This window comes from Epinephelus fuscoguttatus, linkage group LG14, assembly GCF_011397635.1.
Source record: "Epinephelus fuscoguttatus linkage group LG14, E.fuscoguttatus.final_Chr_v1".
NCBI classification, from domain to species: Eukaryota; Metazoa; Chordata; class Actinopteri; order Perciformes; family Serranidae; genus Epinephelus; species Epinephelus fuscoguttatus.
The window spans coordinates 5,782,923-6,071,280 of NC_064765.1; the positions used below are offsets into that span (position 1 = coordinate 5,782,923).

General features: G+C 40.5%; 7 protein-coding genes, 2 long non-coding RNA genes and 1 other non-coding gene across 38 annotated transcripts in view; 8 read left to right on the forward strand and 2 right to left on the reverse strand.

Annotated features, from left to right (window-relative positions):
* The first annotated feature begins 2,041 nt into the window (after positions 1 to 2,041).
* mark3a (MAP/microtubule affinity-regulating kinase 3a) lies at positions 2,042 to 88,205 on the forward strand. 20 transcript variants are annotated; one of them, XM_049596692.1, is made up of 20 exons: positions 2,042 to 2,705; positions 11,029 to 11,211; positions 14,484 to 14,537; positions 30,466 to 30,514; positions 33,109 to 33,174; positions 38,467 to 38,537; positions 39,851 to 39,907; positions 44,051 to 44,287; positions 46,252 to 46,392; positions 50,422 to 50,521; positions 57,645 to 57,757; positions 57,943 to 58,090; positions 61,408 to 61,625; positions 62,882 to 62,985; positions 67,776 to 68,048; positions 70,372 to 70,398; positions 77,608 to 77,687; positions 77,891 to 77,938; positions 84,604 to 84,648; positions 87,349 to 87,441. In XM_049596692.1, the coding sequence occupies exons 1-18, from the start codon at positions 2,655 to 2,657 to the stop codon at positions 77,935 to 77,937; spliced, it is 2,019 nt and encodes a 672-aa protein (XP_049452649.1). In that variant the 5' UTR covers positions 2,042 to 2,654; the 3' UTR covers position 77,938; positions 84,604 to 84,648; positions 87,349 to 87,441. The 20 variants fall into 20 exon arrangements, 17 of the variants coding, with proteins under 17 accessions (XP_049452649.1, XP_049452647.1, XP_049452650.1 ...); XR_007450944.1 differs by having other exon boundaries at positions 77,608 to 77,938; XM_049596690.1 differs by lacking the exon at positions 77,891 to 77,938 and having other exon boundaries at positions 87,349 to 87,565.
* A 1,956-nt stretch (positions 88,206 to 90,161) lies between these two features.
* On the reverse strand, positions 90,162 to 95,582 carry ckba (creatine kinase, brain a). 2 transcript variants are annotated; one of them, XM_049596744.1, is made up of 8 exons: positions 95,545 to 95,582; positions 92,229 to 92,416; positions 91,951 to 92,105; positions 91,661 to 91,793; positions 91,156 to 91,327; positions 90,938 to 91,061; positions 90,635 to 90,824; positions 90,162 to 90,511 (listed from the first exon to the last, which is right to left on the reverse strand). In XM_049596744.1, the coding sequence occupies exons 1-8, from the start codon at positions 95,565 to 95,567 to the stop codon at positions 90,333 to 90,335; spliced, it is 1,164 nt and encodes a 387-aa protein (XP_049452701.1). In that variant the 5' UTR covers positions 95,568 to 95,582; the 3' UTR covers positions 90,162 to 90,332. The 2 variants fall into 2 exon arrangements, with proteins under 2 accessions (XP_049452701.1, XP_049452700.1); XM_049596743.1 differs by lacking the exons at positions 92,229 to 92,416; positions 95,545 to 95,582 and adding exons at positions 92,870 to 93,071; positions 93,446 to 93,592.
* On the forward strand, positions 94,755 to 120,087 carry trmt61a (tRNA methyltransferase 61A). The gene is made up of 4 exons (XM_049596753.1): positions 94,755 to 94,903; positions 97,656 to 98,001; positions 112,316 to 112,582; positions 119,382 to 120,087. Exons 2-4 carry the CDS (start codon positions 97,671 to 97,673, stop codon positions 119,681 to 119,683), a joined length of 900 nt encoding a protein of 299 aa, XP_049452710.1. The 5' UTR covers positions 94,755 to 94,903; positions 97,656 to 97,670; the 3' UTR covers positions 119,684 to 120,087.
* Positions 120,088 to 129,261: 9,174 nt separating this feature from the next.
* LOC125901217 (uncharacterized) lies at positions 129,262 to 136,031 on the forward strand. Its single transcript, XR_007450955.1, has 4 exons — positions 129,262 to 129,396; positions 135,388 to 135,502; positions 135,615 to 135,676; positions 135,772 to 136,031. It is a non-coding gene; the product is annotated as an uncharacterized LOC125901217 (long non-coding RNA).
* Positions 136,032 to 154,237: 18,206 nt separating this feature from the next.
* On the forward strand, positions 154,238 to 188,139 carry LOC125901216 (uncharacterized). Its single transcript, XR_007450954.1, has 4 exons — positions 154,238 to 154,270; positions 157,511 to 157,562; positions 158,082 to 158,184; positions 187,722 to 188,139. It is a non-coding gene; the product is annotated as an uncharacterized LOC125901216 (long non-coding RNA).
* bag5 (BCL2 associated athanogene 5) lies at positions 167,791 to 194,377 on the reverse strand. 3 transcript variants are annotated; one of them, XM_049596737.1, is made up of 3 exons: positions 194,321 to 194,377; positions 179,083 to 179,979; positions 167,791 to 172,954 (listed from the first exon to the last, which is right to left on the reverse strand). In XM_049596737.1, the coding sequence occupies exons 1-3, from the start codon at positions 194,374 to 194,376 to the stop codon at positions 172,414 to 172,416; spliced, it is 1,494 nt and encodes a 497-aa protein (XP_049452694.1). In that variant the 5' UTR covers position 194,377; the 3' UTR covers positions 167,791 to 172,413. The 3 variants fall into 3 exon arrangements, with proteins under 3 accessions (XP_049452694.1, XP_049452696.1, XP_049452695.1); XM_049596739.1 differs by lacking the exon at positions 194,321 to 194,377 and adding an exon at positions 190,150 to 190,263; XM_049596738.1 differs by lacking the exon at positions 194,321 to 194,377 and adding an exon at positions 189,639 to 190,068.
* LOC125901207 (cytochrome c oxidase assembly factor 8) lies at positions 192,221 to 200,676 on the forward strand. Its single transcript, XM_049596769.1, has 5 exons — positions 192,221 to 192,539; positions 196,211 to 196,408; positions 198,026 to 198,089; positions 199,495 to 199,585; positions 200,538 to 200,676. The coding sequence occupies exons 1-5, from the start codon at positions 192,384 to 192,386 to the stop codon at positions 200,656 to 200,658; spliced, it is 630 nt and encodes a 209-aa protein (XP_049452726.1). The 5' UTR covers positions 192,221 to 192,383; the 3' UTR covers positions 200,659 to 200,676.
* Positions 198,194 to 198,335, forward strand: LOC125901497 (small nucleolar RNA SNORA79). The gene has a single exon (XR_007450991.1). It is a non-coding gene; the product is annotated as a small nucleolar RNA SNORA79 (small nucleolar RNA).
* Positions 200,677 to 203,879: 3,203 nt separating the features above from the next.
* On the forward strand, positions 203,880 to 265,613 carry klc1a (kinesin light chain 1a). Of its 6 annotated transcripts, none has more exons than XM_049596709.1 (16): positions 203,881 to 204,361; positions 212,141 to 212,408; positions 214,007 to 214,237; positions 215,430 to 215,508; positions 222,945 to 223,173; positions 224,397 to 224,484; positions 229,145 to 229,246; positions 234,873 to 235,046; positions 236,348 to 236,447; positions 236,751 to 236,803; positions 237,529 to 237,596; positions 238,943 to 239,051; positions 240,430 to 240,564; positions 252,189 to 252,322; positions 256,215 to 256,281; positions 258,651 to 265,613. In XM_049596709.1, exons 2-16 carry the CDS (start codon positions 212,142 to 212,144, stop codon positions 258,714 to 258,716), a joined length of 1,902 nt encoding a protein of 633 aa, XP_049452666.1. In that variant the 5' UTR covers positions 203,881 to 204,361; position 212,141; the 3' UTR covers positions 258,717 to 265,613. The 6 variants fall into 6 exon arrangements, 5 of the variants coding, with proteins under 5 accessions (XP_049452666.1, XP_049452665.1, XP_049452668.1 ...); XM_049596708.1 differs by having other exon boundaries at positions 203,882 to 204,361; positions 240,430 to 240,591; XM_049596711.1 differs by lacking the exon at positions 256,215 to 256,281 and having other exon boundaries at positions 203,882 to 204,361.
* A 2,004-nt stretch (positions 265,614 to 267,617) lies between these two features.
* zfyve21 (zinc finger, FYVE domain containing 21) overlaps positions 267,618 to 288,358 on the forward strand; it is a 24,781-nt gene continuing 4,040 nt past the window's right edge. The window contains exons 1-8 of one of the 2 annotated variants that reach the window (XM_049596766.1): positions 267,618 to 267,820; positions 274,470 to 274,520; positions 278,039 to 278,207; positions 281,830 to 281,905; positions 282,272 to 282,363; positions 282,627 to 282,680; positions 285,235 to 285,365; positions 287,361 to 288,358. The exon at positions 287,361 to 288,358 is cut by the window's right edge and continues 4,040 nt beyond it. In XM_049596766.1, the coding sequence (XP_049452723.1) occupies positions 267,695 to 267,820; positions 274,470 to 274,520; positions 278,039 to 278,207; positions 281,830 to 281,905; positions 282,272 to 282,363; positions 282,627 to 282,680; positions 285,235 to 285,365; positions 287,361 to 287,396 (735 nt within the window). In that variant the 5' untranslated portion in view covers positions 267,618 to 267,694 and the 3' untranslated portion in view covers positions 287,397 to 288,358. The remainder of the gene's footprint in view (positions 267,821 to 274,469; positions 274,521 to 278,038; positions 278,208 to 281,829; positions 281,906 to 282,271; positions 282,364 to 282,626; positions 282,681 to 285,234; positions 285,366 to 287,360) is intronic. The other variant, XM_049596767.1, reaches the window with a different exon arrangement.

Below are 288,358 nucleotides of genomic sequence, written 5' to 3' on the forward strand. Positions count from 1 at the left end.
GTACTTGTACTTTACTAAAGTACTTCCATTTTATGCTACTTTATACTTCTATTGTACTTCTTACTCAGCCACATTTATCTGAGAACTTTAGTTACTTTGCAGGCTCAGATTATCAATACAAAATATAAGGACTAATAAATTATTATGTATTATTTTATTTTAAACAGCCCAACAGTATATAAAGTATTTAGATTAGCCTCACCTTTACAAGCCACACCATTAAAGTGGTGAACATATTAATGCAGCATTAAATATATACAAGTAATATAATTTATATTTTTCTAAAATGGGTCATTCTACATTATGAGTACTTTCATTTTTGGTACTTTAAGTACAATTTGATGCAGATACTTTTGTATTTTTACTAAAGTAAGAGTTTAAATGCAGTACTTGTAACACACTGTTGTACCACTACTTTTTTGTACTTGAGTATATAGATTGATATACTTTTATTTTTACTCACACTTTCCAATTTTATGCTACTTTAAACTTCTACTCCATTACATTTCAGAGGGAGATATTATACTTACAGAATCAAAAGTTCGAGTAATCATCAAACAGAAGTATATGTATATTACTTTACATACTGCTGGAAGTTTAATCTCTAATAATTTCTAATAATTAGTTGATTAATAATAAACCTGTAAAATGAGTAAAGCTGTCAGATAAACACAGTGCAGGAGAAAGTAAAATACTTACCATGGAGATGTAGTGCAGTGGAAGTATAAAGTAGAATAAAATGGAACTACACAAGTAGAGTACAAGTAACTTAATTGTACTTAAGTACAGTGCTTGAGTAATTGCACTTCGTTACTTTCCACTATTGCTGAGTACTTTTTCCACCATTGTATTTAAGTAAAAGTATCTGAGTACTGAGATCTAAGTATTTCCTCCATGACTTCAGTAAAAGAATCTGAGTAGCTCTTTCACGAATGTACTTAAGTAATTACTCTGAGTACTTCTTCCACCACTGTATTTAAGTAAAAGTACCTGAGTAATTCTTCTACCACTGTAAAAGTATCTGAGTACTTCTTCCACCACTGTATTTAATTAAAAGTATCTGAGTACTGAAATCTGAGTATTTCTTCCATGACTTCAGTAAAAAAAATCTGAGTACCTCTTTCATGAATGTGCTTAAGTAAATTACTCTGAGTACTTCTTCCACCACTGTACTAAAGTAAAAGAATCTGAGTACTTCTTCCACCATTGTAAAAGTATCTGAATACTTCTTCCACCACTGCATTTAATTAAAAGTATCAGAGTACTTCTTCTACCATTGTAAAAGTATCTGAGTACTTCTTCCACCACTGCATTTAATTAAAAGTATCAGAGTACTTCTTCTACCATTGTAAAAGTATCTGAGTACTTCTTCCACCATTGTAGTAAAGTAAAATAATCGAAGTACTTTTTCCACTGTTGTATTTAAGTAAAAGTATCTGAGTACTTCTTCCACCATTGTAGTAAAGTAAAATAATTGAAGTACTTTTTCCACTGTTGTATTTAAGTAAAAGTATCTGAGTACTTCTTCCACCATTGTAGTAAAGTAAAATAATCGAAGTACTTTTTCCACTGTTGTATTTAAGTAAAAGTATCTGAGTACTTCTTCCACCATTGTAGTAAAGTAAAATAATTGAAGTACTTTTTCCACTGTTGTATTTAAGTAAAAGTATGTGAGTACTTCTTCCACCACTGTAGTTAAGTAGAAGTATCTGAGTATTTTTTCCCACCATTGTAAAAGTATCTGAGTACTTCTTCCACCATTGTAGTAAAGTAAAATAATCGAAGTACTTTTCCCACTGTTGTATTTAAGTAAAAGTATCTGAGTACTTCTTCCACCACTGTATTTAAGTAAAAGTATCTGAGTACTTCTTCCACCACTGTATTTAAGTAAAAGTATCTGAGTACTTCTTCCTCCACTGTACTTAAGTAAAAGTTGTAAATAATTCTTCAGGATTTTTATTAATGAAAATAACAGTCGGTTGTTTGAGTGCTCATGATGAAAGCCTGACGTCGGAGCCGGGGAGGTGTCCCTGAAGGCAGCTTAATCCAGCCCAGCCGCTGAGTAGCCATTTTGGTCCCACCTAAAACGGACAGACCAGCTTCACTTTGGGCCGTCGGAGATGGAAGAAACCGAGTCGACGGCGAGTATTTCAGCCACCAAAACCTTCTGAATCCCTCCAGGAACCATCGGCTGGTGACACTCGACGCCATGGCTTCTTTTTAGACAGTTGTTTTTTGTGAGAAAGAAAAAGCCCGGGGTGGTTTTTTTTGGAAGTGGCGACCGACAGCGCCTTAACGTTAGTTTAGTTAGCTTCACTGACTCAAACCCAAACGGACAGACGGACACCGATTTGAGTTGAGGCCATGAGCGGTATGTACGCGCCATGTAAATAAGTGAACATCAGACTATTGTGCTCTGTTAGTGGGGATTTTTTCTTTTTTGTTCGGTCCCTAACAGTTCAGGTGCTCGGCTCTAACACGTCCGGTTTGGTTTGAAAATTGTCACGATCCATGCTGAGACAGTTTCCCCCCGGAGAGCAGAGCTGCAAAGCAAAGCAATAATCTCTTTTTTTCGGCTGTCGGACTGAAGGAGGTGTCGGTGGATTTTTTGGACATCAGACTGAGACTGGCGGAAGAAAGGACGAATAAAAAAGATGTCAACAAAAACTCCTTTGCCTACGGTCAACGAGAAGGTGACGGAAAGTGTGAGTATAAAGGGCTGTTTATTGGGTTAGCTGTACTTTAATTATTAAATGTAACACATAATGAAATTGCCTGTTGAATGAGGCGGATGTTTAACTGAAATTATGGCTGATTATGTTGCATTGCCGGACTGGATGATAGCTAATTGTTTCACACTTTGTTAGCAAATCGTAAACAAGCATATCCTCTACGTCAAATACGCACTTTAATCTAATCCGGCGCTCATATTGGGCTTTAATTACATGTAAATTATATTTTTGTGATAAGTTTGAATGTAACTGCACCTAATTAGGATGTAGTCGGGATATTTAGGCCCAAAACTACAGTACTTTGCCTGCTGGTTCTGGCAGGCAACAGTAGTTTCAGTCCAGGCTCGCCATTGGCTCTCCCAGCTGTCACTCAAAGGTCTCAGCCGCTCAGCTTCCAAATATGGGTTCAATTAGCCCCGCCTCCTCGTGACCAACAGAATCTCCTGTCTGAAAGAGCGTTGTCAAGGTAGCAGCACTGTAGCTTCCGGCCAGGATTTTCAAAATTAAACTAATCTCCAACTTCTTAAATGGGCATCAAAGAATTAACAATGGAACAATGAGTGTATTGTTGTATTTTTTTAAGCATACAGAAATTAAAAACGCACAAAATAGAGATATATTAACCAGTCGCCATGTTAAATGTTAAATTTATGACTTTTTTCCCCTCAAAAATTGAAGAATATATCAGGGCTGCCCCCTTCTAATTATTATTTTAATAATATGTCAATTTTGTTCAGTTAATTTAATTACAGCTGTAACTTTAATTCTTACACTTAAGTAATCTGTCTAGTTTTATTATGTAAAACTGTGAGGAAAAAATGTCTGTCACAGTTTTCCAAAACTGGAGGTGACACCTTTTAATATTTTTTGGACAAATAGCCTTAATGATATAAAACACACAAAGTCCTAATGTTTGAGAAGCTGGAATGAGATGCTGTTAGCTTTGTAATATATTTCAACAATTAATCGGTGAACTGAAGTTAGTGTTCCTTAATTTTCTGACAAGCGATGAATTAACTAATTGTTTTCAGCAGCTGACTACTTGATTAATCTGTATAGTGTGACAAAAGCTACTGAAAATAGGTGATGTGAATGATGTTTTCAAATTTCCAAAACTTACTTCTTTGCTGTACAATGATAGAAAACAATATATGAGAAGCAGCAACCAGCTCTGTAAGTGACTTACGATTAACTGGTCCCTAAAACTATAGCAGATAAACATCCTCCTGTTTGATTTATTTCAGGTTGCAATAATTATTTGTAGAGATTAATCAGTTGCTTTTTAAAAAAATAAATTATATTTTGACCTAATCGTTTAAGCTATAAAATGACAAAAATAGTGGTATTACAAATTTCCAGAGTTCAAGGTGATGTTTTTTTCTGATTTATAATCAGCAGAGAAAAACAGCAAGTCTTTTTTCCATTTTAGATGCTAAAACAAGCAAATGTTACACATTTGAGCGTGATAAATGCCCTAAATAAGTAAGTGGTCATTAAAATTACTGTCAAACAACATATCATTTAATTCAGTGCTACAGAACATGAAGTGTTTTGACAGGAAATGGAGAAATATAAGCCACTGTACATACATGCATAGACAATTTATTATTTTGATCTATCTCTAAGCTGCAGATTTACTTCACCCAAAACCTAATCTACTATTTCTATAGCTGCTTTAAACTTTTCTTAATGTTAACCAGACTTAATTTAATGTTATTTTTGCATTTCTGTTTGACATACCATTAAATCTAGTGGGTTTTTAAATACATACCTCAGTAATCCCCATTTTGTTTTACCCTTCCATACATTCCTTTTCTTTCTCCCCATATCCCGTCTTTGTAGCTGCAGCCACACGTTATATCTACGTGTGATATCAGAATCTCATGACTCATCACAGTAGCAGCAAAGAGTCAGCTGGAGATAAGACTATACTGAACAAACAAGAGCACTGAGGGCGATAAGATGTGGGGAAATTTTATTGATCCCTGCAGGGAAACTAGGCCATTTCAGTGGCTGCTAATGTGAAGACTCAGTAGGCAGAAAAATGACGACTGGAGACCAGCAGATGCAATAATGAACACAAAAGAAATAACAGTTAAAGGAGCTGAAGGGGACATTTAGGGTATTTTTGTGATTCATAGTCTGGGGCGGGATGTCTGCACATGTTGTCAACATGGAGGTGGCTAAGCTGGCAGCCAGCAGGGAATGTTGCTAACTTAATAAACAGAGCTGACAGTGGCAACAGTGCTGACAGAGCTAGCAGTTAAGGGTGGGCGTTACGCTTCCACAATGATGCCACTGTAATCACTGTATGAGCACAGGGACTCACATGCACATGCATTTGGCACGGCTACCACAACAACAAACAGAGAAGTTTGGATTACAACACACTCAGGAGGCTGTTACTCCACGATATCTTTACACAGCAAATAGTAGTTTGCTGCTATTTTAATGCTCTGAGTGTTGTGTACAGCTCCTGTCATTCGTTCTCTGATCAATTGGCAATTATTTAGATAAACTATTGAGTTGTTTTTCAAGCAAAAGAGCCAAACATTTGATTTTTCAGGTTTGCAAATGTAATTTTACTTAATGTATGTTTAATTTAAATGGTAGAAAATTTCATATTTTCAGGTGTTTGACTGTTTGTCTGACAGGACAAGACATTTGCTGATGTCACTTTGTGCTTTAGGATATTGTGATGGCCATTTTTCAGTGTTTTGTGATGTTTTTATTTAGAGTAATTGAGGTGATAATCAACAGCTGAATCTATAATATCAACAATTGTTAACTGCAGTTCCAAATGAAATAGAATAAGGAGAATTAAAGGTGTTTTGTTAGAGGTGTAGTGTGCAGGATTTAGGGGATATATTGGCAGAAATAGAATATAATCAGAATGTCTTTTTGAGTGTTTTTCACCTGAAAATATGAATCATTATGTTTTCATTACTGTATAATGAGCCTATATCTTCATACTGTGCATGTTCTCTCCCAATGAGTTCACCAAGTTGTTTCTACAGTAGCTGAGAATGGACAGATCAGACACTGGCTCAAGATTGGGCCATTTGCATTTTTGCATGAACCACCGTTGTTCTCCTGCATGTTTTGCATATGAGAGAAGTTTCAGTTGGTTGCAGTCTGCAACCTCAGCTGCTAAACGCCACTACACTAACTCCTACGCACTCGACCTTTAACATAATTAGCTTGAAATATCAGTGTTACATTGTATGGGTAGAAAAATATTCAAAAGTAATTCAAGTTACTGCACAGTAAACACAATAAACAGATGTCTGCAGAAGCTGTAGGTAACGGGACAAGTTTTTTGTATCGCAAATATTCTGGTTTCCATTGTAGTCTGTGTGGCATTGACCAGTCAGGTTTGAGTCGGCTTTGGTTGCATTCAGGTGAACAGTCCACGTGGAGGGCAAAACAGGTGACATGCATTGGCTGAAATGCAATCTTGGAACCCAGTGGTTGTTGTCTGATGTTGACTGAGCTTTTTATTTACATCTTATAAAATAATTCTGTTTCACGTCTCGACTCAAACTCCTTTCTCGTGTCTCATTGGCTGTAAACAATGACCAGCAAACAGAAGAGGAAGACTCGGCCCTGATATCTTTTATCCGGATGTCCGCTGGCTGGAATATTGGCTGTAAATCTTTGTCAGACTGATTGCTAGTGAGTTCAGAGATTGTTAAGAGAGTCTGTGTCTCCCCAGCTCTGTGAAAAGCAGCTGCTGAATGCTTTTAATCTGAAAGGATCCTGTCCTGGTTTCCAGTTTCGGTGCGTCTGCCCGTAGCAGGCTTGACTGGGATCAGTGCGCCCCCCCACCCCCCTCCTGCTGTCTCCCTCTCTGTCTCTCTGTGGTTATCTGGGCTCTGAGTTGGGAAAATCTGGTGTAGTGGGAATCTCTATGGGCATCATCAGTGTTTTCCTGTTGAAACATGACGGGCTCGCAGGCAGCCAGGAGACACCGCAGCCTCGTGAGTAACCACAGAAAAGGAAAGGATCAAATTAAACGGGGAGATTTTTCTTACAGGAAGTTGTTAGCCGGAAAAATGGAAATGGGTGGTTTTTGAAGAACTTGAGATATTTCTGTGTCCTTTATGATTAGCAGACGATGTGTTGGGAGGGAAAACGAACGGTTTAATGTGTCCCACAGGCTTTTTTTGTGGCGTGTCTGTGGTATTCAACAGTGACCTTATCCTATTTTTATCTCCTGAGCTATCACTGTAGAGGGCCTAAAATATTCCTTTAGTGACTTAAAGTGTGCGTGCTGCTGAGCAGAGACTGTAAAGTGACCTTATTGTGCTTTATGGCATTTTATATCTCATGTAGAGATTTTTAGGTTTATTGTGACCTTGTCCTGCCTTATGGTTTATATTCTGTGTTCTCCTAAAGAAGCCTGATTTTAGCTGTTACATCTGCACAGTATCTTGCAGAATTATTTATGCTGCAACTTTAAGTCTTTTAAATGAAACTGGTGCCCTGTGGAATGAAAACATAAAGCAGAGATAATGTTTCCTGCTCATCGTGTTTGACTTCTGTTCTGGCTTTGTTTAAGGTTCTAGGTTTGCATGAAAGTCTAAACTCTTATTATTCATTTCCTCACTTTCATTCATGCCCTCTTCATTGTCTCTGGGGTGAATGGGGTCAGTCAGGTTGGGGATGGGCAGAGGGCAGTGACACTGTTAATGAGGCATCGGTTGGACAGTCGATACTGAGGCTACAGCGAGTATCTATCAGATTTTTTTTTGGTGGTGTTGTTGGGACACAGGGGGGTGCTTTTGAACACAGCACCCAAAAAATCAATCCCTCTGTTGGTGGTGCTGTCAGAGCTGTGCACCACAAAATCACCAGGCACCAGGCTTCTTCCTGCGCTTAGCAGTTGGTCTTTGATTGCGTGTTAAAGATGCAAACCAGAGTGCATTGAGTTTTCTTAATGTTTAGTGTATTCTTGAAGTTTCTCTCATCCATTTTAGTCCTGGATATATTCACGTACATCTTTTTACAGCCTGCAACACTATAAACAGGTGTTCTGACAAACATGAAACGTTAAAACACATTAATGACATGAAACATCCACGAAAAGGGAGTAGATATTTTCCTGTCATTTGTAGAGCTCTTTTAAAAACAGCTGCACTCAACTAAAGTGCTGAGCAGGTACATTGACCAAATGATAAATGATAAACATAATAGAGAACAAATTGCAGCACAGCAAAGGTTGAAGATCAATCAAGGTGTCAAGCTCAAATCAGTCGTACACAAGCGAGAGGAGGTGGGTCTCCAGCAGCTGTAGCCGAAGCTAGGTCGCCACTGTTTCTGTGTCTAGTTCTGGAAGTATCCAGGAGCATCTGATTGGTCGACGTCAGCACTCTAACTGAAGTATTAAGATGCAGTAGGCTAGATAAGGTGGTGCCATCTCATTCAAAACCTGAAAAACAAGCAATAAAATCTTAAAATCAAACTTTAAACAGACAGGAAGTCAGTGGAGGGAGGCCAGGACTGGTGTCATGTGATCTAGGTTACTTCTTCCAGTTAGACGAGCAGCTGCTTTTTGTATTAACATCAGATCACGAAAAGTAAAAAGTATAAATATTGTTTAAGCCATCATCTACTTACGAAACTGATAAAGAGATGCACGGAGATCTGGATCTGTACCAACTGTGCTGAACTGTGTCTTGGTGTAAATCAGAACAATAGTGTGGTGACAGTGTTGGAACCAGACTGCCGTTATGGATTGACCCTCTCAACTTTTCATTAACCTTTTCACACCTTTATTTGGTGCTTTATGGTCTGCTGTACATCCTGTTTTCAGACAGGCTGAATGCCCACAACAGGATATGACACAGACGGAAGCTGCCAGCCAGATGGTGTTACATTTTGTTTTGTATTTCTATATCACATTAGAAACACAGAGGCTCTTAAAGGTGCTTTACTTAAGGCAACACATGCATTACACAACAACACTGAAAAACACAATACTATGCAGTGATATATAATACAAGTAGATAATAGAAGGAGAAAAGAGAATTTGTGTTTCGCTCAGATTGTTTGTGGCACCTTCTGTTACGGCAGCTAACCTGCTAAAAGCTAACCAGCTGTCGTTTAGAACAAGATAAGAAAATGAGGACGATGAGGCAGAAATATGTGAAACAAGCAAAACAGTTAGCCTTGAGTTGAGATACAGAGTTCTGCTCTCCAACCTGGTCACATTATTTCTATTTAGTCATTAGTTACTTGGGCATGAACGTGACCTTCATAGATATGTGGGAGCCTGTGACCGGACACGTCTTTTCAGTGCACTTTGAGTGGAAAAAGTGAAGCTGATTTTTAATTAAAAATCAGTTAAGGCAGCAGAAAATTTTGCTAATTGGTTTGTCTTTAGTATGATTTAAGTTCATACAAATGTCACAAGTATAACTTGAGTATTAATTTGACGGTTTGTATCACAAATAATTAATTTTGGAGCTAATAAATTAGTCGATTGAGAGGAAATTAATCTGCAGCCATTTTGATAATAAATTGATTGTTGTAAGTATTTTTGTAAAGTACAGAAAAAGACAGAATAAATGGATCCAGTCTCATAAGCCCAGTTCAGACCAAAGATTCGCAACGAGACGAAGCTGTTGAAGAAACAGGCCCACCTCAGCTTGACTCAAGCTGGCTGATGGTGTCACCTGTGACTCAGTTTGTCAGGTCGCCAGTGGCTGGTTTGAAAGCCCAGACACACCAAACTGACACGAAAGAACTAATGGTGACGAAGGCTAACTGCTGCGTCGCCTCACGTCACCTGTGTCTTGGCCAAAAATCGCACCTAAACACAAAGAAAAGACTACAACCAACTGCACTAGCACGTACATGCTACGCTGTGCAGGAGGAAATAACTCTCCAAATCAGCAGGCAGCTGTAGTCTGTATTTCTTGAAAGGGAAACCGGAAGATTGACAAGATGCTAGTTAGCCAGTTGGCACATAAACACAACAACCCCATGTTAAAAGAACTAATTATATTTACAGCGCTTTAGAGAACGATGACACAAACAATTACGAACTGTTTCTGCAGAAGAGCTCATGGTGTGATTTCTCTCACCACACCGATTCAACATGCTGAACCAAGAAAAGTACCCGCTAGTGGGCCGACTAGTGCCAACAAAACTAGGGCGACAGATGCTCACAGACGGCGCGACATTAACCAACGGCTGACTGTCGGGTTGGTGGGTGACTTTACAACAGCCGTCCGTGCTCTCCAAGCCCAAGCTCATGTCGTTAACATCCGTGCCGCTGTTGACATGGATGTCTACGTCCTCGTGGTGTGTCGCTGTCAGACGGTTGGTTGCTACTGTTACTAGCTGCGTACATCTGAGTGTCACACACACACATACCCAGAAATGCAAAGTTAATACTTCAGTCATTACTTGTACCTTAAAAGCTGCAATTTAAAACCAAAGTACAGATAGCCGATGCTACAAAGACGATACACCTCCTTGTCTAGTGACATAAGTGTGAACTAGATTTTTATAACGTTGCAGACCAGTGCATTGCAAGTAGTTTCAAGTTTCAACTCGTGTCATCACAAATCTTTGGTCTGAGCTGGGCTTTAAATGTGAGGATTTTGTGCTTTTCAAGGTCTCATGGTGGCAAACTGAATGTTTTTGGGGTTTTAAAGCTGTTGTTTTGACAACAAAAGCATTTTTAAGATGTCACTCAGGACTCTGGGAACTTATGATGGATGCTTTTCACCATTTTCTGATGTTTTATTGACCAAATGAATAAACAGTTTATCAATAAATGATCAAGGAAGGCAAGTTTATTTGTCTAGCACATTTCTAACACAAAAACAATTCAGAGTGATTTAAATAATGCATTAAAAATGTAAAAAGGGCATTAAAACATAAGAATTCCAATAGAAATAATAGAACTTTGAGAACAGAGACATGATTAAGATTCAGTCTAAGCCAGTGCAGAACATTTTAACAGGATTCAAAAGACGTAAAATCCTCTGAAAGTTTGTTCCAGTTCTTTGTGGATTGTGCCCCAAATTAACGTCATACCTCGCTCTGATGTTTGGTCGATGAAATGGTGGAACTGCCTGGAAAACGGTGAGTTTATCAGCCATCTGTGGCCGGTGGAAGAAAAGCTTTCCTTGTCTGGATGCAGAACTATAAATATCTGCAGTTTATTTCCTGCAGAGTCTAAGTGGATACGTCACAGTGGGTCAACATGAGTCACAGCTGATACATGTGGATGTTTCACAGCATGTACAGTTCAATAACCGGCACTCGTGTCTTTTTCCCACAGCACACATCTCACAGTAATGGACGTCAGGAGATCAGTACGCGTTCGGCCCGGACAGGCGTCCGGTCACGCAGCTCAGAGGAGCCGCAGCAGCCCCATGTCGGCAACTACCGGCTGCTCAAAACCATCGGCAAGGGCAACTTCGCCAAGGTCAAGCTGGCCCGACACATCCTCACCGGCAGAGAGGTGAGACGGACACAGACTCTGTTTTTGGTACAGATTGGAGTCATGTTTTAGGTGTTCAACTAAGAAAGTTAACTTTGATAAATCCATGAATTTGAACAGCCAAAACAGAACCTCAGAAACATGGTAAGAATATTCCTGTGGTTTTGATCCAGTAGGAACAAGGTAGGTGAAGTAAAATGTTCACAGAGTAGACATGAGCTCTGTGTCATCTTTCCATTGGTTGAAAAGATATAAATGTACACTCTTGACATAAAAACGCAGCAGATATATTCAAGTAAATAATGAGATTTATATGTATTCTGTATGTATTTTTGATTTCCAAGGTTAGTGACCAACGACCGCAGATCAAAATGTCTCCAGACGCAATTTGATAGACCTACAACCAGTCTGAACAACTAAACATGACATAGCACCAAGTGACCGAAAAATGTAAACGGATTGAAGCGTGCAGAGATGAGCTGTATTGGTGTAACATTAATATATCTGTGAACAAGTGTTGCTGTTTTTGCCATCAGAATTTGAAAGTCGTACTTCCAACAGAAATTTCCGCATCATCTGCAACAGTCTTTGTTGTTTTTGAAAATGCCTCAGCTGTGTTCCTTTTTACAAAGTTAGGTTTACGACGGCGCGTGAGGGAGCACAATCCGAAATGATGTCATCATCACTTACTTTGCGTAAGGTGCAAAGGCTCCCCGACATGTCAGTCACTGTCTGAAACATGCCCCATATTAGATAAATGGTTATGATTGGCCCACTCCCACTGTAAGTCTGTCTAAAGCTGAGGGGGATCAGGCGTATCTGCCAGAGCAGATTTGTCTGTTTCAGGCTAACGTGCTGCTGTGGCTAAGGCTAACGTAAAAAAAAAAAAAAGTAAGTAGAATGATAAGTAGAAAACAAAATTGTCTTACACAGAGCACCTGCAGTAGAGGTGCAGAACCAAATAATGCAGGCACAATGCTGCCCCAGTGTCTGATTTTTAGTCAACATGCTGGCATTCCAGAAGCAAGTAGTTTACATGGGAAATATTCATTCCAAATGAGGGTTTACACGGGAGATCAGTTTAATCACCTGTATTCGGGTCAAGGTTTGGGGCAGGGAAGGTTTCTGATTGGATAGGGGGCGGGGCGGATGCTATGTGTTTACGTGTACCGGAAGAAAACACTGTAGTCCTCGCTCCGGATAACAAGATACTTGATGACGCCGTTCTTAGTGCCTTTTTCGGGCTTGTTTTGCTTATATTCTTGAAGCAGCAGTACGACAACAACCTTGTTCTGCTAATGCTTCGTCTGTTGAGGAGGAGAAGGGAGGTAGAAGGTTGAAGAAGGGAGATAGAGGACCGTGCTGTGGCGAATGGAGACCAGTGAGTGCAACGAGTCCGACTGCTCTATCTCAGCCCGTTGCTATGCACGCTGTATACATCATTGCGCCAGAAGGGCAAGGAAACGAGCATGTGCAGAAAGACTGGAATGGCTGGAATCGGGTAGGAGGCGTATACAAGACAGAAAAATTCTTCCATTCGGGTTCTGAAAAGGAATATTCCACCCCTGTGCACCCGATGAGATTTTCTTTTGGGTTGGCTGTTTTCATTCGGGTTGAGGTGTTTACAAGGAGTATTTCTATTCGGGTAGGGCTTCCAACCTGAATACAAAAGGAATACATGGCTTCATGTAAATGCACGTAGTGTCAGCGTCTAGCGTGTCATACACATATGGGTTGGGCAGCGCTTTCTAAACAATAACAATGACATAACATGGCAGTAACAATCATTTACCATCCCTGTTCGAGGCGGTTGATTGCGTCCTCTGCTCTGAGGGTAAGGAGTTCCCAGACCTTTTTCAGCTGCTGTTCTACTTCTTGAAGTTAGCTGCTAACTGCTGTTAGCTGCTTTTGAAGTCTTCTGGCAATGGGTCGCACACGTAATTTGTCAGAACGTTACACACTTAGATTCAGCCCTGTTACGACCTCTGCTGCCGGCTTAAAGGTGAGACAACTGTGTCACCCCATTCTGCGATTGTAGCTTTCATAGAAAGCGAGGCAGAATATTGGTGTGACATTCCTGCCTTGACCAGACTGTGGAAAAGGGGCTAAAAGTGTGTGCAAGAGTTCAAGTTTATTGTTATATACATTAATGCAATGAAATGCATTTTGCCCTGGTAAGATTAATGCTATGAAATAATAGTTAAAGTACTCGTTTCCTTCCTTTTAGTCTTCAATATATGCTCCGTGAACCTGAATGTCGACACCACCAGTTGGATTTATAGAGATTTTACAATAATATTCCCATTTAATTTGACTAAATCTGTGCTTGAATGTTTACCAAATTTAAAAATGCGGTGGCCCCCAAGTAAATAAGTTCGCCCACCTTTAGTTAAACCTCCACACACTACACTAGGACTTAAAAAACTGTTCAATAAAAACCCCCAAAAAAGAATTTTTAATCACTTTAAGTTTCACTACAGGTTTTACACATCGCTTCCTGTGATTTTTGGCAGTTAATGACACTGCCGGGCTGATATCCAGTTTTTATCACAGCCATATCTCAGTTCTTCTTTTGTACCGACCAAATTTGAAGTGAGAAAACTGTCAGAAGCTGGCATTTAATTTCCTGTCAGATTCATAACATTGTTTACTTGTTCATTCATCTGACAGTTCCTGTTTTAATTCAGAATTTTGCCAGTTTTTGTTACATATCTGCTTTCGTTTGGACGGCATTTCAGAACTTAGACTTCTTTTTGTAAGTAAAACGAAAGATTTTACAGGAAGAAGTTGCTCACATTTCTTAAAGTAAGGTATCAAAAAGCAGGGTAGTATTGGTGCTACCATCAGGTACATTTCAAACCATATCCATCCCTACCAGCTCCACATACTGGTGGATTCATTGCTCTAAAGCTCGTTGGCAGTAATGGATGTTGTCAGCATCGAGCCGCTGCTGCTGAGCATTTCATTTGTTCATAATTGATGAGCAGGAAGAGCAAGCCTCGTCTCAACACAGCGTACATTTTCTAGGAAACGTTCCTCTCGATCCCCTCCTGAATGTGTCGTTAATTATTTGGCAGCATTTTTCTTTTCTGGAGGAGGAAGCTGAAACTGTTTTATTGCTGTCTCAGATTGACTGTGAAGTGTTTTAAAGATAAGCTAAATTCAATTTCCTTCTCTGTGTGGTTGTTTTTTTGATTGATTTTCATTTTCCACTTCCTCTTTTTCACACTTCTCCTCTGCTGTTATGTCCTATTTAACTCAGTTTCAATTCTGTTTTTTCTCTGTCTTTGCAGGTGGCAATTAAGATAATAGACAAGACGCAGCTGAACCCAAACAGCCTTCAGAAGGTAATTTACCCCCCTTCTTCCTCTCCGCTGTTACACTCTCTCACGCTGTGGCAGAATTCATTTATAAATTCATGAAGCACAACAGATTGAGTATTAATTGTGTAAATGGGAAGCGGGGCATACTGGGACTGAGCATGTGTTTTTCATATAGAGTTAAGAGCTTTTATTATTTTAGTGGGAAGCTTCCGCTGTGGAGGAGATGATTCACCTCTACATCCACTGTCCCACTTAGGTTTTAAATGAAAACATTGGAGTGAAATTAAAATCTAATCTGAGGCCTTAAAAGGAGGATTGTGTCTCAGCTCCTTTACTTAAATGAAAGTAATAATACTGCAGTTTAAAAATACTCCATTACTAGTTAAAACCCTGCACTCTAATTAAAAGTACAACAATATCATGCATGTAAAATGTGATGGTTGGTCTTTGTCGTCGGCTGTTTGTCCCGCCCGTCTTCCACTGTGATTGGATGGCTGGGTAAAGAGTGACAGTGACGAGTGCAGTGTTTTACCCAAAGATAAACATTTTTCAGCTGTTGGCAAGCAGAAAAAAACGCTAAACTTGGAGTGTTCAGTGGCAAATAGATGCTCAACAACTCGTTTGCTCATTATTGCTCTTCCCACTGGTATACGTTCTTCTTCTTTCGTTGGCCTCCAACGACAGACTGGAACACTTATAGTTGTACATGCTGCCCTGTCAGGTCCGGAAGAATGGGATCGCTGGAGAAAAATGAGTACTGTCACATTTTCAGAACCCAAGTATCGGTTCTTATGACATTCCTGCTGCAGAAGATGCCTTAATCTAATTTTGGGAAGAAAAAAAAGTGGGTTAAATCTTTGATAACGTCAGCGAACTATTAGTGTCATTGTCGACACTATACCATGCATTTATTCAGCACGCCATGCAATATTGAGGTTTAAAATTTGTGCTCCGCTCATAGAAAACTGCACTGCATATCAGATCAAGCACTTCCTAAACTCATGTTTGAAGAGCCGTCTGCCATGTATGCTCTCTGCAGCAGCAGCCTGTGAAAAACTATCCTGAAAGTTGCGACTGCAGACGTGGAAAATCATCTGTTCATCAACCAGCATCATTTGTTGTTTGGTGGTACTTCTGATATAGGACAGAACAAACTGTATGCAAGTCGGGTTGCAGTGATATACCGGTTTCAAGGCATGCCGTGATACACAAGTTGACGTTTATCATACAGTGTCCATTTTCTTTTCTGTGATATTGATTATCTTCCGTTTAGTTTCAGTTATATAAATACAGTGGTGGATATGTATCTGTAGGACACACACTTATTTCGGGTTAAGAAGAACCTTATTTTAAGTCTTTGATGCAAAGATTTGTACATTAGCAGGAATGCAGCACAACGTCGAAGTGAAAGCAGTGTTCTTTATATTTAGATGTGAATGTGAAATTTTTTGTTTTTTGTTGTAAAAACAATGAATAATCATGATGGTGAGCTCAATATTGATCGAAGTAATCATGATCGCTGTTTACTGCTGGGTAGTTAACCTCAGAAATACCTCAGAATTGTCTCATTCAAACACATTTTGCTGTAAACTGTGAGTTCTGGTATTTTTCTGGACGTCTTTTGGCCTCCATGAAAAACTAAATGTGATTTTTCTGCTACCTTTTTCCGGCTCATGCTGCTCGGTTGTCATGCAACTGGGAGTGACAGTTTTGTTTTTCTTGTTAAATCAACCAAACCAGGAAGCGGGTTTGCCTTTAAAATGCAAATTTTTCAGAGACTGAGAGTGAATGCTCCTTTTTTGCCACCCAGTGAAAAGCAGTTTCACTTTACAGTTTGAAGTCAGCGAGCTGAGAACGAGCTGTCCATAACCCTGTTTCTCTTTTTTTTTGTGTACACTCATTAGCAAGGGAGACGTGTGTTGCGTGGTTGTTTTGATCTGTACATTTTGGCTCAGTCTCACGGCCTGGAAGTGGTTTCGGGGAAGTCAGAGCGATATCGACTCTGCAGCTCCGGAGGCTTTTTTGCTCATCAGACAGAGCAGAGGGGACGGGGGCTGAGCGTGGCGGCAGCAGTTACTGCTGCTGGTGCTGGTGGCAGCGATGATGTGTTGGGTGTTGATGTTCAGCCGCCACCCGTCGCTGGGCTCTTCTCTCCCTCGTCCCTCTCAGCGATCTGCTAGTGGTTTTCCATCAGTTTTTCCAAAGCTCCATTGATTCTGGCCTTTGTATCTCAGAGGCCCGGGCCCTTTGGCGTTGGCTGTGACACGACGCTGACAGAAAAACACTGAGTCATGACAGCGCTGTTCACGGAAACACAAAGCATGAGGCTTTTGTCTGCGATCCTTGTTGTTTTTAGGTTACTGCTTTGTCACAGTCGAGGAAAAAAAAAACCTCTTTTAGGAATTTGTCAGGTTATTTTTCCTGCTGCTCACCAGGGACTCAGATTTCTTTTTATGACTTAAAGTTTATTGAACTTCACAGAAAACCACAACATAGAAAAGCCAAGAATACAATCCTCACACAGAAGAAAGAAAAATAAATAAAATGGGTAAACAATAAATGAAAAGCAAATGGATAGTAACTACATAAACAAACTAAAATTGTATAAACTGTATACAACGAAGTGACATGTTAAGTAAATTTGTCAGTTGTCAGCCGTACCACTGTTAAAGGTCCACACTTAAACAGTGTCCATGTGATGTTTCCTCCCGCTGTGCCATCCACACCCACCCTCCTGCGTTCATGATGGGATTCAGATTTCTTTTAATGTTTATTTAAGGAACTGGAGCACATGTGAAAAAAGAAACTACATCTTTCTTTTTCCATGATTGACACTTTAAATGTTCCCATTCTTGTCACACGTTTCTATTTATAGGCTTGCTTTATATGTTTTTTCTTTTTTTTTTGGTTGATGAGTTGGATATTCAAAGGAAATCCTGACATGGATTAGATTTGTGGCTTATTTTTGTAGCTCAGTAGTTGAGACTGGTCCAATTCCTTGAGCGTCACTTGTGTTGAGGGAATAGTTTGACTTTTAAGGAAATACACTTCGTCAATTTGATGCCAAGAGTTAGATGAGAAAATCTGTACCACTGGGACATCTGTATGGTAAATATGAAGCTAATAATGCCAACAACTTTGTGCAGCTGCCTCTGTGTTCGCAGCAACCTGTACTGGGGAGTAGCGTGAAAGTCAAGAGCGCTCACTCCGCAGCAAAAGCTGAGGACCAAAATGTCCCCAGAAGTACACTGCACAGCACACTGACCAGCTAGTGAGCTTTACAGATGCTAGTAGGGTAACAGCTGGTGTGTTAGGTGCTCTCAGAGGAGGGCAATCTTGTGTCAGGAGAGACTTCAGAGATCTGGTCCACAGTAAAATGGAGCACATGGATTTGAAGCAGCAAACTTTATTAGAGGACTAATGTTTCGACACCAGGTGCGTCTTCATTAGAGCTGAAGCTGACGAAGACATAGCTGGTGTCGAACCTTTAGTCCTCTAATAAAGTTTGTTGCCTCAAGTCCATATGCTCCAGTGTATTTTGTTACACTTACAGAGCATCATGATGATCAATGTTTGATCATTCCCATGGTCATTGATGTTCCAATTAGCATTTGAATGCTGTGGTTTTTTTATACTGTTACCCCAAAAATGGCAAGTAGACCATAGATTAAGAAATAGTAATCCAACATAATCCATTATGCATCAAAATAAATTGAGTTATTCACAAACACATTGAAATTTAGTGATAGGCCCAAGTTTGTGACCATGACAATTTGACCGCATGTGAACGGGTTATAGATACCTTAGCAGAGTGCCAGGTGTGCCAACAGAAACTGGTATGTCACAAATCTACAACCAGCTTGGCAAGTCACCTGAAAATTTGATATGACAGCTTAGCCGTCTTGCTCATCATTCTTTTTTCTAGCTATTGTGGCTAACGTTAGAGACCTGGATGCTAACAGAGTGGCTAACTGTCACATTATCCCCCCTTAAAGCTTTGATCAAGCGCTCACCCCATGTTTAGTTGAATGCTTGAAGAAAGTTTTGGTTTTCTCACATGCCTCCACGGTGAACGAAGAATCCAAAAACTGAGAAAATTCTTGATGAATCGGAGTTAAAGGGGGCTGTGTTTAACAACAGCAGAACTCGAGCTCAAGTTCTGCCAAAACACAAGCATTTTTTGCTTAAACCTTACTATTTAAAACACTTTTGCAGAAACAGTCTCGCACGGATGAGTAGTGGGCAAGTGCCATAGTTTGAACTCTGCTCATTCGGCCCCCTACTTGTATGCACGAAAATGCAGGTAAAGTACTGAGCATATGACTGGATTAATGAGACTTCAGTTATACTGTACAAGTTGTGTGAGAGTTTGTGAACAGGTGCTCTAAAATAGTTTTGCTTTTGTTCAATGCAGTCCTCTATAACTTCAATTTAGCAAGAATTTTCTCACTTTTTGGATTCTTCATTCACTGAGAAGGCAAGCAGGGGAAACAAAATTTTTTCTCCACAAATTAAACATAACATGAGTGAGTAATTGAGGAGGAATGATGATAGGAATTATCATTTTGTTGATAAAGTATTCTTTTAGCCGCACCGTAAAAACCTACAAGAGCCCCAGATAGTCCCGATCAAATGCTGTAGTTGCTCCCAGCCCCAGCTGCTTCAGGAAGTCACTGAGCCTTAAATGACACATATATATTTATATATTTGTGGCTTGTTTTTAAAGATTGACATCTTGAGTAGGAACCAGTGGTCTCAGAGCTGAGAGACACAGACAGTTGGCTGTAAGAAAAATGTCAGCTTCTTCCTTTGAAACATTCACTCTTCCGTTATTTTAAGAGCTGACTGAGCGTCATCAGGGACCTCAGGTTTGTGTATGAAATGTTGCATTCAGGTTCAGATGAGTTAGAGGGGCTGGGTCTGCTGTTTATTTTGCTGTGCTCTCCTCTCTTTTTTTCTTTGAGCTGGTGCTGCTGTAACAGCCAACCTGCATCAGAGAGCCGGCACCGCTGCGACCTGACCTCTTATGTAACCGGGAGAATTGGCGAGAGGCTGATAGCGGGGGATATCGTCTCTGAAGCCTAAATGTTTATTTTCAGCCTCTGTTCTTAATAGTTTGGAGGAGCTGAGTCGACATTCACATCTGTCACTGGCTGCTGGCAAGCTGCTCTCAGCTCCCACTCTGTTCTTCTTCTTCCTCTCCCGTCCTCATTCAACCTGCTGAGGGTGTTGTTGTTGTCGTCGTCAAGGTCAAAGGTCAGCGAGGGAGTGCCACACTTGAAGTCTTGATTAAATGTAAACAACCTCTGCTCCCTGTGCTGAGGTTTCGCTTTTCGTTAAGTGGTTTCAGAGCAGATATAAAAACCTTAAACATCATTTATAGCGGCATGCTTCATCCTGGAAGCAAGGACTAATGCGTTGCAGTGCGTCATGAACATGATTAATTTGACAGGGACAGTTATATTTTTGATTAGCTTTTTTAAACCTGCTTTAATTTAATAAAAAAGCAGCTTTTATCATGTGAAAAATTAATATTTGCTAATTATACTCTGTGCTCAGGATTGAATCCTGAATACTTTTTGAGTGCTGACATTAATGCATCTGTGTTATCAAACTGTCCGTCACTAAAAGCACTGGATTCTTAGCATTGTTTACTTACTCTATATACATATATTTATTTAAATCTTTGTACAGTACAACTGGTTTCAGGCTGCAACTAACAATTATTAGCCTTTTGATTGATTTAGCGGTTGTTTAGTCTATAAAACATTAGGAAATATTGAAAAATGTCAGTTTCCCAGAGCCTAATATGATGGCTACAGATCGCTTGCTGTGTCTGACCAATAGTCTAAAAAAACAGAGATCTATAAGTTCAAATATTTTTAATTTACAACGATATAAGAAAGCAAAAATAACCCAAATCCTCATATTTGAGAAGAGTGTCTGGCATTTGTTTAATCGATTCTCAAAATCGATGATGATTTAGTTATCTGTTTCATTCTCTGATTAATTAATCCTCCCAGCTTAATACTGTTACATAAAGATGTCATTTAGCTCTCAAAAATGATAGTTTGGGTTATTGGAAGGAAAGCATTATTTTGGCACTGTCATGAAACCAGATCCACTGCCTAACCTGAGAGACTGATTCCCCAAAAGGGGTCACAAAATGCTGCACAAAATAATTAATGTATAATTAATGTTTAAGAGACTTTATTTTAATAATATTGTGTTTTCAAGTGCTGTCCAGTTTTTACCCTTTCAGGCCTCCAAAATTATTCAAATGAAACAATGTTGTAAAATTAATTTTTAAAGAGACAGTTCAACCCAAAATCAAAAATACATATTTTTCCTCTTATGTGTAGTGTCACTTATCAGTCTTGATTGTTTTGGTGTGAGTTGCCGAGTGTTGGAGATAAAATGAAACTAGATGGCACTTGGAGTGTGGTGCTCAAAGCGCCCAAAAAAATAAATAAATTAAAAAAACTGAACAGTAATATGTCTTTTCAGAAATCATGACCAGGTTACTCAAGATAATCCACAGACCTTGTTGTGAGCAGTTTCATGTACCGATCTACACCCACCAACTGTATCACAGCGCAGAAGGAAGCGTGCATCTACTCATGGACGTGAGGCTTGTGTGCATGACAGTGCAAGATGTAAACATTAATGGCGTCCTCCTCCTCAGCGGTGCTAGGTGAGCTAGCTGAAGGTGCCCGCTTCTTTCTGCACGGTGATACGGTTGGCGGGTGCAGTTCAGAAGAAGAAAATAGTTCCTGCATGAAACTGCTCACAGCAAGGTCTGTGGATTATCTTGCTTAAGCGGGTCATGATTTCTGGAAAGAGACAATGATGTTGAGTTTTTTAAATGTATTTTTTGATGCTTTGAGCACCACAAGCTGAGTGCCACTATACTGGAGAGAAGGCAGACATCTCTACGGCCGAACTCTCCAGCACTTGGCAACTCTCACTAAAACAATCTGGGCTGATAAATAGCACTACAAGTAAGAGGAGAAACATGTATTAGGGCTGTCAAAAAATGTGTTAATTCCAATTAATTAATCACAGAAAGAATAACGTGTTACAAAATTAAAACTGATTGATTGCGTTCTGTGGTGCCCTTTGACCCTGTGCGTCATTGAAGGCCCCAGTGGCTGTGTCACATGATGGAGGCAGACGAGACGGCGTTGCTTGGCCCCGTGAATGGAAAATTTACATTTAAAAAACGCTCAGATGGAACTGTTGATAGGAGCAGCATACTCTGCAGTTTCTGCAGTAAGGAATTTTCGTACCATCGGAGAACTGCAAGTCTAAAATATCACCTCAACGCAAATCATTTAGCAGCGAACCCGGAGGTCCCAGCTAGCATAGGCTCTGATGCTAGCGTTAGCAGCTAGCCTCGTCAAGCCACACTCAACCAGTCGTTCAAACTGAGTAAGTCAACCTGTGACCGACTAACTAACTCCCTTACAAAATGGACTGCGGACCAGTTTGGGTGGTAGAGGACAGGGGAACAACTGTGTCCAAAATTCAGCAGCTTTACTATGACACATTTTTTAATCACTTGACAGCCCTAATATGTATATTTGATTTGGGATGAACTGTCCCTTTAATTGAACTGCAGCTGAACCCACTGAAATACAACCAGTGATGAAGGGCAACAAAAAGACTTAACATGGATTATGGCTTCATATTAAGGCTCCGCAAGAAGCACTAAATTGCCCTGACAAGAGAAAATTGGAAAACTCATAACATGGTGCTAAAGTTTGAGGTTATGTTGAAGTCTGCGGGCCAATCACAGAGAGGCATCTCTTCATTTATGGCCTTACAACTTCAAAAGTCTGAGACAAACAGTTTTCTGTGAAGTGCCTTGAACTTGTTGTGATCGGAGCAGTTAATTTGAACCAGTGTGTTTATTCCCTCAGGTTGATTTGTTTGTCCAGATGGGAACAATAACATTAGAGCTAGGGAGCGACCAAATAACTGCACTGAGAAGAAAGTCTCTCTTGTTCAGAAAGCCGATCTTAACAAAAAACTGCAGTCAGGATATTTTTAACTGAAATAAACACTGGGGGTCGATTACAGCAGAAAAAGTTGAACATCCATCATTCTTAGCTGACGTTGCTTTAATCCGATTTGTCGTGACTCACCTCAAAGTCTCTGACCTGGTGGGATGAAAGTTTAGCAGGAACATGCAGGAAATGATCTAATGGTGAGCCCGCGGGATTTTGTTTACGAGTCTCGGATCAGTTGTAATGGAGGCAGCTCAAACAGGAAAATGCAGAAAGGGGAAGATTCCCACTGAAGTTCGGACTGAAAGGAACCAATTAAAGGTGTGATATCATCCTGAAACTGTGTGTCATTTGTCCTGAAGGGGCTTTGTATTGATCACGAGACGGATTGTGTAAGCTTTGTTGCATCAGTGTGGTGGTATGACTGGATCACCAGCAGGTTTACGTCCTCGACCTCACGGCTTTATTATGTGGTGAATCATGTTGTGTTTTTCCACTCATTCTGTTTACTGCAGAACATACCTGACAAAGTATTTCCATGTACTCTTTAGTTTGTTGTTTTTAAGTCTACCCAGGTGACAAAGGGACTGTATCTGCTATGTAGGACAGTACAGACTGTGTCAGAAGCTTTACAAAGTTTTTAAAAGGAAGTATTAATATGCTTGTCTCACGCTGACAACCTAACAACCTGAAACACATTTGTTCAGAGCCGCTGGTTCTCTCTAGTAATCAGCAAAGTTCCTCTTCTGTCTGTCACACAGAAAACCAGCACAGATTTATTCGTCTATGAGCTCAGGAGAGTATTTTCAGTATGATGATGGGCAGAGCGGGATCACAGGCAGCGTAATGACAGTGAGGAGACCTCAGGCTCTTCTCCTCCTCCTCCTCCTCCGCCTCCTCGTCAGCAGCAGCCAGACTCGTCCTGGCTCAGTTTGTTAACAAGGCTTCCAAACCGGTCGACTCCTGGAGGCCCTGCTGACTGGAGCTCATAATTAACCCTTCAGTTGTCTCTTGACTGGGAGTGAAATGAGACTCCTTAGCTCCCACAGCCAGCGTTTCCTGCTGGATCTGGGTGTTTAAAGGAATACTTAACACCCCAAATGATCCTTTGTATTAAAATTATTCACCCTCTGTTGCTCAATTATTCAAGTACACTTTGTTTTTCTTGCATGCCTTTGGAGCAAATGATGAATTCAAAAACAGAGAAAATTCATGATGAATTGAACTATATCAGAACATCTATTTATAAACCTTCACACAACTTGTGCAGCATATTCCAAGTCTCATTTATTCAGTTGTATGCTCAAGACATTCCAAACAACAGCCCTTTCTGATAGGGAGCTGAAGTGAAAGTACAACTTGCTCTCCTCAGTGCCAGACTCCATTAACAAAAACAGTAATTTTACCTTAATGAACACAGGAGCTGCTGATCCACCGCTGCCTCCATCAGTCACTTAGTTTGTGGTGTTGTGTGACTTTGGTGAATCTGAACTAACCCTTTAAAACTCCAAAGTCGCTCAATAACATCAACAAACTAACTGATCAAAGCAGTGGCAGACCAGCAGCTCCTGTGTTCAGCGATTGTAAAATTACTGTTTTTGTCAATGGAGTCTGGCTATGAAGAGAGCAAAGAAAGTTTCATCATCAGCTGAGTCCCTGGTCATAAAGAAGTGTCTGTTAAGGAGGCACTGAGCACATGACCTGGATAAACAAGACTTGGAATACACTGCACGAGTTGTGTCATAGTTGTTAAACAGATTTTTGGATTCCTTGGTCACCATGGAGGCATGCGAGAAAAGCAGGTTTCATGAATTCAGGGTAAGACAGGGTGAGTAATGGATACACAAATGATCATTTGGGTGGTGAGGTATTCCTTTAAATTACTATCATGTGATTGAAAATGAGGCTTATTATCTTTATTACAACCTTTTTACTTTTGTTTTTTAAGCTGGCAGAAGCAGAAGGATGCAGACGGATGACATCCCCATGAGCACAAAATAGGAAGAAACGTGGAAGTATTGATCTCATAGTTACAAAAGATAGACATAAAACACACCAGTGGACACCCAGGTGTGGTCACAGTGCAGAGAGATGTACAACATGTATACCTCCACATCTTGTGTACTCGTCTGTGTCGAAGCAGCTCTGCATGCTACCTCACTGAATGTGAAAACATCACCCGCTGTTTGTCACCATCTGTCACAGCTTCATCAGGGCATCCCCGGTGGATCTGCAGGTTCAAGGCGCCGTGGGTTTGAAACTGTTGCTCAGACTCCCTACATGCTTTACTGCTGTCGTTTATTTCACTCCCCGCTGAGAGCCGACAGACTAAAGCTCAGAGATAAATGAGAAAAACACACATAAATAAGCAGCGATTTATTATCTCAAGGAGATGTATCTGCAGTGGGGTCTGTCAAAAGTAAAAAATGTCAAACATTATTAGCAATGAAAGGTTTGGATTTTCAAACAAAATAAGCATTATCAAGACATTATTTTAAGCTCTGATGACTTACAAAGGGCATCTGTTATTATTTTTGGCATTTTATGGAGTGATTATATTTTGTTAACACCTATTTGCACAGGACTCGTATTAGTGGGAGACCTCATGTGATTTAGAAATGATCCCCCCATGTCTGTGTTTCGTGTGGCACATTTGCACAGAATAGGCAAAGTCTGTATTTTACTTCTACATTTATACACACTCCATTTTCCCCTATATGTTTTTCCATCTCAAGCCTTAAAATAAAAGATAGTCTTCCCATATGGTGTATATAATCCCCAGCCATAAAGCCAATGTTGGAGGATCAACTTGATTTGCGAGTCATGGCTTTCCTGCTACTTGCCAATAGTATCTTTACTAAATATTAATCTTTATGTGGGACAGTTTCAGGTATTTTCCTGAGTATAATGTAGCAAGTGAGTGGATTTTTTGCTCTTCTAGTGGCTCTGACCTTGCTCTTTTTGCACTTGTCTCCATGCTGTGTGGCAAGATGAGCCTCCTGCACCCAAAAAGCTGTCAGAACTTTCCTGAAAAGAGGCATGGACCAAATGAAAAACCTAAATATGACGCCAAATATACAAGAAGCTGATTCACATGGGACTAATGCTATGAACATAGGTCATTTGATAGCATTAGTCCCATGTGAATCAGCTTCTTGTATATTTGGCGTCATATTTAGGTAATTTGCGGGTTTTTTTTTGTTTGTTTGTTTTTTTCTTGACAAATTACGGACATAGCAGATTCTCTCAGGACTGATATCACAGACAACTCCCACAATTATTGGGCTACACATTACTAGAGATCCCCTGCGAATAGGACATTAAGCTAAATTTACTTTACACAACTTTCAAGGTTGCCAGATCGCTGTACTGTTCGCACTACACAAATTGCTAACCTTGTAATCAGGAGTCTTGATGTTGTTGTGGTTTTCACACTACATGACTAACCAGTCACATGAGATCACACACGACAGGATATTTCATCAGGAGGAATACTCAATGAGTATGTTATGTGATGCGTGGGTCGAACCACAACACGTCAAACACTGACAAAGCAACCTTTTGAGTACGTTATTAGGCTAATAACTTCCAGAAACTTAGCATGCAGTGGTCCACCTTACACCCTCTCTTCATCTCATTCTTTGTCCCTGTAAAACACACACACACACACACACACACACACACACACACACACACACACACACACACACTTGGGGGAGTGTTGCAACGCCTCTTGTCCCTGCCCTCAACCCATGTCTTGCACTCTTATTGGCTGTATCTCGCTGACAATGTCACTGACAGGTCCAGATATTTCACATGCTGCTAGCTCCTAAGCTTCTGTGATGCGTTAGTGAGCCTCTAAGCTTGTGTCTTTGAACAGTATACACACAACAAGTTTGCAGGAAATTGGAGTGAAAGTCAGGTAGTGTGAATGAGGCATTAGACGCAAAAGTAGTCAATGCATTCATTGAATAAAATAAATGTTATTCAAAAAGAGAAGCAGGGTATCAGAATAATAAATGAGCAAAAAGCATAAATGAACAGATTTACTGCTTCATGTTTGAGCTGCTCGATCTGTCAAAAGTAAAGTTATACAAAGTCACTACAAAACGCTGCTGATGATTTGTCGATTAGCAGAAAAAAATTACAGTTTTAATAATTAATTTTATAAGCAAATAAAAATCGTCAAGCACATCTAGTTAGAGCTTTAAAATTCTAAGAATTTTTGCTAAATATCCTTTACTTCAAATGATTAAGTGAATTGTGTGCAATCTTTTTTTTCCTAAACAAAATAAGTTATTTCAAGACATAATTTTGAGCTCTAATAACTAATAGCATTTTATAAAAATAAATAATTATTTTACTGTAGTTGAAAAAATAATCAATACAGTTTGATTAAATTATTAAAAAAAACAGTTGGGTAGCAGAAGGATAAATACGGAAACAGTTTATTATCAGTATTTTCAGTAATAAATCTTGAAAATGTGAAAATGTCAACTGCTTTAAAAATGTGAGGATTTTTGTGATCGTTGTTTTTTAATATTATTAAAGGAACAGTTGAATTTTTTTTTTAAAAAAAGAAATATTTTCCAAACAAAATAAACCATTTCAAGACAACATTTTGAGCTCTGACAACTTGAACTGTGCTGTATGTGTTTGTTTGTTGTATGGGAGGAATTTGTGTGTTTTGTGGCTGCAGCCTCTCGATTTGTTCGTCAGTGAGCCAACACCGAGGCCACTCCTGCCTCATGAAACATTAAAGCCTTTTTATATTTTTATGGAAGCGAAGAGGGCGAGGTGTAGCTAACAGCGGATCAATAATAAATAGCACTCAGTTCTTTCTGTGCCTCGCGCTGAGGAAAACTAAAAAGCACTTTTGGCCGTTACAAATCTGCTTGTCTGGTCACTGTGAATGCTGATGGAGGAAGAGAGCGTGTGTTGACTGAGTGTCCTGTTATTAGTGCAGAGGGTGGAGATGTGACGGTGCATGTTTAACTTCATTCACATCCCCTCCTCTCGGGCTGGTTTTAAACCGGCGCCGTGCTGCAGGGAATCCTGTTGTTGTGGTTATGTTTCCGCGGTGACAAAATGATCACATTTCCTTGACAAACGTGTTGATGTTGGCTCAGCACAGGGAGCAGTGTTTGGGCTTCTGAACTCGTGATCTTGTCTTAATAACAGCAGGGCTGATGGAGGAGTCTGTGTTTCCTCATCTTCAGGAGTGTGACACAAATATCAGACACAGGTGCAGGAAAGTGCTATTTAAAAATTAATGTAATATGTGAGCATATGTGTGCAGCATCCATTTAAAATTAAATAATGAATGAATCATTGCTTTGTGACATGGAAATGCCACTTAATAAGCCAGTGCACGCTGCTGTTGAATTATTGTGACTGAAAACACTTAAAGAAAGACTGTGGTATAATTACTCTGCGAAGTAATTAATTTTAATTTTGTGACACAATCAGTCGTTTACATGCACAGTTAAGTCGAGCTACAGTTACAGCTCGATGAGGTCATTTGATTGGACTACTGTCCTTGTCCCAGTATACAAGCACAGGAGAGGATTAATCGACCGAAGTATGTCCGACTCCACTACAGTAGGTGGCGATATGATATGCCCCCTCTCAGCTTGTTAGTATTGGACCTTTTCCTGTTGACTTATTACGTCATAGCCCAAACATTCGACCAACAAGTTCGCTACAGTTAGCTAGTGGCAAACTGGTACCATGGTGGACAACTTTACAGCTCTGTACTTTTTGTCCGTCCAAAAATGCACGGCTCTGGATGTAGATTGGTGCATGTTGTTACCATCTTCCTCTTCTGTCATGCATTTAAAACCTCTTGCAGTCTACCCCCATTTTTTAGCAAAAAAGCCTAAAATGACATACACAAATTAAAATGACTGTAGCCTCTGAACCGCTCTGACTACATGCATGCTTGAGGTCTTGCCAGCAAGCAAACTCTCTGAAGTTTCTTGTGAAAGTGTCAGAAACACTTTAGGTCATACAGAGACAGAGTAATGGGCCTCTGAAGTCAGTAAAAAGTTGAAGATTTTGCCTAAAATAAAATAAAAAATGATTTTCAGGATGAATAACTGTCTGTGGCTTCATCTGAGCAGGTGAATGACACTGTGGGGCTGTAGGCACACTATCAATGAACACTTGTTTCAAGTTTGAAGAAGATTGCTCAAAGTATGACCGTTCTACAGTGTTTTTTCCATGAAAAGATCCAGGCGGAGCTCCAAATGATAGAGCGCTCACTCCGCTTCAAAACAGTACTTTCAGTGATCAAACAACACTCAGCCAGCTTCAGACATCGTACCTTATTGAAATCAGGTGTGATTATGATAGCTGATGTTGTTTATGACAGAAACACCATAAAATATCACCAAATAAAGCCATATGAAACGTGAAAGTTGTGATCCCACTTTCTAGGTGGTATACATCAGCCAAGAATAGTGGTAGGAGTGAGATCTCACCTTTTATAAACCAGCTACGTGTCGACTGACGGCTCTGCATGAGATCGTGAGTAATCCTTTAACTTTTCCCCTCGAAAAACGGCATAACATGGCTTGTCACCACTCATCGCGATTTTGGACTTGGTGTATTTAGGCTGCTCTGGTGCGAAAACCATAAGGAATAAAAGAAGAACGATGACGGATTCAGGAAGCCAAGAGCTCCCTGAATCTGGTGATACCAAGCATCACATGGTTTGATGACGTAGTGCGCCTGTGAGATCCCATTTAACAGAGGAGGAAGGGAGTGTGGACGCCAGCGTCTGAACAGAGTTAAAGAGGTTAATACTTTAAACTTCTGGCGGACACTATGCCTTGGACAGTTTGGGTGCGGTTGACTGTATACATGCAGCAGTGAGTCAGCTACCAATTGCCTTATCTCCAACTTTAAAAAAAGTTCCTTTTAGTATGATTTCAGTTGTACCAACATGTTTACATGTTTACAAGTCCGGTTTTAGTCGGACTAACACAATAAATCAATTTTTTCTAATGCAGTGTAAATGAACAGCCCAAAAAGTCTTTGTATGAGGGATCGCCGATGCCGATGCACATCATTAGTAATCCAGGAGACTGCTAACCGATATTTGAGAACAGTATAAATTTGCAGTAAAAATTAAAATCTTGGGGTCATAAGTTAGAATAACACAAACACAACTTCAACACAGAACTCTGTTTGCATGCCTTTAAACAGCCTATGTTTAATTAAATAGTGCAAAAGAGAAATTTTCCTCTTTTCAAAGTTTGATAGATTCAACTAAGACACCTAAAACACACATAAAATATGGCTTGATAGTGACAGTATTAAACAAAGATGCAAATTTGGCTCCATTATAACTCACAAGCTTCACAGACAAAACAACTGTCTTGCTAGACATGTGTTCCCCAAAATACAACATGCTAATGTTATTGGCATCAGCCTATGACATTTACACTACTTAATTTAGTGAAGCGGCTAGCAGCTTTTTCCTGGCAGTGACAAATATGATGGTAGCTCATGTGAACAGGTCTGTCGTAGGTTGATTGTGCATGCACATATGTCTGGTGTATGAAATGTCTGTATGGTCAGTGATCAACTGTGTTTGTATTTTATAAACTATAGTAAATTCTCACAGGTGATGTCTCAGTCTGTTTTCCTTTCCTTGCAGTTTTCATACTCATACAACTGAAGTTTCATCCACTAACCATTATTAGATTAACTGTAGAATGCTGCAGCAGAAACACTGGGTGTTTCCACAGCTTTGTTGTAATGGATTGTGATGTGAAACAACTTCAGTAATATCTGCTGCCTTCTGATTCCGATAATAGAAAAAAGCTGCATATAGCAGCCTTAGTTTGTTTCTAATTTCCACAAAAAGCACTCAAACTATAAAGATCTTGAAACCCACAGAGTTCAGTATAAACATTTCTTCTCCTCTTTCATTTCAGCTCTTCAGAGAAGTTAGAATAATGAAGATTTTGAATCATCCCAATATAGGTAAGTGGATCTTACACACGTGAACACAGTATATTAGCACGATTTAATACAGTTTAAAGACTTAAATATGATTTAATATGAAGATTTACATATTGGTGATGTAGGGAAAACGTGTGGTATATTGTTCAGAATTTCCACAAGTGTAAAAAATATTGTGCTATAAGTGAAGATTTGACTGTTTCTAAATGATCAGGTTGTGTTGCTGTCTGCTCAAGGACATTTAACATGCAAGGCTCTCTGACCTTTGATCTTTCTTTTACTGGACAGTCACATGATCCAGCTACATGCTCCCAGCCTGTATTTCATCAGCTTGTTTTGACCTATAAGCTCTGCTGTTTCAGCTTTTTAATTTCCTTTTTTTGTTGTTGTTGTTGTTCTGGGTCACACAGACGTCACGGGAGATCACTGAGTGTTCTTTAAAATCAAACAATCCTGGCAGGAGTTACAGTTTTTGTAAAATGGCAGCCATTCAGAGTCTGAGGAGAGCTCAAACAGTTTGCACAAAAATGTTGACATTTTCATAGAAAACTGGAAATAATGTCTGACACATAATCCGGGAGAGTTTATTGTCCTCTCTGGACAACAGTGTGTAATTGATGGGATTAAAACTGGAGGGTCATTCTCATTGCTTTGTTTTGGGATTAGAAAATGAAGCAGATTTGACTGAAAAACAAAGAGAGCATGCTGTGTGGAGCAGCACAAACCGGCTGCAAGAGGAAATGCCAGCTAACACCAAACCACTGCAGCAACAAGAAGCCTGCATCACAAAAACCTCAGCTACTGAAGGCTTGAACTGGAGGCAGCGGAGAGATGAGAAAACATGGCATTATAGTGTTGATCAGGAAGTTTATAGGGTTGTAATTAGTGATTGTTTTCATCAGAAGTCAGTCTACATCATACATCAAATGTTAAAAACAGCCAACACATTTTTTCCCACGGCACAAGACTTCAGGAAGCTGTTAAGTTTATTATTACCTCATGAGACTACAAAAACAACAGGAACAATAATATTAATATTAATGATAATCATTTAAAGAAAGAGACCAATGAAAGAGATTTACAAGCGATTAAAATTCACAGTAAGTAAATAACTATTTTGGCTGGAAACCTTCGTTGAATGTTGTCCCACTCTCTCTCGCCCTGTGTTTCCTGTCTTCACTGTCATCTGTCCAATAAAGGCAATCATGCCAAAAAAATTTAATGGAGTAAATAAACGAATGAATAAAACCTGCTGCGTGTGAGGTTGAAATGTAGTAAAAGCCTCAAGGTAACAGTGAGTTTCTTTTTAAAAAGTGTAACAAAGAAAAGCTCCATTGTGGTCTCATTTACTGGTCCATCTACGTCCCAACCCTCACCTATGGTCATGAGCTCTGGGTAGTGACTGAAGGAACGAGATCGCGGATACAAGCAGCTGAAATGAGTTTCCTCCGTAGAGTGTCTGGGCTCAGCCATAGAGATAGCGGAGGAGCTCAGACATCCGGAGGGAGCTCGGAGTAGAGCCGCTGCTCCTTCACGTCAAAAGGGGTCATTTGAGGTGGTTCAACATCTGATCAGGATCCTCCTGGGCGCCTCCCAAGCATGTTCAACTTGTAGGAGGCCCCAGGGCAGACCCAGAACACGCTAGAGAGATTATATATCTCATCTGGCCTGGGAACACCTCAGGGTCCCCCAGGAGGCGCTGGAAAGCATTGCTGGGGAGGGGGATGTCTGGGGTGCTTTGCTTGGCCTGGTGCCCTGACGACTCGGCTTTGAATGAGTGGATGAAACTGGATGCGTAGACAAAGAAAAGCAGCAAATCCTCACATTCAAGAAGCTGGATTTAGCAAATATTTGGCTATATTTTGCTTACAACTAAACTTAAAGATGAACTGATTACTCAGACAGTTGCTGATTATAATTCTGTCATGAACTGACCGATGATAGTTTCAGCTTTAGTGACGTTCATAAGGATCAACATGCCTCTTTCTCCTTGCTCATGAACCTATTTGTACAGTGTACACACACACATGCATGTGTCAAAAAACACTCAGAGTGTGCACATTAGACAAGCCTGCCATGGTGCGTTTGGTTTTGAAGACGGGATTCCCTGCTAATTACTTTTAATTTCCTCTCCCCCACGCTCCATGATTTCCTCTGCAGAAATGTGATTATAATTACCAGGGTGATAGTAAGCGCTCACCAGCCCGTACGCTCTCTGTCTCTCCCTCATTGTCTTCCGTCCCACCTCATCTATATTTAGCAGTGCAGCCCCCTCAGACGCTCGTCACATACCCCTCTTTTATATCTTCGCGCTGAACACACTGCAGTGAAGACGGAAAAAAAACATAACAGCTTTCGGACTGTACCGTAAATATAGAGTGCTGCTAAGCTTGGATGCTGCACTTACATGGTCACGACACACACAAACGCACACACATTAAGGTCCACGTGACTTCACATCTCTCTCTACTCTCTCTAGGTGCCGGCTTGGAAACATTTCTGCAGTTTGTGCCCATGAATTCGTTACTGTCTGTATCTGAATCTCCTCCATCTTTATACATAATTGAATTTATAATTTCCTTCCTCTCTTCTTCTCTCCTCTCTCCCTCCTTTAGTCAAGCTTTTTGAAGTGATTGAGACGGAGAGGACGCTGTACCTGGTGATGGAGTACGCCAGTGGAGGTGAGACAGAAATAAAATTAACTTTTTGTTGCAGCAAATTGAAAACTACGCACCTGCAACACGTCAAACCTGTCTGACTGAGAAATAAAGCTCCCCTTTAGTTGAGTGAAAATGCATTTTAGGCATTCACGCAACACTCAGCCTGTCATGAACAAACTCACTGTTTCTACTTGCAAGGGTTGGCTTTGAATGAAACTGTAAAACAAAGAAACGTGAGTGAAAAACACCTCCAATAGCTGCTGCACAGAAGACCAGATATAGTCGGTAGAAATCTGCAGGCTTTGTGCTGCTCCCAACGTCACATGTATGATTCATTAACACCAAAATGTGATAAATGTGTGTGTTAATAATTCATACACACTATGAGCTGCATATAGTCTGCAGACTCTACTAATACCTGAAAGGACAAATGTAGGAGAACAGGAATCTGTGGAGATTTACAGAATAATTGAGTTTAAAGAGATGACTCGTCACTTACACAAGTTACATAGTACATAGGGTAATACTAAATTTTACATTTCCGTTGTTTGCCAGTTATTTTCTGTGACGTTTACTAGACAAGACAGTGGCTCTAAGTTGGCAGTAAATTTGAGTCAGTTAATTTGAAGTGTATCAGCTGAAAACCAAGTGCATTTTCATCCACATCTAGCTGATGGCCCTTTGTTAAACCCCGCCCCTTTGTGATGGTCCTGTTGGTGTAAGCATGGAGCCCACACTGCACTCCCTGAAGAAATATTATCATATTTTTGGAGAAATGAAAGAGTGATTCCAGAGAGAAGCAGACAGAGGGGTCTACAGTCTGTGTTTGAAGGATATATCCAGGATGTCAAACTGACTCAGCAGCAACAACAGGTTAAAAAGACAAAGATAGTTAGAAGCTAAAGCCGAACTATAGGCTACAGATCACAGTGTAAAAGTGAACCACCACATCACTGCTGATCGCCACACAAGACAATGAATATAAAGGGAAACTTTGCTGATATTGAACCAGCTGTGTGGCATCACAGTGTGTGCAGATGAACAGTGTTTGGCTTCGCCCCCGTGCCGTTGCCAGGACCTGGACCTCCGCCGCCAGACGGGCAGTGATCTCCAGGGGAAGTCAAACAGCGTTCATCTGCACACACTGTATTGCCTCACAGCTGGTTGATTATCAACAAAGTTTCCCTGCTTCCCTTCACTGGTTCCTGTACAGCAGGGTCGGTCTTTGTTTCACTGTTATAATCAATAAAAAGCAAAAGCAGCATGTGTATACATTCAGTAGGCTATATCTTCAGTAGCTAGCTAGCTAACCCTACACTTTTCAGGGTTTGATTTTGGTTTTGGAACAGGGAAGAAACGTATATCTTTTTCCAACCTCTCCAGGTAACGAGTATCATTAATACACGACGTGCCCCAGGCACAACATTTAGCTCCAAATCCACAAAACCAGCCTGAAAGTGAAGGAAATGTGAAACAACTGCATTAGAGTCAGTGGAGCACAGCTGTGTTGTTGGGCGGCCCGATGCTACGTTGTGATTGTCCAGTCTGCATCCGGGGGCGGGACTTAGTGAAGGGTCAAGTTGAGCTTGGCTGAGGTCAAAAGACCAAGATGTAAAAATGTGCGATGGAAACTGATAATGAATCTTTTGCTAATTTTCTCAACATTGGGTTAAAATGTGTGTTGGATTTGGATGAAAGCCCCTATAATTAGAGTGAAATTACATAGTTATCATAGAAACACTCCTTAGGAAATTCGTGGGAAAGTTTGGTGGAATGTTTTGACCTGTAAGGTAAAGGTTAAGCAAATACAGTTTCTCAAAATGTGTGAAACTTTAAAGCTGCTCCCTGGAGGCTGAAACATAGGAAGAGATTATGACATATGTTGATACAGTGACACGGATCAGTCCATTGTAAACAGAGAGAGTGGAGACTCTGAGCAGGATAAACCCGTTGGTCAACTCCAGCCAGCACCGTGGATTTCTGTACATCTCAAAACCAAAACATAAAGTTGCAACATCCATATTTGTTTTAAGTTAATGTTAACAACTTTAAGAGAATATCTTTTTAATGATGACTCTGTAGGTAAATTAGCATCACAAGTGACTTTGTGTTACTGCAAATGAAGAAGATCACGAACATAAACCGATTATTAACAGTGTAAGAACATTTCCAGGAGAAGCTTCCAATGACAGGCTAAGATGTAGAAAGACAAATAAACACGTCATATTACTTAGAGTTGCCTGCATAAATCAGAGCACACATCTTTAAAGTTTTGAAGCTCAAAAAAAAGATTACAACAAAACAGAAAAAAAACTTTTGTGATGTGAGAGCTCCTGCATCTTCACACCAATAAGTTTACTTGTGTGGTTTTCTTATGCTGAAAGCTTCTAGTAATTTCTCATTTAATGCGGCGTCACATACACAGGATCTGAAAGGCGGCACATCTTGTCATCGATTTCTTGAAAAGGTCACATTCGAACCACTGAGCCGAGCGAAGAGATGACAAATCTTGAAGACCTGCCCGGCGAGGAGCAAATCACATTACCAACTGAGACGGGAGCTCTGATCAGACAGCAATTGCATTAGAGCTTTAATAAAGTAAATCCAATATTTCTCTCAGTTTGGCTTTGATTCTCGCTGAATTCGAGCAGAAGCTCAAGGCAACCCCCTCGAGCATGTGATCCGCGACTGCATGGATCTCTCCAGGAGCTTGTACTTTCAGTCACAGATCTTGTTATAAAATCTACATGAAGAATATTGAAAATACAGACCGTGGATGTTAAGTTGTGTTGTTGCAGACCTGTAAGATGTTGGGGAGTAATGTCAGGCAACTTTGAAGTAACAAGAAACATGATTTACTCTGACAGAGAAAGTTGTGTTTCAGTAAAGTTGATGCAAAACATGTAAAGTCAAAGATGGTGCAGGACTGCTTCTTTGCTTCCCAACCAGTGTACGCTGTTCTGCCTCTGGTCACTGGAAGCTATTGTCCACCATCGTTGATTTTACTGGAAGAGACTTTTCTTTGTTGGAATGAAGAATGTGTTTTAGAGGCGACGGTGTCGGTCGTTTGGTTTCTCCACTTTGGCCCATTGCCAAATATCTCAACAAATATTGGATGAATTGGCATTAAATTTTGTGCAGACATTCATGTTCCCCAGAGGATGAATTCTAATAACTTTGATCCCTTAAAGGATAACCTTTTTAAATGTTTTTGTGTTAATTGCCCTGTTGACATCTGAAATTATCCCGGCATTACCTGGAGGAGCTGTATGTGACGAGGCAAATGTCAGAATCAGTTGAATCGGACATTAAACAGACTTTTTCCTGCCGGCTTCCTTGTACAAAGTCTGTGTAATTTCCGATGAGCCCATGTTTATCTGGAGAATACTCAGCAACTGAGTGGGCGTGTTGGTGCATTTCTATGGTGAGGCTCGCGCAAAAGTGGAGAAAACAAACATCTTAGGGTGAAATTTACACAGAGAAGACAACGAAAATGTCTAACTGGAGAGATGACTGGATTTGGGAACTTTTGTTGGGAAGGGCCGAAGTGGAAATCATCAGACAAATTCAAGGAGCGGCAGGAGACTCTGTAATTTATGACCAAATTACGAACCGGCTACGTCAGTGGTTCCCAGCTGATGGGTCGTGGTCCAAAAGGGGCTCACGGGTCCATTCTGAATGGACGGCAAGTGACTCGCAAACATGTCAAGTTTATACTTGTACTTTACTTTTCAGTACAGTGAATATCCGGCACAGAGCTTTAATTTTGAAGTGCCATTTCCTGCTGTAGAGTGACAAAACAGACAGCTACTTGACAGAGACAGCAAACTAGCTCACTGACATGACCAAACACAAGTATGACACTGAATATATTAAGCTGTGTGGACCCTGAACTAATGACTAAGGAGAAATCTGGATCCCATGGCTGGACCAGTTGGGAACCACTGGGCTACGTGACAGTGGTGTAATCCACGTCATGTCCTCTACTCAGGCGCCACCAGTGTGAAACAGTGTCTTTCCAGTTGGTGAGAACACTTCTATGTGTGAAAGGGAGACTCTGGACTGGATTCTCCGCACACTGTTGAGAGTTCATATGCGAAAACGGCTGAAATAACTAATGGGAACAATAGTTTTTGAAACTAGTCCAGTATTAAGTGACATTGCTACAGCCGAGAGAAGCCAAAGAGGCTGCAATGTAACCACTCAGGGCATTTGTGCACCGTCAACGCACATCCACCAAAAGTGAAGTGTTTTTGCTATTGACAGGCTCAGATTATTATGCTAACTTTCCAACAACATTATGGAAAGGATCCCTACAGAGACAGACCTTTTTGTTAGAGAGTAAGATCCTTTTTGTTTAATCAGAAACAGCCCCAAAATCACCATCACCAAACCCACCAGACTCATTTAAGTAAACAGTCATTTTAGGGTGTATAGATCCAGAATATTTTCACAATGACAATGAAGTTGCCCCAACATGATTGCATTTTTCAGTAATGTCATGTTGCCAGAAAATGTTTTAAACATAATTTTACTTGTTCTGTATTCGTATATGATTCAGATGTCTATTTTTTTCTCTTTACATATTTATTTTTAACGGCACCCTCATTTCTGAAGCAAGGTTGCAATTTCTCTGCTACTCTCCATTTTGTTCCTAATCTCAGACCCATGTACAGCACACTCTGTGCCCTTTAGCTCTGACATGCTAAGTGTTAGCTGCCACATTCTGTCTTTAGCAGTTGAGTCAGAGAGCAGCGATGAATTGTTGCTTCTCTGGAGCTCTGAATACAGAAACGTGCTCTGCAGGTCAGCGCTGAGAGAGTGGGAGGGTTTTGAGGATTCAGAAAAAATGGGGGAGGCGTTTGTGTTGCTTGTTATTTTGTTTAGTTCCTCTTTTCGCCATGGTAAGGACACACACACACATGCACATGCACACGCCAGCCACTCGAGTTCATTTAGCACACGGGCGAGCGTAGTCACGTTTTGGCTGGAAGTGTGCAGAAGTGTGGGCCGAGGGAAGGGTCTGCTGCCGGAGCCGAGCTCGGCAGCAGCTTTGTGCCTCCAGGAGAGGACCAGTGTGGAGGAGCTCGCCTCAATATGGTCAACAAACACCCTCCAACCATGCACATGGGTGACAGTGCAGGCCAGCTGCTCAGGAAAAGTTCATTGTGAAGATATTTTTATCTGCTTATTCTTATAAGCTGTGACTCACTTTTTGTTTCTCTCTGTCTTTATATTTATTCACTGACTTCTCATTCACTGCTCCTTCTGTATTTTGCTCTCTTTGTCTTTCTCTCTGTCTCCGTTCTGCAGGAGAGGTCTTTGACTACCTGGTTGCACATGGACGAATGAAGGAAAAAGAGGCCAGGGCTAAATTTAGACAGGTACCCAGCTTTCTCCCCCTGCAGTGTTCTGGTTTCACACCTCTGCTCCCGGCTCTACTTCAGACAGGTCGCTGTCCTCTGTCCTGCTTCTGGGACACAAACGTCTCTATTGTCTTAAAGACTGATGAGAAACGTCCAAACCTGCTTCTGTCCCCATCACTCAGGTCTCAATGACTGTCACACACGGTGCAAAGTCATCGACTGCTGTGACGATAAGAGACTGTCCCAAACACTAAACAGTTTGTGTTGAAAGAAAAGGTTAGAAGTTGTAGAGATGCCAAATTTGCAATCAGAACATTTTTTTATATATTTCTGATGCTGTCAGTTATTGAAGCAACAGAAAATGTCGGTTCGTCCTTCACCTTCTCAAAATGATCCCACACTTTGCATTTCCTGCCCGACATGTTATTAACTAGCCTGTGGAATAACCGCAGGTACCAGCCCTGGAAATTAACCTGACTCCTGTCTGACTGCTGAGTGTGGACACTTCCTGTGTCTGTCCTTTCAAATTAAAGTCACACATGGTCCAGTCACGTAGGTTTAGATTTATTCTGACAAGGCGCAGCTCCTAATAGAATTTCTCATTTGTTATTTCTTTTTCTGCAACTAAGAGACCAATGAAATCTTGCCGACTAATGACCTTTCTGGTCGACTATTAGAGGGCAGCCCTAATTGCAGCCCCCAGGACTGTGTGACCTGTAATATTACACCATATTTATCACCACAAGTAATTACAGGTGTCACCAAATCAACCATGTGTACAAAACTGGTGCCTTTAAAGCACTTTATGTTTTCAGAGATGATCTGGTCTAATATTTTGGTCTGTTCTTTCTGAGGCTGTATATGTGCATAACACATGTGGATGATTCTGCTGCAGAAACATGTACTTCAGATCTGTTCAGGCTAGCAAAACCATTTCTACACGGAGCTGAAGGGTGAATGTTTTGTTCTGCAGTTGATCAATTTAAATTGGAGCTAAAGATGCAAAACAAAGTGAAACCAAATCAAAGTTAAAGGTTTAAATGTCTAAGATGAGTGTAGCCCTCCTGTGCGCCCTGATGTTGATGACACATCACAGCCTGTCTGTAGCATTAGCGCACGCTGCTACCTGGCCTGAGACACAGAAAAACGTGCTGCGCAGAGGAAACCTGTTTCTCTCACCCTCCTGGCGTCTTCAGCCCCACCTGCGCTACATTTTATCTTTCCTGTCACAGTCGACCACATCTCCCCCTCCACCACATCCTTTATCACAGTCTGAGAGCAGTACACACAGAACTTTGACTAAACTCTCACTTGTCTCTTCCCTCGTACAGATCGTATCGGCAGTGCAGTACTGCCACCAGAAGCACATTGTTCACAGAGACCTCAAGGTGAGTTCAGAGAAGCCGCACTGGCTGGTAGCTGAAAATTATCAATTTTTTTTATTTTCACTTTTTTTTTTTGCACTGACAGAAGCTTGAAATCACCAGAATGCAGAGCAGCTGCATCGGTTGTTCAGAAGTGTGCAGCAGTTATCAAATGCAACATCACTGTGTTCTCTGGAGTTTGAGCCTTTTGAGAAATGAAGGCAATTAACTAATGAAGATGAAGGTTGAAAAATTAAAACAACAAACCTCAAATATTACCTCAGTTTAGAGTCTGAACAATACTTTTTATTACTTTTATTAAGAGTTAAAATATATTTTATTGGACATACATGCATGTTGTTGGCAAGAACTCCTCAGATTTAGTCATTAAAGTATTTTAACAAAAACATGAACTGAAACAGGAAACTTTCAACTTGGTATCAAAATATCCAAAAATATGAGTAACAGTAAATATGAAATAAATAAGAAACATAAATGAAAACACAAGCACAACAAAAAAATTGTTTAACTGAAACTAAGTAAAAATACTCTTGTTGTGTAATTGGTTAGTCGATCAACCTGCAACTCTTTAGATAAGTTGTTAATATTTAGGAAACATTCACTGGTTTTCTTCGTCTTCTATGATATAAAACTAAATATCAAAAACAAGGGACAAAACAAGCAAAATAAAAACGTCAGCTCAGGCCTTTCGGACGTCCTTGGACCGAACAATCGAGAAAATAACTCACAGGTTAATTGTGTGTTCTACCATTGCAGTGGTTCATAAAAATACATTCAAAGAAAGCGTCATACTGAACACGTTCCTGTTCATGACAGAATAAATCCAAACCAAAAACCAAGTAAATCTTTTTCTGCTCTTACAAAATAATCTGTTTTACATCACGATATAAGGAATGGCATAGAACAAAATGAATTTTGTTTTAATGAATCATTTATTTGGCACATGGAATTATGCGTGCACAGTTTAACTCCACTGGAATTGAATTCATCAGCTCCTTCAACTTGTGCTCTGTAAATGTTTTTTGTGTCTTCATACATTGTTTGCTGCTGCTTTATAATCATGAATGTGTCCGGATGGTTCTGGTAATCTGTGGTTTCTCATTGTGGAATTATTTAACTGTCTACACATCCTGACCCCAACCAGGCAGCTGTATGGTCACTTGCATAACTGAGAGTCTGGTTCGACCATGTCAACTTAAATGTCAGGTTTCTAGATTTAACCTTTGTTGTTATACTGATGAGGGATGCACCGATTTATCAGCTGCACATCTGTATCCGCTGATATTCGCCTTGTTGACTGCCATCAGCCTATCAGCAAATAAGATGACATTCACCAGTGGTAGCGGCCGATGTTTTTCTGTTGTGTCACGTCAATGTTGCGCAGGCTAAAAGGCAGGACTCCAGACTAATGGCGTCCTGTCATCCTGGGGACAGAAAATGTGTTTGAGATGATCATAGATCTTCATCCAGATGCTATCGGGATGAAAGGATGCAGTAAACTCAAGAGATGCACCCTATTGTTTCCCTGAGAACGTTACATTGTGAAGAACAAATCCATGTTGACAAAGCAGGAGGAGAACTACTTAGCGTTAGCTGTTAGCAGCTAGTGGATGGAATGCAAATTTGCGAACCCTAGGACAGCGAAGGCATGACTGTCTATGCTTCCTCTGATTGGCTAGTACTTGTTGCCTTTGTTGGTTGCATTGGTTAAGGTTAGGCAAGAGGAGTGGGAAAGGTTATGGTTAGGGTAATAATGTCAGTGTTAGCCAATCAGAGGCAGAGTAAGGCAGAGTAGGGTTGGTTATGCCTTCGCCATCCTTGGAAACGCGAATTCCCAGTCGGAATTAACAGCTCATGAAGGTTGCATTGAGTTACCTTGTGATGCGTTCAAGCTCTGTACAATAAAAATGAGTGTTGGACAAAGATAAATTACAACTTTGTATAAATGTGTTCAAATCCAGTTTTGTAAAATTTAGTTTTTGGTGGGAAACTTGAATAAATACAGTCAGTTGAAGGAGACTTTTGTAGATAATTTCACATCGATATGAAATAAAAATTACTGAGGGAATTATGATTGCATATATAGTAAAAAGACTTTTAAAGCTGTTTTATTTAAAAACATAAATGTTTTTATAATGTGAGAGAAGGTTATATTAAAGATTGCTTCATACAGTTGTATGATTGAATTTGTGCTGATTCAAAGATAGTGTAATGAAGGGAAGTTTAGATATCAGCATTGGCCAAATTGTTATTTTTAACATCTGTATCAGCCTAGAATTTTGGTGTCATGCTGCTTGATGTTGGATAATGTCTGCATGTGTTTCATTTCCTCTCCCAGCTGCCGAAAACCTCATTTTCAAGATGGTAACTTGCATCATAGAGCTCAAATTAGTACACATTTACAGTGGTATTCTTGTTTATCAGTAGTGCTGTGAAGAGTTGTGCAAAGAGTCTCCACCTTTTAAGGCTAATTACAGCTGACTCATATTAGATAGAAAGGTCACAGTGAGGAGGGCTGACGTCAGTGTTGCGTGTTTTATGACGCTCATCTTAACTCCCATATTCCCACTAACGACGAAGCACTGCATGTGCTGCTAATGAGTCTCTTTCTCTGCCCCTTTCTGACTTTATGCTGTGCAACCATCTTTTTTTGAAACATATTGTTGGGCCACACAAAGGCGTCCCCTCTGAGCCGCTCACGTGTTCTGCACCACATCAGATGTCATAGTGTGAATGGACCGCCTCCATTTTCGTGACGCCAGTTTACTTCACCGAGTATAAATATTGATGCTTCTGTATTTTTATCTGGCCATCGGTGGGAGTCGCTCGACTGAGAGGAGCGCCGTGTATCTGCTGAATGTCGAAACTGTTTCCTGTGCAGAGCTTCATGAATGATCCATGAAGAGGGAGATGTGAGATGAGTCTCTTCTGCTGCTTTATGTATGCAGTCGATACGTGTGTGTGTGTGTGTGTGTGCATGTATGTATGTGTAATGAGGGCAGGTGAACATACGTCACAGGTGTGGTTGTGGAAGCTTATATGAGGAACATGGTTAAATTTTAACCACAGTCCCTCAGGCATGTGGGTCACTTGTGAGACTCTCGTGGATTCAGTGTTGCCATGGTCAGTTACGTTACAGTGAGTGTTGTTTACCTGTTATGGTCCAGTCCTTGGGCTCAGTGCAAGATTTCTTCTTCCTCTTCTTCTGCTCTCTTTGCTCCAGCTTCCTAATTAGTCTCTGGCCTCCAGCTGCATGTGAGCAGATGTTCGAGTTGAAATCCTCGCCTACGTTTGAACACTTTCATTCACAAAGGAGACGTTAACGGTTTTATCAGATCAGACGCCAACATATCAAACAGAGCGCTCAAATTAATGAATATGGAAAGTGCAAATTAGAGAAGAAATAAATAATCAGTCAAGCAGCAGAGAAAGGTATCAGCAACTGTTCTCCTAATTGTTTACGGCATTATAAAACAGACACAGATTTTAAGATCCAGATTTTCAGATGTGAGTTTTGCTGCTTCTCTTTGTTCTGTGTTATTGTAAATGTAATATCTTAATGTTTTAACTGTTGGTCGGGAAAATGGCAATTTGAAGAGTGGAGCTGCAACAATTAGTCGATTGACAGAAAATTAATTGGCATGTTTTGAAAGTTTAGTTGCACATATATGTATAGAAAATACAGGAAAAAGAAATTAAAAGTTAAAACATTGTGAAGGAGAAGTGAGAAGCCAAAAATGGCTTACGGAGATACCTCCCCTATTTAATTACGATAATCATACATTAAAAGAAAAAGAAATAAAATTAAAGAAAAAGATCAAGCTGGCAAAGAAGTTAATTGATTTCATGTAGCTACTTTTTCAGGTGAGATATTGTTTGAAAGCTATTTATCATATTAAGACTTTGATTTTCGTCTTGAAATATCCGAATAATTAATAATTTCTGTCACTAATCCCTCCTGTCAGATTCACAGCTAATGCTGATAATCTTCAGATTAAATCCAGACACTGACTGTGAATCTGAATTATTAACACCTAAAAGTAGCTTAAAGTCCTTTTTAAATGTCCGTCAGTTAAAAAAACAAACTGAATAAGCTCAGATACAGTATACTAAGAATGATCATAACCTTCCCGTGTCTGTACTCAGGCGGAGAACCTGCTTCTCGATGCAGACATGAACATCAAGATCGCAGATTTCGGCTTCAGCAATGAGTTCACCATGGGCAACAAGCTGGACACGTTCTGCGGTTCACCGCCGTATGCAGCGCCGGAGCTGTTCCAGGGGAAGAAGTACGACGGGCCGGAGGTGGACGTCTGGAGTCTGGGGGTCATACTGTACACGCTGGTCAGCGGCTCGCTGCCATTTGATGGACAGAACCTCAAGGTAGGACAGTGTGGATGCACTACAGTTGATATTTATGTTTAGCCTAAGGTTATTTAAAAATCAGAAACGAGTTTACTGCAAAGTAGATTTTTACAAACAAGGAATTTGTCTCTTTGTTTTGGTGCAAAATGGTAAAAATAAATAAAGTCAGAGACAATGAAACCCAAGTGCTGTGAAAGTCAGGTCAGAAATATAAAATAGAAGTTGAGAGGGTTGAATGTGCAAAAATATTGACGAAAGAATGTGCAAATGTTCACAGTATCAGAGAAGAGAATATGTAAAAAAAATAATAACCATTTGAATTTGAAAAAATGGGCCTTAATGTAACGAGTCAAACTGGACGTGGAGACTTTACATTAATACTTTTTATCACTGTAACCATAACCCAGATTTTGACTTTAGGGCTTTGTTACCGTTACCCATGATTCAGTCACGTAGCAATCCCGAGGAAAACCTTAGGGGAAGAATATAAGTGTTACGTTTTATTACCTCTTATCCAGCTTCAATATCTTATTTTAAGGTTTTTTCAGAAAGTGTCACAGATGTATGCTTGAGCAGAGACAAGACCAACATTAAGATCCAGTAATGTACTGTATTCCTCCTTGTCTTTACTGGAACATATGTGAAGTCAGACTCTCAGGCGACAGTAGAGTCAGTGGAAATAATAGATTTAAGTGTTGCTTTTGTGCTGGGCAAACATTTGACCTTTTCCAGGTGGACATGTGGGATGAGAAATACATTTGATGGTATCAAGAGCTACAAGAGTTGAGACTTTCCTGCCAAGGTTTGTGAAAGGGAACGCAACGTAACCGAATCATGGAGACATGTACAGAGAACTGAGGTCGTAATAGAGTGATGTTACCTGTAATGGAAACACTCTACGTTTGAATTTTCATTGTATCATTTGAAAAAAAAAAAAAAAAAAATCTAAAATTAGAATGCATAAATAATAATAAAACAATCAGACATTTCTGCTCTCTATCGAAGCCTCAATTTAATTAAATACTTAAAGAACTGAGCAAAGATACTTTTTTATTTTTGAAAGTAAAATCACTTTTACTCACGTTTTATCAGTCTGTGCCCCCTCTCTATATTTGGAGGTTTTTTGCGGGTCCATGAACACAGCACAGGCGGAAGTCTTCGCAAGTCTTGGGGTGGATAATTGATCAGTCAGACCGATCAAAGCTGATCAGATTGATGGGTTAGAGGAGCAGCTGCTGCAGAGGTGAATGAACTTTTAGACCCGGCCAGCGCAATGAATGTTTAAGTTTCTCTTTCACTGCACTCTGTACTCCGAGTGTTGGGCAATAAATAACCGAACAGTAAATATATTCCAACAGGGCTCCTAATAAAGGGTCCAGTTTCAAAAAAAAAATCATTATGCGGCGGCAGATTTTATTGTTGTGGGCTGCTACAAATAAGTGAATGTGTGGGAAAACCTGGATAGTAAAACACATTTCAGCCGGTTGCTCAGAAAGTAAACCTTTATTTCTTTGTGTCCAAATTGTCAAATGTCCCATTAATTCTGTAGTGTTTGCCACCTTCTACAGTTACGGTTTACTGGCTAAAATATCGTTATATTTGTCTCAGTTATTTAGCTGTGAAATGATTTGTAAAAGCAGATGATAGAGCCACTTATTGCACCACTGTTGCACATCTGTCTGACCTGGAAGAGGGATTCCTCCTCAGATGCTTTCCCTGAGGTTTCAACCATTTTTTTCATGGTTAAAGGTTTTTTTGGGGGGAGGTTTTCCTTCACTGTGAGGGTCCAAGGAAAGAGGGATATGATTTGTGATATTGGGCTTTATATATAAGATTGAATTGAACTTAAAATGATTTCTGCCCGTCTTTATCTCTTTGCTACGATCAAATGTCGACATTAACAAATGCTACTATCTGCATGGTGTCCTCACTGACATCCATGTGTTTTCCTAACTCCCTGGTTGTCGCCGTCTTCCCCGCAGGAGCTGCGTGAGCGTGTCCTCAGAGGGAAGTATCGCATCCCTTTCTACATGTCCACAGACTGCGAGAACCTCCTCAAGCGCTTCCTGGTGCTCAACCCGGCCAAGCGGGGTACTCTCGAGGTGAGGGAGGACGCAGAAAATGTAAATATACCTCTCAGTTCTTATCTCACACTCCACCCAGCACGTCTGCACCATCGGAGAATGCCATCTATCCTCCACCTCTCCAGCAACCCCCCTTCCCTCCTGCATCATCTCCTCTGACGCCCACGGTGTCCTGTTCTCTGTGTGCGTCCCGGCCCACACTCTCCTCCCTCTTTCTGATGTTGTAACCATGAATAATGCATCGCCATTCTCGTGTTTGTACCAAAATTGTCTTTCTTGTTTGCTTCTCTGCCTTTTATCTGAGAGTGGAGGGTACTTCAGTAAAACCAGCTGAGTCGAGGGTAAGCCGCTGTTAATAGGAAGCACTGTTGAGTTCAGGTGATGAACCTCTTTTTTAAAGGAGGTTTATTCATGATGGACCCAGAGTAGACTGAATCTCATGTTTACGGGTTGTGTCCTCACAAATTTAAAAATCACTGAAGGGTGTATGGTTACAGCTGGGGATGCCAAGGTGAGGAAATTCCCCTCTTACGCCGGACAGTTTACAAGAAAACATACATTAGGAGCACTTAATCTTTAACGTCCGATCTTTAGATCTTCCTCTTAGTTAAAACATAAAGGAGACAGTAACAGTTGGTGTAGAGAACTTGATGAGTTTTTTTTTTTTATCTTTTGGGCTGCAGCTTGGCAGCAGCTCACTCCTCCTCTTCATCTCCCTCTTGTCCCTTTGGGGTGTGCTCTCCACCTCTTCCTCTGTCATCCCCGTGGTCTCTTCAACCTTCAAGTCGTAGTTACCCTTGGTAACGTGGGTCTAGGGCTGACCCAAAAAATTTGAAGTTTCGAAGCTTCATTTGATGGCACGGGATTCGATTGTGGGGGGTGGGGATCGAATATTCTGCTTTTTTTTTTCTCCCGTTTTTTGGGGGGGGCCTTGAACACAACACTGTCTCTGACAAGGAAATAGAGAGCCCGACGTGCAGTGAATGGAGACCCTCTTGACTTGAGTCATTGGTTTATTGTCCTCACTTCTGTTTGTCTTCTTGTTCACTGAGGTGAACTGCAGGGTGATTTCACTCACCAATGGGCTACGCTGTTGATTGAGCAGACTGAATTAGCCAACAAAAAAAAAAAAAAAAAAAAGCCATCAAGGGTCGACTAGTTCCAACAGTTCGGGACACACCGCAAAAAAGTTCTGTGCTGCAACTTCAGTCGTCCGTCACCTGACCAATTACTGATAACACGCTTAGTATTTTACATACTTTAGTTTTTATTTAATGAACATGGTGCTGCTGCGTGACAGTAAACTTAATGGGTTTCATGTCTATTTAATAAAAAGCTAAAAGACAGAGAGGGCGGTGGGCAAGTAATGTAATCTGTGTGAAATCGGTGTTTCCCCAAACACTAATGACCACGGCAAGCCCACTTAGAGGACATGTCATATGACTGCAACACCCCTGGTGTGATTCAGCCGTGGGACCTTTGTCGCATGTTGTACCTCCTTGTTTTACCCCTTATGTTTTTGTATTAAAAATGTGGCGAGAAAGCAGTAATTGTAGCTGTTAAATGAATGTAGTACAGAAAAAATACAATAAAATGTGGTATAGTAGAAGCACATGTTAGTAAAGTTAACTCTTGTTGTAGTTTAAAATAAAGTCAAGTCAACATACATCGGCAGCAGAGATCAAGACAAGCCAAAGTCTCGCTGGAGTCTGAGATGTCAGAGAGGTCTGATTCTAGTATCATTAAGAGCCATTTCATTTATTTTAAAATTATATTTAACACACAAGTTTGGACCTCTGAATAAATTTTATTAAAGGTCATAAATGTGTCACAATGTTCTGACAGGTACAAGTTAAACATCATTATTTAATTTTCCACAACTCATAATCTGATAATACGAGAAATATTTAGACATTTGGTTTCTTTCAGAACGTCTGCTGAGATTAAAATAGTTGTGTTTGATGTAAGAGGCAGATCGGCCGGAGAGAGAATCGTTCCACAGATCAATCAGAGCGGCCATCACGTTGTCAGAAAAGTGTTAATGATCTTTTTTTTTTTAGCTGTAATCGTGCAGCCCTGCCTGACACCCAGCAGTATATCATTAACATATTAAACATCATGTCTTTTCAAGATTATTTTCGGCACATGAGCGCTGAACTGGATCAGCTTTAAAGGCGGTGTTGAGTTCTTTAAATGGGCCATTTAATCAAAGAGGTTTGATTTCATTTGCTGTTTATGAGACGATGAGTGTTGCTGCATCTCGTTTAATGTAAGTGAGTTAAACTAAACGTTGGCTCGACTCGGAGGGTCACATGTGTCGAGCTCGGATGCCTCATGATTGCCCTGGATTATGGCAGTAGCTCCGGTTACATCAGAGCACGACCAGCGATAATTAGTTTGGCTCTGCCGTTCATTAAAACCCCCAGAGAGCCATTGATCAGCTGCAAATTAAAAATAAAGGTGCAAACACATGAGGTGCAGGGCAGCACAACATGGACGTTACTGTGACAGGGCAGCATCATATCATGCCTTTTCTTTAAAGTGCAGCAGCCAGTGCTAAAAATAAACTTAAACATTGCAATACAAAGACAGAAGCACTTTAAAACACACTTCAACACCAGAGCAGATATTCATGTACAGTCTCTGACTTTTAAAAATAGACATTTGTGAAACCTGCTCTGTCTTCAGTGTGATTTATATTTGTATGTTGATTACATACAGTGATTTTGGTGTCTTTGCATGGTGCCGCCATAGCCTCATACATTTAATTTCATGTCAAATGGAAATACCATGATTGGGACCACAGTAGCGGTGAGCTTGTGCTGCTTATGTTGTGTCCAATGACTTTCTGATGCCGTTGGAGATTGTAGACAATGAAGACGACATCAGAGAAGTTGAAGGAAGACTCATTCATGTGCTTCTTATTTCAGTAAAACACATTTAGCAAGTCAAGGTGAAGTCAAGACGAGTGGTCCTTTTCCTCCTTTGCCTTCGCCACTAAACCTCTGATAAGTCTCTCTGCTCAGCAGACCGCCTCTTCATTTAGCCCAGCTCATTTTCAGGTTATTTAATTTGAAGTGTATCGCTGTTGGCTGTTTATAAGCTGCGTTTTATACTTAATTGTCTCTAGGAGCTCAACAGAGACTAATGGATTGTGAGGGTAACAAGTAATCACAGCACAGAAAAGTCAGTGGTCTCTGCTGGCTTCAGAAACTGTGCAGGACAAAACACACAACACCTTGTCGATGTTTTATATTCTATACTTGCACTCTTTCCTACTTTGTTATTCAAAAGTTCTAATTTATCTTAAGATAAGCTGTTACTTTAGATTTTTCCTTAAAATATCTTGCCTTATATAAATCAGCTTTTTAAAATTGAGGGATCCTCATCAGAACAGTTTGTGTATCTTCGGTAAAATGAATATCAGCAAAAATGTTCCTATTGACTTGTTTGTATGCTCAAATATCCCCCCAAAACAATCCAGTATCAGACAGGCTTTTATTGATCCAGAAAACATTATAGATACCAGCTTTAACCTGCAGTTGTAACAGTTATAGCAGGGCTCCTCCCAAGGGTCAAATCGAATGCTTCGAATCATCAGTCAGAGACCAATCAGTAGACTCAGATTTTTTAAGTTGAGCAGCCTTGTTTCTCTGAGAAAATGTGATCTTCTGCCTTCTGCTTGGAAGTAGTGAATGTACAGCTCACAGCAACTTGATACGATACAGTCTCTGGCTTTTGTTTGATATCTGGTGTCAACAAAAAATGTTGCACATTTTCGATTCATCCACAGCGCAGTTAACACACATTGGTTCGGAGGGCTGACTTGGTTTATTTACGTGCACATCACTGTCACCCTGAACGTCCCACCGAACCCTGTCTAGACTCTCAAACTCTACATGGACAAAAAAGGAATGAAAAACCAGATCTGATTTGACTGACATAATTTGGAGTGTGGTACGGACCTTAAATCTGCTGTCATTGTCGTATTTTGTAACTCTAAAACATCAGTATCAGTAAAAATCCAGTATCGAATTGGGCTCTAATTGTCTCACTTTCCTTTTGCAGCAAATCATGAAGGATCGATGGATCAATGCAGGATTTGAGGAGGACGAGCTCAAGCCTTACACTGAACCAGAGCTGGACATCACGGATCAGAAGAGAATAGGTAAAACATGTTTTGCTAATATTAATCTGCAATCAGAAAAATGCACAAGACCTTCTTTCTATCTGTGACAGTGAAAACTCAATCTGAGGTGTTTAAACGTTAGCGGGGTCACAGCTTCACAACACAGAGCCGCTCTCATTATTATTCAGCGCTGAAGAATCTTTAAAAGAAAAGATGAAACGTGATGATGAATAAATAAACAGGAGTCGTGCTGCTGCATGCAGAGAAGAGAAGCCTCCCCATCGTGCCCTCGATGAGAGCTGTGAACGGGGGGGAGCTCTTATGTAACAGCAGCTGGGGTTGGCTGTCGGTGCACATGTGTCGGCTGCGAACTCCCAGTCACCCAGTCAGTGCAGGAAAAAGACAAGCGGGAGAGGAGATGCTGTTATGTTGCAGAGGAATCCCTCAATCCTGAATAATGCATTTAAAACTTTATATAAACCTTTTCATAGATAAGAAGACTGCATATTTTAGTTTCTCACTCTTCAGGAGGGATGTGAACAATACCTTAAAAAAAAAAACAAAAAAAAAAAACACATGCATCTTGTTACGTAAATGTGTCGTCAGTTTTGTTGGTTTCAGACGAGTAAATTTAATGTAAAAGTCACAAAAGCGATTTTATGAAGTCCGACTTAATCAGATTTCTGTAACATTGTCAGCACTGGATTTAATACCGTCAGATTAAAGAGACCCATCATGCTTTTCCTGATTTTCTGTCATATATAAAAAATGTTATAATGTTGGATGTTCATATTCAACATGGCCGAAATTTCAAATATTGATGGGCCTTTCCCGAACCGGACCCTGCCCAAGCTTTGGGACACACTTTCCTCTCTGTGACAAAAAAAGGAGCTGTCGTTATATTTGGTAACCATGGAGAAAATTAGAATGACTCCCATTTTATGTTCTTTATATGTATTTGTATCTGTTAACCGTAATATAGGTAGCATATATTTTCCTTTTGCCATTAAGAAATAAATTAATTGATAAATAAGCAAATAAGTAAATTAATTCATTGATAAATAATACATTAAAGATTATAAAACGTATCCCGGAGCTTCACTTGTGACATTTCTCGTCTTTTATTTTTGTTAACATCTTCTCGTTTTTCACTGATGTTTATAAGCTGCTCATTTTTGCAACAGTTCCAGTCACTCATCACTATAAAATGAATATGACTACCATGTTATAGAGACTAGAGAATTTTTAATCTCAGTTGGTGATGTTGTTAATTTCTCCCTGGTTTCAAATCGTATTCCTGCTGGGACGTGTCCAGTTATGTTTAGAAGCTTTTATTGGTCATTTTTCATGGTAGAAAGTGCTGCTATTCTCCATTTCAGTCATTCCTCGTCTGCAATGACGGTGTAGAGACATTGAGATAGCAAAGACCCAGAGAAGTTGACCAATCAGAGGAGAGGTTCCAGTACAGACAGTATGAGGAAATTAAAGTGTTTTTGAACATTAAAGCATGTAAATATGTTCTAGTAGAAACCGAAATGAAGGTATGAACCTGAAAATAAACATGATAGGCACTCTTTAACGTGAAGGCTGCAGCAGCACAAAGTTCAATACAGGAGCGATAAAACGCATGTCATCTGTCTCTTAAAAAGCACTATAATACATTTAGTTATTATCAGTTATCATCTCATGCACAAAGACAATAAAATCAATTTATTCAGTCTGTAAACTATGTTAATGAGACAATTTTAAGCTGCTGAGAGGTAAATTTACAACTTTTTTAAGTAGAAATTTTTAGGGCTGTACTTCATATTTCAGGCTTTTGCGTGCCTTTTTGTGTCCCGCACAGTTGCAGATAAAGATGAGGCTACACTAATATTATTAGTATTCTACTATTTTTACAATTAGATCCCAGTTGTGGTTGTAATGATTTCCAGAATTCACTACATGATTTTATTTAGTGAAATATTGTGCTTAAATTAATATTTGTTGGTGTTCAGCCTTTGTGGTTGTAAAACTGTTTGCAGGGCGGTTTGGTAGCAGTCTTAACAGCACCATAAATTACATTTATTCATCAGGGAAAGTTGATTTAATAAAAGAAGACTAACTTATGTAATCCGATGAATTGCTTTATTAAAAGAAGGATGATTTTGTTTAAGGATTTTTATTTTTGTTTGTTTGTTTTTTTAAGGGGGGTTAACGTCATAAAATATGACAACAGACAATTGAAGCTTCATCGAAAACATCAGTAAATGCTTCAAATGCATGACGTTTGTTACAGTTCTAGAAAATTCTGTGGTGAATTATCGCTGGCTTTCTTTGACCTCTATGACAGTCTGGTCTGACGAAACAAGACATTTGAAGACGTTACATTTAGTTCTGGGAAAATGCGATTTAACATTTTTTATTATTTGCCACTTTTTCCAGACTGAAAGATTAAATCAAGAAAATGATTGTTTAGTTGTGTCATTCGAGTAGAATCTTCTCACGTCAGCCCAGTCTGTAAAAATTGATATTTCCATGTATGGTTCGGAAAAAATGAGTAATCACATCAGCACTTCCTCCTATTATTTCTCATTTCTTGTGTAATGCCTTAAACATGAGCAAATGGGAATTAAATGAGTCCCATCTTAACATCTTGTCACTCTGTTCGTGCACTGATGGCCAATTTGCTTAATAATTACGTTAAAATTAATGTGAAAATGTATCAGTGGACATTAATTAAGTCTTTAACTGCGATATAAGGTTTTAAACTCCATCAGTGAAGCAGTCTGAGTGAACAGAAAACACTTTCTTGATAACATGACTTTAAAGCTCGGCGCCGTTCTCCAGCAGAGAGGCATCAGCTGCTGTCATGTCTGAATGAAGCTGTAACGAACGTTTACGTAACCACTTCAAAAAGCAGTTCCTTTAACGGATGGATGAAGAAAGCAAAGTTATATATTTAATGTCTGAAAGGGGTTTAAAACATGCAGTATATCAGTTTGAATATAATTAAAGCAAGTCAGAATCTGTTAATAAAAATAAGTTATTGCTCTGGAGATAAAGACTTCCGTGCACATTTTGAGGAGAACAAGAGGAGCTGTTGTGAGGAAGCAGGAGGGTGAACGTGATAAAGAGGCGATGAAGAAAGGTGATTATCACGTATTCTGCCTGGTAACAGAGGCAGAGATAGTTCCCCTCTTTCTGTCGTCCTGTGCTGCAGCCGGTTTTTACAGGATGTTTCTCTGCAGGTCACAAACAAAGTGCTCACGTGGACAGGAGACAGATGGGTTTTTTTTTTTAATCACAATGTAGGTGTGTTTTTTTTTTTTTTTATTAGTTTACCTAAATTTATCACATCTGCCAGGATGGATTACTCCACGTTGGTGTGGAAAGATTTTACTCGACCACATTTAGGAGATGTCATTCAGTTAAGAGCAGCAGAGGAGAGCTGTTAACCCACCGGGAATAATGGCATTAGCACGGCTTTCAGAGGAGGGTTTTTTAGTGTGACGTGATGATCAGACGCTGCCTGAGAGGCTTTTCCACCCTGACAGCGAGAAAATTCTGTCTGACAGGATGAGTCATTTTAATTTGTAGGGTTTTTGGTATTATGAAAGCATTAAACATATAGAATATTTGCTCTTTAGCACTTAAGGTCCCCTCATGTCCCCTCAGGTCTCCTAATTTCTAAGGCAGAACCAGAATTTTCCTAGTCTACCAATCATCGCCATTTAGGTCCATCAGTGGACTAGTCTCCTGCATGTTTCTGATATGAATGTAATGATTAAATGATATATTTTGGTGGTTTGAGTTGAAGGTGTGAGAAAGAATAGTATCAGTAACATTGTTAACACTGTGCTACATTACAGAGAAATACAAACCGTACTAATGAACCTTCATTAATATAGGCCTATATTTTATCTCCAAGTGCACGTCACACACTGAGCGAGCCGCCTGTTAATGACGCTGTGGGCTAATGGGCATGTAGCTACTTCCATGTTTCAGATGATACGTCATGTTTGTAGTCGACCAATGAAGATGAGTTTACATATCACCTTGGGTTCGTCCTTCACCTTCTCAAAATGACCCCACACTTTGGATTTCCTGCCCGACATGTTATTAACTAGCCTGTGGAATAACCGCAGGTACCAGCCCTGGAAATTAACCTGACTCCTGTCTGACTGCTGAGCGTGGACACTTCCTGTGTCTGTCCTTTCAAATTAAATTCACACATGGTCCAGTCATATAGGTGATCATTTATTTTGACAAGGCTGTTTGTTTGTTTATTGTTTCTTTTCTGCAACTAAGCGACCAATGAAATCTTGCCGACTAATGACTGTTCTGGTCAACTAATGTCTGGTTGACTGTTAGGGAGCAGCACTAGAAATCTCACAGCTATCATTTGCTAAAAATACTGAAAATCAAGACACTATATAGTCATACAAGTCAGGACCAGAGAGTGGAGGTCACATTTTCAAACAACAGAGAAAGTCAAAAACACGAAAATAGCAAAGGCATCTTTCTTTTCGAAATTAATAGTAATTAAATAATGTGTCTTGCCTTCTTTTCCAGTCTTTTGTGAGACAAAGTTATCCAACCTAAATAATAGAGATGTATCGATACCACTTTTTCCTTCCCGATACTGATTCCGATCCCTGAACCTTAGGTATCTGCCGATACCGAGTACTGATCAGATACCAGTGCGTAAAATGGATGGGATATGAATTGTTGTATGTCTCAACTCCTAAAACTCTGTGTAAAATGAATATATAATAGTAGAATGAATGCCATAAAACTTTTTTTTATTATTATTATCCAGTGTTGACACAGATCAAGACACAGGTTAAAGTGCAGCCACACAATTTGGTAAAAAAGACATTTTAAAGGCTACAGTAGAATGCTTTTTAAACTCCGCTCCGTTTCCGTTTAATTTGCCTGTAGCGTGCATATGTGTAATAACGTGAGGCATTACGTGGTATTGGATTGGTCATAGGATGTACTCGCCGATACCCAATACCGCATTTTAGGCCGTATCGGAGGCATTTCTGATACTGGTATCGGTATCGGTACAACTCTACTAAATAAACAGCCAGTCTAGCTCTCACTCATCTGTTACACCAGAATGTTTCAGGGTTTTGTCAGGTCATTTCATGGAACGTTAACTCTCTTAAATCACCGTATTAAGTAGAGTACGAAAGGAGAACAGGACTCCACTCCACTACTTACAGTCTTTACTTCTCAACATCCCAGTGATGCTTTGAAGAAGCTGCTCTTCACTCCCAAAATTATCATTTGTATGTCAATTACTTACTCATGTTTGGTTGAATTTGTGGAGAAAAGTGTTTCTCACATGCCTCCTTGGTGAACAAAGAATCCAAAAACGGAGTCCACGTTTAACAGTGGGCAACCTATATCAAAACACGCAACTCGAGCAGTATAATCCAAGTCTCATTTATCTAGTCGAATGCTCAGCACTTCCCAAACATGCAGCCTTTACCGACAGGGAACTGAGCTAGAAGTGAAACTTACCTATGCTCTCTTCGAAGCCAGACTCCATTGACAAAAACAGTAATTTTACCTCCCTGAACACAGGAGCTGCTGGTCAACTGCTGCCTCTATCATTAGTTTTGTTTGGTTATTATGTGACTTTGGTTAATCTGCCCTAACCCTTTAAAACACCAAAATCACACTATAAAACAAACGGACTAGCTAATCGAGGCGGCAGTAGACCAGCAGCTCCTGTCTTCAGCGAGGTAGAATTACTGTTTTTGTCAATGGAGTCTGGCTTTGAAGAGAGCATAGATATGTTTCACTTGTAGTTCAGTTCCCCATCAGAAAGGGCTGTCTGTTTGTGAAGCTCTGAGCATACAACTGGATAAACGAGACTTGGATTACACTGCATGAGTTGTGAGAGTTTGTACACAGATGTTTTGATATAGTTTTGCTGTTGTGTAATGTGGACCCCTTTTATTTGAATTCATCATGACTTTTTTGCTTCCTTCACTGTGGAGGCGTGCGAGAAGTATTCTTCACGAATTCACTCGGGGTGAGTAATTGATATACAAATGTTCCCTGTGGGGGTGAAGTGTTCCTTTAAACTATAAAGAGTTTGATCTTAAAATTAGGTCTATATCCTGGTGAAAACAAGACACCAACCCGCTCATGACTCATCTCAACACCTTTTTACTGAGAAACCAGTCTCTATTAGAAATGTGCTCCAACGTGTTTCCGATAGAAGTGTTTTTTAAAAATTAATAAGCTGCGTAGCATTGAGAAGAAGAAGAAGAAGAAGAAGAAGAAGGGGTAAAAGCTTTCATGTGACGCACACACAGATAAATGTTTAAAGCCGATCAGACTGGAGCTGCAGCAGGAAAACACCACTCTGCTTCACCTGGCATGCTGCTACAAACGTGAGCTGGAGGATGGGGGAGGCAGCGCGTCATGGTCGCGTGTATGTGTGTGTGTGTGTGTGTGTGCATTTTATATATACTCTCTCACACTCACTCTCCAATCAGCATCTTTCTGCCTCTGATTGGTCGAGGCAGAGCTGGAGAGCAGGGGGCTGATTACCTGAACTCTGCTGCTGCAGCCGGATTCAATCACCTGAATCATTTCACACGTCGTCACATAAACATGATCCTTGTCAACCATTCATGATATTAGCACTGAGAAGCATCAAAATACCAGACTGCAGATTTGACATCGTCTGCCACTGGATATTTCTTGCTGTGTTTTTTTGCTGCATCGGGAGCAGAAACTGTGAATATCTGCAGAACACAAGTCACACTGCTCCGTTGAATGTGAACCGGTTCGAAGAGATCACCTGTTTACAGTGTGTAGGTGGTGCAGTGAAGACGTCGTCTGATATGTGGAGAGAGCTAACAGCATGTATTGAATGATCCTTATCAAAATTATACAGAATTTTAGAGTTTTATCCCAAAACAGTTCATCGAAACTCTGAGATAAATAATTCCTCAGCTAGATATTTCTTATGATTATTGTTTTTGTCATCAAAGATCCAAGTTTGTGGATTATTATTCACAATTATGAACACTGAACTCTATCATTTCAGTCTCTTTGAGCATTCAGTCATTTATTTGTGTATAAATGATGTTGTTGTTAAAATGCTGGTTGTAATATTATCTAAATGAGCCCGTGTGTGTGTTTTTGTTCTGTGCAGATGTGATGGTGGGGATGGGCTACAACCTGGATGAGATCCAGGACTCTCTGGCCAAGATGAAGTATGACGAGATCACAGCGACCTACCTGCTGCTGGGCAGGAAGGCCTCCGAGGTATGAACATTAACCTGGTGTCAGTTCAGTACACGACAGTAGGTCGACTTTAGGGCTATATTTTCCTGCTGTTTTGTCCCTTGCCAGTCACGTGCCTGCTGCTTACATTCTACTACTGATTATTAATGATACTTCTGTACATGTACTAAATGTTCAGACCTAAATCTGTCACTTTGTCCTCCCAGCTGGAGCCCAGCGAGTCGGCCTCCAGCAGCAACCTGTCTCTGGCCAAACCGAGGCCCAACAGCGAGCTCAACGGCCAGTCGCCCTCCCACCTCAAAGTCCAGAGGAGTGTCTCCTCCAACCACAAACAGAGACGTTACAGCGAACAAGGTGAGGACACAGTGTTTCATTTCCTTAGTCAGAGGTCTGAAATTAAATATGAAACATTTTAAAAGCCTCATCGGTTCAAACTGAATGTGGAAGCCTTCTCTTTCTGTCTTTACAGCCCACAACTCGAACTCAGTTGTGCCTCTCCCTCCTGATAAAGGTTGTTTTCTTTCAGTAGTTCTTTGCCAGGCTGATAAAAGCAGTTAAATCAAACACAGTTACACAGTGGAGGCACTTTAACCTTTAGCTTATTTGCACAGCTCAGTGCTGTCCACTGTGATATAATGCTTTGTCAATGACTGCAGTGTGTATTGCTCTCCTCTGTTAGATCTGCAGCTTAAATAGCCACACTGAGAACCTTTTAAACTGCGGCTTTAACACAGCGGTTATTCAGCGAGCTTTTAAAGAACATCCAGGTGTTTGAGTTGTGTTGTCTTTTTTGTTGGCACAAAATCGCAGTGTTTTAAATCACAGTTTAAGACATGTATGTAAATGGTTCTTTTTATTATCAGTTAAGCTGAAGATTATTTTTTCAACTACAGCAAGTGATTGTTTGGTCTCTAACCTCTTACACTTTTTCAACGACTGGATGGCAAGGACTTCCAATCCAAAGGAGTCTCAGCTTTCCAGTCAGACCCAATTTATGCAATTTCAGGACTGTTTTGGGACCCCAGTGTGCAGAAATATTCAAATACAATAGGCGAAAATAACACAAGCTGCATGGGAATCACACTAAGTGGGCATGTTTGTAAAGGGGGGACTCATGGGCACTCACAGAGCCCAGTTTCATTCAGATATCTTGAGGTGAGAGGTCAAGAGACATCTATGAAAATGGCCATGCCAGTTTTTCATTCGCCAAAATTTTGCTGGACTTTGGAGTGTTATTTAACTACCTTCCCAACAAGCTAGCATGACATAGTTGTTACCTATGGATTCCTTAGTCTTCTAGTTTATATGATACCTGCCTGCTACAGCCCCCAAAAGACAGCCAGGAATGTCGACATCCCTGCAGAATGGAAGAGGTCAAGATGTATTTTTGATTGCTGGTCAGATGAAACCAACAAAAATATTCACATTCACGCTTTTCCCCACTCAGCGACACACCCGCTGAGGATAAAACTCTGGTTATTGGCAGCTCTATTCTGAGAAACGTGAAGTTAGCAACACCAGCGGCCATAGTCAAATGTATTCCTGGGGCCAGAGCGACATTGAATCTAATTTAAAACTGCTGGCTAAAGCTAAACGTAGATTCAGTAAGATTGTTATTCACGTCGGCGTCAATGACACCCGGTTACGCCAATCGGAGGTCACTAAAATTAATATTGCTTCGGTGTGTGAATACGCAAAAACGATGTCGGACTCCGTAGTTTTCTCTGGACCCCTCCCAAATCTGACCAGTGATGACATGTTTAGCCGCATGTCATCATTTAACCGCTGGCTGTCCAGGTGGTGTCCAGCAAACGATGTGGGTTTTGTTAATAATTGGCAAACTTTCTGGGGAAAACCTGGTCTTATTAGGAGACGGCATTCATCCCACTTTGGATGGAGCTGCTCTCATTTCTAGGAACCTGGCAAACTTTATTAGTAATTTAAATCCCTGACAACCCAGAGTTGAGATCAGGACTCAGAGTCGCAGTCCTAAACGCCTCTCTGAGCTTCTAGTTCAGTTACCCAGCCATAGTTTTAATAGTTTTATACAAACGGTGTCTGTCCCCCGACCGCCTAAATTATCTAAATCTAAAATTAAACAAAGAGGAGTTGTGCATAACAACCTCATAAAAATTAAAACCTCTTCTGTGACAGAAAGACAAAACAGGAGAATTAAATGCGGACTGTTAAATATCAGGTCTCTATCGTCTAAAGCAGTGTTAGTAAACGAATTAACATCAGATAATCATATTGATTTACTCAGTCTCACTGAAACCTGGCTGTGTCAAGATGAATATGTTAGTCTAAATGAGTCCACTCCTCCCAGTCATAATAATACCCACATTCCTCGAGGCAGCGGCCGAGGAGGGGGAGTTGCAGCCATTTTTAACTCTAGTCTGTTAATCAGTCCTAAACCTAAACTAGATTATAATTCATTTGAAAGCCTCGTTCTTAGTCTTTTACATCCGACCTGGAAAACCTCGCAGCCACTTTTATTTGTTATAGTGTACCGTGCTCCTGGCCCGTATTCTGAATTTTTATCTGAATTCTCAGAGTTTTTATCCAGTTTAGTTCTTAAATCAGATAAAGTTATTATTGTAGGCGATTTTAACATTCATGTCGACGTTGATAATGACTCCCTGGCTACCGCGTTTATCTCATTATTAGACTCCATTGGCTTCAGTCAGGGTGTACATGAACCCACTCATTGTTTTAACCATACCCTTGATCTAGTTCTGACGTATGGAATTGAAATTAGTTATTCATTCGTTAGTTAGTCATTAGTCATTAGTCATACTTCTTCTGTTATTATACACATATGATTATTGTCACACATGTATACTGCCAGGTATTAATACATACTTTCAACATATTGTACCGCAGTAACCAGAACTATAACTATAATATTATTACTTCCATTAATGTTGTTGTAAGATACTGTCATTACCTGCATATCTCTCTCTCGCTCTCTCTCTCTCTCTCTCTCTCTCTCTCTCTCTCTCTCTCTCTCTCTCTCTCTCTCCCTGTGTCATATGGATTGCTGTTAATTTATCATGTTGATCTGTTCTGTACGACATCTATTGCACGTCTGTCCGTCCTGGAAGAGGGATCCCTCCTCAGTTGCTCTTCCTGAGGTTTCTACCGTTTTTTTTTCCCCCGTTAAAGGGGTTTTTTTGGGGAGTTTTTCCTTATCCGCTGTGAGGGTCATAAGGACAGAGGGATGTCGTATGCTGTAAAGCCCTGTGAGGCAAATTGTGATTTGTGATATTGGGCTTTATAAATAAAATTGAATTGAATTGAATTGAATTGAATTGAATTTGAAACCAGTTATTTTTTTCCTGATTCAACTATCAAAATGTTTGTTGAATAATCTCCATATTGGGGGAATATATAGCTTCAGCCTCAGTAATTTGCTTTCCAACATAAATAGCAGACAGATATGTTTTTCAGCTATGAACTAAATCACCCTGCGTTCTTTAAAAATACCTTAATGTGCTGATGATTCTGTCCTCAGTCAGTCTGAGTCAGTGTCAGAATTATTCTTCTCCAAATGTAGGTCGTCTCATTTTAGATAAAAACACTTACATTTAAAAAAGGACTTTTTTGCCAGAGGTACAAACAGCATTTTTGACTCATCCGTCACACATCTGCCTCCTTGTTTCTCTCTGCAGTCGGTCAGAACGTCCCTCCGGGGATGTCTCATCCAAAGAGGAGTCAGACTACCACAGCAGAGAACAGTGCGAAGGAGGAGAGCGGAGTCCAGCTGCGTAAACCCAGCACTCCAGGGAGCCGCGGGGCTCCACCCGCCAGCCCTCTGCTGGGCAACGCAAACAACCCCAACAAGGCTGACATCCCTGACCGCAGGAAAGGCGCCACCACCGGCCCGAGCGTGAGTTTCTTTATCAGTTAAAATACACCAGCAAATACTCATTTTCCTGCAGCTTCCTGTTGTTTATCAGGGAAACATGAATCAACCAAACTCAAGCCAAAAACAAGCGTCCTGCCAGTAACACGTACAAGGGGTCAATTATATCTTCCCAGAACTTAAAAACAAATTATTTAAAGACACAGTTCTGTGCAGAGCTTTATCAAATTGAAAACGTTTTCCATCAAGATACTCATCTTGAAAGCTTCACGCTGCAAGTGCAACGTGTAAAGCTTTACCTGAGTTGACTTTGAGTGCATTTCCATTGGTGTCTTTTGCTGTGTCAAACCAAGCTACATTGATGAGCATTTCCATTACCAGTTAAATGTGCAGAGTTGCTCTCTAGAAGGAATATCTCTGGAGTCGGGCCAAAGCAGGCCTGACCGCCTTCAAGCAGGTTGCAGTGACATCAGATGGGCTTCATCATAATTAAGGGACAGTCTAGCCACATGTTTTGAAAAGCCTCCACTGCTATTGCCAAAGTCTTTCTCAAGTAGTAAGTGTCAGATGCTGAGTCAGATCCTAACAACAGGGTCATCAACTCAAGGCAAGCATGTCATCAGTTAGATACACCTTAAAGCTCTCAAGATCCTCTGCGATGTCAAAATCGCGGTGAAAATTGTGTAACGTGAACTAGGCTTAAGAGTGGCAGTCATATTCTCCATTGAGCAGATAGAGCGGATTACGTTGTTCAGAAGGGCAGCAGGAGGAGGGTTCCTCCGTAGCCAGCATTTTGTAATTGTTTTTTAACTTGCAGCCATAAATCTTGAAAGGGTATGTGTCACTTTTACTGGTGGCCTTTGGGAATATTCCCAAGGTACGAAAAGTTAAAGGAGAAATCAGATTTTAGAAATCTTTAGAAAATCTCTGAGACTAATAGTTAACTCCTAAAATATGGACAAGACCAAAAAATATGTGCAAGCTCAGTTAGTTTTGTTGCTAATTTAGACTAAATACTTGGTTTGAAAAGGTTTAACCTCAAACTCTGTTATCTCTCTTTGAACCTGTCTTACTTCTGTCTGGTTTATGCACCTGTTCAGTCTTGTTACAAACTGACTGTTATTCATTTTTCCATTTCTATCTGAAGACTTGAAACTGCATCAGCTGCAGCTGATCCTGGAAACTATAAACTGTTTGTTCTTATGGTTTTTTAATCAAAGGTTTGACATAAATGGACTAAAACAGTTTTGTAATAATGTAAAATCTGATTTCCTCTGCAGAATAACACTGCGTCGGCAGGTATGACCCGCAGGAACACGTACGTCTGCAGCGACAGAAACAACACGGAACGCCTCTCCGTCATCCCCAACGGGAAGGAGAACAGGTGAGAGAGGATGTTTGTTGTCTTTGACCTGGTTTCATCACTAAACTCTGCGTCAGCACAGGACCTACAGTCGACACAAAGAGCTCCAGTTTGTAATGAGATTACTGAGCCTGTACATTTTTGTGGAACCTGTTGTGGAAGCCAGTATGTTTGTTTATTTTGTTTCACCAGCAGTCAGTGCTTCCTGTGCCAGTATTGTGGTCTAAATGCTGTTTTGGAGCTTTTTCTGCCCAACAAGAATGCAAAGCTCCTCATTATGAACAAGAATGTGGTCAAATTCAAGGCTCGTAAATATGGATATACAAAAATATCATCGTCAGCCTCCCAGACTCGAACAGCAGTGTTTCACCATTTGTTGAAAGAAAATCCAGACAGGATCCTTTTTGTTTCATCCCTTTATTTTCTTTCTTTAATTCCTTCTTTCTTGTATTTACTTCCCCTTTTTCTCATCATCTTATTTTTTCATTTCTGCCTGTGTGTTTGTGGTTCGGGGGGATGTTGTTTTTTCATTGTGGCATGACCAGCATGACTGAGATGGCTTGTGCCACTAGCCCTTCCTCTGGCTTTGCGGCCGCTGCGTTCGGTGCCTCGTCCAGTTCGGTGCGGCTGAGGTATCAAACCGTCGGCCCTTTGTACGTTTGCCAGGCAGGCTGGGCCACGCTGCCCCACTCCTACTACGCTCTGGACTACTGCTCCCCCAAGTAAGACGGCAGGGCCTCCAACAACCCCCCTGTCTGTCTCCTCTCATGTCTCAGCCCCTGTTTGGCCCCTCGCTAACCCACACATCCAGCCAGCTTCACACTCTGTAACCCCTCGACTAAACCATGGACACCATTTCCTGCAAGGCACAGAAAGGAAAGCAACTTGTTTTTGGTTGTCAGTGTCTGAAAGTTACGCTCATCGGCCACAAGCAGGTAAAAGACATGACTTTCTGAAGGGTGAAATAGTGCTGAGCTGCAGTGATAAACTGTGATCAGAGTCAGTGCTGCACTTATTCCCTGTGTTAAAAGAAAGGTTTTCACTTTGCTTTTTTATACTTCTGCAGCTGTTCAACAAACCGCTCAACTCAAACCCAAACTAACCTGCTAAACAAACGGAGCTCCTCCAGAGGATTCTTTAAAATCCACTTGTTAAAATTTTGTTGTTATGGACTGTAACGTTAGTCCTCATTTTGAACCATTCTCCATTTATTCAGCTTGTGAAACCCGTCTTTTGTCCATGCAGTGTTTCAAAACAGCCACGAAATAGCCATGTCACTCTGCAAGAAATTTAGCAGGTGATATCAATACTAGTGAAATTTCATGATTCTCGATACCTAATTCAAGACCATGGTAAAAAATGTAACATTTTGCAACCTGAAGAAGCAAAAAAGTAATTGTGAAGTGCTCAGCACCTTGTCACGCTGCTGGCGTTTGTCACAAGCGTAAATACGTAGCACTCCTATTGCAAAGAATTTTTAAAAAAGCTTTTCATTTTAAGAAGTCCAGGCAGAGCTGTTGCTGCAGCTGTACCTAATGCCGTCTTCCACGTGTTATTGTTGCTCTGTGCTGGAATAAGTTCTTCTTCTTCCTTTGGCGTTTCACAGCAGACTAGAATGTATGTAGGCGCATATGCTGCCCTGTCAGGTCCAGAAGAATTGTATTCCCAGTGACTACGATACTGGAGAAAATAAAGTACCGTCACGTTTTTATTTTTGATACAGAAGTATTTATTCTCATAACATCCCTAGTGCTGCAGAAGATATCTAAATCAGGGGAAATATAATAAGGCAAAGTCCCTGAAGTCAGTCTTTGGTAATATTAGCTAACCTCGAGTGTCACTGCTAACATTTTAACATATATTTATTCAGAATAAAACTGCACTGAAGGGGCGCCCACTAGCTCACCTTGCATGTCATCCCCTCTCTCTCCCCCTTTCAAAAAGCCCCAAAAATATCTTCAAAAAAAACTGCTGCCGCAATGTGACGTCAACCAGCAAAGTAAGGAAACATTCCTAGTAGCTTGTAATGTGAACGCCATATTTCAAGTGTCTCTCAAGATTGTTGTAACCAATTATAAAATAGTTAAAGCTGTGAAAACTTCTCAGAATTTCGAAGTCCTGTTTGGGAGTTTTACAAAACATTGGGCCTCTGATGAGCCTTTAAACAAACTAATCTGCTAACCAAACTAGACTTCCTGGTTTGTGTCTTATTGTCTCGCCAGTACCTCAAACAGCACGCTCACACCAAAACTGCTTCTGCTGACTTTACCTTTAATTAGCCTTTTAAATATAAAGGGTTTGCTTCTATTTGATCTTTTACAGTCGCAGAGTAAGCAGTGGTCACAGATGTTGAAATTTTAAATGAAAAAACAGCATGAAAGATCAGATACTCAGGTTTCACAGTCAGGTGTTATCACTGCAGCAGAAAAACAAATATTTTTCCTGCACTTGGAACACGGTGGGTGAAGATTTCAGACACTGATACAAGTGGAGGCACAAGTAGAGAAAAATATGTATCGTCACACTTAAATCAAGCTGCCATGCTTTGATGAACGAGCTCCTAAACTCTGTGTGTGATAATATTTTTCTGTGTTTGCCAACCATGAGCTGGAGGACCTCGTGTCTCCGCTGCAATAACAGAACTCTCACAGCTCTGCTCCTGATCTCTCCTCCATCCTCTGCTGTGAACTCTGACCCCCTATTCTTCTTCTCCGTCTGGATCCCCCTCACCTGTTCGTGTCCGCAACACGGCGAGCCGAGCTCCACCGCTCACCGGCTCCCCCGCTGTCCCCTCAGACCCATCGTCTGTTTTTGTTTAGAGTCTAACTGATCAGGGAACTCACTCTCCTCATTGTACACATCAGGAGCTTGATGCTCAGGGTGGGAAATTAACAAACATCAAATGTTAGATCTGTTAAATTTCTCTTTTCTAAAATTATCTTTAGCTGGTGAGTTCATGCACTTTATCTCCCACACTGTCGCTCACATTTTATTTAATAAGGTTTTTGTCCTTTCATCTCGACTGTAGCCTGTTTTCACCAAACAAATCTTTTTCCAGGGGCTTTGGGACCATTTTAGCAACTCAGAGACCTCAGAAAACAGGGTCTAAGTGACAGGGTCTAAACTTGCCTGTCAAAGTGTGTGAAACATGTCTGCAGCTTCATTCTCACAGTAGACAACCATCAGTGCCACGAGCATCAACATCAGTACGAGCTGTTGACGTTTCTTGTGGTTTGTTTTTTTTTTTTTACTTTAAAAACTAAACTATTAGTATTTTTATTAGTTTCATTAGTATTAGTATTTAGTCAGTTTGTAGTCGGAGTAGTATTGTCCTATTACTACTGAGCAGCAGGTAAACAGTCCATGTGAAGAGGTGGAATGCATTGGCTGAAGTGCAATCTCAGAACCCACTGGTTATGTCTGACGACCTGTCAGCTTCATATAGGTTTTTATTTATTTGAGTTGTCTGCATTAATGTGGAGATATCTGTTTATGTAGATTAGCTAAATGCTGGCACATTGAAAAAGAAGTCTTGACTCGGATATCTGCTGGCTACAGCCCAGAATATCAACCCTTGCCCTTGGAGGCTTTATAGACATTGACACAGCGGGTCCATTATGAATGGGCTGCAGGTGAATCGCAAACGTGTCAAGTTTGTTTTAAAAAAAAAACAAAAAAAAAACACACTTAATTTTAAGTACATAGAATTTCTGGCACTGAGCTAAGTGCCCTTTCCTGCTGCAGAGTGAATGACTAACGGAAAATGACTTAACAGAGACAGCAAACTGACTCGAAAACATCGCTAAACGCGAGTGTGACACTGAATGTATTAAACTGTGTGGACCTTGAACTAATGACTAAGGAGAAATCTGGACCCCGTGGCTGCACCAGTTGGGAACCACTGCGTTAGATTGATACCTGATGAGTTCTGAGAACAAGCGGAGCAAATTTTAATCTGCTCTTCGTTAAAATGTGGTTATTAAAGCATTAATAAACATTTTCAGTCTCCTTTTCCACCTCCTCTGCGACTTCCTTTCAGTTATCAGAGTGGAGCAACAGTCTCAACAAACAACACAATGAAATCTGAGTCTTGAACATTTTTCAAAGATCTGTTGTCGGGCTAATTTAAGGCAGATTTGCACAATATCACAGACACAGTAGAAGCACAACCAGGAGTGTTCAAAGGAAGCTTTTTCAGCTCCTGATCCAGTCCCTGTGGCTCAAAACTTCACAAAGCTATTTGTTTGAAAAGGGGGCATAGAAAAGTTTTCTTTTCGTCAAATTAAACCAAGTTAGGAAACCAAGAGTTACCAACTGACAGGGTTTTTTTTTAACTAAACAAAACTGGCTATTCAGTGTCTGAATCCACCAGCTAATGTGATTGGACGATATATATTATTATTTAATTTCCTACCCTGTTGACATCTAACATGCAAGATTCATTTAGTTAAAACTCATGGCACTGTTAGAGTTCCACGTAGGAATAACAAGCTCTCGGCCATTTTTAAAGATAAGGAGGGAAATGTGATGCGACTGGTAACAATAAAGGTTTTTCCATTGCAGCTGTTTGCCTCTGCACCAAACTGTTGACCTTCACTGTAAAATCTGGCGTGTTTATTTTGGAGGACATTTAAAACCATGTCTATTAAATATGCCAATTGCTCCATCAGGTTTACTGGAGACATTATTGAATAACAAACACCAACATGTGTTGAGGTTCAGTGAGGAAACACGTCTGCAGTGGAAAAACTGTATGATTTTTGGTTTAAACTCTGACCCTAACTGTCTCCACTCTTCTCCCTCCACCTCAGCAGTGTCGCAGCGTCACCCGGCGGCCAGAGGAACCCGGTGGCGTCAATCAACAGCATCGCCAACGCCACCACGCCCGACCGTCTCCGCTTCCCGCGAGGCACTGCCAGCCGCAGCACCTTCCACGGCGGCCAGCTGAGAGACCGCCGCACAGCCACGTACAACGGGCCACCGGCTTCACCCACCCTCTCCCACGACGCCACCCCTCTCTCTCAGACCCGCAGCCGTGGCACCAGCAACCTTTTCTCCAAACTCACCTCCAAACTCACCCGCAGGTAGGCGACGACACACGTCACGTCAGTATGAAGCACGCAGGGTTGGGGTTTAGCTCTCTTTCTGTTCACTCAGTTTATTCTTAAACGATCTTTACGTACACTTTTTCACAAGTTATTGATGTGACGTCTGAAAGTGGATAAACTCCAGCCCTCTGCTCTGTACAGTTTAATCTCCTGTAACTCTGTCTGTTCAAATGAGAAGCCAATCAACACAGTGCCTTGTAGAGTTAGGATGATTAATTACATGCTGGGGGAACACTTCACTGTCCTGTACGATGTGATTTATTCTTAAGTCTAAATTGTTTATCTGTCGCTGCCTGGACGCCTGCCACAGAGAACCCAAACTGCCTCAGTTTGACCTCTCTTTAATGGAATTTGTGAATTGTTAATGGTTACAGCTGTGTTGTGATCCAGGAACTGGTTATAGGCCATTAACATTTCCCGGATCATAACATAATTTTAACCAGTCGCAGTCCTGTGAGTCATTAAAGGGTCACTTCAGTTTTTGTCAACCTGGACCTTGTTTTCCCATTTTTTGTGTCTAAGTGACTCATGGGAGCAACAGTTTTTGAAGCGAGGCAAAACAGGTTGCAATGTAACCCCTCAGGGCTTGTTCGCACCGTCAATTAAAAGTGCCACTGACAGGCTCTGATTATTATTCTAAGTGTCTGACAACGTTATGGAAAGGATCCTTCTAGAGGTAGAGCTTTCTGTTAAAGAGTAAGATCCTTTATGTTTAACCAGAAACAGCCCCAAAATGCAGTCATTTTAGTGTGTATAGATGCAGCATATTATCACATCTAACTGGGGGAATTAAGGGTTTATTTCAACCAAACCAGACTTGATGATTGTTGGAACAGTGAAAAGATGAACCAAGATAGTTTTGTGAGTTTTATTATTGTGTCTCTTGACTTGAAATAATGTTTTACGATGATAAAATCACTGTTTTTTTTTAAAAAAGTAGTCTGGGAGGTTTGACAATAGCGATGTTGGGACTGTTTCTGGTGAAACAAAAAGGATTTTACTCTGTAAAATAAAGGTCTGTCTCTGTAGGGATCCTTTCCATAATGTTGTCAGATACTTAAAACAATAACTTAAGCCTGTCAGTGGCAAAACACACACTTTAACTTGACGTACACTAACGGTGCAAACATGCCTGGAGTGGTTACACTGCTGCTGACAGTAGCCCTCTCACTCAATACTGGACTAAATTCAAAAATTGTTGTTCCCATTAGTCACTTAAACACAGAAATTTGAAAAATGCTGAAGTTATCATTTAAAGATGTTTGCTGATTATTTTCTTGCATAATAGTCATGAAAAGATCTTTTCTGGACACATTTTTAGGTTCACACCATCCATCACAAACAAAATGGAGCTCCAGTAAAAACACTCAGCTATTTTGATAATCAATCAAGTTGTTATTCAGGCAAAAATAAAATAAACCAGCTTCTAAAATGTGAGTATTGGCTGCTTTTCTGGCATTTGAAAACTCAACTTTAGGCTTAAGTGGTGGAAAGTAATTAAGTACTTTTACGTCACTACAGTACCAAAGTGCAATTTTGAGGCACTTGACTGAAGTATTTCCATTTTACGCTCCCTTATAATTCTACTCCACTACATCTCAGAGCCAAATATTGTACTTTTTACTCCACTACATTTATTTAATACCTTTAGTTACTCTGCAGATTACGATTAATTATACAAAATATAAATCAACTACTAAATAATCATGTATTATTATAGATTAAACCACCCAGCAGTATGTAAAGTAATTAAAATTAGTTCCACCTTTATGAGCTGCAACATTAAAGTGATGAACACATTAATGCGTTAGTAATTATAATCCAGTAATATAATAGTTATGATTTTGAAACTGCCCATTCTGCAAAATGAATGTTTTTTCTTTTGATACTTTAAATATTTTTTCACTCAAATAAAAGATCTGATTACTTCTTCCTCCACTGGCTGTAGGACATTGTGATTTTTTTTTTTATTTTTATTTTTTTTAATTTTCTGGCATTTTTATTATCCTGAACAGTTATTCAATAATTAAGAAAATAATCAGCAGACAATAAAAATAATTGTTCATTTAAATGTTCTCAAAGTGGCAGCCCAGCCAGCGACATCACTCCTGCAATGACTGACCTAAAATGAGGAATTGAAATCATTTGATAATCAATGAAAAAAAATATCTTTCCCTCCACTGTTGATGATTCCAATCACCCCATTTTTGTTCACTCATTCAGACTCCTCATACCCCCCCTCCCTCCTCTCACTCCTCCTTCACCATTTTCACTGTTTCTTTGTCTGATTCTGTTGTAGAAACATGTCATTCAGGTTTACCAAAAGGTAGGACTCTTGTACTGCCTTTTATTTTCGCTCTGTGCCAAAAAAACAAAAACAAAACATAACGAAAAACAATTTCACTGAGAGAACATCCTCTGAAACTCTACAGACGTGTGGGGCTGCTGGCACTGAACTAACACACCGCTTAGCAGGAATAAAAACTCTCTGGGTACATTTACATGCACGCAGTTTCATAATCAGATTAATGTGATGGAAGTTTTCACTGTGTGGTTTTCACCCAAGTTAACTTTATCCAATTTATCAAGAGTGCTAGTTTTATCATTAAAGGAATTGGGTAACATGTTTATTCGCTTTCTAGTCTAGAGTTAACAAGATTGCACAACAAATATGAAGCTGGAGCCAGAAGTCAGTTAGCTTAGCTTAGCTTAGCGTAAATACTGGTAGCAGGTGGAAACAGTTATCCTGGCTCTGTCCAGAGGAAACACAATCAGCCTACCAGCGCCTCTAGATCTCACTAATTAAAATGTCACTTTGGTTAACCCACACATAAACAGTTTACCAGCCTCGATAACATTGCAATGGCTGGTATTATTTTAACTGTGTGAGTGTGCGTGTTTGTGATACACCTGTGAGACACCTGTTGTACCAGAAACTACCACAGAAGTGGTTTTGAGTATTGTGCCAGGTGTTAAATGTCTGTCTGTGGATAGATTTTATCGCTGCAATAGGGTAACAACTGTGCAAGATGCAGCCACGAAACTTTACAGGTGTGTAGTTCGGATCAAAATGATGGTCAGTTTCAAAGATGGGTGTGGTGTGAGCAAGAGGGCCGGAAGTAAGGGGGTAGGAAGCAGGTGAAGGGCCATTACCCCTCCACTTTATATGATACGATACGATGTACTTAACATGTTATTAAAAATCTTAATTGAGTTTTGCATTTTAAATGTTTTAAAATGGTCCAGTTGAAATTGGGCATCCTGTGTCCTGTGTTACGCCCTTGGCTGACACCTGTGTTAAGTAGCAGATCGCTGTATCCTGACTGGAGTGATGTCATCACATGATGGCCGCTAGTTTTTTTTTTTTTTTTGTAACAAGTCATGTTGTTGTTTTCTTTTTTTTCGATACTTGTGCCTAAACTAATATAATAATAAAAATGATAATGATAATAATAATTAAAAAAAAAAAAAAAAAAAAAGACAGCCAAAGCCATTTTAGGCCTGTGTGTGTGTGTGTGTGTGTGTGTGTGTGTGTGTGTGTGTCTGTCTGTCTGTCTGTCTGTCTGTCTGTCTGTCTGTCTGTCTGTCTGTCTGTCTGTCTGTCTGTCTGTCTGTCTGTCTGTGTGTGTGTGTGTGTGTGTGTGTGTGTGTGTGCATAATGTCTAAAATAACAGCGTGGGGAAAAAAGGAACTATTAGGATTTCTTTCTTTCTTTCTTTCTTTCTTTCTTTCTTTCTTTCTTTCTCAAAGAACAGCTCTTTTGTTACAAAGGCAAATTTGATCTTGAAATTAAAAAATATGGCGTCACGGTGGTGCAGTGGTTAGCATTGTCGCCTTACAGCAAGACGGTTCCTGGTTAGAACCCGGGTCTGCCCTCTGTGCAGAGTCTGCATGTTCTCCCTGTGTCAGCGTGAGTTTCCTCCAGGTGCTCCAGCTTCCTCCCACAGTCCAAAGACATGCAGGTTAATTGGTGACTCTAAATTGTCCGTAGGTGTGAATGTGAGTGTGAATGGTTGTCTGTCTCTATGTGTCAGCCCTGTGATAGTCTGGTGACCTGTCCAGGGTGAACCCTGCCTCTCACCCAGTGTCAGCTGGGATAGGCTCCCCCGCGACCCCTAACCGGATAAGAGGTTACAGAAAACAAATGAATTAAACAATATATCAATACTTTAACAGTATAACTTATACTTGATATATGGATTAATACAAAACACTTTCGGCTGCACACTCGCTACGATCAGTCACATAATGATTGATATGAAGCACCAAAATCTGCGTTGTGATTCATTCTCATAAGAACTGGTGCTGTATTGGCTCCAGGTTTTGGTACAAGGGTTGGAAAATAACTTCTTTGCCCACCTGTCACTGTTGCTGTTGAATTCCCGAATCTACCAGCAACTCAATAGATTATCTTTGTGTTTTTTTTGGCTGGTGGATGAAGCAAACCGAGCAGTCACTCTGAATATTTTAGCAGCATTTGGCTGATGGCTGGTGCTAATATCCAACCCTAACGAGTGTCTTTCCTGGAGACATAATGAAACCGTCCTGCAATAATCCCTCCTCTCATGAAGGTTATCATGTCTAGTTTTTTTTAAATTGTGTTGATTCAGCTGTGTGGTTGTTTTGGAGGCTCCAGGTGTTTCCGTTATTTTGTCCACCCTGTTTTTATCAGTGATGATGGGCTAAATAACAGGAACACCTGTCTGTATAACGCAGTACAGTTTAACAGCACATCTATCATGGTGAGCTTTTGGGCAGAGCCAGGCTAGCAGTTTCCCCCTGTTTCCAGTCTTTATGCTAAGCTAAGCTAACTGGCTACACTTGTATCAGATGTGTACAGAGGTTCAATCTTCTTATCTACATCTTGAACAGAAAGCGGATAATCATTCTCTCAAATGTCTAAACTATTCAATTTCAGAGGGATGTGACGTGATTACATCTGGTCAGATATTTATTTCCATACAAAACATCAGCAAAGACGTCATTATAGATCAGATTTAAACGATCATTAATCAGCTGGAGTTGTGCATTAGTCAGGTTTTTAACTGGAGTTCCTGTGTGTGTAAATGTACCCAGTGTGGCTGTGGTTGGTCTGAGTGGATAAAGGCTGATTGGACGAGCAGACCAGACTCCTTGAACCAATCAGTCGATTTAACCAACAGCAACAACAAAGCAGCAGCTTGCCACTAATCAATTGCCGATGCATGCATGGTGGAGGGGGGGTCGCTTCTTTACAGCTGCCATTGATTTGTGGTTTGTTTTCTCACCACATTGATTGTTGTTATCGACTCAACTCTCTCTGCTGTTGAAACTGCACATTTTAGACGGAGCCTTAAACATTATTCTGCTGCATTTATTCACCATAAAACAGTCTCTCTGTTTTTTTTACTCCCTCTGGCTCAGATGTGATTTCTCGGGGCTGTCAGATGAGATTTTTTTCTGTTTTCAGACAGAGGAGGAAATGTTTGGGCCATCAAGAGCTTAAAAAACAGATATAAGTTTGTATTTGTGTAGGTCTTTGGTTGATCTATCCAGTGGTGTTAAGTGTTTCACTAGGTTTTGCTTTGCATATAGGAACGTAACTTAAACATATGTTTTTTTAAAGGCTTGTCAGTTGATTCTTTTGTCCTTTTTGCAGCTTTCTGTTGTGTTTTTGGGAACGTTTGGTGTTCCTGAACTGGATTTCTGAGCTTCCTTGAGTCATTTTGAGAAGACTTTCCCCCATCAGGGTGGGGTCAGGGCTGGTTTCCTTCACATACAGTCCAGAGATCAGTTCTGTGAGCTGTGGATCACCACTGATGTTCAGCTTACATCAGTCTTTGTTAAATGCTTTCTGCAAAATATCACATTTACTCCTCGTGGATACAGAAGTTTACAAGGGCAACATAAAGGTCCATAAATACAAAAGATAAAATATCATAATTAGCTCTTAATCTTAAATCTTGGCTCATTAATGGCTGAAAATGAGGAGAAAAGTCTGTTTTCTTTCCACACAACACAGCCCCCTTCTTCAACTCAGATCTCCACCCTTTAATATCTATGGATAATAACACTAAGACAATCTGAGGCTCACCATAAAAGATAGATTGACATTTTTATCAAGTCTATCTTAATATAACACTCACATGACAGCCTGTACGTTGAAGTCATAATCGGTTGCTGTTATACAGACATTGCTGCAATCTGTCCTCCTGTTCTTAAAACAATGCCGTATTGTGCAACGTTAACAGAAGTGCCCTGTGATTCTGATTTGCTGCTAAATTTAATGGTTCCTCTTTGACCCATGCTACACTAGGACTGCATGGTATAAAGGAAATCTGCAATATGCAGTGAGGTTGTTGAAAGTGGCAGAGACGACATTACTTGCAGTATTAAACAGATATTAAAGTGTACTCAGTTTCTGCCTCTCTGCTGCTTTCACTGCACTGCTGAAATACAAAAAATGATTAAAGGAAATTATGTCCCAGCATTCTTTTATTAAACAAATTGAACACTGAACTAACACAAAAGGCACCAATAAAAAAACAAAAAAAGTTACATTTTAAAGTGACATTTTCCACTATTTTACTATTTTCTGATTCTCTCCTTCAATTATAACTCAAAAAATTTCAGTGCAGTATCGCAGTCTTTCACAAAGTGTTGAGTCCAGTCAGAGCAAAGATCCACGACGAGACGAAACCGTTTTAGAACGTTGCAGAGAAAAGTTGCAGCAGCGTCAACTGGTCGGTCTGAGCTCGACTCAAGCCGGCTGATGGTGTCACATGCAACTCAGCTGGTCAAATTGCCGGTGGCTGGTTTTAGAACGTAAAGCACGTCACCTACAGCCAATCAGCTTGTAGTGAAGTCAGCTGATCAAGTCAAAATGACTGCAGACGGTGTGTTCACTTGCATCGAACTAAACTATATCAAACTATAAGGCAAAACTTAACCTCCCTTGGCGGAGGTGATACTGGAGAACAAACATCTTTTTTTAAATGCCCCCCTGTTGTTTATTTTTCCAGTTTCACTGTTTTTTTGTGTTTCTGTCGTATCTTATTGTATTTTGAAGTATTTTATACTAGTTTAAATTACTGTACTTACTGGTGTTTACTTCTGACTTGCTGCTTCTGGCTGTGGCTCAGCAGGAAAAGCTGTCAAAGGAAACTAAAAAGGGAATTTTGTACTACAAAATACAGTAACTGTGCAAGATTCACTCTTAAATTTTGGAGCGAGTACAGTTGCAGCAACCAGTCACATTTCAAAGTGTTGTATAAAGATAGACTTTAAAAAAAAATTGAGCCTTCAACCTTTAACATAATGTCCTGTCATTTCAAAACAATTCTTTAAATATAAATATAATCCAGAGGACTCTGCTTCCTCTTTTAACCCTCTTAAAGTGCCATATAAAGAAACCCAGTAGAGTAATTTCTTTAAGTCTCCATTTCAAACTTTTATCACATAAATCTTTGTGGTTTCCTGTCAGGTCAGTTTGAGTTTGTCTCTCCCCCTAACAAGAGGTCAGGGTGTGAATCTGATCTGTCATCAGGCCGGGACACTAAAAATAACGAGCAGATTTATTCCATAAATAGAGCTTTTTAACTGATTAGATACCAGAACCAGCCGCTGTTATGATTATCAGTGTCAGCTGTGGTCAAGCTGAACAGAGGAGGAGGTTTTTGGCCCTCACAGGGTGCCGTCCTGAGGCTCAGCAGCACCCTCTGGTGGCTGATTGGTGGACAATATTCTTCCTCTGGCAGCGTCTTCGTCATCCAGATCACTGGAGTCAGTCATCATCACCGTCCTCTCATCTCACTCTTCTCACCTCACTTTGGGTTTCTTTGTGTTTGTCCTCATTTCATACGGAGACAGGATGTAGTGAAAGGTGATCAGACGGGTCAGAAATATAACTGAATATATTAAATAATATTGTTAATTAAAAAGAGAAGTGTAAAAATAAATGTATGAGTTTTATACTTTTCATTTAACCTTCAATCAGCTGGTTTTAAAAAGCAATAAATACTTTCACTGAAACTTAATTTATTTAATTTTTTTCTTTATGTTTCAGTTGATAATTTTATTTAAATTTTAATTTTATTTCATATTATTTACTTAATTAAATTAAAAAAAAAAAAAATCTCATGAACCCCCGACCATTCACTGCTCTGGGATGCATCTAATAACTATTTTAGTTACTATTTGATTATATGTTGGTTATTTCTCGATTAATCATTTGGTTTTAAAAAGTAACGATATTCAGAAAATTGAAAAAATGTGTACTGAAGTTTTTCAGAGCCCAAAGTGACATCCTCAGTAGTCTCATTTAATCCAACCAAAAATCCCAAACCATGAGATATTACCATATTATTATTTTTTTCATTTTTACATTTTAATTTAATTGTTATTAATTACCATGAATTTAAAGACAAATATAAAAATAATTCACAGTGAAATAAACAGAGGTAGTGAACTCTCACTTAGCAGAAGCTGTAACCACAGAATGTTTTAAGATTTTGCTTGAGAAATTAATTTTAATGAGTCATTTTATATAATTGTTGCCTATTTTTTAACTGTTGATTTTAGACTTATCATATAATCTTTATATTTATTTTTATTTTTTGATGTTGGACTAACCAAGACATTGCTTTAGGCCATGGACATTTTGCACATTTTTTTAATTTAATTTAATTTTATTTTATTTCATTTATTTTTTATATATTTAAATGTTTATTATTTATTTCTATATTTATTATACCACATTATTAATCAAGAAAATATTCAGTACATGAGATAGTTCTTGTCGCAGTCCAGAGCAGTGACTGGTTTAAGGCACATTAAAAAATTAGGGAGTTTAAAAATAAAGTTGCAACAATTAGTTGTCAACTGTTAAATTAATCCCTAACTAGTTTGAGTTAATCAATCAGGGTTTTTTTTTTGTTTGTTTGTTTTTTGTTAAGAAAAATATTTGAATTTGAATTCTTTTCTCCTCTATGACAGTAAACTGAATATATTTGGGTCGAGGATGTTGTCTTTGGGCTTTGGGAAACATTTTTCACAATTTTCTGACATTTTATAGACAAAACAACTAATTAATTAATTGAAAAAATAATCAACAGATTCATCATCAGTGAAAATAATTGCTGGATGCAGCAATAAATCGAGCAACTGAAAGATAAAGAGTTAAAATAATTAAGTTTTATATAGTATTTTTTGCTTTTTATAACAAACTGGTTACAGGTGAAATGTAAAGATAAAGCTCAAACATTTATTCATACACTCCATTTAATTATATAACTAACAATATTATAGTTTTTATTTTTGAGTGGTCTGATAACCTTTAACTACATTTTGTCCCTTTCGAGCCTCCGTACATTCCAACACATTTTGGGACTTTAATTGACAAGCTTTTGTCATCTTCCTCCTCCTCAGGACGTTTTTAGGTTCAGTCACCTCCTTCCTCCTCCTCCTCTTCCTCCTCACAGTTTGTGTGTTTTTGTCTTCCTAACCTTCCTGTGTCCTTTAACCTTTTGACCTCTTGCTGCTCTTCCTCTCCTCTCAGGGTCAGTATTGACCCGGCCAAACGGCAGACGGCCAAAACAGGGCCTGCCATCCCTTCTACCCAGGGAGGAAAGACCCTTAGTAAGTCCTCTGCCCTCCAGTCTCTTATCAGCCTGTCCTTCCTTCCTGCCTTCCTTCCTTCCTTCTCATCCTCCTCCTCCCATGTTTTTTTTTCTTTTTTCAGCCTCATGTTCATACATTTTAATATTCTTTCCTTCTCTCTCTTTTTCTTTCTGGTCACGTGTCCATTGAGGAAATTTTCAGATTCCCATTTTTTCTTTCAGATTCAGGAGCAGAAGATATAGAGAGTTGTAGGAAGATGAAGATCTAGAGTAAGGGGCTGTTTCAATCCCTCAATCTCTTCTTCTGAGATCGAAGTCTTGAGTTAATGTGGAGGGACTCACCCCCTCCTCCGTCCTCACCCTCTCACCCTCCCCTCCTCCTTCACCCTTTCCTCGGCCTTGTGACTTTCACAGCCTCTCTGACCGACCCAGGACCTGCTGTCAGTCCTGTCTGTTCACTTGTCCTCCTGTTGTCGAGTCTCTTGAGCTGTCGGGGAGTTTGGAGTCACTTCCTCCTCCTCTTCCTCCTCCTCCACCCTCGTCCTGTTTCTTTTTTCTTTCTTTCTTGTTTCTGTTCTCCAGGCTGCAGTGCATGCTGGGAGCCTGATAACCGTAAATCCGTCCTGTCAGTGGAGCAGGGAGCTTTCTGCTTATTTTGCTCTTTAATCTTTTGTGATATTACTCAGACGTCTTCCTTCTGTGTGTAGTGATTCAGAGTTTGGTTTCCTCTCTGATTAAACTAACTGTGAAGGACTAGCAGAAAAACAGCTGGTCTGTGGTGCTGTCTTTATGGAAATTATTATTTTCTGGCAATTTATGGACAAAATCCTCTCACAGTTTATGAAATGTATACTGCAATATTGTTAAACGTCAAAATATAGAGTATTTATAGTAAAAATGATCAAGAAAAATCAGTTTATAAGAAAATAATCAGATAGAAATGAGTGCTTTTGTTCCCTCGAGTAAATTAAATTCAAATCAAAGTGCTTCATGCATAAATCAAAAACCAGTCTTGCCTGTTAGGGATGTAAGATAATATCAATATACTTGAGTATCGTGAAATTGTGTTTCGTGAGACTATCGATTTTTAATTGTTCATACTTTATTCTTAATTTATTTATCTAAATTATCCTGCGAGCAGTTTTATTTTTTCACTTGCACTTTTACAGTTTTCCTGAAATTAAAATAGAAAAAATGCTATATATATATATATATATATATATATATATATATATATATATATGGCCTTGCCTACAGTATGGCAATATATTAAACTATGACCTCTGTATTGTGATGTGTATCGTCAGCCTTTATTGATCCCCAGAGAAGAAATTCAGGTTTTGCAGCAGCAGAAATAAGTGAAGATAAATAAGTAAAAAAAGATAAATTATGATAATGCATAGATAGAATAAGAATAGAGATAAAAGTATTAACTATATAAGAACAATAATGACAAAGTTACAAGGATAAAATGAGTCAGCAAGTCAGTTTTATTTATATCACATGTCATACGACAAGCAGATACATCAAACATGACAAACATAAAATACCATATAAGATGATTAACAAATTAAAATACACTCAAAACCTGACGAAATGCTCGCGAAAAAAGTTACATTTTTAGTCAGGAGAGAAGATGAAATTGGAGTTATATGGTCAGACCTTTTAGTTTTTGTTAAAACTCTGGCTGCATTACAGTAATGCAGCCTGCTGGAAAGAAAAGCGTGAACCAGCTTTTCAGAGTCTCACTAAGTGTGTTTCCATTAACCCTAGAAATGCGCAAAACCTAAATATCGCAATAAATAACTGGGAATGGAAACACCTACATTTCGGGGAAAAAAACCTGTCAAATATCGAGAAAAAGTTTTTACTCTCATGAGGTGGCTTTTCAGATGTGTCGATATAGAAGTATATCGCCAAAGTGTAATGGAAACACTTTTTTTCGCAAATATACGTCACCGGACATTCAAGTCCTCCGTGAATTCCTCGTTCATGATCCTCTCCCAGAAACCGTTTATCCGTGGTTGCTGCCACACATAAGGGCTTTGCCTTTGGAAGATGACTCGCTCTCTTCGTCTTCGGTTGTAGACTACTGCAACAGAGATGATTGTTCCAGCTCGCAAGATATTTGGAATGTCCATCTCACTTCCGCAAACAAAGTGGAGTCTCGCGGACGAGATTTTACAAGAATTACGGCTCATACGCAAAACACCTTTTAATGGAAACACCTGCAAGTCGCAATTGTACTTTGTTGAAACTTTTAGAAAACTGTAATGGAAACGCGACTACTGAGACAAGAAGCATCCAACTATTGATATATTTCTGAGGTGATAAAAAGCAGTCTTAGAAATATTAGAGATGTGCTTCTGGAAGTAAAGATCAGCGTCTAAAATCACACCCAAGTTGTTGACATACTCACATGGTCTTACAGCCAGGGGAGGTAACAAAGATTGAATTTCAAGTCTAATATATATATGAAAACAGTGTACAATGACACTTGTCTGTATTAATATGGCAACATAATAGAAATATAATGTAGTATTATTGCAGTGACACAGTATAACATATTGAAATAATATAGTATGAAAAAGTCCAGTATAGTAAAGTATGAGATATGACACAAGGAAGTATAAGTTGCAGTTTATTAATAATAAAGTAAAACATTATCATTGTTTATTCATAACCCACAGTGGCCTTATACATACAGAAATATTAAAGCTACAGTGGTGCAAAAGACTGACTGCGCATCCTCTCATGGTATATATTATGATATATATTTTAGTATATTGTAGGGCTGCAACGATTAGTCGCTTAACCAGTGACTATTTTAGTACTCGACTAATCAGTTGGAGTCATTTTTCATAGAAAAGTACTATAAAAGTACCCAAAACACTCTTATTGCAGCATCTTACATGCAAATATTGGCAGCTTTACACACTCTCCCATGACGGTGAACTAAAACCCTTTGGCGTGAGTACGAAACAAGGCATTAGATGACATCATTTTGGGGTTTGGGAGAGACAGACCGACATTTTACAACATTTTAACACATTTTTCGATAAAACGCTTAGTCGACTAATCGAAGAAATAATCGACAGATCAGTCGACAGTGAAAATAATCATTAGTTGCAGCCCTAGTATATAGCTCAATCTTGCTGTTACATGGACATGTCAGATGTTTGTGTGGCTGTGATCCCCTCTATTAAAGTGTTGCTGCAGTTTATTTTCAAAGAGAAAAGTATTTCTTTTTTATAATGTTGATTTGTTATTATGGATAAAAAAATAACATTCTACAAAGCTCTGATCTGGCAACATTCATTTAAAGATAATCAGTGTATCATGACGGTTAACGCAGCTGATCCTCAGGGAAGATTTAGCTTTGTAAGTTGCTGCTCTTGTCGACCTTCGAGTTAAGGTTATTAATTTATTCTCCAGGATGTAAATGATGCAGGGACAGAAAGGTGAAAAGGTGTCACTCTTATTTTGATCTGTGAGGTTACATCTGTGACTGGATGTCAATTAGTTTCTTCACTGTAATAAAACCAGGAAGATACAGAGGAAAACATTCGTAAGGACAGATGAGGCGAACACTTTGTCCTTCTTCACCTTTATAACGTTCAGATAATCTTTTTCTTCTTCCAAAATATCCCACATTAAATCAACTCAGCCTCAAGCTTCAAATATTAACAATAAATACAACTTACATCACAAAATGTCGTGCAACAAAGTTTTTTTGTTCAAGTTTGACTGAACCTGAAGAGTTAATTATCTGTCGTCAGCGTCTCCTTTATTTCATCTATTTATTCCTGAATTTAAAGTAATTGTTTTGGCATAAAACTGACTTCACACGTGATCAGGACGAGCTTTGTTGAGTGTCTGCCTCATTTTGAAGAAGTACAGAACAGACTTGTGCTGAGTTGCTGAACGTGTCGCAACCTCAGTCACAAGGACACACATTTCTGTTGTCGGGGAACATTTCGTTTTATTTTTAGAGCTGTGAGTTTCTCCCTGTTTCAAGGAGCGTTTCCCATCTGCATCAACCCAGAATAGATGCAAACTGTGCCTGTGTCCTAGTTCTGTTTGTGGATGGAGCTTTTCCTCAGTATTTTATAACTTTCAGATGAAGATCGAGTCTTTAAAAAAGACCTGAGCACAAAGACACAGTCAGAAGGAAACGCAGAAGAAACCATGAAGCCAGTTTAACTGTAAATAAAAAGTTAGACGACCAGCAGTCAATAAAACAGTCACAGACACCTAAAACACACCAGATAACTCAGCTTTTAAAAATTATATTAACTTTATATGATCAAATTCTGTCTTAATTAATACTAAACTAATTTTAAATAAGATCTAACACAGTGATGTTTTGTTTTACGCTGTTTTTCCTTAGCAGTGGAAACCGTTTTTAACATTACTGACACCTACGAGCCTTTTCTGGAGCTCTTCACCACATCTCATGGTCTTCCTTAATGGATGGAGCTCATGATAAATGTATTTTTGTGTTCGTTTTTAAGCTTTGTTGACGTCTTTTTTGTTTTTAATCACGCTGAGTGAACTCCATCCGCAGAGGAAGTCTGTGAGATGAAGCTGAAAGTTCAGATAAAGGCTTGTAAGATTAAATAGATTTTTATTGTGATAAACTGTGTTGACTGTAAAGTACGACAGAGTATTAGGATCATGTTGAGGAAAAAATAACAGTGTTTTCAAGAATAAGGTCATGGTATTGCATGAATAAAGTCGTACTTTACATTAAAAAAAAATCGTTATATTATAAGAATAAAGTCATGATTTTGAGGGGAACATTTTTTTAATATTACAGAAATAAAATCATAATTTATGGAGAATAAAGTCACATCATTTCTAGAAAAAAATGGTAATACGACTGAATTTAGTCGTAATTTAATTAGAGTAAAGTCAAATAATTAAAAAAAAAAACTTTTAATGATATGTAAAATAACGTCATAATTTAATGAGAATAAAGTCATATGATTTCAGGAACAAAATGGTAATACTAGGTGAATTAAAGCTCCAGTTGGTAACATTGTTTTGGTATAACTGAGTAAAAATTTTATAATATCCTCTAAGCAAAATGTAAATCGAGTGGTCTGAGACAAACAATAGGTTTCTGCACCTCACCATGGCTCTGTGTTCAGCCTCTAAAGAATCAGTATCATGCCGATGTGCATCAACCAATCAAAGGTCAGCTCAGACCACTGCGTTCCTATTGGCTGTTCTACTGCGTATGCGCGTTCTCGTGCCGCCAGCAGAAGGGGAGAGCAAGCGGCAATGGCGAACAGTGCACCAGGTAAAATAGCTATTCCAGCATTTAGCAGCATGGCTGAACAACCCAAAAAAGGAAGACAGAACTCGGTTCCCCGGAGCCCCGGAGGGAGGGGAAGTGTGAGATGGGGCCGGGCCCGGCCGGAGGGTGCGAGGGTCAGCCGTGGGAGTGGAGCCAAGGGCTCTCCACAGAGAGGGAGAGCCGAGCCTCGGGGGTATATGTGCAGGGCTGCGAGGGAGGGATGGGGAGGGCTGCTGTGCGGTGAGGGAGAGCCGAGGCTCCCAGAGAGGGAGAAATAGAACCAAGTAGGATAAAATACTCGCGTGCTCGTCTGGTAGGAGGGGCTCAGGGCGGAGACGAACGAAACCTAACTCAGATGAGACTCAAAAATCAACCGTTTTCAGGCTTTCTACCTACTGCAGCTTTAAGTCGGAATTTAATTAGAGTAAAGTCAAATAACTTTAAGAAAAAACTCGTAATAATACGCAAAATAATATCACATCATTTCAAGAAAAAAATTGTAATATTACGCAACAAACAGTCGTAATTTAACAAGAATAATTCACACCATTTCAAGAAAAAAAGTATAATTATGCAAATAAAGTCATAATTTAAAGAGAATAAACTCACATAATTAAAAGGAAAAAATGGTAATTTAGTGAGAGTTAAGTAAAATAATAAAAAATAAACTCGTAATAATACGCAAAATGAAGTAATAATTAAATGAGAATAAAGTCGCATCATTTCAAGAAAAAAACATAATATGCTAATTAAGTCATAATTTAATGAGAATAAAGTCATACAATTTCAAGAGTCGTAAAATTACACAAAGTCGAAATTTTACAAGATAATATAAGAAAACATAAACTCGTAAAAATTACATTATTCACATATTGTTACATTTTGTTTTTTTCCTGTAAAATTGTTTGACTTTATTCTCATTTAATTACGATTTTATTCTTGTAATGTTTTTTCTCAATGTGGCCCCAACACTACGTCAATTTCATTTTTTTCAAGGTCAAAAATTAACTTTACGCTCATTAATATATATTTTGTTAACATGATTGTGAAAACATTTGCAAATTAATAATTTAACTTGAACCTTATAATCCATTATTACTTTAAAACCACCAAAAAGGGAACAGACGTAGATTTAAATATGTTTTTAAGGAGGAAAGTAAAAGTTCCTCTCACTGCCCCTCCCCCTCCCTCCCTGTCAACAGTTGTATCCTGCCTGAGTCTCACCTGTCGGCTGTAGTCGATGTTGTTTCTCTGCTGTTTGGGTCGACACACTCGGACCAGATCATGAGATGCATTTCTGTGTTTAAGTTTTCTTTCCGTCTGTTTTATAGTTTTGGTTTCAGTTTGAGATCACCGTCCGAACATCCATCTGTTTTTATTTCTTCCTCTCGTGATTCTTCACCGGAAGTTAAAAATCTTCCATCTCTTTGTATTTTTTGTGTTTTCGGTGGTGGTGGCTCTGGTTGTTGTTTCACATCGGTGTCACTCTCCTCCTTATTTATACGTCACATATTCTCTTTTTTTAAATTGATATTGAATTGATTTCTTGTCGTGCACAATCCACATCTTTTTTTCTTCTTTTTTCTTCCTCCTCTTCCTCCTCCTCCCTGTCTGATCTTCTCATGCGCCTCAGAGTCTCAACCGAGTTTGAGAGAAACGGGAGATTTGAGGGCTCAAGGTGAGGTTACCCCCCCCCCCCCCCAAAAATCCAAATACACGTTCAGTTTGTCCTCGTCTGCAAACTCAAAGCTGCTCAACCCTCCTCTGCGTAGGAAGCCCTCTCTGCTTTGTTTCTCCTCCGATGTTTGAAAACCAGTGTGTTGCATTTTGGCTCGTTTTTGGATTGATTTGTGTGTTTGCATGGCTCTGTACTCGTGTGCTGCTCTGATAGCATGGCATATTTATGTTCTTGTTAACCTGAAAAATGCTCCTAATACCCCCCCCCCAGAAAACACTGGCATTAATAATACAGCATGGATGTGTCTAGCCCCAGTTTACATTACATTCACAGTCGCAGAGCTGCGTTTTCTGGAAAAATAATAGATATTTAAAAACCCTAAATCCTCAAAGACTCATTTAACCATCTGAATAACAAAAATGTTTAATCTACTGCTTGTTAAAAAAGATTTTTAATCCGTTTAAACTTTATTTCCTGTCCTTACAGTTTATTTTAAAAGGAAAATAATGTGAAATTTCTGTTGAACAACTTGTTTTATTTTGGCAAAATATGATTTATATACATTCACGTTTGAATTTATGGTCACCATCTTTTGGAAATATATTTTAGTAAGCTTAAACTCTAAACCTCTTAAATATATTGTTCATTTTGAATTGAGCTCTACATTTTTTGATCGTATAAACCTGACAGTTCAATATTTCTTTGCCCACTTTTTATCTTTCTTGTGGCGTACAGACAAGGAAATAATAATTTATGTGAATTAAATAAATTAATTTAAGGAAGAATTGTGGCAAAATGGTTTAAAGTGTGCCTTGTTACTGTAACGTCCCAGATTTTGGCACGAATTTTGGCAAAGAATTGCCAATAAAAAGAAGATAAATGAAACTAATGTATAGTAGCATCAACATAGACAGATTTAATTCATAATCTATTGTTTTAATTTGGTCCTTGTTGCACAAATTGAAGAAGAACGTGACATTGTCCCCCAAAAGAAACCAGTCACAGTTACTGAATATTTTTTACCAGATGGTTAAAAGAATCTTTTTAGAGATCTGAGAATTAATTTAGAAAAGCTGTACGACCTTCTTGGGTTTTAAAACAGCTGTTTTTTGTTTCCCAGGAAAACAAATGCTGAGCTCCGTGACTTGAATGTAATGATGACGCTGTATGTGAGAGGCTTAAACTCGGGGCTAGTGAATGTGTCCTGGTGGAAACAAACACCAACCGCAAGCTAAATAATGTGTAAAGAAATAGTTTTAGGTGTTTTGGGAAACTTGCTTTCATGCTGAGAGTTAGATGAAGAAGCACGGCCAAGAATTGTTCAGAAAAATCTTAAAGGGGAAGTTTGGTACTTTTGGAAAAACAATGGTCCAGCAGCGCGGAAACAGGCTGCACTGTAACCACTCAGGGCATTGTGTCGTCAGTTTCGGGCCATTTTTGCCACTAACACACTCAGATTATTGAAGTCCAGGTTGTTTGATTAATGTGTACACTGTGCACCATGCCTGATTCCACCTGAGTACAGTTTGTCTCCAGTACAGTACGCATCAGGTGTGAACACCAACTGTACCAAAACACAGAAGTGGACTGTTACTTTTTTTACTTTTAACCAGTTATGAAACAGTCTAAATTTAATACTGATGCGTCTGTCTCAGAGGGCAGCACAACCTGCAGCTGACAGACCAAGATCAGTCGTATTTGATATAAAAATGCTGCAAGTGTCTGACAACATCATGGAAAGGATCCCTTGTTTAAAAGTACGAGTCTTTTGTTTAACCAGAAACAGCCCTGAAAACACCATCAGCAAACCCACCAGACTCCATTTAAATAAACAGTAATTTAAGCATGTATAGATTCAGCATATTTTCACATCTAACTGGGTGAATTAAGAGTTCATTTCAACCACATCAGAGTTGGTCGTTGTTGAAACCGTGGAAAAATGAACCCATGTGAGTTTTATTTTGTTTGTGTCGACTTTAAAGGAAGTGTCTTTACACAGTTATAAAATTACTGTTGTTTAAATGGAGTCTGGTGGGTTTGGTGATGGCGATTTCGGGCTGTTTCTGGTTAATTAAAAAAGTCTATCTCTGTAGGGATCCTTTCCATGATGGCGTCAGACACTTTGAATAACAATCTGATCCTGTCAGTGACAAAAAGAAACACTTTTAAATCGACGTAAATTGCTGCACAAATGCCCCAGATGGTTACATGGCAGCCTGTTCTGCAGCTGCCGTCTGCAGCGCTCTCACTCAATACTGGACCAGTTTAAAAAATGGTTGTTCCTAAAAAGCATGGGAAAATAAGTCTATATAATGTGTCATTTTTACACACAAGATACAACATGTTACCTTTGGATGGAGCCAGACGAGCTGTTTCCTGATTTCCAGTGTCTGTGATAAGCTAAGCTAAGCTAACCATCTGCTGGCTGTAGCTTCATATTTACTGCACAGACATCAGAGTGGTATAAATCTTCTCATCTAACTCTTGGCAAGAAAGCAAATAAAACTTCGAACTATTCCTTTAAATTTTGACCGGCTGCTTTAACTGATAAGAAACTGTGTTTTTGATCTGTTAAAGAATAAAACTGTCTTCTGTGAAGCAGTCAAAGCAGCTGTTGAATCTTTTTTAAACCCAGCTTGTGATGAAATCTCAAATCTGCGACACTAAAGCTCGTGTGTGTGTTTCTGTTTCTCCCGACAGTCGCCATGTACCTGGGGATCAAAAAGGGGAAAATAAAGACAGTAAACCCCGCTCCCTCAGATTCACTTGGAGTATGAGGACCACCAGCTCCATGGAGCCTTGTGATATCATGCGGGAGATTCGCAAGGTGCTCGATGCCAACAACTGCGACTACGAACAGCAAGAGAGTTTCCTGCTTCTTTGCGTCCACGGGGACGGGCGAGCCGAGAACCTGGTCCAGTGGGAGATGGAGGTTTGCAAGCTGCCCCGTCTCTCTCTCAACGGCGTCAGGTTCAAACGGATATCCGGATCATCCATCGCTTTCAAAAACATTGCTTCCAAAGTTGCCAACGAGTTAAAGCTATGAACAAAAGGGTTTAAAAGTATACATATATATATCTAGAAGTATTTAAGCTGTACAATCATCCAAGTAGCAGTTTCCAAATGTCTCCTTTTTTAAACAAAATACAGAGTATGTATTGAATATTATAATGTATAGATTAAGGCTTTTGGCAATAATCACTGAATTACCTACTAATATCTCAGTCTATTCTGGCCACACGGGGTCGACATTAACGAGTTGAATATGATTTGTCATGCTGTGAATGTGGACAAAAAAAGAAACATTTCTAGTCTTATTTATTTTCATCTTTTTTGTTTTGTTTTTTTTTCTCCTGGAAAAAGAAAAAAATTACGTAGCGTTTTTGTTTTCAGTGTAAATAATGTAACTTTACTTTAAAGACAGCTTCACTGCAATACTCTTTTTTTTTTTTTTCTTTTGTATTTCGTTAAAAAGTAGAGATGATGGGGAGTCCGTGTAAATGCTCACATGGTTTAAGGGTCACTCATGTCTCAATTAAAGTGTCTGTCAACTTGAACGTCTCGCGCTGATCTTTTGTGTCCGGACAAGATGAGAAAATACGAGTGTTTGCTTCATTTTGAATGCTTCTGTGTGGAGGTCTTGTTGAGGAGTGAGGGTAGAATGGAGCGTGAGATGGATCTGCGGTTTGGTGCGGCTTCTGCAGCGATGCAGGTGCTGCGCCAGGCCGTCGTGGTGAAGAGGGAGCTGAGCTGAAAGGCGAAGCTTTCGATTTACTGGTCCATCTACGTCCCAACCCTCACCTATGGTCATGAGCTCTGGGTAGTGACTGAAAGAATGACATCGCGGATACAAGCGGTGGAAATGAGTTTCCTCTGCAGGGTGTCTGGGCTCAGCCTTAGAGATAGGGGGAGGAGCTCAGACATCTGGAGGGAGCTCGGAGTAGAGCTGCTGCTCCTTCACGTCAAAAGGGGTCAGCTGAGGTGGTCGGGCATCTGATCAGGATCCTCCTGGGCGCCTCCTGTTAGAGGTGTTAAGGGCATGTCCCACTGGTAGGAGGCCCCGGGGCAGACCCAGAACACACTGGAGGGATTACATATCTCATCTGGCCTGGGAACACCTTAGGGTCCCCCAGGAGGAGCTGGAAAGTGCTGCTGGGGAGAGGGACGTCTGGGGTGCTTTGCTTGGCCTGCTGCCCCCGCGACCCGGCCCCGGATAAGCGGATGAAAATGGATGGATGGAATAAAAAGGGCTTGAACACTGTAGAAATACACCATCTGACCGAATGTGACTTGAATGTGTGGTTACTCTTCACCTTCACACTTTGGGATACTGACCCAAGACAAATTGTTGTTTCTTTCTTTCTTTTGGAAAGCTATTCTCAGGTGTGTTTATTACGTGTGTTTCGTGCCACAGAGTCTCACTAAGTATCTGGAGGTTAAAAGACATCTTTTCGTTGAGGTTAAATTGTCCATCCATCGTCCCACTCACAGCTTTCTCCTTTTAAATGTCATCATCCCTCACACTGGCATCCAATCAGGGCTTTGGATGTGTCACACACTTAAATTCCCACACGCGAACGACGACAAAAAGGTTCCCTGTGAGGGTTTTTTAAATTAATTAAATTCTTTATAATCAGTAACAATATGTGGTTATCACAGAACCCCGTGGCACACCTGGATTGGCATCATGGAACAACATTTGAGAACCACCGATCCAGACACCCTAAAAACTTCAACCTAATTGTAACCAGGACACAAAGATGTCTTCAGGACTACAAGTCCCAAACACCATGCTTCTCTGGCTCTTCATGATGTGTGAGTCCTTTTAGTTTTAGTCCTTTGGACTTGTTTCAGAGCCCAGTGTCTTTGCCTGACACTGATTTTTGGTCTTGTGTATTTCTGGAATTGTTTAACACCACAGTTTTGTTGGACATATTTCTGTCTGTCCTCTCACTACAGCTGGACAGGAAGCCTTAACTTAAACTACTTTGCGACAGCTCATTAAGTGTTCAGATGCTTCTGCTACAGTGTGACGCTGCAGAATAAACATGCAAGAAAGCAGCACTGCAGATGTTTTTACACGTACCTCCGTAAGGTTGGAAAACTGAAGGGACAGATGATATAAATGCATTCAGTCTATAAAACACTTCAGCCTACATTTCTCATAATGCAACCCTGTAGCATCTTTAGCCTCTAACACATTTGAAGCCACTTTGCAGCATTCTATCAAGGAAGATTACCCAACATCACCTGTGCCAACATGCTGCGCTCATGGACCGACAAATGGCTCTGACGTTGTAGGTCCATCTTTGTGTTTGGGGACAAAATGTCTGACAGCTGATGTCTGACAGGAGTCATGAGACATTTTAAATTTCTGAAACCTTGTGAAGGTGGTGTTTAGACTGGAGTTTCAGAGGCTCTGCAGGTCACATTAGACTCAGCATCAGAACAGGCTGATGAGATTCATGTCACCTTGATAATGTTTATAACTCACTTCATTGATCACAAAGCTGTTGAACCAGAACATTTTTTTTTTATTTCATTTCCATCCTCGCAGGAACCGTTTCGTCTTAAATACACAAGCAAATCCAAACTGTGTGATACAGAGTGTGTTTCAGGACAGAGTCAAACATTCATTCAGACAAAAGGGAGGGAGGGGAAGGTCGTAGGGAGTCAGGGTGATTTTACTTCTGGGCGGGCATGAGGTCATCGATGGACTGGCCCTTCTCCAGCCTCTTCTCCATGTCCACCAGCAGCTTGACGCCATCAACCACCATCTGCACCAGCTCCACCTCAGAGAAGCCCAGTCTGTCGGCGTTGGAGATGTCAAACACTCCACCCACAGCGGCTGTGTCCACTCCACCTGGTGGTGACAAGACAGAAACATTTTATAGATTTAAACTGATTAAAAAGACTGAAGTTCAGTCCACTTCTGGCCAGAGTATTGAGGCAAAATACAAATGTGGGAGTGGGAATGTGTACAAACCAGTTCCACGTTTCTGGAGCCTCAGCTTCTTGAGAACCTCCTCAAACTTGGCGTGTTTGCTCATGTTGGGCAGTTTGACGTGAACACCAGCACGCAGGCCGGTGCCCAGGTTAGATGGGCAGGTGAGGACGTAGCCCAGGTGCTCGTTCCACATGAACGCATGGCCTCTCTCCTTGAACAGGGTCTCAATCTACAAAAAGAACCAGGATGTTAGGGTCATTGTGCAGATTGTGCAAGTCAATATGAAGCAAACAAAACCTGAGTCTGGCTCATGTAAACATTAACTCCCTATTTCCTGCTCACCTTGGTGAGTCCGGTGCAGAAGCGAGTGAAGACTTCCCTCATGTTGCCGCCTTTCTGCATAGAGATCACACGCAGGTGATCCTCCTCATTCACCCACACGAGGAATGTCTTGTTGTCATTGTGCCTTCAGACAAAAAAAAACCCCAACAAGATTAACATTCTGTCTGGATTAAATCTCCCAAAAGAAATGCACAAGGTTGTGTGATGACGAGTCTCACCAGATGCCCCTGGCGTCGGGCCAGTCACGGCCCATCCCTGAGGCCAGCAGCAGAGGAGACACTGGCTTGTCAAACAGGAAGTGGTCATCGATGAGCTGCTGCTGCTCAGCCTCTGTCATGTTCTTCAGGGCGTAGTACTTCCCCTTCAGGTCTCCGCTCAGGGCGGCCAGAGCTGCAGGGAGGGAGATACAAGTTGAAGACAACACATCTTAAAGACAAACAAGTTCACCTTTCTGTGTTCTGTAAAACAATGTGTTATCTCTCCTGCTGCCACTAGAGGGAGCCCACTGCCACACAAAGAGACAAACCAGCATCATGCTGACTTCACTGAGCATCACTGAGGTTCAGACCACAGTCTTCTGCTCTGATACTGTTTACACAACAGACTCATCATGTCTCCATCTGTGTGCAGAGCACTTAGTGTGTATGTGTGTGTCAGTGACTCAGCATGGACACACACACACCTGCACTGTCAGTAACTCACAGGTTCATGTGTCCCCTTTACCTTCGATGGAGAGCTTCTCCACAGCACGCCTCTCTCCTCGGCTGCAGTGAGGTGGCAGGCAGAAGCCACGGATGCTGCGGCCTGTGCGGACTCGGGAGCTCAGGACGTAGTTGGGGTCGAGGTCATCACCTCCCTGAAGAGGTGACACACACACACACACACACACACACACACACACACACACACACACACACACACACACACACACACACACACACACACACACACAGGTTAGCTTCTGTGTGCAGTGTTACAGTCAGCCATGTTGACTGAGCAGAAGGCTGCAGTACCTTCAGGTTGGCTGAGTTGAGGTCGGTCTTGTGCTTGTCTGTGGGTTTGTATCCTCCATGACGGTCCTCGATCACGGGGTCCAGCAGCTCTTTGAAGACCTCATAGGACTCCTCGTCTCCGGCGACGCAGCCCACGGTCATGATGAAGGGGTGGCCTGCACACAAAGTCAACAGGGTCACAGAGGAGACAGAGGGCAGAGGGCCAGACTGACTAACATCCACACTAACTCAATGTGCTGAGCATCATCAGGTCTCAGGATGGGACTGTGGTACTGTACCAGGATTATCAACCCCTGTCTGAATGACACCATCTATGGTGAAGCCGTTGGGTGTAGCCCGCTCTCTCAGCTTCTTGTACATGTCCAGGGTTAAGACCTTGGCCATGTGGTTGTTGTGCTGACTGAGATCTGGGAACTCGTCCTCAGCTGACAGCCTCTTCAGCGTCAGCTTGGCCATACTCTCACAGCTAAACAGAGACACAGTCTACAGGGTGAGGGGACGGTCGCCTGCTACACAGCAGTGACCAGGCTCATCTGAATGCTTTCAACACTGCTGAGTTAAATACCTCTACACCACACTCTGAGTGACATAATAATAATAAAAGAGGGAGAGCAGCAGTGGATTATCAGCTGCCCTGCATACATTATGTAACACTGCTAATCTTTAACATTTCCCATAAAGCTGTGTAATATGCTCTGATAGCGGAGGCCCTGTTAAGAGCAGGATGACTGTTTCTGACTGATACAACTCTCCATATGTCTCTAAATGCTGGTCATAGTTTATCCCTGGGCAAGGTCACAGTGCAGAGAGCTGTTAGTGTTCCCTCTCAGGAACATGGAGCGCAGAGCTGCGGCCATTAGACGCGGTCGATGAGGCAGAACAGATGGCTGTTTCGCCGAAAAGCGGCTTTTGTTTTTACCTGGGTTGTCAACCCCAGTCTGAATGACATCATCCAGAGTAAATCCACTGGGTGTCTGTTTGCTCCTCAGCCGCTCGTACATAGCAGCAGTCAGGACCTTGGCCATATGATTGTTGTGTTTGCTGAGGTCCGGGTACTCCTGCTCCGAGGAGTACTTCATCTTCATCTGGTTGTGTGTGTTACCGAAAGGCATGGCTGATCCCTGGGCGGAGGATGGAGGAAGACACGATGAAAAGCAGCGAACACTCAAACCGACATTATTATGGAGGTTATATTTACGCTCAAGTGACTGAACTACAGATAACAATGAAATCTCCTGCAGCGGACAGAGTGTCCTGAACGCGTTTATACAGGTGCAGAAATGTGCAGCACATACATTGTTAAAAATGTGATGCATCGCATCAGTTTAAATTATTTTATTAACTGAGCAGTTTACATATATTCTCATAGTGAAAGCGGACATGTTCATCAGGCCAAGACACTCTGTCTCTACCGCACAGATTTTATTTAATCGTTACAAATTAAAGATAACGCGCCTGTGTGACGGAATTCGACATAATTAAATAATATTCTTACCTGTTGTCGGATTTGAGGACTACTACTACTACCAGGGGTTGATACAAAGATCCCTATTGTTCCGGCCGAGGAGCTTACAAACCACCAGCAGCGTCCCAGCAGCTCTCCGGTCAGACTGATGATGTCTCCTCATCGTAATTTATAGTAGACCATCTCTGCTCCCATTGGCCAGTATTTGTAGTCCATTCATTTAATTGGACGCGCTGTGTTTGGAGTGGGGACTCCTTCTACACACACAAGTTACACTTGGGAATTTATTCTTTGTGTGCAATAAATCCTAATTTTGTAAAATAAATAAAACTAATTTTTTTTTTTAAAAAAAAAATGCAATTAATTGAAATTTTATTAATTAGAATTTTTAAAAAATTAAATAATAATAATGATGATGACAATAAAGGAAATTACCAATCCGAAAAAAATATTTTTGTAAGATTATTAAAAAAAAAAAAAAAATACGTTCAATAACTTTCAGTGGAACTGAAGTTGCGTTCAATGACCCCATGTACATTTTTATAACAATTTATCAAACTAAATTTGATCAGGTGCAATAGCTCTTGTGATATTAATTCACTGGCAGTGGTGGAAAGTTATAAAGTTATACAACGTACATTTACACTGACATTTAAGTACTGTACACTTTTAAGGTACTATCATTTTATGCTGCTGTTTACGTCTACTTCCTGTCAGAGGTAAATATTATACTTTTTAATCTAGCCTACTGCGTTTATTTGACAGCCAGAGTTACAAGTTATATTTAAGATAAAAAATGTACATGTAAGAATGTAAAAATGTTCGTTATAGATCATTTAAAATTAGCACCACCTTGACCAACAACAGCAAAATGCAACTTACACATGACAGCATCAGTAGTAATACTCCAAAACTATCATATATAACTAATAATGTCACACTTTAGACACTTTTAATACTTTAAGTAAATGTTTCTACTAATATTTCTGTGATTTTACTTTTACTTTAAAATTGTAAATACAGTACTTTTAATTGTAATGGAGCACCTTATTTTTACAGGTGGGAGAAAATTTTATTCCAACACTGTTAATATTTGGTTATTTTTCTTTGTATTTTACAGTTTAAACATGGTGTAATAAAGGTTTCCAGAGGAACCACTGGTAAAATAATTTTACTACATTTTGGGGACGTTTCCTACGTTACTACAACATTTGGAGATGAAAGCAGATTTACAAATCATCTGTACCGCCTCATTCATGCCACCGTGTCAGCGGAGGGACTTTAGTTATCCGTGATCCATTTCAACATCCGGTCGTGTCTCCTCGACTTCCTCTGAAAACAACACCACGTGCGTGCAGGGAATGAATGAGTAGTTAGCTGTCAGCGCTGTCCACATGAACATTTAACGGCTATAAGGACACAATTTACCGTTTACTGGCCAGCGTTTGTGTTCGTTTGAAACCCCAAAGATCGACACTCCTGTAGACGGTAGGTCGACAGTCCGCCAACGGTTTGACTCGCTGAGCAGAGTTAACGGTTACTGCAGCTAGCGTTAGCATGCTAGCTAGCTAGCAAGTGAAACCATCGTTTAACGGTCAAACACAACATTTAGTGACGCGTTAGCAAGTTGTGCCAACAGACTCTTTGCACTGTGACCTCTCTGTATGTTTGAGGGTAGGAATAGTGTTGATAATTTTTAAGATGGAGTCAATAAAGGTAAAGTCTCTAAACTAAAAGTGTAACCCAGTAACTTAACGTTAACGCTAACAGTTTTCGATAACCGCTAGCTTAACTTTAAGGATAGCGTTATTGCTAACTAAGCTAACGTCAGCTTAATCAACGTTACTAAAAAAAAAAGCTAATGTTACTAGAGGTGTTATGTTTCTGTTTCTCCATAGACTTGTGTTTCCCCTTAGATAAACAAATGATAACTTGATCCCTATTCTCAACTAACTAGTTAGCTAATTAACCTGAAGCTAATTTAAGCTCTAAACTAACGTTAACCTCAATAACAGAGGGCAACAATACGGGAAACACTGTGTACATGAGGAACAGGCTTCAACTTAAACCCTATTTCTTCCTCTAAAACATCAGAAATTAAACATTATTAATTAAATCATGTCACTCACATATGTTCTATGTTGTCCGACATGTTTTTCCTCCTTCAGTCTGTCTTGAAGCAGCAAAGCAAACTGTGAAATGCCAGTTATCCTTTAAATCAAACGACTGTTATTCTTCAGTTTAAAATAGTCTGTTTCTTAAAAATAGTAACGTTTTGTGCTCGTGATGTTTTTCTAAAAAGGCCAGAGATGACTGGAGATCAGTTACCATGGAAACCAGGGCTCTGCTGCTGCTGCTGTCAGCATCCCTGAACTGTGATGTCATAAACTGCTGATTGGGCCCAGCTTGTGTGAAAGTTACCAGGAAAATGATGACAATAAATGATGGCACTTGGGAATTCATTTTTTGTTAAAATAAATAAATAAATACAATAAAAAACGAAATTAATAAAATTTAGCTAATTAAAATTAACAAAAATGAAATAATAATAATAACATTAAAGGAAAATTATTTTAGGACAATATTTTTAAATGCTATCAGTGATGTTCAGTGGAACTCAAGTTGCGTTCAAGTTTCCCCATTTACATTTATAGCTCTTGTAATAGTTCACAAGCAATGCTGGAAAGCAATTAAGTCACAAGGTTACTTTTAAGTACTGTGTTTAAGTATGGTTTTAAAGCACTATCATTTGATGCTGCTGTGTACTTCTACTTCACTGCCTTTCAGAAGTGAATGTTATACTTTTTAATCTGGTCGACTACGTTTATTTGGCAGCCAAAGTTAAAAGTTACATTTCAGATAAAGAAATTAAATATAAAAATGTTTGCTGTAAATTATTTAAAATCACCTTGATAGACACCAGTAAAATAGCACTTAGATGTGAAAGCATCAGTAGTAATAATCAAAAAATATAATATATAACTAATAATGTAACACTTGAAACACTTGTGATGCTTTAAGTAAATGTTTCTACTAATATTTCTGTGCCTTTCATTAAATAAAATTGTAAATACAGAACTATTAATTGGGGCAATGGTGACAATATTAAAAGTAACACACATCAAGAATAATAACGAGGTGTTGATCACTGTCAGTAGACTTGATTATAGAAAACAAATGTTGCACACTCTGGCTGTAAATCCATATACAAGGAATAATCTCATGTTCCACTGAATCTGTTAGTAAGTCATATGTTGGAAAGAGCACTGAAAACTTGAATTGCTGAACACAGAAGTACTATTAGATGTAAAAACATTCATTATCTGGTAGCATCACATTTTGTTTAACTTAATCATCTTATATCCTTTTAAGATATGTTGGGATGGAGAAGGTCCGCACTATTGTCACCCCATGGATTGAATATAAACTATGATTCAAAATGTTTTCTGTGATGTAACTTTTGCTATCCGCTTCTGTATTTTAACCTTTTTTGAATATGGTGAACCAAAAAGAAAATGCATGTTAAACTGAAATGTGGTAGAATACATAGTGGCTGTTGTCATTTGTTTTGGCTGTAGCTCCTGACAACGGCCTCTAAATTGTCTTTGCTCAACCTAATGGTGTGGCATGATTATCTGACCACTGTCAGCTGAGTGACAAAGGTGTGGCCTGTTTAACAGATCAGTGCACCTGTGTCTCAGTATGGTTGTTGGTCTTGAAGAAGGCCCAAAGGCTGAAACATCTTCATCAAAATAAAATAAATGCATGTGGAGCCAGAGTGTGCGACAGTATTAACTTAGTCATGTAGTTGTGTACTCATCCAATATGTCTTTCTAACAGCAAAACTGTCTCAAAACATTTTTATACAGTTAAAATTCGAGTTTCCCCAGTTGTACTTACAAATTGGAAGTCTCATTTTTGACCAGTCTGCCAGTTACTTTATCAAAATGATGTCTTCAAATTTTTTCTCCAACTGACCGTCCAAAACCCAAATATATTAAGTCTACAATGATATAAAACAGAGAAAAGTAATATTGTACTGGGGAAACTGGAACCAGAAAGAAATTGGGCATGATTAATGTTAAATCACTTGTCAGAATTGTTGCTGATTACTTTGTTGAAAAGGACCTGGGATCTATAGAATAATGTTAATTAGTATTTTAAGCGTACTGTTTGTTTGTAAGAAGTTTTCTATGTTGACTCTTGAGTTAAAAGTTCATCTCCTTCCTCCCTGTTACAGACGACAGTGCCCACCATGAGTTTTGTGGAGTACTCAGACCTCATTCAGGACGGAGACGTCGCCATCGTCTACCTGAGCCATGACTCCATGGTGCCAGTCAAGGTGCAGCAAGGCGCCCAAACACAGACTCGTTACGGAGTCATTCGCCACTCCACAGACCTGATCGGTCAGCGTTATGGGTCAAAGGTCACCTGCAGCAAAGGCGGGTGGGTTTACGTGCTTCACCCCACACCTGAGCTATGGACGGTCACCCTGCCGCACCGCACACAGATCCTCTACACCACCGACATCGCCACCATCACCATGATGCTGGAGCTGAAGCCGGGGTCCATCGTCTGCGAGTCAGGTAAGGGTTACTGCAAGACAAAGTTTGAATTAAATCATGTAAAAACGATCACATAGTGTGTCAGAAGACCTGGGCGTCACTGTGTTTACTCATGAACAGCTGCATTTTAGGATTTCGATGCTGACACAGAATGTCTTATATGAGGACTGGATTTAGCAGCAAGAGACGCTACAGCTATTCAGCCATATCAGCCTATCACTAATCAATTCTTAAATGGACACTTTGCCAATTTTAAACCAGATCTGTGTCACTGGGGTGTGAGGTGTTGTACAGCTGCCAGCTACCGGAGCTCCCTGCCCGTCCACCAGCCAAAAATCTGCCTGATGATGCAAAACGCTTGCCTGACATGAGACAGATTTGTGAACTTGCTTCACTCAGTTTACATCATCAGTCTGACATTGTGTCCACTCCCAACAATTTCTGTGGGGGTTGGGGGTGTCCATTTTCCTTCGCCAGTCACTAGTCAGTCCTTCCAGGATGTTGCGATCGCAACAATTAACGCAAATTCAGCCAATCCCCATTAATTGCAATTTTGTTCAGTCACAGCAACTTTACTGCAAATCTGACTATTTAAAACTGGTAAAATCTAATTTCATTGTTGAGTTGCAGGCAGCGTATTGATTCACTCACCCCCTCCTTGCCTCACTTTCCCTTTCAGTTTACCTTGAGATTACTATTGTGCCTGGGATAGAGTCACAAACACAGTGACAGGCTGTTAGCATCTCACAGCTAATGTTACCCAACGTTACCCAAGCCATTTTGGTGTTTGATGTTAGCCTCTGTTGCTGTGTTAGCTCCTGCTAATTGGGCAGAGAAAGCTGCTCACAGAGACGGTGTTTAAGCACTGCTTCAAACAGCTCCGCCAAGACAGCATTGCAAGTATTTTTTCAATTTTCACCTGAAAAAAAAAAAGCCGAAAAATATCGCAAGGTGCATCGCAATTTTGAAATCAGCCATTTCAGGCCGCAACAATCCCTAGAGGAATGGATTAGAGACCAACTCATCCTCCTAAATCTGACAACATTTTAATTCCACACTGATGCGTAGCCTTGCCAATGTACCTGTGAAGTCAAACAAACTACGATGTCGAGCAGTATTGGGAAGACATGTTGATTTAGAGCAGCCTCAGTAGCAGTGTCTGTCTTGTCTGTGTTGCACCATTGTTGTTATTACTTCTCACTGGTTCTGGCGCGTCACTTGAAACAGCTTGATGCTAGCCTGACAATGTCGTTAGCCCAACATGTGGCTAATTTTTGGTCCCTCCACAGCACTCATTGGTCATTTTTTATTTTAACCGAGAAACCGTTGTCTCATGTCTCAATCCCAGACAAATCGGTCAACTTGTTAAAGTTAGTGGATTTAAAGGCCTGGAAATCAATTTAAAGATGGAATACGTTTCACATTTATTCAAAATTTAATGGATTATATGAAGCTTAAAGGTAACATTTTGAATATGTTCGGTCTCAGTGTTCTCATTTGAATAAGGGCTCTGTTCTGTGATAACTTGGTTGAAGCTGCACTTTGCCACTTTGCATTTTGGTGGTTGTAAATGTCAAAAAGAGGAAACTGTGGACAACAGCACACAGCATGTTAATATGTATCAGCCAGCAAGTCTGTAAAGCTTCATACCAAAGGAATCCACATGGACCAATGTTTCATTTGGTGATTTTGACTGTTCTGACAGAATCAAACATGTTGAATATTATCGTAGGTTTTTAGTCTTGGCTCAGTCAAATACTAAAATTCAATGATGTGAACTTTGTCGACAACCCACAGCTGCGCTCTCTCCATCACCAAATAAGAAGCAGCAAATTGGGTAGCAAGTGAACATGGAGGGACTCCGGGGAGGCACAATGTAGCGGCCCCTGGCCCAAACGAACAAGCAGACGAATCTCGACGGGTGCAAACGTCCTTTTATTTATTTGGCACTGTGAAACTAAAACAAGCAAAAAATACATTCCATTACAATCCATCAAAAATACTCGTTTCCATTTGTATTACTCTGTTTCCCACTATACAAATTCATACGATTTAAATATATTTTTCTATAGAAACTGACCATTAACCATGATGAAAACACTCCATACAATCTTCTTAAATACAAACATATGCATGAGCGACAGCTTAACCAGTGCTTGTACAGTTTGAACAATAAAACGACAAAACAAACAAACACAAACATACCTCACTCTGCCAACCAAGGGTGCTAGTTAAACTTGGCGGCGTTTAAATCCCTCTATCGGAGTGCATGCATGCGTGCTAGTCCATGAATTGAAGCCTCTGACTGCCAGCACAAAGGTGCGCCACTTAAACATTCCCCAATCAACACGGCTTCCGGCGGAAACAAACAAAAAGTTCCGTACGGAGAAATAATAATAATAATAATAATGATAACAATGGACCAAAGGGGGCCAGTTTCACACAAGAACATGAATAAGTCTCAGTTCTCTTCTATGGAAAAGGAGGAGAAACTGAAAAAAACTGAGTGTAAAAGAGGCTGTGTTTAATTCTCTGTGTATCAGATCCACCAACCAGCACTTATTTTATTGAGAAATCTTATTTTTTAAGCAGGTTGCTTCTCGTTTCCACCGTCACCTCCTACTAAAACAGCTAACCGACAGAGACTGGTTAAAAGTTGGGGCAATAAAATCGTAAAACGGGAAGTTTGTATGCAAATACAGTTCATCTTTATAGATTAAATTGATGCAGTTTTGACAGAAATGCTGGAGACAAATGACACCATTTTTCTTGTGCTTCTGTGTCATGTGTCATCAATAAAATCTATTTTATCATTATTTTGAGTCACATTGTTGAAAGAATTGTGTGTTCAAGCAGGACAATAGGTCTCCATTCATTGCACGTCGGGCTTTCTATTTCCTTGTTCAAGGTCCCCCCCCAAAAAACGGGAGAAAAAAAAGGCAGAATATTCCAAAAAAAAAAAATTCACAATCAAATCCTGTGCCATCGAACAAAGCTTCAAAGTTTCAATTTTTTTGGGTCAGCCCTAGTAAATAGTGACCCTGCAAGATTCACAGTCTTTGCAAAATCTTATAATGTGTGACTAAAAACTGAAATTGTCTTAGTTATGTGATGATGTCACACTTTTGTCCTTTAAAAGTATTTTCAAAGTCTTCTAGCCTATCGTTGGCACAAGGACTTGAATGCAGGACTTTGGTTTGCATGAATTTGCAGTGCTTCATCCACCACTGGTTTCACGTAGGGGGATGGGATATTTTGCTCTAATGCAGCTTCTTTTTTATTATCTGTTGAGGCCACAAATCTTTCCCACTGCAGCTTTAAGAAGCGCCTGATTTAATTTTATCTTCTGTTCACACCTTTTTGGGTCTGATGCTTTGTTTCACGGAGCCTCAGCTGTTGATGTCGCGCATCATGTGACAGCTCACAGATGTGCCAAACACAATTATGTAATACAGTATTTGTTGACATTGTCACTTTTTGTCTCTCGCCTTCAGCTCCATTTGTTTAATGGCAATCACTCAGAGTGTGTCCGTGTGTTTTTCGGGGGAGCTGGAGCTGCAGTTTCTTGCAGTCCAAGAGCAGGGAGGGAGGAGGGGGGATTGGAGAGGGTGTTGATATGTGTGTGGTGGTGCAGTGCTCCATCATGTTTTACTGCTGCCAGCCCCTGCGCATGTCACTTTATTGATTGTACTTAATGGAAATTGTGCGTGTGCGTGTGTGTGTGTGTGAGATTGGAGGGGTCTCCTGGGTGATGAATGAGCTCAGTTGGAAATCTGTTTAGTCAGCTAGAGGGCTGCACTATCTGCATCGGGATCACGTTACTCTGCATATTTAACACTCTCTGCATCCACATGCATGCATTAGATTAAAACCACCACTTTGGACGTCTCATCACGTTTAAAATCAGACGATAATGGTTTGAACATGAGAGAAAATGGCCGGTTTATTAAATTACTTCCTGATTGCAGCATTTTATTAGCTGCGCAACACTTGAGTATCGTTATGTGTCGATGAGGCGCTGATAGGCGTTTGTGCGATACAGTGGTGACTCATAATGTTCGTCCTGATAGTCCATAACCAGAACAAGCTGTGCTGTGGAGGGGAGAGTTTTGCCAGTGAGCTGTATAAACATGCAGCGATTAGAGGCGATAAAGTTGTTGGCTGTTCTCACATGTCGAGCTCGCTGAAGGAGCATCGGGTCATATAGTGGAGTCACCTTGGCCGAGTGTTTGATGCTAACTATTTGCTCCATGGTTTTTCTTCACCTGTATCAGTGCTGCAGTATACTCAGTCAATACTCACTGTAGCTCAAGGGCTTTTGAGTCATTGCATTAAGGCTGCACAAATATGACAAGTTCAGCCGGACAGAGGGCACACAGGTGGAGCAGGGACGCCAACAAAGAGAGAGACAGGCTTTAAAGCTTCAGTGTGTCAGATTTATGGGGATTTAGTTGAATCTAGTGGTGAAAATTGCAGATTTCAACCAACTGAAACTTATCCTCGTTAAAATTCTTTCAGTGTTCATTGTTCAGGAGGTTTTAACAGGGAGCTAAATTATCCACAGAGGTCTCTTCTTCCCAAAAACAAATGCACCAGGTGATTAAAACTGGTAAAAACACTGAATAAGGCAGTTGTATGTTAGAAATCAGTGTTTCTCCAACACTGTTTGGCATATTTGAAACAGGCAGCTCACCCACTTCGTGCCAATGTGTGCTCACCTATTTTCTCTGATAGTTTAAGGTTTTTACCAGAAGCTGAATTATCCGCAGAGGTCTCTTCCTCTCAAAACCAAACATACCAGGGGTCTCATTTATGAAACAGTACGTAGGATCAATACTAAAAATGTACGTACTGACAAAAGCCAAAAATGCTGGGCAGCAAAAAACTATTTGACAGTTTCTTCAATCAGCCTTCCACCTCACCATCTGCGTCGCCAATTTCTTGTCTCCAAAATGTTCGTAAGCTCGAGTCAAAGTCTCTTCCATCAAGTCTGTTTCTATAGCTCACAACTTTTGCGTGGGAAGTGGTAATTTAAACCAGTAAAAACACTGAATAAAGCTGTTTCACATTTAAAAAAAAAAAGTGTTTTTCCGATGCTGCTCGTTGCGGAGGGGCTTTTAACGTGAAAACCTGAATGGCCCGATCTGGAGCCAGTGTTTGGTTTGTCCGTTCTGGGCTACTGTAGGAACATGGTGGTGCAACATGGCGATCTCCATAGACAAGGCTCATTCTAAGGTAACAAAAACACTACGATTCTTATTTTCAGGTGATTATTACACAAAAGAAAACATACTTAAAATATTATATGCCATTTCTGCTAATATATCCCCCTAAATCCTACACATTGCACACCTCCTACACACCTTTTAAATCCAGGTGGTTGTACTTAACGGCTTGTTTTTGCATTCCAGTTAAACAGCTGAGGTGTTGTAGGAGGGACACTAGTGAGTGATCATGTTATGTTATGTATAATTTTTAGGTATGGAGCGACTGCTTAACATGCAAAATTTGTTTCCAATTCAAGTGTCAGGTTAGTCCTGCTCCATTTCAGTGAACACTAGCCTGAAAAACTACAGAAATTAATTTACAAATTGATCTGAAAAGTTTGCTCGTTTGGACAGAAATAGTTTTAAAGGAAGACACTTAAACAGTGTTGAAGCTTTTACAGACATTACTGAGGACATAGCTGGAGTTAAAGGTGCTTAAGTTATGTTTACAGTCAGTTTTTCTCACCAAAACACATTGTGTGTATCATTTAGATCTGACAAACAGTGTGACAGTGCCTCCAGACATTTCATTTAGAGCTTAAAGGTGACATCCATCAACAGTCATTTAATAATTATTATCAAGCACAAACACCATAGAACGTGCTGTTTACAGCCTCTAAAATCCAAAGATTTTCTTCCTTTTCGGTGTGTCATAATGTTTTAAATACTTATTTTGACTGCTGTTCAGACAAAATAATGAGGTTGAAGACGATCACTGTGGTCTGTGATAACTTTCGTTTTATTCAACCTAAACATATTGCAAAATGAATTCATAGATAATTACACAATGAAACTAACCTTTAGTTGCAGGCAAATGTACATTAACAGATCATTCTGCCAGTTTATTGGATCAGTATTGAATCAGATGTCTCATCCACTGCTGATTCCATAAAAGAAAAACTGTCTGTGAAACCCATTTTTCTTCTAACCCTGGAGGAATTTCATTTATCTGGTTTCATCATATGATGTTCTCATTACTGTTATAGAAGCGTTTCAACACTGACAAGACATGAACCTCTGTGATACCCTCTGATTCATGTGATACTCGGGGCAGAGAAAATGGCAATTGGCTGCTTAAGAACAGAAATATGTGTGTCTATTTCTGTATAATCAGCCTTAAAACGTACATTCAATCCTCTCAGGATCAGTTAGAGCACAGCCACCTACAGTCGGCCTTCACTACAGCATTTAATGGTTGAGTGCTTTGCTGAGGTCTACAGAGACAGAAGTGGGTCAATGATGGGGGGACTTCTTACTTTCGCTTTCCAAACTGCCTGCAGGGAAGTCAAGTTGTCTGACCCCTGGTCTGTTTTTCGTTTCTCCGATAAGTGCTGGAGAACAGAAAGCAAAGACGACCTCAAGTTCAGGCCAACAGCCCCCTCCCCCACCATCATCATCATCCTCTTCTTTCTCTCGTACAGTGGCTGCCCACTGGCTCGATGTTTTGTTCTTTGAGCAGATTAGAAACGTTTATATGAGTCACGAGTTGCCTTGACCACTTGCATCGAGCTCTCATTAAAGGGCGATTCATCATCGTTTGCGTAACGGTCTTCTCTTCAGAACACCTACAGCAAACTGTAATAGAAACAACGACAGTGACAGCAGGTTTCAGAGCTTGTGGTTAATGTGGCCACCAAGTCGTTTAGCTGAATCAGGTCTAAAGGGTCAAACAAAGTTGCATTTCCTCTTTGTGCGCACAGAGTTAGATCCCACTTCCTTATCACATGAACTAATGCACATAGTATAGGACAAGACCAAGTGTCAGACAGTACTGATACGTGCCAGTTTTTTAGTCATGCTAGTGACATGTCTCTTGGGATTGTGAGGTTGTTTGGTCCGTTCACCACTTCATTTTTAACAGAAATATTTTAACAACTAGTGGAGGGATTGCTGTTAAACCGTGTAGACATTCATAGTTACCAGATGAGAAGTCCTAATAGCTTTGGTGATCCTCTGACTTTTCCTTTAGCGCCACCAGCAGGCCAAAGTTCGACTTATACAGTGAAATAGCTCCACATCTACTAGGTGGATTGGGGCATTCATGGTTTCCAGATGATAAATCCCGATGACTGAGGTGTTATTCTGAAGTCGATATTTTAGTATTTTGAGTGAATTATCTCAACAACTTGTAACAATTCCCCTTGTAAAAAATTAACCAAAGGAAAAGTTACAACGCTAATCTAAAGGTTACGGGCGGATCAGGTGCGCGGTGTTTGAGATACGAAAAAGAGATTAATTAATTTTGCTTTATCACCCAAAACAAACTCAAATTCTCACCCTTGCGGTGTTAAAATATTCAGAATAAACGAAGATTAACGATTGAGTCACAATAGGTTGAATCAATAATCAAACTTTAGTGAAAGAAAATAAATCATGTCCGCGTCCGGATGGAGATAACACTTAAACAAGAAACGGCGTGGGCGCCGGTTCACCAAACAATTCACAGATAATCAAACACTTTTTCCACATTATCAAAAAATCACCCTCTTCACAAAATAACCCGAATTACCCCCCAGCGGTCAATCAAAGTCCCAGAAGCTGGCAAAAAAGAAAACATGTATGTTAAAGGGGAGCCTGTTGGAGCGTAATGAAGTGCCGCAGTTCACAAAAACTAACAAAGAACCACGCAACCTCACCACTCGTCCCACTTGGCAGCAAAGTTGTGTCTTGAGGTAATCCACAAGGAACAAAAACAATCTGCTGTATTTGGTTTGATCCTTTAGAGACGGGAAACTCCTCGCACACCTCCAAACGCCGACTGCTCAGTCCTCCCCGTCATGCATCACTTCCCCCTTATATCAAGTTTTGGCATCAACATAATAACAATATTTCAGTCCATACCATACCCGTGTACATATAAATGGCATCTGATAAATTCACCATACAGGAATAAGTAAATATGACAGCGGAACATGAAAAATTATAAATTTTTCCCGTCACTAAATGCCTTGTGTAAGGTAGAACTAGGTGACCTTTACAAACTATCAAATGGATGGCTGGCAAATTGTGTAGACATTCATGGTCCCCAGTAGGCCTGTACCCATCTCAGGATTATGTCAGTTGAATCAGATTCGGCTTTTTAATACAAATATTCGCCGATTTGTTTTGTTTTCCCATATAAAGTTTTAAAGTTTGAACGGGCTCAGCGGGATGTTCAATGTGACAACGGCATGCATGTGACATAGTAAACAGGCTAACAACGATAACGACGGATCGTAAATGTGCAAGAATGTTTTTTGCCGACTCTAGATATCAAACAAAAGCCAGAGACTGTGTCATTAAGTCGCTGTGAGCTGTAAATTCCCAACAAATGAGAGAAGATAATGTAATCTGGAAGCCTTATGGTGGAAGGTTTCTCCTCATCTGTGCAGCTACATCATGTCTGCAGCTGTCTGTACCAAAGAGTAGTGTGAAAGTCAAGTGCACTCACTCCACAGCAAAACCAAAGAAACAACTGCTGGACCTAAAGCAATCTTCGTCGACTGAGGGGTCTCTGACTGGCGATTTGAATCTCCAACTTTCAAGGGGCAGCCCTGGTCCTTAGATGAGGAATCTTAATAACTTTTGTAATCCTTATGACTTTTCATCTAGCGCCACCATCAGGTCAAAGTTCAAATAGTTCCACATCTACTGGATAAAATGGAACAAAATGTTACACAGACATTCATGATTCCCAGATAATGTATCGTCATGACTGAAGTTTCATTGGGACATTGGTGTTGGAGGTTTTGATTGAAATATGTCAACAACTATTGGATGGACAGAAGGGCTGACCTGAATGCTTCGATGCTTAGATTGTTGCCATGGTAACTGATGTCCAAATCAGTGTTTGAATGCTCCATTTTTTCTATACCGTTAACCCAAAAATCCCAAATAGCCCAACAGTTGACATAATTAATTATGCATCAACATTAATTGTTTGCTATTCTCAGATAAGGACTTTTCACCACCTGTCACAGGCTTGCAGATATGCTGCGTGCTAACAAAGTGGCTAATAGTCACATTATTTGAGATGCATCGCTCAAATGTTGTTTTAGAACTTGAATGTCAGCGTTCTGAATGAGGCTTCGAACTATTCGATACAGCTCTACTCAAATGTCAACACTGAGTCACAACATGACTCAACAGCTGCTCAGACTCGGCGTCCAAACCCCACATTTTTAGCTTTGGAAAGAGTTTGTCAAACTTAATTGTGTGTGGTGGGAGTGTTTCATGCTTCGGTCCTGTTCATGATATTTCTGTATGTTTAACACTGATTGTTAGTTTTGTGCCTTTTTTTCTTTTACAGTGTAGAATGTCTCCATACAGCTGACTTTTTAAAAAACATTTTACTTCTTCTCTTAAAACATCAAATCAGGTCTTAACTCCAGTTTTTCTTTTCTGGTTTTGGCTCGTATCAAACCAACAGCCAAACTTCTTACTAATAGTGTGTCAGTGCATCCCCAAGCTAAAGTAAACTGTGTTTAGTTCTCTGAGTGCAAACAGATGATCAACAGCCGTGGTTTAAAGGAAAGTTTGACCTCAAGACAAACTGTCTCTCTATAATAATTTGTCTCCAGTTACATACTTAAGAGCACCAGATCCCTTTTTATTAGATTTGTCCTTTTCCAGGAAATGCACTTTGTGTACTCTGATGATGGACAAAAAAGCCAATTTTAGATCAAAACTTAAAGATTTCTGCTCTATAATCACATTTCATTTTATATTTGCAAAATTCTGACATGACTTTTCACAACTGCTGATGTTGTGTGTGTAACTTGTGGACTTGGCACTGTACTTGGATGGAAACTGAACCCGTCAGGACGCTGGCATGAAGCCTGAGGTCCAGAGTCACATTCTCTGTTCTGTTGATTGATCGTCTGTTTAATGCGGCTTGAGTTCGGGTAGTGTTTGAGCCCTGGCTCGCCCATCACTCAGCCGCAGACACTCAGCCATTTCCTCTCAACAGTAAACTCTACTTTATGGATGAGGTTCGATGTTCTCAGCCCATAGAAATGTTCTCTCTCCATGGCTCAGCCTGTATAACTGTTCAACAGTGTGAGGCTGCAGTTTGTGATGCAGTTGTTCGGGATTATTCCGCCATTTATACATATGTTGCTGTAGCACCACATATAGATAAAGTGCCATAGAGTTGATTAGTCCTGAAACAATAATAATCCATTTATCCATCTTCAACCACTTATCGGGAGCAGGTTGTGGAGGCAGCAGGCTGAGCAAAGCACTCCAGACATCCCTCTTCCCAGCAACACGTTCCAGCCCCTCCTGGGGAATCCCAAGGCGTTCCCAGGCCAGACGAGATATATAATCCTTCCAGTGTGTTCTCAGTCTGCCCCGGGGCCTCCTACTTGTTGGACTTGCTCAAAACACTTCGAACAGGAGGTGTCTGGGAGGATCCTGATCAGATGCCCATACCACCTCAACTGGCCCCTTTTAACACGAAGGAGCCGCAGCTCTTCTTCGAGCTCCCTCCAGATGTCCAGAGGAAACTCATTTTGTCTGCTTGTATCCATGATCTCATTCTTTTGGTCACTACCCAGAGCTCATGACCATAGGTGAGGGTTGGGACATAGATGGACCAGTAAATCGAAAGCTTTGCCTTTTGGCTCAGCTTACTCTTCACCGCAACCGTCCAGCTGATCTATCTCACGCTCCATTCTACCCTCCCTGATGAATAAGACACCGAGATACTTCAACTCCTTTGCTTGGGGCAGTAACTTCCTCCCAGCCCAGAGGAGGCAGTCCACTGTTTTCCAGCAGAGAACCATGGCGTCAGACTTGGAGATGCTGACCCTCATCCCTGAAATAAATAAATTAATTATTTGATGAATGAAAAAAAAAAAAAAAATCAAAATCTATTTTGATAATCAGTTAATCATTCAAATAATTTCAGTTTTTCCCACAGAATTAGGATCTATGTGATCCCAGCTGTAAAGATTTGCTACTTTTCTTTCATCGTTAATTTAATATCTTTTGATTTTTGAGTTTCAATTAGACAGAGAGACATTTCAAGACATCAAGACTAAACTGTTGATTTAATAGTTGTTCGTAACTGAATATCTATAATATAGGGGTTAATATATAATTAAAATAGTCTTTAGTTGCAGCCTTTTGCACATTGAAGAAGTTTACAGTTGCATGATGCATTCAAGAAGTAGCCATGTTTATGTCAGAAAGGCCACACTCACTCACTTGTATTTCAGTGATTGGAAGAAGTTATGGCACATCAAAATGAATTAAACTTTCTTTGGGTCCAGTTATTTTAAGAACAACTGTGGCTCAGGAGCAGGTCGTCCACTATCAGCGGTGTGATCCCCGACTCCTCTTATCCGCATATCAAAAGTCCTAGTTAAGGTTTCCTCATAACAAAGTAGGTTGCAAAGAAAAATCTTATGATGTTCACTTAAGTATGAATAGTTTTCTCGTTGTCTTGGTCTTATATTTGAGGAATCCCTAGACCATTGCACAAAAGACCTTAGCAACCAAACCTTGAGGTCCCTCTGACTCTGTCTGAATGACTGAGTTTATGGAGGTAAATGAAAAAACGAACACACCCTGAGAAGAGTGTTCAGCGACCAGGAGAACTCAGTGGATGCACTTTTGATTTTACACTTGAGATTTGACTGAATTATTTTTCGTTGCTTCTTCCTACAGTCATTTTCTGTTTTCTGGAATTTGGGGATCAAATTTTACTTTGCAGTTTGTGTGTTCTATGATTGTATTCCCCCAGAAGTTTAATCTTTTCCTCCTCTGACTGATATGGTTTTCCTTTCTTCCATTTTGTCACTAACTATAAGCCAACTTTGTGAGACGATAACAGGCATTACAAGTGTGACCCCAAGCAAACAAACCACACACCTCTTAAAATAAGTCAACAAAACAGACTATATAGCATTGCATTACATCACACATGGTGTGTATGTTCATAGAGTCACTGCATGTATATCAACGTAAAGTCCAGTTTGGACATCAGCACAGTTTGTCCTTCTCTGATAACGATAAAGAAGTCGTCTTTATCACTAATGAGGTCATTCAAACAGAAATCTTATCGGACAGTTATTAACTCTTTGTCTCTCTGCTGCAGCTCTTGTTGTTTTTATTTACATATTTACATCTGTGTATCCTCATTCCTTCGGTTTACTACATCCATCCACAGCTTCCCCATTTACTGTTGTTTCCGCCCCGGCTCAGCAGTGTGAGGTTTTAGCAAGTCAAAGTGCTGCTGTGGGGTAAACATTGCCCTCTTTGTCACCACACGAACAAAGGCGGTGATGACGTAATGTCAGGAGAAGAAGAAGAGGAGGGGGCTGTGGAGGATGGTGGAGGATCGGCTGGCTTCTAGCTGTGCTCTCGACGCTTCATTCCCCCCCTCCGCATTAACTGCAAGCCACATGACCAGTGTTATTTTACGTCTTGTAAAATCAAACATCACTCTTCACCAACATGCACATTAGCAGCAGACATTAAGGAGCAGGCGGAGAGCTGCAGGGCACAGAGGGTACACTCAGAAATGTAGCATCCACTTATCAGCCCGAGTGGAACGAAAGGCCGTGTGAGAATGTGTGTGTGTTGTAGTAACAGCTGTGAGCTCTTTGTGTGGACTGTCTCAGGATGGAGGGAAGCTCATAGCGTCAGTTCTGAGACATAACAACACAGTGATTTGAGATTACACGGCTTCATGTCCACACTTGAGTTAGATCTTTTTATTAACTGGTTTGAAGACCTGATAGGGATGTAAGCAAAATCTGAGTGATCATTTTCAGAGTTTACACGCAATGTGACGCACAAAAAGATCCCAAAATCATCTGTCCTGGTTCTTCATGTTTAGTGATATCTTAATGTGTTCAAATGAAATCTTGCAGCAGCCTGAGAACTAGGTCATAACTGATTTTGTTTTTGGACATGTCTGCAGCTGCAGGATTTTGCACTGGTGTTTTAAATGCACTCTCAGATGTGTTGGGTACAGTTATTGATCTTAATCCTTTAACCGCCATATTCAGAGCACCCCCAGAGGACAATAATACTTTTCTAGGCTCAACCAGAAAGTGGGGCTGGGCGATATTGACAAAAATATATATCTCAGTATTTTCTATGAAATGGGCTACATGTTCAGCTGCAAGTCAAAGCCACATGTTAGATGTCTCACACACTTTTATAAAAACAGACTGTGATCAAAATAGATGCAAAAAAAATAATGATATAAAATAAGTAGCAGGACTGTACGTTAACTTTTTGCACACAGCACTGGAGCTACAGAGGTTTAAAGGTTTGCAGCACAGGACACAAAACCATGAGTATCAAGTAGGCCTTAATCCATTGTAGTCTGACACGATTAAATATCTTTGTATCTTTCTAAATATTAATCTTATTTATTCGCAGAGCATCAACAGAGAGACCGAGGGAGAGAAGGACCGAGACGCTTTGTCAACATTATATACGTCTTGTATATTAAACAACTGTGTGGTGCTGTCTCAGTGTCACACAATAGACTACAACTAACAAGACCAACAGCGATGCATTATGAGCCACCTCACACACAAACTAGCAAACAAACACTCACCTGACACAATCATATGGCTCAGTCTCCCACACGTGTGCTGCTGTGGTCATTTTATTCATCTTACACACTGATTTAGCGTAGCACGTGCAGCACTTAGACCAGCGTCGTATTTTAGACTAATTGACAACAAATTTCCGAAGAATGGTGTTACGTAACACAACTTGGAAAGAGGGTGGATCACAGGGAGTACCACCAGTTGGTCCAGGAGCTTCCCCTTGATGATGGCTGTTTCAAGTACTGCGCTTATCTGCTTCCACACCTGCTGTTATCTATGGTATATGAAGTATCCAGCAGCCGCTACCACCAGATCTGTGTGATCGGGGCCTAAAGCTAATTGAAGCAATGCATTGTGATTCGATGCAACGTGATGCATACTGCCAAAAAACTGTTGCCCAACTCTCCAGGTCCACACAGCTTTTTTTAGTCCATAGATTTTGTTTTCAGTTGTTTAAGTCAGATTTTGTCCACGTCCCTGCTTTTCTCATCCTCCCTGTTGGTGTCTGTGTCGTAGGTACTGGTAGCGGCTCCCTTTCCCACGCCATCCTGCGCACCATCGCCCCCACAGGCCACCTGCACACTGTGGAGTTCCACCAGCAGCGTGCGGAGAAGGCAGCGGAGGAGTTCAAGGAGCACCGCGTGGATCACCTGGTCACCGTCAGGAACCAGGACGTGTGCAAGGAAGGCTTCGGAGTGACGGGGGTGGCAGACGCCGTCTTCCTGGACATCCCCAGCCCCTGGGAGGCAGTGCGCCACGCCAAGGCTGCCATGAAGAAACAAGGTAAGACTTCACTGCATCAGTTTTTATATCATTACTAATGCAGTCTTTCAAGCTCACACTGATAGCCTGCTTTTCCTGAGTGTGTGTTGAATGAATGATGAATAAATAATAAGGGCTTTGTACAGAGGCAGGACCTGTACACTGTTATGTATTTATTGTTTTCATGTTGGAGTTTCCATTTAAAATACAGTTTGTAACGGATGTGTACAGATCATCTCATGTCTGACATGACTATTTTAGTTGTAAGCTGCCTTATTAGGGCCAAAATGTGTCTTCTGTAACAACCGATTATATTAAATTACAGGGGAAATGAATGACTGGAGGTCACTAAAGTGTCCTGTGGAGTTAACACTGTTAAAATAAATGTATATGGCGTGGCCTCAGAGGAACACTAACCATCACCTGATGCTGAATTCTCTGTGACTCGCCCTGACACAGCAGGAACATGACTGTGACTGAGCACATTTTAAAAATATCAGCCAGTGAATTTATTCCCCCCTCCGGCAGCGTCGCCTCGCTCTGCACTCCCACAACAACCATCGATCCGAGTCGACACAGCTCTCATTAACTTAGCCCTTGTGTGTGTGTGTGTGTGTGTGTGTGTGTGTGTGTGTGTGTGTGTGTGTGTGTGTTTGTTCCTGGTCACAGAATAAACTGGTGTAGGCGTTTCTGTGACGACCGGGAGCGGCAGCATGTCTGGGCAGGTTGGAGGTTCACTGAGGGGGTTAGAAGTGAAGTCATGGTTTATATGATATAGGTAGATCACATGGCTACTTGTCCTTTACAGTTGGTTTATCCATACAGTTGGTGGTTGAAAAGACAACAAAGCTCTCCCAATTTCTACCTGGATATTGTCTGTGATGGAGCATCGTCAGGTTCTATTAAAGTTGGTGTTGGTTTGGAGCGCAGGACCATGCATACCTGTGACACAGCGGGTATAAATTAATTCAGTAATGCAGGCATTTTGACGTTCTGCCATCAGATGGTCTTATCACAGAAGACAACTTCTTGTCTTGTACGTCTCAACAACATCTGCTGGGCTAACCATGGGTCTTGAGCAAAGGATCCTAACGAGATCATCTTCCTACACAAATTTGCCTTTAACATCTTAAGAGCTTCCACTTATCTGCACAGCATTACATACTTTTATTAACTGTCAACACATTTTTCTTTCACAAGACACTTCCCAGCAGTTTGCTCACGAATGCCTCAGTGTTCTTATGCATCTTCTCGAGTAATTGAGAAATGTTCATGTCAGCCCATATATTCAGGAGGCATCTCGCTTCTTTGATAGTTTAGGTTTGTCCCCTTCCACTCTCCTTTTGGTAGCAAATAGGCAAAACTCACTACTAGTTCACTTGTCACCATAACAAGAAAAGAAAATGTTTTTAACCAGTGAAATGACACCATAATGTCATGGTTTGAATGGTCACAGTTTACATTCGAATACCACCTCTTCCACACCAACCCAAACAAACTGCACCAAGGGGGTAAATGATTTGGTTCAACTAGACCAAACAAGGCAGATGTAAACATGCCCAAAGCTTAAAAAGTCCGGCCATACGGGTGAAACAAAATCGGAGAGTCAGGCGGTTTGAATGAAGCACGCTCTGGACATACAGCTGAGAGGTTTCCCCAGCCAAAATACCTGAATACACCTGTGTGGGTGGACAGGGCCTTAAAATAAACCTTAGAATGAACAGATATTGTCTCAAGAATGTGCATTTGTGTACAGTATGAAGGTTATGTGCAAAAATCCTGACATTAGATTTGCAAAACTGCGTCACTGTAACGCATGTTTTATTTTTCCTTTTCTTTCTTTACCTTATTTGTCAAAGGGATACTTTGCTGATATTCAACCAGCTTTGTGTCATAATGATGAAGATAGAACCGTCCAGAAATATGGACGATTAAAAAGAAGCAATGTAAGAAGATGCAAAAAAAAAAAAAAAAAGGACTAAATTCAGTGCACAAATTAAAAGAGCTCATGGGACCACTGTTACTGATAATTGATTGATAGTACAGGGTTTAACACACATTCATGTATTTGTGGCGGCCTGTCATGATAACATCTTCCACCACGTATTGATTTTCTATTTTTGGAGCTGGGCTGTTCATTAGGAACACTGTTGGAATATGAATACGGTCCGGTTATTCAGAGCACCAGACTTTCAGAGTGCAGAGCGTACTCTGGGCACAGACGGAGCAGCAGAACGTCAGGCATGGTAAAAAAAGAGACGTAACTGTTCAATGCTGGATCTGAATGTTTTTGTACCAGCCTCTGCAATAGCTGCTGTTCTCTTCTATCAGTATAACCTGATCAGCTCCGATCGGATCAACTGATCAATTAACTCAAAACTCCACAAAATGCTGCTGAGGCAAAAAGAAGTAATGAGGAATTCAGCCTGTGCTGCGTTCACAGACCTGCAAAAACCTCAGACTTTAGAGAGGAGACACTGAATGATACAAAGGGACACAAACACACACAAGGCAAAAATGGAAAGTTTTAGCTTACTGTTAAACTGTAACAAGATGATTTGTTACTGGCCGGCTGCCATATTGTTTTCTGTGTTCAACTCGCATCACATCACCCACCAGTGGGAGCGTTTCTTGGTCTGGCTGCAGCGCAGTGAGCTCTGGTAGTTGTACGTTTTCCACCTCTTGAGCCAAAGCAAAAGCCACAGCCCTTTTCCTCTGTTTTCCCTGGTCATATAGCAAGAATTTCAAAAGTATTTGTGTCTTTCCACTGTGCAGACAGCCCAGCTTTATGAAAAGACTGTCCTCTCAGCAATGAAATACTTCTTTAAGGATGCACCAATCCAACTTTTCTGTCCTGACGCAAAGTACTGATCCAATACCAAAGTTTCGCATATTAAAAATCTATACCTCACTGTATTATATGAAATTATTTTTATGAGTTAACATTAAGGGAGGGATTGCTGTTGCTCAAAAAACTTGTGCTGTCGAACTACTGTGTTTTATTGATTGTGGAAACTCTGAATTAAAACACACTGAACTGTATCTAATGTGGAGCTGTTGCATCTGGTATTAAAAAGCAATATCACACACTGCCAACAAATCTTGTTACTCAAATTAATGTATCCAGTGATGCCACAGCATTGGATGGATGACATCCTGTTCAGATGCACAGGATCAGTGTGTTATGAGTACATGCTCATCTTCCTGAGACACTTAGATGCAGCACGATTTAAAAAACTAAGCCCCAATATGAAGAGGAATGCTGCTCTGCCTCCTCCTCTCTGAATCCCTTTTATGGTGCCACTGCTACATATTCCTTTCACGAACTGTTGACCCTCACGTACACACACACACACACACACACACACACACACACACACACACACACACACACAGATACAGATAAATAGAGTGCAGCCATTGTAGAAGCAGTCCCATGACCATACAGGGTTATGCTGCAGGGAGAGGGAGCCGGTGAATGTGGCTCCATAAGGAGAGGCTTGATTTACTTCCCACTGCTCAGACTGGATGTTTTCTCCAGAGAGCCGGGGGCAGCTGAACGCCACTGCCCCCCGAAAAACGCTTCAACCTAAAGGCCAAACAAAGTGACCTCCTGGAGAGCTCTTCGCTGGTTGTTTTAGCAGTCGAGTTGTGGAAACGACAGGAGGCAAGACGCAACACCCGCAGCCCACTTTCATCACCTTGTCGTTCATTTTTCTGCACAGACTGACTCCAGGTCTGTTCTCAGGCTGAGCGCTGTTTTACTGCAGTGGACAGAATGTAAGAGTTGTAATTCCTCTAATGTTTTGGCCTGCAGCCCGGCCTGGTCTCTGAGAAGGACCCTGGATCCATCTAACCCTCCCTCCCTCCCCGCTCCATCTCAGACTTACATTACGCAACATAAAGCAAACACGTCCCACGAACTCAAACACTCAACGACCCGATAAGGAATCGTACGTTTCACGCATGTATGGATGCTCGTCGTGGACGCACGGTTGATATTCAAGGCTATTAATAACCCGCCTGAGACGCCCTTGTATAATCATCAACCCGACCCCTCCCTGTGTGTTCGCTCTGGTTGCTAGGAGACCATTGAGTTGTGTTTATGGTCGTCTCAAAGGGAGAACACTGGTCCTGTCAGCTGAAGGAACGACTGCTATCTGAAACATCCCAAAGTTTAATGTTTATCAGACGCGGTGGATTCTTCAACAAGGCTGCCCTCTGCAGACTTGTTCTTTATTTCAGTCAGAAACTCAGCAGTTTGACTTTATTACATGTTGATGACATCAGAATAGTTTGAATCACAGACATGTTGTCTCCCATCAGGCACCAGTTTGTCTCACCACAGACTGTAGATTATTCCCCTCCTGAATTGTGAAGTAAGATAATCTGAGCAGGTTGAAGCAAAGCTGTGACCCTCTGATGCTCAATCATCAGTTTCGTCACGATACTTTATCATATTTTTTTTGGACAACAATATGATATTTGCAGATATTACAAAGTCTGCCGCGATACAATTTTGACTGGATGCGATTTAGGGGCCAGCGATCGATTTGAGATGATATTGGTATCACGGATAATGGGTCCTTTACGTCCATGATCGTTCTTAAAGATCCCGAAGGTCCTTGTGATCCTTCAATTTGATTCCTGGAAATCAAGGATATTTTTAAGGAGGGAGAAATCCTCCACTCATTCATGAGCTATAGTCCATCCTGGATGTCTTAATACTGAGAGGGATAAAACAAAATCAGTGCGTAGTACCTCTTAAAATCTCAAACTGCAAAATCCACACTGCACAAGACAACGTTATTTCTCAGCACTTTAGATTTCGAGTAGAAAACCTATAGAAACCCATTTGTTTTGTTAACCCCTCCTCTCCCCAGCTGTCCTACTCAGAGTCACATTCTTCGCTCTTCAGGTCAGCCGGTGAAAGTTCCCTTGGCTCGCTGCTCCGACCTCCCGCCGCGAATCACCGCAGGGTTTCGTTCAGAGCCGAGAGGCCGAAGCCGAGAGCTGATCTGTGTTTATTAGAGCGCCGCTTCATCCCCTGATGATCCACAAACTACGGCCTGGAGCCCTGCAGGTCACAGGCCTGCTTTGTTAAGGGAAACAATACGCTTTGAAAACTGTTTTTAGCGCAAGAAAAACAAATAATTAATAGTAGTAGTAGTATCACAGGTTCCCTGGAGAAGACTGAATGTCTCCTGAGTCCATATTAAGTTTTTAAATCTGGTTTAGATTATTTATCTCTGTCCATGACTGTTTTTTAAACATTATTCTTACAGTGGTAACACTCCTCTATGAGACATCTGATACCTTGAGGAAGGATTGACTTTCCCAGAAGTGCCAGAAAAGACAATTGAAGGATGGTGAACTGTCATGTTTTTGAGTATCTCCATTCATATACCTTCTCACAAACGAGTGGACGAGGTCACGAGCACAGATCCTGAGTTAAGTGGATCTGCAGTGATCTCGTCATGATGTTTAAGACAATCACTTAGTGTTAATTAAAACTGTTAGCTGCTGTGAGGTCCTCACTGTGGTTCAGATCATCCAGGTGTTTGTGGTGGAGACCAAGTTATCGATTCTGTTTTACAGTCTTAGAGCAGAAGACTTAAGGGCAAATATTGCAGGTTAGCATCTTTGTTTTTTCTTGATAAACAGCCTGTACACTGCAGGACTCCAGTGTCTGAGGTGTAAAAACTAAGTGGACATTGAAGCCCTGCAGTGTGCAAGCTGTTTATTTGTTTATTTCATGATCTGCTCACTTTCAGCTCCAGCACATGCCCTCTTTGGGTTTGGATGTGCACACATACTCCTACCAGCATCTTCTTGTTGCCATGTTCACCTTCAGTTGTGCACTTTTTTTTAATATGCCAAAGCAATCATCTCCTTGGTTTCTGTCAGTTTTCCAGACTTCTCATATAACCCAGTATGACTTACATACTATATGAAATTAGCTTGTTTGATTTCACACCAGAGGATACCTGCCAGAAATATCAACCATGTTTGATAAGGACGTCCCAGATGTGGTCAGAAACATGGGAGGTAAATCAAATTGGGGGCAAGCAAACCGTCTCAGTGTAGGGGGTTGCATAATCACTTGTACAATTGTCTCGGGGACCTGTTGGTTTGCTAACTTGTGAGCTAATGGAAAGTGTTCTACCCGCAGCAGCTTATTTTGTCCTTGTGATCGAGATATGAGTCATGATTTTAGTGGGAATGGTAACTTTTGCATTTCAACTGAGAGAAAGAAATATACAAAAATTTCTGTAGCACCGCAATGCTTTAATTAATTTCAGTTCAATTCAGCTTCATTGTCATTTGCCGTATATTTGTTGTATTTGTCTTTTTTTTTCCCCATTGTCCAATCAATTAAGGCAACAGAGGCAGGCCTTCTGTGGTGGTCACGACAACAAGTCGTATATCAGATGTATCATCTGAGAGCTATGAATGTCCCAGTCCATCCAGTAGGTCCACTCAGGACGTATTTCACTAGATAAATCAAACTCTGACCTGTTGGTGTCGCTAAAGGAAAAGTCAGAGAGTCACCAAAGTCTGCATGATACAACCTCTGGGGATCATGAATATCTGTACAGATTTTGAAGGCAATCCATCCAACAGTTGTTGACGTATTTCAGTCAGGACTGAAGTGGAGGACAAACTGACACAGTCTCCCCTAGAGTCACCAGTGCGGGTTAAAACGAGCCCGACTGGTCCAAAGAAGAAGACGACATATTTGTTGCTAACTTTATTGTTTTGGCAGGAACAAGATGTCGACTGTTCATCAACATTTGTCCTCTGTCTCTCTTTTCTCCAGGAGGTCGAGTGTGTTCGTTCTCTCCGTGTATCGAGCAGGTCCAGAGGACGTGCGAGGCGTTGGCGGATCAGGGTTTCGAGGAGATCAGCACCTTGGAGGTCTTGCTCAGAGTCCACGACGTGCGAACCGTCTCCCTGCCGCTGCCCGACTTCGGCCCCGACCCCTCTGCTCAGACGCAGCCTGACAGCACAGAGAAGACGCCTCCTGGCCAGGCCTCCGTCTCCTTGAAGACCACCACCCCGCCCAGAGAAATACCAGGTCACACAGGGTACCTGACCTTCGCCACCAAACCAAGAACCTAAAGTGATTTTCCTTTATTTCACCACCAGTAAACAGGACGTGGTTTATAATCCAAGCCTCGCTCCAGTGTATTTTCCGTGTACATTAATAAGACTGATAATCCTGCAGTGGCACCAGGCTCCTCCAGGTCCCGAGTGGCACCGCAGAACCGAGAGGATTTACGCTTTGGTGTTACATAATTTTGTCCTCCTGTCACTTGGCACCGGTTTGTTGCTTGCATCAAGCAAGGGTGAGATCAAGTCAACAGTGATTTCATTTAAGGAGAATGTAAAAGCGTTATGTCTCCCCTCTTTATGAAAAATCACTTTTAATCAATGCCTTCATTTGTTAGGGAAATAATTAGTTATATTTTTATTGATTTTTGCACTTTTGTATTCAAGTAAATACAATAAATGTGTGAAAAGATCCTTGTTGTTTCTTTGTTCTGTTGCACCACAGGCAGAAAAAGAAAACAGGTCAAAGCTTTAATCCCTTCAGCAGCTGATGTGACCTGTTAAAGTGCCCCTCAGCAAGACATTGATCACCTAGCAGATCAATTAACGATATCAGAAAACACTTTTTAATCAAGTTGTGTTGATTAGCTTTTATTTTTCTCTGTATGTACAAATTCAAACTTGAGTCTTACGAGCCTTTTCTGGAGCTTTCAGCTGCATCACAGTCATCATAGCCGGAGACTTGGTCACCATGGAGATCCGATCCAAACTCAAGGTCCACTTGCTGGCTTTTTTGTAAGCTTTCAGGGCCAGGACACATGCCACTTCTGTAACTGCCGTGGAAATTGCGAGGTCGGATGCAGGGTGCTAACCTGTGCCTACTTTCGAGAGCTCAGAGCTGATCTTCTAGATCTGGTTTCTTCAGTGTGTGTTGGGCCTAAAATATTGCCCATGAGACAGGTGTAAAGCTCTGGGGAACCCTGCACTAAAAGGATCAACATCTCCTCCATATTTACCGCAGACTGATATTTAGGGAAGAAGGGAAAGATATCTGAAGGTTGTGATTGGTCGTTTCTTTCACATCATACGCTGCAGGTTATGCTTATCTCAGGGTGCCGCCACCACACCCTGAAAATAGGCACTCAGGAATGCTCGGGCATTGTGACGGCGTTGCTGTCGCCTTTGAGCGTTCCATGCGTCAATATTGAGAAAACACAGCATGTGTACGAGCCCTGAGCAAACAGATGAGAGGTCCTAAAAGTGTTGAGGATGAAATCACACTGCAAAGTCTTTGGGCTGCTGTGAAACTGCACCTACTTAGGGCAAAAAAAGTTTGTCTTGGGTGCATTGGTACAATAAACAAACAAGAAAGGATGACAGTGGAGATATCCGCACACCAATGTAACTGGGCTGGAAAGCCACAGAAAGGTCCACAGGCGGAGATCAATGCAAAAAAATTCTATTTAATTTAAGACATCTGTGCACAAAAAGGTGCTCAGAGTGCAAAAAAATGATAACCACTTAATCATTTTTTTTAAACTTTGAGCACCTTTGCTAGTACCAGGTTGGACCCCCTTTTTAATTCTTGGCGTCGTAGATTCAACAAGGTGCTGGAAACATTCCTCAGATATGTTGGTCCACATTGACATGATGACATCACACAGTTGCTGCAGATTTGTCGGCTGCACATCCATGATGAGAATCTCCCGTTCCAGCACATCCCAAAGGTGCTCTATTGGACTGAGATCTGGTGACTGCGGAGGCCATTGGAGTACAGTGAACTCATTGTCATGTTTGAGATGATGTGAGCTTTGTGACATGGTGCGTTATCCTGCTGGAAGTAGCCATCAGAAGATGGGTACACTGTGGTCATAAAGGGATGGACACGCTCAGCAACAATACTGTAGCCTCAGTTTCCTGTTGTTAGCTGACAGGAGTGGCACCTGGTGTGGTCTTCTGCTGCTGTAGCCCATCTGCTTCAAGGTTGGACAAGGTGTTGTTGCTTCAGAGATGGTCTTCTGCACACCTTGGTTGGAACCAGTGCTTATTTGACTTCCTGTTGCCTTTCTATCATCTTGAACCAGTCTGGCCATTCTCCTCTGACCTCTGGCATCAACAAGACTGGATATTTTCTCTTTCTGGGACCATCCTCTGTAAACCCTAGAGATGGTTGTGTGTGAAAATCCCAGTAAATACACAGACCAGCCCGTCTGGCACCAACAACCATGCCACATTCAAAGTCACTTAAATCACCTTTCTTCCTCATTCCGATGCTCAGTTTGAACTTCAGCAGCTCGTCTTCAACATGTCTACGTGACTTTTATTAAAACATCTTATTTCTGTTGTTTTTTTATTTTTTTTTTTGTGCACTCTGACATGTTTGATGTTCCTGTTGACTTGTGAGCGTCTCCTCTCTCTGAAGCTCAGCACCAAAAAAGGCAGAGAAAACATCTGCAGTTAAACACAGAGGAGCTTCCAGATTTCCACACCGTCACCACCACATCTCATATCCCACACTGACTAATTGCACTGTCCTGACGTGAGCTTTCCCATTCCCTCTCTCTGAGAGAAAGAGATCCGGTGCACAGAGAAAGCACCGGAAAATCATTACAGCTGTATTTAGTTTTTGTACTCTGGGTGTTCTCATTTATCTTTGAGGAAAAGTTTCTTACCAAAGCTTCACTGTGCGACAGCTCAGTGTTTAAAACTGGAGGAATCAGACACTCATTTAGTGATACATTTGATCTGATCTTATCTCAGTAGATCTGTTTTTTATTCCAACCTGACTGCTGCTGCTGTTATTAGTCAAAACCTCCTGCTGCATTCAGAGGCGCCGGGACGTTTCAGGTCTGTTGTACAGTATAATCCCTGGGGCTTACTGTGAGTTATAAAAAGCTCTGTGGTTGTTTTAGTCTGCTGTTTTGGACAGGTTGATGCATCTTAAAACCCACCTTTCAATCTGTGATCTGTTAAGTCCCCCACCACCTATTCCTTTATCACTGTCGAAGTTTTTACACTGTTGTTGCTTCTACAAATGTATAAAATACACAACTATACACAAAAAATAATATTAAGAAAATAATAATAATAAAATATCGAGGATGTTGTGATTAGTAAAACACACTCATACTCCTGTCGTTGTGATTTGGGAGTCAGGCCTCTGCTCCTCAGACTTGATTTCATCTAATTAGTGGCACTAGCTGACTGATTGATCACACCTGATAATCTGTCTGTGTCTACATCTGTTCTGTGAAGCCCTCATGTCAGCAGCACTGATGATCGTCAAGGACTGAAACATTTGCAGCTGTTTTTAATTTTGTTTTCAGTGCCTATCTCTTAGCATCAAAATGCTATCTTCTCAACCCCCTCCAAGGTTTACCTTTGTGACCTGACGTAGGTTTTAACGATGTGTTACTTGAAGTTGTTTTGGCTCACAGATCTTAAATGAAGCCCCAGCTGGTAAACAGTGAAAACAGTGAGCATGGCTGAATCGCAGAGACGAGTGATTTGGTGTCTTTAAGTTCTCTGGTTTGTGTTCGCAGGTATCAACAGGAGTGTGAGTGTAGGTGGAGGAAGTGAGTAACGCTCCCAGTTGAGGAGGTGGGTGTTACTGTGATTAAACCCTCACATTTATCTTCTGGCTGTGTTTAGAGAGAGAAAATGTTAACTGTGAATCTTACAGATGATTCAGTTTGTGAAAGTCAGTTTACAACAAACCTGCTGGTGTAGAGCTGCATCCACTGCTTCACGGTGTTTTTCTTACTATTTTTTACTCTGTCTTTCCGTCCTTTGCCTCATCACATATATTCAGTGCTTCTCAAAGTCAAGGATGCTTCCTTGGTAGGATGGATCCTTCCAAGTCAGCCCCTACAGAGGCTGGGAAAGACTCCAGGTGAGTGTCCAGGTGTGCGTCATTCAAGAGGCCCCACCTTTAATTTGGAACCCACATTTTGAAAATGTAATAAAACTCCGCTAATGCATTTCAAAAACGTCAGAACGGCTCGTCTGTCGTAATCCAAGTGCCCTGAAGCCACGGCATGCAAAATTGACTTGAAAAGTCGCAAGACTCGAGAACTAACACGACCACTAGCCATCAGCTAGTCTCGCACGAGTTGCCAAGTAAACACAGCACTCCTGCAGGCTAACTGACCACGGTGAGAAATGATGCTATAAAAGTGGAGTAAATTACGTCTTTTTAAGTCAGTTTTGCATGCCGCGGCTTCAGGGAACTTGGATTACGACAGACGAGCCGTTCTGACGTTTTTGAAATGCATTAGCGGAGTTTATTACATTTTCAAAACATGGGTTCCATGCAGTTCAAGTGTAGCTGTTATTCCAGCTAGCTGTTATCCTCCGATACCCCGAACGAGTTTTGTGGATTAAAAAAGTACACTGGACTTCTTGTCGGCATGAGGGTCAGTAAGTACTGTCTGTATTTTCATTCTAAAGTGGCCATTTCCTTTAATGCCAGCTGAGGATAGGCACACACATCCTAGAAAATTCTCTGAAGGAAGGACTTGGTATCCTTGACATTGTCCTTCAAATTCATTCGTTTAAGAATCCTTCTTTGACTTTGAGAAGCGCCAGTTATTAGACTAGAGACTATCCTTCGATGGGACCACTCCGGTTGCGATGCGGTGATCTGCGACTTTAAGTAAATGTGGGCCATGGGTGTAAAGCGGGTGGCGGGGCAATGGCCTCTTCCCTATTTTCTACTGTCCTACTTCCAGCCCCCTTCCTTGACCAAACCCATCCTCAAACTCTACCTTCATTTTGATGTCAGTTACACACCTGTAAAGCTTTGTGACTGCATCTTGCGCAGTTGTGACCCTATGAGTTGATAAAATCAGTCCACATTTGACCACTTGACAAACTATCATCAGTATTGTGTTATGTTCACATTGTGTAGTGTATTGAGAATGGACCTACATACATGATGAATTACAAACTACGTATACACTTCCTGTCTCCCAAAGTGGGCTTGGTCGTCTCCCCCGACCTTGTTTGAAGTGTTGTGACCGTCGTGTGAATGGAAGGAAGCAGATTCAAAACAATGCAGAACTATATAAAGGATAAATGTAACGTTTTTTAAACTGCTACCTTAATATCTGATATTAACCCAGTAAAAGATTAAATCAGTTGTTGCCAGGAGTCTCTTTTATAAAAATTGTGTTCACGTAAAACGAGGCCTGAAAGAGGCGTATGTCACTTCCCACACAAAAGTTGTGATATACAAAAACAGACTTGTTGGGAGAAACTTTGACCCATGCTTATGACCATTTTGGAGACGGGAAATTGCCGACACAGATGGCGAGGTGGAAGCCCATTATAGAAATTGTCAAATATTTTTTGGCGCACACCATTTATGGCTTATGTCCTTTCGTATATTTTTAGTATGGATCCTACGCATTGTCTAAGTGAGACCCCAGATCTTCTGAGTTTGTTGCTGACACAGAGACACGCCTCAGACAAAGTTAATTTTCTGATTTGTCTTTCTGAAATATGCCATTTTAGTGTCAGAATGTCCTGGAGACAGGTGGCTTGTGAAATCTGGGTCCAGTATTCTTTGAGGTGAAAGAATCTGTAATAATTTTTGTTCACATTCACTTCAGAATGAAAAGACTCAGGACTGCCACTAGCCTTCTAAAGGGGCGGGGCAGTGGCGAACACCACGTGACACAGATGCAGGAAATGACTCTTAAGAACAGCATCTCATTTCTGAACCATCTCTGCTGTTTCACCGCTGAACGGCATGTGGAGTAGAGCTCGCTCTCTGTCACCTGCTACAGTAGATTCAACAGCAGATGAAGAAAGGGAGAGCAGAGGTGTTACATTACAAACTCAAACACTTCAGTGATGTAACTGTCAGAACGAAAGTAGAAGTTCAGTAGAAACTGGAAGTAATAGGCTTTCACTTCATTGAAATGCTTGTGTGAGCTTTTGCACCCAGTGACATGTAAACTCTACGCTTGATACTTTTCTCAACTGTGTGATGGCAGGTGTGTAACTCAGGATGAAGAGCGTGCAGTGTTGAGTGTGAAGCTCTGTGGATAAGCGGTTCAGGAGAAAGCTGCAAGCAGGGATACCAGAGGCCGAACAATCAGCCTGTTGCAAACAAGTACGTTTTAATCAGGTGCTGCAGTAGTTGAATCAAATGGAGACAAACGGATGCCTGGAGCAGCAGGAAAAATACATTTTAAAAAATCAGCATGTATGACATCATTTGAAGATGTTAAGTTTTCACCTGGTTGCTCCTCTGGGAGATGAAGATTCTCCACACGTGACTTTTAATCACCACTCTGAGGCTGATGAGATTGTTATTCAACCCTCAGTTAAATAAATACTTAGTTCTCTGGTGAGCGTCCAGAAAATGAAGTCATGTAATTGAGTGAAAGCTGGAGTAACGCCCAAGCGCTCGTTCTCGTGAATCGTTCCCACCCGCAGACCAGAAGCAGCAGGCGGCTCCGGAGGGTCTTAATCTACCCAGCCGAGGCCGGGAATAGCAGCTCTGATCTGCTGGAAAATCCTGACGCTTAATCAGCTTGTCTTTTGCCCTCTGAGCCCGGCGCTGATACCCAACAAACACTCAGGCCTGAAACAACGCTGCCAGAGAGCCAGAGGAGGGAGTGTGCACGAGATGTGAGGCAGCGGCACGCGACCAGGTCACGGCGAGAGGCACGAGGGCGTGTCAGGCCTCCAGTGTGAGACACAAGAACACAAGTCATTGTCTTGAAGATGAAAATAGTTGCAGGTTTTCTTGGTAACTGAGGCTTGATGGATTGCTGTTGAAGAGAAGACATTTTTTCAAAAATTTACACCATTAGAATTTGTTTCTAATTGAATTAAAGCAGATACACCGTTGCCGCTAGAGGAACTTTGTTAGCGGCTTTTCGTCAATAAAGACAAGTCTAATAATACGGCAGGGAGGAAGAGTAAAATCAGACACAGCCACACTGAGATGTCGATGAAGAGCTACAGACAGTAGGCTCTTAGTGCACCTCTGCAAACAACTCACCTCCAACAGGTGAACTTCTTTTACCTGCCCTGCTGTGGAATAACACATGCAGTAAAAATAACAGGGGACTTCAGCCGTGGATCAGCCTGCTGCTTTTAAAGTCATCACGTAAGACAAGCCGTCATTAGTTTAAGACACACCATCAAGAAGGTAGCCCCGTTGTAATGGAAATGCAAATCCCTGCTGTGCTGGGCTGATGGCCTAAACCAAACCAAACCAAACCAAACCAAATACCAGCACATGACTATCAAAAAGAAGTAAGAGATGGACCCCCACTCGGTGGCTGCATAAACCCGAATCAAGCCAGTGCAAATCCTAGCTCTGAGGGACAGAACAGCTCTTACTGCCTGCTGATCAGTGAACTTTCTGTTGCTGCCATTACAGGTAAGACCTGGCAATGCTGCTGGCCACCAGCCTTATGTTACACCCAGCACTGGGGAGTTTGCGCTGGCTTACTTTGTGTCCTGAGCCGCTGCTGGCTTTCCTCCTGGAGAAGTAGTCCACAGCGGCCAGGAGCCAAGTGGGGGACGGTGAGGAGGCTTGCAGCTAATTCTTGTCTTATTTGTAGTTTGATAAACAGAGAGAAGGGTTGAGCAAATGAGCAGTACACAGCCCCTTCAATTAAATGAGATTAGATAAATTAATGAATGGGAAATTGTGGGTTACTGTATGAAGCATGTGCCTGTGGTCGTCTGGTGGGAGGGGCTTAGGGCAGAGGGGGAAGCTGAAGGCGGAGGTGTATTTTTAAATTCTGCCTTTTTTTTCCTTCTCGAGTTTTAATGGAATTATTGTTTGCAGGATGGGAAGAATAAGGCACAAGCAGACCCAGATCTGTCAGTGGTTTGATTACAACCTTTTATGAAGTGCTAAAATGTCTTCAGTTGTTTTTCTCTGTAAAATAAGCAACATTCCAGTTTCATATCTGACTTGCTTTATTATGATGAACACTGTCAGAAGTCGACGTGTACGTACGCTGCTGAGTTTCTTTGACAGTATATGATCAACAGAGGACAGTAAAACCACAGGGAGTCCTCAGTGCTGCCATTATCTTTTAACCCTTTAATCCTGGTGGGACTAAAAGAACGAGAGATGAGGAAAGCGGCGATGATGAGATTAGAGGCTGAAAAGAGACTCTCAGAGTAAAGCTTCTGTTGCTGCTCGATGGTTCAAATAAACCTCTTACACAAGTCTCCATCTCGCTGTGAAAACTGCAGCAGAGATGGATTTTAATTAGGTCAGTAACAGTTTAGTCACGTCAAAGTGAGCCTGAAAGTCAGGAGTGTGAGAGGTGTTCGTGTCAGTGACAACAGTTTCCAGTAACAATATGATCAGAGATAATTTATTCTCTTTCCTCCTGAGCTCCAGTCAGGGGTCAAAGGTCAGCAGAGCTGCAGACATGGAGCTGAGAGGGATCGTTGTTCAAGGACATTTCAACAGACGGGGTTTTGTGTAACTGGTTGTCCAGTTAAAGTGTTTGGCAAGATTTCAGTAGTTATGTGACAGATCTGCAGATTTCTTTTAATGCAGAATATAATGTACACGTGTCTCCGTACTAGGAGACCGGCTGTTACACGAGGAGAGCTGGACAGGGCAGACTCCAGGAGGGTGGCATGAGGGCCGATGTGCTCTGGTGGGACCTGTGCTCACAGCCCAGCACCATGCAGCTCGACTGGTGAAGGGGATGGTAGATGGTCACAACAGTCAATGTTGTTTTTCCAGCTGCTTTTAAGCCCTCAAAGTTGGGTGATTTTTAGTGTCCATCACTGTGTTTCCAGCGCGAGTAGTGCCATGAAAAGTTGTTGTTTTTTACCGAGACATCACTGCTTTTCCGGCTGGGGTTGTGGGTTCGTGCCTAAAGGGTGCCATGCTATCATTTCGACAGCCCATTGGACCAAAATCCCATTTCTCCAGCAGCCTATTATACCAAACACAAACACCCAATACTCTGAAAATACACACTCCATCAAGTTAGTGTCAGTTTACCCAACCATAACCAAGTGATTTTTGTGCCTAAACATAACCACCCATTCACCAAAGTGGTGCTTAGAACAAAAGTTTAAATGTATCTGCTAATTAATAAAGTACAAATGTAAGATATCCGTGGTTTACAGGAACGCACAAGGCAGATTTTTCTATGGCAACTGGGTTGTCTAACTGCAAAGAGTGTTCACTGTTATGGTAACTTTAGCAGTAGTTTAAGTGGTAGGAGGCAGGGTCAACGCTGCCATCACACTGAGAGGCTGGTATTGACTCATTAGCCACTATTAGCCACACCTGGGGAGAGAGCTGGAGAGGCCTTTGAGCTGAACAGGCATGCCACGAGAAAGACACCGAAGACAAGACATTCAGAAGACAAAAAAAGACTGAGACGACGTTTGACACGCCACCCCGAAATTATCCATGCTGTGGCTCAGGAAGTGGAGCGGGTCATTCGCTAATCGGAAGATCAGCGTGTCGAAGTATCCTTGAGCAAGATGCTGAACCCAAAATTGCTCCTGATGGCTGTTCCATGTTAAAAACTGAGTAGCAGGTGGCGCCTTGTATGGTAGCCTCGGCCACCAGTGTGTGAATGTGTGTGTGAAAGCGTGAATGTGACTCATTGGATGCACAGAAAGGCGCTGTACAAGTGCACGTCCATGTAAATGCACCTTTACTCTGAACAACCCTGAGGAAGAGCGAACTGGCCAACTCGACTCGACAGGGGTGTCCAGTGGAGTTGCCTGGTCTGAGCAAGCTGGTCACAAGGAGCAAGAGCAGTGGCCTGGTGGTGAGTCAACCACACACACACACACACACACACACACACACACACCCAGATAGGAGAGGTCACACTTACCCAGGGAAGTCCAGGTACATTTCTCACGTTTAATGCAGCACATAAGGAGAGGCGATAAGTTACCAGCTTGCTAGCTTTAGCTAATGAGGTTTCACAAGCCTGGTTTCACATAGCGGTGTAACAGTACTTTCAGAGACATGGGACGAAGCAATGACCATTTGTTTTTGGGATAATGAGCTGTCGGAAAATGTGGCTTTAGGTCCGATTGGACATTTTACAGACTTACAGGGCTTCAATTGGACAGTCCCCAACCTGAGCACACATTAGCTACAGCATTCTTTCAACGTTTACACTACATAATACTGTAAATATAAATAAATATAACTCATGCCCGGTTTGCAGAAATGCACAACGCCAGCATTTTTGTTTCTGGTGACTGGGGGCTAGTCCACACGAGCACGGGTATTTTAAAATCGAACTTTTCGGCCTCCAGTTTTTAAAAAATCTGCGTCCATACGAACGGTGTAATAAAAATACCTCCGTCCACATGACACCGCAAATTCCACTATCAAGCAATGCAATACATGTGCCAAAGCAGTAGGTGGCGATATAACTCCTAACTGTAAGGCCATTGTGGCCAATCAGAAGGCAGTAAAACGTAATTACCGGAAAAACAATAACAAGCGTACTATTATGCAGCAGGAGCAGTCTCTGTAATAGCACACTCTTGCGCCTCTGTTGCTGGATGTGGTTGAGTAGCGTTAGTTGTATGATACAGCCACAAAGTGCTGATATGCTGCTAAATAGCAGCGGTATTTTGTTTAAGTCCATCCTCAAATCGTCTCTCACATCGGGTAATAACAGCTGTTTTCTGTTTACGTCGCACACTGTGACGTCATACAATGGAGACGAGACAAAATAACTGCGGTTATCCTGTCCACACACGACTGCTGACACCCAGCGTTTCCAAAAAGTTCACCCTGGACTCTGGTTACAAATAACTCCGGTTACAGGGGCCCAAAACTGCAGTTACGTGTGGATGAAAGGCCAAACTATGAGCAAAGAGTCACAGTTTTATAAATACCTGCGTTGGTGTGGACAGCCCCTGGGTTGCGAAATGGTAAACCAATGGTAAATATCATGTGTATTCAGCGGAAAACTCTTCTGAATCTAAATAAAATTTGAAATGTAATGTAGAGTTGTTACCTGGTGCAGATGAACTGAATCGCTGCATCTCTATCCTTTGCTCTGTTTGTTGTGTCGTCAGTGTTACAAATCTGGTGACAACATATAAAAACAACAAATAGCTGTTGACAGTGTGTGAAAAGGAAACAGATGATAATTTCTTTGCAGCCCATAAACATGTTAATCTTCTCATCTGAGGATCCACCAGTGATAATTAAAAAACAATTGTCTGTGACCCAGTTTCAGTGAGGGACAAATGTTTCCACATTAAAGCCAGAGGCCTCCTCTGTGGTCTAATTACTGTATGAAATATTGATGAGCAGCTTGTTTGAATCTGTTCCAGTTGTCTCCTAAATTACTATCGATCTGTTTTGAGATGGAAACCCGATGCTGATTCGTCCATGTTTCATAATTACACATCTAATCTGCAGTATTTTATTTGGTTACACCGTCTAAACGTCCTCTTTCTGCTTCTTTGTGTATGTAAATTAATAATTTACTGACTTTCCATCTTGGAAAGCTTCAACTTCATCAGTGAGGCTGCAGATTGTGATTATTTGTCACCCACTGAATTATTGATTAATACTTTAATCTACAATTAATTAATGAAACATGTCCTTCAAAGCTTCCCAGAGCACGAGGAGACTTTTTCAAATAGTTTGTTTTGTTCATCCAAAGAGTTCAAACCCCCAAATATATTCAGCTTACTGTGAAAGCAGCACAGCTTCACATTCAGTGAGCTGGATTTAGCTTGATGAATCTGTCCATCCACCACTGTAGATCAGACTGAATTATCATAACAACTTCTGGATGGATCGCCTTGAAATTTCATTCAGACGTTCATATTCCTCAGTGGATGAATCCCAATGACATTTATGACCCACTGACTTTCCCTCTAGAGCCACCATGACATTTAATGTCTTTAAACTCTGAAATATCTTGACAACTATTTTCTGGATTGTCATTAAAGTTTATACACACTTTTTTGTTCCCCTCAGGATGAAATGTCATATCTATGGTGATCCCTTAATGTTTCTAACACAATTATCAGGTCAAAAGTTTAATTTGTCCAATTTGGTTTATGACCAAATACCAAGTGGCCAAAAACTGCAGTTCCTTGAATGGCCACTTGAGGCCGGCTCCCAATACATTCTCACTCCGACCTCGTCACATATCAACGGTTATGTAGCGTTCACACTGGGCGCGAGTGAAGCGAATTATTCGCGCCTAACGCAAGTAATGTGCCGTGCGTAACGCGCGAGTTTGGACGCTGGACCATTTTGTTAATTCACGTTATTGCGTCATTTGCGCAAGTAGCGGGGAAGCTGGCTGTGCTACCTAGAGCTAAGCTAGTGCTAACGTTCATAGTACAACCATTCTGCAAACTAATTAAGGACACATATTTACAGAACTTACCAAGTAGACCAGTCTCCTTGGCGACTTTCACCCAAGCCTGCTCCTTTTTGTTGTGGTCTCTGTAGAGTAGACACGTAGTATTATATAGCTCCGGGTAGCCACACACCGCAATGATAAGTTTCTCCTCCATCTCGGCATCAATAACTGGACGTCAGGGCGTCAAGATGTCACTGACGACCATGGCTGAGATAACCACCATCGCTGCTTTGTACCTGCTCTGGAAGTCCCAGATGCGTCGGAGGGCCAAATGCCGTCGTTTTTGGGTTCACCCTATCCTGCAGAAGCGCATCCAGCTCGGCGAGTTTCACCACCTCCTCCAGGAACTCCGTCTGGATGACAGCCGCCTTCAGCTGTACTTCAGGCTGACTGGGGCCCAGTTTGAGGACCTGTTGGCGAGGGTTGGCGCCAGGATCTCCCGGCAGGACACCAACTACAGACGCTCCATTTCAGCTGTGGAGCTTCTTCTACGACAAATGCATGTGGTTATGTTTTGCCAACACACACGTGATTGGGTTTAGGAAAAAGAACAGGGTTTGGCTTTGCAGTCTTATGGTAAGCGAACACTGGCCTCTTGGGTGAAAGTCTGTGTTTGTTCGACTCATCCTCCACCCCTCCTCCCCTCCTCCCTGCCCTACTCTGACTTCTGCTGCCTTAACTTTGTTGTCCCGCCGTGTTTCCCTCTGATGCCACTGGGCACCATTAAACATTAACGGCAACGAACGCATAACATGCTGACAAAAAAGGATGGCTTTTTTCATCTGTGTCTGACACTGGGAGTCACTGACCAAGCTCTGGATTTGGACCACTTCAGAGTGAGTCCAGGTTGTGGCTCCAGAGACCCCCGTGTTGAAATAACCAACTTAACAATAGAAATAAACATGTTTACAGCCTGGTATGAAAGGGCGGTTTTGGTCTCCATAACTTTTTTGGGGTCATGACAACTGTACAGGAGTGAATTGTTATACAACTTGTCTGTTTACATTTTATTAAGGCTTAATTTTTCACATAATTAAGGGCAGGCCGCTTTGAGTGGCGGGTTGTCGGCCGATAGCTTCCTCAGCTTCTCAGACAGATCCGCCCCTCGCTCCTCCACAGCTCCACCCTCTTGTCCAAATATGGTCACATCTGGCTCCAAAAACCCAAGATGGCAATGGGCGAAATAACGGCGAGCGGCCACATATGCCGACATTGAAAGGATGGCTTTTTTTGGTGTCTGATGCTAGAAGTCACTGACTAAGCGCTGGATTTTGACAACTTCGGAGTGGGACCAGGTTTTGGCTCCGGAAGTCCCCACAGACCCCCGTCTTAAGATGCCCTTTATAGCAGAAAAACATGTTTCCCACCTTGTCTTAGTAGTGGTTAGCAAATGTAGGCTAACATGCTAAACTATGGAGAACATGCTAAACATACCTGCTAAACATCAGCATGTTAGCATGGTCACTACAAGTGTATTAGCATGCTGACGTTAGCATGTCGCTCAAAGTACTGCTGTGTTAAAGTAGCCAACAGAGCTGCAGACTCTTGATTAGTTCATCAGTTTGTTCGTTTATTAACCGGTCAATTTCTATATCAAGACATGCATTATTCATGTATATATATCTTCAACATGGCCTGATCATTGAGTATATTTCTTCCATCACGTAAGGGTCATAAGAAGCTCCATGATCTCCACATTTGAGTTTGGTGTATGGGATTAATGTCAGTCAAACATGATTAGTTAGTAGAGATAAAAATGAAATGGACTGTGAGATTAAGATGTGAATTAAAGGACAGTTTCACTGCTTTTCAGCTGTCCGCTAAGCTCTTTATTCTCATCCTGGGAACTGGCCTCATTAAAACACAACACCACCCTCTTCTCCACCGACATTCCTGCGACACAGTTTGGATCCCTGCCAACCGTCTCCATCCCTGAGGTGTGGGGTCGCCCGCTAAGTAGGACAACAATGGCGGGTTAATCAGTGTCTCTCTGCTTCGTCTTCATTTAATGGACGAATTGGTTGGCAGGAGTCCAGCCACAGAAAATGGGCGCTCTGCAGTGGGTGCACTGGGGTCCATTATGGGGTCTGGGAAAAGAGGGTTTGTTGTGTTTGTGTGACCTGGAAAAGACACACTGTGACACATTTATCAGATTAATCCAGATTACATCAGAATTTGGCATTTTCTTTCGTTTATGTTGACGATAATCAGCAGATAAATAAGTCATGAAATGTGGCTCTGCAGACAGGAAGCGTCCATGCCTGCAGAGATGAGTACAGTCTGAGTGTGCGGCACTTGTACTGTAAGTCTTTGTGTCTCGGGCTGCCTCGTGTTGGATGTGTGTTATCAGTGGTGAGGCTTTTGTTCTGCCTCGCTCTGACGTCAGCGAGCCGTCAGCTGAGTCTTTGTTACAGTTTCTGCAGCTCTGAAAATGGATCCTGTGTTCTGCACAAACCACAGAGAGCTCTGAGAGGATTTACAGAGGGCAGCAGATTAAATATTTCTGACAGTTACATGTTTGTAAACTGGATGATTAATACCGTCTCCCTCAGAGGGAAACATTTTATATAATAATTCACACATTGCACAAATGTTATGTAACATAATGTGTAGTCACAGGCTGGAGTGGAATCTAACTGTACATTTAGGCTACACTGAAAGAGTGGAATGTATCCAGATATATTTACTGAAGTACTTACTTTGCAGTACTTTTCATGCCACTTCTACTCCACTAAATCTCAGAGAGAAATATTGTACTTTTTACTGCACTACATTTATGGGGCTGCAGCCTCTAGCCTATAGCGACTTGGCTTGGGAACTGAAGGGTTGCTGGGTTAAGTCCCCATACAGATTAAGTATGGAGTGTGGACTGGAAGCTGGAGATGTGCCAAACTACCCTCCTGGGCACTGCTGAGCCCCCAACTGCTTGGGGTGCCTGTCCAAAGCAGCCCCCCCACATTGACATCACTCCATTCAATGCATGTATAGGTCCTGTTTGTGCATGTGTGTGTGTATTTCGGGCCTGTGTGTGTATGACAACAGAGCGAAGACATTTATTTTCCCTCAGAGATTAATCAAGCACAAACAGGATCTATACATGTATTAAATGGGGAGATGACAAAGTGGGGGGGGGGTTGCCCAAAGCAGTTGAGGGTGTGGTGCCTTGCTCAAGGGCACTGCCGTGTCGCCCAGGAGGTGAGGTGGCGACCAGTCCACGCTCCCTACTTGATCCATATGGGGACTTAACCCAGCGACCCTCCGGTTCCCAAGCCAAGTCCCTATAGACTGAGCTACTGCTGCCCAAATTCATCGCAAGGGACATTTTTCTGCTTTGAGAACTTTTGCTTTTAATACTTTTTGTACACTCTTTGTCATACTTATTCTTAAGTGACATTTTCTATGCAGGATTTTTACATGTAACAGAGTATTTTTGCAGCATGGTATCAGTACTTTTACTTAAGTAAAAAAGCCCTGCAGCCCAACACGACACTCTGCATGACGAGAACTTAATTTGCGGACTGTAAGTAAGTTAAGTTTGAATGTTGATACTTCTGCTTTTATCACATCTTATTTACATCATTATTTAAAGTTTATGACTCCATTTAATACTTTTAAATCTACTTTTCATACAGTTTTAAGCATCCACTGGTTTCTGTCAGCGGTGGGACAGTCCAGTCGCCAGAGGAATGTGTTGGTAATGTTCGTTTTCAGCAAACCACAAATACGTTATGTTATCATATCAATGTTTCTACAGAGACGTAGTGATTGAGCTGACTTTGTCGTCTGCAGGTGGAGAGGATGGTGGATGGTGTGACAACTAGGTGAGACGCCTGCCAAGTTAGACACCACTGTTCAAGACTGAGACACAACAAAATCGCCTATGTTTTAGCGCCCTGGTTGCTGTGTTTCCAGCAGTGGTTTTTTACCGATGTCTTCTCCAGCTGTGTTTGTGCCACTAAAACCATGTTTTTAAGCCCAAACATGATTTTTTTTCACAATCATAAGCCTGTGTTTTTTGTGCCTAAACCTAACATGTTAACTACAGTGTTTTTGACACGCAAAGTTTCAATGTATCAGCTACATTATAACGTACAAATGTAACTTAACTGTGGTTTTCAGCAACCTACAATGCCAACATTTACTCTGGTGACTGGGTTTGGACCTGAAAATGTCTTCCACCACTGACAAGCAATAAAACAGTGCAGAGAGAGGATTTGTTTTTTTTGTTTTTTTTTTAACTGAAACAAGGTACAGAAAAATCCATCAAATCATTGTTTAATTGATGCACTGAATTTTGTGTTTATCACAAACATATTTAAATGAACGGAAGAAATGTCTGTTTATTAATGAGTGAACACACACACACTGTACATGTAGATGTCAGAGCTGAAGGAAAAGTACCACAGCAGTCAGTATCTAATCTGAACAAAGTGTAAACGTGAAGCCCGATCTGTGGCTGGAGACAAAGTACATACAGCAGTAGATATGCTGCCTGAACGCACACTGTTATCTTTAACACTCCTGCAGAGGTGACTGTGTGGAGTCAAAGCCCTGGAAGGTGACATCAAATGACATCATGCTCTGAGGGAAACATTGTCCAGACACTTGTTAGATCATTTTTGAATGCATGAAATTAATCTGCATGTGTAGGCATTTACATTTCTTCTTATTGCTGGTTCAAGGTAAAAATGTATGTTTTCCTGTTGCCTTAAAAATATAAGTTTAACCCATCAGTCTCTGCTGAATGCTGACGTCCTGGTGAGTTGATTCCACTGACTTCCTGTGCGATGTTTTATGGTGTAGGTGTGGTTCATTCCACGTGGTCACACTTTATTATTTTGAGCTTTTGTGTCCCATGGACCTCTATATGTTTTTTGTTTCCTGACCCTTTTATAGGCACAAAGTACCTGTTTAATGCAGGAGCACATGGTGATAATGATGATCAACTTAATATGTGCAGCACCTTTAAAAACACAGGTACAAATTGACTAACATGGGCAAAATAATTAAAATAGAATAAAATACACCACAATATAATTAAATAACAAAACTCTGAAATAAATAATTTGCTATTTGAAAAAGAAAAAATCCAGTTGGACGAACTCACACTGGTTGAATCCTCTTTTCTCTGATTAGCATTTTACAACATGTTCAATTAAACAAACCGTCAGTTTATCAGGGGAATATAAAAACCTGTAAAAGCATCGTGTTCCGATTGGCTCCTGGTGATGTCACATGTTTAAATGCTTGTCATTGAGGAAGTTAGAAGTCATGAAAGGCTGATATGAGACGAGGACCCAGTGACCTGCATGTTGGCTCAGTGTTAATCGCAGCCTGCAGGACTTTACATATCGACAGTCACAGTTCAACCTTGTGATAACTGAACAGGACGACGACACGGTTTATTAAAGGACGACAGACCTGACGTGGTGCCCAGAATAACTGAAACCGTATTTTTATGAAAACATGACTAAAGTATTTACAGTTGCAAAATATTATTGGGACAAGCGGACCTTAAAAACTGCTGAAAAACAAACCAAATATGAATAAAAAACAGTAAAAACAACCATTAAAAATGGCAAAAGTGATTATTTTTTAGCAGGACATTGACAGCAGGAGCGTAAATATAGGCTGTGCAGGCAGCGTGGTAACAGGTGTGTAGGAGAGGGACATGCAGAACACAACTTGTAGAAGAAACTCCCGCACACTGTCTTAACTTGCGATAATAATGATTTTATTGCTGAAATGTTTCACTAGCCCTTTTTAGATAGGAATTGTGCAAATTTGCTGGAAAGCCCAATCAGTCTTCTTTCAGCATTGGCAGCATAAAAACAAAATCGGGGAGTGCAGCAAAATGCCGCCTGCCTACTTTTGTTTACAGAATGCGCCTTTTTCGGGGCAATGGGGGGCGTGAGCACATAACAAAACATGTAGCTCAGCGTGTGACGTAAACAGTGACATGGGAAAATCTGGCAGCGTAAAAGGGGCAAGTGACTAGACCATCATCAGGCAAGGTCTGATGCAAATGCAAATATGTGAAATGACCTCTGAACTCAGCAGTATGAGGTCAAGTATTGTGTTGTTGGCGGTACGGTTAGGTTTAGGCACCAAAAGTACTGGATTAGGTTTTGAAGAAGATTGTGTATTTGGTTAAAATAACTGTGCTTGTTACGTACAATATATGAGTAGGCTACGTCGTAAAGAGACATAGTTACATCTCATTGCGGTAAGGACCTAAGTACATTAAGTTCAAAAGAAGTCCATGTTGACTTTTGATTTCACACAGGACACAAACAGCGCTCTCCCAAGTGTAAGTCCTGTGTTTGTTTGACCCATCCACCACCAAAGCCTCTTCCCCACGTGGATTTTCTTACTCTTTATCTCGACCTATGGGGTTGTAACATTAATCATCACCCACTGCGTAACATCAGCACATAATTTCAACACAATACGTGCCACCACTAGAGATCCTGAGAGACTTAAACTCCTTCACTTGGGACACCCATCATTATTTCTTCCATTGTGTGTATAAAGCCAAATTTGCATCGCTTTAAAATAATCCACGAAACACTAAATCTGATTTGTTCCCGTTCCAACATCCCGGCCGTCAGAGCTGAGCAGCCAGATCTGTATTTTCCTCTGAGTACATGCAGCTCATGTATGAGTCACTGCGTCATGGGATGCAAGGAGAAGCATCCAGGGCATTGTTCTTTTCCCAGAAAATGGGAAACATGGGGGACGAGTCTGCTCTGACTGATGAAGTGCATGCAGAGACAGCTGACATCTGGCTAACAATAGAAACTAAAGAAGAAGAATTTGATTCCTTGAACGGCTGGAAAAAATGACACCTACGCTCAGGGAAGGACTGATGGGTTTCACAGATAACAATTCAATATTTTGAAATATTAGAGGCAGCCTTAAACATCATGTTCCACCTTTCAGAACAAGAACTCTGTGCAATGATTGCTTTACCTTTTTTTTAATATTAATAATATCTCCACTTTAATTGAGCAAGGAAAAGCAGTTTAAAGGAGCAGTTAGTTACACTTGGGTTTTTCAGAATGTAATGTAGTGTTGAAAGAGGTTTATGAGGCCATATTTTGTTGAATATTCACTTTCTGCTTCAAATGAATTACTCGTAAATCCTGTGAGGTTATAAAGACTTTGATCGTTGAACTTTTTACTTTTCTTTATTGGCTAACTGTTTCTGATCCAGACAGTGAACCTCGGTCTTCTCTTGCCTAACAGCAGCAGCTTTTATACATAAAATTAGGGCATCACTTTCAATGAAACAGCAGAGTGAAATACAGTGAAACAGCAAAACTACGAGTCTACAGCAGGGGTACTCAACTTGCTTTGTCTGGGGCCTTTCACAATATTACACTTTTTAGACAAACAAGCCCAATTATGATGCTTTTCCATGCACTCTAATATGCTTATTTACATTCTGAGTGCAAATAAAATTTCCAGTGTGAATTAATGTTTTTTCTCTGTAAATTAGAAGATGGTCGGTGGGCCACCTGGCACCCTATTTGGCCCACATGCTTTTAGTTGAGTTATCACTGGTCAAGGATCTACTCTGTGAAGCTGTATGTAGGCACTGAATGTTTGTAGCTGACTTTATGGGAATCTGTCCAATAGCTGTTGAGATATTGCACTGAAAACCACAAATGTGAACCTCTTGGTGGCACTAAAGGAAAAGTCAAAGGATCACCAAAGTCTTCAGGATTCATTGTACAGGAATCACGAATGAGTGAGCCCAATTTAATGCACATCAGTCCAGTACTTGTTGAGATATTTTTGTCTGGATCAGAGTGCATGGCTCAAATAACCAACAATAGGAAATCCTGTCGAGTGTTTGTGTAAGTCCACAGGGATACAGCCTGTGTCTCTTAACGTATGTGTCCTATTGTCAGTGAGAAGAGGGTGTGTCACATTCCCGCTGCAGAGTGTGCTTCCTCAGCTGTGTGAACGTGCAGCGAGGCAGGAGGACAGACGTGAAGTCGCATGTTGGGCTTCGGCCAAACAGGCAACACTGCAGCAGCTCTGCAGCAACATCCAGGAAGCAGCTCAGACGTTTCACTTTGTCAGCTCCACACTGTTAGATCATGAATCAATGCTGATAAAGTTTATGGCCGCAGCTTTTTGTGAGTCTTGCTCGACAGAAACTACAGTTGGTAAACTAATTTGAGCCTCTTCCATGCTCTCTGTATCGTTGAATCTGCCACTTTGAAGATGGGGAGTCACTGTAGTCTATTGTTTGTCATATATTAATACTTTAGGCAAAAGAGGTGGATCTGAAAATGTATAAATCCTCAAGTCAGACTAAAACATGATTTAAACAGCTGGAAATCGTGGCTTTACATTACTTAATCATTTGTGCATGATTTTGACCAATAACTTGAGTGTCCTTCACAGATTGCTTCACATTAATGCTCAATAAGTGGTAAGCGTTTTTGTGACACTTAAAAAAGATGATTTCTGCAACCACGGTAATGTTACATTTGTACATTTCATTCGTATCATATCAGCATTTCTAAAGTGATACAGTATTTGAGCTGACTTTGTCACTGGGAGGTGGAAGGAATGGCAAATGGCGTGGCACCTGGGTGAACCCTCTAGCTGTGAGGGCAGTGCTAACCGCTGTACCAAAATGTCGCTTCCATGCAGCAGACCACTATTCGAGATTAAAAGAAAAACGAAACCAGTTCTTTCCTAGTGACTCATTGTTGTGTCTTCCTGCAGCTGTTTAGCTGCCAAATGTGGGTGTATTTTAGCAACCTGTTGCTGTGTTTCCACTGAGGACAGTGCCACGACAAGTAATTGTTTTTTACCGGGACATTGCTGCATTTCCTGCATGCATAGCGCCATGAAAAACGTTTGCTTTTTACGGGCATTCTTGTTTTTACTAACAGTAGATTGTCACCAAAATCAATTTAATTTCAAACAGTGATTATGCCACCAAAGTCAGGTATTTTAAGCTTGAACATGATCTTTTCCTTACCATAACCAAGTATCTTGTTGGTTTTTTGTGCCTAAACCTAACCACACTTTAACCACAACATTGCTGAAATGTAAAGCTTTAACACATCTGCTGCATAATAACGTACAAATGTAACGTCTCCGTAGTTTGCAGAAACGTACAATGCCAACATTTATTCTGTTAAAGAGGTTGATACTTGCATCTATAAATGTGTTAACTCAGTATGGTGATAATATGTTAGGGATGTGTCTTCAAGCTGGTTGTGGAGTTGTGGAGCCCCCTAGTGACCAAAAAGTCAACATCAACATAACTGGCAGACAGCTGCCTATGGACGAACATGATCATTCATTTCCATCTGATGAATGTAAGTCCAATACCCACTCTCTTTTAGCTCTGTTTTTGGTCTCCACCAACTCCATTTACTGCTAAATGCTCCTCTGTGTTCCCCAGTAGTCTCTAAATGTGTTTCCTGTTTGGTAGTGTACAGTAAATGGGTCATAAAACTAAGAGCTACAAGAGTCCGAAAAGCTCCACAGAGCAGTGGCTTCCAAATGGTCCAGCCATGTGGTTCAGATTTCTCCTTAGTCATTAGTTCAAGATCCACACAGTGTAATAGATTCGGCATCATACTTGGGTTTGGCTGTGCCATTGAGCTAGTTTGCTGTCTCTGTAACTGTCTGTTAGTAAGTCACTTTACAGCAGGAAACAGCACTTCAAAATAAAAGCTCTGTGCCGGAAATTCACTGTACTAAAATATAAAGTGTGTTCTTTTATAAACTTGACACGTTTCCAAGTCACTTGCTACCCACTTCTGGGCCATGACCCACCAGTTGGGAACCACAGCCATAGAGCCTCTGCACCCTTTTCCTTATTGTCAACCTGTCCAGATTTTGTCATTCAACACCTATCCACTAGTTGCCCTTATAGAGTCTCATAAATCTACCAGTCACCTGACTCTGCTCCCCCCTGCACACCTGCAGCTAATTACCCCATCCAGGTGCTCCAGTCACCTGCAAGATCATCAGTGGTGAGTTGATGCTTGCTTTCCCTCATGGATTTCTTTGCCTGCTTCCACCGCCATCTCATTCCCAAATGTAAGTCTTTTTTAAACTCTCCTTGATTTGGGATCCCCTTACCTTTCACCCCATACCTTGAAATGTGACAAAAATCAGAGATAAGCTAAACTTTATGAAGCACGCCTGAGGGAAGTTGTTGTGCAGCACTACAAAGTAGAAAAGAGTGCAAATAAAAACAGAAATAAACGATGAAATATCATCAATAAGGTGCAAAAATGCCAGAAATGTAAACTTTAGTGTGACTTCAGTCATAAGACCTTCACCTGATGACAGAAACATTAAAGTTGGATTCAAGGTGCACAAACTGTGCAGCATTTTTCTATTGGGCTGTAAACATGGATTTTATAGCTGCTTTTTAGGGCAGCTGACACATTTTCCCTTCACTCATGTCCCCTACAATCATTAACTAAAAAGAGGATGTACTCGACAGCTGTGTCTTGTTTTACTTCCTTAACATTTTGTGCAGACATCTTTACAACCTTTTCACCTCTTATAGGATTCCCAGACTTCCTGTGCAGACTCTACTCTAATTATAGCACACGTGCAATTAGAAAAGGTTAATTTTCCTTTTTCTAACATATTGTGTTTTCCTAAATGTCCTAAAATCCCAAAACACAGCACATGTTTTCTTCAAGGTGAGAAAGCCTTGGACGTGGCACGATGATCGGCTGCCCCCTGCAGCTCAGACAGAGGTGTGCCAGCCTCGTGCAACTCAGCCTGCGCTGTTACAGTACTTTGTATCCTGAAATACAAACATCAGTGAGCTACATGATGTGTCACACCTTCTCTATGGTGAGTATGAGTTGTTAGCATTAGGACGGAGATACAGGGTTCCACCTTTGCAGACTACCTGTGCCCAGAGATCCTTTATACCTTCCAGTATAGCTCTGGGTGATGAGAGGTGTGTGTCAGTTTCATTCTGTTGTTAATTCTTGACTGTTGTTGTGGAACACTTTTTTTAAATTATCTGTCTTAAATCATAATGTGTTTTTGTTGTGGTTCTAATTGTCTGACAGTTGCAATAGACACAAAGAGAGCTTCTGAAAGAATAAATAAACTAAGTGGCCTGTTTCCAAGCTCTCCATTGCAGCAAATGGCACTTTGCATTAGACTTTATGGATCTGAATAAAACATGACATTCAAACTCTCACCATCCAGGCATGCATGCTATTCTTGGATATCTGTACATGCCAGAATGCATGGAAATTGCAGGGCAAGTGCCATTTTTATCCACAAAAGAAGTCATTTTCTGCAGCAAACGATGCTCCGCCGGGGGAATATGACATGTATTTTGTTGGGGTGACGGATAAATAACCACATCTGTTTTAATACCCACAGTGGCTTCTTTACACTGACCTCTTATAACACTAATACTCAAATCACAATCACGTTAGGTAACTCCCTCGCCATCTCTGCCACCACCGCAGCACTTTGGCCCATTCCTCAGATTGCACTCTGGGCACAGAGAGTGAATTGTAGATGTAAAAACGTGGGAGTGGAGACGCACAATAATATCCACGGGCCAAACAGAGGGCAGCTGGCGCTGAGGAGTGAATAATTCCTGCTGTTGCCCTGGCAACCGGCCAAATATGGCACCGTCCCCATCACTGTCAGGTACTGGTGTTGCAGCCACAGAAGGGAAACCAGTGATCCATTACTGATATCTCATAGATGGATAGATCACGGCACTCCTTACTGATGTTGGTTTATAACTTTAAATCCTTGTACTAGTATTTTTAACTGAGTCTGATATTTTATGCCAATATTTAAAGTCAGTGATAAACTTTAATGCCGCATTTAGTCCAACACTTTTATTCTACATGCATTTAATGCACCATGGGCCATGTAAAGTCTCCCATCAAATAACTATTCATAAAATTAATGTTAATGGGACGCAGGGATGAATTAGGCAACAACTTTCAAAGAGAATTCACTGACAAAAAAACATATTGGACCCAAAACTGACAAAACATACAAAAACATGACTATTCATTGGTTTACATGTCTGCTCAGACTTATATGTAGCCATGACAGCTGGCAATACTTCAAATATGGATGCTAATGCAAAGCAGCTACATATTCTAAAATGTGGCTGTCTCACACACACACATGCTCCTCCTGGCAGCGCAGAAGATCTACACAGTCAGCACATTTTCAAGGTGGACACCTGAGATTAATGTCCCCAATTCAGTATCCGACTAAATGTCTCCCCTTCTTTTCCTGAGATATGACGTTGAATATTGCCCAGAAAAGTGTTTTTGCAGAACATATGATGTCACAGTGCAGGTGACCTTTGACATTTCAGATATAAAATGTCATCACTTCATCGTTGTATTAGAGATTTGTGTAAATGTTGTCATAGTTAGCATTTGAATTCTTGAGTTAAGGCCAAAAACATGTTTTGTGAGGTCACACTGACCGTTGACCTGCAACCACCACACTGTAATCAGTTCATCGTTGAGCCCATTCGGACGTTTGTGCCAAATTTGAGTAAATTCCCTCAAGGCTAAAGATCTCATGTTCACAAGAATGAGGCAGACAAGGTCAAGGTGAACTTAACTTTTGACCACCAAAACCTAAGCAGTTCATGTTTGAGTCCAAGTAACCAAATTTGAGGGAATTCCCCTGAGGCATTTTTGAAATGTCGCGCTCATGAGAATGGGACAGACGTACGCACAGACAACCCAAAAAACATAATGCATCCGGCCGTGGATATCACTGGCGCTGAGGCATGAAAGGACTGTAAAAAGAGATTTTCTCTATACCTACAATTAGCATCTTTATCTTTCACTAGCTCACTGCATTTCTTTTTTTTTTTACTAATTTGTTTGTTTTGACCTCGCAGTCTAAAAGGTCAAAATACAATAGCACTTTAAATTTATGATAAAATTTAGTTAAGACGACAATCTGCCTCTTGACATCTGTTTAACTTATAAATATATTATTATGCTAAAGAAAAGTGTAAGTTTGGGGAAAAAAGTAATGACTGCATTCCACAGCTAGCTTTAGCTCAAGCTAATTTATTAGCTTTGTCTTGGTAGGCTTTATCATGTTTATTACACATTAAATTAAGCAGTAGCTAAATCATCATGGAGATAACCCTAACACAGATAAACTAGTCCTGCTAAAAGCTAACTAGCTTAGTTTAGATTCCTATAAGATGTCCAAACACAAGTTGGCTAAGCCTACAAAATCTGGTTTCATCAGGCAATGATAATATTCATGCAGTATAAAATTAAGGGTTTACAAATTATTATACCGTAGTTTGGCTAAACAGCCTTCAAACTGCTTTTGTAGGGCAGCATTATTTATCCAGGCTACTTGCTTTTAACATTTTAGCTGCAAGCTAATGAAGCTAATTAGCAAACATTTTAACAGTAGACTAGTTTAGTTTGTTGACATTATAAGGATAGAAACCTTAAATAACACTCATCTAAAACTCTCTAGAATAATAAAATAAGCTATAATTAAAGCTGTTATGAAATATTTAGAAGGCTATATCCACTGTGTGAAGCTAACTTTGTTAGCACTAGCTTGCTGGCCAAAGTGTTTTTGCTACAGATTAAACAGTTAAATGAAAAGAGGGCACGTGTTGCATTGGGACAAAACATGTAAAGAAAACTGTACTAGCCTATATAAGTTATTATTCATCTCTGAGGTATAATCCTCTCTAAACTAGGTAAAACTCTTTGGCCTGGACTAAATGAGGTTATGTAAATTCTGTCTCAACTGGAGCGTAATGTCCTTTGTCCAAATGTCTCGCGTCCTCAGGCTGTCAGGTCACAGCAACCAAAAAGACACTGAAGTCCATTTGTTACTGGAGGGTTGCCAGTTTGAATCCGTTGTCTAGCTGGGGTCAAAAAATGTGTGAGGACGAAACTAATGTGGCAGGAAAACAGAGTCAGACTGTTGTTCAAAGCCTGAATATTAGCTGACGTTGGGTTTTTGTATCAGCAAAGAGCATAAAGTTGTCTAGGATTTGACAGAGATCCCTTAAATTTGATTATTAATGAGTTGTGAAAAAGATGTGTACAAAAATCTGTCTTTTTTTAATGTTATCATCTTTCTGGTATTTTACAAAAGTTCTGGAAAATCTCAGTGTTTTCTACAAAGACCAGGTTGAAATTTAAAGTGCAGTAAGGGTCAAATATATACACAAATACAGCCTAATTAGCACTTGTTGTTGATCTGTGAAGTCATTTTTTGGCCCATATTATTAACCTGCTGTTGTCATGAGCTCGGATTATATGCAGAAACACAGAAGAAGTGAAACAGTAGAGACAATTTGTTGGAATCTGATTAAGAATTAAAAATCTCAATGAATGTACTTGTCATTCAAAACTTAATCCCTACTCTCACCCATCAGTAGAAGCAAACAGGAAACTGTGCTGCCTGCATCCCCTCGTCTGAAATCTGTCACAAACTGACAGTGCATAAATTCTGTGAACTCACTGAATTTCTCACCAGAGATAAAAAGCAGCCTCCAGCTGTCGTCCTGGGCCGGAGCTGAATGGTTATCTGTCAAGGTTTCCTACACAATTATTCACCATGAACACACTTACAGCAGACAGATGGACGTCTGACCAGAGCCAGTAGTTCTAGTTCAGTCCGCTGGGACGCTGCCCTGATCCCCAGCCCTCCCCTGACTGCGTAAAGTTAAAAACCCTCAAACAAAAATATGTTCTTAGCCTGTATGATTTGAATGTTTGACTTTTTTGTGTGTGAAATGGCTTGTTCAAGTGTTTGTTCCTTCAAGTTCACAAAAAAGTTGGAAATGTTGACATTGTTGAGATAAACTATGTGTTTGTAAACATCATACGAGTTTTATTCCCGAGGGAAGGAGGTCATGAAAGCAGCAAATCTTGAGGAGTGCAAACAACTGAAAAAAGAATTTAAGGATGCATAGAACATAATTGTTTATAGAGCAGTTGTAGCAGGAAAAATGTACACTGAGTTCACTATTTTAGCGTTGGATGTTAGCATGCTGACATTTGCTGTGTGGTCAGAAACCAACGTATTTTTGTAGCAACAATAATTGTATTTATTTGCTCAAAGAAATAGTCTCTGAAATGACAGTCAATATTCAATTTATTTAAGTTTACAAAGATATGAAAGAGAAATGCAGAAAGCCTTCCAACACATTCTCACTCCGACCTCATCACACATTGATATTTGGTCATGGACTTTTCACATTGAGATATGACGTGCAAGGTACCCTGGGTGTGTTGGTTGTTGACGTTCTGGGACACTGTATCAAGCTCTGTCTGTTACATACATCGTCAGAAAGTCAGTGGTTCTTGGAGCCATCCACCACCCCTTCCACCTGCCCCACTCACACTTTTGCTGCCTTCACTTTCGTTGTCCTGCCGTGTTTTCCCCTGATGCTGCCGGGTGCCATTAAACAATAACGGCGACTGGCCACACATAATGCCAACATGAAAGAACGCCTTTTGTTGTCGGTGTCTGACGCTGGAAGTCACTGACAAAGCATAGGTTTTCAACGACTTTGGAGTGAGTCCGGGTTGGATCTTCACATTTAAAGGGAAACCTAGCATATTTTCAACCTGCTCTGTGTCATCACAGTGTGTGCGGTGTGTGCAGATGAACAGTGTTTGGCTTACCCATGTGCCACCAATGTCCAAAGCTCCCTGCCAATGCTCGGGACTCACAACACAGGGGCAAGCCAAACACTGTTCATGTGTACATACTGCCTATACTGTGATTACACAGAGCTGGTGGAAAATGGCAAAGTTTCCCTTTAATAACCCAAGAATATTTGGGTTATTAGCTTGAAAATGGCAATTTATTAATTGTCAAACTTTTTGTATGTATGTATGTAGTGTTTTGAGTGATTGAGCAATTGATTTGGCTAATTGCTTCAGCTCTAAACCAAAGTTTTGCACCATCTTTGTTTTGTCAGACATTAAAATTTTTGTGGAGCTAAAGGAAAAGGTCACCAAAGTCAGCAGGATTCATCCTCTGGAGAACATGAATTTTGGTACAAAAGTTCATGGCAATCCATCCAATAGGATCAGTGGTGGACTGGCTGAAAGACCAACATCCACAGAGTCATGTAGACCCTGTATAATAATATTTATTTATACATAGGCTATGTACAAATATGGGTACATAGTGTATGGTGCATATTAAATATCAGCTCATTCATAGATGTTTTCAGTACATGTCATTTTAAACCAAGAAGCAGGTTGTAGCATTAAAATAAATTGTTTTTATAGTAGCCGTTCGTCCTGACATGGAAGTGAAGTCTTCACAAGGTTCTGAATAAACTGAAATATCCAAGGTATTGCAGAAATGACATTATGTTCAATTCATGAAAGAGCTATTAAAACTAAAACGGACTAATGTTTTTGTTATCACAGTACAACAGGACGCCTGCTCTTTATAATCAGGTTCCTTTTAAACTGCGTTTTTCTTTTCAGGGTTGTGATTTTCCCTAATTTTGTGCGTACTGCAGGAACAATTGTTTCATTAAATTAATAAATGAGCATTTAATCTTTTTATTGTGAAGATAAATTCCCTCAGGGCTCACACATCCCTGAGAGCGTTCACATGTAGCTGCTGGAGATTTAGAGAAACATGAATTAATCCGCACTTGTTTCGTCTTAATTGAGGAATCGTAATCATTTTACATTTGATAAGATTAGATGACACAGTGTTTGTATGAGACTGAGCAGGAAAATCCAGGTGAAAGTCAAGATTAAATTCTGTTTTGGTGAAGAAATGTAAATAAAGGGGAAAAATGTTGTGTATTTTTTTAAGCATGAACATTAAGTGAAGCTGTATTTATTCTTCCAGGCTAACAAGTTCACACATTCAGGACACTCTGGATCTACAACACTGAACAGCACGTAACTGACAAGGTGGAGAAAGAAAGAGGTCAGAGGTCAGCTGTGAGATAAGCAGGATAAAGAACAAAAGAGAGATTAAAAATGTTTTTGTTAAATACTGACAATAATTGCTGTTTGATCTTAAAATGAAGGTCTTGTCAGATTTACTGTACAATAGTATATAACCACTTACTTTACAATGTGGAGAGAAGCCTTCCAAACTAACCAACAAACTCTGTTGTTAGTTATTTCCTTCCAGAGAGATGCATATGTGCTTCCTGGTTTGGTAATGCTGCGTTCACATGGAATCTGGCAGATGGTAGATAAACTGGTAAAAATAAATTAGTTTCACGTCACGTTAACGTTTTTCTGACGCTGTTTGGCATGTCTGATACAGGCTGCTAGCCCAGCACCTGCTGATCTGTGCTCACTATTTTTCTCTGATAATCTATGATCCAGATGTTCAGGAGGTTCTTGCCAGGAGCTGAATTATCTGGACCTGGGGTCTCATTTATAAACATTGCATAAGCACAAAACGAGGCCTGAAAGACACGTATGGCACTTCCCACTCAAAAGTTATGATCTATAAAAACAGACTTGATGGAAGAAACTTTAACCCATGCTTACAAACATTTTGCGACAGGAAATTGGCGACACAGATGGTAAGGTGGAAGCCTGATTGTAGAAACTGTCGAATATTTTTGGGCAAATGCCATTTTTGCCTTTTGTCCATATGTACATTTTTAGTATGGACCCTACGCACTGTTTTATAAATGAGACCCCTGGTGATTTAAACCGGTAAATACATTGAACAAAACAGTTTCATGTTAGAAAAGATGCTACTTCTAGCAGAGAGGCTGTTAATTAAAGTGGCCGATGTAAAACGTGAATGTCCCTATCTAGAGCCACTGTTTGGTTTGTCTGTCCTGGGCTACTGTAGAAATATGACAATGCAACATGGCAAACTTTGTGGCCAAGGACCCGCTCCCTATGTAGATATAAACGGCTCATTCTAAGGTAACGAAAACACAAGCTCGGTCTCACTCCATAGTCATCGAAATCTGGCACTTGGGCATTGATTTGCGGCGTCAGAAACCAATGAATAAAGTTGTCTTTTAATGTCTGTATGATACGTGGCCAGTTGCCGTTATAGTTTAACGGCGCCCGGCGGCATCAGGGGGAAACGTGGCAGGACAAGGACGAAGGTTAAGGTGGCCAAAGTCCGAATGGGGGTGGTGGATGGGTTACGACTTTGGCCTGAGAGAGCGGTGTTCACGTCCCGTAAGATCCTAAAGCCAAACCCTGTTCTTTTTTCCTAAACCCAACCACATGCTTTTGTTGTTGAAGGAAAAAAACGTCAGTTCGTGGCATTGTACTGACGTAGTGCTTTTATTTTGAAAGAGATTGTATGTAAACGTTAAATTTCCTGTGAAAACAGAAGTGTATTTTGAAAGAAGACAATGCATGTAACAGGCAGAACTTGACACGGCGTCCCAGAATGTCAACAACCAACATACCTGAGGTACCTTGCACGTTGTATATGGACGTGGAACGTCCATGACCAAACATCTATATGTGACGAGGTCAGAATGAGAATGTGTTGAATGAAGTAGTTACACGTTAAAAAAAGATGCCACTTGTCACAGGGAGGCTGTTAACTAAGGTGGCCAATGCAAAAACTTAAATGTCCCTATCTAGAGCCAGTGTTAAGTTTGTCCATCCAGTAGACACAGTAGCTACAGTAGAAATATGGCGGTGCAACATGGCGAACTTCGCGGCCGAGGACCCGCTCCCTATGTAGATAAAAACGGCTCATTCTAAGGTAACGAAAACACGATTCTGGTGCCCGGTCTCACTCCAAAATCGTCAAACTCCGGCACTTGGGCAGTAACTTGCGACATCAGCAACCAACAAAAAAAGGTGTCCTTCAACGTCGGCATGATACGTTAAAGTTTAATGGTGCCCAGCGGTCTCAGGGGGAAAGTTAAGGCGGCAAAAGTACGAGTGGGTTAGGTGGGAGGGGTGGTGGATGGGTCCAACAATGCCGACTTTCACCTGAAGAGAGTGGCGTTCACATCCTGTAAGATTATAAAGCCAAACCCTGTTCTTCTTCCTAAACCTCACCACCTGCTTTTGTTGCCCAAACCCAGCTAACCTAAAGTCAACTCGTGGTGTTACACAGACGTAGTGCTTTTATTTTGAAAGAGGCTAGGTAAACCTTAAATTTCCTGTGAAAAAAGAAGTGTATTTTTAAGAAGAGAACTTGACATGGCGTCCCAGAACGTCAACAACCAACACAACCAGGGTACCCTACATATCGTATGTGGACGTGCAAAGTCCATGACCGAACATCAATATGTGACATTTGCTAATATATAATGCTAATATAACCCTTTAAATACTACACACTGGGCGTTTAAAATAAAATAAAATAAAAAATGCCGACCTCATGGTGCCACTAAAGGAAAAGTCAGTAGGATTCATCCTCTGGAGAACATAAATATCTGCAAAACATGTCATTTCAGTCCATCAAGAAGTTGTTCTATACATTGTAATCATACACCAGAAGCCAAACCTCATCTGCATTAATCTAAAGGGTCACAGTGCACTCATTAGCCAACCAATACAGATTATCCAATCAGTTATTGATGTGATGGCAGGGTAGTGTTTCATCAGTGCAGACACGAGGTAATCCCAAACCCATGTCAAACCCACTGCAGTCATGGCAGCTTACGCTAATCGATGCAGGCTTTTTCTCACCCAGTAAAGAGGCTCTGGGAATATTACATAACACTCCTCCTCATCTGCTTCTGCACCGCTGCACAGCTGACAGCGCCAAGGACCCTGCTGCATACTGCATGACATAACCCTCCACACATCACACTGTCCTCCCTTCATCTGTGTTAACCCCCCTCCCTCAGTGCAGCTCTGCAGCTCTCTGCCTCCCTCTCTGTTCAAAGTCACTCTTCTTTGTGACTATTTTTACGCAGAAAAAAAGCAGACATACACTCGGTTTATTTATAGTATTCGTCTTCAGGCTCTGCACCACAGTCTTGCTCAGAGTCTCATGTTTTTCCTGTGATACATCCATATCTTGCTCTCTGTCCATTCTGGATGTTATGTTCCTCATGACATAACCCTCGGCTCACAGTAAACACACTGTCCTCCCTTCATCTCTGCATGTTTATCTCTTTGTTTCCTCCTCCTGATGCGTTTTAGCCCAGCTGCCTGACTCTCTCTCAGGTCACAAAAAGGTTGTGTTGTGACATATAACAGATGCAAGCAGCCAGGATTATAAATAAGTTGTTGTGGTGTTTGATTTGGAGCTCGAGATAACTGTTTTTATGTGACGTTGTGTCTTCAGTATGTGACTCTGGATCTATTTTGGCCTGTTCCTGCCTGTCTGAGAATAAAGACAAAATGAAAAAGAAAACAAAAAACACCTTCTTTTGTCTAGTTTATTTTTCTGTATCTGTACCTTTAGGCCTAAAGCTAACAAATAAGCTAACAATGTCAAAGCTAAGGGTAAAGCTAACTGGTGGCTACTGTTAGCTAACTATGTTGTTGTTTGGTTTATTTCTGTCCACAACAAAAACAAAAACACTGACAGTAGAAAAGTTAAAGCTGTTTGGTAGACTCTGTTAGCTAGGCTAATATTAACGTCTTATAATTTTCTGTTTACATGAAAAAAAAAATCAAACAAATTGCTATAGCTAAACCACAAAGTTAAAGCTAATTGGTTGCAATGCTAATTTAAGATAACATCTCCTTTTGTTGCCGCTTTATTTTGCATTTAACGGTGGCTACTGTTACTGATGTTAGCTGCCATCTTCATTTATTTTTTGGTTTATTTTCTGTACAACACGCCAATGAATTACAGGATTTTATCTGAAGAAGATTTACACCTTAAAGCTAACAAAAAAAGCTAACATTGGCAAAGCTCTAACTAAAGCTAATTGGTGGCTACTGTTAGCCACCATCTTGTTTTGTTATTTGGTCTATTTTCTGTTTACACCAAATAATTTACAGGATTTTATCTAAAAACTGACAAAAACACTGGCATGAGAAAAGCTAAAGGTATTTGGTGGACTCTGTTGGCTCAGCTAATATCAACTACTTAGTTAATTTTCTGTCCACACCAAATAATTTACTGGATTTTATCAGAAGAAGATCATTAGGCTTAAAGCTAATGAAAAATGAACGCTGGCAAAGCTCTAGCTAAAGCTAATTGGCGGCTACTGTAACTGACGTTAGCTGTTTATATTCTTTATTTTCAGTTTGGTTTATTTTCTGTATTCTATATTTCCTCCTCAGATGGCCCCATTTCCCAAGTTAGAAGGTGTACTGTGGAAACAACATGGACGCCACTAAGAAGATGTGTTGTATTTTTTTTGCTCAGAACATTTAAACATGTTGATAACAGTTTGAAGCTTTATATCTCAAAGTGATTTTGTCCTAGACTTGTTACTGCACCAGTACGTCCTCTTAAACTAGGCTACTAGCTTAAAATATTGCTTTATCTGACTAATGCTAATAAATAACTTTTGCAACTTATCTAGGTCACTATTTTTGGACAGCAATGTACAATCTAATGCCATATTACAAATTACACGTGAGCGAAAAAATTGAAATGCAATTTACTTTTGTCCGCTGTCTTTTGAACGTCCACTCAGTAACTCATGTAGCTAACTTACCACAACTTTCTCCGACTTTCTGAGTTGTTTTTCCAACTTGACGGGGTGTTCACATGAATTTTCTCAGTTGTGAACTCATTTTTCAATTATTCCGACACCACATGAACGCAACGATGCTAACATTGGCAAAGCTAATGCTAGAGAACAAAACTAAAGCTATTGGGTGGCTAATATTAGCTACCTTTGATGGATACTGCTGTGTAATATCTGAAATTTCTCACCAACTATTAGATGGAAATTCTTTGCTGACATTCATGACACTGATAGTGACCTGATACATTCATTTATCAGTTAAACAGTTTGTTGAAAAGTGAGGATTTTGCTGCTTTTTTTCATCCTTTATTTCAGTGACTCAGTATATTTTTTTGGTTTCAGACTTAAACTGGTAAAGCGATTAGTGCTTTTTGATTTTATAGACAAAACAATCAACCCATTAACCTTTTTGAAACAATAAAATCAATTAGGCTAATCAACAATGAAACGTGTGCATGCCTTGTTGTGTGTCTATTTTCTACAGTTTCTTGTGCATCTTATGGATCTTGGGAGCTACAACTATTATAAACTGCATTTCCCATGTGTCACTTGCCCGACACAGCACAGGTGTGCTCCATTTGGTCTCATTGTAGGTTGATGAATTTCCACTGGGGTCAAACATTTGGCCTGAGGAGGATTTAGAGAGGGTTTCTGGTAAGTAGCTGTCTAAGAAAAACACTGAGTTAATTGTGTCCATATGGGCACATTAACGTTGAAGTGTTAGTATTTTACCACAATTATAGAGTTACTAACCTGCTGAATCGTCTGTGCAGTTGAAATGTAACCCTCCTTGTCACAAAGCTCTTCTCAACACAGTGTGAGCAGTGTGAGACATAAACTCCCTCGCAGTGTCATGTGTTAGCCACAGGTGTTGCGGAAATGTGGTTATGCTGCAGACAAACCAAATTAACTGAACACAGTGAGAGCTGTGAATTTTCTCATCAATGCCAGAAGTCAATGTGCTGTGTGGTTAGGCAAATTAAGACTCCTCTGCTCAGTGTTTTATATTTATAAATCATGGCCTTTTTATTGTGTGCAGCTTTCAAGATCAGTGGTGTCCTTCAGTTGAGTAGAAATACTAAAACCAAACTGTGAGATGACTCCAATACAAGCAAAAATCCTGTATTCAAAACCTAAGTTGAATAATAGTATGTAATTAGTTTTAATAAAATTATATGGAAATGAATAACAGTTATTTTTTTAACATTTTAATATTCATTCATCATTGTTAAAGCCCTAAAGTGATTCACACATTTTCCAATTGTATAAATGTGCAGCCCACACACTGAATAAAATAAATGATCAACATCTCGTCAGATGTGCGTCATACGTCTACGCCTGGCACCTTTTCCTTAAATTTGCCATGTCTCAGTAGCGATGACTAGTCTTGAGTCTCCTTATTGAGGCTATTATATTCCAAATCAAAAAAAGAAAATGTGTCAGAGGAAAATAAAGACTTTCACATTGAGTGGACAGCTTTGGTTGCTTTCACTACTAAAGCTGCAAAGTTTAACTCTGCAATAACTGTAACGTGAGGTTTCGATGTGTGGTGGTTGGGTCGCTCTTATTGAGAGCACACAGCAGGATGGAGACAGATATTCCGTTAAGCCTCACTTTACTTTGCTGCACACTTCAGCAGCTTCACAACACCCACATTTCCAGGTTACACTTTCTTGTGATAACTCAAATGTCTCTTAATTAACCAATCAGAAGCGAGAAGGACTTAGACTGAGGTTAATGTGTGGGAGGATTACTGAGGCGGATCCAGCAAATTTTTAGACTGTTGTAACGACGCTGCTGTGAATATTTTAGCATGTAAATAATAATTGGAAACATAACTATGTAAATAGTTAACTGTACAAACACTGTAAGTGTATTTTTAGTGAATTATTAAAACAAATGAATTAACCTAACGAGCAACTTATATAATCACAAATAGCTGCACTATAGAGGAGCTACTCTGCTGTAAAACATATTAATGAATGCTAATTTAGACCTATTAGGAATGTTTATAGGCTAATTTAAATTGAACAGGCCATGTTGCCGTCGCTATAAGGCACAAATATGTTTTGCAGCTCCGGACAGATTTTTCTTTTTAATTTTCTTGGCCAAAACTGGCTCTTTTGAAAGGTCGCCGACCCCTGCTCTGTAAGGTCATCATATGTTTGTGGCGTGCTGGCTTTGTGCTGATCCAAGAGGGTTTTCAGTTAAAGAGTTTATTTAGCTAACAAAATGGGAGATTTTTTTTTCTTTAAATCTGGCCTGTGACAGGGTGCCAGATGGCCCTCCGACCATTTTCTAATCCACAATAGAATTTAAATGAATTCACACTGCGATTTTTTATTTATTTAATTGCTGTAATTTGAAAGTAAAGTGCAAGAGTTCATAAAAACATCAAATTACAGCTTCATTCATCTTCTAACCGCTTCATCCTCTTGAGGGTCGCGGGGGGACGGGAGCCTATCCCAGCTGACATCGGGCGAGAGGCAGGGTACACCCTGGACAGGGTGCATGTTTATACAGCAGAGTAGCTCCTCTATAGTGCAGCTATTTGTGATTATATAAGTTGCTCGTTAGGTTAATTCATTTGTCAGACTATTGCAGGGCTGACACATAGAGACAAACAACCATTCACGCTCACATTCACACCTATGGACAATTTAGAGTTACCAATTAACCTAGCCCCCAATCTGCATGTCTTTGGACTGTGGGAGGAAGCCGGAGTGCCCGGAGAGAACCCACGCTGACATGGGGAGAACATGCAAACTCCACACAGAAGGGCTTCCACCCCCGGGGTCGAACCGGCAACCCTCTTGCTGTGAGGTGACAGTGCTAACCACCACACCACCGTGCCACCCCCAAATTACAGCTTGTTTACCAGAATAAAACTGCCAGAGGAGGATCCCTGGACCCCGAGATAGACATCTGGGCAGATTATTTATATATTACCCAGCCTACATTTGTACGTGGGGCCCATGTGGATTGTAAATGGGCTGAAAAATGTTCCCTATATGGCACTGTACAGTGTACACGTGTTCCATATTGGCCCCATGCATGTGTTTGCCGAAGTGGGGCCTACATGGGTCATGCTGGGGCTACCTGGGTACAAAGTGGGTCCAAAATGGGCGTCTTATCTGGGGGCCATGTGGCATGTGGGCAGATGTCATGGGGCCAATATGGAACATGTGGACAGTCCCATATAGGGCCCATTTTCAGCCCATTTACTGCCCACATAGGCCATGTTGGATGGGTATTTATTAATGGGCAGTGCAAGTTGAGTGTCACTGGCATCCTTCAGTCTATCACAAACATTCAGCATCAGTACAACAGGAGATACATGGTTTTCACTGGAGAGGAAGGGGTGTAAAGTAACTAAAGCTGCAGTAAAAATAACAGTGTTTACCTCTGAGATGTCGTGGAGTAGAAGTATTCAGTTGCATAATAATAAAAGAATACTTAAAGTACAACTTTGAAGTACCTTGAAGCTACTTCAGAACAGTACCTGTACTTATTTACATTCCACCACTGTGACAGTGTCACTGAGGCCCTCGCTGCTATCTGTAGGTCATCACATCTTTGATGGTATTGATGTTGCCGTGGTGATTCAATAAAATGTTCAGTGTTTATCACTTCCATGTTTCAGCTTATGTAATCAGCACAGCCTCACAGAGCGAGAACACGCCACTGTGTGCTGTCAACACCGTGTGTGTGTGTGTGTGTGTGTGTGTGTGTGAGACTGAAGCCTCGCCCAGAGCCGATCACTCCATACGCCCCCTGCTGCTGCTGCCCCACAGGCTGCCTGCAGAGCTGAGCACGTGGCGCCCTCTGCTGGCAGGATGTGAAACAGGGACGTCTCATGTGATGCTGAGACCATTGTTTCTGCTTTCTCTACAGGAAGGTCAGAGGTCACTGGCAGACAACACTCGAGCTGGCAGAGATTCAGTAGGTGTGTCTTTTTGTACTTTTATTTTGAAATGCTTCCTCCTTTTGTTCAGGGGATAATTTTCCACAACTTCTGTCGTATGACCCTTTAAAATAAATTCATGATCTCTCATCAGCCTCAGCTCAGACATGACTAATGAGCAGTAGAGTCAGATAGTGGAATGTAACTAAATACATTCACTCAAATACTGTAGTTAATGAATAATAACTTGAGTAATAGGCTACCTGGGTCTTTTAATACCACTTTATACTTCTACTCCTCCACATGTCAAAGAGAAATACTGTTCTTTTCAGTCCCACTCCATTTGTCTCTCTCTCTTTTGGATCTGAATATTTAAATACGTCCTCCACCTCTGTGCCATTGTTTATTTTGAATAATGTATTCAGTGTTTTGTGAGAAAATGAGCAAAACTTAAACACAAACCTGCAGCAATAAACATTATTTTGTGTAACAGACATATCTGGTTAGGAGCCACTGCTGTAGGAAATAAAATGGTCTTCTTCATTATCTCCTTTGCTGCAGCGTTGGTGCAGGAAAATTACAGGTTCTCACTTAAGAAGACACATAATACTGTCAACCACATCCAAACCGCTCTTCCCAAAATAAACCAGCAGCCAGATCAGAGGTACGTTTTTGTTCTTTACAATATATTATATTCTTCAAGTTTCAAAGTTTATTTCATTTAAAACAAATCAGTTTTTTGCACCAAAGTGCTTCATAAAGACAGACATATATGTATCCACATACAAGAGACATACACTCACTGGCCACTTTATTAGGTACACCTGTTCGTTAATGCAAATACCTATTGTAATGAGCCAATCACGTGGCAGCAACTCAATGGATTTAGTCATGTGGACTAGTCGTGCTGAAGTTCAAACTGAGCATCAGAATGATGAAGAAAGGTGATTTAAGTGACTCTAACGTGGCATGGTTGTTGGTGCCAGACGGGCTGGTCTGAGTATTTACTGGGATTTTCACACACAACCATCTCTAGGGTTTACAGAGGATGGTCCCAAAAAAAGAAAATATCCAGTGAGCGAAAATGCCTTGTTGATGCCAGAGGTCAGAGGAGAATGGCCAGACTGGTTCAAGATGATAGAAAGGCAACAGGAAGTCAAATAAGCACTGGTTCCAACCAAGGTGTGCAGAAGAGCATCTCTGAAGCAACAACACCTTGTCCAACCTTGAAGCAGATGGGCTACAGCAGCAGAAGACCACACCAGGTGCCACTCCTGTCAGCTAACAACAGGAAACTGAGGCTACAGTTCACACAGGCTCACCAAAACTGGACAATAGAAGATTGGAAAAACGTTGCCTGGTCTGATGAGTCTGGATTTCTGCTGCAACATTCAGATGGCAGGGTCAGAAACTCTACGACACCAAGAATTGAGTCCCGAAGGCAAAGGGGTCCAACCTGGTGCTAGCAAGGTGTACCTGATGAAGTGGCTGGTGAGTGTAAATGTGAGTTAAACACAGATAAAAAATAAAATAGAAAAACAGGTCAAGCATAATCAAAGAATAAGGCGGACGTGGTCTCGTTTCTTGGACCTTGTTAATAATTGGGCAGCAGCATTTTGAATTAGTTGTAAATGGGAGATAGTGGCCTGTGAAATGCGTGGTAGGGGGTTGTCGGTAGGTATTCTTTATCATATTCATCATGACACCATGTATTAGGTGAAGCATGCATGCAGTATTTGGGCTGAAATGAACTTAGTTGCAGATTTAATGACAGAAGGAAAGGAAACAGTTTTGCTGTAGAGAAACATATTTTACAGTTGTTTTGTTTTCTGGATGTCTGACAAGTCCCATCCATTAGTTTCAGTGATGAAAGCCTGTCTTTAAGTATTATTAAGCAGATTAAAACCCACTTACTTACGATGCATCCCTCCAGCAAGTCATCTGGCACTGCATCAAACACAAAGAAACAGACGTGGCAGAAATTCACTACAAAGAGAAAATTGGCAGTTGAGGAATTTGTTCTGTCTTCTCTGATCCACTGAAGCTCACTGGGAAAGAAAAACAACTGCTGAATCCTGAAAATGTAAAAACACCTGCAGTGCTGGAATGTAACTAAGCAGATTTACTCAATTACTGTACTGACAGCTTTATTTACTTCATAAACTACAGCACACAAGACATGTAAAAAATGTATAAGAGCAGCTGAAACATTTCTTAAATGTGAAGATTTACGTCTTTTCCTTTAAACAGTTTTAATTTGAGTAATAATATTAAAAGTTCATGGACAGGATCTCGAGGTGCAGCCGGGGGGAGGAAGGGGTCCAGTTTGGTGACCTCAGAATTAGCTTCATCACACCGTGACCTCCAGCATGCACTGGGGCGGTTTAAGTGTGAAGCGGTCGCGATGAGAGTCAGCACCTCCAAGTCTGAGGACTTGGTTCTGTGCCAGAAACAGGTGGATTGCCACTTCTGGTTCGGAGAGAGTTACTGCCTCAACCGAGGGAGTTCAAGTATCTCAGGGTCTTGTTCACGAGTGAGGGTAGAATGGAGCCTGAGGTGGATAGATGGTTTGGTGCAGCTTTTGCAGTGATGCGGGCACTGCACCCGATCATTGTGGTGAAGAGGGAGCTGAGCCAGAAGGTGAAGCTTTTGATTTACTGGTCCGTATACGTCCCAACCCTCACCTATGGTCATGAGCTCTGGGTAGTGACCAAAAGAATGAGATCATGGATACAAGCGACCAAAATGAGTTTCCTCTGTAGGCTGTCTGGGCTCAGCCTTAGAGATAGGGTGAGGAGCTCGGACATCCGGAGGGAGCTCAGAGTAGAGCTGCTGCCCCTTTGCATTGAAAGGGATCAGTTGAGGTGGTTCAACATCTGATCAGGATCCTCCTGGGCGCCTCCTGTTAGAGGGCTGGTGATGGAGGCGGACGTGAGTTTGAGCTGAGAGAGACTCAGTGTTGGTGAAAGGTCACCTGATCCCACACATGGAGGGTCTCTCTGCGGAGGCGGCCCGGCGGTCAGAGACTGGAAAATGTGACCGTGGTGTTGTCCCAGGCCAGTTTTCTCCCTGGTGTTATCATCACTGGGAAAACCCCACAAACCTCCGAGCTGTGTCCCCTCATCAGCAGAACAGAAGGCCAGCTGGACACATGAGATTTCTGAGGATTGGTTTTTGTTACCCAGATCGAAGGGGGTTTCCTCTGTACGGTGGTCCTCTTTAAATAGACTACAATGTTGACTCATAAGCTTTCATTGGTCTATACATTGTTTAGGATTAGGTTTTTTGTGGGGTAGCCTACATGACGGAGGGTGTCAAATGTTGCATAAAGTGTAAAGCCGTTTTAGGCAAATTTGCTTTTTATGATTTTTGGTGATAATAAAAAAGATAAAATTGACTGGACTTGATATTCAGCTTGAACACATTAGCTTACATGCTAATGTTAGCATATTAGCATGTCTATAGTCAGTCGGTGAATAAGGTCATGGATCATGTGATCAGCTTATATGGTTGCGACTCAGTTGTTAACAGACAGTTGGTTATTTACACATCAGCACACACAGATCAACATCATCCTTCATTTAGAGCTGTTTGTGTCCATCTAATGAATCTAAGTCCAATAATTCACTCTCTTTGAGCTCTGTTTTTGGTCTCCACCAACTCCTGAGGCAGCCCGGTCACTAGAGGAAAATGTTGGTATTGTGCGTTTCTGCAAACCACGATTACGTTACATTTTAATGCTTCATATGTGTCATATCAATGTTTCTAAAGTGATGAAGTATATAAAGTGACTTGACTTTTAAGAGATGGAGGGGATGTTGGATGGTGTGGCGCATGCCAAGCTGCAGACCACCGTTTGAGACCAACACACAGCAAAACCAGTTGTGATTTAACGAGTCATTGCTGTGTTTCCAGCGGCTTTGTAGGCACAAAAAGTGTTTTTTTTTACTGAGACATCGCTGCAAATTCCTGTCAGGATTGTGCCCCCCATACCGGGTATTTTAGGCTAAAACATAATATTTTCCTAACAATAACTAGTGTTTTATTTGCCTAAAGCTACCCACACGTTAACTACAGTTTTGTTGAAATGTAAAGTTCCCATGAATCTGCTATGTAATAATGCATAAATGTGACGTATCCATGGTTTGCAGGTAGTTTGGCGATTGGGTTGCTTGAGGGAAATATAAGACCTTTGGCCTTATAGCTACCAAATGCTGCTCACAGTGGGTTTTCTACCACACCAGACATAGGCTGGAGGCTCGTTAGACACCTCTCCATTGGCCCCCTGTGGCTTTGACATAAAATGATATGTGAATGACTAACGATTATTTTTAACATTCAGATTTTGATTTGTCATTGTCATAGGCCTAAAGTGATTATTGCATTCTTCAGTTGTAAAAATGTGCAGCAGATACATCCAACTAAAAAATGTTCTAACGTCATCAACTAAAATCTGCGTCATACGTCTAGGACCTGGTGACTTTTCTTCACTATTGACTCCAAACCCAAAACAGGAAAAGTCTTGGAGGGAAATAGAGGACACTGCAAAGTAGCCTACTGCAGAGTTAATGAATATCATTTAGACATATTCATAATGTTGATGGGCTAATTAGGCTTAATAGGCTGTTAACTTGATGCTTTTTCTTTTTTTTGGCCTATTATGGTTCTTCAAATGGTAAAGGTTGCCAACCCCTGGACTGCAAATACCAGTAGGATCAGCAGGCCGTTATCAGCCCGATAATATACTGAGTGGTTAGGTTAATAAAAAAGATCTTGGTTTGTGTTGAAATAAATACTTTGTTATATAACATGACATCACATGACGTCTTAGGGCTGCTGTGATGCACTGACCAGTCAAGGACTGAAACATTTGCTGCTGTTTTTACTCTTTATAAAAATTTTTGCTCTTTTTTCACCAGATATCTTTAAATAAATAAGACTGTCTTTGCATTCATCTAAGCCTGTAGACCTTTTTGTGGCTTTTTAGCAGTTACATTGGTGTGCAGATATCTCCTCTGCTGTCCTTACCAACACATTCTCACTCTGACCTCATCACATATCAACGTTTGGTCATGGACTTTCCACATCCATATATGATGTGCAAGGTACCCTGGGTGTGTTGGTTGTTGACGTTCCAGGACACCATGTCAAGTTCTGCCTGCTACAGGCATTGTCTTCTTTTGAAATACACTGTTAACACACAAGGCTCTTTCAAAATAAAAGCACTATGTCGGTACAACGACGCAAATTTACATTTTCTTTCCTCCAACAACTAAGGCACGTGGTTGGGTTTAAGAAAAAAGAACAAAGTTTGGCTTTAGAATCTTACGAGACGCAAACACCACTCTCTCCGGTGAACGCTGATGTTTGTTGGACCCATCCACCGCCCCGCCCACCCAGCCCAGTTGCACATTCACCGCATTAACTTTCATCCTTTGTCCTGTGGTGTATCCCCCTGAAGGAAAAGGAGATGCCGGGCGCCATTTAACTATAACAGCAACCAGCTGCATATCATGCCGACATAATAGGACGCCTTTTTTTGTTGGTTTCTGGATTTTGATGACTTCACAGTAAGTGATAACATTTGAAGTGGGTGGTTTCAGTTGGTCAAAATACAGCAAAAGTTGCCACTTTATTTTAGATGTTAACTTTCTGCACATCATCTGGAACCTTCTATTGTATAACATGGTCTTCATCAGCACATAACTCATGCTGTGCTCTTTTTTTTGGTTATATGCTTTGGTCTAAAATCACTAAGTTATAGATAAAATCTTTGGGCAGATGTTATCAATGTTGTCATGTAAGTATGAGATCAGAGGTTTGATTCCTGCAGCAGACATCTTGTCCTGTCAAAGTGCCCTTGAGCGAGAGACACTGAACACCCCCTCCACCTGCTGTGGAAGAGAGCGTCAGCTAAAATTTTAATGCCCATCCTACAGCAGAGAGTGAGTTTGTGGTGCATGAGATGTCTTTTATCCAGCGTCCCTCTGCGATACTGTATGTTTTCTTAAAATAACCCTGAGTCTGCATTTTAAAAGTTTGTGATCGCCTTTTCAAAGAAACTTCTCAGGTGCCCAGATGTTCTCTGGAGAGCTGCCAGGAATAAAAACATATTAACATAACACTCATCAAGACACACCGTCTTTATTTTGCTGTGGGAATACAAATTCAAAACACAACCATCCATGGAGCATTCACACGACTTGGTTTTTTTTTTTTTTTTTTTTCAGTCTCAGTGTGCTTTTATACAAGCGCGTCTCGGAGGAGAAACAGCAAAAGCCTGTCACAATCAATGCAGTTAAAGGCGACTTCAGAAACATATCTGGAAAAATAAACGAAATGCAATACCTTTTTTTCATCACAGAACACATTCCTGTCATTTGCAGAAAGAAAGGCAAACCAGTAATAACCAACAGTGACTAAGGAACATAAAAAAGTGCGCTTTAAAGAACTTCTTGCTATAAAGCTCGATAAGGAATGATTTTCCCTCCTCTTGGATTTCAATCACAAATCATCATTTCTGCTTTCTAACATCATTTATACCCTTTCATATATCACCATATCTAGACAATTTGTCCTGCATCATACGATCGCTTGCTGGATCAAGTGGGATGTTGCACCAGGTGAAAGTCAGTCTGAATGTAGTGGAGATACTTTAACTAGCCGTACAATACGAGTTAGTAACAATGTAGATTTGAGATATAACCTCATAGAACAGACAATTTGAGAAATATGCTTTTCCACTTTCTATCCAAGAGTCAGATGAGAGGACTGATACCAGTCATACAATTTCTGTACTTTAAAAATGAAGCCACCATTATCAGCCGGCTAACTTAGCTTAGCACAAGCACTGGAAACGGGGAAAGAGCTAGCCTGACTCTGAGAGCAACGAAATCCACCTGCTAGCGCCTGCAATCTTAAAGTCCACATGAAACGGCCTGTAGAGCGCTATTTGATTCCTTAAATTTGTGTTTCCTGCAAAACAGAAATGTACTAACTTATTTGACATTGCAAACATCTCCATACCTGACAAACAGACATGTGAATGGTATCAAGTGATTTAAACAACTTTGCGTGGTAACAAGAATTTGCTTAATGTGACTTGAAACACTTGTGTGAGAAAATCTCAGACAAAAGAAAGAGGTCTAGGATAAGAACATGAAAATGTAGTTTAAGTGTAGTTGGTACAACTGAACAGAGTGCGGAGTTTTACAGCAGTTAGTGTTGATTTAAGACTCAAACTTCAATCAGCTGGTGCAACTGGCCACTGGTCTGAAACTGTAGCTTAACAACAAGCCCAAAAGTTTTTGTAGCACCCTAAACCACAGCCAGCATAACTTTTGGGTGTGATGGTGGTGTTAGGTTACTGTCTACATACTGGTTCTATACCCTCCACCTTCCTCTTCACCACCATAATCCTCATATCGTCCCGTGTAAATTAAGCTTCAATTCAAATCCCTCTTCACTGAAATCAACTTTGGTGCTATGAAATGAAAAGACAAAACATTCCTTAATGACTACATTCAATCTAGGATCAGGAAAATTAAATCTTTTGACCTCTAAATCTGCGAGTCACTCACTCCTTTTGGTGTTCAGTGTGTAAACTCATCGTCCTGTAAAGGGCTGATAGAAGTCAGACAGCCTTTCATACCTTTCAATACCCACTGGGTCTGAATCTTTTAAACTCTTTGACTAATGGACTTCAGTGCCACCAAGCTCAGACACTCTGGACGACCCCGAGCTGCTTTTAGCGGTCCATTGCTGTTTGCGTGAGTGTGTTGGGGATACAAGACGTCTGGGCAGAGAGGACTGTGAATACAGACTAGATTATTCACTTTAGGATTAGAGGTTTCAAACTGATCAAAATGAAACTACCATTAATTTAATTATCTGTTTTAAAACCTATTCATTCCACTTTCTGAAATAAATCTCAAACAATGTCCTTTTTAAAAATGGCATTTAAAGAAAGGAGTCGACTCTGAAACTTTGTTTTAATACCAGCAGTTTTAGAGCTGTTGCTGTTTTTAAAGGATAAGTTTGGTAACATTCTACACTTTTCTTCTTTCCAAATAATCCCAAGAAAAGACCAAAACCAACAGTAAATATAAGTATTGTGTTTGTGTGTATCTACAGCCTGATGTATTGTACTCCTCTGTGCCACAGAGCTTTCTGTCGTCCAAAGACTATTAAAAACACATCAGTGAGCCACACTATCGCACCGATCGACATATCCTCTTACAACAGTTCGTATGATATCTAAGAAAAGTTCTGCACACTGGGAAAAACTGGAGGGGGGCCTGATGATATTTTATGGATTACTACCATGATACCTTACAAAATAGCACCCCCACCGTTTAGGTTTAGGAAAAGACTCATGGTTGGGGTCATCAAATTATAGACGTGACGTGACTTTTGGTGTCTCATGGGACACAAACACTTGTCTCCTGGGTCAAAGTCCTGTGTTTATTTAGCCCATCCACCCCAAACTTCCTCCCTACACGGACTTTGTCACTCTACTACGCCACCTGACTTATGATATCCATGGATGTACTATTAGACCTGGATACTGGACCCAAAGATGGTACCGATTCACAGGAATGAGAATTGCTTGCCTGACCATGTTTATTTTAGTGGTATGCGGCCCACTGAATATGCTCCTGCATGGCCCATAGACTTGACATTGCGATGATGTCACAGATTTTTAAATTGGTTTCGCAGCTTGAGGAAAGTTTTACAAATTTGAAACCTCCAGGGATCAAGAATTCAGAATAAAAAAGTGATAATTGACCTTGTTTGCTGTCGAGGTGTCCTGTCAACAGTTTTACAGACGTCCCTTTTATAATGGTGGTCTATGGGGAAAATGCTTTTTGGGGTACAGGGAATTTTTACGTTGAAATACAGCTGAGTGACCACTGGGAAAACTGGTAGCAAGGCTGAGCGATGTTCCTGGGGGCCTGATGATGGCTTACAAATTACTGCCATGATATCTTACGAAATAGCAACTCTAGCAGTTAGGTTGGGCGTCGTCACAATACTGACGTTACGTGACGTGACGTCAGGAGAAGCAGTGCCAATGGTGAATAAGAAAAAGTATGAATATTATGTATCATTTTTTAAGCTATGAGTTGAGGAAATCTTTGCCTCTAGGCTAATTTATGCAATGTATAAGTGCTTAAGCTAATAAACAGTTGTTTTGTCTATGAACCCTGACAGTTATTATTGAGCCTAATTTTATTCTTCTTTTAATTGATCGTGTTAATTTATGTTTTATGGCTGTTGGGAGAAGTTTGTTCTCAGGGCCTGGGTTGAAATAAAAAGATTTCTTCCATAAATGTTGACTTCCCCCTAGTGGAGTCAGTTTAAAGTCAACTTAACTGCACTTAAGGGGTTATAATTATCTACATGAATTTTTATGGCCAAAAGCAAGAAAGAAAGGGGTGGCAGCTTCTCCTGTAATTGATTATGATAAATGGGCAGATAATATTGTGTCATATCGATCGCAAGCCCATGATTACGTGGGTTATATTAAATATATAGCGCATTACTTTTTGGAGACATAAGCACAAACAGTGAATGAGGACAGCCTGCACTCTGTGACATGTTCCTTCATCATCGTGAAAACACACACTGTAGTTTATTCTGACTTACGTCATACATCGTCCTGCTGCCCCAAATACTCACTGGAGCACCTAATGTGGATTAATCCGCCGCTGAAAACAGTCCCCAAGAAATCCACTATTTACTCCTGTTTGTTCGATGAAGACGTGGCATGAATAGCTGTTTTGGGAGCCTTTGTAAAAATAAAAATATATACTTATCTTTTAAAATATTTGCATGATTTTGTGGACATTTTTTTGGTTTTGGTCTTTTTGGGGGATTTCTTGACAATAATGAAAATACGAGACAATCAAGAAAATCAAACCTGCCTTGTCCTTTAAAACACTGCTCCATGACTTTTTCCTTGACATTAATTAAATTTGACAAACTTTCACGCTCATGCAAGGACATACCAGTAAACGCAGAAATATATCTTTCTTTCAGACCTATAAAATCAGTCGTCTTTTCTTGTGTAAACACATACGGCCACAAAAATGCATCATAATACTGTCAGGAATTCCTTTTCTTATTAATTCAGAAGTAAAACTGTTTTGTAAATCAACTTGGGACCAGGGTCTGTATATGTACAGCATACGTGGAATTTCTGAAGGGTCACTTGCTCCATCTCTTTTCAGCAAAACATTTAGAAAATGGTGCTTGCCATACGCCACTCACAGAGGTGCCACTAACACTGAATATTGATTTAAAAAAAAAAAGGGGGGGGGGGCTCGAGACACTCTGATGACAAGACAGAAAAAGTAACATTTCTTTACACAGTGTAAAACCTTTGATAAATTATTCAAATGAATGCTTAAAAAGGAAGTCATGTACAGGAATGCGAGGACGAAATATACATTTATATAATAATATATTACTGCATTCAAAAAAGAGCATGTGAACTTAAGGTGTGTCCGGGCTGGTTTGGTCTGAGAGAGCATAAGGTTCGCTGTGAGAAAGCATCTGTTGCAACAACAGCCAGGCAGGCCGACCATGTTTAATGAACACTGTTTAATCTAATCTTCTCCTGTATGAGTCAGCGCCATACCCAGGAGGCCGAGCGGCAGGCTTTGTGTCTGAAATGCTTCCAATGGCAGCTTAATGCACATGAAAAGGGTCTGTGGGAGTTCACTGGAACATGTTTTTGTGTTTTCTTTTAAAAAGCAGTGGTACAAAGGACAGCTGGGTCGAGCAGCAAAGATCTGCCTCAGCTTCGTTGCTTTAATCACATGTGCGTAACTTGTTGCAGGGAAACTATGATGTTTGACTCTTTAGTTTGCGTTCACACTGCGAGCAACCGGCGTCGACAAGTCAGAGGAGAATTCCCACAGAGCTGAGAGCACAGGGACAACAGTCGGATAAGATCCAAAGGTTCCCTCCTTCCCTACTGAGATATTTTTATTTCAGGAGCAGGTTGAGAATGAGAAACTATTTACAGCCAAACAAATCTTCACTTCACCTCAAGGTCTGCTACAAAGGCATTATGGAGCTTTCAATCTTTCAACCGGCGAGAAGTGGTGCACAGCACAGTGCAACTGTTATTGCTAGTTTCATTTTCATGGCCAGCACCCAGGTTGTGTAAGTAGCGATGTACTTGAACACATCTGTGTGTCAATGGGCGTGAAGGTCTTATAGTGAGATGTGTTCAGGTGCATTGTTGGTTTGTTGCTATTTTGAGGCAGCAGAAAACTATTGCACCATTGACCAAATAAAAACTGATCTAAAGTCAGAATGTCACAGTGTTTTCCTGCTACTTTAAGAGCGCATTATTCAGATAGTAACATGCGCCTACATAGGCAGGTTCACACAGGGATGTGGATGGGTTGCGGGAGGCTGAAATAATGCATCATCAATGAGGAAAATATGAAGAGATCAGAGCTGTGTGCATTTACGCACGAGGAGCAGCGTTAATTGTTTACTTCAGAAACTAAAAGTTTAGTTCTGTTTCCTCGGTCACGTTTATACAGGTTTTAGCGTTGCTGTTTAAACGTCCCATGATATTTGCTGCAGTGACATCACTGCTCTAACTGTATTACTGAGCAGAAAACCAATCGCTTCTCCAATTTGCCGAATCCACCATGTAAATAGTGGTAAGTTTGAGAGCACAACTGGCCCTACACACACCTATGATAACTTGAAGGACTACGCACAACCTCCTCACCTCACTTTATGCCCAGATTATGTTGCCGTCTAACTCGCAAAAGCACAGTTCGATGTCCTAAATGCACTTGTGCAATGCACCTAAATCATGGGCTATGGATCTTTTAAACTGGGCCTCAGGTGTCTTCATCAGCAGTTGTCATGCAAATGTCAGATTTCTCTGAGCACTTTAAGAACTTCTTGTTTATGTTGGCTTAAAAATTGAGATTGAAAGTTTAATTTTTGACTTTTTAAACAGTCATTGTCAAAACTATTTTACCACCAGGTCCATTTAGTCACAAACTGAAAACATCTAAAAAAAAAATGTAGCCACTAAATGAACAAACTTTTGGTCTTAACCATGTAAAATAATCACAACATAAGTGTGCATATCCTCCTGGGACCTTGTGTCCTCATAAGGACGTCACATTTTGGGTTTACCGCACCTTCTACTTCATTCTGCCTAACTGAGACCTGTTGTCCTCGTTCATGGACACTTATTTGTTTCATCGTGTGGTAGCAAAAGCAAAATACAGTCATCCATGTAAAAACAAGATGGCAGCCATCTCTGCCAAGTCGGTATGCAGCCGACCCCGACACAAAAGTGGACAAGGACCAAAACTTGATCACATTTTATAACTGAAATTTGTTCATTTCTTATTAATAATGTTTGTAGTTTGAACAACTTTTACCAATGTTAGCAACAGTAACAAGAAATTGTTAATAAGGAAGTACTCATTTGAAGACACTGGGAATTTATTATCGTCCTGTTTGCGGACACTGGGACTTTATTAATATGTTTAGTTTTTTTATACTATTAGGTCCTACTGATCCCAAATAGCTAGGAGAAATGCTGCTGGTTCATCACTATAAGCAACCTCTTTTACGTACACATCATTTGATCCATTGTTAAAATAAAAATATTCATTATAGCTGCTTTAAATTCCTCAAAATGCTCAAGAAAACTCTAAATTTGATTGTTTACATTTCCATGTCAACTGGATTAAAGTGTCTCAGCTGATGATGTGATGATTAAAAGCTCCAGAACAGCTCCTACATGAGGTGGGTCAAGAATGAGCTCTGAAAATCCAAAATCTTCTGCAGGAATTAATGTCTGAAAAACCAACTCTTCCACAATTAACTTCTCAGCGGTCAGCAGGAAGCTGTGAAGTAATTTAGTCAGCTAATAATTTTGTTTTGTCATTTGTGTTTCGGCTCCTGTTGCCAAATTGCACTCGGAGTCAAAGATCGGCGCCATCAGCGAGGCTGTTTGCAGTGTGAAAGCACAATGTGACTCATCTTATTGCCTACTGTTAAGTAGAATTGTCATTCTGTGTTACCACAAATTATTAACCACAACACCTCCACCTTTAGTGTTTCATCACCAGGGAACAAATACTGATTTGAAAGAGCTTCAATTTCTGACAAATAGTGCAAATTTTTTTCGCGGCGATAACGGCCAAGGTGCTCTCCGTAAACACATTCGATGCTTCAGCGTTGATACGTATCAAAAAAAGAGCAGCTGCTTGCTTCTTTTTACACTACAAGGCTGCTTTTACACAAACCAGCTCACAGGGAAGGGTGAAAATAAAGGCACAGAGATTTTGGACTTTCTCTTCCAGTCCTTTCCCTCCCTCCCCTCCCACCGTCTCGAGCAGCAGCAGCAGCTTCGAGAAGTTTCTAGAAGGCTGTGTCGACTGTGATAACCATCAATACTCTCTACCGCACAGGACCCGACTGTTGGCTCTGTGAGCTTCAGCCTTGATGTGTCAATCCAGAGGATATCAGCGCCTCAACCTCCCTTCCTCTTCCTCTTCCTCTCCCCGGGGACCTCTCACAGTCGCACTTCTCCACTCAGTAGAAAGCAGTGGGTAGAAACAAAAAGCAGCAGCAAAAAAAAATTTCGCCTCCTCTCCTTCTTCTATCTCTGAATTTTAAAAACCTGATCCATTTATAGCCTAGCGCGATCGTACAGAGTCACAACAAACATTTGAAACATATTACAGACTAAGAGCTACACAAGCAGCGAGTGGAAAGGTACTTCTGTCTTTTCCTCACAACATCACAGATTTTGAGTTCCCTGCTTACTTTATCTGTATCTCAGCTGCGTCTCTTTACTCATTTGACCGCCTGCCAACGACAGCTGTGGTTTGCAGGATTTTCAGGGCGGCTGCCACGACAGTCGTGTGAGTTTGGAGCGCTACCAGAGACACAGAGGGGATAAACGGGGTCACGCAGGAGTGGAGAGTGACCTTATGTCAATAATGCAAACTGCTGTTTAAACACAGATTGCCTGGCGTCTACACCAGCTCAATGTTTGTGGGAACGCCTCAGCTCTGCTTCTGATGATTCACCTTTTGATGCTGCCTCTGAAATGGCCCAAAAATCTATCTTAATTTAAGTGCAGATTAAAAATCCCATTTAACAGTTGTTCACGCCATCTGCTCCGCCAGAAAGAATCGGATTTTAATTCGAAACTGCAGCAAAATAAAATAAAAACGCTCCAGAATAGTTGGCCATTTTGACGCCCAAAAATTGGCGCCAAACCAACAGGTATCACAATCTGGACCGAGCTGGTAGCCGTGGTCGACTCTGTCTAATTGGGTCACTGTATTCAACACATGCATTGACTGTCTCTATTGGCAACTCAGATTAATCAGGCCAGACGGGGGAAGCCACTGTGAAGCAATCCATCACACTTCATCGATATCAAGTGCAGTCTGGAGGATACGACCACTAGAACAGGCATTATGTAGTGCTTTGGTAGCAGGCTTCAGCCACCACACACACACCTGATACGACGACAGATGACAACTCACACACACACACACACACACACACACACACACACACACGGGAGATTTCAAAAGAAAATGTTCAAAACGCACAAAAAAAAAATCCAAAGTGTGTTTCACAAAAGGAGTTCTGTGTTCTTCTCAGCAGGATCGGCCACAACTACCACAAAGAGATGAAAGAAAAGCGCTGCTGCAGTGCATTCTGGGGATTTGAGTCTATATTTACAGCCCATGGAATGATAACGTACCAGGTTTTTATTTACACACATTATCAGCTCCTTTACTGCAGCGACGTCACATCGGTGTCCCCGCCCGGCAACACGGCTACCACACTGATGTCTTTCTTTTTTTTTTTTTAAAGTGGATCAATACTCCCACTGGTCTGTCTTCATGTCCAGGTAGTTGAGAATGTTCTGGGCGAACTTTACCGCCTGCTTCCGCGCCATCTTGGTCATCTCGTCGCCCTGCGGGTCCACGGCGTCCAGCGTCAGCAGCTGTTTGGTCAGCAGCTCCTCCAGCATCATGTAGCTCTTGTCGACCCGCTTGCCGTCAAAGCCCAGCACCTGGGCCTGGAGGTCCGAGAGGCTCCCCAGGACTAGCCACACGGCCCGGTGCGAAGGGTGCTCGTTGGGGCCCGGCTGGCGGCGGGCCAGGGCCTCACGGAGGTCCAGGAAGGTGATAATGGCTTGGACCTCCACCACAGCACGGCGGCGGGCCTCTCTGATGCACGGGTTCTTGGCCGTGTCCACCTGGTCCAGATGAGTGAGGAGGCTCTGCAGCTCAGCTTTGGGCCTGAAGCTCAGATCCCCCATCACGCAGTGCCGCAGGACGCCCTCTCGCAGGTGGGAGACGTGAGCTCGCACAGCCTCGATTTCACGGATGGAGTTGTTCTGCGCCAGGTCGTACCTGAAGAAACAGACACTGGATTACTGCTCTGAAAACTCCTGAACTTCAACCACAAACTGCATCATCACTACCTGTGGTATCAAAGTCAGTACTGACCAAGTGTTGGTACTTATAGGTCTGGGTGTATGGTTGAAATCATCCATGTCAGTATGGATATTTTCCTAAATTTAAGCACAATCATACTGATGTTTAAAGAGATCAAATTCTTCACATGCATCAAACAAAGACTTTATCACAGTGTGTTCACAGTCCTCACAGCTGCCTTCACACGATATGAAACGTTCTCTTTGCTCACTGAGAGGTTGGGTGCACAGCAGAGCGCAGACACTTGCAGAGGTAAAGAGCAGCACAGGTTTACGTCATCTAAGCTAACTTTAGCGTTGGATTTAGCTAAGCTCGTAAACTATATGCCTTTTCACAAACCTAGACCCGTCTGACTTCAGCATGCATGACTTTACCTGGCAAGATCGTGGTATGATTTTAATTTTGCGTTACAGAGTAGGGTAGGTAACGGTACATGTATTTGTGTCGAACTGTTCGGTGCGCGACTTTCGGTTCGGCACGACCCTGTACAGAATTATTGGCCGCAGGATATTATTTTATTTTATTTTGTTTTATTTTAATTCCGTTTTTGCGAGTCGAACCATTTAAAATATCTAGTTCCCCAACGGACATAATTGAGTGACGGACCGAGTCCGACCGTAAATCTCCGCTTTCACTTTGTGCAGCGCATTCTCGCATTTTGACAACATGGCAAGTGAGCCTGATGAACCTGAAGACCCACCCGCAAACCTTAAGCCCTCCGTTTGGGAACACTTTGGTTTCAGGGTAAAATACGAAGATGGAAATAAACAAGTTGACAAGACAAAAGCAGTGTGCCGACTCTGCAGAACAGCGGTCGGGTATGTACTTGGAAACACGTCTAACATGCTAACGCATCTAAAGCGACACCACCCGAGTTTGAACGTTAACCGGCACGACTAGAAAAAGCAATCTGGTGCAAATTACGATATTGTCATCGTTTAAAAAGAAAAAGCGTTTCCCTGACCATCGCGCTAAAGAAATAACCAACGCCATTGGAGTTGAGTAAAATTGTTTAAGCTGCTCTTTAGATATAAGCATGTTTTGTTTACTGCACTTTAACAAAGTGGGAAAGCTAAGTAAGTTCCTAGTAAAACTGAATCTGAGCAGGCTTTAAAGCTGACCAGCTGCACTATACTTTTTATTTTAATTGAGTAAAGCTGTTTAAGCAGAAATATATATTTATATTTTTCAATCAAAAAATGTGTTAAAAAACAGCAGGATTTTATTTTTCACTTTTATATTTCTATTTTCATTCAAACAATGTGAAAAAGCAGGATTTTATATATATTTGTTTCATTCAAAAATTGGGTAAAAAGAGTTAACTGCTGTGGTGGTATGTTTTAATAAGGTTACCAATAAGTAAAAGATATTTAATAGTTGTCTATTTTTTTCATTACTGTACCGAAAAAAACTGAACTGTGACTTGTGTACCGAGGTACGTACCGAACTGAGATTTTTGTGTGCTGTTACACCCCTATTACAGAGTAAGGGTCGGGTCGGTGTAAAAAGAGTCAACCAGGTTTTATATTAAGTAGGGATGCATGATTTTTTGCCAATATCCGATATGCCGATATATATAGTAACTCATAACCAATATCAATGTATCCACTTATCTCTCTCCCTAAGTAATCATCAAGTCTCTTCTGTAGTGGAATTAACATCATTGTAAGAGCCAAATATGTCATTCACTCAGCAGACATTAATTGCATTTGGAGCTTTAGTGTGTAATGGTAGGACCAACATTTTAGCTAAGGGCGAAAGGTTTTTCACCGCCGTGGTGCAGGACAGTGTGCAACTTGCTGTGTGTTTGGTTTGAATGAAAGATAAAGAAAATTACATTTATTCAACCTGTGTTTGGTGGAATGAATAAACACAATGACTGTTTGGCAACTGGAACCAACAGTTTGTCTGAACTCAACACAGCCATGGAAGCTGTGGCATCAACCGTGCAAAGCTCGTCAGCCAGGTCAGGTCGGGTGAAACATCCATGCAGCTGCAAGTAATAGGCTTAGCTCCTACGATTATTATGCATGCTAACTTTTATTGTGACGGCCCAACAGCAGATGGAGACATAAAATACGATACTTTTCAATGTATGTAAAATTTATTCATTGTGCAAAATAAGAAATACCATGTTGGGAGATTCTGATAGTTCATTTTAGAGCCAATATCGGTCTTTACTGATGATCACTAGGTGTTGCACTTGACTCAGCAGCTGCTCCAGAGTGGAACAGAGGGTGTGCTCCAAATCACATACTTTTTCTTTTTACTTTTAGCATGTGCTGCAGCTGCCGTTAAAAAGTATGTACTGTTGCATGCAGTATGCACACAATCAGGACACACTACTTACACATTATGTTACACCCTATACTTTGACCCGTTTGCCTTTTATATTTGTTACTTTGGAGATGAAACAAAACGCCCCTAAATGAGTTCGCCAGAGACGAAGATCAACCTGGAGATCTGCTGTTGTTACTTTGCAATGTGTGTAGTTTAATTCTGAAGGTATAAGTGCGCAGATGTAGATTCTAAATATATTTAACAGTGAAATTACACCTGCAGTTCTGTCATTGTGATTTTCATAGGTATGTCCTTTTGTTGTTTGTAATATTTATGATTATTTTGTTTAATTAAACAATTAATATTCCTATTATTACTATTTGACTGGTCATCAATCACTTGAAGGCGCTGTTATCCGTCACTGCGGCTTCTGACAGATTTCAACAAGCTGTCAAGTCGTCATCTGTTTGTGGCTCAGTCGATGTGACGCATCGTACGCTGTGCAGACGATTGTGGGTCAGAATAGCTAGAAAGGCATGCTGGCTTGCATATTGAAAAATCAGACTGGATGTAGTAGAACATCCTGGTATTTTTGACATACTATGCATTAAGACGTACTAAATCTTTTTCTGGCGTACTATACTGTGGTAGTATGGGTACTGAAACACAAATAATGAGACTTAACTTCGTTGCAACCTCTGCCATCAGCTCAACGTTACAATAACAATGCCCCCCATTTTGTGCTTGCACATTTTACACAGGACGGTGTGTCGGAATAACACCGCAACATTTCCACCTTGAGCAGGCTGTGTAAAAGGGGCTTGAGAGAGCCCTCACCTCATCATATTGCGTAATACTAATGCAATAAAAGTTGGATTTAGCACTGTGACGCCTTTAGCACAGGTTACTGATGCAGCCTATTGAACGTGCCATAATACCAAATGCCTGTTCAGCTGATTTGCATTAAATCAAGCCGGTTTAATCTCATACACTGGACCAGATTGGCAAAATCGTAAATCAACCCAGCTCTATTGTACAGTTTTGACTAATTTTGAGTGGTGCATCACAAGGGCAGCGCTTCTGCCTTGCTGGGCGCCACTGCTCTCTCCATAGGAAAACAATGGCACAGCCAGCGCAGACTGGTTTTACCACTGATCATGTGTGGGCGGTTTAAGAGTGCTCACTGATTTAGCACTGCAGCCCTGTAACATTGTTGATATAACGATGTAAGTTAGTGTAAAAAATCAATGAGGCAGAACCAGAAAAATCGTCTTTTCCATTCACATTCTACTTTGTCAAAACCTGGAACCTACATCACCCACAATGCAACTCCACCACAGATAGACAGACAGGTTGGAGATTTTTCTACTACTAGTGGAGCCACAGAAAGTTTTACACAACTACTTTCCCACATGCAGTAGTACTTCCTGACACCTGTTGACAGACTGATGTGTAAAATCAGCAGAGTTCCCTTTAACAGCGAGATACAGCTAATAAAATTAGCTTCTCCATATCTGAATGAGCAGTAATTTGTTGCAGTATAAATGGTTTTAGCACCAGGAGGGAAAATGTCTGCAGTGTGGCGCCAGCTGTGCCAAGCTGAGGTGTCTGAAGGCGGAGGAGGCGAAGCAGCTCCGTCACACCAGCCAGAGAATCACAATTAATCCCACCAAAATAAAAGAAGGTGTCAGGCAGCATCAATATAAACCTGTGGTATGTTCCAGGGTCAGAAGGCACCGTTTATATTACTCACAAAATACTCTGCAACCTGAATTATTTTAGGACAGCATTATTTTTAATTCTCACTGCCAAGCAAACAAACATTAAAAACACCTTCTCTATTCCATTAAGATGTTTTTATTTTCAGAGCATATTGTGAAAAACAAACTTAATCAAATTAACTGAGGCCCATAACTAGGCAGCACAAAGAAAAACATGTGAATGGAGTGGTACTTGAATCAGTGCTCGAGTCTGCTGTTGTACATAATGGAGTACTCGGTAGGCGTATTATTGCTATCAGAGCTTCTGTGGTGATGTGAGTCTAATTCACTCCTGACAGTGCAGCATGATACAAATCTGAATTCAACAACAATCCACAGATCCTCCTCCGATCCACCACCCAAAGCTACTGGTGATGTGCAGGATGATGTGAGGACAGCACAGCGTTTACTTTGATGTATAGAAAATGTTTAAGCGGTGATTCCTGCTGAGAAGGTTGTGCATCCTTTGCAATATGTCAATCCACAAGAAAATAATCAAAAACTATTTTGCAGGTGTGTCCCTGACAGATAACTTAGATTCGTTTTGTTGTGTGTTGGGGGTGAGTGTGTGTGTGTGGCGCTGTCCGTAGTGCTGAAACAGAGCAGAGAAGATGGATGGATGCACAGTGAGAGCACACCACTTACTTTGGTTTCTTAGCATCCCTGCTTTTCGTGAAGAGAGAAAGGCACAAACAGCTGCTCTACGTGCCTGACACTGCTGATTTTGACAGAGAATCGTTCATAAATTCAAAAGATACTTAGCGATTTGCTCAGGGCTGGGTATCGGTACTCGCTACCTTTAAGGTACCACTTTGGAAATCAGTGTTTTTAGTGATGGTTTTAAGTGTTTTTTATGTCATAATACTCCTGTGAGTCATTGTGCTTTTACAATTCCAAATAAAAATCAAATCAAATCTACTAAGGCTGCATAATAAGCAAAAAATATCATATTGCAACTCTTTTGACAGATATTGCGATCGCGACGTGAGTTGCGATTTTAGTGGGAATGGAAAATTTTCACTTCGTTTTCATTGAAAAAACAAATTATGATTTTGATTTTTGCTGGAGTCTGTACCAAACAGGCATGTTCCCTTGTATGTCTGGAATATGATTTAAAGGCCTGGGCTTCTCTGTAACACCACAATGCTTCATTTATGATGGTGTGTTGTGACACATTTTACCTTTGTCAAACAAACTCCCCAGTTAGATGATACTGCATTTTTTTTGTACCCAGATCTACTAAAGAACGACTGTTTGTATGGTTTTGCTTGCAGCCAATCAAGGCAAGCATTCTTCAGTTTAATGTAACATGTGATTGGCCCTCTGCTGCAGCAGCAATAACCCATACACTCTGTGGTTTGATAAAGTTGGTGAAGTTAGCGCTGTGTTTTTCAAAGAGGTGATAATTCAGTGTGCCGAGATGCCACCAAATCATTCCACCCACACACACCATGACGTTGATCAGCTCGTTGTCTTTGGTTAGTTACTCACTCTTTGGTGATCCAGGATGGTTCGGGTGGTTCAAGAAATGTTTGATTTGATTTAAATGACGTGTAAAGAGTTGCATAGTTCAGCTACAAACTGCTTTGGCTGCATATTCTGATTTACTGGGAAACCAAACAATTCCACATACAGTAAAATCAGACATTCAGCTCCTTCATATAGCCTGACTGGAATGATCTTTTTTCCACAACTTCCTGCCACTGTGACGATTTGACTCTGAGACTGACGTTGAATTAGCCTCTTTAAATCGCATCGACCAACAGTCAACTATCTGAGGTCACCCCTGCTGTTTTCATAAGAATAACACTGCCAAAATTTGAACACTGGCCTCTGAAATGTGATCATTTCATTCATCTGAGACAGTAAATGTAATATCTTTGGTTTTTACCTGTTGGTCAAAAAAACAAGACATTTGAAGACTTCACCTTGAAGAAAATAATCAGCAGATTAATCCATAATTAAAATGATCATTGCTCGTCTACATCTTTGAGTGATGCCTACCTGCGTGTGTCGTCTCCCTCCCCCTCCAGGTCCAGATGTTTCAGCAGCCCATTTATCTCCTCCACCACCTGTTTCCTGTAGTTTCTGATCGCAGCGTTTCCGGAAACATCCAGTGCGTCCAGCTCCACCTGCATCTCCGTCAGGATCCGTGATAGGTGGGCGCAGCTGTCCCTCCCGCTCAGGCCCATCAGCAGAGCCACCAGCTGACTGCGCGCCACGCTCACCTTCACCATCACCTGGTTGATGCGGTTCACGGCCTCATGGGTGTCTCCCGACAGCGGCAGGGAGAGCGTCTGCTGCTGCGTGCGCCCTTCGATCACGTCCTGCACAGCGCACAGGCGTGTCAGTGCCCGATAGCGCGCCTTGCGGAGCGGCACCCTCCCTTCGGTCTTGACTTGGGTGAGCCTGAGAATGAGCTCTTGGAGAGCATCCACCAGCTCGTCGCTAATTTCAGCCACCCCACCGGATCGTTGAGGTGCCACCACGCGTTCGTCCACCAGCTGCCGCGCCTCATTGCTCAGCTCCTCGATGGCCAAGCGGGATGGATGTGTGGCGTTCTCCTCCAGGTAGCGCAGGAGGCCCTCCACCTCCTGTGCTGCTCTCTTTCGTGCCCCCTGCAGCTCCGGTTTGCCCTCCGTGTCCACCTGGTCCACCTCCAGCAGCAGCCGCGTCAGCTCACGCTCCAGACGTTTGTATTCTCGATCATTCTGCATGCCGCTGAAGGTGCAGACCTGAGGCCCCAGAGACGCCACCTCCTTCTGGACCTCATACAGCCGCATCATAGCAGGGTGCTGCGGGTGATACGGCTGCTGCTGCTGCTCCATCGGATGTTGCTGCTGCTGCTGTGGACCGCCATGGTCCATCCTCTTCCCACCATCAAAGGGCTTCCCAAACAGGCTGCAGAAAGAGACAGATCAGAACAATAAGCACCAATTCAGAGCAGAGCCTCAGCAGAGCTAACACAGTTGTTTGCTGGCCAGAATGGGTGGATTACTTGAGAAGTTTCTTTCAGACGCTCACAGCCAACACTGTTTGAATTGGACCTCCAGCTAATATCTGGGCCTCTGCCAGAGCAGCTGGCATAAAGACAAACTCTGCAACCTCCGCCAAATATTTAAAACTCCACCGACTCCAGAGGAATTCACAACAACATAGTGAAATGTAAATGCTGTTAGCCCTGTTGTCACATGCTACTTAATATGTAGACAACATGGCATTTCTGTGTTTGAAATGAAAGCAACATCTTCATAAATCTTTCCTCGCTGTGGAAAAAAAGGCAACAGCATTCCTGCGTTACAGTAATCACACACGACCTTCTGATATAAACACAATGGCTGTTATGTTGCACTGGAGACGGTCGCCCACTGGCACCTCAAAAAAAAAAATCCTAAGATGAGAAACCAGCCGAGGATAAATTGTATCTCCACTTTGCAGGCAGCTCTGTCATCCTTAACATGTCAGAAATCCAGCCTGCGGGCTGAAGAGTCATTAAACATGAACATAATCCATTTTATGTGTGAGCAATCCTGACGCTCTACCACTGTGCTGTCACTTCCCAGTTTGCTACTGGTTTCCAGAAACGTTAACCAGCCTCATCTGCGTGGAACGTTTGTCACGTTAACGAGAGAACTGAAGCTGCAGTGTTCGGTTTGTAAAAAGGACGATGACTAACACTGGATTCTTACAGCTGAGACTTCTGTCAATGTTTAAGGATATTTCTGATACGAATTCTTCCAATATTTATCTTTTTACACATGTATTGTGATGTGATTCAATTCACTTCAGTTAAACAGCTTTATTTATCCCGAATTCTTGTGCCAGTAAATGCTTCAAATTACAGAAACACCAAGCACATTAACCACAATTTCAACGATTCACAACCAGTTTTAGAACAAAAGAGTGTTAAATATCTGACAAAATATACAAATATAGAAGACAGAAGTGTTCTCAAGGAGCAGAAGCAAAAACCAGTGTCTAATAGAACAACAATAGGAAAACAAAATCAAGATAAATACTGACTGTGACGTTTAACAGTTGCCACAGCTCTCTGAAGAACTCAATAAAAGGTGACATCTTTTCTTAAGTACCCCCCCAAAAATATCTGGCATTTCCGGCTGACACATACATGCTGATACTGATGTATCTGCAATACGCTAATATCACTTCTAAGGGTAATTTTTGATGTAAAAATATCAGGCCATATTCATCTTTTTCCATCTTTTTGTATAGTGACCAAGATAAATACCAAATATGATGACTTACAGTTAAAAAGGAATCGGACATTTCCGTGCTGCAATTTCTTGTTAGTCATCAGTTGACATATGTGCCGATTCTTATGTATGTACGTTCACAAAACATGTTTTTATTGTCTGTACTGAGGGTACGACTGGAGTTTGGCAAACGAGCATTTATGTCTGCAGTTCCTTACATGTGGAATCTTCTGCAGAAGGACTTAAAGTTGCTCTCGTTGGTTCCTCTCGACCGCTTCAAAGCACTGTTGCAGTATTTTTATATGCAATCACATATATGCCAATATCATGGTGTATATTAGCTGGTCTTTATCTTATCTTAATCAAGTGTAGTTGCCGTTTTTGTTTTTTTTTGCGTTTTTTTTGGTTCATTTCTAGAGATGTACATTTTTATTCTCTATTTTTGTTCTATGTTGCTGCATGTTTTGGTAAGGACGCTCTTGAAAAGGAGATTTTTAATCTAAGGAGGGTTTTTTTCTGGTTAAATAAGAGTTAAATAAATAAATCAAAATAATAAATGATAAGCTACTGTCAACAAATTGGATTTCTGAAGCTAATATTTCTATCCAGTTCTCGATGTTACATATTGGTGTGTGTACCAGGGAGGTGGTGCACATTATGAGCTGCCCAGACAGAGAGCCTGATATAGAGACGGCAGAAAGGAGCACCAGCAGCTTGTGAAAGGTTCAAGAAAAAGTCACAGTACACCGAGGAGTAAAATATAGCAGTGCTGGTGCTGTGTAGCAGTGAGTGGCGGCCCACTTTGAGCTCTGCTTATATCGAGATCTGAGGGTATTTCTGACACTAAAATACTGAATATTCATCTTTTTACATACGTACTGTGACCATGGTAAATATTAAATGTGACTCTTTATAGTTAAAAAACAAACTTGTATGTGCTCTCTGTCTGGAGGACTTATTGAAGGAGACGCCTTTGCTAAATGACCCCCCAAAAAACTGTGTGGATACTCATGTATTTGTGGAAATAAACTTCTCTGTCCACCTGCCACTGCGGCTGGAGGATTCCAAAATCTACCAAAATAGATTACCACTGTTTTTTGGCTGGTGAGTGAAGCACATCGAGCAGCCGCATGCATATTTTACCAGCATTTGGCTGGAGCCTGGAGCTAATTTCCAACCCTGATCTGCAATAAGCTAATATCCACCAATATCTCAGCCAAGACCATCAATTGTTCTAGTAGGGGAGTAGTAAAACCAAAAACAGCTAAAGCAAAAGATCTTGAATTAGAGCTGCAGTGATACACTGGTTTAAAGGTGTACCGGTATATAAAAGCTGACAGTTACAGGGTGTCGGGTATCAGATGGTTAAATTTAATGCTTTTTACAACCTGTTCAAGACATCAAGACGCGTTTTAACCAAATTTAGGGCAGATTTTTGGAGAAATCATGTTTTACTTATTTAAGCATCGCAGGTAAGTGTTGCAGACAAGTAGTATATATTTGGTCTTGTGCAGAGGTTAGTGTTATGTAGGAATATTGTTGTTAGAGTGAGTTAAAGAAGACACCCTAGGTTATCATACTGTGTGCATTTGCTTATCTACGATATTGGGAAAAAAAAGCAACTGGACGGAGAATCTCCCCTTTATTTTAGAGATGGGCAAAGCAGTTCTTTAGATGTTACTGAATCACTAGAATCAGTTCATTTAAAAGATTTGTTCAAAAGATTCCTTCACCGAATTGTTCAGGGAGGAGCCCTGACTGTGTACGACGTAGTCCGACTCACTGAACTGATACTTGGCTGAGCTGCTGCTGCGTCTGCCCTGCACTGGTGAGTCTCATTACTGGCCAGCCTATCGTTTAAGTTTGTTTATCTGGAAACTAAGTCTGTTGAAATAATGGGGAGGTGTGTGATTGTGTTCATGTGGCCTGACTCCTGGCTACATTAGCTGTTAGCTTGGAGAAAACGATCCCTAGGAAAGTGTATCGCTGAGAAGAAATGATTTGAATCACTCAGGGATCGGGGTTACGTTGTTCACCAAGTGATTCGTTCACCGAGTGATTCGTCATGCGGTAGGCAGTCCCTCCCTGCACCCTGGCTGCCTCGCGACTCGCGAGTGATTCATCATTCACACAGACCGAATCAGCATTTCCACCTTGGCCTGCACACTCGCTGCTGAGCTCAACTGAACTGAGAAATGAACGAATCAGTTCAGTACGTTCACTCAGCAGATTCATTCTTTTGAATGATTCGTTTGCGAACAACACAACACTACTTTATTTAGTCATTTTCAAAGGGGAGACTTTTTTCACAAACTTCATACTTCCAAAATGGTTTCAAGTTTCAATCAGAGTAATAAAATGTTTGTTCAACCAACAACAACCCTCCATTTTCATTCCTCTAAGGCTCATTCTGACTGATAATAATAGCAATCCCGTGATACCGTGAAACTGCTGAGAATGTTATCATACTCTGAAAATCTGTTGCAAACCTACTGTCAACACCAAGAACGCTGACTGTACCAAGAACTATTAATCGGCAATCCTCACAAAACAAGTGGAAGGTGGAGTCCACACCATAACTTTAACGACAGCAGCAGACGATATCCTTTGGATCACTTTCAGAGTCATTTGATGAGTGATACAAACACTGGCAGCCAAATCCTTTCAAATTTACAGGGTGTAAGCTGCTGACACAACTGGAGCATTATACTTCATCAGTGTGGATGCTCACTAAAAAATGTTCCTGCTGACCCCCAGTGATTCATGAGTGATAACTTTAGTTAACCAAAGAACGTCTTAACAGAATAAAAATCTGAGTTTCACCTGTAACCAAATTTAACAGCAACAAAAAAGACATTTGTAATATCTGTTAAGACATATCCTGGTTATATAAAATGACCATTACTGTGAAATAAGCCAATTAAGTCTGTTACAAGGTTCATGTATTATCATTCTACAACACAGGGCTGTACAACAAAGTCCCTTTATGCCAGTGGTTCCCAACTGGTCCAGCCTCAGGGTGCAGATTTCTTCTTCGTCATTAGTTCGAGGTCCACACGGTTTAAAATACTACTTTTCATACTTGTATTTGGCCATGTCATCGAGCTAGTTTGTTGTCTCTAGCCCTTGTTAAATAGGAATTGTGCAAATTTGCAGAAAAGTCCAATCAGTCTTCTTTCAGCATTGGCAGTATAAAAACAAAATTGGGGAGTGCAGCAAAATGCCGCCTACCTACTTTTGTTTATACAGAATGCGCCTTTTTCGGGGCAATGGGGGGCGTGAGCAAGTAACAAAACGTGTAGCTCAGCGTGTGACGTAAACGGTGACGTGGGAGGGAAGCCTCTCTTAAGTTGGCCCGTGCTTCACCGTCCCCACCATCCGACGGTTAATGGCCTCTTCGTTTGCGAGGACAAGGAGGGCGCGCAATTCCTTGTCTCCCCAGTTGCTCATCTTTACAGTGTCTGTCAGGTTTGTGTTTCCCTCTTGCTACTAGCTGCTCGCTAATTCCTGCTATCAGCTGTTTCCTGTTTATCCACCGCCAGTGGGTCGCACATGCGGCGTCATCAACAGCCCCTCCCGTAGCGGAAGGCGCCTCGTTTTGTTTAAACTAAAAAGGTTCCGCCAATATGTCTACCCTACGAGGCGGAAAATTGGGCACCTCGGATCAACTCGCCAATCTGGCTCCGTGTGTCGAAACGCTCGCAGCTTGCCAGCACAATGGCCCAACATTTGCGGAAAATCTGGCAGTGTAAAAGGGGCTTCTGTCATGTAGCTGCCTGTTAGTCACTCACTCTACAGCAGGAAAGAAGACTTCAAAATAAAAGCTCTGTGCTAAATATTCACTGTACTTAAAACATAGTGTGGTTTTTTTTTGGTTTTTTTTTTACAAACTTGACATGTTTGCGAGTCACTTGCGGTCCACTTAGAATGAACCCCTGACCCACTTTCAGACCAAGACCCACCAGTTGGGAACCACTGCTTTATTCTACACAAGAAGACATATAAACTATTTTTTATGACAGAGTACAGAGGACGAGTTGAGCAGTCTTACAGCCTGAGGAAATAAAGACCTGCCATTTAACAGTAAAATAAAAGACTTACTGAAGCTATTTCACTGTAATAATAATAACATAATAATAAAAACTTATTTAACCAGGAAATGTCTTAACATAGATTAAAAATGTCATTTTAACTGTTAAGTTTGGATGCATAAGCACATGAGGAGGAAACATAATGTATTAATAAAGCAGAGTACTATGACCCCACATACGTATATAATCAGTATTGTAAATACGTCCCTTTACTTCCTCTCAAAACCACCGTAAGCTGATCGATATGAGTGCAATAATGTCTTCTCTTGACCTTGACCTCTTTTGTTGAGTCTGTTCATATTTCTTATCAAATGTAACTCCACATGAATCACGTGACAACCCAGCTGACAACAAGTCGAGAACAAATGCCCACATAATATATTCATGTGAAATTCTTAGCCTTTACAAATCATGCAAGAAAATGAATGAGGTTAACCTACATTTCGTCTCGACAAGAGGAACACCCACATGACAACCATTGGGAGTATTGCTTAGAGTTTCTATCGCGCTCGCTGGCTGACATGATGCTGATAGCTCTCTAATCCACACACACAATCCAACCTGCCCATCAGGCTTTAAATACTGAGAGGGGAATGAACTGACCAACACCCAAAATATGAACACAGCTCAGCCAGCTTCTGCACACACTCACAGATTGTGTCAAAGTGTGTCACAGGTGCCTCGAGCTGAGAGATGTTTCCCAATTCAACACTACTCAGAAAAATGCCATTCACACGATGTCACTGTTTCCTCAGATTCATTTCTCATTCATGATGTTAAATTGTCTCTGGAGCCAAAATACCAAAACTTCTCCGATAAGAAGATTTACTGCTTTACTCTCTTGTGAATCACTGTGAACTGACTGTCTTTGGATTTTGATTCTGGAAAAAAAAAAAAACATCTGAAGACGTCATGGTGAACTTACAAACTGACCCAGAAAACAATCATCAAATTATTCAATAATGAAAACAGTAGGTGCAGCCCCTGTTCTCATGATGTGTCACTACCTTGAGGGAAAATCATTCTGCCTTAAGTGTCGAGCCCTCCTGTACGTTCATAATGCTCATTAAGCCACAATACAGATCATTCTCTGTTGTTCTAATGAGGAGGGGTGTGTCAGAGCGGGGCCGTCATTTTGCCTCTCTGTAGTCGTTTTGTCTTTTTGTAGTAATTTTGTGTCATTTTTGTAATTGTGTGTCTTTTTATGATAAGTTTGCATCTCTCTGTTGTCATTTTGCATCTCTTTGTCGTTGTTTTGCATCTGTAGACATTTTGCGTCTTTTTATAGTAGTTTAGCATCTCTTTATAGTCATTTTACTTTTCCTTGTAGTTGCTTTGCATCTCTGTAGGCATTTTGCATCTTTCTGTAGTTAAACTGTACATGTTTTTTGTCATTCTACTACATATCTGTGTAGTTGTTTTGTGTCTCTTTGTGACTTTGCATCTCTGTGGACATATTGCATCTCTTTGTAGTTGGTTTGCATTTCTTTGCATTTAATTTGCATCTATTTATTATTTTGCATCTTTGTATAGTTCTTTTGCATCTCTGCAGTTGTTTTGTATCTGCAATTTTGCATCCCTTTGTAGTTGTTGTGCATCCCTTTGTAGTACTTTTGCATCTCTGTTTAGTCATTTTACATCTCTCTGTAGTTGTTCTGCATCTATTTGTGTTTAATTTACATCTATTTATAGTTATTTCACATCTCTTTGTATTTGTTTAGCATCTCTTTATTGTCATTTTGCATCTCTTTAAAGTTGTTTTGCATCTATTTGGAGTTAACGTACATCTGTTTTTCATCATTTGCATTTAATGTGGACCTATCTATAGTTATTTCACATCTCTCTGTAGTCATTTTGCATCTCTGCAGTTGTTTTGTATCTGTCATTTTGCATGCCTTTTGTAGTTGTTTTACATCCCTTTGTAGTCCTTTTGCATCTCTGTTTAGTCATATTGCATCTCTTTGTAGTTGTTCTGCATCTATTTGTAGTTAGTTTGCATCTATTCATGTTTAACTTACATCTATTTATGGCCATTTTGCATCTCTTTGTGGTTGTTTCGCATCTCTTCATTGTCATTTTGCTTAATGTATTTCTTCTGCATCTCCTTGCAGTTGTTTTGCATCCCTTCATAGTTGTTTTGCGCCTCTTTGTCATTTGGCATCTCCTTGTATTGTTTTTTCTTCTTTCTGTCATCACTTTGCATCTCTGTCATTGTTGTGTGTCACTGTGTCGTTGCTGTGCATCTTTGTTTTGGTGTTCTACATCTCCCTGTCGTTGTGTATCTCTTCAGGTTGCGTGTATTTAGAGTGTTGCATTGTGCCTCTTTGTCTTTTGGCAGCGTTTTGCTCGTGAACCGGGAGTCTCTGGTGCTGCTGCTGATGGTTGAAGAACTGCAGCTGAACTTCAGTATTTACTTCAGACTGAAGATGAAGAGAGGCTGTCTGACTCTGGTCCAAAGATTCTTGCCACAACAGCTCCACACTGACACTCTGGAGCAGAGATATTATACAGAACACTACAGCACAATGTACAGAACACTACAGGAAACTATCGAAGGAAGCCTGAGATGCAGGTTTTCCGAAAGCGGAGATATTTAGCTGCTCTGGTTTAAAATGCTTCACTAATTTTACTGTATTTGAATGGATGTTACTGCAGCCTCAGAGTGCTGTGCAGCTGTGATGTTAAGATCAGGAGCAAAAACATTAATGTTAATAACAGTCCCGTCACATAGAGGCTTTGACCTAGACCCCTCAGGCCCCCTGACCCCTCGGGCCCCTGGGCTTGTGCTTGATCAGTAATCCATTCATGATCACAAAGCAAATGTCCAGTCTTCTGAAATCATGAACCACCTCCAGCATTAAAATAAATACTTAGGATTAAATAAAAAGAGACAAAGAAAAAGAGAGTGTTCAATTCTTCACATCAAAGTGAACTTCCTATATCTGCGGGGTGAACAGTAACACACAGGATTAGGATAAGGAACGTATTGTAGTTTTTGCAACAGAACACAGCTCAAGGGAGACGGCTGCAGCACGAGACAGGCTGTCATTATCAGCCGAGGTGCCCTGAGAGTGTGATGTGATTGTTGCCCGTGAACACAAAGCCCCACAATATGATGTTTTGTTGCTCACAGCATCAATAACAGTTATGGAATAGACGGGATTATGTTATCAAGCCATTCCCTAAAGTACTTATGTAAGAGGGCGAGGGGCTGGGCATTTCCAGAATAGTGGATGGACGCATGCAGCGAGCCAGAGCTTACAAATCTGAGTATTTATTAGGATAATCTCGGCAAAATCCACTCCAGCCTGGCAAACACCTCATCTCTTAATTTGATCCGAGGGAGACGAGGAGAAAAAAAAGGGAAGCCGATGTGACAAAGATAAGAATAGGTTTCTAGTAGGAATCTTCCCTCATATGAGTGGGGGCGTATCTATGTTCCCAGAGTCCTATGTTTCCAGGGTCCTATGTTCCCCAGATCAATATCCTCTTAACATGACACATTAAGGAGACCTTTTAAGGGGTTTTATGTCCTCAGCTGTGTTTTTATTCCCTTAGGTCAAATGTTCAATGTGGGTTTCCCTGGGTCAACATGTTGAAAGCACCCACCTACAGCTCCCAGGCTGAGCTGATGTTATACACCTTGAAATCTACGCCCTCAAATTTGCAGGCAAGACTGTTTTTTTTTTTTACTTTAGACACTGATATCTGCACAAAAGGACTGCATCTGAAACGTCCACCTCCTTTCGGATTTTAGCAATTTGAACTGCGAAGATAACCCTCACCAATCTGTCACGCCGCTGGCTGACATCACACATGCCTTGGACCTTGGGAACATCAGGATGACCCCCCCACCATGAGTCACCCAGCATGATGGCTAACTGAGCTGGAGGTAACACGCCACTAGCACCCTCCCTCCCACCCCCCCTGTGCTTTAAAATCTTCCCCCGAAACCGTTCAAGCACCTTCCTGCATGCATGGCTGCATGCACCGGTCCTGCACGGCTTTGCGCATTATGTCACCGTACAAAATCCTATTTGGCACAGCTGGTTGCGAAGGTATCTGCCCTCCTGTGTGTGTGTGTGTGTGTGTGTGTGTGTGAGAGAGAGAGACTGGTAACCAGAACCAGCACACACACCACCCATCACCACACCTCCGGATCTCACTAAACACCTCGAAGCATCTCCTGTCAGCTGGATCCTCACACACACACACACACACACACACGCACACACACAGCGTTATTATTTCTCACCTTTTCAAAACTCCGAACACATTCGCGCACATTTTTGCGGATGTCTGTTTCCATCAGCAACAAGCAGGGCGGGTCGTGGAGCAAAGTGGCATCCAGATGGATAAATCCACCCCCCCTCAAAAAGATGAGAGAGATGTCGGTGATGCTCCGGTCAGCTTCAGCACCCAACGACTGACTGACTGACTGACTGCGGTCGGGCTGGTGTCGCCCCTCCCACAGACTACCAGAGGGGCTTCCTCCACTGACTCTCGCTTTAAAACAACTTACTTTACAAACCCATATATTCCTGAAGCTTGCTGAATATTTAAACAGCCATTTTGGCTCCAATAAAGCAGCGACCGAGCCCTGTTTTCCACGTACAGCGCTTTGTGAATGTCATTGTCTGTGTCGGTGCGTTAAGCTAGCTACCGATGATCACCTGACTGAGCCCCACCTTCACCAAATAACTCCAGCCTTTTGGGGGTCTTAATATAATAATACCACTTAGTCACTTTAATGGTTTCACCCTTACCTGCATAGCCAGCGTACAGCCATCTGAACTGTTGCGGAAAAGTGAGCACCTCCCCTGATTAAAGCTAAACATTAGCCTACCTAGCTACCTTCTAGTAGTTACTTTTCGGCTCAGGCGTACGAACTAACCCGGAGTTTATCTTCGCTCATCTGGGGGAGAATAAAATCGTTTCACCGGTGTTTGTTTCAATCCACGATTAAAACACATTAATGGGTGTTTAGTTAACGTGTAATAAATTCCCGCGTATGTAGAATAAATCACATTAATATGTTGTTTTGCCGTTAGTCGACTTTACTATTTATAACGTAGTATAAGTTTTGGTTGACCAACATTAGGTGCGCTACATTTGACGTGTGGCCGTGCCGTTTGTAACATAGCGGCAAAGGCGGGGTATTAGCGTAGTTACATGAGTATTTAATGTATAAAATTCGTAATGCAAGACATAAACTTGTATTTTCTAACTGTGGTACTTGAGTAAAATATACACTGCAAATTATTTACAGGAAGTTACAACATGCAACTGTAATATTTCACAATAAATTACATTATTATCACTGTGATATTTAACCAAAGTCAGAATTGTATTGTGAAATTCATGCAGGTAAATATAGTAATTTAACAGAAGCATAAATCACAGTAATGTATTGAGTTAAACTATGATATTACAGTGAAATACAGTAATTCTTCTGGGACATATTGCTAAATCACAGTAATGAGTTGTACATAAACTGTGTTACAGTTTAATTCAGTAATTTACAGGAACATGCTGTTATATCAGTTATGTAATGGGTTTTAACTCTGAGGTTATAGGTAAATAGTAATTTTAAATCACAGTGTTCAGACATAACTACTGTGAGATCACAGTATACAGCTGTCATTTCACAACAATTTACTGTAAAAATGAACACTAATTTACTGTGACAGTAATATAACTTGTAGCCAGTAATTTACTGTGAATGTACAGTCAAATATTTTACATTTAGTACTCAAGTTGACCACAGTTTCACTCTTAATTACTATTTAGCTGAAGTAGTTTGCTTGATTTCAACTAGCTAGATCATTTAATCCTGCATACAAATTAATGCATCGGTAATAAAGTTCATTCAGCTGCACAGAATACTTTTACTTTTCTTAGGATTTTAACTTGCAACACAGTATTTGTTGTATTAATTTGGTAAAATACTGCATGTGACAGATGTTTCCAGATGTTAAAGCACACATTTATTTGACAGCTTTAGATACTTTGTAAGAAGAATGGAAAACGACTAAGTATCTTAAGCATAAATGAGTATAAATATAAGTGTAAGTATAAATAAATAGACGAATAAATGCATACATTTAAACATTTAAATTAAATAAATACAGAAATAAAAGAATAAATAGTTGCTGAGAGGAATTCACAAATAAATAAATGCTGAAATGAATAAAAATAAAATAATGTAAAATAATTAATTAATTAATTAATTAAATGCAATAAATAAATAAATGCTGAAATAAATAAAGAAATGTATCAACTTTTATTTATGCATTCATGTATTTATTTCCATATGTATTTCAGCATTTATTTATTTATTTATCTATGTCCATATTTATTTGGACATCTATTTATTGATACTTAAGTAACTGTCCAACTCCATATTACAGATTTAATCATAAATTAGAATCAACTGATACATTATTATGTATTATTATACATTAAGCTACTCAGCAGTATATAGAGTAATTAAAATCAGCTCCACCATTATCAGCTGTAGCATTAAAATGATCAACACATTAATGCACCAATAATAATAATAATAATAATACAGTGATATAATTAACATGATCCTGAAATTGACCATTCTGTATAATGAGTAACTACTTTTCTTACTTTATGTATATTTTGATGCTAATACTTTTGTACTTTAACATCTTTAATGCAGGAATAATACTTATGATAGAGTATGTTTACACTGTGGAATAAATACTTTTACTGAAGTAACAGATCTGAGTGCTTCTTCCACCACTGACGAGCAGAATTGTCGAAACCCCGCCTGACTGCGCCGGTGCAGTTTTCGAGCACACCTTTTCATTGTGGGAGTCACGTGACCAAACGTCTAGTTACACGCACACAGAAGGACACCGACATGAACTCCTGTGAAGTAAACTGCAGGTAACCGTTAATATCAGGATGCTGTGAACTGTAATGGTCACTGGGTCTCATTAAATTAACAGTCTAGTGTCAGTTTATCAAAATGGCGTCCAGAACAACAACAACAGCAGCAGCAGCGGGTCGTTTAACATGGAGGATTCTCAGCCCCTTCACCCTGCACGCTCCATGCAGTGTATTAGCGGTGAATACTCGACAGTGCAGCTCCAAACTGGCAACCCAGCAGGACAAGAAACCAAAGGTTAGTACAGTAAATTATAATAATTAAGAACAATACAGAATTTAACCGCGTTCATGTTGAATTATTGGCTTACAGCAAGTGGTACGCATGCGTGAGTGTGTGTTGCCATGACACTGCAACAGGGCTGGTTGTTGTAATTTACTCAGATATTTTACCTGAGTAAAAGTACTAATACCACCATGTAAAATACTCCATCACACGTTAAAGTATCCTACTTTGAGTATGTAAAAGCATACAAGTGTTATCAGTCAAATACACTCAAAGTGTCCAAAGTTAAAGTACTCATTATGCAGTAATATGTCCCCTGTGACTGACCTATTAACTATGGTATCATTAGATCATTAATATAGATGTATTAAAGTGTGACAATCTGCTCAATGTTAAGGTAATTTTAACTACTGTGTATAGTAAGTTAGTCCAGTGGTTCCCAATTGAGGGGTCGGGCCCCTCCAAAGGGTCACCACATAAATCTGAGAGGTCATGAGATGATTAATCAGAGAGTAACGAATAAAAACGTAACGTCAGTAAGAGATCACATTATAGGGCCACTATGAAGTCTCTTATTTGTTCCTCCTTTGCATTTTTACACAGAACCACACAACGGGGGGATCATGCCGGTATTGCGACAAAGACCGTTTCCCTACCATGATGTATTTCCTCTCCACCTAACCCTGACCCAAACCATTTGTCCTAACCCTAAACACCAAGGGGGCACTACGCATTCACAGGGGGGAACCACTATTCGATTGTGGAACACTTTCAACACAACACCAGCGTGGTGGAGGCAAAAGCGTCATGATGAGCCTGACATAAACATAGCAGTGGCATTAACATGGCAAAAACAATCGTCTACTGTCCCTGTTACGTGGCAGCTGATCTTGTTCTCTGCTCGGAGGATAAGGAGCTCCTGGGCCTCACTGTTTTCCCAACTTGTGACATTCGCAGCCACTGTTTGTCTTTGAGTTAGCCGCTAACTGCTATCAGCTACTTTTTAAATCCACCACGGTGGCTTGCATTTATAACACGTCGTCAAAACATCACACCCATGCCACATATGATTCTGTCCTGCAGGCTGTCCCGTTTACACAGACATCGTTTCGGCACCTATACTACCTCTGATATCAGCTTATTAGTGAGACATCTTTGTCCACGCATTCCTCCGTTGTACCTCTTATACAGAGCAGCGAGGCGGCATAATGGCAAGAAATTCCCACCCTGGAGAGGCAGTGTAAAAGGGGCTTTACTTAAATGAAACCATCTAAGAAGGTTAGAGGTGGCATTTGTCACTTTAATGTTAAGTACTATTTTACCACTGTTTACACCTCTGTGTATATATATTTATACACATATATATTCACTACATTCCTGTCCACTGTCCAATTTATTTCACTTTATATTTTATTTATTCTTTCACTTCCGTATGAATATTCAACTACATACATATCTATGTCATATTTTATCCCTTGATTTAACTCACACTATTTTATGTTTAGATTCTCATTTTGTTTTATCTTGCTCTTTCTTTTTCTTTTTCAAACATATTTAATGAGCATTTGTGGAAGGAGACTGAGTTTTAATATTTTCATTACCAAAGGTCGTCTCCTTCAGAGTTTCAACATATTAACCCTGTAATATAAAAGATGCATGTTTTCCACAGACGTTACCAAAGTTATAACTCAGAACATATTGTGTTTTGATTATTTCATTTACATAACTTCAGCTGACTCTTTTATCTGCGGTGACTGTGACTGAACCAGTGTTCCCAGTACGGTTGTTTCTACCTGTTTTCTGCCCTCTGAGTCCTGGCTCGTCTTCTCCGCCTCGCTGCTCGTCTCATCGTGCAGTCTGGTCTGAAATGATAAGCCGCAGGTTCCTGTTGGTCGGCTGTTTGTTTAAACCACGTGACCTCCTCCTATTTCTGTGTGTGCGCGATCTCTACTGTGTACTCAGTTTACTCAAATTGCTTCAGTAACTTACACCTGCAGAGTGGTGCCCTGCCCTTCAGTCTTAAACCTTTAACATGTGTAGTGAAGGAGTAAATGAAACTGTGAGTATTATAGGATGGTTTGCACTGTTGTTCTATAAATGCGTGGATCTGAAGGAGGGCGGTGATGTTCAGCACAGCTTTCTCTTGTGGAGAGGAAGCTGCTGAAACAGACTTAAGTCAGCAAAACTATAACCAAATACTGAATAACAAAAATATAACGAACGTCAGTGAAATAATTACAGTGCAAACTAAAATAAATATGCTAAATTTCCTGTAAGCCTTTACCTTGGACCATTGCAAGTTGAAAACAAACACCTCCAACTCAGGGCCGTTTGGTCTCAGGGGGCCCAAAACTCCTTTTCTGGGACATGTTTCTGGCAAAATGATGTAAATCAAATATTAAGGCACTATGATGCCATAAGTAGTCATACAAGTATGAAATTTGGCAAGGAGTATCCTGACACAAAGGGGGAAGTAGCAAAATAAGATTCTTGGGATTGCTGACATTTTATTTTGAAATATCACACACAACATCCCCCAAAAAACAAAAAAATGACTGTCCGTTTGACAAATTCTCATCAGAAATGATTATTTTTCTTCACTTTGTGTTTAATATCACTGCTTCACTTGTACACGAAAAAACTTCCCAATTTGATAAGCTTCAATTTCAGCTCATCTTAAAACTTACATTTGCTATGGTTTGAATGGTCTCCAGCATTTAGAAACTGCTGGATGCTAAGTTGTATGTGTTGGGAAATGTGTATAATTAGCACTAATTAGCATCATCACCAATATAGACTGTGCAGTATTGCAGTGATTCTACTTTTCTTTAAACCTCCAACCATTCATTTGAAAGAGACAACGCTTTATTAAACTTTCAGTTAGTTGATCAAAATAATTAAAATCGTAGTTATTGTACTTTTCAGTGGAAGAATCGTCTCAGACTCCCAGTTTGCCTTTTTTTAATTTTACTTCTAAGACACCTGAATCTCCAACCCAGCTGCTGGCGGTGCAGTTGCATTATGGGTAATGTTGGCCTCAGGTTGTGACAAGAAAGAAGACGATATCTCTAGTCTGGCTATATCAAATTTGATCCTTTAAAAAACTGTTCATCTTGAGTTTGACAGAGTTGTAGGAGTTCAGTGCTAAATGGGTGGAGTTCTCTTTTAAGTTGCAGATTGTTGGGCTCTCAGGGCCACCGTAGAAAGGTGATGATCTAAAGGTGATGGTTATTTAAAAGAGCCTTGAAAGAAGCCATTCACATCGAATTGGAAGGACCATTGTTTAACAGAGGAGGTGGCCTATGATACCACTTACCATCCTCCCACTGTGCAGTCTTGGGGTCCCTCCCCAGACAACTTCACACCCATTCACAGCTGGAGCCATCTAACCCTAACAACACATGTGATGGCCGGGTGGGTCAACGACTCACATGAGACTTTGATGACTCTGAAACTCAGACTCTGTAAGGGTTCACACCCACACAGAGTTTAAAGCCTGTGACTCTGCACCAGTCCTTAGACCTGAAGAAGCTGCTGAGATGAGAGGTGAAACGTCTTCAAGAAACTCAAGAAGTCCAGTTGCCTACGATATAGCGCATAAGATCACTATGACCTGGACGACTTCTTCACCAACGTTATGTAGGTTGTTTTGGGTGACCTTTTATGTATTTATTTCTCTGTAGAGATCTGCCTTGAGACCAGCACCCAGCACCACACATGACTGGATCGGTCCACCGAACCCTCTGTCCAACCTGCGGCCGATCGTCTATCGTGTCGCTGAGAACGAATCAGAGCTGGAGAAACGTCTGAGACACCTCAGGCAGGAGACGGAGGACTGGAACCACGAGTTCTGGACCAAACAGAACATCAGCTTCAGCAAGGTGAGAATGTGTTTTTGATTCATGACATAAAAGGTCCAGTGAGTAAGGTTATCGGCAGAAATGGACTACAATATAATACGTATGTTTTCTATAGTGTATAATCGCCTGAAAATCAGAATTGTTGTGTTTGTGTTACCTTAGAATGAGCTGTTTAGCTTCCATTGAACCGAGAGAACTTTCTGCTGGTTGCAGTCTGCAGTCCTCACTGCTACATATCACTAAATCTGCCACACTGTTCCTTTAAGGCAGCGTGAATACAGAGTCGTGTTTCTCAAGAAAATCCATCTGCTGCATTTGATGTTTGTGGAAAGGCAACTTAGCAAGTGTGAATGTTAGTGCAGCAGGATGGCACAGAGCGAAGCCAGCCTCTCCTGGCTCCAGAGCTGCTGACCTCTGACCTCAACAGAGACTTTGATGAAATATTATCACATCAACAACGTCATCATTATTACTGATGAATGTTGGTGTCCTCTGCCTGCTCAGCTCTTATGCACAGCATGTATGTTCTTATTTTGTCCAGCAGAGGGCAGCATCGCACAACAAAACACTGGTATGTGGTGATAACAGGTGATATCTGCAGTCTTATACAGAGTTCTGCTTAAAACTTTGTGAGAAATTAAATACCTTTACTTTGATAGTATTTAACAGCGAAGATATTTAAAAATCATACAGCGTTTTTATTTTATGTGATACTCTTCAAATGTTATACTTTGTGTAATAGAGGAACTGTCTACGCGGCCTGATCAACATCATAACATTAGATTAGATTTTCTGTGAATGTAGAGACGGTGTCACTCCACCTATTCAAGACTGGGCAAATGGGCTTGTTTAAAAATCTGAAAAGGTAATTTGCATTAAGTCTTTTAAACCTGGATCAGCATCCATCTTGTGCGGCATTCAAATGCTGTTCAAAGAATTTAAACCACCCAGAAATTAGTTTGATTTCAATATTAGAAAAAGGCAATTAGCAGCATTAGAAAAGTGTCATTAGAAAATTATTTTTGAAAAATAAATAAAGGAAATTGTGAAGTTGTAATAATAATAATACAATACCGTAAAATAGTAATAAAAGATTATGTGACAGTATATAAATGTAGATATTATTTAGTCCAATTTTAGCAATTTGATTAATTTTAATTTTCTTTGTTGCTTATTATCAGATAACTTTCTTTTTTGGCTTTTATTTTTTTTAATTTAATTTTTTACTTGTTTTCAGGTAATTTTTACCTTTTCTGTTTTGGCTTATTTTTGGACAATTTCTTAGTAACTTAAGTTACTTCTTGTAATGTTTTAACATGTTGCTAAATTTCAGCTCATTTCTAAAGTTTCCCATCGCCTTCCTTCTATGTTTTTTGTTGTTGTTTTTTTGGTTAAATGAAGCCAGTCTGCTCAGGTTTCAAAGGGTTAATAAAGGCTGTCTGAATATGTTCAGTGCTTCACAGCCACCGAGAGAAGAGACAGAAAAATCAGTTTCTGATTTAAGTGTCCTAACTCCTTTACATCAACTCTTGTGTTGTTTTTTATTTGTTGTTTGTGTTATGGATCAATCTTTTTGTTTGTGTCTTGTAAAATATAAAGTAAGATAAACATGAAGCCATATGTTTTTTATCTCTGCAGGAGAAAGAGGCTTTCATCATTTCACAGCTGAAGGCAAAAGGCTTGACTTTACGTGATGAGGAAGGTGAGAACACGCTGCTTTTCTACATGTATGAAAGTGGAAACACTGTAAATTCACTCACTCTCTGTGAGCCACTTTTATCTCAGACGTAGATCTGGTGGTTCAGGTGACGTCGGTTCCTCCTCCTGTGTGCAGTCAATCAGGAGGATTTTACGACGTCGCAGAGAAATTCGGGTCTTTTTCACCCAGGAAGCTTCAGGCTGCGGCCGGCAATCAAAAAGCTTCCTGGTTTTGCGAGACCCAACAAAAAACTGATGATTTTAAAACTGCTGGCTCCAAATGTTTTTAATTTGTCTTGAAAATTTATATTTTACCTCCTCACCTCCTTTCCTCCTTCCTTCTGTCTCCTCTCCTCCTTTCTTCTCCCCTTACTTCATCCTTCTGTCTCATTTCCTCCCTCCTCACCTCCTTTCCTCTCTCCTGTCTCCTCACCTTCCTCCTCATATCCCACTGTCTCTTCTCCTCTCTACTCAGCTCATTCCCTCCCTCCTTCCATCTCCTCTCCTTCCTATTCACCTCCTAGCCCCCCCGTCTCATCTCCTTGCTCCCCACATTCTTCCCTCTGTCCTTCCCTGTGTCTTCCTCTGCTCCCTTCCTTCATTTCTCTGCTTTTTACCTCTGTATCATCTCCTCCACCTCCTCCTCCTTCACTTTTCTCCCCCACCTCCCTCTTTGCTTACCTTCCACCTCACCTCCTTCTGTCTTCCCTCCTTCCTTTTCATCTCCTTCCCTCCATCCCTCATTGCCTCTTCCCTTTGCTTCCTTCCTTTCGTTCTCCCCCTTTTACCCGTGTCTCCTCTCGTGCTCCTCTTTTTATCCCCTCCTTCTTCGCCTTCCTCTCCTTCCTTCCTTCCTTCCTCTACATTCCCTCCTTCTGGCTTCTCTCCTTCCCCTTCATCTTGTTTCTTCTGTTCTTCCTTGCCTCTTCCCTTGCTCCCTCCCTTCTTTCATTTCTCACCTTTTTACATCTGTTTCCTCTTCTCCCCCTCTTTTCTCCCTCACCTCCCTCTTTGCCTTCTTTTTCTCTCATTCTCCTCACCTCCCAACTTGCATTCTCCCTTTTCTCCCTCCTTCTGTCCCCTTCATCTCATTTCATCTGTTCTCCCTTGCTCCCTCCCCTCTTTCCCTTCTCCTTTTTTTTTTTACCTCTGTCTCCTCTTATCCTCTTTTCTCCCTCACTTCCTTCTTTGCCTTACCTTCTTCTCTTCCTTTCCTTCCCTTTCTCTTCTGTCTCCTCTCCTTTGTCTCCTTCTGTTTGTGCTTCCTCTGTTCTCTCCTCCCTTCCTACACCCTGCCCTCCTCATCCTTTGATTAAAATGTGTTTTTTGTACCATCTGGTGATGTAAACATTATCAGTGTCTTAATGAGAGCATAATGTCGTCCTCTGTGTCTCCTCTCCCTTCGTCAGGACGTCGGCGGTCCCTGAACAGTGAAGAAATGGCGGTGTTTTACAAAAGCTTCCTGGACACAAACAGAATACGACATGCAAATTATAACAAGTGAGTTTGTTTTGCAGCTGGGAGTCTCCCACGGTGCCGCTGGCTCGGTGGGTGGGTATTTCTCCCTCAGCGGGAGCTGCGGCTGTGTGTGCACCAACAGTTATATACTGTACCTCGTGTATGGAGAATAACAAACATGGCAGGCTTTGAAGAGCTTTCTGTGAATTAGAATTGCAAAGTGGCTGAGTAGTTTCAAGGCTCTCAGTAAAGAGGGATGTTTGCAGCCCACACACATCACCTCCACAGCTGCTCTTAGTTTTATTGTTCTGTGCGTGGGATTCAAACTTTACTTCTGATTTACGTCCGTGTTGCTCCTGATATTGTCTGAGATTAGAGTAAATCAAAGAAATAACATTTCTGCCCTGAGGTGTTGTTGCTCTCTTGGCTCAGTCTATCTAAGATCATTAGAAATTGAGGCTCCAGCAAAACAAACTTATATTTAACTTTGCTGTGCAGTGAAATATCAGTGTATCTACATGTGTTCCTTCTCTTTGTAATTTTGTTCATGCTAATGGTTAGCTGCTGTAGCATCATGAATTATGTAGCCATTAGAACATTCAGTCATTTTCTGTAACTGCATATCCTGTTAGGGGTCACTGGGGGCTGGAGCCTATCCCAGCTGACACTGGGTGAGAGGCAGGGTACACCCTGGACAGGTCACCAGACTATCACAGGGCTGACACATAGAGACACACAACCATTCACACTCACATTCACACCTACGCACAATTTAGAGTCACCATTAACCTGCATGTCTTTGGACTGTGGGAGGAAGCTGGAGCACCTGGAGGAAACCTACACTGACACGGGGAGAACATGCAAACTCCAGAAGGGCTCCCCCACTCCGATTATCCTTGTTAAACTGTATTTTTTTTATTTCAAAAGTCAGACTGTATGACTGGTTTTAACTCAACACACTTCCTCTCTCTTAACCCCTTCTTCTTGTGTCCAGGGAATGGTACCGGCGTAACTTCACCATCACCTTGCTCATGGCCCAAGTCACCCTGAAGAACATGTGGAGGACTGTTACTGAAAAACACAACAAGACAAACAGCACTCCTGATAAGAAATAAAGTTCTGACCCAACCTTCTATCTTTGTTTTTACTTCTGTTATTTAACTACCTCTCGTATCTATTTTTGATGTGTGGTTGCTTCGATCGATCGCTCTCAGGGACTGAATTTTTTTCAGTGTTCACTTGGAGACAGACAAAATGCTGATTTGATTTATTCAGTTCTTTTTTATAATTACATTTTAAAAGTGTTCTAGAGGAGCTTCCCATCAGCAGCAGGGCGTTCACTAGAAACCTCAAATAAAGATTTCTATTAAGTGTATTTACACCTGCCTGCACTTCACTATAAAACCCACTCAACATTTTATTTATTATTAGACGTCTTATTTTCTATCAGCTACTCTGCATTTACTTGAAGCACAGAATCACTGATTAATCTTAGATTTCAGGTCTGAGGTGTTGCTGCAGGTTGGATCACAACATTATCAGCTAAACCACAATAATAACCCAAAAATTGGGCAGAGGGTACGTGTGAACTTTACCTCAAGATGTGTTACATGGCTGCATTATGTCTGTTAAGGCAGCTCTAAGTGTCACATTTCTCCCGAAGTGAAACAAAAGACCAAAATCATTCCTCCAAAGTATGAAATTAAACCACCGGAAAGTAAAAGATAAACCGAATAAAATCACACAAACTAAGAAAGAGTATGTAATGTTGCAGCTGTTTGTACTGTTGTGTGCAGACATATGAGGTTTTGTAAAACTACAGAGTTTTAACTGAATATTGGATGATAATAACTAGTGTGGAAATAAGTACATTTACCTAAGTGCCTTATTTTTATACAATTTTGTACTTCATTCTTCTGCTCCACTGCATTACAGAGAGAAATATTGAACTTTTCACTACACTACACTTCTTTTATCTGACACCTGAAGATACTTTACAGATTAATACATATAGTTTATTGATAGAATTTTTTACACTCAAAACAGATCATCTTAAAATATGATTCACTGTCTGTAAATGAGAGTGTTAATAAGTCATAAATTAATTTTAGGCCAGATGTCTTCTCTTGTACTTAGTAACCAGTGGGGAAATGAAACAAAAAGCATTTACTCAAGTACTGTACTGAAGTACAAACTTGAGGTACTTGTACTTTACTTGAGTCTTTTTACTTCACAGATCCAGATTATCAATACAAAACATAAATCAGCTAGTACTTTATGATGTATTATTACAGATAAAGTGACCCACCAGTATATAAAGTTATTAGAAATACCAGCAGCAACATTTAAGTGATGAACACTAATGCATCAGTAATTTATAATACAGTCGTGTAATTTTAAATGGCTCATTCTGCGTATTGAGGTTTTTTTTTTAACTTTTGGTAGGCCCACTTAAAGTATATTTTGGTGCTTATAATTGTAACATATATAGATATATATATAGACATATAAATGCTAGTATGTAAAATATGTAAAAACAGTAAATGTATGTAAAAAGTGCATTATGCTACTAAAACACTGGTACATATGTTAAGTATGTACAAATATAAAAAATGTGTACATTATGGCACAATAACACCAGTATATAAGGTATGTAGAAAATATTTATATATGTGCTTTATGCTACCATGTGTAAAACTAGTGTGTAAAATATCTAACAATAAAATTTTAACATTAGTATGTAAGGTATGTGAAAATATTAAGATATAAGCATTATGCTACCATGTATAAAACTAATATTTTAAGCATGTTAAATATGCGCATTATGCAACAATAACACTTGAATGTAAAGTATAAAAAATATTTACATGTGTGCTTTATGCTACAATGTATAAAACTAGTATGTAAAATATGTGAAAAATAAATAACATTTTGCATTTTATGGTACACTAACACTAGAAGTATGAAAAAATATGTGCATTATGGCACAGTAATACTAGTGTGTAAAGTATATAAAAATATTTAAATATGTGCAATATGCTACAATGTGTAAATCTAATATTCTAAGTATGTTAAATATTTACATTATGATAAAATACCACTAGTATGTAAAATATAAAGATAAGTGCATGATGCTACAATGTGTAAAACAAGTATGTGAAGTATGCTACAATAACACTAATGTAATGTATGTAAAAATATTTACATGTGTGCTTTATGCTACAATGTGTAAAACTAGTGTGTAAACTATGTAAAAAAAAAACAACAATTTGTGCTTTATGGTACACCAACACTAGAATGTAAAGTATGCAAAAATATGTGCATTATGACACAATAATGTGCCATAATAATAATAATGCTCCTTCAGTGATAGACTGATTCACCCAAAGTGTGTGAAGGAACACTATCGCAGGTCCTTCCTGCCTGCTGCTGTCAGGCTACATAACCAGCACTGCTCACAGTAGACTGCACCATGGACACTTCATTGACACTTTATTGACACCACAGCTGTCTGCTGTTTTGCACATACAATCACTTGCACTAGATGTGCTCCCTTTATCCACTGCTCATTCTCATTCACTGCTGCTCATTATTATCCACTTCCTATTATTTTCATTATTATTATTATTGTTATTGTTATTTATCGCTGTCTCTTGTATTTTTGTACTTATTTGCATGCCTAGTTATTTAAGTTTTTTAAGTTTAATTTTAAAATCTTTAATCTGACTCTTTCTCCTTGACTGCTCTAACACTGGAATTTCTCAACCATGGGATCAATAAAGGTGTATCTTATCTTGTCTTAATAATACTACTGTGTAAAGTATATAAAAATATTTAAATATGTGCAATATGCTACAGTGTGCAAAACTAGTATTTAAAGTATGTAAAAATATAAAAATGTGTGCATTATGCTACAATAACACTAATATGCAAAATATTCAACAATATAAAAATACATGCACTGTGCTACAGTGTGTAAAACTATTATGTAAAGTATGTAAAAATATGTGCATTTTGGTAAAATAACACTACTATGTAAAGTATGTAAAAATTAGTAATTAGAAATGTATATAAGCGTGTGTATTAGGCTACTTGTGTACAACACAATATTTATCTGAGTGGAAAAATAAAAAGAAAACATATGTACAATTTGCATCATATGGAGAATTTATTAGGATTTTAAAAATAATATTGCGCACTTGATGATGTGAGTATCTTCTCTTAGTTTGTGTGTTAACTGTTGAAGCGTTGAGCCGTGAATAAATCTGGCGGTGGCTCAGTTTGCACCACAGCTTCCCCTTTAATCCGGACAGGGATGACATCATTACCGAGGAAGAGCGAGGGGGGCGCCGGGTAACGCCATTTTCACGCACCGCGCAGTCAGTCAGTCATCCAGCCAGTGGACCAGCGAGCTGTCATCTTCACCGGCGACTCGTCAACTCCTCATTTCGCCCCATGAAGCCGCCATCAAGTTAGTTTCACGGACTTGTTCCTGCCATGGAACCGACGGAGAACAGGCTTTTCCTGTATGGCTCCGACTAAAGTCAGTGTTTCTGACAGTTAGCTATGTAGCTAGCTGGTCATCATTAACGGCGGTTGATGCAGTGAAGCCCAGCGTCAGTCGGCAGAACATATCCCAGCCGGACACAGTTTGGATATTGTGTTTTATAACTTCTATATTTTCACCCTGATCAGCAAGAGTTGTGGGTCAAAGGAGCAACACCTTCATTTACAAAAAGACGTGATTTAGACGGTGAAAAGGCGAGAAAAACGGACGTTACAGTGAAGCTACATTGGCAACGGATGTCCTAGAGAACGGTAAGAATGGCTCCGTGTATTTCTTGGAATCGTATCATGAGCTAATTAACCACTTCACCAGGAATTTTCACGTTGTTTTCAAGTGTCATCTTTTCCAACAGCAGGCAGCTTAATCAATATAAGTCTTTATAGTTTTTAAAGATAAACCGTCTTTGATGTGTGGTCGGTGTTTACGTTAATTGCAGGAATTAGACGCCTTAAGCACATTAACTGTCACTGAGAGTGCTAGCTGAGGGTTAGCACTGTGGTGAGTGTGTGACAGGAGGTACTGGCTAACTGGTTCTTCAGGTTAATCCATTTGAAAGCGAGATAGCTGGGACAAAGCAGCAGGAACTACACGGCCATGGACTTACAAACATGCCAGGGAAGGATGCACTTGTTGGGCCACTGCAGCACCAGAAAGTCCTGATGTTTGTCATGTGATAATTGTTGGATGTCTCTTTCATTGATATTCAGAGCGGGTTGAGGGCTGTGAAAGCTGCCTGTGTTGAGGACACAGCTTCAGAGGGACAGTGGATCCCAGTGTGGGACTCACAGCTGGGAATCCCAAAAAACACTGAGAGGTGTCTTAGGAATATTTGAGATTTAAGACACAATCTATGAGTGAACACTACATGGCAGAAAATCTCAGACACACAGGTATGTCTGACTTTTGTTTACCATGCCGTGCAGACTTTAATGTTTAATCCACCCAAAGGGAGTGCTCATGACAACCTGCAGGGCTCCTCCTCCAGGATAACACCCCTCCGCTCTCCTGGGACAGCTTGTTGTTGGCTCAGAGATCCCAGAAGGTTTTGTGTGTGCTCCTGTTGCTGGAGGGAAATGATAATTATGTGTTGTCGCTGCAGATTTTGTTGTAATGCTGCAGGGTCGGCTTGACAGAGTGCTTCTGCAGGTGAAGCACACAACTAAAGAAAATGTCTGCAAAAACCTGACACTGGCTGCAGGTGTAGTACATTTTTATTTTACCCTTGCGTATTTTACACATCGTACTTGCAGAGATATTACAGTGAATTTCTTGTTACTTATTGGCTGACATATACACCTGGATAGACAAATCTCATCTGATACATCAGCCCAGCCAATTTCTTGGTTATTAAAATGAACATAAATGCACTAGAGACATTGGATGCAAAAAAGGAAATGCTTTTGTCCTCACTTGTTTTTCTAATCGTGTGTCATGACTGCAGAAAATCACAGTCTTTGACTAATTTAAAATACACTCAGTTGTCAGTCTAGCTCATACTAGTGCAGTCTATACTCTTTTCATGAAGGTTATACGGTTCAGTTTGTGCTGAAACTGTTTTAGAGAGGTGTTGATCGAACTTTGTGGTCACATAGACTTTATAAATCCATGTCAAACAAATAGATGTCACGACCTCATGGTGAGACGGGGCTGTCATGTGCCAATCACACAAATCAGCTCTTTCATAAAGGCTCTGGTGTAATCTGAATAGTGTGAAATGATGCTATCAGCTATGACAAATCTCTGGCAGAGCGCCACAGAAGTATTTAATACCCTAATGAGGAAATCGGGAGGAACTTGTGCAGTCTCAAAGTTCTTTTTTAACCCAGTTTAAAACCTGAAACTTGAATCTGTAGAGAAGCACATTATACATCAGAGTCAGTGTCTGTGTAGGAAACAAATCCAGTATATTCTCTTGGTATCTTTCAGCCTTCAGGGTGCTGCGGTAAGAAGCGGTGCCACCACTGTCTCTGTAGATCAGAGCATCTTAAAGTACTTCACTGATTCAGATGATAAATTTAATCTCGCCCGAGGCTCGCTCACGGAAATATAAAAAGAAATCATCAGTGCTCTTGTCATGTGAGCAGCTCATTTTTCAGAAGATGACACGTAGTTTAACACAGCAGCAAATTAATTCACATAAATTACTATTAGTCATGTTCCTGTGTCAGGGTTAGGTGTTAATTTTCAATTTTATTGTTGTGTTGCCTGTAGCGCCTCGTGTCCACCAGACACAGAACACCGAATCAGTCCATTATTGATACCAAGCATACTTGTCATTTCCTGTGTGTCAGCTGTGCAGCGTCAGGTCTCGTGGCTGCCTGGTTCGTTTTCCCTTTTCTTGTTTCCTGAAGCTACAGTCACATGATGTGTATGTAAAAGCTTGATAGTTGAGTAAGACTAATGTTTGTACAGAAGTGGTGAAATCAAAGACTGCAGCATGTTGAAGTTCAAGAGGAACAGTGACAGATATACGCGTACAGTATTGAGAATTGTAATGCGGGTATCTGGGGCTGCAAAACATATCAATATTACATTATTGGGATATGAGACTTGATGTCATGTTTAATTTTGAATGTCATGACATTAAGTGTTGTCTTTTTCCTGGTTTTAAAGGCCAAGTTATTCTAAAGTGGTGTAATTTTCTAAACTTACCAGGCTGTTCTAGCTGTTCTATCAGTTCCCTTTACCAACTTAGTCATTATATCCACATTATTGATGATTATTTATCAAAAATCTCATTGTGTTGATGAGTGAAAGCAGCAATTGTCAACCCTACAATATCGTTGTAATATCAGTATTGAGGTATCTTGTCAAACATATCATATTTGATATTTTTGTCCATTACGTAGCCCTTCAGCTATCAGTATTTTTGCATTAACAAAGGATCACTTCACATACATACAAACGAAATGTGTTTCACACCTGCCACTAATCACTAAATTTGCTCCAGTGCATTATGAATAAAGTGCCAGTACTACTGCTACTTGTACTTCTATCTGCAGTTCCCTCCAGCTCTCATCATTGGGGTGTCGGTGGCTTAGTGGATAGAGCAGGTGCCCCATGCACAAGGCTGTTGCCACGGGGGCCCGGGTTCGACTCCAGCCTGTGGCCATTTCCTGCATGTCACTCCCCCTCTCTCTCCCCCCTCACACTAGCCTGTCCTGTTGATTAAAGGCTAAAATGCCCCAAAAAATATCTTTAAAAAAAAAAAAAAAGCTCTGATAAACTTTGTTTACACTCTCAGCCTTGCGCCAGAGACTAGCTGGTAAAGAAAGAAGAATATTTAGCAGTGAAAAAGCCAAAACAGAACTTAAAGAAGAGTGGAAACTGAACTTAAAATTGTCAGGTGGCCAAGGACATGACTCAAAGTGAATTCTGATGTTGCTCCATATTTTCCAGCTTGTTTCTGCTCTGAAGTAGTGAAATAAAATCTGTAATTTCTGGTTTAGAGTGTCAGTCTGCAAGTGTGATGGGTTATAGATTTGTTTGTTTTTTTACTGTCAACTTATTTTTTGTCTGTATTTGGTGCAAGTGTTCAGTTGTCAGCACTGGATTTACCTTTGTATGTTGCGCTCTTTTTTGTTTTAGGCTATTGTAGACTAGGGCTGCAATGATTAGTCGACTAATCGATGACTAATCGACTATTAAAATAATCGGTGTCTATTTTAGTAGTCAACTAATCGGTTTGAGTCATTTTTCATAGAAAATACTATAAAAGTACCCCAAAATACTCTTATTGCAGCTTCTTACATTCACATATTGGCAGCTTTACACACTCTCCCATGACGGTGAACTAAAAACCTTTGGCGTGAGTATGAAATAAGACATTAGATAATAAATTTTGGGATTTGGGAGAGACAGACCGACATTTTTCACCATTTTAACACATTTTTCGATAAAATGATTAGTCAGCTAATCGAAGAAATAACCGACAGATTAGTCGACAGTGAAAATAATTGTTAGTTGCAGCCCTGTTGTAGACGACGCTGGTATTGTTAACCACCCTACCTAAAGCTGTTTATACCAGACAGACAGAGCAAACAGCAACTGCAAAATGTTTTCGTTGACAGGATACAGGTAGAACAACTGTTGCGTCATTTGAATCATGGATGGAAAGCAGCCAAACAAGCACACATCAGTGAGAATATCATAAATCATTTAAGAGTAGTAATTAGTTAGTAAATGTAACTTGGAGAGGCTCTCAGACTTTCTTTCTCTGTAAAAGTGAATCACAGCTCTCATCATCTAATGGCTATCAGCCCACACATCGCTGACTAAGACTGTTTCCTCACAGTGCTGCTTTTCCTGCTGCCGGCTCCGTCCTCATACATGAAGCCCAGAGCAAGCACTCACTGTTCCTCTTCTTCGTTGGTCCCAAGCACAACCCGCCCTCCCCCCATCCATACCCCACCAGCCTCTCCATCGCCTTATATCACTGCCTTAACCTGCTTACACGAGGAGCTGCAGCGTCCCCAGGCGCTCCGCTCCAAGCCAGCTATTTACATTTCAAAAGTTCTAACATCAGAAGTAGTTTTCCGTGCCTTTCCCCATGGTGCTTTGTGCTCTGAGACTCATCTGATGCCAGAAATAAAGGACTGTTGGATCAGAGCAGGAAAGAAAGGCTTGTGCTGTCACTTTCACTTCTGTATTACACAGCCTGCAGTGATAGTTGTTTTGTCTTGTTCTTTGCACTTTGGGATGTTTGCAGTGGTTGACCTTGCTCTGTGTTGTTGGTGTTGACTCAAACCCATAGGTCAAATGCATGAGCCATTCAAAGACCTAATTTGAATAGGTTTCACAGTGTCAGAACAACTTTTATTTTGATGCTTACAGCTTGAAGGTTATATGTTTTTCCTTGCCTGGGTCCAGACCTTGCAATCCAAGTGGACAAATTGGAAAAGGAGTGTAACGAGTTGACAATTCTGTTTGATATCAGGCAATGTTTTCCCCTCGAGCAGTGCAATAAGATCTGCTTATCAGTTTTTCAGCTTATTTACAGCAGTGAGGGACTTGTAGCTGAATGGATGTGATGGAAACACTGACGCTAACTGACATGATGTGCATTTCCTTAATTAACCAATAGGTTAGTGGCCCCAGCAATAATTTACTGCTAAAGCAGTCCATCTGTTCTCTGCAGCATAATGAAATGTGGAAATTTAAGTGTTTTGGTGGTCGCTGTAAAATTTCCACTAAGATAGGTATGACTTTTTATTGCAGATGACATAATTTGTGTGCTGTTTGCTTGATTACTCTCTATAAATCAGATATATCTACATATGTATGAAGAATCAACAACGAGACAGTGTTCTGTGTTTTGTGTTCTGGTTTACGTTTGTAGTCTGTTTGTAGTCCGACTAGTAATGACCAAACATGTTTCAACGGCGGGGAATCAGTCCATGCGGAGAGGCGGAACGCATTGGTTGAAATGCAGTCTTAGAAGTTGGAACCCATCGGCCATGTTTAACGGCGAGTTAGTCTTATATTAGCTTTTTTAGCAGAATGGCCAGCGCATGGAAGAGGAAGTCTTGGCCCAGATATCAGCTTACTTCATCAGATCAGCCTGAAATATTGGCCTTTGCCCCCAGAAGCTTTATCATCGTCAAATGATAGCCGATGGGTTCCAAGATTGGCTATTGTCAAATTATGTAATCATTTAATAGTAAAATTAAAGCAAAAATGTAAAACGTCGCCCTCTTCCAGCTTCCTAATGGTGAGAATTTGGTGGTTTCTTTATTTTATTTGGTAGTAAACTGAATATTTTCGACTGTTGGTAGGCCTAAACAAGCAATTTGTACATGTTACTGTAGACTTGAGGGGATTGTGATGTGCATGTCTCCCTTCCTTCCGACATTTTATTGACCAAATGATGAATGAATTAGTCGAGAAAACGATCAGCAGGTTAATCCATCTCTAATTCTTCTGTTTTTAGGTGTTCATGAGAAAATAATTGCACTCTTGAAACTGATGTTGAATTTGAGAAACAAGTGAAACATTTACACCAGCAGCAGGATAAATACTAATAATTTTGCTTTATCAGTTTGCCAACAATGTTAGGAACATGTAGTTTGGCACAACAGTTGACGTTTGAGGTTAATATTAAGCATTTATTTTAGTTAATTTCACTGGAAACCCCCTCGTGCTGCACAGCTCTGCTCACCTGAAGCTGCTGTTTTTCCATCTCCTGCACACATTGTTTCCTGCCCAGCTGTCAGCTGATAGGCTGCAGGCTGGTTGCTGAGTCACATGGAGCGATCAGAGCTGTAACCCTCCCTCCGTCTGCCTCGTCTGCTGCGGGCAGTCTTCAGCTATTGTTTTTTTTTTTTTTTTAACTTCTTCTGAAATGTGAAATCGAAGGCAGTTCGGGACGCGTCTGCTTATCTGTCGTCACCTGATGCCATAGCAGCTCTTATTCTCAGGTGGGCAAGCTGGGTCAACACATTTTATCACGGCAGCACCGAGGATAAGAGTAATGTGAAGTCAGTCACATGGAAGAGTTGTTGCATTTCTGTGTTTTCCACAGAGCCATGCAGGAAAACAGAACTTAAGTCAGTGTTTCTGTTATTATTCAGTTTCAGTTTGGTGTGCTTGAAGAGATTTATTAGGCTGCTCGCTACAAGTGCTGCCGAAGCGCTCAGTCATAATCCTCTTAAAGTTTGTGTGTGTGTGTGTGTGTGTGTGTATGTGTGTGTGATGAATGCAAAGCAAAGAAAGTCAGGATTGTGTGGGAAGGAGTGCATGTGGAGTGTGTTGACGGTCAGTGTCAGAGGAACAGATATTAACCTGCGGTGTTTAGCTAATATGTGCATAATAATAATAATAGCATCAGTTTTACCTGCTACACCTAATAGTCTCCCTCCTTAATCACCAAGGCTGATTCAGGATGTGATTATGTGCTATGACCGCATTATGGCAGCACTAAGACGCTGAGTATTATTGGAGATATTGTAATCATGAATATGAATGCTCGGTTGGTTTTACTACACTGTACGGTAATTGGTGACTGCAAACTAATTGAAATATTTTTGTAGTTTTTAGATTAGATTAAAACAGGCTAGTTGCAGGTAAAGCTAATAAATGCTTACTCGAATTCATATTAAAGATGCAACACTATAATAAATTGTAAAAAGTGGTAGCTGCCACTCATTGTGTTATTTCAGCTCTCAGAGATTTCCTTTCTAACAATCCTCCCCTCATATCTATTGTTATCTGTGAACCACACGCAGCCCACAAGCCTCAGATCTGGATTTGAACTGTCAGCGTGCAGCAGGTTTATTGTCTGTGGTTTGGTTTGAAACTTTTCATCACAGCTGCACCAAAGTCGCTGTTTTTCTTATAGCATCTCAAGTGATGACTCCTCCTCACTTCAAACAGCCTTTTTTACAAATGCGACATTACGTTTAACCTTTGTTTATTGAGCTTTTTTTGCCGCTCACGCCCTGCTGCTGTCAGTACCTCGCTCAAAGGCACCTTAAGTGTTGTTTGAGAGAGAAGCTTCAACGTTTCCTTTGAAATCTCTCAACCTGAACCAAGAACTTTCCAGTCATACAAACAGGGTCTAACCTTTTCATTAAGCCAATGTTGTTTCTCACACTGAGCCGAGTATTGATTGTAAAGAGAGATGCATCAGGCTGTGTAGTGGCCATGAGACCAGGAAAGGTCAGGAGGATGCAACTTTGAATTGAACATCTGAGGGTTACGTGTCTGTCCATAAATAAATGAATGAATCTATATGTCACACATTTCTGGTTAACCACAATGTGTTCCTCTGTTAAGTCCCTTTTTCCTGGTGGTCCTGTCTCAGATTTTTTTTAAAGTGTAGCAAAAGTTAACCCCGATTAAAGATGTTATGTTTAATTTACAAGTTCAGAGTCTTTAGACAGCCACATTCTTTTGGCATTTAATATTCTTGGTGTCTGATCTTTGGGGACCTGCTGCAAACCTGCATTAGTAAAAGCAACTTCAGCCACACTGAAACTCATTCATACATCATTTTGACATTAACCTTCCTTTCCCTGTCGTTTTCCCCGCAGGATGCGTGAGGACATGTCCACCATGGTGTGCGTGAAGGATGAGGAGGATCCTGGGGAGAAGCTGTCCCAGGATGAGATCATCTCCCGGACCAAGCAGGTGATCCAGGGGCTGGAGGCCCTGAAGCAGGAGCACCACTCCATCCTGGAGGGTCTGCTGGGCACGCTGCGCTGCCTGAAGCAGGATGAGGAGGGCGTCCTGGTGGAGGAGAAGTCCCACATGATACGCAAGTCCCTGGAGATGCTGGAGCTCGGGCTGAGCGAGGCACAGGTATGTATCTGTACCTTCACAGAGTCTGTCAGCCACTGAGTGAGTTATTATTAACTGAAATATCAAAAACCATGCTTTTTTGAGTAATGTTTGAATTCCTTTTCTTGCACATAATACAAGCAATCTTTTGAACAACATTTTGATAAAACTAGGAGAAAGATGAGCATTTTTTTTACTAATGACAAGAACAGCATGTCAGATACGCAGTGGTTTTAGCTGTAATTTTCATCTAGCTCATCCAGTAAAAAATTATAGAGGGAAAACTTCAGAAGTACCAGATTCAACTGTTTTTTCATTTTCATTATTTCTACACTCAAGAAAATAAAGTTGATATTTCTGTTGCTGGATCTCTGCTTATTTGACGGTTTAATGATACCGTACTTTCAGTGGACAAAGACGCTAGAGTGACAGACTTCAAACTAGAAGGAGGGAAAGAAGGACAGAAATCATAATGGCTGTGGCTCTTGCTGGTGCTGGGGCATAAAATTCATGCAGGAGTGACTGTGCATAAAGCATACATGCAATTTCTAATGTGGAGTTGTTAAATTCATCCTTCAAGTTCATATACCATGTTGCCTTATTCGTTATCTTCTTAAATTACATTTTTAATACATAATATTCTAAAATCAGTGTTTTTCAAAGACTAAGACTCTCCTCTAGGTGACTAGTGGAAAAAAACACAAAGATTTCCCACATCCTCCTGAAGAAGGAGATGTTAGGAGAGAAGCTTTTACTCCTCAGAGATGAAGAATGTTAATAATGCACCTTTTTTTCAGACAAAGTTTGAAAACTCCCAATTGATTGTGTCGTTTCTCACTTGGCAAACACCAGCCTATGAGTCACTGATGAGTCACTGTTGATGCTCTAGCCTCTCATCTCTATCTCCCAGCAGGCTTTGCCTATTAAATATACAATACACTGCACCATGCAGACTCTAATATCCACCTTCAGCTTTTTGGGTAGCCTGCAGTTGTTGTAAAATACAGTGTGATTCATATTTTTCTGCACAACCTTGCTGCTCAAACACCCCTGATGTCTCTGTGCCTCAGACTCTTTGTCTGATTACACCCCTCCCAGCCTTTCACCTCACACCATATGTTATTAGGTCGATGCTTTTACCCAAAGTGCCTCAGAATAACATTAGTGTACACATATTTAGTCCTGGTGGGGAGTGCCAGTTTTAGTGCCCAAATTTACACATGATTCTGCCACTGAACTTTCCGCTATTTTCCTCAGATTTAAAATGTTTAATTCATTTTGTGCATTGTATTAATAGCCTCTTATGTATCAAGGATTCTGGTATTACGGTGTTTTAAAATCTTTAGATAGTCTTGAATATCCCTGGACTTGAGGGTTTTAGTGTAAATGTTCTTACAGGATGTTTGAAGCTAAGAATGACTTGGAATTATTGTGAATATTGTTACGAGGTGGTTCCAAGCCAACTCACACATATGAGATCATGTTCAAGCGCTGTAGCTCAGGGATACAGGGAATATTGTCTAAATGATCACCCCAAAGACATAAATATGTGGTATAATTGAATTATGAAGCAATTCTGGTGTGTAAAGAAACCCCCCCTCCCCTCCTTTTTTGTCCAGGTGATGATGGCGCTCTCGAGCCACCTGAGCTCAGTGGAGTCGGAGAAGCAGAAGCTTCGGGCTCAGGTACGCCGGCTCTGCCAGGAGAACCAGTGGCTGAGGGACGAGCTGGCCGGGACGCAGCAGAAGCTGCAGAAGAGCGAGCAGAGCGTGGCCCAGCTGGAGGAGGAGAAGAAGCACCTGGAGTTCATGAACCAGCTGAAGAAGTACGACGAGGACTTGTCCCCATCTGTGAGTCCCTGAGTCTTCTTCAGAGTGTGTTAGCGTGTCCTCATGGTTAATATGCTCGACCAGGCATTTTAATATCCCGCAGCAATCCCCGGCCTTGTGCTGCTTTACATAAAAATGCTTCAACTGGGTTTATTGAGTAATACTGATTTTAAATTTGGGGAAAAGGAGAGTGGTTGTATTGGACCAGTACTCTGTATCAGCATGTATATGTTCCTTTAGATTTGGTATCTGCACTGGAAATAGAGAAGTTGAACTGATTCATACCTAGGACAGATGAAGGTCATTCAAATAAGATGGATAGTATATTAAATGGTGCCTGCCCAGTGAGAGCAGATGGATTCATCTAAAGAATGCATCACATTCAAACTACTCTGACTCACATAGACTGATGCTATAATGCCATTGGCCGCCTCCGCTGTAGTTTGACTGTAGTTTTAAAGGGTCCAATGAGTTCCTCCAGAGCTACAGTACAGTCAGGCTTTACCTCCAGAGCAACCATTATCAAATTATGTTTGTGTTTTTATCTGAAAGTTGAATCACACATGTCTCTTCCTGTTTTTTTGTGGCTAATATCAGTGCATGCTTCCCCACATGCAAATGTTCCCCTCTGACACTATTTTGCCAGGGCACCATCACTGCATCCAATATGTTTTTCATTGGTTTAAAGAAATACCAACAAACAGCTTTTTCTTTCCCCTCCAGCAGAATGATAATGCGTTAACACAGTGCCGTGGAGATAGGTCTGGCTACGCAAGCCTACATTCAAACTAACAAGGGGAAATACCACCTTACTGTCTGCAGCAGTGGTCATGTGTCTGTGTTTGAAGTATGCAAGCTATTTTTCCAACAATTAGCTGATACTACTGATAAGAACAAACACATTCTGCTTCTAAACAAGTTAAAGAGTCTTATTTCCTCCTGCACCTTCTCGCCCACTGATTCCTTTGTATTTTGGGCTTTTAAGTCATGTCCCTGAACTCCTCATCAGCGGCAGAGTCGATTAAAAGATATCAATAGGAACACTATCTTTTAACACTTTGAAATGTGCTTGACGGGACCCAGGCTATAGAATGACTGCATCAGTTGTTTAGAGAACATTGAGTCAATTCATTCATTGTCCTCATCTCTCCCCTCTCCTCCTCCTCCTCCTCCTCCTCCTCCTCTTCCAATGCCTCACTCACTCCCCTCTCAGGAGGAGAAGGACTCTGATTCCAGTAAAGAGACTCTGGACGATCTCTTCCCAGATGATCAGGACGACCAAGCCCCAGGCAGTAAGTGTCCCTCCTTCCTCTTGTTCCCTCGACTCTTTGGGGGATTCTCACGCATTTTCAGTCACGGACCCAGATATGAAATGTAGTTCCTAGCCTTGGGATGCAGATGTATCTGTAGGGATGCTCTTGTCAATTGGGAAGACTTTTAAAAAAAATGTGTTAAGGAATAGTTGAAAGACAAAGTTAACTTCAGCTTCCATAACATTAATACTTTGTAGTTGAAGGCTGTGACTAATGATGTGAAGATTTGTCTAAAAAATTGGATGGTTTTTTTTTTCTGATGGGTGCAGTCATTTTGAAAATGTCACTGCTTTAAAATGTATTTCTCCTGTGGAAACAAAACTTCAATCTCTGCACCAGCAACACTCACTAATATACCGAAGTCTAGTCAGTGGACGTCCCCAGAGTCAGAATTTATATCACATATTTTATGAGGGTGAGTTTCTGCTGCCATGCATCACTTTTCTGAAGCCTCATAAATCTTTGTTTTTTTTTTCATCTTTGTCTACTTAAGCTTTCCCTGCCTCACTCTGCCACTCTCCCACTCTGCGCTCCTCTCCTCATGTCCACCCCTTCCCTCAGTGTTTGATGGGGTGGTCTTTCAGTAGCTCAGTAACCCAGACAGTAAAGCTGTGTTGGCTGTAAAGGCCCATTAGTCAGGACCTAGTTTAGCCTGGAAGGAGGCCAAATGGGGTGAAAACCTCCCAACCAGATTGGTGTTATATAGTTCCAGGATTTCTAAACTGTGTTCTTTTTGTGTGGCTGTAGTCAAGTGAAATAATGTTTGGCAAAAGACCACAGTGGTGTTGTAATGAACTTTGAATAAAAATGAAATTCTTAAATATAAACATTTGGCAAAAAAGTGAAAGCACATAATTCTTATAAGCTTCAATCTGCTCGTCCTCTGAAACCAAATGCAAAAGCCCCATTTTAACGGGATTATAACTATAATTAAGTCCAACGCCCACTAGAAGAGCTCCAGCACTAATTTGGCTCAATTTAAAGGACTATACTGTAGCTTTGAGGTTTCTTTGGGACAGCTAAGAGAGGGTGACCTACAAGCCTGTGTTCTCCACAAAAACAGCACACACTTTGTTCCCAAACTTGGCAGTGATTTTGTTTTTTTTTTTTGTACAAAGGTAATTCCCATTTGGCTCCTGGCACCAGTTTGTCAGCCAGTTTAAATTGCTGACAAAATGGACAGCAGACTGGCTCACACTCTGCAGATCACTGTCTGAGTCAGACTGCAGCTCTGTTTGTCCTCTTTGTGTCGTCTTTGTTAAACTGTTTAATTTAACCTACCAGCTGGAGGTTTGGTCAGAATGAAAATATATCCTGCAGAGCACATAAAGTACCAAGTGTTTAAACTTAAAGTCCCCTGCCATTAAAAAATGTTTTTTCTTCCCTTAATCTCCCCTAAAATGTCTGACCTTGACTATACTGACTTGTATCTGTGCAGAGTTTGTCACTAGAGAAGTGTCTTCACGTTCCTCTGCTGAAGGGGTTGATGTCTGTTCACCTTCCCAAAATGTGAGTTTCAAACGTAAGCCAGGCAACCTAGCTCAGGTACCCCACACATTTGAAAGCCAGTCGCTGTCTAATACAGGGAACACATCACAAAGAAACCTGAAACCTCCAGCGCAGAGCGGAGGTGTCAGTACACAGAGCAGAGTTAGCATTAGCATAGTGACAGTTTTGATAGCAAACGTGGTGGAGTGTGCAGTTTTTGCATGTTAACCATACCAATGTGAACACACTATAATGTTGTAGCAGATATTATTGTGTGTTTCACTGCTATTAATGCTGTGTCAGCCACTGCTAGTTACAAGCTAACAAACAACATAGACAAACAACAGACGCTAACTACACTTAGCTTTCTGTTGCAGTCTGCTAGTTGCTGATTTTGGTGCATGCCAGACTCCTGATCTGAGTCTGGGTCTGACATAAGACCTTTCTCTGACGCTAACGTTAGCCATCTTGATGCACACTGCTTCTTCACCGGTCAACCAAGCACAAGTAGCAGCATGCCAGACATATCTTACACTTTGTTTTAGCGCCGTGTCAGCGCTGGAGAAAGCAGAAAGTGAAAGCAAAACTTAGCACGCATAGGTGGTAGATGAGGCAGAGGCCAGATCCTGAATTTCTTCATCTGCTTCCAGCACATTTTCAGATCATTTTATTCATTTTTCAAAACTATTTATTTGGGAAAACTCCAAGAAACAAAATATTAAAATGTGTCTGGAGAGGTACATTAACATTTAATCATAATAATGATAATAATTTTATTTATACAGCACCTTTTAAAAATAGAGTTTACAAAGGGCTTTGACAAACAAAGCAGGAGCAAGATACCCAAGAGGCAATATAACTATAGAAGCCAAATATAATTTTAGTAAACTTAGTGGCTGGTAGAAGGGCTAATTTGTATACAAGAAATTATTCAAAGCATATCTTCTTCCTCTGCCATAGAGCTCCATTGCTGTGCAAAAAACTTCAGTGACCAGCTGTTTTAGGAAATTACCAAGCCTTAAGACTAACATTAAACATTGGTGTGCTGTTTTTAAGGAAGTAGTGGCCTTGGGTTGAGAGCCGCGAACAGCGAGAGGAAGTGAAAGACGTATTATTGCAGTTAGTTTTTTTATATTGTTTTTTTGGTTACATTCAACATCTTGTCCTCTGTGTTTCTGCTTTCAAACAAACCAGCATTTCTACTGTTTATGTGCCGACGAGAATGTGTCCAGCGGTAATTCCCCGCTCTTACAGTGTTTCGTGGGTGTAATTTTAGGTTTTGATCCAGACTTGTCTGTGATTTGGCCCAAATTACGACTGCAGTGCAGGTTGTAGAGCAGAAGAAACGGAGCAGGTTGTTTTTGGAATACTGTGTCAAATTAGAGGACTCCATTTTTTTCATGTTTTTAGATGGAAAACTGGCTTCATTATGCTGCCTTTCAGCATTTTCCCCACCAGTTTTAATAAATTCTCCGCTGTGTTGAGCAGCACGGGCTGAATATAAATGATGACCAGACAGGAGAGACAGACTTAATAGAATATAGCTGTGAGTTGTGTTGGGGAACAGCGGGAGCATAAGATTGACTTTCCACAACATAAATTTCAATAAAAAGGAGTGTCACTTCAGAGGTCAGTACTGCATAATGATTAAAAAAATAAATTAGGTGACGTTTCCCTTCCGAGTTATTAAGACGGTAACATCAGCGTAAAGGGTAGATATATCAAAAAGTCACTGAGCTGCAAACAGAGAAGGTGGACGAGCAGAAGAATTATTTAGAAAGATTTTTATCTTTATTTAATTCATTTTGTTGAGGCTTTATACCAAAAGATACGGCAATTATCTGGCAGAAATAGGCCTCTGGCACAATAATCTGTTAACTAATTATACATAAAAAAAAATCGGGAATTGTTGACAGGCACCGTAGAAATTAAATGTTGGTAATTGTAAGTGAGGTTTGAGATAAACACAGTTTAAAAAAACAACAACACATAATCCAATAATTATGCACCTGCACGTGATTACATAAACAATTCTCAGACGTTCATTGTTGCACACACCTACATCAAGTAGCTACATTTGAGGATGATATATACAACACTCAAAGGACTAAATATAAGACACAGATGGGTGTTAGCCTGGAGGGAAGCAGTAGTTTATTGGTTTTATGTCACCAGACTAAATCCCTCCTCGTTCTTCTTCATGGCTTCAAATAAAAGTTAATCAAATGGCTCTAAAATACAGCAGTGTTTAAAGGGGTAGCTTGGATTCTTTGGAGTGAGATTGTATGAGGTACTTATCCATAGTCAGTGTATTACCTACAGTAGATGGCGGTCTGCATGCTCCCTGTTTGTAGAGACTAGCAGGAGTATCACCACAGAAGCTGAGCTATGTAATGCTTAGGATGGGGGGTTGCAGTAAAACTTGCTTTAGCAACTTAAAAAAAAGCCAGTTTAAGTTTTAGTGTACGTTATATTGAGAATACTTTTAAGCACTTTCCCTTGACGACAGACAGCCCTTTCCTTTGGCACTACATTTTCTCAACCGTAGATCTCCTCTATTCCTACACATTAGGGCTGCCCCCTAAAAGTCGGAGATTTGAATCATTAGCTGGAGACCTTTCAGTTGACTGAGATTGCTTCAAATTGAGCAGTCAGTGTGCAGTGTACCTCTTGGGATGATTTGGTCCCCAGATTTAGCTGCAGAGTGAATGTCACAGTCACACTGAACATCCTGCTGAACCCTGTCCAACCTGTCTAGCTCCAAAGGAACACAAAAAAGGAACAGTAGTCAAATATTCGAATTGAATAAACAAATGTGATTCGAGTCATTATTTTGAGTCAGGTACAGCCCTGCTACACATCTCTCTCTTTCAGTCCATTCAGTCTCCATCTGCAAAAGTTCCTTTGAAACTGGTTCATAAAGGTATCCTCTTGTCTCCAAAGTAAACAGCTTGTCATCGTAGCTGTCATCATCACCCACTTTATTTTCTTGTATTTATTGTCTCTTCCATTAACCACTGATAGTCTGGCCCAAACAGCTGATCTTGGGTCTATAAAAGTTCTATGGTAGAGGAAATATAGTGCCAAAGGAACAGGCTGTTTGACGGCAAGGTAAAGCAGTGAAAATAATCTCAACATAGTGCACACTTAAACTGATACTGATTTTTGTAGGTTGCTAAAATACATTTTGCTGCTGCCCCCGTCCACGTTAGTACATTGCCAAGCTTCTGTGTCGGCACTCCTGCCTGCTTCTCCAAACTAAGAGTTCGCTGACCTTCATTTACTGTATGTAATACACTGACTATGGAAAAAAATCCAAACTGTCCCTTTAAAGTAGTGTTTGTTTTTGAAGGAATGAAGAGGTTGGACGGATGAGAGAGGATGGTGAGGCAGTAGTAGGCCGGTGCATGGTAAAGTAACGCTTCATCGAATGCTGCTTCCATTGGCATTAATCCTCTCTCAGTGTGAAACGGAGCTGCATGAGACACTCTGTGTGTGTGTGTGTGTGTGTGTGTGTGTGTGTGTGTGTGTGTGTATAAAAGTGTGTGTCTGGAGTAGATTAGATGTCTTTTCTCCTTGAGCGTATTCAGACTGCCTGAAAAGCTTTTGGGGTTTGGGTAAATTGCCGTCAGCAAGAAAGAAGATAATGGTGGATGACAGCTCTGCCTTTATTTAAATTGGCCTTGGGCTTAAATGCACTGATTTCTCTGTACAAATATTTACATTTCAGTCATTTAGCTAACTCTTGTTAGCTACAGTAAATTAGTGGATGAGCGTGTAGAGATTTAGCGTCCTGCTCCTGTCGTTTCAGTCGAACCTGCAGTATTATTAAAGTGGGGGTTCAAGGAATCAGTGTTGCATCTCCAAAAAAAATTTAGAGACTAAGGTATCTTAACTTTTAGTCCTTTGTAAAATTCAAACTCCAGAAATGGTGAATCCTACACTTCCTGTAATGCAGTGGATGATTTCGGGGGTTAAGATGTCAACCATGCACCATGTAGTCTCGCTGTTGACCATTGTTGCATCTCTCTTGTTTTTCTGTCATCTCTCCACCATCTCTGTTTTCAGATTGTATGTAGTGCTTACCTCATATGTAGTGAGTGGACACATTTGGACAAACATGATTTAGGTATTGGTCGTTTAAAGGTCCAGTGTGTAGGATTTAGGGGGATTTAGTGGCACCTAGCAATGAGGATTGTCAGATTGCAACCAGCTGAAATTTCTCCTGGTTAGAATTTCTTTAATGTTCATTGTTCATGAGGTTTTTACTGGGAGCTTAATTATTTGCACAGGTCTCTGCCTCTCCAAAACAAATGGAACAGGTGATTTACAGTAGTGAAAACACAGAATAAAGAATGTCGACTTGTCGGTGAAAATTCTCAGTCATCCAGGTCACGGTATCGTAAGTGCTATATCGTAGGCAACTGGACTTGCTTGCGTTTCTTGAAGATGTTTCGCCTCTCATCCAAGAGGCTTCTTCAGTTGAGTTGATGACTGGTACGAAGTTGCAGGCTTTAAACCCTGTGTGGGTGAGAACCCTTGCAGAATCGTAGAGGTCACGTGAGCTCTTAGTTTCAGAGTCATTAAGCTCACAACGTGAGTCGTTGACCCACCTGACCACCATGTGAGTCCTTCCCACCCACACAGGGTTTATAGCCTGCAACTTCGTACCAGTCATTTAGAACTGAAGAAGCTTCTTGGATGAGAGGCGAAACGTCTTCAAGAAACGCAAGCAAGTCCAGTTGCCTACGATATATCACAGTTTTTAACATTTTCAACATTTCATAGTCTAAATGATTAATGGATTAGAAAAACAATAGGAAGATTAATTGATACAAAAACAATTAAACATCCTTTGTACGTGTCAATAAAAACATATTATATTGTAGCTGTTGATAGATGCAAACACTGAGTATCAGTATGCCGTGTTGTTCAGTAGATGCTGTTGGACACATTTCTGCTATTTTTGTCCATTTTTGTTGTGCTGTCAACGTCTCATCGCTGTGAGCTGGTGTAGGAGGAGACAGGCTGCTGTGGTGTGAGTGGTTCTGGTGTCACAGGGTGTCGGGACACTTCACTGTGGACGATGTTTTTACTGCAGTGGGCGGTTCCCTCTCTAAACCCCACAGGCTCTTCAGAATAAATATAGAGCTGCCTGCCTTTTTAATAAGAAACCCAATCAGGTGGTTTCCTGACCTCTTGCTCACACACACATTCATACATTCTTACACACACACCCAGACTGACCGACAGACAGTCCGACGGCATGTCATGAGAGACATTCCTTGTCATGTCCTCCTGACCCTGTTAAACATGACCCACAGAAACCAGCACATTTGCTGTGCAGCGTAGCAGAATGAGGACATTGTTTATGTGTGAATAATCTTGTGTGTAGCCTTATGTTAACAGCCAGCCGGTGTTTGTTTGTTGTGGTTTCAGCTTTGACCCATTTGTAGGAACACGAATAATTAATGGTTTCAGAGGCTTCTTAAAATGAACCAGGAGGAAAGCTGTGTTATCTGAAATAAAGTCTGACTCCTACTCAAACAGATAATACAAAAGTCAACACAAAAAATGTTGATGAACTATTTTTGGGTAGTTTTTTTAAGCCTTCCAACCTCCCAGGCACAAGGATTTGAGGATTTCTTTGTTTTATGTGACCGTCAATTGAATATCTTTGGGTTCTGGACAGCTGATTGGACAACATAAGCATATCAAAGTTGTCATCTTGGGGTTTAGGAAAGTGTGAGTTTGTGGCATTTTAAAAATCACTAGTAGCACTGACCCTGTCTGTGATTTCTTGTCCTGTCATGGAACATTTCACAGTTTCATATGAGCAGAAATCAGACATTCTTAAGGGCTAAAAAATTATGTGATTATGAGATGTATGTCCTGAACTTTCCCCTCTCTTTCCTGTGTGTCTCCAGTCCAGCCGAGTCACGGCAGCGCTGCAGCAGCGGCTGCCCAGCAGGGAGGCTATGAGATCCCGGCCCGTCTGAGGACCCTCCACAACCTGGTGATCCAGTACGCCTCCCAGGGCAGGTACGAGGTGGCTGTGCCCCTCTGCAAACAGGCCCTGGAAGACCTGGAGAAGACCTCTGGACACGACCACCCAGACGTGGCCACCATGCTCAACATCCTCGCCCTTGTTTACAGGTTAGTCTATGAAATCTTTTATCTAGGTCTTGGTCCTTCTCATCCAGCGATCCAAGAGGCATATTTTATAGATTTTTAACATGTGGTAAGAGACTTTCTCTCTGTCAGGTTCCTGTGACAATATTCAACAGTCACAACTGCAGTCAGTGTTGGGACTAATATTCAGTGACTCTTCTGTTTCTTCCATCACACTGTTACCACCATGAAAACAAGTCTTTACCAGCTTATAAATCCTTAAAGTCCCGGGCCACTCTGACTATTTTACAAGCTTTCCCAGGATTTCAGAGCAGAGTAGAAGCCTGTTGGTGAATGCTGGGAGGATGTTTTTGTAGTTATCAATTAAAGGAATGTTTCTTAACCTTGTCACTGACATAGCACAATTTGGAAACTTTCAGATCCTTCAGAAATGCTTAATGCAAAAATAGCTTATTAGCAGATCTGGCAGTTTTTATAACATGACTGTCTAGGTGTCTAATAATAATGAGATGGAAGTCACCAACAGTGGCGTCCCACACTTAGTGGATAAAAGAGATTCTCAGTAATTTACAGCTTGAAAAGATGTGATGAACAATGAAAGGCTGTTTCAGAAAATTTCAAAAGATGTGTGGGCCAATCTTGTATTTATAAACACCTTCCCAGCTATCTCTGGGTAAGAAAAGAGGGCCTATACCAGACACAAATATGCGGTAATGGTTACATCATGTTGTCTTTTGCACCACTGTGGTATGTCCTTTAAAACATTTGGGTAACAACCCCCAAAGCCTCGTGTGACAGGCCTCTATAGGACCTCCAAATGACAGATGAACGCCTTTCTATGTCAGAAGTGGACCATAGCAAACATAGCAGACACAACCAAAGATTTACAGTACAGTAATAGAACAGGGGAAGTGTTAATTTCCCAACTCAAGAAAAGAGGAACAAAAGAATGACACAAGAGCTACAGGAGTTGGACCCATCTTTTTTTTTTCACTTCCACAAATCTTATCCATTGAATAGTGAGTGCAGTGAATAGTCAGGCATGAGGGAGTGGGTCGACTTGCTGTCAGCAGGCTGTTGCATTGACTGTGGGAACTGCCGCAAAGCTATTTGGACCATGTCACCTGAAAATAATGAGCTGTTAATGGAAATGTTAGAATAGTTTATGTGTCTTTTCTTTGTGTGCGTGTCTGTTCATCAGTGACAGTGTTTTTCTGTCTGACTCTGTTTGCTTGTGTCTGTTTCAGGGATCAGAACAAATACAAGGAGGCAGCCAACCTGCTGAATGATGCTCTGGCCATCAGGGAGAAGACTCTGGGCAGGGACCATCCAGCTGTGAGTACATCTGTCTGTGCATTACATCAAAGTTATTCAGCTGTGCCCTCTCTGTCTGGACAGTATTTTTATGACATTGCAGTTTTATATGAATCATAGAGACATGTTTGCTTATATCTCACTTCAACATTAATAGTTAAAAGGGTAGATACTCCTTAAAACAGCATGTATAAATACTTCAAAAATAAATGTATACCTAACAAAATAAACACAAATCATATTGTAACAACTTGATCAACCTGTACAGCATTAAACAGATAATTTAACATTTTTGGAAAGGCGTTTATTTGCTTTCTTGCTGAGGAGATTAACACTCATGTTTATGGTAACTATGGAGCTACAGCAAATAGATGCTTCACTTAGCTTAGCATAAAGACTAGTAACGGCTAACCTTGCTCTATCCAAAGCCTTTATTAGCATTTCCAAAAATCCCTTATTACCAAATTAATGAATCCAAAAAGCCCAGAAGATTAAAAATAGCAAGCTGAGGGGTTAAGTGCAGCAGCTGGTAGGCTGATTGTGTTCTTTTTGGCTAGAGCTAGGCTAGCTGTTTTCCCTTCTTTCTGGTTTCTATGCTGTGCTAAGCTAAGCTAACCAGCTGTTGGCAATAGTGCTGGATATTGGTACCTGATACCTTTAAGTTATTGGCTAAAATAACCCAGTCCCAAGTTGTATCGAAACATCCCCGGTCAAACAATACTTGCATTCGACCCTTTTTGTGCAAGGGGTCTGATCCTGGACCATCCGGACTCCCCGCCAGATCAGCAAGCTTTCTGTTGCTGCCGTCTCTGCAGCCTCCTGGCTAACAGTCAGTTCAAGCTCTGCCCAGTTAGCACAAGCTAACACAGCAGCAGCTGCAACTATCCAACACAGAGCCATTAAACGGTCCCAACAAAACTCACACCGACAACAAAATGGCTTGACTCTGTCATTAAACCCTCTCATAACCATTAGGTATTGACCTTCTCATCTCACTTTCGGCAAGAAAGCCAGAAAGTGTATTTCACAAAATGTTGAACAATTCCTTTGATATAAAGAGCTCTAACAATGGATTCCTGGGTGCAGTGTCATAAGCACTTTAACGTCTGGTAGTACAGTTAATGTAAAAAGAAAATTAGAGTTCTTTATCTGTTCAGTCTTCCATTGTTACCCTTTGCTCTTCAGTCTACACCTATTTTTGGCTGCTGCAGTGTCCCGGTTTCCCCCTCATGGGATCAATAAAATTCATTTAAAAATATTCTACCCTGCCTCCCTTCAGGTAACACATATAACAGCACTGACAGCCGTAATAACAGTGCAGCCAAAGTAGTGTTTGAATTACAGTTTTGTGGCATTTATCATTATTAGAGCCTCTGAAGCTTTGTGTGTGTTTCAGAGTTGTCAAAAGGTGCTCCTAGATGCAGCGTACTCCCAGGAAAAATATGTTTTATAAAAGTGTTATCTTAAACATCTGAAGCCTTTTGTAAATAACAGAAGTGGTTTACAGTCAGAAAATAAGGTTCAGGTGGGTATGCTGAGTGTAAGAAGGAAGGATCATTTCTCCATTTTAGATGTAGTTCTGGGGGCAGTTTTAGAATTCAAGAACAAGTCAAGAACAAAACTTCTAAACTGCTAATATAAAGTTTTAATGCTTTTCCAGTGGACGACAAAAGCACATGACACCCTACAGCCTCCTGGGAAATGCTGGCTGTGTTCAGGCCACCCATCTTATACATTTTTAATTACACCCCTCCCCACCCTAATTACATTTTCCCAAACACCCTTTAATGTGTTTGTTCAGGATTGCGACTGCAGTCCAGGATGATCACAGTCAACACAGTAGATTTCATAAATAATTGACTCGCTCCTGTTCTCAGACCCCATTAACCTCTGATAGTCAGTGTGCCTGTGAACATACAGCAGGGCGACTAACTGTGTTAACCCCAGCAGGCCTGTGTCTCCACTGTCTGGACCTCCATCACTCTCCACTTTGTGAAACTGAGGTTAGCCCTCTGCACTCCCACCTCTGTCCTCTCATCCTGTCACCAGGCCTTGATCCTTCTTTCCACAAGGAAGTGATTTTTGTCATCAGAAAATCAGAGTTTTGGCAACAATATCGGCAGTTACCTGTTACACTGATTCCTCTCAACATATTTGTCATTTTGAATCCATCGCTTTGCCTCTTGGTCTCTTCCTTCTGTAGTATTTCCAATCTTCTAAATCTTTGTCTCTTCTTCTCTTTACCCTATTTTAAATGTTCACTATTGAGAACTTGCTCCAAATTTATGAGAGCCAGGTATTCATTAAGAAACATGATTTTGAATTCTGCTTAATGATGCCTGAATCAGGTTTGAACTCCGCCGGTTATGCATGTACCAACACACCTACATCATGTTTACCTAAGAGCTTGGGTGGTCTGGGGCTCTGCCAGTTGAATGGCATGTCAAGGTTTGGCCTTGGCGTGGTGACTCCTGTCTATGAAAACTTGATCCAGGTAAAGAGCCCAAGCTAGCGTGAAAGGTGGATCGGTTATTAAACTAAGATCCTGGATAGGCTGTAGTCTTGCAGGGGAACATATGGAAATGGTTAAGAGCCCCCAGCTGAGTTCAGCTGTGTCCCCAGAGACGAGAGGGTCACAGACAAGGAGTCTGTGATTGTGGTTTCTTCCTACGCATCAAACAGCACTTTGAAATATCTCGTGAGTGGGCTCCTCCTGAAGAGAGAGCTGCCTAGGGACTCTGTATCTGCTGGGTGATGACAGGGAAACTTGGCAAACGGGGGAGAACAAACCTGGACCTGATCTGATTTTGGACATGTAAACTAATTTTAGACGTAGCAAACACTACATTTAAACACAGGGTAGCTCAGTGTCTCTCAATCATTATTGTTTGCTGGAGCTGACTGAAATACTCCCTCTGCTGTGACTCCACCTGTGCATGAAAAATGTTCAGCTGCATTCAAGTCAATAAGCCTTGCATTTTTATGCCTCTGCGCGGGCGATAGTCGTGGCCAGAGGCATTGCATTTTCAGGTGGTCCGTCCGTCGATCCATCCCATTCTTGTCAACACAATATGTCAGGAATGCCCAGAGGGAATTTCTTCAAATTTGGCACAAATGTCCACTTGGACTCAACTATGAACTGATTAAATTTTGGTGGTCAAGGTTAGTGTGACCTGAAAAACAACCTAACTCAAGCATTCAGACGCTGGTCATGACAAAATTTCACACAATGACATTTGGTCAGATCCGGAAGATGCATGTGAAGCGTTCATGTTTTCACAGACATGGATGTAAACTGTAAGAGAAACTTGACTGGTTTGTGGAGGAATACAGCATGTGTGAGTGAAAGAACAGATATACCTCATTACATCTCTCTACACCAGCCATGTCATGTCTCAGGCTTTATGCTGACCAGAATTGTCCTTTTCAAATATATTGATTGTGTATTGGACCGTAAATGGTTTCAATGGGCATTTAAGCTCACAACCGTACTTTATTGAATGAACATGTCAAGCAGCTTGTTCAAACCAGGTGCAGGATGAGGACCAGGTTTATTTTAATGTATGCAAAGCAGGATTTTCCTAAAACAAAACAAAACAAAAAAAACAATGTATAGACTCATACAGAAGTAAACCCTCTCTGTCATCACTTATGACCCACTAGAGGTGTGTGACAAGGGCATGTACCCCCACAGGGTGCCAGACCCTAAGCAGCAAGCGTCCAAGAGACACCACGCTACAAAAAACACAAATATAGCAAAGCGAAACGCCAAATGAGAGTGAATCTGAGGTTGACTTTCACTTTCTCTGGCGAGCATATTACCAACCCTAACCAACAATCCTGCATAGTATACCTTTAACCATAGTCAGTCTGTGTCTTGAGGAAATAATGTAATAAGGCACACTCTAAGTGTCTTACTTGAGAAATCTTTCCTGGACGCCCTGCAGCACTGTCACAGACAAACAGAACCACGGACTACGGGTTGAAAAAATAGGGGAATAGTTCATAAGAACACCTCAGGCTAAAGATCGATTCATCAACTTTGCAGCAGAATCATATGATTTGCAGCAGTGCGTCTCAGACACTTGAAAACAAGATCTTTTTCTTCTCTGGTGTTCGTGAGCTGCCATGAATAATCCTCATCTTTTAGAGCAATTGCTTGTAAACTATTATAAATCATGCTGAGGAAAAAAGTCAAATTAAGGAATAATGTAGCGGAAAAAGTTAGAAAAAGAGTGCAGTAGCTTTCTCCTTCTGCCTTCCGTCCCTCTCTTCCTGTTACACTCCCTTCCCTCTATCAGAGCTCCACTCCTGTATGAGCTCCCCCTCCTCCAATCACTTCACCCCTCTGCCCTCCCTCCTTCCTTGTCTCCCATTCTGCCCACATGGTCACAGAGCATGTCTAAATCAGAGATCAGAGGTGACCTCCAGGCGCCTCTGTAGTCCCCCTCCTCCTGAGTGCACAAGATTCATGAAACATCTGATTGGGATCAAATTACAGCCCCATCATAATCACTTCCTGTTTCCGCATGTCTTCCTCCTTGTTAATTACTCTCTCACCAGATCAATGGCACTTTGCTGCTGTGGCGGAGCCTTGCGGTTGCACTTGGGTGAAGATGATTGAGTCTCATTACCAGCCATGAATACAGTGAAATAATAAATGTGTTTGTGTTCCTGTCAGGTCGCCGCCACCCTCAATAACCTGGCTGTCCTCTATGGGAAGAGAGGAAAGTACAAGGAAGCAGAGCCTCTGTGCAAGAGAGCGCTGGAGATCAGAGAAAAGGTGGGTCAAAGGTCATCCAGCACCATGACAAAACTGATTCAGAGAAAGTTAAACAAATGAGAGGAGAGCCAACTAAGCTGAGATCGTACTTGCAGCCAACAGATGGTCAGTTTTTCTTCTTCACCAGGCTTAAAACTCAGACGTTTACTTTCACTTCACTTTCAGACAAACTCCGTGTCCTACTTGGGAACAGAAACAGAGTCAAACACTAAGCACTGAATATTTCACTCAAGATGTCTCCCATGAGTCACTGGATTTAAAGGCAGCAGAATGAAGGACAAACACTCGCCGTTGCATTTTAGCGGTTTACAGTGATAGCTGTGACAGATTTAACACTCGAAATTCTTACTTATTTTTTTAAACAAAGGGTCGAACATTTCACACAGAAGTAAACAAAAGCAACTTCTCATCTCTAGCTGACGGGTAAACTGACAACTCTAGCTCAGTTTATCAGCGGTAGTTAGCTAGCATGTGCTAATGCCAGTACTCAAACTCCACGAGTTGGTTTAAAACTGTCTCTTGGTGTTTTTTTTTTTAATGTTCAAAGTGGATGTCCTTTTCAATTTTACAATTTGTGCAGTGTAAAACACCCTGTGTCCATCGACCCTTGCTTGGATAAGAATAGGTTTTTCGTGATGACTACTTTTTGTAGACAATATATTGTTCTATAAATAATTGCGATAAATGATGTTGTCATTTTAAGACAATTTTATGCCACTGATGTAATGGTAATATGTTAGCATATTGATGTAAGTAAATCATTTCAAAGAGCAATAAACTTTCAATTCATTGCAGTCTCAGAACCTATCGGCTATCATCTGACTAAGATAATGCCCCTGGGAGCAACGGACAATATCTTGGGGGTTCTGGTGTAGCAAACTCAAAAATATATATACAGTAAGGGAAATCGTCATCAGACAGTAGCCAGTGGGTTTTAAGACTGCATTTCCCCCAATGCATTCTGCCTCTCCACATGATCTGTTTACCTGCCATTCAAACGTGTTTGGTCAAGACTGCAAACAGAAACTAGAACACTTCTGATACCAAGATCTTACCTCGTCGCCTACGGATTCTGCATACATGTGCAGACAGATAGAGATTTGGAATTGGTATGTGGGGAAAAAAACTATCCTAAACAAATAAAAGATAAATAACCAGTAATGACAGCAAACATGTCTCAGCATAGTTGTTTTGTTCTGTTCATTAGGCTCAGGCGCTGTTGGGTGTTGCACCTAAGTTTTGTAATGGAAGGAAAAACCCAGCTGTTCATTCTGGTGTCTTGTTGGCTAAAATGTTGGTGACACTCTCATGTAAACAAATATGCATGTAAACACACCGTCAATATTGTACAATTTATGGACATGACCTTAAAAATTTTAGCTGACCGCGATAAGTTTAATGGGAAAAAAACTGCAAGAAACTTAAGGCAGAGCAGCTCTCCAAACTCTGCTATTGAGGTTGATTTGAATATTTTTTTCTTTTGTCTGACCAAATGATTAAGAAACACAAGTTCTCTGTTTCTTAACTGATGTTCTGAGTACTGAAATTTCACATTAAGTGACTCACATTGTTCTCCCTTGACTCATTCCTGCTCATCTCCCTTCGCTTTGTATCGTTCTAAGATGTGTATCATGGGACAGCCTGTATATCTCCGAGGAGATTATCAGTATTTTGTCTGACCTCTAGTTTGGTGCTTACGAAGGTGCTGCTCAGCAATCCTGAAAGTGCAGAAAACATTTTTGTACTCACTGCTCTGTATCTGTCCTCAGCTCTTGCCTTTGAACAAAACCCTCCTTCCCTCTCCTTCTCGCTCCTCTGAGAATAAGACGTCAGCTTTGGTTAAGCTGAGCGATTCCATTTTTTTTTCTTATGCTACTTAAAGTCGGATGATAATGCTCCTGCTTAAGCTGAAAGATTTGAGTTTTTCTTGCGCAGGCATGTGGCTGCTGCAGAGTTGCTGAATTGGAGGGATTCGTTCTTCCTGCAGTTTTGCCTTTTTATAGAAGCTCGGGAAAGCTCAGCTTCTAAGTGAGTTTGGTGGGTATCGGGGACAATGAGGTGCTGAAGATATAAACTGGAATAGAAGCTTTTGACTATTCAGTTAGTTTGTTTGAGAGGAAATGAAAACATTTTGATGCTGAATCCAGTATGATTTCTGGATGAATAGTCCTGATCTGATGCTGTATTGAACAGTCGCCATAGTGCTCCTCATGCAGTCCAAGAAAGGTTCACACGATGATGTTTTCAACTATAGTGCCACTATAAATGCGGCTTAACCTATGGTAACAAACTGTACTGTGCACCATGAATATCCTATAAGAGCATCTGTTAATAAAAACAAATCTTTAAAAAAAAACAAAACTATAGTGCCGCTAAACTAAACTGTCTGTTAAATGAACAAGTCCTGTGATGTTTTATTTTTTTATTTTGACTCAGTTCTCTCCACATTGTCCTGCTGCTCCAAAGTCTCACTAGAGCGCCAAATGTGGATTAATGTGCTGCTGAAAATAGTCTTCAACAAATGCACTATTTTCTCCAGTCTGACTTTCTGTGAGTAATTTTTGATGACAACTACAGTGACCAGCTGTTTAAGGAAATCACTGAGCCTTTTTTATACTGACATTATTGACCTGTTAAAGATTTATATCATGAGTAGGAACCAGTGGGCTCAGGGCTGAGGCCACATCCACATTAATACATTCTCATTTAAAAACAGCATTTTGAAATGAAAACTATTTCCGTTACCCTGAAGTGTTTTAATATTATTTCTAAAATGATTTTCATCCATGCAAGCACGCTTGAAAATGTAGATTACGTGACTATTTAAAGTCTCCGTCTAAGGAGTTACATAATGCTGGAGTAGTGTGGACACTCGATGTAAATGTAGCAGTAGTTACTCATTTTAAAACGAAAGCATATCAGTGTAGATGTGGCCTGAGTGACACAGACAGGCTGTGGAAGTTGGAAAGCATCAAGAGATAATGCTTGTTGATTTTGGTCTTTTTATTAGATCAGTTGACATTAACAGAAGTATATAATATTGCCGGCCGTATCCTTAAAATACAACAAAAGAATAAAAATCTGCCTCAAGATCTGTGAAGAATAGAAGCAAAGTTCTCTAATGAAAATTAGCAGAAGTTGAAATATCCAACATTGGTTATCTTTTCTGAACAGCTTATCAAAGTTCCCCTCAAACTTGAAGCACTAAACAAGTGAAGTCAGTTTAATGGAGCAGAGAACCTGACTATTGTGTAACTGCAAGTTTTCTTTTCTGCTCAAATGTCCTTGAATAAGAAAGTGAAGCCCTATTCACTGCTGTATGTCTTTGCACTGACGTCTTTGTTGAAATGTGTACGTCAGAGGAACAGAAACAATCCCAGAATTTCTCAGAAATCCCCACATACAGTAAACATTTGGGTACAACAGATTGAGTCAGCACTCTGTCAGTAGAGGCTCTCCAGCCTTATTTTAGACGAAGGTAATGTTTCAAAGAGCTTCCTAGAAACCACCTCAGACTGCAGCACTTCTGGTATTTGAAGGCATGGCATCCATCAATAAACACGATCAATTCCTCAGCGACCCAGACCTCGCCGCCGCGCGTGGCTTATGGCAATCCTTTTCCAGCTAACGATGTTTACAGGAGAGCTGTCAGATGTGTTAGGCTGCGGAGGAGGAGGCGTGGGAGGCCCGGGACTGAGAGAATACTGTAGGTAAATAGCTCTGCATCATCCTGTGGATCACAGACACCGAGAGGCTGTCAGTCTCCAACAGGGAGGAAGATGATCCTGTGAGGGTTTGATCTCAGACCTCCTACACGTTCACACCGCAATAATCTGAAGCCTGAAATCCCCCCAAGGAAAAAACAACAAGCTACTTGGTTTACCTCTCATCTCTGATACTCTTTAACTTTTCACACCGATTGCTTTTCTTTCTCTATGTGTCCTCTGCCTTCCCTTTGTTCACGTCCCTCTTTACCCAGAGTTTTTAATGATGTAATTTCTCAGTGCAATAACCAGCAGAGTACGAGTTCTCTGACTTAATGTTCTTTTCTCTTTAACATTCCCTCCTCATTCATCCCCTTTGAAAACGGAAGAGATTCGAAGTCTCAGCTCATCTCCTCTTCTTTCCCTCTCTACTCCGCATTTTTCGTCCTCCGTCTCTCTCTGATCTCCCTCTCATCGCTGGACAGTCAGACTCAGATAAAACCCTCACTGCCACCTTGTCTTTAATGATCCTCCTGCATTTCTTTCACGCTTGCTACACTCGCCTGCAATGGCGTTAAGCCTCCTCAGCACACAGGAAAAGCTTACACTGCTCTCATATCTGCAACAATTTAACCACAGCCACTTTGGCGTAATTTTTTTCATGATGGTTCAGCTTCTTTTGATTGAGATTTATTTACTCTAGACCACCAATTGTGGTATGAAATATGACCCAAGACAGCAATACAAAGGTAAACCACCACAATAGATCATTAGCACAAGCTGAGTCATTTAAAGAGAGGCAGAACATTACTCAAAAAAGCATCTAGTATATTGTCCTGATTTATCTGTCTGCAATAATATAATTTTAAACATGGACAGGTGGTTTACAAATATAGGAATATATGATATTCATCCCCCAGATGGTTGTCATTACATAAATTACAGAACCTTTTATTCCTTTCCAAACCTTTGTATCTTCCTGTTATTTTAGGGATTCTGCTAAACATGAAGATTATAAATAGTCTGGGCTTTGGCTCTGTGCAGAGAGAGGGATATTGTTTACTGTGATAAATGCCGTGCTTTGCTCTGCTATGTCTGTCTGCTGTACTCAGCTTTTATTTAATCAAGCAGGTCAGTAGTCTACAGGTCAAAGTCTTTCAGGAAACATCTCTGTAGTTTAGAAAGCAGGTTATATTGAAATAAGAGCGCCAGCTACTGATTTAATTCCCAATTTGGTGACCCAAATTTATGTGTCTTAAGTAGCATACATTATGCAAAATGTGGCACACTGCTCTTGGGAGATTTTTATGTGTCTCATGTTAGATTCTGGCTTAATTTCAAAATGAGCAACTGTAGCAGTAAGTACAAGGGTTAGCGCAACCTGGCGAGAGATGTAACAAATGTTCCCGATGGCTAACAGATTTCCAGACAGCTTTATCTTCCAGAAAATCCAAAATTACGACACTAAATATTTAGGATTCACACTGGGTTACACATTTGAACCCGCAGGATGACGCTGGGGGAATTCAGAGAATGAAGTAAAAGAATCATTGACTAGTTTTTAGTGAATTCTAAAGTTTTCCATCCACTTGTGAATTAGGTATATTAGCTGATAGTCCTGAACAATTATCACCTCTGTCAGTTCACAAAAATGTTCCGGTGTTTGCCCTTGGAGGCTGAAAATTGGTACAGAGGTCACAGCTTTTGCAAACTGTGCTGGTTTTAGAAATGAGTGAAACTGCGAAAATAACTGGGTACCAGCTACAGCCAGAGATTCACAGGCACCTGGTGGCTACAGACTGGTGGTAATTTCTCACCCTTAATAAGAGCTGTCGACCAAATGGCCCCAATGTGAGACACAGATTGTCCTCTAAAACTCAGACTGTTGTTTTAACCTCCCTCTCCACTTGCTTCTGTCCCAGGTGCTGGGGAAGGACCACCCAGATGTGGCCAAGCAGCTCAACAACCTGGCCCTGCTGTGTCAGAACCAGGGCAAGTACGAGGAGGTGGAGTACTACTACATGAGAGCGCTGGAGATCTACCAGACCAAACTGGGCCCCGACGACCCCAACGTGGCCAAGACTAAGAACAACCTGGTGAGAAGGGTGGAGGCGGAGCTGGGCCAGTATTTCACTGACGGATGAAAGCTGCTTTAGTCAGTTATGAGTATTTTAGTGTATTAATAACAAAAATAAAGGCTAAATGGTGTTCTACAGTTCATGCTGAACTTTAAACTGTGTTTCCTTAGTGATGAAGTGTAGTCCTACTGTATGTTAGTACCACTTTGTGTTCTCAGTCAAGAGTTTAGTCTCTTAAGAAAGCTATAACTGCGACAGTATGGCAACATTTTGTATTTAAAGCTGACGGAAGCGGTGTGCACAGCTGATCGTATGTGGTTTGTTTGTATAGCATAACAAAGAGTGCGTATTTATTGGATTCAATGTCGGCAGAGAGCATCCAATGAGACACTTTAGTCAGATGCTAGCTCGCTGTTAAAATACATTATCATCATGGTCCACTCAGGAGTAACTGCTGAGTCAAGTGTGACACCTGGTGATATAATTTGGTACACTGGCCCGGTGTTTGGCTTCATATCAAACCGATTTGAAAATGTATACACCGGCATAACCTCAGTTAACTTTCAAATTAAAAGAAACACTTAAGAAATGAAGCCAGCAAAATTCATCTCTGCGTCTTCATGAAATATGTGGTGCTAGAAAGTAACTTAGAGACTAGCCATAGTGGGTGCATTAGCATCAGCAATGCTAGCCCAAGTCAGTCCTCAGAGCTTCTTTCAGTTTTGTCTGCAGTGTGCTCTTTACTCCCCTCCTGGCGTGTTGTTCTCAAGCTTGCACATACAGTAGTTTCATTTAATAAAGTTTTCCTGAAGGAGGGAAAAACTCCCCGAGCTAGTTATCAGGCTAAACTCTGCAACTAGCTCGGCCGCTAACAGGACAATACGTTCCCACAGTTGATTCAAAGACACATCTGTGTAGCAGTTTATACTTCATAGAAGTTGAGGGTGCAGCTCAGTTAATAAGCTACGATAGCTCCTTTGTTTTGGGCTCTACAGCTCTCTGTTCCCTCTAAAGGTCAGCACTGTCACAACGGCATATCAGAGTTTGAATTATGCTCGACACAAGAATAGCGCAGATTTACTTCATCCTTGTGAGTGAATTCACTTATCGTAGCAGTACCATTTCAATTTATCATTTTGGCTCTGAAATCTTGTTTTAAACACTGGTATGTTTAGACAAGAATGACCTGTTTTGCTTACTGAAATGCTGATCTTAATTATTTTTCTCAGTGTAACATGTCAGATAATCTCTGACTTAGTTTAGGACCCATTGTTCAGTGTCACGCTGACTCTTAACGCTTGTTTTTTTGTGCTCCTCAGGCATCCTGTTACCTGAAGCAGGGCAAGTTCAAGCAGGCTGAAACTCTGTATAAAGAAATCCTCACCCGCGCTCATGAGAGGGAGTTTGGCTCTGTCGATGGTACGACATGTGGCTCGAAATAAACACACACACACACACACTTACATTTTGGACATTTCCACCAGTATCCTCTCATCCACACACAAACAAGTCTGTGCTTCTCTGACAGCCCCTGCTGCTCTCCTCCTCTAATGTAAAGGTTAATATTTTCAGGCTGCTGTTAACATTTTGGTAGCTGTAAACAAAAAGGACCTTTCAGCTGAAAAATAAAAACCCTACTTCTCAAAACTCGTCCTCTCTCCTGCTGTTTTATCTCGGCGAATGTCTTTGCTGATTCACCTCTTCCTGTGTGTTTCTCTGCAGATGAGAACAAACCAATATGGATGCATGCTGAGGAGAGAGAGGAACAAAGCAAGGTAAGTAAAATCTGTCTTGGTAAAATCTTTCCCACTTTACATTGCAACTGCTGAACAACAGTTTCCCTCAGTATGAGTAGAGTTTTATTCTATCTTGTATAATTCTAGCGATTTGTTTGTCACATACACACATTTTAATGATTACGTGTTTTAATATTAACCCTGTAGTTTTTTTAAAAAGTCACATGTAACAGTAAAAGACTCCGACACATTCAGTCGCTAACCACATTTAATTTTTGCGTCTATTAACACCAGTATTGCATCAGGTCAAATGGACACATTGAGAACAACATACTAAGTCACACAGATGGCAGCATTAAACTGCTGTGACAGTTTTATGATCTATTTAAGATGGAAGAGGAAGGACTGACTTAACAAAGAGTTGGATTAGCAGATTTAGTCTCTGTAATAACCACCCAGTGCTGATGGCGTGAGTCCCCGAGTTTATTTCCGTCATGCTTTAAAGGGTTTCAGGGAAGGAATCCTGACTCAACTGTAATCCCACCACTAAACACCCCCTCATGGTATCTTTGATGGCATTAAAAAAAAAGAAGCGTTTAGTTTTCAAATGGGTTAATTTTCATCCTTTTAATGTGTGAGTCGCTTCATTACTCAGTTCATGGGTCTGCACTTCTTATCCAGACTTAAAATGTTCATATAAGTACATGTAGGTTTCCTTGAAGCAGTTTTGTCGTAAACTGATGAACCTGACTTCTGTGTCGTAGGGGAAACAGAAGGACGGCTCACCCTTTGGAGAATATGGAGGCTGGTACAAAGCCTGCAAAGTCGACAGGTCAGTTTGTGTGATGAATTCAGTGTTTGAGCAGAAAACAAAGGATTGTAAATGTATTCAAATGTGTCTGTGCAACAGCAGGTTCATAAATGATTAAAGCAGCACACTGCTCTGTTCACAGCAGGAGTTTCTCAAACAGTTGGTCTGTGTCTCATAATTTGTGGACCAGTGGTTCCTAATGTCTCTTGTCTGTGACACTTTAAAACAAAGTAATGTTTACTTTCAACCCCTCATTCTTTGTTGTATATGACGGCTAATTGTGACCAGTTGAACCAAAACATGACCTTTTCCTTGACATTGTTTTTAGAGGCCTGAAGAGGTGAAATCATTCAGAAATTTGATATAAAAATTGTTTTATCTGGGTCCTTTCATCTTTTGACCACTCAGACTGACCCAATGTGATGTATTACGCTTTGAAATTATTGTGGTTTGCCCAGGACAACAGGGTTCCTGCAGGTCCTTAAAAAGTGTTAAAAGGCATTGAAATTGAAAGGCATTGAAAACTCGCCAACAACTGGGTATTTTCCCAAAAAGTCACGTTATGTTACAATAAACATTAGGCTAAATTGTCCCTAACCTGAAGTAATAGATGTTGTTTTCTGTTTTTTTATTTCTTGTATTTTAGTGATTGTAAAATTGGTCTTACATTTCATTGCGAGTGGCATTAAAAGAGTCTTAAATGTAACACCTCTTCACTAGGAACCCTCTACAAACAAATTACTACTGACAAAAACACTCCATCCTGCTGGTCTGGGATCAGATCTTAATAAAGAATCAAATTTATTTATTTTTATTTTGTATTTGCTTTTATTTAATCCATGTTTAAACAGGTTTGTATGATTGAGATCAACAATCTTTTTTTCAAGGGAAATATTAGAGCCCCTTCACACAATGACAAGAACCAACTGATTTTATCATCCTTGTATTTTTGTACTTATGAGAGCTTTAAAATCAGGCAGAGACCAGTTCACATTGTGTCAACTCTTTTTGAAGGTGATTCCAAGTGAGAGGAGCAGAGCACATAAAAGCTTTCTTTCCCAGCTCAGTCTGTGCTCTAGGAACAGACAACAAAACTAAGTCTTGAGATCTCAGACTGTAGCTACAGTCAGATCTCTGTTATGTTATTTACTATGGATTTTTGGTTTTTTTTTTTTTTTTACAAAGACATATTTGAGTTAAAAAGAAGAAGCCTCTATGTGACATTGTTTTGCTGCTGTATCTAAACAAATTTGAAGAACAAAAAAACTGAGTTCAGTATTAGATATTAAATATTGTCATCTCTAAATAAGTGAAAATACTCCTCTTTCTCCAAAATGATTCATGAACTCTTCCTCCTTGTTTCGCAGCCCCACAGTGACCACCACCCTGAAGAACCTGGGCGCCCTCTACAGGCGGCAGGGCAAGTTCGAGGCGGCTGAGACTCTGGAGGAAGCTGCCATGCGTTCCAGAAAGCAGGTGTGGTCTCTGGATGGTGTGACTAGTAACGCAGGATTCCTCACTGCAGTTAAGACGTCACTGTCAGTGTTAAAACTGCAGGGACAGAGGCAGAGGAAGCGGGTCAGCACGGCATTTATGGCAGACTAAAAGGCAGAAAATTTTCTGTCTAGTGTAAAATTAGGGATGAGATGATAAACTGTGGATGCTGGGAAGCCTTTTAAACTGCCTCTGATGGCGTGTTACTTATGAGACCTAATGGGGTCTCCTGTGGAGATGAGACGCGAGAGGCCGTGGAGGAGCCCCGCAGCTTTTATACTGAATTTACTTCCAGGATTTAATGTCGAGTATCTCTCAGCTGGGAAGTAACACATGATACTCAAATTAAACTGGATTCCTGTGGTGCAGATACAGTTACAGCTGGAGAGAGCGATTAGATTCTGGTAATCAAATTATAGATACCTGCATGCTGCCTATTTTTAAATCAAATCGACATTTAGGGTTGTGTTAAAGTTTGGAGACACTAAGAACATGTGTCTGGTCACACAAGCAGATATTGCAGGTCATTTTTTCCTAAATATTTTGCATCATCATTTACCTGTGTACAGTGCACATATAGTATTTAATTTAAGCAGCAGATAATGTGATCATGCCGTAGAAATGTGGGCAGCTTCTACAAATATTTATGCACTTTGTAAGAGGAAGCTATCATAAGTACATTTTGACATTAAAAACCAAAATTAGAATGCCTTTTTAGAGATTCAGTACATTTTCAAAATTCATGAGGAGGAAGCTGTTAATGAAGTTAAAAGAACAAACATTTAGATTCAGACAGCGTCACCGTTCTACAATTTGTTGTCCCGTCGGTTTGTGTTTTTCCCCTCGTGAATAATTAATTCCTCAGACAGGCTCAAAGGAAACAGTGTTTGCATCCGTCTGCACTGTGGTGTAACACTACCATCGTCCAGCTTTAATTATGCCAGAGGCTGCTTCACTTTGCCAACTTGTTCCTGAAGAGAAATCCCACATAATTTCTTTTCAGATAAGCATTTTTTTTTATATAAAAACTTGAGGTCTGCCTCCGCTCAAATATGTGTTTTGCTTATTGTTCTGTCACTTGGATGTCTCAGTTTTACAGTTACGTTACAATCCGTTCACCCTTTGGTGTGTGCGTGCCAGGGCCGGGTTCAGTGCAGCAGGTGGTAGAAGTCTATAGCTTTAATATTAATTGGATTGGATGAACTGGCACTTGTTCCTGTCAGCTGCACAGCGCCCATGTGTATGTGTCAATATGCTGAAGCTGCAGGTGGCGGAGGTGCTCAGCCTTTGCATTTAATTGGATTATTTGAATTGGCATTTATTGCTGCCTGGCATATATGTGTGTCTCTGTGTTTATCAGGGTCTGGACAATGTGCATAAGCAGCGCGTGGCGGAGGTCCTGAGCGAGCCAGAGGCCCGCGAGAAGCAGCGAAGCCGCGAGAGCTTGACCTCTGACACGGTGAAGTACGAGAGCGGGCCGGACGGTGGCGAGGAAGTGAGTATGAGCGTGGAGTGGAACGGGGTAAGTACAGTACACAGCCCTCGACACGTTACTGAGAGTCTTCAGACATGTTTGTATGATAGACAGCCTGTTTCTTTCTGGACAGAAGCCACATGCGAAGAAATCAAAGCTGATAAACATGAGTCTTTGTTGAAATAGATTTATGACTTATATATACTGCTAGTACAAAAAGATTTCAGTGCTCCCCCAGCAACAATGTGGAAACTTATCAGTCGTAGTGAATCATCATAAGGTAGAGGTCACGGCAAGTTGGTTTGTAGCAGAATATTTTGTCTAAGAACTTTACTTCATTATCTTTGTTTTGGTGACGTTGATGCCAATAAAACGGGCATATTTTCAAACAACAGCAGGACAGTTTGTCAAGATGCAGAAGAAAAGTAGACGTGTATTAATACAATCTGAAAGATCAGTAAACAACCACAAACTCATGTTATATTTTCATTAAAAAGAGAAACACCTGCACACTGACTCCAAACCACACATTTCTCCAAACTGTTTTCGTTGTCTATTTAAATAAATTTGTGGTTTGTTTTCAGCGTGCAGGTGTCACTCTTCCATTAATCCTTATTCCAACTGCAGAACATGTAAACTGCATGTAACTATGTTCTCTCTGCTGTTTTTCGAGGGGTTAACATTCACATTCATGTGTTAATTAGAAAACCAAAGGAGGCGTAGGAGACCTGTTTAATTTTTTTGCTTTTTCGCTGACTGTTGAACCAAAGAGAACCCAACAGTGTGATTTCACCTTTAATGTACCTAAAGTTAAAAGCTGAACCCAATAGTGCCCCAGTGTGTGATTTTTAGATAGCGTGCCAGCACTCTGGAAGCCAGAGAGGTCATGTTACATTATATGTAACAGAACAGCATTGGCGTCTAGTGTCAATTTACACAGACGTTGATTCGGCTCTGTTGCTACCTCTGCTGCTGGCTTAACGTCGAACAATGATGCCCCCAGTTCCATGTTTGTTTGCTCTATACATAAAATTCAGCACAGAACAACTGTGCAACATTACCACCTTGAACAGGCTGTATAAAAGGGGGTCAAGCTCAGTATGTCAGGCCAAAGAATGGTAAAGGTCAAAGTTCGACTGTAAAGTGAAGAGCTCATACAAGACCTAAAAGTTTAGTTTCAAAATCTGTTTTGCAATATTCTTAATCCTTAATATTTAGTGTCTCCTTTGTGTTTGACAAATGACTCGTAAAAGGTGAAATCCTCCTTATTTTATCTACTGGATACTAAAATAATGTCATGATACTGGAATTTCTTACCTTGACACAATACCTAGACAAATACCATTTTTTGTACTGACATCGGAGGAACACAAGTTAAAAAAATTATTGAAAGATAAATATAACAAGGCTATAACATGACAACTTTTCTTTTCTTGGTTAGAGGCACATAACAGCAGAACAACAGTATTAGATGTTGATTAAGATGTTGATGTTTTTAACATTTTAGTAACATGCATAGATGAGTATTCATCATTATATGATAAATATGTAAATGTTTATCAGGGTTTCAGTGGTTTCTGTCCAGACAGATTCTTTGAGGTTGATACTTGACTCAGTTAATCACAGTTATTCTCACCAGAAACATCTCACACCTTAAAAAACAGTAGTAAAAAGATCATTTTGTGCTGTGCTACACTGATCATGCTGATTGACTGTCAGAATTACTCTGCTGCAGTAGCTATTGCTTGTACCTCACTGTCACACTCACTTAGATTAATAAGTAAGAAGCTGCTCTGGGCTGGATCTTAAATCTCTGACAGTAGATTCCTGTGCTTTGGTCGTAGTGTTTTACATCCACATAGTGCTTTGATCATAACAAACCACTAAACTCTTTCTGTAGAGCTTCCCCAACTAACTCTGACTCTTAAAAATCTGCCTCCACAGCAGTAAAGCCCCTCTGGTTACACATGTTGACAACACCCACCTAACTCCCTCTGCTGCAGAGCCACATTTCTAACTGAGCGGGTACATTTACAGTATCTGCAGTGTTGTCCCAGCCTCTGGTGACTGCAGAGGCAAGAACATGTAGATGTAAAGTCTCTGTAGGCTGCTCACCAGCTTATTTCTGCTGCTGCCGCTGCTCACATAGCAACAGTAGTCATAGCGCCCTGAACAACCAATCAGCATCTCCTCCCGTACCGCTGGCTGTGGCTCTGGGAGGTTTGGTGTGAGACACATCAGTGTCCTGTCAGTTATTAGCATACAGCCTCCTGCAGACAGTCTCACATCAGCGGCTGATCTCTGGACCTATTTATATCAGGAAGCAACCTGTCGTATCTGGAAAGAGCTTTAGCTGGAAGTACATTTTATTAATGCTGCTTTTGTTTTGCCCTCATTCATCCAACAGTGAATTAATTTACGGCTGATTTGTCACCATAGATTCAACAAGAATAACAACAAGAAGCTGAAAATTTATTGATCCCTGGAGGGAAATGAATAATTATGGCAGCACAAGAAGACGACCAGAGGGGTAGATGGGAACAGGAAACAGACATGTAAATAAACAACATGTAAATACAGATAACAGGACGTTAGAACACTGTGTACAGTATGTAATTCAGATTAAAGTGGCATAGATTCGCATAACAGCATAAGTACATTGTACTGTCACTGTACATTGCAGTTTTCTAGTAATACTGATTATATTAACTTACATTCGAGGGGTAAAAACATTGTATTTGAGGTATTTTTACCCTCCACTGCTCTCCTGCAGCTGTCAGACCACATTGTTGCCTTTCACCTTGTCACATAAACCATCACTTCCACTTCAGCTCTCTCCACAGGCGGGCGTGAAAACCACTCTCTTCTCACTTTATTATAAATAAGTCCTCTGAGATGCGACATGACTCATCAGTGTGTTCACCTGACTCAACATGGGCTCTGTACTGTACTCTTTTCTGTGATGTTTGTGATCCGTGTCCACTGTGTTTGTGTGTATCTCTGCTGTGCATCTGTGTGATGAGCTGCTGCCTGACCATGTCAAGTGTGATTTATTTATTGTGTTTTCAATCTTTACTTTCCCTTGCTTGCTTCGTCAGCATGTTAGCAGCCAGAGAGGAAGGAGAGGTTTTTTAATGGGTGTTAAGGGAGGCTGCAAGCTAAAGCCTGCTTGGTATTTAGATATAATTGGCTCATTGTAAGGTAACTAAAACACTTACTATAAACTTAATGAAAACATAAATCTGAAACACAATAAATGCAGATCATTGTCAAGCTGGCTTTCGTGAAATACATTTAACCAGGCTCCAACGTGCTGTAATCTATAATAAGTTTATTATAATCATCACAGATGTGCTGTTTTCTTTATATTTACATTTAAGGCATTCAGCTTATCTTTTTTTTCAGTCATTTAGATTATTTTTCTGAGCAAAAATGCCCAAAAATACACAGTTTCTAGCTTTTTAAAATGTTTTCTGACATCTTTAGTCCGAACAGTTAGTCTGTTAATTTGGGAAATAATTGGCACGTTAATTGATGATGATATAATCATTAATTGCGGCCTTACTTAGTTCCTTTGTGGCCTGTAACACAAGCAACCCACAGAAAGAAATGTGTATGAATATATGAAGTCATCAAAAATGAAAAGTACGATATGACATCTGGCTGCTGTCATGCATGTCCTGCCTGCATCCCCTCTGTGTGGTTTATGTTGTGGTGATCTAACTTAACCTGGTTCTACTGTGCTAACAAATGTTCCAGATACACAGACACAGTATCTCTCCCCCACGTTAAACTGTGCAAAAGCTCCACCTGGTGGCAAACTCCCTCAGTAACATCACCGTGGACTTCAGTTTTATGCAAGTCACAGAAAAAACTAATCACAGTCTGATGCCTTGTTATGTTGGTAATAGTATTTATCTGTGTCTAAAGAAGTAGCCAGGCACTTAAACAGCTGGATTTGAAAAGGAAAAGGACAATAGAGGCTGTCAGATCTTAAATTATGAGAAGAGAGTTTAGTTTCTGTCCAGGTGGCTGTTGTTGTAAACCAGTTTATAGGAATATCTTTGGTGGTTTCTGTTACTTCTCCACCCTGTCAGAAGCTGTTCGATGGCTGCACATTAACACCTTGAGGTTCATTCAGTCAGCGGAGACCTTTGCTCAGATGTCACTGAAGCAGAAAGCAGGAGGTGTGAATGGTGTCTGGACAGTGCTGATAATAACTCGTCCTCCATCCTTCAAAACCAGTCAGTTCCTCTCTCAGTTTGTTTTGTGTTTCTGGGTTTGGGAGCTTTTTAACAAGTCAGTGGGCGAGACCCGAGGCCATTTGGACTGGCCCGTGGAAAATGGCTGACGGCCTCAGAGAAGCCAGAATACTAGAGTTCTGGGTGTGTTTGTTTTTAGCAGAAACTTCAGGAGGTTGGAACTGACATAGAAAAGATATAGATAGAATATTAATTATTATATTGTTATTATTTATTATTATTAAAACATTTAAAATACACCACATCAGTCTGTGCCAGATTTTAGCCTAGTCTCATCAGCACCATTAATCCAAGGAAATAAGCGTCTTTAATAATGATTGTTTATATAGTTCATATCGCACAGCTCTACTGTCCATCAGTCAGAATCATGTCATCACTTACCATGTACTGGACAGCCTTCAAAAACAACTGCTCTGATGCTTTAGCTCTGGAGCTGTTGCACAAGCAGGTAGAGAGACACTGTGTCTGATCTGAGAGCTTGATAACCTTGTCAGTGTCTTTAATCTGTTTCCCTTCTTCTCTTCCTCTGCTGCTCTGTTTCCATCCCTAAACTGCCCCTTTTCAAACTTTATCTCATCTCTGTTTCTTTTGTTTCTCTCTTCCACTGTTTCCTTCTCTCTCTCTCCCTGCTCCGTCTGACCGGCAGGCATAACTCCAGATGCCTTGTAATGGTTCTAAAAAAAACTTGTCTTCTGCATGACGGACGCCTCACCTCACCTCGCCTCAACCCCTTCAGCTTTGCAGTTTTCTTCAGCTCTGACTCCCCCCCTCTCTCTCTCCTCCACCACCTCCGGGTGTTCTGGTGGGGATTCTTCACGCCGGGTCGAGCCAGAGCGATAATGTTGCTTTTAAATCCTCCTCTCTGCTGGGTTCTGGGGGGGAAATGTGGAGACAGCTTGTGTGTCTAAATCCAAACTTCTGCTTCCTACTTGTCTTGAAGCATTGTGTGTGTATCAGCTGTGGGTGGCGGAGGGCCGGGGTGATGTTTCTTTATGGCGACATTAAACTCTTCTCATGTTGTTTCTGCTGTCCTTTAACAGTAGCCTCTGCTTCTCTTCTTCCTCTCTTTCTGTCACTCTCCGGTGTCTTTAAACTGTACTTTCATATTGGCTGTAGACTCATTTAGTAGGTTGTTGGGGGTGATTGTGTGGGGATTGACACTTGTCCTCTCAGCTGTCCTTTAAAGCATAACTCTCTCCATTTTGACCTGAACTTTCAAACTCCCCCTTAATCATTACAGTTGTGACCAGAGCAACACCTGGTGCTGTCTCAGAACTTGACTCTGTAAGAATAGGTTTGAAAAATGTGATTGGACGAGAACCAAAAATAAATCCCAAAAGCACCAAATTGTTTCTGTTTCAACATATAAATAGTTTAGAGAAACTTGGATAGAAAAATTATTAGATTATTTTATTTCAGGCCTTTTCAGCTGTTTTTTAAAAGCTAATCTGGCTGCTGCTTCAGCATTGCGTGATGTGTTACATTTAGAACATAGTCGATCAAAAGATTATTGATGAATCGTATCGGTCCGTTTTAACGCAAAAATGCCAAAAGCCAAAAGTTTTTCTCTGACAAGTAGTAGTGATCACTTGATATAAATTAATAGATATTAAAGTGTACCCGGTTCGGCCTTTCTGCTGCTGTTGTTAGTAAAATGCTAAATACTACAAATTGCTCGTTGGATTAAAAACATTAAAAGGAGATTATTCACAACATTTGTTAGTTCAGAATTTTAATATTAAACTGAACACAAAAGGCGCCAATAAAAAAATAAAGATACCTCCTTTCAAGTCACTCACAAAATCCCTGAGTGCAACATCTCAGTCTTTTATGATGTGTTAATCTCACAAGTTGACATCCTGATGACGAATAAAGAAATGGTATGTTGTGCAGCTCTGCTTACATGTGATGTTTTTCTTTGTCATTTATGACTATAAACTGAATATCTCAGATAAAACCAACAATTTGAATAAGTCATCTTGAGCTTTGATAATTTATTACTGTAAGTGTGTAACTATATTGTGGCATTTGTAGACAAAACAATATATTGATTAATAAAGAAAAAAGAAAGGAACATTAATTAAACTAGTTGCAGCCCTTATATAATGTATAAAGATAGATGTTCATAATGTCATAGGCACACTACACTGTAGTGCTGCCCCTTGAAAGTCGGAGATTCAAATCGTCAGTCAGAGACCCCTCAGTGAGCAGCGTACTTCTTCCCTGTGCTTAGAAGTAATGAATTTAGAGGTGAATTGAGCTCCCTGGGTAGAGCACGTGCCCCATGATAGGCTCAATTCTTTGCATCTGACCTGCGGCCCTTTGCTGCATGTCGTCCCCCGTCTTTCTCCCATCTGTCCGATCTAAAATCAAAACACCCAAAAAGTAGTCTTACAAAGAAAGGAGCCGAATTTACAGCTCACAGCAACTTAATAAGATACAGTTTCTGGCTTTTGTTTGATATCTCAATTTGTCATTTGCACAGTTAGCTTCTGAACCTTGAAACTCTTTATAGAAAAAAGGAACAAATAGTCAAATATTGGTGTTAGAGCAAGTATTTGAGCCAACTGGCATAATGAGTCGGGTACAGCTTCAAAATTAGTTTATTTCAGGCCTTAGAGGATGTTTTTTCAATGCTATCTTTGCAGTTGCTTCAGCTGTTAGAGAAATGTGCAAATGTCAAACTTAAACAATGAGTCGATTGACTGACAGATAATCAATGAATCATATCAGTCAGTCTTCAAGCAAAAATGCCAGAAACTCAATAGATTCCAGTTTACCACATGTGAGGATTTTTTTTCTTTGTCTTTTATGACGGTAATTAAATATCTCAGATAAAACCGACAATTTGAATATGTCATCTTGGGCTTTGATAAATCATAACTGTTATTGTATAAGTATATCATGGCATTTTTAAACAAAGTAATACATTAAATAATCAAAATAATTGTTAGTTGCAGCCCTTATGTTATTGATTAAATGTCTATAATATCATAACAATAGGCCGAATTAATGTGCATGATTAAACAGAAAATAGGAATAAATACCAGTTAGAAAATTAATATTTTACCCAAAGCAGAGGGTGTTAAAAATACTTTAAAATAGTTTCTGCATGCACATTGAGTCCTTTAGTTATCCACACACTTGACCACAAATTTATTAGACTAAGGAAGGAAAAGTTTCGACTTTGCTGAATCTTATCAGGCAGTGATTAACACGACTTAAATTAATTACATCCTGTCATGGCCAACTGATCAAACATAAAATACGCTGAGTCTTTATCAGATACATTCCAGGTGTGAAATGGTCAGAGTTAAAGCTTTGAACTCTCCGTCTTTCTTTCCGTGGAGGTGAGAGTGGAGTTTCATTTTCATTCAGTTTAAATCAGCATTTACACCTAGGCTTCATCAGTGGTGACTCGAAACTCATCGTGATTCTTAACATGCTGTAAATAACATCAGCGTAACTCGTCAGCATGATCGAGAAGCACCGTCGGTTGTGGCTCTGTTAGTCATTAGTTCTGTCACTCTGTGCTCTGTGTCATCTGTGCGCGATGATGTCAGACCAAGCTAACGTTGTGATGTCAGCGAGAGGACACGTTAAAGGGAACAGGATTCATGCACGATGTGTTGAAACTTAACAGATAAAGTTTGTCTGATTGATATAAAACTGAATCTTTTGGCCTGAACATGGTGCATCCAGCCTGTTGACCCTCTGTATATCTCTGTATATAGATGTCAGGGTGGGTGGAGGTGATGGTGGCGGTGGTGGGGGGGTGCAGAGGGTTTGCTGTAAACAAGCAATGTTGCATTTGTTGGAAACGTGGGAATTGAAATGGTCTCCTCGTCTCTGTTCTGGGCTTCTTGCTAATAATCTTTCTGCGTGTCCTTCCTGTCCTGTTTGTGCATCTTACAGTTTGTCTTTCTTAACTTCTAATAAAACCTAAACTCTTTGCTCACCTGAAACCTGTGCCTGTCGCCTCTTTGTGTGTTCCCTCTCTTCTCTGTGTGTGCGCGCCTTCATAACTGAGTGAGCTCTAAACATTAATAACACCTCACAGCAGCAGCAGCAGCAGCAGCACTCTCAATACTGAAACTACTTTAAACTAACCTTGGGAGCTGGGAGATCTCTGCGTCACCAGGTCTTTGTTGGCTTCAGAAACAATAACTTCACAGTTTTCAATGAACTAGTGGAATAAATGTTTATCAGGTGTCAACAAAGGAAGAGTGAAAATAATCCTCCAGAAGCTCACAGAGTTGGTCAATGTCAGAATTTATTACATCCTCTCTTTACCTCGAGGTAATCTTAATTTATTACAGATCAGACATTGGTTAATTTGAGACTGAAAGTTAATTCAGATAAACTCAAGTCAGTTTTATTTATGTAGCCCAACATCACAAATCTCAAAAAGACGAGCTTTTCACTGTTGACCTCAGAAACTGATTAAAACAAATTTTAGATTTAGTTTAGTTTACATACTGTTTAGAGAGACTTTGCTCATAATGACACTTCCACCGTTTGAGTTTACCTCTTCAACACCTCCGACAGGTCCCAGAAACAAACTCACATTTGAGCTTCTGTTGTACAAGTATTCAATTTTATTTATAAAGCCCAATATCACAAATCACAGTTTGCCTCAGAGGCTTTACAGCATACGACATCCCTCTGTCCTTTGGACCCTCACAGCGGATAAGGGAAAAATCCCTCTTCCAGGACGGGCAAACGAGCAAAAGGTGTCATACAGATTGTAATGTACAAATATTTTTTGGAGGGTTTTTCATGTACAGTTAATCATGCACCAACCTAGTAGATTATCACAGATACATCCTTACCATGAGTTAAAAGAAAAGCAAATGTTAGAGGTAACTTAAAAGCAGTGTTGTCATTACAAGTTTCGATTCAACTTTAAATATCCCACAAATGTCACGCTGCTTTGTCGGACAGCTACAAGTATAGAAACACATTTAAGGGATAGTTCTCAAACGTGTTTCTTTTTGGTATTCATTTATGCTAAAATAAGAAGATACATATATTTGTAGCACATTTTTAAACCAAAATATAGATATTGTCTTTAAGCAGTGCTGGAATATACATTAACTCAAGTACTTGGGCTGGGCAATACATCAATATTATATCAGTATCGTGATGTGGGACTAGATATCTCAGATTTTGGATATCATACTATCATAAGTGTTGACTTTTTACTGGTTTTAAATGCTCTGTTATCATTACAATATTGACATTGAGACATTTGGACAAAAATATACAGGATATTAAAGTTTCTCCACATCACGCAGTCCTATCAAGTTCTGTACTTAAGTACAATTTTGAGACACTTTACTTGAGTAGCTAAATCTTATGCTACTTTATACTTCTATTGAACTACATTTCAGAGTAAAGTCTTGTACTTTTTACTCCACTACATTTATTTGACAACTTTGGCTACTTTGCAGAGTCAGATTAATTAAAATACACAATCAACGAATAAATGATGATTTGTTATGATAGATATATGTGTTATTAGATATATATATATATATATATATATATATATATATACACACATATATACACACATATATATATATATATATATATATATATATATATACACACACATATATATATATATGTGTGTGTATATATATATACACTATATATATATATAGTACTTATAAATGGTTCCACCTTTACCAGCATTAATGATGCTTACATTAACAGCATTAATGATGCTTACATATTAAAACATCACTAACTCTAATCCAATAATATAAGATTCTGAAATGGGCCATTCTGTAAAATGAGTACTTGTACTTTTTGTTCTTTACGTGTATTTTGTTGCTAAGACTTTTGAACTTTAGGTAAAAAAGTAACCATTTAACAGGGTGCTTTTACATGTTGGTATTAAAATGCTTCTTCCACCACCGTACTTTAAAGGCCTTGAGACACCAATCTCACATCACCATCTAAGCCAAAAAGTTGCACCTGAACACACCAAACCGACAGCCAAGAAGAATGTATGTTCTGCGCCTGCATGAGAGGAAATAACTCCAGCAGATGGCGGTTGTCTGTAATCGTCATTCAAAAAGGGAAACTGGAAGAACATCTTGACGGTCGTTAGCCAGATAGCACATTAACAACACAATCCAGTGTTGAAAGAACAGAGCATATTTACGACACGCCAGTGAACTATAACACAAACCATCAGGAGACGTTTCTGCTAAAGAGCTCAGTGGATAAAGAAAAATAATCTGACCTTATGGAACAACTTTGTTTTGGTGTCACTCCCTCTCGACCTTAGCTCTTTGTTTACATTCCTCACTTCCGTTTCTCTTTTCATGCACTGAGTTGAACTGTCGGTCAGAATGATTTTATTTCATCAACGATCTCCACTGTGCCAACGCCGAGTCAGCTCACTGATTCGGTGGGGAAAATGCCGACAAGGTGTGTGGGACACCCCGCACCACCGAGGGTGGCAGATGCTCACCAATGGCCCAACTTTGACTGAAGGCCAATCGTCGCCTTGGTGTGCCAGGGCCTTTAAGATGATATCAGATTATAGAAGTATAGATTGAGTATGTGTCAGTACCCAGCATGCTCAGCTTCAACATCAGCTTCTTCCTCTTTCATTGCTGGACTCTTTCACTCAGTCTAACATTACTCTGACACACAAACATATTGTTTGACTGGTTTGGGGTTTAAATTATTAATATTTTATTGTGTCTGAGGTCAAGTTTTAATATCTAAAAACCTCCTGTCTGCTCAGACAAAACGTCAAAACGCAGTTCTGACTGTCAGAGATGTTTCGGTCAAAAGGGGGGCTGGGACATCAAAAATAATAATATAAACACCATGCAGGTGTTTTTAGTTATTTTAGGCTCATAGCTCAAGTCACGTAGGACTCCATGTACCAGTAGATGAAGGCTCAACAGAAGAAGTTTAATCCCCTGTGTGGGTGAACCATGTGTGTGCAGGATGGAAGCACAGTGCACAAATCACTGAGTTTGTAACTTTACAGGTTTGCAAATGAGTGTGCATCTGCATCACTGCATCGTGTACGCACAATTTGCATTTTGAGATCATGCACTTCTGTTTATGTGTGTGTATTGGAGTTTGACTGGTGTCGCTGTTTATAAAACTGCCACCCATATTTAACTGAATCTAGCAGAATGGCCTGAATTTTTTTGACTCATCTGCATTTTATCATCTGCATCAGGCAACATGCTGGATTTTTATTGAAGGCCTTATTTGGGCAAACAGTGCATCAGTCTGAAGCCAATGTACACAGAATACTCACTCCTTGTTTGTGTGGGTGTGTATGTGCACTCTGTTGTATAAAGGGCTGTGTATGAATGAGTGTAACGCTGTGACATCTCCCATCAGGACGGCTCCGGCTCTCTGAAGAGGAGCGGCTCCTTCAGTAAACTGCGAGCGTCGATCCGTCGCAGCAGCGAGAAACTGGTCCGCAAGCTGAAAGGCGGCGGCTCGTCCCGAGACAGCGAGCCCAAAAACCCCGGGTAACTATCCCCACAGACACCTGACTGACGCAGGTGACAGGTGACTCTCACTTTATGCACTGGAGGCCTGGAGGAACGAGCCGGCCCTCCAGCCTGCCGCTCGGCTGGTTGGCGTACTAACCAAAAATGAAAGAAGGGATTTGCTCGACTTTGCTGGTGGTGAAGTAACTCTGAAGCTGTTTGCACATGAGATGATGGCGGGAGCTTTTTCTGGCACATTTATCCTTTTTTTCCCCATTACATTGGTTCACTTTTCTGTCCACACGCTGCCTCTGTACAGTTTCACACTTTCCTTCTTCATGGTTTGGTCGTCCGTGAGTTTAAAGGCCACTGTAGAAATAAATTTTAAATGGTCGCACTACTTTCAGAATAAAGTTAGATCAATATTCCAAGATAAAAGACAACATTTTGACAGGAAAAGTATAATTTTGTGAGAACATGTCATAGCTTTTTCAAATATTGAGAAAATTTGGAATATTTTAGGAAAAAGTCGCAGTATTACAAGAATATTTCAAGAAAAAGCTGCAATATTTTGAGAAAAAAATGCGCAATATGTCGTGGGAAAAAAAATGCAATATTTTTAGAAGAAAGGGCACAATATGTCAAAAAAAGTTGTGGTATTTCAAGCAAAAAAATACATAATATTTTGAGGAAAAAAATATGTAAATATTTTCAGGAAAAAAATATGTAATATTTGAGGAAAAAGTCACAGTATTACAAGAATATTTCAAGAAAAAGCTGCAGTATTTTGAGAAAAAAATGCGCAATATGTTGTGGGAAAAAAAATGCAATTTTTTAGAAGAAAGGGCACAATATGTCAAGAAAAAGTTGTGGTATTTCAAGCAAAAAAAAAAAACATAATATTTTGAGGAAGAAAATATGTAAATATTTTCAGGAAAAAAATATGTAATATTTTGAGGAAAAAAAGCTGTGATATGTCAAAAAAAAGTCTGAATATTTTAAGAGAGAAGGTGTAATATTTGAGGAAAAAGTCACAGTATTACAAGAATATTTCAAGAAAAAGCTGCAGTATTATTTGAAAAAAAAAGCACAATATGTCGCTAAAACAATGCTATATTTTTAGAAGAAAAGGCACAATATGTCATGAAAAACTTGGTATTTTGAGCAAAAAAATACATAATATTTTGAGAAAAAAGTTGAAATATTTTGAGGAAAAAAGCTGTGATATGTCAAACAAAAAGTTAAAATATTTCAAGAAAGAAGGTCTAATATTTGGAGAGAAAAAAAAGTTGCAATATTTTGAGGATAAAAACATCCAATATGCAGATTTTTAAAAAAGGACAATAGTTTGAGAACAAATTTGCAATAATTTGAGGAAAAACACTCTAATATGTCAAATGCAATGATAATATTTCGAGAAAAATGAATAATACTCCCCAAAAAGCGTTTAAATATCTCAAGAAAAACATCAGAAAGTGAAGAAAAACTTACAAAAATAAAACAGCTGCATTCATAAAATATGCTTTATTTACAAAATCTTGTGCCTTTAATCTCAATTTTTTACTCTGTTACGACTTAATTTTTTGAATATTTCAGCTTTTGATTTTTTATCTTCACAGTTGCCTTTATATTTCTTTGTAGTAACCGAACCTGAACATGATTACAGTAGAAACCAAAGGTAACTCTGACTGTACATTGAGCAGCACGTGCAGAACTGTTCTGATGAAATGGGAAAATAATGCAACTTGACTCACACGCTGTGACGGGCGACGTGTAGGAAAATCTGCAACAAGACACAAACTAATGTCTGCTTATGAAATGCCTTATGCTTGTTATGCCTGTGGAACTCATTTACCTTTTTATTTGTTTGTTTTAACCACTAATAGTTACTCCTATTTATTGCATTTTGTGGCTTTTGGACTATTTATTTCAATTCATGTTGAAATATAGTTCAGTTTTACTTTTCTGGATTTATTATTTTCATTTTTTTTTTCTTTGTGAATGTTACTTTGGAAAACAGACTTGTCTGCATGGCTGTTTTTGTTGTTGACATTTTATTTATGAATAAATTGGTTCACTTGAATGTTTGAACTTGCATGCCTCATCTGTGTGCTCACTGGTTTCCATTCTCCTTCCTGTGCTGCTCTTCTCCGTGGCTCCTAAAGAAGAAGAAGATGATAATGATGTCACTACCACCATCATCATCGTCATCATCATTATGAGCAATCGGTGATGTTAAGTCACTGCAGACACGTCCATTTTAACAAGTCATGACATTTGTCCCAGGTTTATATAGGTTATAGTAATAAAATAATAAACCTGGGACAAACAGGAAATACGAAATCCCAACACCACATGTATTCCCAGGAGTTTTCCCTAAAAAGGAAGTCACATCTTCCCCCCAGCGCATGAAGCCAGTATGAGATGCTAATGAGGTATTTTCATAATTAAATATCTAAACATTAAAGTCAAATCAGGCGAGTCTGGCACCAAACTATTCACCAAAATGTTGCCTGGTTGCTTCACTTCATATGTGCACGAAAGATTCCCGTTTGATGGTATCATCGCACTTACCAGAGGAAGCAGCAACTGTGGGCAGACCAGAGCAGTTTAGGGCGTCCTGAATGAGTCCCTTCCATCAATCAGGACCACTTTAGTCAAAGAAAACTTTATTTCCATTTGCAGTATTATATTTGGCGGTATGGCTCTGTACTGGGGCCTCTGCCTTTCCGAGGCTTACACAGAAAGCATCTTCCACACACCTTTGTGCAAAGCCTAAAGCAGGGAGAGCAGCAGTAAAGACCCCAAAACGACCGTACCAGGCAAATGGGACATGGTACAGCTCCAGCCTCTCACCCAAAAGTGGTCACTTCTGGCTCCAAAAAAAACAAGATGGCCGAACTCGAGGCTTCAAAACGGGAGTCCGCAAACCAGGGGGTGATGTCATGGTAGCTTCATCCATTATTTTTAAACCATCTATGAATAAGGAGCGAGAAAAGAGAGATGGGTGTGACATGCAGCAGATTTTTTTACAAAGAAAAAAGGTGATTTTAATATTTCTAATCCAGTTTTTAATCTTGAATTTGAATATGAAAAAAAGCTTTTGGTGGATTTTGTTTTTGAACGGCCATGAAACTTAGGTATTTACACATTTAGAGGAAAACAAATCAGTTGGTTCCATCACATATTATTATTATTATTATTATTATTATTATTATTATTATTATTATTATATTGTGTAATGATTTAGTGCTGGATCACATTTCTTGTCAGGATGGGCGTGTGTCTGCAGTGTGACTTCACTGAACTCAAGTTTTTTGTTTCCAGGCATGAATGTTGGCGTGTGCATGAACTTCACTGATGAGTAAATATCAGTTTACAGCTGATCAGTAAAAAGAAGAATGTTGGTACCACTTTCTAATAAGAACCATTTTACAGAGGGTTCGTGAGCTGTAAGAAATTACTTCGGTAATTTTTAATAAATAATTTAAAGATCAGTTACTTCAATAAGGATCACATGTTTTTCACTTTATAATAACACAACCACAAAATATAGTAAAAATTATCTATATTTATTAAAGTAATGACAAACTGCAAAAGTCAAACTGTCAGTCACATGATTGTGGTTTTATTTAATGAACCAAAGTGCTAAAAAAAACAAACATTAATATGGTTTCATATTAGAAAGTGGTGCCACAGTTTCATATTTAACTTTTTAAATTTCACAAACAGGATGAGAAGACGTTAAAAAGACAAATGAACTTTTATTTGAGACTAACCTTTGTGTGAAAATATCATGAATGTCATTAACCAACACAAACATTTCCATTGAGCTAAAATCCTCACAGCTGACTCTCCACCCCCCCTCACCTCTGACCTCTGACCCCCCCTCACCCCACCACCTCCCTGCATGTCACTGCTCTGGGTGCAGCATGAAGCGAGCCAGCTCTCTGGGGGTTCTTAACGTGACGGACAAGGCTGCGAGTGACCACTACCAAGTAAGGAGGCCGAGTGTCGGGAGTCCAAAAGTATCTGCTTTAACCCTGCTGGTGACCGGGTGGATAATAAATACCCTGTTAAAGGTCAAAGGTCAATCTCTAAAAAACATCCCAATATGCCTCTATTAAAGCAGTGGTTTCCAACTGGTCCAGATTTCTCTGAAGGAGTTCAAGGTCCACACAGTTCATTACAATCAGTGTCATACTCACTTTCGGCTGTGTCGTTGAGCTAGCTTCCTGTCTGCTAATTATTCACTCTACAGCAGGAAATGGCACTCCAAAATAAAAGCTCTGTGCTGGAAATTCACTGTACTTCAAAATAAAATGTCTTGGTTTTTTTTGTTTTTTTACAAACTTGACACGCTTGCGATGTTTGAATGGACCCACAATCCACTTTTGGACCACGATCCACCAGTTGGGAACCACTGTATTAAAGGACAAATACTCCCTTAAATATCTAAGATCACAGTAACATTAATATGATTTCTTTCAATGTTTTATTAAGATTTATTGACCTATAATAGTCGCAGGAAGGAAGAAAAACAATTCAAGGTACAGTTAAAAGGGAGCTTAGTGTCATTAATGACGAAAAAGCTTTATGTTACTGTTTTTTGCTAAAAATAAATATTATCAGATAATCCATGAGAATATTGATAACCTTTTTTCCAACCGGGTGATTATTTATCAAGCAAAAATGCAAAATATTCTCTTGTTCAAGCTTTTCAAATATGCTTTACTCTATTATATATGATTGTAAACTGAACATCAGTTGTGGGTGGCTTTTTTTGTATTTTCTGACATTTTTTGACTAAATTTCATTTATTTTATTTATTTATTTATAAAGAAAGGAATTAAAAGTAACATTGTGTGTTACAGTTAAAACTGTCCTGACTCAGTTGAAAATGCTTTTCAGCAGGTTCCTGTTATGCAACAAAAAGACAAAAATAAAAATGTAAAACAAAGAAACAATAAATTTTTATATTTTAAGAAATCACCAGTTTGCTCAGGGTTCAAAGGTTTAAATCAGGGGTGTCAAACATACGGTCCATGGGCCTGACCCAGCCCATCAAAGGGTCCAATCCGGCCCACTAGATGACTAGACTAAGGGTGCTTTCACACCTGCCCTGTTTGGTTTGGCTCAGTCAAACTCAAGTTCGTTTGCCCCCTCAGTGCGGTTCGTTTGGGCAGGTGTGAACACAGCAATCACACTCAGGTGTGCACCAAAATAACCAGACTGAGACCTTCTTGAAGAGGTGGTCTCAGTCTGGTTACAAACAAACTCTGGTGCGGTTGGTTTGTGGTGAGAAGGTGTTCTGACCTGGATGTGAAGCAACTGCAGTCACATGACACATTGTTTGGGTTAAACATGAGCATGTTACAGTCCTGGAGGATTATTAATGTGCACCTCCTCCTGTACTGCCTTAATATGCACATTCAGCACATCCAATGCATCAAAACATTGTTTTCTAGTTGGAGCCGCGCCTCGTTTTCAAACTGTATGCTTTGACTAAAATGAACAATGACAGCAATATAGTCCACGATGAGCAGCGCTAAAATCAACCTGTGTAGTTGTCCCTCCATTGTGACATTAGAAAGTGTCACATTTATCTTGCAAGTGTACTCTTCTTCAGCGTTTGCTTTACTTCCTGGATTTTTCCCTCATGGAAATTCTGACCAATCAAATACCAAAAGGGTTAAAAAATCCATAAAGAAGTTTTTGCAGATACTTTTCGACTCGCTCTTTCCTTTTACACTCCTCTCTCTCTCAGTCTCTATCATGTCGTTATAAACTGTGTCACCCGAGGATCTGCTGATGTGTTTCTGTGGCCGAGTCGCAGTATTTGTCACTAATGACACAACATGAGTGTGACTCACACACTAACTTCACACCGTCATTATTTTGACTAATCAACACGAATCATTAACAGGAAGAATGTTTTTTATTTCTTATTTGTTCTCAAGAGGAAAATGACACTGAGATGTAATTTATATATAATTAGATAAAAAAAAATCACAGTTACCTGAATATAAAATGTCTTTTAGATAATGTTAGTCAACATGAAAAATAAGCTTTCACCACAGAGCTGAATAAATTATAATTTGAAAGGTATGTTTCATGTCCAGTGGAAGTACATTTACTCATGTGCTGTTCTTACAGGGTTGAGATAAAAGTACGCTACTTAAGTATTTCCATTTTCGCCTGCATTATACTTTTACACCACGACATCTCAGAGGGAAATATTGTAGGTCTTACTGCACTACATTTAATTATTTATATTTAGTTTCTGTAAAAATTCTGATTTAGTTTTTAAAAAGTTGAAAAGTTACATCAATCTAATTTCCTTTTTACTACATTTTTTCCCCTCCAGGAACGAAATAATCGTCTGAGGAAAAGTCGCGACCTGAGCGCCAGCCACACCAACCTGGCGCGTTGACGGTTTTCGACCCTGGAAGAGGTGACGGACGGAGCCTGAGAGGTCACTTCCTGTCCACGAACCTCCTCACTGTAAACAGCCTCCCACATTCAACTTCACACCACCAAGTGCTCACTGTACAGGGTTCAATGTTTCATTGCACTTTCTGAAGGTCTGTGGTGTTTTACGTTTTTTTAAATCAACACACATCGAGGAACAAGAGGAAGACGAACACACACTGACCTGCTGTGTGTCTGAGTGTGTGTATCTTTACCTGTATGTGCGTGTACTGTATGTACTATATGTAAGTGTGTGGCTGGTGTGAGTGGTTGCCTTTCTTAATATTTAATGCTCTCGCTTGAACGAAGGCAGACGCAGAGTGGAGCTTTAGTTTTACAAACATTTCTGTAACTAAAACTGCTGCAGTTAAACTGTGGAGGGTGAAGCCAAAGAAATACAGAGCTCAAGTTCACCAACACAAAGACTAAACCGACATAAAAAACCTGCTGCAAACTGCACGTTAAAGTGTCCAAACATCTCTGAATGAATCAATGAGCGAAATAAATTAATCTAGATCATGTGTTACTGATACTTTTACCTACCTACAGGTACAGGAAGGTAAACTTTAACGTCTCTGAGGGGCAATTTGAGCTAAAGACAGTAGTCATTAGTTTTTTCAACTAGCTATCATGCTAGCTATGTTAGCTAACACTGTCATCAAGCCTTTGATCATAACAGAATATAGGAACTTTCACCATTACTCGTTACAGAAAGACCACCTTTGTTTAGATTATTAACAGGACAATGGATAATAAGTGTCTGTTTCTGCTCCCAGCGCAAGCTAGCTTAGGTAGCAGGCTAACATTAGCGAGCCTTCATTTTCCCAGGATCGGGCCTGCCGGCAGACAGATTTGCATCACGAAAACAAGGTTTATTGGGAACTAATCTAAACACAAATAATAACACAACAAAAAAGTGTTTTCTTGTGGCGTCCTTTCTAAAATGAACAGTGGTTGAAGTTACGACAGTCTGTTAGGATCAAGGAGTTGATGACAAGCAAACAACGTTAGCTAGCACATATCTGTCGCCAGTCTGACCTTACGTTTTTTATTACATTACTCTCATTTTGAACATAATACAGCAGCACAGACCAAACTGAGGCTATAGTAAGCATACATTAAAATTAAAGAAGTAACTTGAGTACATTTGACAGCAGAACAGAGTGCTGCAGGACATTTTGCTAAAGTTAGCACCACCCTGGTTCCTTCGTCAAAAAGCCGATGGGATATTTCCACTGGATTTTGGATTATTGTAGAAAATAAGCTCTGTTGTTTAAACATTTATTACGCATTGTACCTGAGTACAATACAAAACACAGACACACAGTATCCAGTACAACACTGTCAGAGGTCAATCATGGACATTAAGGGTCAGTGCTGGTTAAGATAAGCGATAGACAGGACTAAGGACGATCTGTAACGCTTTGTGCTGCATTTAGGGAGGCAAAACCTCCGCCCTGATGGAAGCATCTGAAACTCAACACGGAGGGGATGTTGACCGAGTTTTAGAGGTGACCCTCTCTTCATACAGATGCTGTAGGTTACTAAAAGTAACACCAGAGATCTTACAGCACATCTTAGCCACTTCTTCCAACTTGTTCTTGTTGAAAGGCTCAGATTACCAAACCAACAGACAATGAACGGGCACGATAAAAGCAGAATAGAACATTTTCATGATCGTCCTGTCTACATCAAAACTCCTCAGCTTCCTTAAGAGGAATAGACATTGGTTTGCCTTCTTAGGGCCGTTTCATAGTCGACACAAAGGCACACAGACGCGAATGCATTGGGACGCGTCAAGACACATTGGCTGCCATGATGCGTGCTTGCATCTCAAAATGTGTTGTCCATTTTTTTGATACACGACACAGTGACGTGTGTAATACCATGCGTTGCCAGCGGGGGTGATAATGCAAGTGGCGTACTTGAAATTAACTACTTTTTGTTATTCACAGAAGAAGCAGGTATGGAGTATGGCGGGCGAGGAGGAAAAACTTTGCAAACTCAGACGGGCACACCCCATTTATATGACAGTTCTAGTGCCCTGTACTCTAATAAAATAGCAGTACTAGCTAGCTACAGCAATACTAGCTAGCCGGAATGTACCGGTGACTCTGCTACCCCCTATTGCATGAGCGATGTATTGCATTTCAAGTGTCGTCCGCATCGCTTCCGTTCAGTGTGTTGACTATGAAAGGAAGTGCTTTGCTTGTGTCGCTTGCTCGCGTTGCGTGCGTCGACTATGAAACGGCCCTTACAGATGTCGTCAGTGTTCACGTCAAAATTAAATTTGTCAAATCTTGATGCAACATTACTCTGATATTCATTTGTGTACAAACAAAAAAAGGATAAGAAAGGACACACCCCTGAGACCCTCTGAGACCTGTTCACCACTTTGGCTTCATGCTCTGAGGTTTAACTGGAGCAACAGGAGAAACTTCTGCCTCTCAGAAAATGTTTTTAGCAACTAAAACTGCAGCGACTCTGCAGAGAAACCGTCCAGCAATGACGTCTTTCTGTAGGCCGACCCGGACGTTAGCTTAGCTCATGCATTCACTCTGCAGACTCCCAGTGGAGGCTCTGAACTGGGTTTTTGGATTAATTGAGAAAATAAGATCTGTGGCAAAATAATATTTATGATGTTCACACAAGAAAATCCTCACAAATATTTTAACCACAGTGTAAGACCTTATTTTCTGCATTAATTAACCCTTTAAGTTAAAACCATTGGAAACGTGTGGAGTGAACCCTCATCTCTTTAAGACTTGTTTCCTAAAATGCTCCGTCCTGTGCTGATTGCAGATTTTTTGCTTGTGATGAAGTTTTATGTTTACATTTGGGTTTTTTTGTAAATGATGTTTTATTTGTTTCTGTCCTCTTGCTGCTCCGAAGAGTTCCTTTTTATATCTTCCTGTAAAAAGCCTGGAGAATAGCCGCTGTCTTCCGAAACGTTGAGGTTGAGGCAGGACGACAACATTTTATTGGCACATGAAGGCCGACCGACGCACTCTCAGGATCGAGGCTGTAGTTTCACACACTGACTGCAAAGTTAAAGCCACTCCACACTTCTATTAGCGGAGAGACGTTACAGCATTTATTTTACTTCCAGATATATTAGTGGTTATTCAAGACAACACTTTACCACGTGAGTAAAGTCGAGCCAATCCAACCAAAAACTGCAAATACTGAATTATTTAAGAAACACTTATTATGCAAGAGTTATTCCAGAGATTTAAGGTGCAAATGTAAAGATATATATTTGCTATTACCAAAATAAGATAGTTATATAACTAGTTAAATATAGATTTATGTCACCAGCGTTTTACTTTGATAAAAACTAATATGAATAACTGGAATCAATTGATGGATGGAAACGTGTGTCCACACTCCGCTGGATCAAAACCCAGATAACAAAGTTGATTCTACATCACACAAATTAAACTTCAAACATGAATTAACACTTCAAACTTTCATATAAAATAAAGAAAAGATGCAAATCCTCATGACAGAAAAGCTGAAAGTGGGTTAAGTTTAAAAATATGTAAATATCTGACCAGACAGTCGATGCTAGCTTCTGGTATCTGACAGTTTTCCATCTTTACCAAACAGTGCCCACAACCCAATTGCAAGGATAAATATTGGCAGCATACATTTCTGCAAACAGGATACATTACACACACAATGCTGTTGTTGAAGTTTGGTGAAAAAAACACTTCATTATGTTTACGAAAAGATCGTGTTTTGGCTTAAAATCAGCAGTTTTAGGGGCACGATCTTGGCGGGAAATGCAGATATGCAGGGATGTCTCTTTAAAAAAAGAGCTGCTTTTGGTGGCACAATCCTCGATGAAAACACAACCAGTGGTCGATAAAAACAACCTTGTTTGGAAGCCAAAAAAAATAAAAATAGCAGCTGGAAACGCAGCGATGTCTCAGTAAGAAACATCCGCTTTTGGTGGCGCTAACCTCCCTGACGGGTTGATAGAAGCAACCACATTTGGCAGGCGTCTCGACTTTGTGTCGCGCCATCGACCATCCATTCCACCTCCTGATGACGAAGCCGGCTTATATCTATATGTCACTTTAGAAAACACTGATATATGTACAAGCATGATGTGTCCTTGGTTTGCAGAAACGTATATACCAACATGTTCCTCTGGTGACTGAGCCCCAGTTGGGTTTAAATCTCATCCACTTAAAAAGGAGTCTCCAAGTGTTCCAAAAGCATAAACTGGATTTAAGTCTAAATTCTTTAGTAAACCCAGTTTAAACAACCAGCAGTGGCGGATTTGCACTGGAAATATTGGACTGATCATACTGACTTACTCAAATCAGATTTTGTGCTTTGTGCATTCACTGCATTATGAGCTGTTTGCTTTTATGTTATTGGAGAAGTACATGAACTTCTAGTTTTTTGGCAGGGGTGTGCAATAAGCTTTTGTTTGACGCGACCCTCCTGTGTTTGAAAAACTCTTCTGATTTGTAAATTTGATGAAAATTCATCAGCATCTGAATTTTTATGAAGGCTTTGATTCCAAAAATTACAAATATAAATCCCCCTTTTCTTCTTTTTAAAGATATATTTGTTGTAATTTCCCAAATAATTCAAAGATGAAATCCTGAAATGTAAATATAGAAGCTGACTAGATTTGACAACTTGAATAAATATTCATGGTCGGTTTTTTTTGTCTTCCGTACCGGCAATAATTTAGTCACAGTGATTTTTAAATGTTACATATCTCATGTTTGGAATTGCGTCCTTGTTTACTTTCTTTATACTAATGATTATGTTGACGCTGTTTGACGTTACAGAGTCGAGTGTGTTGAAGCTTCTTGTCGACTGTTGATCAGTCTTTTGTTGTCTTAGTGTTCAAGGCTCCGCAAAGTAACGAGGCACATAACTTAACCATGTCTGATGGTTTCGATGGACTGGGCAACATTTTGGGCAACATTAGCAACACCTCCAGCAACTGGCAACGAAGTGACAGTGTTGTTCAGGAGTTACATTAACGTGACATTTAATGCTTTAAAACTCTGAATGTAGTCTACACAAAAATAAATGAAAAAATATGGAAGCACAGAAAAGCCAAAATTATGATTGAATTTAATCTTCTGAATCTGAATTTATCTGGTTTAAATTTTCATCTAAAACTTGTGAGAAGGTCATTTTAAGTTTCAACATTTCACAAATTGAAACTGAACAACATAACCTGATGTTGAACTTTGCCTGGTCGTTCGAGTTTTAATTTATCATCTTGAATTTTGATCTTTTTTGGCTGGTTTTTAAAACAGAAATGACGACTTGAAATTAAGCAACTTGAATATCATTTCTAATTAATATTTGGATGCAATTTTATGAATCTGAATTTGTGAGTTAAGTCATATTTTTAAAGTTGCACCACTTGAAATTACCTTCCTGAAAATCTCAAAGTGGAAATTTCAAACCACAAAAGTTCATGTGAATGATTATAAATATGTATATAGCCTAGCCAAAAAGTGTTTTACAGAATAAAATATATTTAAACGCTTTAAATTGAGTTGTATTTACAGTTACACAATAAATATTAGTGTTGACTAAATGTCAAAACTTCTACGTTGCTTAAAATATTTAAATCCTTTTGGCCTTTTTTTGCTTCCATACTTATGTGATGAGATTTACTATTGTGAACTATGTGAGTAAAGCAGCGATGTTGAGTCACTGTCACAGAAACAATGTTGCCCAGTTTTGGGTCAAAGTTGCTCAGACTGTTGCCCCGTTGCAGAGAACTTCACATCTGTCCTGAAACTATGACTTCTGATCAGTTTTCAATACACAACATTTATCTCTGAGTGGTGATTATCATGATGTGAATGTAAATTTATGGATTTATGGAAGCGCAGGCAACAATGAAAAGTTGTTTTTTTAATGAGTGTTTGATGTTAAAGCAGTGAAGGTAAAAGTCTCACAGTCCGTGCTTTTGTTGCAGGCTTTTATTTCCTCCTGTTAATTTTACTTGTGTGTTTCTCCTCCATGTCTGTGGACCGTGTTGTTGTGTGGAGTCTGATGTGAAGGGATAGATAATGTAAAGGCTCAGGTTGGGACGGAAATGGTTTTATACCCCTTTCTTTAAATTAAAAGGTGACATATGACCTCTAACACCACCAGAGCTCAGTGGAAACTGCAGCAATATTAATTACACTTTGCACTAAGAACAAAGTCGTGGATAGAGGAACAAAGTTTGGACCAGGAAGTGCAGAAAGATTTTGAAAGTCAGACAACATGAGCAGGTTGTAAAGTCATAACTGTTAATTATTTTCAATCTACTGATTATTTTCTTGAATTAATCAAGACCACATCCACACCCATACTGTTACACTGGCATTTAACCTGCCTGGTTACCATGGCAACATGCTGGCTTGCAACCCCTTTCTTCACGTGTCGCTCCACACAGCGACCTCCGGCCTCCTGAATCTAAATTTTTACGGGCACAATAATTAAAAACCAGATTGAATGTCGAGTTTTCCTCCGTTGTTTGTTTTGTTTTGTGTGTGTGTGTGTAAGATGAATGATGCTTCCTGTGAGGCGGCATCGCAGCCCTCCATGTTTGATATGACACAGAAACGTCCCCTCTGTATGTCTGTATGTACAGAATCTGCTCCTGGATGAAACTGGCATCATGATACAACGTGTCCTCGCAGACGTGTTGTTGTGTTGACAGCACATTCCTCTTATTGTGGTGTTGGTAGAGAGTAATAATAATATAACATACAGAACTATGAATTGTTTTTTACTCTCTAATCATGCTGTGATTGTGGGGACGTGTGTCTGTAACTGATGCTCTATATGCACCCTCTGTATTTGAATAAAACTGTCAAACTCATTCATGTTTGTTCTGTGATTTTTTTAAATTCAATCCAATCTGCACTTTACTAAAGCACAACAATTCTGAGGTAGTTGTACTTATGGTACTTTATATTTCTAGTCTACAACATTTTTAAGCTCTTAATGTAGTTTACATAAACGTAAATGAAGAGCAGCCTTTATGGAAGCACAGAAAGTCCAAAATTGCAATTTAATTATGTCATTTGAATCTGAATTTATCTGGTTTAAATTTTCCTCTAAAAATTATACGAAGACAATTTTAAGTTTCAACATTTCAGAATTTTTTTCCGTTAAACTGACACAACATTACCTGATGCTGAACTCAGCCTGGTTGTGAAAGTTTTAATTTATCATCTTTAATTCTTGGTCCTTTTTTTTTGGCTGTATTTTTTTAATCAGAAAATAATGATGATGATTAGCAACTTGGATATAGCTTCTAATTAATATTTGAACGTAATTTTATGTATCTGCACTTGTGTTTAAACTCATGTTTTTAAAGTTTCATAACTTGAGATTACCTTCACGAAAATCTTACAGTGAAAAATTCAAACCACAAAAGTTCATATACATGATCATAAATATATATAGGGCCTAAAAAAAAAAAAGTTGAAACAAAATAAAATATGTTTAAGCACTATAAAATTAGTGGTATTTGCATTTCCATGATAAATATTCAGTGTTTTCTAAAGCCTTGTTGACACGGATACCGATACAAATAAAAACAGATTTTTATCTATCACGTATAAAAAAAAAAATCTGGGTTTACACGATCAGTTGTAAAAACCATATCCGTTTACAAGAAAACGCAGAAACAGCAGCTTTTTGCTGCAATAAGCATGCCAGGCCAGTAGGTGGCATACGCCATATGTCAAACACCATGGCAGAACGCTCTGCGCATGCACAGTGATTTGTTTTCCTCTTGGCGCTAGTGATAAAAACAATGATAAACTACAGTTTAACCTCACGTGGCATAGTTAGCTGCTATGCACTTACTAATATTGGGCACAGCAGACGTCTTTGTGCACCGATGTAATGGTGATGTTGATGCAGCAGTGCTAAGTTCATTTGTAAGCTCGTAAGTAGTCCCAAAAGTGCGAACACAACGGCATATATCCGCCATTGTTGTGGTTCCTGAGCGCCTATTGGGCATGCACCAGCTGGGGTGCAATGTCTGTTTACACGTCTCCATAGAAACGGATATTTTTTAAAAACTTTCACTTTGGTTTTTGAAAATCTCTGTTTTTGTCGAGGAAAACACCGGTTATGTGTAAATGATAGGTGCAAACGCAAAGATAAATACCCGTTTTCAGAAATATATGAAACCGTATAAACAGGCCCTGAATTTCACAATTACTAAAGCCTTTTTGGCCTCTTTTTGCTTCCGTACTTATGTGATGCAGTTTACTGTTTGGGGCAAAATGCATGACAGAAAGCTGCCATCATAAATAAGAAAACACACATATAAAAACATACAAATCATGTACCCATAATTAGCACTACCACTAGCATTCGGGCTAATTAGCCAAAATAAAAATACTATCCATTAGAGGCGCCACTGTCTATTTATCTCACCTAAAAAAATGTATAGTGGATACGTAATGTATGACGTCCACTTAACTCGATAATAGATAATGTTGTAATATTATTTATATGTATGTGGGATATATAATGTGTACATGCTGTTATTTTCCCTATTTCCCCTAAAGTTTTTATTAATTATTATTATTATTATATTATATTATTATTATTATTATTATTGTTTGCTGACATAGATCATATAGACGCATCAGTATTAAACTGAGACTGTTTAATAAACTCCTAGTGTGTGCTTTAATGTCCTCCCTCCTGCAGCAGTTGTAAAAACCAAAACACTCCACTGAGCCCGACTCACCACGTGACATCAACTCTCTGCTCTGATTCGTCGAACCTCTCAATCATTCTATGAGGGCGTGTCCCGGGAGGAGCTCTCTGATTGGTTAAAGACCCTGTCAATCATCGACAGAGGGCGTGTCCCTACGGGAGTTGGTGGCAGAGGGGGTCTGTGCTGCACTGAGAGGAGAAACAGCCGCTAACAGAAACATGTCCGCGGTGCCTGACGGAAAGAAACTCGTCCGGAGCCCCAGCGGCCTTCGCATGGTGCCTGAAAATGGCGCCTTTAACAGCCCCTTCTCCCTGGACGAGCCGCAGTGGGTCCCGGATAAAGAGGTGAGACGAGGCGGGGAGGATTTGTTTGACAGCGTGAAGCTAGCTAGGAGTTTAACACGGCAGTTCCGGTCGGGATTTTCAAAATAAAGGCGGTGTTTGCGAGCTCAGCAGCATTGGCAGCACAATAAGTCACATTATAAACGTTAATTGTTTATTTTATATTATTATAAATGCACCTAAGACTAAACTTAAGTTGTTTTTTTTAGCAATAAAAAGAAATATAATTAAAGACAGTTACTCATGTAGGCTGCTGGATTTCTGCTTAGTCTTGAGTACTTTATTATTTTCATCTTCTGCTACTTTATACTTCTACTCCAGTTTACTTAGAGGCAACTAATGTCGTTTTTAATCATGATCAGCTCATGCTCAGTGGCCTGGGTGGCTTGATTTAACAACACATCATTATTTATGAGTTGATTATAGAAATATTGAGAGATAGATAGATGCACTTTATTGTCTGTCCCAACAGTGACTCAGGCTCAACAATTCACACGATTCAGTTCAAATTTAAAGACATTTAAATCAAATAAAAAGAGAGATTGTTAAAATATCAAAGCAGGTTAAAGTGTATTGTCTGTATATGCAAAGTAACTGGAACTAAAATCTATGTAGAGGATCAACATGAAAACTATTTGCCTCTGAAATGTTGTAGAAAAGCAGCATAAACAGGACAAAATGGTATCACGCAGGTAAAGTACATGTACCTCATAACAGTACTAAAGTGCAGCACTTGACTAAATGTATACAGTAGTAGTCAAAAACTAAAAGTAGCAAAACTGAAGTGAAAAAATATTCAGTTTGTAATAACAGTCCTGCTTGCACAGCTTTACATTAAAGGGGAGCACGACCTAAATTAAGACTTCCAATATGTTATTTCCTCGGCCTTGGAAAGATAAGTCAATATTTGTGAACATGAGCTGCTCTCTCTCAGAGCCAGAAACCAGAGTCTCAAACTTATGATGTCATTGGGTTAAAGTCTGGAGCTGCCACACAGGCAATAAATGGGGGAATTTTGGAGTGTTGAGAGTCGAAAAATGTTCATCTTTGGGTATGAATGCCACGCTCGTCACTGTTACCTCAGCCATTCAGTCACAGTCAAGACAAACCATCACAACTGATATGTACAAGTGCTGGACAATGATAGCACTGGAGGAGAAATCTGTTAACACACTGCGTATATATTATGTTTCCTCTCATGAAACCACACAGACCAGCGGGTCCGTCCTCTCTCCCTACATGCGTCACCTTTCTCCTCATCCAAAGCGAGTACTCTGCCTTGTGTCAGCATGTTTACATCTGCGGATATTCCATATCATAGCAACCAGAAAAAAAATTCTCTCTGAAATGCTCCCAGCTGGGCGTATCCTGCCGCGCACTGGGTGTTTTCAGCTGGAAGAATGACATCACAAATTAGAATTTTAGCACTCTGGCTTGTGAATTTGAAAAAAGAGTTGTTCACTTTTACTAGTATTTTTAGACTCTTAGACCATAGGAATAACATGTTTCAAATTTTGGGGCATAGTACCCCATTAAGTACTGTACTTAAGTACAATTTTTGGGTGCCTTCCTCGAGTATTTTCTGCTTTCTGCTACTTTATGCTTCCACTTATTGTTCACCCCATATCATGAAGTTGGCCTCAGTGGTCTGTTTTACTTGATTTATGATAATAATAATTATAATGATGACAATATGAATATGCAAAATAACTAAAATAAATCTGTAGTAGGGTAAAACGTACAGTGATTGTCTCTGACATGTTGCACAGTAGGATATAAAGTGGCAGATTGTACCTCATAGTTATGCTTAAGTACAGTACTTGAGTCAATGTACTAAGTTGTGGTGAAAAAGTAAAAGTAGCATCAGCTCTCAAAGCTTAACTGAAGTAAAAGTACAAAAGTATTAGCATCTAACTGAATATAGGCCACTTAGAGTATCAAAAGTAAAAGTACTTATTGTGCAGAATGGCCCTATTCAGAATAATCTACATTATAATAGTGGATTATAGTTATTGGTGCATAAATGTATTTGTTAATGATGCAACTGGAAAAGAAAGCGGAGCTAATTTTAATAGGGATGCACAATAATACGGTATTGGCAGATATCGGCTTTAAAATGAGCTATTAATCAGCTAACATGCTTTTTTTAAATTTTTGCACAATTAATTTATATTGCGCACACACTAAAAAGTATTGTATTTCATGTCTCCATTCGCTGGTGGACCATAACAATAAGAGTATGCTGCTTAATATGATGTTAATTCCACTACAGAAGAGAGTTGATGATCACTAAAATTAGGTGGGGGAAAGGAGTTGTTACGTAACAGCCAAAAATCCAATATTGTGCATTACTGAATTTTAATTATGTTATTAATTTTATACATCATTTATTAGCTGATAACATTTTAAATCAATAATCGAATCAATAACTAAAACTTAAACCAGTGTAGTGGAGTAAAAGTACATTAAACACCTCTGAAATGTTGAACAATAATCTGGTTTATTGCCATGAAGGTTTTCACATATGGGGAATCTGCTTTGGTGTTTTGGTGCATGGACAAGAGACAAAAAAATGTAGAAGCAAAACATACATATTGTACAAACACAAACAACACAACAACAACAAAAAATAGTGGGGCTGCTTATCAAGGTGTTGCGAGTCAAGCGCTTTTATTTTGTAAAGCCTCCAAACATCCGGTCCCCTCCATGCTAGCTGCGGCTAACTGAACGCAGCTGGACATCGCAGTTGGCCCCGGGACTGGGCGTTTCACGACCAGCTGGGCAGCTAACACGCTTAGCCTGTCAGATAACCAGCTAGTTAACTGTTTAAACTAGCCGCCCGACTCTGTCATGATGCCATATCTTCACTAGAGTTAGTTAAAGTGAGAGAACATCGGTAGTTGTGTCTGTTAGCTAACAGCCACGTCCGCACGTAGCCTTCCATGTTGCAGCTAGCAGCTGTGTTAGCTCCGCAGTCAGTAGCTGTCTGTCTGTTTGTGTCACGGTGCTGTAAAACTACAGGAGGAGGCACACAGAGCTGTCTGTGTCCAACAGAGGCACTTTGACCAGACTGACACTGAAATACAGCCAGCAGAGTTAATCATTTCTCTGCTGCTGCTCTCTGTGCACAAGATTAATCTGTGAGCAGTGGTCAAGAGGAACATGCATGGGTTTAATGAGGTTTAATGTGTTAGAATAAACATTTAAGTCCTTTACTGAAGCAGGAGCAGCAGTATATAAATGCAGAAACACTTTGTTGCAAGTAAAAGTGTTGGATTTAGAATATTATTTGAGCAAAACACTCAGAATTGCCCCAAAAAAAGGCTGTAAAGTACTTTTCCTACGGTATAAATCTCTAAAGTTTAGGGGCTGGTTGCACAAAACACCTTAAGTTTGTTCCTTAAGTATGACACTAAAGGCTTACTTGAAATACCTCGTCAATAACTGACTGGAAAGATCCCGTTGCATAAAACCCACAGAGCAATTATTAGTTGTAAAGGGACTGCAGCTTTGGAAAGTTGAGCAATCCTCAATCATAAATCAACTTGGTGAAATTTATTGCAGGAAATCATGTGTTCGTCATTAAGTGTGTCCATCTGTGTGTTCTCCCAGTCACAGAACTCTCTTCTCTGAAAGCCTTATTGTTTTTCATTATCCTCTGTAAACTCCTCTGCCATGTTGCAGTTAAGATGGAGTCAGCGGTACCTTTGTTTGTGTCCTTACTTGGTTACTAAGGTCTGACGGTTTAACAAACTTGAAGAAATTCTTTTAATCAATAGATAAAATTGTTTTTAAGTGGGGAAAAAAGTGAAGTGAAAAATACATTTAAGTGAAAAAAGAACTTTAAGTAATCCTTTAAGTAAAAGATTCATAATAATAATGATAAAAACTTAAATTGTTAAGTAAGCATTTTAAGGAAACCCGAAGGAGAAGATTTAAGGATGTTTTGTGCAGCTGATTTTTTTCCCCCAAAGAAACCTTAATTTTGACTTTAAGGACAATCTTAAGGTGTTTTGTGCACCTGGCCCAGATCCAAGACTGAGGAGCTGTATATGTTTGAGTTCAGTTCTTTTGTTTCCTGCATGGGGGATTTAGCTTTCAGCAGCATGTGAATAACAAATCAAAATATACATTAAAAACCTGTAGAGGTGAAGTAACAAAGAACTCAAAATATTTTTAAAAAATTATAGCGAAAGGGGAACAAATGAATAAAAAAAACATGTAAATTAATATATAACTACTCTGATAGTGAATTTAAACAATTTTGTAAGCAAAAGTGCCACAAATTATGGTTTTAACTTTTCAAATCTAAATATTTAATGTTTTTTTAGTCGCCTGTGACATGTAAGAGGTCAGAACAGTGCTAGAAGAAGCATTTAAGTCCTTTACAGACAGGGTTCAACGCTAAGGTTTTTTTTCACTTGCCCGGTCGGGCAAGTTGGTCAGAGATCTACTTGCCCGAAGTCAGTTTTTACTTGCCCTATAAAAATTGTTTAATTTAAGCGGCTATCAAATAACAAAGACTGCAGTTATTTTTATGTTATGTAATCTTTATTCACACTGTATTTAATTAATTAAAACAACATATGTCATATATTGTAGCTTAATTCCAACACAAATATGACAGTGTCAGGTCTTAAAGTGAAAAATTTGTCAATCATTCTCCGTCTATAATTTTGCGCCCTACTTGAGCCATGCCCACCTCTATTTATTTTTCACCCCTCTCTCCAGTTCTGCTGTATTAACACTGGGTTTAATATATTTTGCTTCCATCTCTCTGCCCTGCTCTACTCTACTTCAATGCTACTTAGCTCTCTCTCTACTCTACCAGTAGACTACCACATCCACCTGTTGCACAAAACGCACACAGCAGTGTTTCCCCTAGGATGGAGTTGTAGCAGCGGAGGTGGAGCACACGCATGAAAAATAATTTTCACATGCGTGAAACTTTTTTGTATGCTTGCAAAGCACAGCCTGCTGGGATGTTTCTATGTATCTACTGGCACCAGAAGGGCTCTTTAGGACTAAGTACACGCAGTACATGTGTGCACAGTAATGAGCAGGTGAAATGTCTGTCTAGCTTACATATGAGGTGTCTCAAGATTTAGGAACATACAGTTTTATTGAATATAATAAAAGTAAAAAGTCACTTGACATGCTGCTGTTTTGTGCTATGACCTATTTAAGTGCTGGAAGTTGTTATTTACGTGACAACACCTGAACGCAACACAAGCTCAGCATGAGTGCCGTGCTGAGCTGCTGTGCGAGCAGCGTGTCTGTGCGTAACAGCAGTCCGTTGGTTATTTACACACTGTCCATTTCAATAACTTTGTCAGCTGACAAACTGCACCGGGCTCAGGGTCAGGTTTGGTCAGGAAAATGCGGCCCGAGCCGCTCTAGCGTGCTCACCTGTGTGTGTGGCGGAACTCCGCCGTGCGCGATACAGAGAGCAGAGGAGAATTGTTAACATGTGACCATGTAGAGACAGAAATGACACTATGACATAACACCATAAATAGTATATTGTTATGTTATTATATGAAGCGTCCGTCACGCAAAATAATATCAGTGGGTGCTGTGGGCAGGACATTGTTACACAGCTGTGCCTGTGACTTCAGGCACAGAGACCGCTGCATCAGAGCAGAAGAGCATGTTTTAAAATACATTTATTTTATCAATTAGTTATTAACTTTTACTATTTTTAGCAACTTGCCCGATCGGGCAAGTGAGTTGTTAGTTTACATGCCCGACCGTGAGTTTTACTTGCCCCGGGCAATCGGGCAATCTTATTGTTGAGCCCTGACAGAAGTAAAAGTATCAGTACCAACATGGAAAAACACTTAAACACAAGTAAAATTTCTGCATTCACTACATTACTTAATTAAAAACAGTCTCAGATTTGCCTAAAAAGGACTGTAAATTTCTTTTTCCTTGCAAAAAGTAATTGATTGAATAGAGTAATTGATTTGTGAAGCTGCAGAAATTTATTCTGAAGCTATTGTGACATGAATTTAAATCATTTTTGAAGAAAAGTGGCAAAAATAAACAGTCTTGTCTTTTCAAATGTCAGTTTTTTTAGTCCCCAGTGATGTATAATTATTAATATTCCATGTTAGTAGTATTTATGTCCTTCACAGAAGTAAAAATAGCTATACCAACGTGGAAGAACACTTGGATTTCAGTAAAACTCCTGAATTTACTTTATTTGTAGCGTAAAACACGACTAAAGAGGCTGTAGAGAACGTTCTTATGCATTATACCTCCTTGTATTTGTGATCTAAAAGTGAAGGTTTGTGTCTGTTTAATGGATTTAATGGATCAATCCTACCATAATCCTACCTATCCTTTTTTTATTTTAAATTTAGTAAAGAAAAGTGCCAGAATGAACTGGTTTTGACTTGTTAAATGTGAATTTTTGTTGTTATTTTTGGTCTTCTGTGATAGTAAATTAAATACCTTTGGGTTTTTTGGTTATTTAAAGACATATTTATCTGACACGAACACTTTTTGTCCCATTGGTGACTTAATGTCAGGAAAGCATTAAGAACATGTGATTGGAAACTCTGCTTCAAACCTTTTTTTATAACCTGCTGCTGAACTTGAGCTCTGCACGTTGTGTAACATCCTGTTTGTCTTCTCTCCCGTCCTCCAGTGCCCGAGATGTATGCAGTGTGACACCAAGTTTGACTTCATCAGGAGAAAGGTTTGTCTTGTTCCTGCAAACACAATCACAACAACAAATCTCAGCTTTATCTGACTGGAGGAAAAAAACACACACGAGGGACACACGTGCACGAAGAATAGAAAGTTTGAGGCCTTCGTTTTTGTCTGTGTTATGAAACCTGATTTATTTCCATGCCTGGCTTCTGTTCATTTACTTTGGCACAGAGACACACTGAGGCCTCTGTGGTGACATTTCTTTCCAGTGACTGCTGACATAATAACACTGTCGATCTGTTGCGCTGCTCTGTCCTGTCCCAGTTTCTTTGCACAGCTGGTAGAAAATTCTTCCTCTTTATGGTAAAATTAGCTCAGGAAATCATTTCTTCACAGTAGCTGGTACTTTGAAAACTCAACCACCTTCATTACTGTAAGTAAAATAAGAATTGTTGTGTTTTTGTCACCTTAGAACGAGCTGTTTATATCTACATAGGGAGCAGGTCCTCGTCTATGGAGATTGTCATGTTGCACCGCCATGTTTCTACAGTAGCCCTGAACGGACAAACGAAACACTTCGTCTAGATAGAGACACGTGTGTTTTCACGTCAACCACTGTCATTAGCAGCCCCTCGGCAACTAGCAGCATCAGAGAAACACTGTTTGTTTGTTTTTTTACCATGAAACTGCTTTATTCAGTGTTTTTACTGGTTTAAATCAGCGGGTCCGTTTGTTTTGGAGAGGAAGAGATGATGACGGACAGATAGATGTTCATCTTGTTCATCTGAATCTAAGCTTATGAGAGAGAAAGGTGAGCACACATTAGCAGGTGCTAGGCTAATAGCCATCTCTGACACACCAAACTGCATCAGAACGTAAAAACTGCCTTATTTTTTTTCCTGTATTGATCGATATCGATATTTATCACAATATATATACAAAGGTAGGCCGTGTGTGTGTGCATGGGGGGCGTTCAGATGTAGAGTCTTTTGCATGCACAAACCCATTACTTTCAATGTAGATGCACGTCATGCATGCTCACAACCCAAAGCGACACTGTAGCGGCGCACATCCGGTGCGACGCGCTTGTTTTTCCGTCCGGCGCACAGCTCCACAGACCTGCTTCTCCCTCCGTTGTTGTGTCAGATCCCGGTTCCCCCTCGGGCTGTGTCTCTCCTACTGTTGCCCACGGAGCTCTGCCCCGTTTGAAAGGCGAAGGAAGCCCATATGTGGAAAGACGTGGCCTCCGAGATGTAGAATGTGTATTATAGAGGAGAAACACACATTTCAGGACCGCTGACTTGTATCATCAGAACAGACATGTCCTGTGATTTTCAGCCTCCTTTCATATTTCATAGAGGGGGGACAATACCTGACAGTAATATTCTCAGCTGTCAAGATGTGCCTGCTGTAAAGGGTAAATATAATCATAGAAGGCTGAAAATCACAGGACATGTCTGTTCTGATTAAACAAGTCAACAGTGTAAAGCTCAAGCATGTGGGGGCCTCCTTTCATATTTAATAGAGGGGGGGACCGTATCTACAAGTACAGCTGTCAAGATGCCCCCCGCCACAGGCCTTTGCCAAAAAACAGGGAAAACCCTGGATATGAAATTTAATTAATCTGTGAGTTTAAAAAGTATCCTGATGATGTCTGACAAATGATTTTCCAGCTTCCCACGGCACTCGTCGTAAAGCTGAGACAGAGCAGTTTTCTTTAACCCGTCTTTCTCCACGGTGCTCATGGGCATCATCTGCAGCTAGACAGTATGCAGCTGTGTCTGTTATAGCTCTGCTCCTCTTAGATCGCTTCCCATTCAGGGTTACGACGGTAAAAGAGGACACTATTGATCGCTGTTTGGGTGCAGCCCCGCTAGTGTCCGGCCACTGAGCAACACTTGTTGGCGAACTTCCTGCAGTTTTGGCCCAGATTTCCATGCTCTCAGTGTAGTCGCTGGGTTGCCATCTTGGTTTTGTTGTGTTTCCCGTCCTGGTCGGCACCAATCAACGATATATTTTGCATACCGTCTCTGTCCGTGCGTCGTCGCCTTTCATGTAGCCAAACTACTTCCGAATTATTGACGTTGTGTGACCTTTTTTATCCACAGTTTCGCCCTTTTTTTTTTTAAGGATAACGCCAGCTCTTCTTCTGCCGCTTTGCTCCTTACTTCCACTCATTTATCCTGTTTCCATTATGTCCACGCTACTTTCAGTTCCTCCTCACCTCAGCACAAACTTTGCAGTAAAAAAATGGAGGCGTACAATGACACGTCTGTTAACTCCTGCTGCATGACACGCTGTTTGGATCCATCTAGGTCCATCCATACAGAATAAAAATGACTATAGTATATCATCGTCATCGACACATATTATATTGCGATCCTGTTATGAGATTGTTTTATCGCCCAGCTGCATTTATGGATCATGTTAAAAACCTCCTGAACAATGAACACTGAAGGAATTCTAACCAGGAGAAGTTTCAGCTGGTGACAATCTGCAGTCCTCTCTGCTAAATGCCACTAAATCTCCATAAATCCTACACTGTACCTTTAAACTTAAGTTAAAATATGAAGTCTAAATGACAGATGGGTTTCATATCACTCAGCTCTCGGCCTTCTTGAGGGTTAAGCACAACAGTTTTAGTGTTTTTCTGTGTTTGATCTAGTTTGTAAATCCACTAAATGTAGAGAAGATGAGTGTTCCTTATGAAGCTCATTGTTTTGGACAAACAGCTGAAGTGTTTAATTTCCTGTCCCTTTAAAAACGCTGTACTCATCATTTTCTACTTGGCTGTCGCACCAGATGATCTCAGTATATCTGGTGAGTGTCGGTGATTCAGATTTTATTCACCAGCTTCGGAGACTTCTGGTCAAATCGTTACTTTCTGGCCTGAACTGGAACAAAAACTTAATACACTGCAGTTTCTGCTGACAGACTTCCTGTCTTTGCATCAGTCAGACTCCAACAGAAACCACAGGGGTTGTTATTATTGTATGTACAGCATTTTCTTTCCCTATAACGTCTTGATTATACGTGTGAATATACGACAAATTTATATGGTCAAAAAGTGTCTGATTGAACGTTTAGTGGCCTCATGAGGATAAGTGTGTTGATGCAGAAATGAGCACAGGTTCATGCAGTGATTGGTGAAATTAATAAAATGATATCTTGCAAGGCAGAACAAGTGCTTCTTTTAAAATGCCACATACACACTACTTTAATCACTGAATATCATCATATAATACTTTATGGTTTCGTTTTGTATTTAAAGAGACAGTTCACCCCCAAATCAAAAATATACATATACACACCACAAGCCGAGTGCCATCTAGTTCCATTATATTGGAGAGAATGCAGACATCTCTACGGCCGATATCTCCAACACTCCGCAACTCACACCAAAACCATCTAGGCTGATAAAGAGCACTACAGGCAAGTGGGAAAATATGTGTGTTTCATTTTTGGGGTAAACTATTCCTTTAATGTTGCATACACAATATGAACAAGATTAAGAAAACCAACAAATTGTCAGTAAATGTGACTGCAACTGATTCTTCCCTGCAGCATCACTGTCGGCGGTGCGGCCGGTGTTTCTGCGATAAATGCTGCAGTAAGAAGGTGGCGCTGCCCCGCATGTGTTTTGTGGATCCGGTGCGGCAGTGCGCAGAGTGCAGCCTGGCCTCCCAGAAGGAGATGGAGTTCTACGAAAAGCAGCTCAAAGTGCTTCTGGGAGGTGAGAAGTTTAACCTAGACCATTTTATTTTTTTATCATGCAACACTTTAAGTTTCTAAAGTGGTTTATAGAGTGAAGTTCCACTTTTCTAAATCCTTCCCTTTACGTTTGGTGTAAATGCTGTTTCTCACCCTGTCAAGAATCATATTAGGAGTGAAATTAGTTATGTGCACATCCACAAAACATCAGTGGTAAAGAATGCTCAGGATTATTGGTAAACAGGGTTCCCACAGTCATCAAATTCCTGTAGAAATAAAATTCCGAAAACTGTTTTCCAGGTTTGGAAATGGTTTGAACATAAATTGTTTCAGCATTTTTTTTTAAAAACATCTTCATAAAAATCCTAAAACATGTCTAATGTTACTGAAAGAAATATGCTTTTCATATAATTAGTTTAAAGTCAAGTGGTGCCTGTTGAAACATCACGACTATCACGTGAAACAGGTCGGCATCTGCAGCTAGTTGGTGACGGTAATGTTAAACGTGTGAGTAAAGTTAAGGCTAGTTCACATTACACGATTTTCAACCCACAAAATGCGTCGCAGAGACTATCGTAATCTTTTGAGTGTTCATACCTGGCGACGTGTGTTTCTGTCAGTGGTAGTCTCGCCAACTGCGTTACGACCTGTGTGTGCACACCACAAGATTTCTCCACCGAGCCCTCGCTGACAGAGCCCCAGATAACGCGGTGACGTCACCAAACTTGGAGACGACACATAGTAAAGACATGGATATTCTTCCCAGTGTTGAATCAGACCTGCCTCCAGGGCCTGGGTCCAAACACAACGCGCTCCCCGTGATCCTGTGGACGCCGCCATTGTTGTTGTTGCTTGCTGGCTTGTCAGTGTTGCCAGATCTTGGGAGAGAAACAAGCAACCAGGGCTATGGAAACAAGCCCAGAAGAAGCAACAGATATATGGAGAAAGGCGACATTTAGAGAGCAAGCCCAAATAAGCAACTTCACTTTAGGAACAAGCCCAAAAAAAAACGCAACCCATGACTACCAATATTTGTAAACGACTTTACAAAAAAGAAGGCCAAAGTCGCGGCTAATAAGCAGACCTGGCAACCCTGCGGCTTGTCCTCCTCACATTTCTTCCGTCCTCCTGCGTGCTGACGTGGGACGTATCCCGCCTCTCATTGGCTGACGCTCTTTGTCAGTCGTGTCACACTTGTCCAGTTTTCTAGCATGCCAGATATCCAGTCCCAGTCACAGACGAGGGGGCGACTTGCTCGTAGGCTTGTTCACACATGAGGACTCGTCGTGGCAGACTATCTGCCAGCTCACCTCCAACCCAAGGTGGCTCTCAAGATCCTCTGCAACGTCAAAATCACGGTGAAAATCGTGTAATGTGAACTAGGCTTTAGCCAGCAGTAGTATTTTGCTCATCTGCAATGCCTGGGAAGATCGTGTTTAATTGTTTGACCTGATAATAGACAGAAATAAATTCTCAGAGTGCAAAATGACATATTTAAAATTTTTAAATCCCTCAAAATATCCAGTTAACTGTGACATATGACAAAAAGAAGCATCAAATCTGCTCATTTGAGAAGCTGAAACCAGAGTTTTAGCTTGAAAATTCAAATTTTGATGGACTAATTCATTAATCCAATAATCATTTAACTCTGTTACTGTTGCTTTACAGAACAAATTGTATTAAAAGGTCCACCGTAATTTCAAACAGCAAAGTAAACGACACAAGACTTCTGATTAAGTAAAGGTAACTCATCACCGAGAATTAGAAGTCCTGCCAAAAAGTTAGATAGAATATGAATGTTAAAATTTGGGGATAAGTTCCAGTCACTGTTTCATATGTCATTTGTCAGATTTTGGAGTTTGGGTTTCATCTGAGTAAGTCATGCAAACTCAAAGAACCTAAGATCGGGTTTGAAATGTTGCTCAGTGTCTCAGACTGAAACCTGCCTCTAATTTATTATCAGTATATGACTTTATGACCTGACACACATCACGTGACGCCCACAGTCCCCTGTTGCTTTGCACAGGAAGCAGAAATACTATTAAAATCATCTCTGAAATAATCTAACAGAGTGCCCCTTCCTCTTCCTCCTCCTCCTCCTGCCCTGATAATCCATTGTGTTGTTGTTGAGTGTGGGTCAGTGTGTAGCTATAAATACACAGCAGCAGCAGCTCTTAATGAAAAATCCATCAGCAGCCCGGAGCTACAGGACGACGGCCGGCTGAATGCCTGTGATGTAGAGCCTGCAGCATGTTGGGGGGCCTCCTGCTTTATTGATGATGGAGTTATCAATAGATCAGCAGAAAACACAAGGTCACAGAAGATGAAGATAGAAGCGTCAGCTGACTCCTGAACTACAGCTAGATCAGGGTTGTTGGTTTGAATCTGAGAACTTCAACAGACAGAAGTATTATTTGATTCTTCAAAAGCCTGATCAGCCATTAGTTTCAACCCAAGCAACGACGAGTTAATGCTCTTGTAAGTAATGTGCAGCAGGCGGGTCATTGTTGCTTCGCACTGGGGTCCTGTATCACCCTGTTGGGACTCGTTTAGCAGTTATGACCCACTCACTGTACATTATCCTGCTCATTACACTGCTGCTTACTAAATACATTTTAAAACCAATTTATTTATTTGGTTTTAAAGTGGTGTAATCACCACTCCTGTTCGCAAAAAGAGAGAAAAATAAAACAAAAAAATGATGAAAAGGGTAGACAACACAAACAGACGCTGCCGTTACAAAGTTAGATTTTGCAGCAATTTGACCGAAGATAACTAAAAAATCAGTAATTTGACACAAAATATTAATTTAAAAAAATGACTTAAATAACATAAAAATTATTTTATTGACTTAAAAAGTATTTAATTGGGTAAAAAAAATATTTTATTGCTTCCACTACGCATCGATATTCAGAACTGCATCTGTAGCTGCTCCTCGGAATAAACAGACTGTAACAAAGACGTGAAATAAATAATATTTAACATCGACCAAAATGTTCAAATCTAATCACAGACTCAATCATCAGAATCCCCGATTTTTAAAAAAAAAAAAAAAAAAAAGTTTTACAAAAATCCCTTTTCCATTTTACAAAAGAATCAACAATGAACAATACAGTTGCACAACTTTCAATTTCTGGGGTTATTGACTAATCTCTCAAGTATGTTTTTATTTTAACCCGTCATTTAATTTAAAGTATAAACTGTCAGAATTAGAGCAAAAATGCTCATCACAGATTCCAGAAGAGCACAAAGTGGCATCGTCATATTGCAAAAACTCAAAGATCAACTCAAAATTAACGCATTTTAGAGGCTGCAAGTGGAAAATATTTGACATTTTATTCTCTATAAATGAGTGAAACAATTAATCAATTATCAAACTAATTGTCTTTTTCTCTTTGCACTAAAACACACATCTGACCAGGCACTCAGCTGTGGATTGGAGATGGAGATTTCCGTCGATACCAAAACATTTTTGAGGGTTTAACATCATGCCAGTTTTAAATTTTGGGGTCTGGTCGGTCTTTTAATTTGTACAAAAGAACTCCAATTCTGTGCCTTTTTAGTGGAAGATATGGCTCCATTGTTATGGCCAAAATACTTGCTTTTTCTGTTTACCACTTGTGGACTTGTTGTTCTGTTTCCAGGTGGCACCTTCGTCGTCACTTTGGGAACGTCGGAGAAGTCTGAAACCATGACGTGTCGCCTCTCCAACAACCACAGGTGGGCTTTTAATTTATTTGTTTTTAATTCCACATATCCACACATGATTACAACATATATATATATAAATATATTATGGGTGGGAATCACCAGAGGATCCTCTTTAAGATATTGTCACAATACAATATTATTGCGGTTTTAAATATGCTGCGATTTATTATCTTTTTTTCAACTGTTATTGATGTCCCCAAAGGAAAACTTTGTCAACATCTGTCTCCTGTCTGTTCATCTCACCTCAGTCATTATTTTGCCGCAGCAAAATGTTTCTTGTGGACTGAAAAAGCAATTGACTGTATTATTAGTTGTGTTGATTTTTTTATTTTTTATTTTTTATTTAATTATTTTTACTTTCTATCCAATCGTCAGGTATCTGTTCCTCGACGGTGAAAGTCACTTTGAGGTGGAGCTGTCTCGGATCTCCAGCATGCAGATTTTGACGGACGGGTCGAGTCCAGGAGGTGAGACTCTGTTACAGACCGCCCCAAGATCACGTGTTAAAATCAGAATTTAAAGTGTATTGCTTCCTTTCTGTTGTGTTAATTACTGGAAATTCTTGTGTCTCCACCATGTTTTATTTTCCATGAGATGGACCCACTAACCAACTGAATAATTTCTTGATTAACACTAACACTTTTGTTTTAAACGAACACTAACAAACTGTTTCTCCTCTGCTGCTTTGACTCTGGCGTCCCGGCTCTTCTTCTTCTTCCTCTGGGCTCAGAGAATGACATTCACACTTACACCAGTCTGCTGGACAGTCAGTATATCTCTGAAGGTTAGCTTCGGTTCACTCTGGTGTTGGTTGGGTCACTCATCGTCATCACTCCATCCTCCTTTTTTTTCCCATATCTGTTTTTTTTTTCATCCCGTGTGCATGACAATGCCTGCAAACAAAACCAAAGATACTGTTCTCCTTTTATGTTTTAACATGTCTCTGAGTCCAAAAATCTGACATTCCTGTCCCTTGCATTCAGCATGTTTGTGTTGCACAGCAATGCATACATCTAAACACAAACTTCTCATAAAATGGTGGCAGCTATTGTATTATTTGAGCATGTTGAGCCTGACTACACCTTCTACTTTAATCTGTTTTGGTGCTTCATTTTCAACCCAATCAGCAGAAAAAATGTTGGCATTGTATGTTTCAGCAAACCACCGATACATTACATCTGTACGTTATTATGTAGTAGATGCGTTAAAACTAGGTTTCTTTACGTTTTAACACTGTGGGTAACATGGTTCAGTTTAGGGGGGAAAAAAGATGTTTTGGTACAGTCACATCTGGAAAAACTGACAGATCAATAACCTCCTAAGCCCTATGATAAGCTATTATGGCAAGGCTTAACTATACAGACCAGTGAGCAGTGATAACTAACACGTCTTTGTGGTCATCAGGTGGGAACCTCCTTTCACCAGTGTTTGGTCTAGTTGGTCCCACGACACCTCCAGGAGGCTAGATAGTGATCTCTGGCGTCCCAGAGACACTCCCCTAATGCCAGGTCTCACTGCTCCCTGCACCAACCCAACAACCTCCTTTCCCTTACTTACACATGGCTCTCTCAGCCCAAACAGCACTGCCACCTTCAACAAACCCAGGCTCCGTTCATGTGAGCTCCAGGTAGTGACAGTGCTGATACTACCTTTCCTAGCACATTCACCATACTCTATTTCACACGCTACATAGCATAACTCCAATATAACCTAAAGTTAAAGGAGATAGAGAAGATAAACTCACAGGCATTCTCAGCCCAAACAGCACTGCCACCTTCAACAAACCCAGGATCTGTTTATGTGAGCTCCAGGTAGTGACCATGCCAATACTAAAAAAAAAAATATGATCTCTCATTTCTTCTCAGAGTGAGATTCAGATTCTGTTACAATATTAATAGTTCCAACTAAATAAAATCTACCACTAATTACACATTTAAACAGCTCCCAAATACACAAAATGTCCCCTGGGATCTATATATATAAATCAACAGCTGATTTCCTTCTTTTAGTAAAATCCTAAATGATGGAGTTGTGTTTTTTCCACCTGGACATTTATGCTCTGCCATTTCTCCTCTAATCATCACACTGTAACCTGTGACAGGCTGTTATGATACCACAACTGTCACACAGTCACATATATGGAGTTTATTCAAGTAGGTTTACATTACCGAAGGTTTACAACAAAATCACTTGACGACACCAACTCATGATGAGAGGAGAGGGAGAGACGCTGTGCTGCTGCCAGAGGAGCCGCTGAATGAGTTCCCTCTGAGCAGTAAGTCACCAGAAGAGTCTGAGAAGTCCGGGGCTGTTCATGAAACATTCAGGACGCCACAGTTTATTCCACACTACTGAAGCTGCTCATTTTTTTGGAACCACCGCAGAGACGGTAATAATTTCGCTTTCAGCCGTGCTTGTTGTTGCCGTGGGTAACAGTATGATGCCAATATGTCAACGAAATATCGCGCGTATCAAGATATGACTTTGTATAAACAACTGCACTTGGTGGCGCTATCCCCGGTGGAAAAACAGGAGCAAGTTGCTTAAAAACACCCTCATTTGGTGGCCAAAGAGCCACTGAGTAGCAGCAACAATTTGGTAAAAAACATTTAGCTCATATACAAGGTCATTTTAAAAACGCTGACATGAAATGTTCGTTTGTAACAAATTTGTGGTCTGCAGACACGTACAGTGCCAACAGTTTCTTCTGGTGGCTGTGCTGCATTTTATTTTGAAGGTGACTGTGTTTTCTTGTTGTGTTCTCTCATTGATTCTTATCTTCCTTTTTTTTTTTAAATTTGTTTTGTTTCTTCCCCTCACATCTCTTCTGTTGCGACATCTGTGTGATTGTGCATGAATCATTTAAAGAGTTTGTTATCGATAGTTTTGAGGCTGCTGTCATGGGGACACAGTTTGTGACTAAGGGATATCTTGACATTTTTATTTTTGGTTTGTTTCTTTGTTTGCTGCACATTTCCCTTTCTTTTGTTTATTATTCATTAAATAACCTGTAGCTGTTTTTAGTGAGACAAAGATGTAAACTTTATTTGTGTAGAATTTTTTTTTACAGTGTTTAAAAGAAGTCTTAGCTCTTTCCCAAAGTGTTCGTGAGGTGAGTGCTTTGAGGAGAAAAGTGACAGACTTTAAAATGTCGAGATAACTTTCTTCAAAATGTCATCCAGTCTGAGCTGAGGACTCCAGTCTTGTTTCTTGCTGCCTGATAATTTATGAAGACAGAAGACTCACAAAATACATTTTCTTTGACAAATAGGCTCATTCAGTTTAATCCATCAAGCTGGTTATCTTACAGATATGTGTGTGTTTGTGTGTGGGTGCAGGAGGGACGTCACGGGCCAGCGGCATGCTGCTCCACTACAAGCCAATGGGCTCTCAGGACGCCCAGCAGCTCCGTATGGAGGCAGCAGACGACAAGAAGGTGGCCTCGTTATGGTTGGCTGCGATGCACAAGGTACGATGTCTCTGCACTGCAAACAGTGTACGTGTATCTAATACAGTCTATTAAAGTCTTACAGTCCTGCTGAGTGTAAATACACACTCATCACATTATACACAATGTGGAGCTGTGACAAAGGAACAACTGTCTCCTGTTTTAATGTATCATGCATGTCTGAGTCTACTGTTGGCTTCTTTTTTGCACATTAAAGGAGAAGTCCAGTATTTTGCACTTTGAGCCCCATTTCTGGGTTGTTTATGATGAAATAGAGTGGTTAAGACCAAAATAGTGACGATTGTTCCTTTTCTGTGAATTTGGCCCTGCCTGGCTTAACACTGCTGCCTATGACCATGTGTGAAAGCAAACTGTGTTTTTCATGGTGATTTATTTGACATTTTGTCTACCCTGTTCATTTTCTGTAGAGGTCGTAATCCGCCACCACAAACAGAAGGGGGGTTGTTTACGACAAGGTTGTAGCCATTGTAGTCTTTTAGCTCAGCTAAAGTGCCGGCTCGACAGTGCTGTGTGCGCTCCTGAAGGAAGAACAAGAACGAACGAAAAAGTTTTGTAATAAGTTGAAACAATTGCACAATGGATTACTCGCTTGTAAACAACCTGCGCAGTACGATGCCTTTGAACGCAACGCCAACCTTCTTCTTACATTGCAATGGTTTCCTGCCAGTTGGCGACACCCACGTAAAGGAGCATTATCGCCATCAAGTGGGCTGAAGTGTGTAACACTTCAGGGTCAAAGGAACGATCAAGCAGAAGTTTACACACGGGTGTGAGGCAGCTGAAAACATAGTTCCACAATCGAGATGAAGATTTTTTTTGTCAGAACATCAACGAACACCACTGACCACTTGCTGAGTTTCATGGCTTTGAAAACGAACGTTTAGGGTGGTTTTAGGACAGGTTCACACATGGCCATAGGCAGCAGTGTTAAGCCAGGCAGGGGAAAGCCAAATTCTCTGAAAAGGAGCAATCGTCAAACTTTTGGTCTTAGGCTCAAAGTGCTAAATACCGGACTTCTCCTTTTAAGTCAACTCAGACGACATTAGGAAGACTAGAGTTTAAATTATTAGTTGATTTAATTGATTAATTGATCCACAGAGAATCAATCTGCAACAGTTCTGATGATGAATTGTCTATCATGCTAAATGTTCTGTACTGTCAGCTCCTGTAATGTGATGATTTACCACCTGTTCTCTGGTGACGTCACTGTTAAACACCGTAAACTGTTGGAGAGTAATTATGTGTTAGCACATTAATGTTAAATAGCTCAATTGTACTGTATGCACACGTTAGCATGCCAATAATTAACTAATAAGTTAGCATCAAGAGCAAAGCACACTGTAGAGGGGTCACAACATGGCCTGTGCTCTGGCTCCACCTTCAGGCTTAAGTTTGCATTTTTGTCTCACTGATGATAATGATCTAAGAATGTAAAAAATCAATAAATCACCTGTTGATTTATATATATAGATCCCAGGGGACATTTCTTTTGTTTAGTTTTTACTGAATATTTGATGCAAACTGTAAAACTATATCATTTATTTTGTTCTTAAATTAATAATAAAATATTTTTTTACTACTTTTGTCATTGTCAAGAATATTGTCACTGCAAAAATACCCTGAAATATCATGATACTATTTAAGGGCCATATCACCCACCCCGAATACAATGAATCTCCATTTTTTTAACATTGTCTTTATTGTTTTTATGATTTAAAAATACATCGGCTGAATCAACAATGCACAAATATGTAATCACATAAACGCCCGATCAGCCCTCGTGTTATATATTGTCGCATTATACACACTTCTTATTCTGTTTCCATTTTCTTATCATTTCTCTGTGTGTATACAGTATAAGAGCAGCTGTAAGGTCTCACTATGGTCAATAAAGTGTTGTGAATCTGAATCTGAATAGCAGAGTTGTAGCTGTTGATGTGATGTATCCTTGCGCTGCATTAACATGTTCTTTTAAATCTCTGTCTTCCCTCACAGGCGGCCAAGTTGCTGTATGAAGCTCGGGACCAGTGACCTGCAGGCAGCCTGTCCGACCCTCCAGGAAGCACACACCCAAGTGTTTTTGTACCCGGTCTCACCGGGGTTTGGTATCGTTTGGATTTTTATTAACACCAGTTCTGATTCTGCTTATCCGTCTGATTCCTCATCGGTTCTTGATACCAGTTCTTATCATGGTGATTTCTGCGAGAAATGTTTATATGAGAAGAAAACACTTTATTACCTCTATAACCAGTACTTTGTACGTCATGTTTACCACAGATAGGCTGATTATTCGTCTTTTTGGCATTTTACATCTCAGAGTTCTATAATCCTGTTTGTTTTAATACATAAATCAGGGCATGCAGCATTAATGTCTAAATGTGGGACAAACTGAGACAGCAAGAGAAGAAGCTGTCCAACACGAGGTAGAATCCGTTGATGTTTGGGAAGTTTCTGCTTTTAATTCCTGTTAACTTTCTCAGATTTGAGAGTTTTGATCCTTTGATACTTACAGTTGAACTTTGACATTATAACAGCAATGAAATGTGACATTAGACCTTTCATAAACCTTTTTTCATAACGTCAGAGATGCAGTAAATCTTCAGATAGAGGCACAGTTATTTCAATAATTTTATATGCTGCAGTTAAATGTCTTCTTTGTGTGTGTGCGTGTGTGTGTGTCAATTGGGATTTTATTTCCTTGAAGGAGTGATGAGACACTTAACAGATCCCTGTAGGGATGGGTTTTTTAATTTTTTAATTTAGCTGACCCTCCTTCTACAGAGGTCAGCTCAACAGCACCAAGTAGGGACTGTATGTCTGTGCTCGAGGGACCTTCAGCAGGATGGGTGCTCGACGTTTGAACCAGTTTGATCTTCCAGATAAAGCTTTGTCTCGCACACATTAAAGGACAAATCCACCTGTAAAACCCTTTAACGTAGACAGAAAAGCAGCTACACGTGATGTGCTTTGCATTGTGGAGGCACTCTGGGAAA

Bases quoted from the DNA above. Each gene is read 5' to 3' on its own strand.
- mark3a (XM_049596677.1), top strand. From the start codon at position 2,655: ATGTCAACAAAAACTCCTTTGCCTACGGTCAACGAGAAGGTGACGGAA. The intron at 62,986-67,775 runs GTGAGAGAGGAT...CCTCCACCTCAG, and splicing joins CCCAACGGGAAGGAGAACAG to CAGTGTCGCAGCGTCACCCG. The intron at 68,049-70,371 runs GTAGGCGACGAC...ATTCTGTTGTAG, and splicing joins ACCTCCAAACTCACCCGCAG to AAACATGTCATTCAGGTTTA.
- ckba (XM_049596744.1), bottom strand. From the start codon at position 95,567: ATGTCGGACAACATAGAACATAT. The intron at 92,417-95,544 runs GTGAGTGACATG...GTCTCTGTTTAG, and splicing joins TCGGACAACATAGAACATAT to CTGTGAGAGTATGGCCAAGC. The intron at 91,062-91,155 runs GTGAGACTCGTC...TTTTGTCTGAAG, and splicing joins CCCGACGCCAGGGGCATCTG to GCACAATGACAACAAGACAT.
- trmt61a (XM_049596753.1), top strand. From the start codon at position 97,671: ATGAGTTTTGTGGAGTACTCAGACCTCATTCAGGACGGAGACGTCGCC. The intron at 98,002-112,315 runs GTAAGGGTTACT...TCTGTGTCGTAG, and splicing joins GTCCATCGTCTGCGAGTCAG to GTACTGGTAGCGGCTCCCTT. The intron at 112,583-119,381 runs GTAAGACTTCAC...TCTTTTCTCCAG, and splicing joins GGCTGCCATGAAGAAACAAG to GAGGTCGAGTGTGTTCGTTC.
- LOC125901207 (XM_049596769.1), top strand. From the start codon at position 192,384: ATGGCGTCCAGAACAACAACAACAGCAGCAGCAGCGGGTCGTTTAACA. The intron at 192,540-196,210 runs GTTAGTACAGTA...ATTTCTCTGTAG, and splicing joins AGCAGGACAAGAAACCAAAG to AGATCTGCCTTGAGACCAGC. The intron at 196,409-198,025 runs GTGAGAATGTGT...TTATCTCTGCAG, and splicing joins AGAACATCAGCTTCAGCAAG to GAGAAAGAGGCTTTCATCAT.
- bag5 (XM_049596737.1), bottom strand. From the start codon at position 194,376: ATGAGACGAGCAGCGAGGCGGAGAAGACGAGCCAGGACTCAGAGGGCA. The intron at 179,980-194,320 runs GTAGAAACAACC...CTCTTTCTGCAG, and splicing joins ACTCAGAGGGCAGAAAACAG to CCTGTTTGGGAAGCCCTTTG. The intron at 172,955-179,082 runs GTAGGCATCACT...CTGTTTCTTCAG, and splicing joins GAGGGAGACGACACACGCAG to GTACGACCTGGCGCAGAACA.
- klc1a (XM_049596708.1), top strand. From the start codon at position 212,142: ATGCGTGAGGACATGTCCACCATGGTGTGCGTGAAGGATGAGGAGGAT. The intron at 215,509-222,944 runs GTAAGTGTCCCT...GTGTGTCTCCAG, and splicing joins GGACGACCAAGCCCCAGGCA to TCCAGCCGAGTCACGGCAGC. The intron at 223,174-224,396 runs GTTAGTCTATGA...TGTCTGTTTCAG, and splicing joins ATCCTCGCCCTTGTTTACAG to GGATCAGAACAAATACAAGG.